The 288,358-nt window shown below is 40.8% G+C and overlaps 1 protein-coding gene and 1 pseudogene across 2 annotated transcripts; one reads left to right on the top strand and one right to left on the bottom strand.

Annotated features, from left to right (window-relative positions):
* Window positions 1-1,179: 1,179 nt before the first annotated feature.
* On the bottom strand, window positions 1,180-5,039 carry LOC148018857 (glucan endo-1,3-beta-glucosidase 5-like). Of its 2 annotated transcripts, none has more exons than XM_087701410.1 (3): window positions 4,772-5,039; window positions 3,190-3,579; window positions 1,180-3,079 (listed from the first exon to the last, which is right to left on the bottom strand). In XM_087701410.1, exons 2-3 carry the CDS (start codon window positions 3,546-3,548, stop codon window positions 1,951-1,953), a joined length of 1,488 nt encoding a protein of 495 aa, XP_087557536.1. In that variant the 5' UTR covers window positions 3,549-3,579; window positions 4,772-5,039; the 3' UTR covers window positions 1,180-1,950. The 2 variants fall into 2 exon arrangements, with proteins under 2 accessions (XP_087557536.1, XP_087557534.1); XM_087701408.1 differs by lacking the exon at window positions 4,772-5,039 and adding an exon at window positions 3,781-4,529.
* Window positions 5,040-102,881: 97,842 nt separating this feature from the next.
* LOC148018856 (aspartate aminotransferase, cytoplasmic pseudogene) lies at window positions 102,882-285,909 on the top strand (annotated as a pseudogene).
* Window positions 285,910-288,358: the final 2,449 nt, after the last annotated feature.

The following is a 288,358-nucleotide window of genomic DNA, read 5'->3' as shown; positions in this document are numbered from 1 at the left end:
GCATTCATACATACAACTATTTACAATGGTATCTAAAACATATCATCTTTCTATTTTCAAAGAACTTCAGCCTACCCATGACACGTGAACGTTTTAAGTCTAAAAATGGTAAGGAAGGAGAATAAGTTTGTGGAGGCTTAGGATCAATTTAGAGGTTGAGCCACAAGCAAAATACCAATACTAACAGAGCCCCAATAAAAGTACATCATTTGGCCATACCAACAAGGATCTCACAAGGCTGTAACCAAAATCTTATTGAAGTGAAGAATTCAATGTCCTAATTTCATCCAATACATTTGGCAACAATTCCAATGCAATCCCAAGCACTGATCATCTAGCATAGCCCCAATGTGCCACATACACTCCTATGAGGGCCTTTAAATTCACACCATAGGTGCTAGAATTTCCATCGAGCTGTTCATCCCAGCTCAAGTTCCCTTGTCAAAGGTGTGGCAAGTGAAGGCCTCCAAAATTACCATCCAAAAACAGCTAAATACCTTTGGCAGCAATTTTAACACCAGTATCTTTAATCATCTAAAATACACCATGTTTGTTACAAGTTTCAACATACAACTACTACAGGCAGCCTTTGCATTCACAAAACAAATGCTGAAATTTTCTTTAGGCAGCCCATCCCACCTCAAGCTCTTCCTTATCAAAGGTGTGACAATACATATTCAAACTGTTCCTCAACAATATTCTGTACCTGAGGTAGTACCACTACACATGGCACTTATAAAGACTGCAACTAAAAAAGTTAATGGTTTTCCTACTATTCTGATACCATGTCTACCTCGCCACCAATCTGCCATCAATCCGGCAGATGTCCATCAAACCCAACAGGGTTGCCTAGTAACCCACACGTCCTCAAAAAGAAAAATTTTGATTTACAAGCATTATTAAACCTTACCTTGCAAGCACACATACACAACACAAACCACACCCCCTCCCCCTCTCTGTCTCTCCCTCTCTAAACAACATTTTTGACGAACATTCAGTATATGCTTCCAAATGTGCAGACTAAAAAAGCTTTGGAAGTAAGTTGACTAATAGTAGGGCACTAGATCCAGAGTATCTTCTGACTGTGAAGGAATGAATGTTAGACCTTCTGATAAGAGATTCTATTTAACCACTTCCCTTCTGATATAGCACTATCTGTAGTTCTAAACCACTTTCACAGTTATAACAGCCATCTGTACACAGTCCAATGTATCAATCACCAAATGCAAGCTCAAGCAGTTTCCATAACCTTGCCATCACATCAGTGGCTCTATCCTTTAGGAACCGAGTTCTGTCCATACCAAGGGAAACATGCACTTGAATTTCAGATTTAAACTGAATCAGCATATTCTTTTCAAGAAGCCAGATTTCAACCATGCATCCAAACTCGGTCGTTGGATATATGTACACATCTGAGACAGGTTGCAACTGACCCACCATAATGTTGTACAAAGTTTTATTTAATTAACAGAAAAACCAAGAGTATTTAGATGCTCCATCATCAATTAAGCACATGCATGTGACATTTCCATTAGTCAGGCAGTATTGATGTGGTATTCATCCTAAGGAGTCCGTGTTATGTTCAGCCAGTGTGAACAAAAAGAACACTGACTGCAGCTCCATGCAGAAAGGGTAGGGTACAAAATGAAGTAATGAAGAGACCACCCACAGATCCACAAGGAGTACAAAAATACAGGATACATCGCACAACCTAAACTGTAGCGTCCCATTTGGAGGTTAGAATAATGACAAAATCTTCCTTTGCCAGGGCACAATATATCTGCCTTACCTTCGCCAGGGCACAATATATCTGCCTTTCGGAACTGGAGCACCCTGACTGGCAAGACTGCCAGCTTACCTCACTGCCCAGAAGAATCTGGTCGCCACACCAACCAGTTGAAAGGTCAAAAGGGACTTATCTTTTTGATTGGCCAATACAGGTGTGTTCACTCAAAATCCCCAAATGAACAGCAGGAGAGGCAGCATAAGCAAAACAATGTATGAGAGTGTCCTTGGCTTGGCACAACCACTTTCAAAAGATGATGCAAATGTAGGATATGCGATTTGGACCATAAACTCACAGGACTGCACTGTCGGATCTTTTGTGACAACCTGCCCAAGACCATTAAAATCACAAGTGCCAAGCCCTTGATTCTGGCGTTGAAAATACTGATTGAAAGCATAGGATGCATTTCCATTTGCATCAAGGTAACCATAACATGAGCAGCCATAGCCAAGAGAAGTGCAGTCAGAATTGGAGCAGGCATAAGTAATGCTGTCACCAAGTTTAGATGTGTCACCAGAACTAGGATTGTATACACACCACTCGCTGGTCATGAACTCTACACCTTTCGCTTGAACAAGTGTGGGCCCATTCGCACCACTCAAAGACAATGGATACTTTGGCTTGCCATCATATTCAAAAATTCCCCAATGTGGCTCAAAGTGACCAGGTGCAATAAGCTTCAGATCTTCATCAATCAGGCTGAATAAATAGAAGTCAATAGCTTGATTTGGTCGGCGTGGGGTGCCTGTATTGCTCGTGACATGATTAACAAACCCTTGATTGAACTTCCTTGCATAATTCTTGTTAGCATTCACATCACCATCTGTTGGCCACCCTATTTCTCCAACAATAATCTGCATATTCCCAAATCCAAGTGCACCTAAGGCTGCTACCAATGAATCATAACTAGCATCAAAAACATTTTCATAAGTGTAAGTTCCATCTGTGATTGCATGCTGAGAGCCATCAAAAAACGCAAAATCAACTGGAAAATCTGGCTGATCGTACAGACTAATGAAAGGGTAGATGTTGATAGTGTAGGGAGCATTGTTTTGATTAAGCAACATCACAATCTGTCTCATAATGCTTGAAACATCTGGACGGAATACAGAGGTAGATGGGACTTGCCCTCCTGCAATAACGTCAGCATTCATTGGGACTGTAGCTTTGACAGTACTGCCAAGGTTTGCTGCATTGAGAGCATTCTGAATATTGACCAGGGCAGGATATGTAACATTTACGTAGGTGTCATTGTAGCTTTTCAAGAATGGTTCATTGCCAACAGCCACATACCTGAAGGAGTGGAAGAAGCAAATCTGATTTACATACTTCATACCTACGAGATTATCAACATGCCTGATAACCCTAGACAGAAAAACAGAAAAGATGGTTCTGATACATACTTGATGCTTACACCGTTTGCGGTGAGGTAGCGCACAATGTTGTTCTGAACCCAAGTCGTGGCCTGCGCCTGGTTTGTGAGGCTTACTAGAAGATCATTTGGAATGCCAACCATCACCTCAATGTTACTGTTAGCCAGAGCACTCATGACAGTGCTGTTTGCATCAAACAGCTTCACCTTTCCAATATTGTTAGATTTCAACATCTGTACAACAATATCTGCAGGCAAAGGATGAGAAGCCTGTATCCCCCAATTGACTCCAAGCCCATCAGAGAAATCCAAAAGTGTTAACCATCCGATGCTGATAGTACAGAGTAGAATAGCTGGTCTTAGCCATAGCTCTCCTGCAACTACAGTCATGGTGAAACAACTGGCCTTCTGGTGAAAACACCTGCCATTCAACAGAAAATGAGCACAGGTGCCAAGCTGGGTAGCCGTGTATTGGGTGGGTGGGTGTGTTAACATAAGACAGCTGATAAGAAAAAGGTGTGCAACTGCCCAAATAAGACATTCCTTTCGAAGTACAAGACAGACATGCCAAAACAAAACATGTTCAAAGCAGAGAAGAAGCAACTCTGGGCATGGAAATCACCAGGACTTGAGTGATACAGATCACAACTTGATTAGCATATGCTGCAGATGCTCGCTTTGAGGAGGAGAGAAACAAGAACAGGTGGATGCAGCACCAAAGAGGAGCAAGCTGCTAGCAGATGAGCTCACAAAGAATGGGATGCAAAAGTGCTCTCCCTTGCTCTGCTACCTCCAGGTTTTCCTCTTGAGGATACCTGTGTAGCAATGATTGCTCGAGCAACTTCCTCCTCAGCTGCTGCGATGGATGGAGTTCAACTTCTGCGGTTCAGTCAGGCATACATACATGAGTGTGCTGGTCTGCCTTATGATACAGGATCGGCAGGAATGGTAAGATGACCAGTCGCAACTGTCTTCTCAGCTATGAAGGAAAGTATTCTGGCCGACAAGAAAGGATGGCTTTGAATGCTCTGCAGCTCTAGTTATATACAAGGGCCCAAGGGGGTAATTCTCTCTTCTCCGCATGAACAAGGGCTCTCATTCATCCATTCATGGCACTTATTCGGCTATGCGGATGCATCCATACGGGGACAGGGGCGCAGGTCTCTCTCGCTCTCTCTCTGAAACCAGGGTTTCTCTCTGGGTCTAATATGTACAGTACCCTGGGGCCCTGACCTGTCGTCTCCACTGACAGTTTGGGGAAAGGGGAGGTGACCCTTTTGCTGATGCAAAAGAAACCCAAGCGAATCAAGCCCTGGCCCCTGAGTCCCTGACCCACGTCTTCAAACCCCAAGACGTGTATTCAGATATCGGGAAAAGAGGGGGGGGGGGCGACCTCAGGCGGGGGTTTCTTCTTTTTCAAAAGAATCCCAAACGGCAATTCAATTAAGCCTTCCCAACTTCTTAAAAGAATCCCATACGGCAATTCAATTGAGCCTTTCCAACTTCCGTTACTCTCGGACGAAAACCCTAACTATGGTCCAAGTCTCCAGGGACGTCTACTGTGTGAACATTACTCACTCTTATGTCAATGTCTGTAGTGATTCTGTACTTACTGTATGTTTCTGAAACCCTAATTTGCCGCCATAGCTCTTCTTCTTCTTCTTCGTCTAGGCCTAATTTTGACACTACAGGTAATTAGCAGATTGGGGCCTTTTCCTTCTGCTGCTGCTGCTGCCGCCTGTTCTGCCTCGTCGAAGACGAGAGAGACAACCGCGGGGCCGCGGGCTGACCGAGGCGCTGGGCCCACAGGCGCCCGACCCATCTGACAGATCATCGCCATAGCCGCCCCCCTCCCACCTGCACCAGTCGCAAACTGTGATGAATCTCTTTCCGTGAGGAAGGAAAAGAGAACTACATATTAAAAACCCCGGTTTGTCCTGTTATGATTATTGCTACTGTTTACTATCAGTATTTCTTTTCTTTTCTTTTTTTTCAGAAGAGAGAATGGAAAACATGATAACAGTTAAAGCTTCTGATTATATAAATCATGATATGATCGCTTTTTTTTTAATTTTAATTTTTTAAATATCAAAAGCCAAACTCCGATGCCAACCTACCTGGACCTTTATCATTTCTGCACCTTCAATTTTTTGTGTAATCGTTTTAATTGATAAATATTTTTTGCGAGAAGTTGACCGCCCCGGCCCCCCCCCCCCCATGAATCTTTGGAGACCCTGCTTTTAGCTTGAAATATATAACCTTTGCCAACCTTTAAAAAATTCGCTTGAATACCAAGATACCTTATCGCTTCACAACAGCCTTCACTATCCTGCCTATCTTTTTCCACTTGTAAAAAGTAATAATTCAAAAAGATCACTCCACAAGCTTATCTTCACATCTCTAATTGAGGCTTCTCCTTTCACCCTTTTACACCTTTCCACCTTTGTGTTATCTCCATCCATAAGGATCATGCCACACACATAGGTCATGACTAGACTTTCCCACAGTCCCACAAGTAAAGTTATAGCACTTATGAGGCTTAAACAAGGTACCACATATAATTCCCTTTACTTGCTACACATCCGAAAAGTATAGCAAAGTAGTGTGTGTGAAATCACTTTAAAAATACCTTCGAATGGCACAATGACCACATTCATTAAAAATTGCACGAGGTCTACTAGGGCAACAAAAAGATGGTGAATTGTTAGGGTCTCTTTTGGTTAGACGAAGTCTAGTGTGGGCTTGTCAATTTGCATGATAAATGACCACTACACAAGGTTCATCTTGATGTTGCCCAATGTCATTTTTTAATTGGATAGCATTGTTAAACCCCCTTTTTCGTTCCATTTAGCACTATCTGTCAGGGTGATAGCAAACCTTACTCCCCCTTATCCCTATCTATGTTAGCAAATTGGAGTGAGATCGATCCCCCACCCCCAAAAAACTATCCTACAAAAAACCTAATATGACCTAGATCTTAGAGAAGGCTCCTACACTTTGATCCCAATGATGTGCAAAAGGGATTTCTTTTTCTTGTAATAATGCAACTATTGTGCATTTAGATAACTTATTAATGGGAATAACACCCGATAAGGTACTACAGAGTCCTCCAATTGTGGATTTTGAACCTTTGACCTCCCACAACTCACATGCACTCCCAATAGATCGGGCTATCACTCATTAGTGAAAGTGGGTTTCCTTCCCCCACAAACTTAAAACTCCAACAAAAATTTCGCTTATCTTAAAGACAATTTTGTGGCCTATTATGCTTACCAGTTTCAAGTCTTAAAATGTCTTCTATGTATTCACATTTTTAACTAATCCCATGTGTTGGTAATTGAGAGAATTCTACTAATCCCATATGAGTCATGTTAGAAACACGCATGTTCATTCTTATCATGTTTTCAATATATTTCTCTAGAGAGGTATTTGTCATGAAGCTCATCTAAACTCCTTCTAATCTTAAGGCACCATGGGGTTTGCTTATTCCAATTTTTGCTTATGGGAAGACCCCATTGGCTTGCACAGCCACATGTGGTGTCTATCTTTGTTTTGTTTTACATAACAAAATAAGTAAAAAGTCACAACATAAATAAACATGGTCACATGAATAACATGATGTCGCCACACATCATGGTTGTTGATTCTACGAATGCCAAGATGGGCTAAGTCCTAAGGGGTGAGTCCATCTTTCCACCCAAAGGCCACCTATTGCCATACACGCATCGCTCCTAATGTGATCATGTAAGACAAACCAATGCCATTAAGGGGTGAGACCAATTCTACTACATTATCCAACACTAAATCTTGATAGCGGTGTTTTGCTCTCGGTACCTACCATTATGAGTGGACATTTGGTGGCTTACTTCATATATCATATTCAATGTTCATAGAAAACAAAAGTTGATTCTAAACTTAATTGCTAATTTTTTTAAGAACTTCAAAATTTAAAGACTGTTTAAAATGTTCATCTTTACAAACTTTATTTGATCAATAAAAATGGAAAATAAATGTAGTTTGATTCAGAAATCCCTCCAAATTTCACTCACAAGTCACTTCCTCTCTTAAGTTTATCGAGGCTCCAAGTTCTCAAATCTTGTATGGGTGAGATGAAAGTGGTAAGCATATTTTACTCCTCATTGTTCATGCTCATCATGCTCTTTGGTGCCACTTTTTTGTTTTGTGTGGGTCTCTCATATATTTACACCAATAGTTGCTATCACATTTTAGAAATTAAAATTGATTTGTTATCTCACAAAAAACATCTCCAATATGTTTACTAAATCTATTTGATATATTATTTAGGGCTTTACCTTAGGCATTCTGAACTAACCAGAAGGCTCCCAAGCCTATATGGCACAAGGAGAAGAAGTTTGGTATTCAAGAAATAAATAGGGCTTTTTCTTGAAGAGTGAGTGGGGGTTATTCTCTCTCTCTCTCTCATATACCAAATGAAAATGGAGAGGGGAAGCCTAGGTGTGTGTGTGTGTGTGTGTGTGTGTGTGTGTGTGTGTGTGTGTGTGTGTGTGTGTGTGTGTGTGTGTGTGTGTGTGTGTGTGTGTGTGTGTGTGTGTGTGTGTGTGTGTGTGTGTGTGTGTGTGTGTGTGTGTGTGTGTGTGTGTGTGTGTGTGTGTGTGTGTGTGTGTGTGTGTGTAATTTCTTTTTAAATTAGATGTACGAATTGAAATGATATTTTCATGGTTAAATATGTGCATGCAATGTATATGTACTTTAAAAACTTCCACAAATGCACATACTCTAAAAACACCCACCAATGCACATAAACTATAAAAAAAAAAGTGTTGAATCTTTTTCTACTTGAACACATGGGATATGATAATAATTTTAAGGGTTTAACATGTTAGTGCAATGTGTACATGCTTTAAAACCACACACAAATGCATACAAACTATAAAAGCACATGAATAACATATACACGCATATACATGTACATGTACAAACATGTGTGCAAATACATACACACATGTATGCATGTATACATATATGTATACATGCTCATACATATGTAAACATATATGAGTGAGGGAAAATGAGAGAGAGAGAGAGAGAGAGAGAGAGAGAGAGAGAGAGAGAGAGAGAGAGAGAGAGAGAGAGAGAGAGAGAGAGAGAGAGAGAGAGAGAGAGAGAGAGTGTGTGTGTGTGTGTGTGTGTGTGTGTGTGTGTGTGTGTGTGTGTGTGTGTGTGTGTGTGTGTGTGTGTGTGTGTGTGGAGGAGAGAATAGGTACACACTTATAAATATGCACATATATGAACACACAAATATATACATGTACATATAAATGCAACATATACACACATATATCTACACATATGTACACATACACACATATGAGGTGAAGTAAAATTATAGACAAATATATACATGTACATATAAATCCAACATACACACACACATATATATACACATATGTATACATACACACATATGAGGTGAAGTAAAATGATTGACAAGAGGAAAAAAAAGAAATGAGAGAAAATAAATATGATGGAAGGAAGAGGGAGGACACACATTTATGAGTCCACGCAAATAGACACTTATGTATTAAATAAAGCATAGGAAAAATGAGAAGATGCAAAAAGGAAAAAATGTGTGTGAGTATATCTCATACACACACAAATATTAGTCATTAATTATTTATTAATAAAATATATATTACATATAATAATTAATTAATTAATTAATATATGTATGTATTTGTGGATATATATTAATATATAGATATAATCTATAATATTAATTAATATACTATTATTTTAACTAATAATTATTATGTACAAGTATCTTTCACATATTATTTGTATTAATGATAATTATGATGTGTGTGTGTGTGTGTGTGTGTGTGTGTGTGTGTGTGTGTGTGTGTGTGTGTGTGTGTGTGTGTGTGTGTGTGTGTGCGTGCGCGCGCGCGCACGAGCTTTATTGTAATTGATTAGATATTAATTATTAACAAAAGACTTACAATTGTATTTTAATTAATGTAGTATACATATATAAATATGTACACATGTTATTGATTATAAATTGAGAGAGAGGAGGAGGAGTATTTCAATATAGTTTATAGATTCTTAAATATATATGGTGTTATAGGTTGAGTGTGTGAGAATAATATGCATGACGTGATAGGTTCAATGTGAACAGAAATCACAATTAAATGTGTTTGTCTTTGAGAAACTTTAAGAAATGGTCATGAGGGCTCTTTGGAAAAATAATTTAGGTTTGATCCTATTAATGTTGGTCTTTCACTCCATATACATTAGTGAGTGCCACATCCCCATATATTATATTTGTATACATTCAATATTGTATTAGCATAAGTTGCAAAAGCTTTCAAAGTTTGGATTATGTTTCTTATATCAATCTCCCATGACCCCTCTTGCCACATGAAATGTGTTTTTAAATATTGATGTGAAGTGCTGGGAGAATCTAGGCGCAAAGAGCCCAGTTTGCATTGTGCATATGCATATACCTTGTATGCATCATTGTATTTATTTGTTCTGGATCTTAGAATTAGTTTAGATAAGTTTGTAATTTCAAAGATTCAAGATAGACATGAGAACTTGGTGCGCAGATCGGACGCAGGTAGCTCACGTAGTGAATTCCCAAAGGTCCCCAAGAACAAAGCACTCTACTTTTTAGCACAAAAACCAATGGAAAAGCAAGCACGTCATGAGACAAAAGACCAATTGGGTTGAATCTCCCCCATGCCTTGTGTGAGCGCTTCACAAAGCATGTATTTAATGTATATTTCCAATCTTTATGCTCAAAAATAGCCCAATTACAAAAATATACAAGCTTTTAGCTTTTGAGTTTGCTTTCTACCAAAAATAGGAAAATAAAGCTAATGGACGGTGCCCAAAGAGTCTGGCACGCCCAATCTCAATGTCCAAATAAAAATAACATATCCAGGCGCATAAGCGCATACAAAATAATAATAAATAATCGATGTCTCTATAGACATAACAAAATATAGGCGTGGCGCCTATCAAAATATAGTCCAAAGATCGAAAACCCGCTAGACTCCAATGCTTTCCTCCGCCACTGCTGCTATCTCTACACATCAACTGAAGCATTCACAATCGTTAGTAAAATAACACAATTAAACCGACAAAAGTGAATACCTAGCAGTCTTCAGCTACATAAATAAATCAACTGGTTAGAAATAAATCCTAACCTTAATTTATTACGAGTGCGCACTCTAAACTCATAAACGTTTATTAATTTAATATGCATTTTGCGGAATCACCCGCTATGGAATCACCCATGTACACACTAAATTAATAAAACGCCCGAAAAGGACAGGCGTCCCCATCAACTTCTCGCACAAAGAATCCTCTTTGCGTATGAGCCCCGGTCATCTAAGTTTACGGAATCCACCGTAAAACCTCACGGAATCCACCGTGGAATATGCCTCCTGGCATCATACCCCCGGGGTGGGATAGCAATTGAGGTCAATTGCTATTAGCTCAATGTGGAGCTAACAGAGTGGGGAAAGCATTTAGGTCTCTAGCGTGCATCCATTGTGCTTCCTCTACAGGATGGTTCTTAAATTTCACGAGATATCTAGAGTACCTTCGGCCAGTTCTAGTGGTCAGGTAGTCAGTGTCTATAATGGCTTCTGGTTCAAGTATTTCAGTCTCTTCTTCTAGTAAAGGTGGGTTTTCATAGACAGGGTGGATAGGTAATTGTCCTCTAAATGGTCTCAATAAACTAATATGAAAGGTATTATGAATTTTCCAATGAGATGGCAGTTCTAACTTGAATGCATTGTCATTAATCTTATGAATGATTCTAAATGGTCCGTAGAATCTAGGGGCTAATTTAACAACTGGATGTCTATCTACACTTTGCAGTCTACGCTTTTCTATTCTAAGCCAAACATAATCATCAATTTTGAAATTCTTGGCTTGTCTTTTCTTGTTGGCTTGTTTGGTATATGATTGTTGGGCTTTAGCAATCATATCCTTTACCTCATCAAAAATAGTATTATGCATAACAGCAATATCATCGGCACTTTGTATTCTATTAGACAAAGAGGCAACAGGTGTAGATAATCTATATCCATAAATAACTTCAAAAGGTGCTTTCTTTGTAGATGTGTGTGGAGTATTATTGTAAGCAAACTGTAATAAATGCAAATGAGTATCCCATGTTTGAGGTTTAGAGATAGTGTATGCACGTAAAAGATCTAAAATGGTACTATTTGTGGCTTCTGTTTGTCCATTTGTTTCTGGATGAAATGCAGATGAAAAATCAATCTTTGTGCCTAGATTTGCAAACAGTGTAATCCAGAAATTATTACAAAATCTAGAATCTCTATCTGAAATAATCACTTTCGGCAATCCATGGTTAGTAAAAATAGTTTTCAAAAATAACTGTGCTGCTTGTGATGCTGTTAAAGTTTTCTTACATGCAATGAAATATGCTTGCTTACTAAATCTATCTACAATTGTCCAAATCATGTCATGGTTAGATTTAGTATTTGGTAAGCCAGTAATAAAATCCATAGATATATGTTCCCAAGGTTTAGATGGAATAGATAAAGGCATTAATAACCCATACTGTTTACCATGATGTCTTTTTATTCTTTGACAAATCAGACACTCAGATACAAAATTAGACACATCTGCATCCATATGCGGCCAATAAAAATCTTCAGTTAACATGCGTAATGTAGAAATGATACCTCTATGACCTTGATATGGGGGACAATGAATTTCATTTAAAACAAAAGATCGGAATGGAATAGTAACACACAGTCTCTTTTCAAAGAACATGAATCCATCATTATATGACAATGAATCAACAGGAATGAAATTATTTTGAACTAATTTTTGCCAATCAGAATGAAAAGTAATATCCTGGTGATATGTGTCTTTCATAGCAATCAAAGAATCAAAAGATATGATAGAAATGTTATGAATTGCAGGTCTTCTACTCAATGCATCGGCAACTACATTTTCTTTTCCAGGTTGGTATTGAATGATAGGATGGAAACTTTGAATGAATGAAGCCCATTTGATATGGCGGTCAGAAATTTGAGGTTGGCTAAGTAGATGTCTAATGCTTTGCTGGTCAGTCTTTATCATGAATTCTGAACCCATTAAATAATGCTTCCATTGTTTTAATGCTTGTACAATTGCTAAGAGTTCCTTGTCATAAGTGGCATATTTAAGCTCAGAGGGTTTCAGCTTAGAACTAGAATATGCTATTGGATGGTTGTCTTGCATTAGCACAGCTCCTATTCCTGATCCGCTAGCATCAGTCACAACTAGAAAGAATGGTCTGTTAAAGTCAGGCAATTGTAGGACAGGGGCATTGGTCAATGCACGTTTAAGTAAATCAAAGGATTTCTGCTGGTTTTCAGTCCATTGATAAACAATGCCTTTCTTAAGGAGTTTGGTCAGTGGTAAAGCAAGTAATGAGAAATTACGTACAAACTTCCTATAGAAACTAGCAAGACCAAGGAATGAGCGTAATTCATGTACATTTTTAGGAATAGGCCAATGCAATATTGCGTCAATTTTCTTAGGATCAACTTTTATTCCTTCTTTTGATACAATATGACCTAGATATTCTATTTCTGTCTTAAAGAATTCACTCTTGTCAGGATTTGCAAACAATTGATTTTCTTTCAGTAATTGAAAAACTAATGATAAATTCTCATAATGCTCTTTTTCACTTTGACTGAACACTAAAATATCATCAAAGAAAACAATCACACAATATTGATATTTTAGAAAAATACGGTTCATCATTCTACTGAAAGTGGCAGGTGCATTAGTTAATCCGAATGGCATAACTAAGAATTCGTAATGGCCAAACTGTGTCCTGAATGCAGTCTTAAATATGTCGGATCTATCTAGCCTCACCTGATGATATCCAGATTTAAGGTCAATTTTACTAAATATAGAAGATCCTTGCAGTTTGTCCATAAGGTCATCAACTCTAGGTATAGGATACCTATTCTTTACAGTGATCTTGTTTAATGCTCGGCAGTCAATACACATCCGATAAGTATTATTCTTTTTCTTGACTAGGAGCACAGGTGCACCGAATGGGGAACTGCTAGGTCGAATTAAACCTCTATTTAGTAATTCTTCTACTTGACTCTGGATTTCTTTTTGCTCTATTTGATTGTGCCTATATGGGGCTTTGCAAGGTGGTTGTGTGCCAGGTATTAGGTCAATCTTATGGTCTTCTAGACGGGATGGAGGTAAACCTGGTGGTAAGTCTTCTGCAAAACAGTCCTTAAAATATGCAAGAAATTCCTTATGCCTAGGGTGGATATGAGTTTCTTTTGCGTGTAATTCATTCACCCAAATGAGATATGATTTAGTATTCTTGCGTAGTGCACGTTTTGCTTGAGTATGCGAAAGCAGTGGAAACATATGAGATGCATGCATACCAAATAATGTAATAGATTTTCCTTGAAAATTAATATTCATTGTGTGTGTGGAATAATCTATATTGGGATTATGTTGGTGTCTCCATGGCATTCCTAGAATAATGTCGCTAGACTGTAATGGGACAACTAAGAAATTTCTTCTTTCAATATATGGACCAATTTGAATTTCTAAATCTTGAACTTCTTGTGTGCCATTGTACCTAGTGCCTAAAAATGCAGCTTTTATGCGATAGTGCGTAGGTACTGTATGCAATTTTAATTCCTTTACCAATTTTGCTGAAATAAAGTCATGCGTACTACCGTCATCATGCAATATAGTTCTTTCTTTTCCATGCACCATACATTTCATAGTCAATAATGAATGTAAAGTAGGCATACCTGGTAAAGTGTCGGAAATAGTAGTAGGATCATCTTCCTCTTCAGTGAAGTCCGGCATATCCTCATGCTCTTCTTCGTCCATGGCTCCAAGGTAGTTGATATGTGCTGATGGCTTCTTTGAATGACAATTTGCTGCGAGATGGCCTGGCTGGTGACACTTGTAGCATACGATGGGCTTGGCTTTGGTCACATTATTTGCAATGGCTGGGAGTCTGGGTATATTTGGATTTGCTTGTTGGATAGGCTTAGGATTTGGATTGACAGTGGATGGTAATGCAGGTGGTTTAGGCCAATTCTTGCGGAAAGATGGTGATGAAAAATGACCTGGATTAAACCTTCTGAAATTGGAATTGAATTGTTTAGATCCATAATTACCGTTTGCTTGGAATGGCTGTGGTCGTCGTTCTCTTCCACGTAACTTATCTTCAGTGTCGTGAGCTAAGGAGATGGCATCTTCAAGGGTAGCAGGCTTGAACATATTTACCTCGGCGTAGTAATGTCCAAGAAGTCCAGACATGTACTTCCGCTTATGGGTCGTCTCTGGTACGTCTTCAAGCATGCGTAGCTGTAAGAGTGCATTCCAAAAATGCTCTGTATACTGTGGAATAGGCTCACGGTCGCGTTGTTGAAGTAAATCCCATTGCTTGATTGCTTTCTCATGAAATTGCGGTGGTAGGAAATTTTGCATGAACTTCTTCTTGAAATCTTCCCATGTAGCAGGACATTCTATACTCTTGCGGACGACAGTCCACCAAAGTGATGCTCTATCTATCAGATGATTAGTAACACACTTGATTTTATCTTTCTCAAGATAAGTTTCCTCATGGAAATAGTCATCAAACTGGCTAATGAATGATAAAACAGTCTTTCCTTCTCTTATGCCATTGAAAGTACGAAACTTGAAACTTCGTTTACTTATCTTGGATTCCTTGCGAATGGTTTGTGCTTCAAGAGTGGCGTCGATGGTACGGCGAATCAGATCTTCAGCTTGAGGTTCTTCTTTATCAGTGGACGCTCCTTGTAGCTTTGTCAATTGCGCTTGCAAGGCTTGCCTAGCTCTTCGCTCTTCGTCCAATTGCAGCATGATAAGATCCAGCTTTTGTTCCATGGTAGGCTCGGGTAAGTCATCTTCAGCCATAGGATCATCCATATGTGGGGTAGTCATCCTGTAAAACTCAACAAACCTTTCTCACTCAAAATCAGTTAGCGGGATGAGCGTAGCTCAAATTTGGGGTTACAAGGCTATGTATTTTTGGGTATTTTCTTCTTCAATTTTTAGAAATTCTGAAATATTTCTGTCTCCGTTTGCTGAAAGTACTTCAACGAATTTGCAGATAGGTAAAACAGCTTGCTGCGAACAACTTTCCAGTTCTGAGTTTTTGCAAACGAACAAGTCTTCTAGGAGTTTCGAGCGTTAGTCAGTTCTGATTTAGTCTGACTTGCAGAGTTGCAGACTTAACAGACTTGCAGGGTTGTTGACTTGCTGAACTTAGCCGATTTGCAGAACTTGCAGGACTTGATTCCAAGTGACTTACGGAACTTGTCTTCTGGAGTGCGTGACCCGGAGTTTGCAGACTTGTCTGCCTTCACTGACTTGCAAAGTTTGAAGTAACTTAAGCTTAATTAGTTAAGCTTAAGCTAATAAGCTTAAGTAAGGAAGCTACAGTCCGCCGTTTTTTTCAATCGTGGGGGGGGGGGGGGGCCGTTTTGATTCCGCGCGATTTTCGGGGCTTCCCTTTTGGTTTATCACGACTTGCTCATGAAGATGAGGGAGTGGTCCTCCGCCGACAGAGAGTGGTCCTTCGCGATCTGACAGTGGAAATAGGGGGTTCTTGATCGCCAGAAGTCTGCCTGTATCGACGGTTCGTGACGAGATTGACTGTAGAGGTCGTTTGTTCCTGGAGCTCCGCCTTCGCCCGAGATTGGTAGCGATTGGAAGCTCTTGATCTCTGCTCCGCTCTGATACCACTGGTGCGCAGATCGGACGCAGGTAGCTCACGTAGTGAATTCCCAAAGGTCCCCAAGAACAAAGCACTCTACTTTTTAGCACAAAAACCAATGGAAAAGCAAGCACGTCATGAGACAAAAGACCAATTGGGTTGAATCTCCCCCATGCCTTGTGTGAGCGCTTCACAAAGCATGTATTTAATGTATATTTCCAATCTTTATGCTCAAAAATAGCCCAATTACAAAAATATACAAGCTTTTAGCTTTTGAGTTTGCTTTCTACCAAAAATAGGAAAATAAAGCTAATGGACGGTGCCCAAAGAGTCTGGCACGCCCAATCTCAATGTCCAAATAAAAATAACATATCCAGGCGCATAAGCGCATACAAAATAATAATAAATAATCGATGTCTCTATAGACATAACAAAATATAGGCGTGGCGCCTATCAAAATATAGTCCAAAGATCGAAAACCCGCTAGACTCCAATGCTTTCCTCCGCCACTGCTGCTATCTCTACACATCAACTGAAGCATTCACAATCGTTAGTAAAATAACACAATTAAACCGACAAAAGTGAATACCTAGCAGTCTTCAGCTACATAAATAAATCAACTGGTTAGAAATAAATCCTAACCTTAATTTATTACGAGTGCGCACTCTAAACTCATAAACGTTTATTAATTTAATATGCATTTTGCGGAATCACCCGCTATGGAATCACCCATGTACACACTAAATTAATGAAACGCCCGAAAAGGACAGGCGTCCCCATCAACTTCTCGCACAAAGAATCCTCTTTGCGTATGAGCCCCGGTCATCTAAGTTTACGGAATCCACCGTAAAACCTCACGGAATCCACCGTGGAATATGCCTCCTGGCATCAGAACTAGAAAGGCAAAAAGGTTTTCCTTTTCTTTGTTTAAGGTCTCACTTAAAGAATATGAGACACATTTCAAAGGAGAAGAAATAGATGAGGCTTGATTTTCAAAGCTTGGCCTAAGGAGGAAATGTATTTGTATTTTTGTACTTGAATATTGCAATGTGGAGGTTAAAAAATAATCTACTTGATATGGTTGGATGGTTGGTAATTAACAAAATGCCAATAAGTGCATTTATTATGATGCACATGTCTGAGCTTTCTAGGAAAACTTTTGGGTTTGCAATTATTAAATTGTTACTAGATAATTAGGGATTTGAATGGTGTTGTATTGAAATGAGTTGGTGACTACAAACCTAGCTCTTCATAAATTTTATGTCCAAGTGCACAAAAATTTTGGAAGGAACCAATAAAAGGCATTATCTAGTACACAATAGGAAAGAGTCAAGCCTCCACAAAGCTTCACCTTGAGAAGAAACCTCCCTCTTCTTTAAAATTGTTATCTCTTACTTGAAAAATGACTTCACAGCGAATATCTTCTCACGAGAAATGGAGATTATCATCCTAGCATGGTAAAGCACCCATCATTAATCTTCATTGTCAATTTATAAATCGTGATGCTAGCAACCACCTTCCTCATTTAAGCAAATCCTTTATAGTTGACTTTTAAATCATGACATCTACTTGGTTTATAAACTTGTTCTTTGATAATGGTATCACATAACATTGTGATGATTTTAAACAAACACATAGCATATAATTGCTCACACATAGACAAAGTAAGTCCGTCTTCCTTTTCGATGTTTATCATTGGATAATACAAATTCATTATATTTTCATAGATCACTATGTACAATACTAGATTAAGGTCTAATTTATCACAAATCCTTTTTATGTGTGTGTGATTCTCTTGTATATATACATTAGTGGTTGCCATCACAAAAGTGGCTACTTTGTAGAAATTAAAAATGATTTCTTATCTCAAAGAGAACAACTTCAATGCATTTCTAAAATTGCATTGCATGCATGTGCGTACACCTTGTATGCACCATTACATTTATTTGTTCTAGATCTTAGAATTAGTTTAGACAAGTTTGTAACTTCAAAGATTCTAGATAGGCATATAAGGAATAGAAAGGCAAAAAGCTTTTCCTTTTATTGTTTAAGCTTCGAGTACAAGAACATGAGATGTGTTTCAAAGTAGAAGAAATAACTAAGGTTTAATTTTTTAAGCTTAGCTTAAGGAGGCACTGTTATGGAATTATATTCATTATTGTAGATTTTATCTATTTTACTGCATAATTTGTGACTTATCTTGTAAATATGTGAATATGGTACTAGTTGCATTATGCTTGGCAGACAGATAGAAGGATACTTGTGTGTTGTGTTGTGTTGTGGTGACTAGATAATTAGACAAAGTTAAGTGAAATTATTATTTTAAAGTGTGCATTTTAATGCGTGGAATTGATGTGCTTCACAACGTAAAAATATATTATAAGAGACATTATATTTGATATCATGTATTAGCTCAAAGACTCTACATGCGCACATGTGTAATAGATTTAGTTGGATGTATTTATTAGAGACAACAAAATACTATTTTTTCAAAGCTATTAGAACACAATGTGTTTTGATTTATTTACACAAAAGCAAGCCAAGCAAAGGTGAGGAAAAGCAATAACTCAAAAAGGATGCTTTCAATGTATTTTGAGCACAAAAGCTTAACCTAATATTATAAATGCATTCATGGGGGAGGTGCTCACCCATGAACAACGGGAGATTGTACCTAATCTTGTGTCTTGCATGCTTTCTCTGTATCTCTACTCTATTGTCTCTATTTTTTGTTCTTGATTAATTTGTGTTTCTCTTAATTTTGTCTTATAATAATCATTTATTGTATGGTGAAGGTCCTCAACATTAGTATCAAAGCAAGGTGATTGGTGGAAATGTCAACATCACTTTGAAGGCATGCATCCATGGGAGACATCCTCAACTCTTTCATCATTAATATCAAGAAACATGCTCTTATCTATTGATTAAGAGTATTAATCCCTAGTTCAAGTTTCAAGATCATTGTTTTCTACACGGCTAGAGGAGGGGGAGTAGCCTTACAAACATAAATATTATTCCTTATAAAGGAACATTCGGTATCTTCCAAATCACCTTTACCATCATATTTCTCAATACTCAGCATCATCTTTTGATTGAAGGCTATCTTTACCACAACCATGGATTTCAAGGCAATACTCAAGAAATCTTAAAATAACCTCCGTCATTTTCAACGCCAACAGACAATAACAAATAACAGAGCATCTAGTTCGTACTCTCATAGTAGCATGGCCATTTTCCTTTGAAGTCCCCTTGTCTACTGGCTGAGAGCAAGCTACCTTAGTAGCCATCTCCCATCAGTCCATCGTCTCCTATACTTTGAAGTTAGATCATCCATAACATTAGAAGACGATTCATTTGTTGTCAAAGAATAAGGAGCCATTTTAAAACCACTTTGTTTCAAAGCATTAAGTTTTAAACCTTTAAGCTTAAAAAGCTTAAGTTCAAAGGTGACCAAGATTATTACAGATGATGCCTTAGCCAACCTACACACAAGACCAATCAATCGCCATCTACCTTCTTGATGCCTCATCTCCACCTTCTTGATGCTTCCTTCACTAGTAGACAACCAACCAGTCATAGAGGCATCTGACAAAGCAATAGGTCCCTAAAGTCTTTGTGCCCTCCACCATCTTCTCTCCCTTTCACTATCATTTTTGCCATGCCATCCAAATAACGACTACATTGTCTTATCGTTGTTTCAGTTTGCCATTGTCTTGTCCATCAATTAAAACAAAAGCTTTAATATTCTAAGCTTTCAAAAGCTTAGTTTTTTTGAAACAATGACTGTTTAAATTGATAAAGGGGAGAGTCTCTATCTAAACCAACCCTTTCCACATAGCCTCTTTTCCTACCTAGTCTTTAGCCTTCTCCCCATTTATTACTTTTCAGAAGGTTGTTTTTGTGTGGGGGAGTCCCATATCTCTTTGAAAAACTCAAGAGGCTTATTTTGTACCCTTGTTTCTATGTAGGGCGTCTATTCTATGTAGGGCATCTACTGACATTATTTGGCATTTAAACTTTGTCCATGAGCAAGAAGAACTACATTGTAGGTCTTATTAACATCTTTACACCAAGTGACACTAAGGAAATATAAAAATGAAGTCAAGACATCGATGAGGTTAAGCAAAAATCAAGAAAAGATAACACTCCATTATTCATCTTATAATTGTTGGTGTCTACCACTAAGCAACAACCTGTGGTCATCTATATTTTATAGCTATGACCTAACTCAAACCCCAAGCAATGAAAAATTCAGGATGTTGCAACCTCTTGAAGTAGAAGGGTATCCAAGTTGAAATCAAGAACCATCCCTAGATAGATGTATTGATACTCTCAATCTTCTTTTATAAAAAATGAGCCATTCAAGTCTCGAACAAAAGAAGAACTCCAGGTTTGAGATTTGATGGTATAAGCTGAGTTGTAAATTCATTTATTCAAGATTTTATATATTATTAAGTTATTTTTTCCTAAGATTTGTATATTTAAAGAAACCTTACTAGCTTGAATATTTAGATTATTATTATGTATCTATTTTATTAGACGTCATGCTAATAATTGTCATTATTATGTATATATACTTCTTTCCATATGTACATCTAGTGTCTTAGAACTAGAATTTACTAAATTTTATCGTGTAATGCAATTGGTAGGCTTAAATACCTACAATATATACCTATTATTTGCATTAAGTATTTAGATTTTGTGATCATCACTATATAGTAATATATTTTTGGCATGATAAATTTAAAGGAAAAATTTTCCTATAGGATAGAAGTTGCATTGTGTATTCAACAATGTCAATTTCACAAACAAGGATTCCTAGAAACTTCTATTAAGCATGGTGATTGGAGCTGATGGATCATTATACTCTCAAGGTGTATTCTTTGCTTTGTTTGCCTATTTTATCCATAGTTATGATATATAGTTTATTCATGTAGTTGCTATGTTTCTACATGTTTGTGTTACTTTAATGAGAAATATATGAGTTTTTTAGTAAATTATTATTATGAACTAACACTAAAACATTTTTAGAAGCCTGCACGGTTTGTCTATAGGATTGAGTTTATTAAGCTGTGATTGTTTCTCATTAAGCAAGAAGTTTTTAAATTCAATCTAGATATTTAGGTTATTAAATACTTGTTTGCATGTAAAATATTTTAGGTGTTTACTTGTCATTATGTATCTATTCAAATGTTAGTAGAGCAAGTCTATAGTAAGATAGTTCTTGGTCATCATGTCCCCAAAACTTATGCTCCAATACTATCCATGCCAAAAAAAAAAGTCAGGAAGAGGTCATTGAAAAACTCAAACAATCCCTTATGACCTTGGCCTTTGGACAATAAATTGCAGCTATAGTTTACTTATAGAAATACTACTACCATGAGACAATCAAATTTGTCCCTAGAATTCCTATTTTAAGGAGAAAATAGTCTTTTTACAGCTATATATTTGAAAGAGGATACTAAAAACATTGAAAAGCATCCAAATTAATTTATCTTCAAGATTTATAATTAGATTGGGCATCCCTACTCACGTGAAAATAATTCTTTATCATTAGTTTGTTGAAATCACTCAAGGGAACACCTCTACTTACTCTTATAGTTGATGGCCCTCCTTAGTTAGAAGTAGATACTAAACTTTTGGTTTCCAAAATAATCCTTGACCATGACCAAACCACTACTCGAATAGGAAATCAATACATAGATATTTAATCTATAGAAATCAATACCATAGATATTTAGTCACAATCACATAAAATATCCCATGGGAATAAATTCATCATAATAGGTAGTGTTTTGTGTAAAATCTATAGAATTTTATAGTGCAAATTCGTCTAGAAGGTAGCACTAGTATATGATATAGGAGGTAGCATTGGCATGTGGTTGGCTATGCTTGCATATTTTTCTTTGAGTTATCAACTAGGGACAATTGCTTTTAACCTTGAATAAATGTTATGAAATTATATTTATTGATTTTTATTTTTGCCAATTTTATCCCCACATAATTCGTGACTTATCATGCAAACACATGCGTACAATATTGGTCACAATATGTCTCATAGATAGATGGAAGGATAATCATGCATGTTGTGTTGTGGTGAGTAGATAATTAGATGCAATTAAGTGGAATTATTATTTTAAAGTTCACATTTCGAGTGCATGGGATTTATGTGCTTCACAACATGGAAGAATATTATCAAAGACATTATAGTTTACATGAATCTATTAGCGCAAAGACTCTGCATGCATACACACGCAATATATTTATTTTGATGTATTTATTACATAAGTAAAGTTATTAGAATTGAGAGTGTTTTGATTTATTTACACAAAATCAAGTCGTGCAAGGTGAGGAAAAGCAAGAACACAAAAAAGATGCTTTCAATGTATTTTGAGCACAAAAGCTTAATCTGATATCATAAATATATGCATGAGAAATCCATGCATGGGGGAGATTGTATCAAATCTTGTGTCATGGATGCTTTCTCTATTTCTCTATTTCTCTACTCTCTTATCTCTATTTTTCTTTCTTGCTCAAATTGAGTTTCTCTTAATTTTGTCTGATAACTATTTATTGTATGGTGAAGGTCATCAACATAAGGCAATGTATTTGTATTTGTATTTTTATGCTTGAATATTGCAATGTGGAGGTTTAAAAAATACCTAATTGATGTCATTAGTTGTCATCTAATAGCATGCTTACATACGTGCATCTATTATGATGCATTTAGGTATTTTGGTGTGGCTAAGATCTAACTAGTGTTTGCCAAGCTAAGCTTTCTAGGGCAAAATTTGGGCTTGCAATTCTTAAATTTGTGCTAGATGATTGGGGATTTGAATGGTGTAGTGTTTAACGAGTTGGTGAGTAGAAGAACTAACTCTCCATAATTTTTATGTCCAAGTGCACAAAATTTTGGAAGAAACCAGTTTTAGAGGCATTGTCCAGCACATAATAGGAAAGAGTCAAGCCTCCACAAAGCTTCACCTTGTGAAGAACCCCTCCTTTTCTTTAAAATTGTTCTCTCTTACTTGAACACTAACTTTATAGTAAATACCTTCCCAAGAGAAATGGAGATTACTGTTCTAGCATGGTAAAACACCAACCATTAGTCTTCATTTTCACTTTATAAATCATGGTGGTATAAATCACTTCCCTCATAAGAGCAAATCCTTTATAGTCAATGTTAAAATCATGACATATTCTTGATTGATAAACCTATTCTTTGATAATGATATACCATCATGATGATTTATACAAATATACAACATACAATTGCTCACACATCGACAAAGCCATTCCATCTTCCTTTTCAAAGTTTATATTCGGATAATCAAAATTTCTTATACTTTTGTAGATCACTATATACAACAGTAGATTAAGATCTAACTTATCACAAATGCTTTGTTTCATAGCAATTACTCTCTTTGAAGAAAAGTTACATTTTATTTAATTTGTTTCTATTATAGTCCCTTAAAGGGTTTACATCACAAGTTCTCTTTTTCAAGAAAATATAGAGTTGTCTAATTTTCTCTTAATATAGGTCATTATCATCTTTAGATTATGTAGTTAGAACGTAAAGTATGCACTTTGAATATAAGAACTAATTACCATCATCTTTGTGTAACTAACCTACCTTGTAGGCTTTAGGATCTTACAATAACTTATTATACCATATACTACTCATTTGAGTTGATTATGCAACATACTTAAACATACTTTATTGTCACATCTCTTTGACCCAAAATCTATAGTATTATCCACAATCTAACTCTTGAGAAATATTGTATTGCATAAAAAGACATTTTTGAAAAGAACACTTTTTGAAATAGAAGGAAGTTTTTTGTAATTCATAAAAAGAGAAAAATATATTTATTATGTGGGATAAAAAATAATTATAGCTCTAGAGAGGAGATATTGCCCTCACTAAAAAAGGAAGAGGGATACGAGTAAAGCTAAAAATACATCCTAAGAAACTTATAAGTTATGAGCCTCCTTAATAACTAAAGGTACACCAAAATACATTTGAAGACAACGTTAGGCAACTTTTGAATAATTAAAATAATGTTACAAGATATTTGGTCTTTCAACGATCTCCTAAACAAGTTGCAACCTTGAACACATTGATGATGAATGGTCTACCTTGTGTTTAACTCTAACTTTGTGATGATATTCCCTAATGTCAAAAAAGTTGTACATAATATTTTGCCTCAAATCTACATTGGATGGAGACTATTCTTTGCTTGTCTTCTTTTCCTTTTTCTTATTAACTCCACATATATATATATATATATATATATATATATATATATATATATATATATATATATATATATATATATTCTCTCTCTCTCTCTCTCTCTCTCTCTCCATTGTTCCCACTCTTGTTTTCCCTCTTCTCTTCTCTTCTTCCTCTTCTTCTCTTCCACTTATAAGTGCATAGAAGAATGAATTGAGGATGAGTAGAAACAAGAGGAGCTTCAATCCTTTGTGCATCTTGAATCAAGCAAGCATGGAGGATTCATCTTTGGAATCTAGACTACAACAAAGAAGAAGGGGTACTAGTGAGAATTTCTCATGTTCTCTTCATCTTTTCTTGTTGCTTGCATTCATGGAAGAATGAACATAGTAGGCAAGAGATAGAGAGTAAGAGTGGAAGGCAAAGCCATTCATGTGAGAGGTGGATGCCTGAGAATGTGTGATGCTATTGCAATAATAAGAGTATTCCATCGATATCTCGACATTTAACTTGTAGAGCCTTCATTTTGATTCCATTCTCAAGACTAAGGGCAATCATTTATTTGACAATGCTCTACTTTCGTACCAAGTGGAGGACTATGAAATGGTCATTACTTGGACTGATTAAGTGGTGCTATACTTTTCTTTTGTATAGCTTGTGAAACACATCCAATTGAAGTAGGAATACCAAATTGGGAGGAATTCATTTGATGGAATGTTAGGGAAGCAAGTAGTAGATTATGAACATTAAAAACACATTAGAATCAATCTAAACCATAGCTTGCATATAAGCACTTTTCATGAGTCTTACTTGAAACATCTTATGCATAAGATGCATTTTGGGCTTACTATTTAATAATCACAAAAGGCCAATAACTTCTAGTTCTTGAGAGGAAAACATATTTTTAACCTCTTAATAGCATACTAAACTCATTACTTTCATATTTAATTCATTTTAAATCTCTCTTACTACTTGTTGGTCTATCTACTAGTCTATTGTGTAAAATTTTGGGTTTCTTGATTACTGGGAATCGAAATAATCATCAAAAAAGTAGAAAGCTTTATACTTGACATTGCATACATACAAAAACAAACTTGATGTATTGGGTTCATTGAAATCATGTGCCTTAGTTTGAGCATCATAACATAGTTTAAACATTGTGAAGGAGATACATGAAGCATTTCTATACTTAACCTTGTATCTTGCTTGCAAGCTAAGTTATTTTGGGAAGTTAAGAGGTAAAAACTTATTTTGAGTTATGAGAATTGCCTCTTGATTGAAGGTTTGAAGTTTGAGTGCAAAGCACTTGATTGATCATCTCAATCGGCACTTAGATTGTATTTAACATTGTATTGCTCTCTAGTTAAGTCCCATATGGATTACTATCTTCATTAGATTAAGTTCATCGCAAAATTTCTCCTCTTGCGATAGGTCTTGGACCATTCTTTAATTCTAAAATTATTAGGGAAAATTTGGACTCACTTTTGGGCCTTGTAAGAATTGCCATCTCATCATCCTTTAAAAAAGGGAGGGCTATTGATATCTATATCCATTGTATCTCAAAATTGTATCATGCAACATATCATTGGAAAGCTCTCGATGAGAGGATTATAATGCACCAAGATTTTGATAAGTTTGGAGTTGATATGCTCAAGAAATAGTTATTCGACTAAAAAGTAGCCTAAAAATTTCCATAACTGTAGCATCACCTTATATTTTTCTTATGGAATATTCCCCAAAATCCCAAAGAGCTTAAAAGGCCCAAAAGTGAGTCCAAATTTCCCATAATAGGTTGAGAAATTTAGGTCTTTGAGGCCCCAAACAACACATCACCTTATGGATAGAATTGTTAGACATGGAATAGACTTGACTTGGGGTTTTAGTCTTTGTTAGTTATAAAAGAAGTTTCATTTTCTTTTGAGACATACCCTTAAGGTATTTTACCTCAAAGCCTTGTTCTCGTACTTCCAAGGTTCAACATATTTTCCAAGCAAGGCAACATTCTTGGAACTTGAACATCATGCAAGTCTAGCCCATGTATGTTAAACCCAAAAAGCATGCAAGCTACAGAAGCCCAACTGGAAGTTGGAGATGAATAGAAAATGTCAATCAAGGGTGCTACTTTCTTTTGTTGCAAAAAGTTATGTAATTTTGAGGAGTTATAAAAACGTCATACTTTTATAAAAATAAAGTGAGGGATGGGCTTACTCTTATCCAAATTGTAAAGTCACTACAGTTAGCTAGAAGATTCACAAAGAATATGTAGGTTGCATGCAACTCTATTTGCTTTTAGATGAACCATGTCTATAATACCCAAAGTGGAATCTAAAAGAAGGATCAATCGTGAGAGAAGTATAGTAAAGGATGCCCAAACCCTAAAACGAAACTCTAATACATACAATGTGTAAAAGTTAATAGAGAACACATTCTTGTTTGTGCATACTTTGATTCTCCTTCTCCATCTTCTTGTCTACAAGCTTCTATCCTTCATAACTTGAGAGTGAAATATGAGATAGTGAAGATGAAGTTGTTATTGCTTTCACAAGCTAGGCATACTGGACTTAATGGAATGCTCATTTTTTCAAGCACTTTGAGCAATGTGGCTATGGTTACCTCTCACACAACCATTATACACTCTCAAATCTAACATAGCTAACTCACTGATTTATCTTCTTGTTGTAGTCTATCTGCTTGGGGGGCTCACTATATGTATATTTTCTACATCATGTGCATTTAAGGCTTACTTATAAATATCCTTATTTGTGAAATATCCTTGAATAAAACACAACTCTTTTCTATTCAATATTTATATAACCCATTTATATTACACCCTTTTATATGTTAAAAATATAGAAAATGATATTTTAAAAATGCTTTATTTTGAACTCATGTGATTCACACATATATTCATGAGTGATCTCCTCGAGTCTATATGCAAAAGTGTTGTTGATGGCTCTACAATTCAAGCCATGTGCCTCAAGTAAGCTCCACCTCCATAGCCTCAATCACCATGCAAGCTATGAGTTAGAGAAGAAGAAGAAGTAGGAGACAAAAAGGAGGAGAAGGAGGAAGTAAAAGCTTCTCACACGTTGGTTCCTCAATCTACCTCTCACACACACGCGCATGTGTGCGCACGTGTGCATGCGCGCGCGCACACACACACACACACACACACACACACACACACACACACACACACACACACACTCTCTCTCTCTCTCTCTCTCTCTCTCTCTCTCTCTCTCTCTCTCTCTCTCTCTCTCTCTCTCATGCAAGCAAGATGTAAGAAAGAGCCAAGAAGAGAGCTCCACAATATTGCACACCACAAGAATGAGCTTATACTTCCATTTGCTATTAAACACGGCCTCGGTTTTCTTGGACACCCATCTTATTAGCTTAAACCGGTCTTCTCTTACCTTGTATACCATCTTTGGTTTTTTACAACTCTTTTCCAACATGTTAGGCTGAGATTCTTATGCTCATTCCTCACTTAGAGTGTTATTATACTTTGCATGGGAGTGGGCCTGCTAGCTCTCTTTACATAATAATTTTTTGCTAAAAAATTATAAGCATCGGAGAGACAATGGGTTTTCTCTCCTCTTTCCATCCTAAAATTTTGCATTTTTCTTGTGCCTCCTTTGTTACGCTTGTGCATGTTCCATAGTACTCCATAACCAGGTGGGTAGCACTATGGGCTAGTATTTGTGGGTCGTGTAGAGGCTAACCACTAATGATACTGTGATTTTGGGCCATTGTTGGTGTGGATGAAATTAGCTCTTACTCTATTTTTAGGGGTTGAGGTGCCATCCAAGGAGGAAGAGGGCAGAATGACAAGGGCCAATACTATCGTTTGGTTAGTTATGTCGATCTTAAAGTTGTGATCTCTTTACAAAATAAAATTTTATTAAAAAACTATAAGAATTGGAGAGACAATGGGTTTTCTTTCCTCTTTCCATCCTAAAATTTTGCCTTTTTCTTGTGCCTCCTTTATTATACTTGTACCTATTCCATGGCACTCCATAACTTGTACTTGTACCTATTCCTCCTTTATTATACTTGTACCTATTCCATGGCACTCCATAACTTGGTGGATATCACTATGGGCTAGTGTTTGTGGGTCATGTAGAGGCTAACCACTAATGATATTGTAATTTTGGGGAATTATTGGTGTGGATGCCATAAGCTCTTACTCTATTTTTAGGGGTTGACTTGCCATCTAGAGAAAGGAGGAAGAGGGTAGAATGACAAGGGCCATTGCTGTCGTTGGGTTAGCTATGTCGATCTTAAAGTTGTGATGCCATTATAGAAGAAAACACGTACTCCCTAAGGGGGTAGTGAAAGGTGAGAAGGATCGAAGCTTGCTTGGAAGTGAGCTATGGCGGAGAGCAAGAGCAAGAAGAGAGAGAGACATAAATGGAAACTCCAACAGTCACAGTGTATGACCGGGCCTTCCTTTATTCAAACTGTCAGTAAAATAATAAAGAATAAAGTGGCAGTGATAGGCGTTTGCCACCTACAGTGTGCAATGGCGGGTACTATCAGTGTAGTAATACACGGGCGGCTAGGTAGAGGTGCCTTTACCCTCAACAATCTCCCACTTAAAGGTGAATCTGCTCCAGTGAGGAGTGAAAAGAAAAAGAAAAGACAGTAAAATGTACACATGTACAACAGGACGAGGAAAAACGTCATCTCATCCAACGCCCATCAATCTCTTGAGGAAGGCAAAGCGCTTAGTAGTGAGGCTTTTCGTGAGCACATTTGCAAGATTTTCGTCAGTTGAGATCTTGACAAGGTCAACAAACTTGTCCTCCACGACCCCACGTATGAAGTGATACCTCACCTCAATGTGTTTCGCCTTCGCATGGAAGACCGGATTCTTGGCTAGCTGAATAGCACTCATAGAATCCGAATGCAGTGTAGGTATAGTATCAATCCCAAGATCATGAACCAAACGGCCCAACCGTATGGCCTCCTTGTAAGCCTCAGTGGCTGCAACATACTCAACCTCAGTGGTAGAGAGAGCCGTACACTTCTGAACCCTAGACATCCAAGAAACATCACCTCCAGCATAGGTAAAGACATAGCCAGAAGTGGACTTCCTACTACCCGTATGTCCTGCATAATCAAAGTTTGTGTAGCCCACAGCTCCTGTATCCTAGTTGCCATAGCAAATGCACATATCTACTGTGCCCTTCAGGTATCTCATGATACCCTTTACGACATCCCAATACTTTTTGCCAGGTGTAACCATATAGCGTGCCATACACCAATTACAAAGGCAATATCTGGACGAGTGGCTATCATGGCATACATCAAACTGCCCATGGCTGATGCACAAGGGATCTTGACCATCTCAGCCCTTTGCTCATCCATCTGCGGACAATCGGCTTGTGAGACCTTCACATAAGAAGGTAATGGACAACCAATAGGCTTTATGTCCTGCATGCGGAAACACTCAAGGACTTTAAGAATGTACTCCCTCTGTGAGAGGTAGAGTAGTCCTTGATGCCTGTTGTGCTTAATGCGCATATCAAGAATGTGAGAGGCCTGTCCCAAATCCTTCATGTCAAAGCTCTTCTTCAGCTGATATTTAAGAGTATCCAGCTCATCGTGAGCTTTCCCTGCTATTAGCATATCATCCACATAAAGTACCAAAATAAGCAATGAGCCATCACGAGCTTTCTTTGTGTAAAGACATGGATCCATAGCACTTCTACTATAGCCTTGTGATTGCATAAAGGCATCAAACTTATGATACTACTCCCTAGGTGCCTACTTCAAGCCATAAAGACTTTTCTTTAACTTGTACAGTAGGTGCTCCCTACTGCGAGGTTCTGCAAAGTCCTTAGGCTGCTCCATGTATATCTCATCATGCAAATCCCCATGCAAGAATGCAGTCTTGACATCCATCTGGTACAAGTCCAAGTCAAGCTACGCGATTAAGGCCAAAACTAAGCGTAGGGTGGTCATCTTGACCACTGGAGAAAAAACTTCATCAAAGTCAACTCCATGATCATGTTTAAAACCCTTAACGACAAGTCTTGCCTTATAAACTGGCTTGGGGTTTCCAGGGATACTTTTTAGCTTGTACACCCATTTGCATGGCAAAGCCTTCTTACCCTTAGGTAGTGCAATCAAATCCCAAGTCATATTCTCGTGCAAGAAGTCTATCTCGGACTGCATAGCTCTCTCCTAGGAGTGACTGTCACCCCTGCGCATAGCCTCATCATAGGTGAGAGGCTCTTCTACATTTGTAACCAAGACATAATGCATCAAGGGATCAAATCTATCAAGTGGATGTCTATCTCTAGTAGACCGTCTCACGGCAGGCTCTGCGGTCGGTCCAACACCCTAGCCATGTGTACCAATTGTTGCTATAGGCTATCCAACTGGCTATGCAGGAGCACGTGGCTCCTCTTGGAATATAACCTTGCGTATCTCTACCACCTTCTCAGGCTGCCAATGCATCTTGTCTTCATGGAAGACTATATCATGGCTACGGATGACTTTTTGCGCTTGCGGATCCTAGAGGCAGTAACCCATCTCTCATGCATCCCCATAGCCAAGGAAAATGCATTTGACACTCTTAGGATCCAACTTAGTATGCTTGTCTTTGGGCACGTGGCAGAATGCCTCACATCTAAAGACACGTATATGCGCATAAGATGGAGGTTTCCCAGTCCATACCTCCTCTACAACCTAGAAATCCAAAACCACTAGAAGGTGATCTATTTATGGCATGCACAACTGTAATGACTGCCTCAGCCCAAAATCTCTATGGTAAGCCTGCATGGCTAAGCATACTGCATACACGCTCTTGGATGGTTCTATTCATCCGCTTAGCCAAACCATTCTGGGGTGGGGTATAGGGGGCGGTCAATTGACACTTAATACCCCTCTCGTCATATAGTTGCTCAAAAGCATGTGACACATATTCTCCCCCATTGTCAGTCCTAAGGCATTTCAGCATATGCCCAGTCTGTTTTTCAACAAATGCAAGCCATCTCTGAAATACAGCCAAGACATTGGACTTAAGCTTAATGGGATAAGCCTAGACTTTATGTGAAAAATCATCAATGAACGTCACAAAATACTTTGCACCACCCATAGATTGACAGGGCATGGGCCCATAGACATCCGAATGTACCAATGCGAGGGGCTCACTCATGTGTGTCCTACTAGACTTCTTATGTGTATTCCTAGTCTGTCTGCCATAAAGACAATGCTCACATGAATCAAAACATGCGTAGTCAAGGGGTGGTAAGTACTACAAACCAGAAAGCATTTTCATACCCTCCAAGGATATATGGCCCAAATGGGCATGCCAAAGAGATACATGTGGGATGGAACCCACTGACAAAACATGGTCAACAAAGGACACTACAAGAGGATAGAGGCTGCCAGCTTTGACACCTCTAGCAAGCATAAGTCTGCCATGGGTGATCTTTCAAGCATAATCCCCAAATGAAACATGAAACCTAGCATCATCAAGCTGCCCTACAGACATAAGGCTGCATGTAAGCGCAGGTACATGACGTACATCCTGTAACAAAAAAGTATTGCCAATAGAGAACTGCAACCGTACATCCCCAATGCCAACAATAGCAAGTGACCTATCATCACCCAAGCGAATTGAACTAGAGATAGTGCAGTAGGAGTGGAACCACTCACGACATGGTGTAACATGAAATGAAGCACCAGAATCCAAAAGCCAGCATTGTGCATACATAGAGTGAACATCGGTCAATGACGTAGCATCACAAGAACTAGCTGCAAGTATGTACTCCTCATCGGAGTCATCAGTCTGTATGACATTTATCTCCTCGATTTTCACACTGGATTTCGTAGGTATAATGCTGCGATCACAGGATTTTTCCTGTACTTTGTCTTTCCCCTTCTCTTTGTGCTTCTCATTGCACAACTCATGACACTGTGGGCGTATATGACCCTTTTTGCTGCAATGATGATATGTCACATTAGCATTTCTCCCAGAGACTTGCTACACGACTTACCACGCGACTTAGACCTAGACTTCTGCGAGTCTCTGCCACGGCCATTCTTGCCATTACCATCTTTGCCTCTAACAGTCAAAGCGTGCGACACATGAGAGGCATCCAAGTTCTTACAGTTGATCCCTTCCTGTAGAAGAGCACTCTTTACATCAGGCAAGTTCAAAATAGTAGCAGGAGCACATAAGGTAGTGCGGAATACATCCCATGACTCACTTAGAGTCCCAAGCAAAAATAATGGAGTAACCTCATCATTAAAGGTAATACCCTGCAAAGTCAAGTTCTTGAGAATAGCATGGAACTGGCTCAAATGAGCAGACATTGTCATATTCTCCTTCATACGCAGGTCCATAAGCTGCTTTAGCCAATACATCTGACTTGCTGGACTTTTCTTGTCATAGAGGTTCTTAATTTTATCCCAAAGCTGCCAAGCACTATGTGCTTCCTCAACCACATTGTAATGCACCTGTTCAGTGAGAGACAAGATGAGGGTGGACTTGCATAACTCATCAAGCTCATCCCATTCATAATTAGTCATAGTCTCAGGCTGCTCGCCATGCATCCTTAGTGGCTTTATCTGTGATATTTGCACCAATACCTGCCAAACTTGGCTCTTCCAATAAGCATAATTTGTATCATCAAGCTTAATGATGTTGAAGATACCACTATCAGTGGAAGAAGAACCCATAATGTAGTCCAAAACAATGCAGATAGTTCAAAACTGCTTGCTGTTTTTCACCACCAAAACCAAGGCAAAATGACCACCAACTGATAACTAATGATGCTGCCCACCAAGTATCATCAAAAGTACATAAAATTAGGATGATTCAGCATGAAAATTTCACATTAGTTCATATATAATTGCTTGCTGTAATAAATTACAGCCAGGTACAATGAGAGCAAACTATAGGCAAAATCAATGCACCAAGTCAACCAGGACTGTTGTCAAAGCATAACCAGCATCAAGCAGGCATAAATCAACATATGATAGTCATACAGACATTGAGCAAACACCCAAGCATGTCAAACGAATCCATCAGTAAGCCGGCACACCCCCTGTGTAATAGGGCAAAGTGTACACAACACTGGCAAGACCTGACACAAAGAGGTGTATGCTCAGTAAGTGCAAAGCCCAAATCAGCTCAAGTACATGTATGTGGACCACAGCATATCAACCATGCAACATCCAAGTGAAGAAGATCCCAGTCTCAGAAGACTCAAAGCTCAATAGCATAAATCACATGCTCAATGTCTGTCAAACATCCAACGATGCTCCCACTGGCACAAAAGCCATATGGATCAGGCCAAGAAGCTCAAGAAAGGCATATGAGAGCACTAATGATGAACGATCCAAGACCAAACATCAATAAGACATCATGAGTATATAGGCTTTGTAGCCTCCAAATATCATCGATAGACATCAACTATATCCCAAATAGAACTCTCGCAAGCCAAGAAATATCCCAAGTAAGTTCCCTGAAGCCAGATGCAAGCCAAGACAAGGCACTAGTAGCTCCAAATAATGTAAATAGCATGTAGTAGTGGCATAGGCCAAGCATGTTAAGACCTGTCAGACATAGGTAACATACATGCCATATGTACATCCAAGACGGAGCATCAAATGCATTCCAAAGCCAAGGTCAAGCTCAAATGAAGATCTGGAAACAAAGAAAAGCTTGATGTCATACCTCGAAGGTCAATACTTCATTGCATCTCCCAAAGACATAGCCTGAAACCAATAGGCATAACCAAACTGGAGGTAAAATAACTTGTCAACCAAGGTAGCATAAATCCCAACTGTCAACGAAGTATCCACATCCAAATCAAGGCTCAATAGCTCTCAAATAGCATATCCGGGCATAAACCATAATGACCAAGCAACATCAATACATCCAACAGGACACCCGAATGTCAACAAAGAGCATTATGCATAAGCCATCCCTGATAAAACCTTGCTGCCCAAACAATGTACATCAATAAATCCCTGCATAAATCGAGCTATGGAAGCTCAAACCAAGTCCCAAAGCATCTCAAAACATTGGGCAAACATCCCTAAAGTATCTGGGCATCAAATACCAAGCCTTAGGAGTATCACATAAGCTAAGAGCATGACATTTTCTTGTTGTAAATCAACTCAGATCTGTTGCAGAAAATGATGTGATCAGAATTTGGCAGATCTGACATTGCCATCACATCTAGAGTGTGCCAAAATTCCAAGTTAGACTCTTACCCTAAATCAGGTTCCGGATGCCCGAGATATGAGAAAAAACAAGATTTTTGAGCCAGATTTTAAAATAGGTGCAAAAGAAATGTGAGCTGACTGTGGGGCCTGCTGGTTATGCTGAGGATAAGGGGGAAAATGGGGGCATATAAGGTGCCCAATGAAGCCAAGGAACACCTGCAAAGAGCTTAGGAGGGCCGGGGAGAGGTGGGAGATGAAATCTACCTCGAGGGGAAGAAGCCATGGTTGGCATTGAAGCTCTAAGCTTTAGGTCTTCAAACCGGGCTGAAGTAATGCCGGGCTAAGCTCCATGATCAAGCTCTAATCTAAAGCTCTGATACTAGTTGAAAGGTGAGAAGGATAGAAGCTTAATTGGAAGTGAGCTATGGCGGAGAGTAAGAGCAAGAAGAGAGAGAGACACAAATGGGAACTCCAACAGTCACAATGTGTGATCGGGCCTTCCTTTATTCAAACTGTCACTAAAAGAATAAAGAATAAAGTGACGGTGATGGGCGCCTGCCCCTTGCAGTGTGCAGTGGCGGGTATTGTCAGTGTAGTAATACACGGGTGGCTAGGCAGAGGCGCCTTTACCCCCAACAGGCATGCCTATCTTATTGTGTTATGACTTTTGTGCAAGTGCGAGTGCAACTAAGAGATGGGCCAAATCCCAAGCAAGCTCGAAGTGTTATCCCACACTTGAGAACCCAATTGGTATTAAGAGATGTGTGGTCTAAAGCTTTGAAAGGTAGAGCCTAAGTGGAAGCACACGAATGAAAGCAAGAGCTACGGCATATGGAGTAAGAGAGCAAGAGAGAAAGACACCGTATGTGGGAATTCCAATAGTCACAATGTGTGACCAACCTTCCCTTATTCAATAGTCATTGAAAGAATAAAGAATAAAGTGATAATGATGGGTATCTACCACCTATAGTGTACATGTGAGCGATCACGATGTGTGAAGTAAATAAAGGGCAGAGTAGATACATGTATATTTATCCCCAACAACCTCCCACTTAAAGGCGTAGCCATATGGTGTATCACAACTCCCACTACAAATGCTATGTCTAGATGAGTGGCTATTATTGCATACATCAAATTGCTAATTACAGATACATAGGGGATCTTAGTCATCTTAGCCTTCTACTCATCTAACTGGGACAATCTGCTTAACTAACCTTCACATGGGAAGATAAAGGACAACCAATAGGCTTAATGTTCTATATACGGAAGTGCCCAAGGACTCTATGTATGTAGTCCTTTTGTGACAAGTAAAGGAGCCCCTTAGAGCGATCACATGTGATGTGCATGCTAAGAAAATGTGAGGCTTGTATCATGTTCTTCATCTCAAAGTTCTTCTTGAGTTGACTTTTCAAGGCATCTATCTCATCATTAGTATTCCTAGCAATCAACACATCATTTACATAAAGTACCACGATAATAAGGTTTCCATTATAAGCCTTCTTTGTGTAGAGACAGAGATCCATATTACTACGAATGCATGAAAGCACGAATCTTATCATGCAAGTCCCTAAGTAAGAAAGCCATCTTAGAATCCATTTGATAAAGGTCTACATCTAGCTAAGCAAGCAAATCCAGTACCAAGCATAGGGTAGTCATCTTGACTACAAGAGAGAAGACCACATCTTGTCAATACCATGCTCTTGCTTAAAACCCTTCGAACCAATCTAGCCTTATATGGTGGCTTGGGGTGTCCAAGGATACTCTTCAGCTTGTACATCCACTTCCATGGCAGAGCATGCTTTTCACTAGACAAAGTAACCAAATCCTACATATGATTTTTTTGCAATGAGTCATACTCTAACTGCATGGCCCTCTCCCAAGAGTGACTATCACCTCTCCACATGGACTCATCATAAATAAGAGGCTCACTAGCATTTTTTCACCATAATATAGTCCGTGGAAGGTGAAAACCTATCATTATCTCTAGTAGACAGCAAAATAGGTTGTGGGGCATGTATATCCTATCCAACATCATGATATGAGCAACTAAAACATCAGCTATGTAGGCTGTCTGGTTGGTTGTACGATAAATAGAAGGCTCCTGCTAAAATATTGCTTTGAATACCTCAACTACCTACTCAAACTACTTATGCATCTTTTCCTCATGGAAAATAACATCATGGCTATGGATGACCTTCCTAGCCTATGGATTCCATAAATGATGGCCCATCTCACTTGCATCCTCGTAACCAAAGAATATACATTTCACTAATTTAAGATCTAGCATTGTGTTTGTCATTTTTTAGGAATGTTACAAAAAGCCTTGCATCCAAAGACATGCAAATGAGCATATGATGGAGGCTTTCCAGACCATATCTCCTCTACAACCTTACAACCAATAGTAGTGCATGGGGATCTATTTATCAAGTGTATGGAAGTAGCAATTGACTTAGCCTAAAAATGTTGTGGTAAGCCTATCTTGCTAAGCATACTACAAACTCTCTCTTGAACCATCCTATTCATCTGCTTTACAACACCATTTTGGGGTGGGGTGTAAGGGGTGATCAATTGACACTTAATACCCTGCTCATCATAAAACTACTCAAATGCTTAAGAGACATATTCACCCCCATTATCTGACCTTATGCATTTCAACCTATATCCAGAGCGGTTCTCAACAAAAGCAAGCCAACACTGAAAGCTAGCCAATATATTTAATTTCTACTTTATGGGTTATGCCTAGACCTTACTCCAATGATTAACAATGAGAGTCACAAAGTACTCTATGCCACTTAGTGATTGATAGGGTATGGGATCACATACATCAAAATTAATAAGAGCCAAAGGCCCATCCATGTGTGTAATTTCAAACTTCTTATGAGAATTGCATGTCTGCCTACCATAAAGACAATAATCACATGAATTAAAACATTTGTAGTCAAGGGGCAAAAGATATTGCAAACGAGAAAGAATTTCATTCCTTTTAAGGACATGTACCCAAGGTGACGATGCCATAAAGATACATGTGGTATGTTAGCCATAGCCAAAACATGATTAATAGATCCGGATAAAAGCAATGGATATGGGGTGCTAGTCTCGGCACCTCGAGCAAAGACAAGATTCCCATGGGTAATCTTCCATGAGGAATCACCAAAGGATACATGATACCTTGCATCCAACTGTCTAGTAGAGAGTAGGCTTTCTTTTGGTAAAACATGGCATACATCATGCAAAACAAAAGTGCTTCTTGAAGCAAACTACATTCTAACATCACCAATGCCAATAATTTCCAATGCTAAGCCATTTCCTAGTCTCACAAAACCTATCACGATGTGATAGCAATGAAACCAATACTTATGCATGGTAACATGACAAGAAGCCCTTGAGTCAAGCCACCAACGTTGATAAAAAGTAGACGAGGCATTAGCAAATTGACTAGCATCAAGAGAAGAAGTTTCCAAGATGAGATCATCATCAGACTTAGGCTCCAAGGGATTTATCTGCTCAATTTTTATGCTAGACTCACTATGAACAATGCTACGATCATAAAACTTATCATGCACTTTGCCCTTACCTTTCTCCTTGAGACTATCATTGCACATCTTATGGCATTATGACCTAGTACAACCCTGCTTTTTGCAATAATGACATGTAAAGAGAGGCCTTACAACCACAAGACTTATTGTGAGACTACTTGTGAGGTTGAGAGCTATGCAAGTCTCTTTGCCCATAACAATCAATGCATGAGAAGTATGGGTTGCATCCACATTTTTTCTATTTATCTCCTCTATGAGTAAGGCACCCTCAACATCTTAGAGTTTCAAACCATCCTTAGGCATATTAGCACATATAGCAATATGGAAAGTGTCCCATGACTCAAGAAGTGTCACAAGCAAGAACAAGGGAGGAAGATTATCCTTAAACACAATGCCCTGTGAAGTCAACTAGCTGAAAATTGAATGAAACTCATTCAAATGCATGGACACACTAGTCTCTTCCTTTATGCAAAGGTCCATGAGTCACTTCAGCCAATACATCTATGATGTAGGACTTTGCTTGTCATAAAGATTACATAACTTCTCCCATATCTAGCACACATTATCCTTAGGTGCCACAACATTGAAATAAACCTATTTAAATAATAACAATATAAGAGTGGATTTACATAGCTTATCCAACTCATCCCAAATATCTTGATCAATGCCTTCTAGCTTGACACTCTTGGTTTTCAAAGGTTTGATGTGCTTCTTTTGAACCAATACCTTCCATGTCTACATCTTCCAATAGGTAAAGTTTGTGTCATCAAGCTTTTCAATATTAAAAATAACACTATCATATTCGAACAACCAGTCATAATGATAATATACCAATGTAAAATCTAAGAGAATGGGTTGCTATAAATGATTGCAAATTAGTCACCAAAACTCATCCAAAATAAATGCAAAATAAGAGGGAATACCAAAGTATAGAGCTATCCACCAACTACAAGCAATAGACTGCCAAAGTACAATGTTTACTCTTTAAGACAATGTTGAAAACTATAATTACACAAATGTTAAAATAAATACAATAGTATATGTTAATCCAAATATGGGAAAATAGCCAAGAAAGAAGCTCCCACCACCAAGGATAACCGAGTAGTAATCGCGACACAAAGAATGCAACTAGTAATGACTAAGCATAGACCATTGATGCCAAAGATTGTCACAAACTCAAATTGTCATTAAGCCATACATCCCATAAACATATAAATCATTGACAAACTATTGACAGAGGCAAGTATCGGTGTCCAAAGCATATGTGATCAAATCAGCCAAGTATGTACAAGCATCTCCCATTGGAAGTGATTTTGGAATGAAGTTAGCAAGCAAAGCTCAAGACATATACATCGAAGCATCCAAGAAGCCCAAGCATATCATAAATACTTTCGAGAGCATAAATGTCAAATGAAGCTTCAATACTTGTAAGTGAGTAAGCATAAAAGCTCAAACTTTCGAGAGCATACATGTCAAATGAAGCTTCAATACATGTAAGTGTGTAAGCATAAAAGCTCAAAGCAACCGAGAAAAGCCCAAGTATATCAAATCCAAGTGTCAAAGCATGCCATAACCATATCTTGGCTCACACATCAATGATAGACATCACCATAGTCATATAGTATACCCAAAATACCATCTAGGCACAATAGATATTCAAAGCATGAAGCTCACTATTCTATGCTTGCTATCCAAACTATTATGATAGCAATAAGACTTTGCAAAATTGAGTTAATCAAGCTCTAAACAATCCAAATAGCATCCCAAAAGCATAACCATACCATTTAGGCACCAAAATAGCATCCTTGAAGCATTAAACATGCATTATGAAATTTACTATTTGTTATTCAAATCAAAATTGTTCTATTTTGTGTGAAACAAATAATATAAAACTACAGAAAATAAACTCTATGAGCGTTCAAATATGTAGCTCTCATTGCACTCTTTGTTTCTAGCTATAGAACATTTGAATCCGATACCATATACAAAAGTTATGGCTAAAATATGACAGTGTTGTCAAGCTGCCTTAGCTATCTCGGACTTCTGTATCATTCTTTGTATCCACTCAAAATGGATAGAATAGTTACTCCTCAACTCAATAAGCACTCAATAAGGCTCAATTAAGCCCTAGGAAGCTCCTCAACAAGTAGGGATCAAGCTTGAACAAGCCAAAGACTCGATGCATACCTTAGGAGGAAGAAACACTTTGAGCTAAAACTTTGAATCCAAGCCAAAGAAAAGAATAAAGAAGCTCCTCAAATAGTTGGCTTCGATACCAATTGAAAGGTAGGGCCCAAGTGGAAGCAAGAGCAAAGTAAGAGTTAAGGCTGATGGATGAAGAGAGTAAGAGAGAGAGACACCATATGTGTGAACTTCTCTTTTTTTTTCTATTTATTATTTCTCTTTATTTTTTGTCTTTTTTTTGGATGAACTTCATTGTGGCTTCCTTTGTTTCCTTACTGTTAACCAGGGCAGTGGTCGTATTGATTTTTCTAGTTATGCTTTGCTCATCATTTAGGTCTTCAATGCTACGTTTGTTGCAGTTAGGGGTGTAGAGAGAAGGAAGGGGTGGTTGTAAGCTAGTGAACCTATTGGTGTTAATATTCTCTGATAGCCTGAAACAAGATGCAACTAATAGAATCACTCAAAGAAGTAATCTTACCATGGCATATCTATTTATTCCTACATTTCTATTAAAGAATAATGGATGCAAACCCTCTTCTTCTATTTCCTTCTTTTGATTGAGTAGTTGGAGAAATACCTATAGATAGTTGCACGTGATGATAAAAGCAAGATCTAAACAAGTTGAGAAGTCTACCACAAACCATTTGAAAGAGGGAATCAAGTCCTTTTGATAGGACATGAGGTTATCTTCTGGCTTATCAGCATTGATATTGAAGATTTGAGGGAAATTATACTTGCAATGCTTTTCATAGTTGTAGTTTGTAGAATGCTACCCATGCTTCCTTATTGCCATTCAAATTATTCATTCTCTATGTTGTTTGGGAGTCATATCCCTTCATTGTCCTTGCTACCTTAAATACATTGTCCTACTAGTGGTCGATTGGTTCTCGTTGCCATATTCTAAGGTCTTGAGGTTTTCACTTCAAACATTTCTTCCCTAGTTGTGAGGAAACCTAAATTACCTTTTGCATTATAGTGAGTGGCTGCACCTTTCTTAGTTCACGAAGAAAGTTGAAAGAAAAATGCATTGGGAATTCTTAAGTCTCCCACTACGCCCACATATTGATCTCCCTATCCCAATTGGTTGAGATATGCTCTCCTCTTTGTGGGAAGTGCATATTTGGCACTACCTGAGGTGTGATAGTGAGCCTTCTTCTATTTCTCTCCATCTTCTCTCTTTTCCTTTGCATAGCTTCTACAATTCCTTATGAAGAAGTGGTTTCTCTTTTAGCTTCTTTGCTGGTTTTTGGTTGTGGCAACAATAGTTTCTCATGTTCTTTTGGTTCCCAATCTAACTCAGGTGTAGGAGGTGATGGTGGTGGCTCTTCCATGACTAGAATGGTTTCTTTACTAGCCACAACCCTAGTTAGCCTTAGATCTTTTGTTAAGAGTCCAACTTCCCTCAGCCATTGCGCATCACATAATCTTTCTTTCTCATCACAATTGTCCAACTATTATGAGGCAAAGAAAGTTAACTGAAACTTTGCAAGAGTTTGATATTGAAATAAAAAAGGGTAATGATATAGTAGATGATTTAAGTCAAAAATCATTTCTTAACAATATTGTTGAGATTCGAAGCTTAAGAACTGTGTCCATAAGTTGGTAGGTGAATTCAGTGGTCACCCTCTATTGACACCCATGACAACATCACAAGACAAAAGCCAAGAATCTCTCTTAACAAAAGTTTTTGAATTGCACTAAAGAAGGCAAAACAAGGTCCTCTATATCACTTCCTTTCCATCCAAAGCTCAATTCAACCTTATAACAACTCAATTATTCGATTTACATGTCTCCTTTTTTTTAGGAGTGGCCCACTATAGGTACCACCACTGTGGGTAATATAGAACAACGATAACTATAACAGCCACTTTATTCCCAATCTGTATACCAATGTGGAAAAGCATACATTTTAGTATACTCTTCTATGATAGAACGATACAAAGTTTCAAGACTTGTTGAAGGGCTATTGCTACATGACTGCGAATATCGCTATGGAAAATGCAAGACTATGGACAACAAACTTCCTCTTTCTACTCCAAATATATACTCAGTGTGAAAATACATACATTTTAGTGTACTCTTCTCGAATAAGCACTACAAAGATTTAGAAATTATAGAACTTCAAGAGCTAAAGAAATTGAGATCATGCGAGCATTAAACATGACCATGTGAGCAAATCTTTCCATTCCCAAAGGAACATGCAATTTTATTACTCCTACTACTATGAATCCATCAAACTTTCCATAGAATTAAGTTGTATATTTAGCCTTTGATAGTATTGCATGCTTTTTTCAACATACAAATCCTTAAATCACCAAAACTCTCATTTTCCTTCTCTAAAACTAATATAAGCCCTCTGACGTGTGACATACACGATCAACAACCCAAAGCAAAACAACCCTCATGCTATTTCTTTCGTTGATGTATGGAGCTGTATACATGAGGGTGAATTGGCTCTATACTCAGCGAAGGATGTAACCTTTATCTATTGCCGTCGCAACTCTTAGATGAAAGAAAAATTGAATGTAAGCCTCATCACTTCCTCTTTGCTCCTTTTATATCATTTGCTACTTATGGTACCTTAAAGTCCTTATGTCACTATCTTTGGCTAGATTGCTATCTTTCATTACTATACTATTGTCATTAGCATTAGTTGCTACTTTTAGCACCAATCTACCATGTCTCTTGCACTTGACACATGGCATGCATGGTGGACTCGAATCCACAAGAGTTCACTCTTTGATGTCTTTGACATATTCCAAAGTGGGTGCATCCTGGGGTGCTACTAGTTGTGCTAGTGTTGAGGCTAGGATTGGGATTGTGCAGAGTCAAATAGTGGTTGATTCGAAGGAATGGGTAGAGCTAGAGAAGGAGGAGGCTAGGGTTTGACGGGGTATGGATTGGGAGGTGCTAGTGGTAGGGGCAAAAGTGGATTGTAGTTTAGATGGTGCTGTTGGAGCCAAAGATCCATGTGATTCCAATGCGAATGCTAGGAATATGGTGGAAGAAGAGTTCCATAGCTAGAATTTCCAAGTAATAGGCACCCATTTGAACAACTTCACTCTTGCCACCATGAGTTACTACTTCGGATATTCAATATGTTCCCTTTGGCAATTAGTAGCATCCTCGAGAAAATAAATGTGCATGATATTCTTGGAAGATAGGGCCTTTGCTTGCGTCAGCCTACCTTTGAGTTGCTCCACCTTGCAGTGTAACTTGATATCAAAGTGAGGCATCGAGGTCTTGTGTTGCTTCTAGTATTTTGGATCTATAGTAGGCTTCTTTTGCATTGGGCCTTTGGCAGAGGATACTCTAGCTTGAGTACAGGGAGCTCTTGGGATAAGAGGTGGTGGGATTTGGTCAAAAGAAGAAACACCACCCTGTTGCATCATTTGATATAAGGTTTTTTGAAAAGATGGAAGGATGTGCTCCCATAGGTACTTTGCCTCCATGTCCACATCAATTAGATTGTTTTGGAGCATTTCTACTCGCTCTAGGGCCTCATCCCACTATTTCTCAAGAGCTTTGCAGTGTTCCACGAGTAGAAGCCATTTGAGGGTCCTGAAAGGAAGTGCCAGTGGTGGAGAACTCAAAGAAATCTTGGGCAAGGCTTCTTTGTAGTGCTTCATTGTCACTAAGGGGAATAGGGTCCTCTTTCATTGCTACTTTTCCTTTACTTGATGGTGTTGGAATTGGGGTGGTGTCTACCTATGCATTGGCTATTCGTAAGGCATGCTCCCTATCCTCTTGAGTTCAATCTATGTTGATGAGGATATGCTTTAGGCCCATCTTATCATGAGCTGTAATCTTTATGGCTAGCTAGATTGGGAGTGGGGGATTGTTGTTGCCTTGCCAAGCTTTGTAGCACATCTTGGGGAACCATATCCTTGTGCTAGAGTTTGTCGTGGAGCTAGGTGGAAAAGGAGAGGTCGTAGGGGTCAAAGAAGAGGTATCATCTACCCTAGGAGTAATGACCGATTGGAAAAGGGAAACCAACATCAATTGCATCAAAGGGTGGGATTGTGCATCTGCATCTAGATCATCATTTTGATGAGGCAAAGGTGAGAGTTGGGAACATGGATTTTTTAGGGTATCTCCTAATTGCTATGCAGCTTCATCCTAGGCATGATGTACCTCCATCTAAGAGGACTCCTATAGCTCTTGTAGGACATAGTGAGTGATGGACATGTGGCCATTGCCATGTATTTGTGTAGGAATATGGACTTTATTTGTGCCCCTGATGGAGTTTGCAAAGTCTAGGTGAGCCTCATGATAGACCAAAATGTTCTACCATTTCTCTTAAAGTTCTGCTTGCTGCAAGAAACATGGAGACCACCCTTCAAGAGATGTTGAAGGCCTTGGCCTACAAACACAATGCTTCTAAAAAGAGTTTGAGTACCTCCTATTTGGGCTTGTGGCTACTTGTGATGCCATTGAGGCGATACTCATTCTTGGTGGTGAGGCCAAACATGGCTTCCATGGGAGTAGAGAGGGGCCTTGGTTGCACCATCCATAGAGAGGTGGAGCTGCTCCTACACACGTTGGGGGATAAGATTGTAGGTATGCCCTCCCACTTCGATTTGAGGGCCATGGTATAGCTATTGAAAGATAGACTCTATCTTGTGGTGAACTAGGGTGCTCTCCTATGGCAACACAAGGAAGGCACCAACGTGCATGTGGTGTACTTAAGGCCCGATAGCCTCCTTATAGTCTGAAAGCATTGGGGTGATCTTATTGAGGCGAAGGATGGAGGCGAGCATGGCTATTAGAGTGAGAAAATAGAAATGACCGAGAAAATAAGTTAGACATGGTGCATTGAGAGCACAAAGTAGCAATGATAAGAATAGAAAACACAATGAAGAGAAAGATGATGAGCATATTGCTTTTGAGGGGGATGGATGCATGGAGGTAGAGGTGTTTGAATGTGGCCAATGCATGTTTGTCATGTCAACCTTGGTGACCATGGGGAATAATGAGTGCTATGCACTTCTTGATACATTGTACCATTGCTTGTAATAGACGTTGGGCTAAAATATGAGTGCTATGCACTTCTTGATACATTGTACCATTGCTTGTAATAGAGTGTTATGCACTTCTTGATACATTGTACCATTGCTTGTAATAGACGTTGGGCTAAAATATGATGAAAGACATTTATGAGGGGCCATGTCACCATAAGTGGAGGATTCAAGATCAAATTCAATATGGACTCTGGCAATCCTTGGGATTTTGGGATTGAATTGGAATGAATCAGAGTTGTTCATAGAAGAAGCCACATTTGGACCTTGTGGTTACTCCTAAGTAATAAAAAAGGGGTACACCAATTCGATCACATAGTAGTGCCACAATCATAATTCATTGATTTGGTGTGGTGGAAGATTTCCCTATAAATTAGTAAGGTAAAAAGAGCTAGATGTGATTGTGTGAAAAATTCAAAATGGGCCAATTCATCGCATCTTTAGTTTTTTGGGAAGCTTGCCCATTTGAGTCTTGAAGATCACCACTACTTGTTCTTACTCAAAGAAGAGCCACTTCTTGGAGAGGCAATCTACTTGATGTTTCTACTAGAAATTGACTTCAAACATGAGGTAGGAACTCTGAATCTAGTCTTCATCTAGCTCTACGAGACTTTCAATGTAGAATGGGAGGGATTCTCATGTAAGAAGGTGATATTTGACAGCAATCCAAAGATTGGGAGCTACAAATTCCAGAGGCATGATTGCCTTGATGCCAAATGTAAGCTTATAAAAAGTCAGGCCTGTTGCCACCTTGAATGATGTGGGTAATCCCATACTGCCACTAGAAGCTTGGTATCCTAATCTTTCCTATATTACTCTACCAACTTAGTAAGCATTTTTCACGCGGTCTCGTTGGTTGATTCGGACAAGCCATTTGCTTGTAGGTAGTACAAAGAGGATTTCTTATGAATTACCATGCGAAAGGTAGTCATGTGCTTAATAACCTTATTAATACCTATTAGTAATTGGTTTGACATATTATCTTTACCCTTACCATGATCTATGACCTTACTCTTTACTATTTCCTATATGAAGTAGACTCAAAATGTCTCATGAAGTGTAGTTATGTAGGTAGATTTCAAGTGTGACTTGAAAAGGTATTGTGTGTGTCTTTCGGATTTTGATCATGATCCTTGATCACAAGATGTTGTATGATGGAAATTTTGGATAATCAATGCAATTTGACAGTGGTTACCATGTTTCATCTCTTTGTTTCTGTTTCATTTCTATCTCTAATTTGTCATTATTAGTAGTGTAGAGTGTGGTTCTATGTCACTATGTCATTATACCTGAGTTCTTGGTTGATTGCTTGATACATCATCTATTTTCTACACTGCATGTAGCAATATACTTTATTCGTGTATGAGACAAATCAGTTCTATTATGCATCAATTTGGGGATGAAACACTTTGGTGATCTTGTCGTGTTTCCTTGAACCTCTGTTGTGAAAATTAAACAGAAAAATGCCTCTATTTAATGAAAAAAATCTAAATTCTTTTGCAAAAACCTAAAACAATGGTATACTACTTGAAGTAGCATGATGTAGTCAAAAGCCCTATTCTTGTTTTTTTTGTATATATGTTGAATAATTTCCCATATCAATTTTTTTTTTTTTTACTAGGAGAAAATCCAAGGAACTCAAAGAAGTGTGGGCAGAGGAATAGTAGCATGGAGAAGCAAAGGACGATACTGAAACAGTGAGAGGACTCAACACATTGGATGGAGAATAGTGTTCAAACTATAGGGATGATTATGGAGATGCAAGTACCTCTAGTATTGCCACAGTCTACCAATCCCCACTACATCTATGGAATCTTCCACAACTCCTCCAAACCCTTCAAGTTTACCAAGCTTGTCAGATGATGAGAAAACAATAATATTGCCGAAGGATCATGATAATCCTCCTAAGTAGGCATTTGAAAAATTGCAGCATATAGTACTTGGGAGGACAATATTGCTACGGAGTACAAGAGTTGTAGCATAGAAGTTTTTTGAAATTCAACCCTTTACCCCCATTAAAGAAGCCTGAATAACAATACACAATGAATCCTAATAAGTTGGTGTTAAGCATTTCGCGAAAACTAAAAACCCCTAGAAAAACTGTAGATAGGTTGGATTTTGTTGAGTGACTGTTTGTATTGTTGTTCCGTAGTTGGATTTTCTGTGGTTGTCTAGCTTAGGATTTGTTTTTGTTGTTTTGTTTGATTTTTGAGTGTGGGTTGAGATTGGAGTTTATTTGGTCAAGTTGTAGCCAGAGTTCGCCAGTAGCTGCCAAACATCATGGAATTGGTAAGTTTTCTTACTGAGACTCTTGCACATCATAGGGATTATAGGTTCACAAGCACTTCATGTTGCACTTGTCGGATACAATGCACTTGGGGGTCGTCTCCTAATTTTATCAGATACTTCCATGCCATGGGTTGGGTTGATGCATGTTTTGAACCATTGTTGAGCACTAGCATGGCATGAGGCCCATTGCAGCTATATGAAGTAAATGTTAGATGCACACATACTTGAGAGAGAACCTTCAATGAGCACATACTCTTTCTTGCATGCACAGAAGTTGGGATCTTCATCACTAGATTAGGAATCTCTGGTTGAGTGGAAAAGGTGGTCGGGTGAGTTTGAGGGTCATGAAGGATGGTGCCAGTTGTGAGATGGGTTTTTTTTTGTTGGCCAATATCTTGATGACCATTACTTTATTGAGTGACAGTGAGATTTTGGGTGGGAGGAGTAGAGTAAAATTATTGAGTGATGAGAAGCGAGGTTAAGGATTTAATCTAATCAAGGAATTTTGTTTGCATTTTGCATGACGCACGGGCACATGTAGATTGGGTAGGCACAATTTTTCAATGCATCCATTTTTTTCATGTGAAACATCGTATGTTCATTTGCATTACATAGATCCAAATTTGCATCTTTTCTCAAATCATCAATGGATAACCATGGAGTACATTTTCAATGGCATATTTCCATTAGGACACAATGCATAAACAAAACGAGGCACATATGGAAAATCTCAGTCTTTGAAGACTCAAGGGGGGGGTTAATTGAGCCCGGACTTTTGATCTTGGAGGAGACTTCTTTGATTTAAGTTGGAGATGGTTACATTGGTTACTATATATGAAGTTGAATTTTGTGATTTTCATGTGCAAGAGAAGACTTCTTATTAATGAAAAGCTATCAATAGCTTCGGGCAAGATGCTAACTTTTCAAAATTGGGTTTCATAATTGATGCTTCAAGGAATGATGAAGAAGAGAAACTTTGTAAGGAAGCAACATGCAAATATTGGGGATCGAAGCATACAAATTATAATATACCAAAGGGAATCAGTGGTATTAAGTAGTACTTTTGTTTTGCATGGACCTTCGTTAAAAAAAGGTTGACATTTCCACTTGACCAAGATGTTGCAATGGACCTTATAGTTGCGCAGTTTCGGTCTAGTGGAAGTGGCAATTATGTTGAAACTTGTGTTGAAATAAAGATGGAGTTCCATAGGATTTTGCCATCCAGAACCGAGGTTACCGAGGTTTCCATGGATGATGATGACTTTGGAACAAGAGTCAATGCTAAGTTTTTGCTTGGAGTGGAAATATTATCACTAACTGGTACACTAACTAAGGTCAGAATTTCATAACGACTTGTTAAAAGTAAATTACAAGCGGCCAGCATAAAATCAATAGCAACGAAGTGTGGCTAATCTAGTTTTTGAAGCAAGTTGCTTCAATGCAAAAAAAGGAAACATCTATCGATGTGTGCACTAGAGCTTGACGTTGAGAAGCTAGATGACTTTACCGAATGGGCAACGAGTGGCTGCGTGTTGCAGTTATGGTCATATGGCAGGTCATTTAGTCACAATCTTGCAGCTTCAGAACTAAACCCGGCACACCAAAATGATCCTTGCGAACAGTCGTTATGCAATCATTAAAGAGCATTTGGGAACAATGAAAACTAATGAGCAGATATGGAGAAAGCTGAATATTTAACCTTAAACTAGAAGCCTTTCACAATGATTAAGCTTAAGCATTCTTAAAAAAACTTCAATGAATGAAAGGCAAGAAAACGTTTTGTAATGTAGAAGGCTTTTTCTAAAAAGCTTTACGTATGTAATGGGAAGAAGAATCTATATAAGGAGTGAGGAAAAAGTTCTTAGGGCCCTTACCCTTCCTTTGTAACTCAACTAGTATCTTGAGAGTGAAGAGTAAGAGGGTCACATGCAAGCAAAGACGACTTGTCGTGACTGTTTTCAAGTTTGAAGATGCAAAGGTATTCAACATGTTGTGTATCAACTTTTTGCAAGGTATGGAAGTTATTTGTTATTGTTCTGATGTTCATATTCGATCCTCTACCCAAAGTGTATTCTTGATGATTTTTTGAGCTACATGAGGCATAGTTGTTTTGCTTGGGTTCGTGTGTTGTTTGAGTTGTCTTCATGAAACATTAAAATTGTTTTGTGTTTTGTGTTCTACATCAACGAAGTCAAATACTTACTGGCACTCCTTAACATCTCGTTATCGGGTTGTAATGAGAGAGAGGCTTGTCTTTGATTACCACTTGCTTAACATCTCTTTTTTGGTGCCCCCACACTGAGGAGTGTCAAAAAAGTTGACTTTATTTGTGATTTGTGGATTGATTTCTTGTTTGAGACTATTTTCTGATGGCCAGTTCATTTCGTGAGTTTTATTGAAAAAAAGGTGAGGATTCTCAGTGATTCCTCGAAAAATTGGAGCTTAGATGCATTATCCAGTGAATAAGTGACTCAAGCTTGAAACTCCTAATTTTGAAATTTCAGTTGTTGGATAAAGGTCCTAATTGGTTTGAGGATTATGAGAAAACTCTCAGAATGAGAAATCCTCCTTTTCCTATGGAATATGAAGTGAGCAAGTAGACATTTCTTGACCATTTTAAGGAAACTGAAACTTCCCAGGATGTTTGGAGAAAAATAGAAACTTGTAAAAAAAAAAGAAGACTAGACTATAGAAAATTTTCTTTAGAGTACACCAGACTTTGGGATCGTTGGAATGTATCTTTAGGCCCAAGAGAGAGTACCTAAATTGTTGAAAATAAAACATTTTGTTGAAAAATTGCAGGGAAAGGTGAGAAAAAAATTGGAAATTAAGAAACTGAGTACTTTTGAGGAAGATGTAATGATTGCCATGGAAAAAAGGAGAAAATTTGAGAAAATAAAAAAGTGAGAATTATTTGGAACATCTAACACTAAAAACATAGACCAAAATTGGTGGTGATATGTTTTTCCTATTCAAAGTTGGAATTTGGGACCTGTTTTTGAAGCAAAAAAGTGGCTTGGGAGGTGTAAAATACCAATTTTTCATGCAAAATGAAATGGTTGTAGATCGATGAGCTAGAGTGTTCCTAGATGAAGTTTGATGCCAGGAACACAACACAAGTCTCGGCTCATCGATCGAAGTCTGTTTGACCTCCCATTTAACCCCGCAAGGTTTGGCATTATAAAGTAGCTATGTGATCTTGGAGCCAAAAAGTACGTGATGGAGGTTAGCTTGTAAGATTTTGACGCCATGGAGTCATCTAGCAAGTCGGATCTTGAATCCGAGTTCGTTTGCCCTACCAAAATGCAAAAAAACCACTTATTCCCAAGTGTGAACATGAGAGGATAAACTAGTTTTTTTTTTTTGTGGATTTTAAGCTTAATAGCTTATTTAAGAGTGAAAAGTCACAAACATGAATCGTGGGGGGGGGGGGGGGGGGGTTTCAGCGCCCCATTTTTGGATTGAAAAATGCTATTTAGTGGTTGTTGGCATCTAGGGGATGGAAAAATGTAGCAAAACAGAGAATTTTCATGCTCTCTAATGCTTCAATTTGTTCAAACAATGATGTATTCTATCAAGAGATCAATTTTTAGTCTTTCTCTCTCCTCTCTCCTCTCTCCTCTTGTGTGTTTCCATGGTTGATTCTATGAGAGAAAGGGGTGGGCTGAGATGAGAAAATTTGATCATGGGATGATGCTGGAGCATAAAGGAGCATAGATCAAGGTTGTAAGGATCATCAATGGCTATTGGGAAGCATCAGTGGGCCTCTAATCAACGAGACATGTACATCATAAGGTGCAGTTTCATGATTAAGTCGTAGATTTATGGTTTTATGATAAATTTTGGTTGGTAATGGTTGCATTTGGTTGCCAATGCTGTTATTTATCAGAAATGTTAAAGGAATCAAGAAAAATTAGTCATCTAATAATTTCTTTGTAAACATGCAAAACTTGCAACATTGCAGTTTTAGAGAAATCATGTGGTTTTGGGGTTTTGTTGTGCGTATAGTGTTCGTATGGGATGGAATATGATAGATAAATAATTTACAATAAGATCAATTAGTCTAAATAAATAAATAAATAAATAAAAATAATTATCCATAAATAAATAGTAAAAAAATAGGGTTTTTGTATCTGAAAAATAGAAAAAATATGATCTGTGTTTGTGAATGTATGGTAAGGTTGAGGCATGATGTTTAGCCTTAGTTCTACTGTAACTCTACGTTAAAGTGGGTTTTCATTGCTTTTATGAAGGGAAAACACATGAAAACCGTTCTCTAAACCTACCACTGAACTCACAATCTTAAACAATAGGGAGAAGGGGGTGTTAATTGCTTAAAATACATTGAATTCTAATATTTTTCTGATGCACTGCATATAGGATACGCATGGCTTAAAATTAAGAGGGTCTGGCAACATGAGAATACTTGGTGTTGGCCCTAAGCAACTCATCAATCTCGGTTGGAAGAAAGGCATCAAAAGACATGTTTTTGCACCTTCACAATGCTAGTTGCCAATAAGAAAATTGTTCGAGTACTATAAATCATACACAATTGCATTGCACGCAAAACATGGTATTATCTTAGATGCACAACAATTGTTTTCATGAATGATGACCTACATTGAGGAGGTGAGGTACCCTAAGCTGTAGGGTTAGTGGTTTGTTTCCTTAGGGAAGCGCCGATCCTAAAAGCACCTAGAAGAGGTGAGTTATTTTATATATTTTTAGTAGCAATAATGCATAGTATCAGCTGTTATTTAGTCCAAATTTGGGAAGAGAAGTGGTATCATCCAATAGCCTTTGTTAGTCGTAAATTAGGGATATTTGAAGTCAACTATACTTGGAGAAATTGTACCTTGAAATGGTTTTTGTGACAAAGAAATTTTGGTACTACATTCTCTATAAGAAGGTGGTATTTTTCATGAAGGTAGAGGGACTTGGACTGTTGATGAACAAGTTGCAGCTGCTAGACCATTTAGCAAAGTGGTTAATCACTTTGCAGGAGTTTGATTATGAGATTAGGAGTAAGCCATTGAAGTTGCAGGGCATTGTGGAATGTCTTGTGGATTTCGGGGAGGCAAAGGAAATTCTGGCTGAAGGCAGCAACATTGAAGGTTTATTTAAAATTGATATAGCTTCCATCCCTTCCTGGTATATAGCTATAACACATTATCTATCTGTAGGGGGATTTGGGTCTGCTCTATCAAAGTCTAAGAAGAGAAATATTAAATAGCAAGCACTATACTTTTCGATTATAACGGGTGTCTTATATCAGAAAGGTGTGGACGAGATTTATCATCGATGTGTAGTACCTGATGAGGTACCATTTATCCTTGAGGAATGCCATGATTCATCATGTGGGGGACATTTTATTGGATGGCTTGCGGCCCAGAAAGGTCTCCGTGTTGGATATTGGTGACCATTGATCTTCCAAGATACTTTTAGTTATGTTAAGCGTTGTGATGTTTGCCAAAGACACAATGCCAGGGAGAATCGTAAGCGGGCCCTAAACCCTATTTTAGTTACGTTACCCTTCAAAAAATGGGGTATCGATTTTGTTGGACCAATATTCCCTTCATTGACTATGCAGAAGCATTATATTATTGTAGCAGCGAACGGACTACTTTACAAAGTTGTATGAAGCTCGGGCAACGATAAGGATAATGCTAAGGAGATGGCCAATTTTATTATGGAGCAGATTGTTTGTTGTTTTGGTCCACCTAAGGAGATAGTGTTTGATCGAGGGACACACTTCTTGAATAAGGTTATTGTAGCCTTGACGGAAGCTCTGAATATTAAACACAATAAAACTACCCCATATAATCCGCAAGCAAATGGTCAAGTCGAGAGTACGAATAAATAGCTTGTAGGGATCTTATCCAAGGTAGTACTTGAAAGTAAGTGAGATTGGGATAATAAATTGTATGTGGCAGTTTGGGGTTACAATACGATATTCAAGAGAGCTACATGCCACACCCCGTTCAAGTTGGTATATGGGGAAGAGTGTATATTGCTGTTGGAAATATAGTTGCCCATTGTGTGATTTCTCTTAGTCATTCATTAGGAGAGACAAAAACATTATAAGAAAGATTTATTTCTCTTGAGCATCTTGATGAAATTTTATTACAGGATTTATTAAATCAAGAGGTAGGGAAGAAGAGAATGAAAGCACTTCATGACCTTTGGGCTAAGAAATTTGAATTTGTGAGGGGTCAGCTTGATATTGTACTACGATGCTCGTCATGAGCTATTCCCTGATAAACTAGAACCCAAATGGGATGGGCCGTATAAAATTGTACATATAGGAAGGAATGGCTCTACAACCCTGTTAGCAGACTTGTAGGGGATAGAGTTTAAAAATAAAGTTAACTTTAGTAAGCTGAAGCCTTACTATGTGTAAGGGCTAACATTGGACTTGGTAACTTTACAGGTCCTTCATGATTCAACATTAACTTGTAGTAGGTACCAAGACAATTGGATGGGAAGAATCATTCCTTATCTTGAGCATCTGTATTTAGAGCAACATTACCACATCAAGGTTGAGTGATCTGGTGGAGTAAAGGTTATTAGGTTATTAAGTGGTAAGACAAATCTTTCTCACATGGGATATTAAGGTCTATTGCCATCACTGTCATAGGATTCTTATGAGTATTTCTATCAAGTTCAACAAGGAAGGAGGGATTGTACATGTTATACATCCTCTCTCTTTGTTCAACTTTGATTATCATAAGTATGAGTGAGCTAATCAGTATGGTATGGCCTATTATTGAAGACTAGGTCTATACATTGTATTTTGATGAAGCTTCTAGAGGGCCCACTAAACATGCAAGTATTGGTATGGTTATAAAAGATCCTTGACGTAGGGTTGTTATGAAAATGGGAGTATATTTAGGATACTCTTTTACTAATAATATTGCAGAATATAAGGCCTTGATTATGGGGCTGGATGTAGCTCGATGAGGTGGTATCCGCCGATTATCAGTGAAAGGTGACTCCCAGTTAATGAACAACCAGCTGAATGGGACCTATAGTGTGCAAGATCCAATCCTTCGGATGTACCATCATGCAACCTTTGATATGTTGCATAAGCAGCTATGTGATATGAGAGCTGAAAAGTGTGCGACAGAGGCCATTTTGATAGATTTCGATGCCATGAAGCTGCCTAGGCAAGTTGGATCTCGAATCTGAGTTCGTTTACCTCCCCAAAATGCAAAAAACCACTTATACCAAAGTGTGAACATGAGAGGATGAACCAATTTTTTTGAATTTTAAGCTTAATAGCATGTTTAAGAGTGAAAAGTCACAAACATGAATGTTGGGGGGAGGGGAGTGCCAAATTTTTTAGTGCCCCATTTTTAGATTAAAAAATGCTATTTGGTGGCTGTTGGCATCAGGGGGATGGAAGAAGGCAGAAGACAAAGATTTTCCATGCTCTCCAATGCTTCAATCCATTCAAAAAATGATGCATTCTATCAAGAGATCAGTTTTTAGTCTCTTTCTCTCTTCTCTTGCTGTGTGTTTCCATGGTTGATTCTATGAGAGAAGGGGGTAGCCTCCTGAGATGAGAGATTTTGATCGTTGGATGATGTTGGAGCGTAAAGGAGAGTAGACCAAGTTTGGAAGGATTATTAGTGGCTATTGGGAAGCATCACTGGGCTTTCAATCAAGAGATATGTATGTCATAAAGCACGATTTCACGAGTAAGTCACATATTTTATGATTTTATGATAAATTTCGATTGGTAATGGTTGCATTTGGTTGTCAATGCTAATATTTATCAGAAATGTTAAAGGAATCAAGATAAATTAGTCATCTAATAATTTCTTTGTAAACACAGAAAACCCGCAATATTGCGGTTTAAAGGAAAATCATGCGATTTTGGGGTTTAGTTGTGCATTTAGTGTTTATATCAGATGGAATATGATAAAAAAATAATTCATAGTAAGGTCAATAATTCTAAATCAATAAATCATAAAATATGAATATTAGCAAAAAAAGAAAGAATTAGGGTTTCTGTATCCAAAAAATAAGAAAAAAATAAGATTTGTGTTTGTGAATGTATGGTAAGGTTGAGGCATGAGGTTTAGCCTTAGTTCAGCCCTAACTCTATGCTAAAGTGGGTTTTCATTGCTTTTATGAAGGGAAAATACATAAAAATCGCTCTCTAAATCTACCACTGAACGCACAATCTTAAACAATAGGGAGAAAGGGGATGTTAGTTGCTTAAAATACCATGAATTCTAATGTTTTTATGATTCATGGTATATAGGATACCTGTGGTTTAAAATTAAGAGGATCCAGCAACATGAGAATGCTTGGTGATGGCCCTAAGCAATGCGTCAATCTCGGGTAGAAGAAAGGCACGAAAAGACATGTTTTTGCACCTTCACAATGCTGATTGCCAACAAGAAAATTGTTCGAGCACTATAAATCATACACAATTGCATTGCACGCAAAACATGGTATTATCTTAGATGCACAACAATTGTTTTCATGAATGATGACCTATGTTGAGGAGGCGAGGCACCCTAAGCTATAGGGTTAGTGGTTTGTTTCCTTAGGGAATATTCAATGAGGACTATCTATTATCTCCTGGATTGATTCATCAAAAGATGTGTCATACGTGCTTTATGTGTTCACGGCACATCTTGGGGCCAATCCCCGAGGTGTAGGAGAGTCGTAGTAGGGCCGCAACAATCAACCGAGGGGCACTCTCTTTGTTTGTTGCTATGTGGTGTATCACACTGATATGTGTAGGGACTTCCTCTAAGGAGTGTGAGAAAGATTATCAGTTGGATTACAATCCATACAAATGCAAAGTTCTACATTAGAGGTTAGGGTAGTATACTCCTTAGACGCTCCTAGCTGCCACGAGGCCATGTGGGGTGGTTTGGGTGTGTAGTAGAGGCCCGACTAGTATCTTAGAGCTAGTGTCGAGCTTGTTTTACATCTCGACACCTGTGGAGAGTTAGGTCATGTGAGCACAAATTGTCCTTATCTGTCTAGAGCAAGACGGGATATGTATCCTTTACCTCAAAACTTGCCTAATAGACAAAATGATTTTGGGATAGAAATAAAAAATGATTCTACATAGCAAGTTCCTAGATTGACTAAAGAGGAGAAGAAAAAAGTGCTATTAATTGTATTTTCATACAAAATAGAACGAGGAAAAGAAAACTATTGATGTAATGCCTACAATAAAAAGGAGAGATGCTGAGAGGGATGAACTTGAAACTAGTAAGCCTGGTGAGGAAAGAGGAACAAAAACAAAGAGAGGAGAGAAGAGAGAAGAAAATAAATCAAGAGCGCCTAGGAAACATTATCATGCCATTGATATTACATTGGGGGAAGGAGAGAGTGATTATGACCTTAAAAGAGATATGATGGGCAAAAAAACTAATATATCTTTTAGCCAGATGGAGTTGTGCCCTAAGATGAGAGGACAATGGAAGGAAAAAAAGAAAGGAATAGTGAGAGTTTTGAGTGTAGAAGAATTGCATGATATTTATCCTATTGTGGATGCTTGGTATAAAAATTGGAACATAGATGAAGCATATATTGATGGAGGAGCACAAATTAGTGTGATTACCTAGGCTTGGGTAGAGTAGTTTGGACTTGAAATTATTGAAGGATCTAAGTTTTGAATCAGGCTTGCTAATCATTATAAAGTGAGATGCTTACGTATCATTCAAATTTTGGAAGTGAAAGTTTACAATGTGTCAATGAAAATTGATTGTCATGTTATGCCAACAGGGTTGGGAGATTTTTCGCTTATACTGTGTAGACCTTGGCTTAGGAAAGCAAGAGCAATACAAGATTGGGGAAAATGAGTTATAACAATTTATGATTGAAGAGGAGTAGCAAAGAAATTTGATATGTCGTCGAGAAAGGAACTAGTGAATGAGGATATCAGTGAAGAAGATGAGGATGACGAAGAGAGTGGTAGTTTTGATGAGGAAGATGATAGTGAGGATGAGAGTTCAGAAAGTGATTTTGATCGGGAGGTATCATCTATTGCAGTTGAGTTAGTTAATGTTGAGAAAGATGGGGAGAGACAAGAGAGTCGAGAATTTCTTGATGAAAGAAGTGAGTGTTTGAGAGAAGAAAAGAAAATTGAGGAGGATTTTTTGAGTTTTCTAGAATACCATGAGGGGGGAGGGCTTAAAAATTGTAAGATTCCAAGATAAAGTTGATGGTTCAGAATTGTTGCCTAATGAGATTGTTGAGATTTGTAGTGAGTTTCTAGATGTGGGTGTCAATCAAGAGAGTTTTGAGGTTATGGGTTCTTATTCATGTTGTGATTTTGATGGTATTGGTGTTGTTGATTCTGATGAGTCTTGTGAGCTGTTTGATAATGGGTTGAGTAGCCTTGGAGAGGATTTTGTTTGTGGTGTTGATAATGTTGTTTTGAGTAGACCTGATCTTATGCTTCTTGATAGTTGTATGGATGACTGTATGGTTGATTTAGGAAAAAATGAAGAAGAAAAAACTTCATCTGAAATTCTTGTGGTTTCTTTGAGTTCTCCTAAAGGTTTTAATGATGTTTGTGATGACTTTGATTGGGGTTTTGAGGACCTTAAGAGTGACATTAATGAGGATGTGAAAAGAAATTTGAGTAAGGCTACAAAAAGGATTGAAAATTTGAGGGAAGAGAGATCAAAAACTCAAGACAAAGAATGCGAAAGAGATTGTGAGGTTGCAGTTGAAGAGGATTGGATAAATGGGTGTTTGGATGAAGAATATGACCCTAATGTGTTGCATGATATAGTTGAAGTTTTTTGCAAGATTTTGCATGAGTTCGTTTGTGAGAATGCTATGGAAAGGGTTGACTATTGTGTTTGTGGAGTTGAAGAGTTAGAGTGTTGTTGTTTTGAAGAGATGAGTAGATTGGATGGGTGTTTTGGAGAGAATTCATATTTTAATGAGTTTTGGCAGGAGATGTCTCAGTTTAATGTGGAAGATGGTGAATTTGGATGTTTTGCAGTGATGGAAAATGTTTTTCTAGAACTTTCTAAGGATTTTCTTGATGCATATGGCAACAAAGAAAGGGTTGAAACCTTGTTCCAAAACCCTAGAATTGTCATGTTTTTCCTTTGCGAGGATGGGAGGGGTATGTGGATTGTTGTGGATGATGAGATGTTTTGTATTGATAGTGTGGGATGTTTTGAGAATTTTGGATTTGAAGATTTTATGGATTCTAATGTGGAATTTGTGGATGACTTTTGTGTGTTCATTGAGGAGTTGTTTGAGAATAATGTGCCATTGATTTTTTTGAATTTTGAGTATGAAAAATTTAGGGATGGAGTGTTGGGTTTGATTTTTTATTGGCTCATAAATGTTGCATCGTTTTATGAAAGCAATTGTTGCATTTAAATGTTTACAGACTAGGGGGCTTAGTATTTCAAGACTCAAGGGGGGAGTTAGTTGAGCCCAAACTTTTGATCTTGGAGGAGACTTCTTGATTTAAGTTGGAGATGGTTATATTGGTTACTATACATGAAGTTGAATTTTGTGATTTTCATGTGCAAGAGAAGACTTCCTAATAATGAAAAGCTATCAATAGCTTTGAGCAAGATGCTAACTCTTCAGAATTGGGTTTCATAATTGATGCTTTAAGGCATGTTGAAGGAGAGAAACTTTGTAAGGAAGCAACATAAAAATATTGGGGATCAAAGCATACAAATTATAATATACCAAAGACAATCAGTGGTATTAAGTAGTATTTTTGTTTTATCTAGAGGACCATCATTAAAAAAAGGTCCACATTTCCAGTTGATGGAGATGTTGTAATGGAGCTTACAATTGCCCAATTTTGGTATAGTGGAAGTGGCAGTTATGTTCAAGTTTGTGCTGAAATAGAGATAGAGTTCCATAGGATTATGCCATCCAAAAGTGAGGTTTCCATGGATGATGATGACTTTGCAAAAAGATTCAATGCCAAGTTTTTGCTTGGAGTGGAAATATTATCACTAAGTGCTACACTAATTAAGGTCATAAATTCCTAATGGCTTGTTAAAAGTAAATTACAGGTGGCTAGCATAAAATCAATGGCAACAATGCTATATGAATGGCCACATGAAATTTGCATTGGAACTAAAACCGGCACACAAAAAAAAGTCTATAGAAGAGAGAATAACATTTTAGGTTTTTGTAATTGGAGCTTATGACCCTTGTGAACAGTCATTATGCAATCATTAGAGAGCATGAAGGAACTATGTATCTGAGTGTGAAGAGCATTGAAGAGCCAATACACTCCTGTCATGAGCTGGATATTACTTGTGAATTTGAGAACAAAGAAAACTTATGAGTAGATATGGAGAAAGCTGAATAGGATGATGACATGCAGTTGGTGGCAATAAAAAGCTTGTAAAGCTTTTAACCTTAAACTTGAAGCTTTTCACAACGACAAAGCTTTAAGATTCCAAAAAAAAAACTTAAATGAATGAAAATCAAGAAAATGTTTTGTAACGTAGAAGGATTTTTCTAAAAATCTTTACATATGTAATGGGAAGAAGAATCTATATAAGGTGAGAGAAAGAAGTTCTTAGGGCCCTTATCCCTCGTTTGTAACTCAATTGTATCTTGCGAGCAAAGAGTAAGAGGGTCTCACGCAAGCAAAGAAGACTTGTTGTGATGGTTTTCAAGTTTGAAGATGCAGAGGTATTCAACATGTCCTATATCAACTTTTTGCAAGGTATAGAAGTTATTCATTATTGTTTTGATGTTTGTATTCGATGCTGGTGTACTCTTGATGATTTTCAGAGCTACAAGATGCATAGTTGTTTTGCTTAGGTTCGTGTGTTGTTAAAGTTGTGTTCATGAAACATTAAAATTGTTTTGCATTTTGTGTTGTACATCAACAAAGTCACAATTACTTACCGACACTCCTTAACGTCTTGTTATCAAATTGTGAGAGAGGCTTGTCTTCGATCACCACTCGCTTAACACTAGTCAACCCTAAGGTAAGAGCCTCCAAATTCTGGAAGGGAGAAGACATGGATTACCATGTGGCTCAATTTGAGACGAGATGGATTGCAAGTGACTTTAATACCATGTATAGGATCAAGTTAAGAAGTAGTAGTTTGCAGTAACTTTCAAAGGAAATGCCATCATGGATTGGTATAATACTTATGAAGTTACTCACTTACTACATATACTGCACTTGCATATGCTTTTCTTAGTATATTTAGGAAGCATAAAACTATTACAGATGTTTTGAAGAAGTCGAAAATCAAACATACATCAATGTAGACAAACCATCTTTAGATATGCAAAGCTCCTACTTTGTAAAATGGCTACATGAAACCAAATGCTATAATTAATGTGTTGGCAAAGGCTATGTAGAGGGTGGAGAAGAGGCTTGGCAAAAGAAAGTCCAAGAAGAAGACAAGTAAGGACACATTCGACTTTGATTCGAATGATTCAAATTTAGAAGATAGTAGTGATGATGAGGGTATCTCATCAAGTGTAGACTCAGATATACGGAGTTAAGTGATTTGGAGGACGAGAGAGAGAAGAGGCGACAAAGATGTTGGAAGAAGAAGTCTAAGAAAGGCAAAGGAGTTTCTAAAGATAAGAAGGGAAAAGAAGTAGAAGAAAATATAGCTCTAGAAAAGAGACTAGACAAAAAAATAAAAAAATAGTTGCTAGATGTGGGAGTTATTAATACTCTAAGGAATGTTGAGTCGTACAACATATGTTAGAAGATGGGCCATGGAGACAAAAAATGTTGGTACAAACTAATGGCACAGAATGCAAGGATGCAAGCACCACTATCAAGCACCGATTAATCAAATTACACCACTATAAATGGCACCATTTCTAGTGGCACCGATTAGTCGAATTGCACCAGAGGTGACACAATAGGGTGGATTTAGAGGTTTTGGCACGAAGGGTTAGCCACCAAATCAATGGGGTGATGATAGCCAAGACAATGGAATAATGGATAGTAGAGGCAATGGGGGCCTTGCTACTACTATGGTAGGTAGGGGGTATATGTTAGAACCTAATTGCGAGTTATGGGTATGCCATAGGGTTGAGGGGGGGGATGCAAACTAGAAATTAGCAAGAAATGCAACCGATAGGAGTACCATGTGGACAACAACCACTAGCACATGTAGCAATAGTCCTAGTCAACATCCCTATAGAGACCACAGAGGGCCAAGTCATAGGCCAACAACTTAAGCAAAAAATTCAAAAAGATGAGTGGAAAGATGTGTTGAGTAAGGGTATTGGCAGTGCAAGTCAATAAGAATTGGAGCCGCTTCAGAGTGAGCAGGGATGTTATCTTTGATGAGATGGGAAGTTGGTATACACCTGCTGGTGATGTTGTAGATGATGATAATGATCAGGACAGCTATGTGAAGAAAGATAAACAAGAATCACAGAGTCTTAGTGGACTAGAAACATCATATGGTACTACACCTACAGTGAGCCCCTGGTTTGGGAGACTAAGGAGTAGCCCCACATCTTCAAGTGGATCTATAAGTGTTGCAGGGAAGTGTTGGGGTAAAGGCGCCTCCGCCGTGCCGCCCCGTGTATTACTACACTGACAGTACCCGCCACTGCACACTATAGGTGGCGGGCGCCCGTCATGTCACTTTATTCTTTACATTCTTTTTTAGTGACTAGTAAATAAAGGAAGGCCCGGTCACACATTGTGACTGTTGGAGTTCCCATTTCTTGTCTCTCTCTTTCTTGCTCTTGCTCTCCCGCCATAGCTCGCGTGCAAGCTTCGATCCTTCTCACCTTTCAACTGGTATCAGAGCTTGGCTTCCTCTTGCTTGAGCTCAACTTGGTGCTTCTCTACCTTCGCATCGACTCCCTTCACGCATTGGATCTCCATCCCGGCAGCCATATCCGATCTCCCCGAGCTCCCGTCACTCCCCGGCTTCCCGAGCACCTTCCCGGCCTATTGAGGCACATTTAAGGGCATTGGTCTTGATCATTCGGGGCTGATTTCTTCAGATTTGGTACTGTTATAAACTGTCATAACAGGCTGAAAATAGGGCAGCACCATTGGCATTAGCATTTGTTGCTTACACTCCATTCCGGTTGTGCTATTTGATGCCCGTATGCGGTCTACATGATGCCTAGTGCCTTGGGAATGTATGCACATGATTATGCCATGATTTTGGCCTGAAATATTGGCTGATTTGGGACTATCATTTACTGTTATATAGTGCTGGAAACAGGACAGCCACACTTGGCATTGGCATTTGATGCTTATACTCTACTCCGGTTACCTTGTTTGATGCCCGTATGCGGTCTACATGATGCCTAATGTCTTGGGAATGTATGCATTCAATTTGCCCATGATTTGGCATTGTTTTTGGGCTGGAAATTGACAGTTTTGGACTGTTTAGAGCTGCTGTACATGAGCGGGCTGAAGCTCATTTGTCACATGTATTGCTTCTCTATCGATACCGGATGTATGCTATGGGTTATGTCATGATGTATTACACTTTGGGGATCGACTTCAAACTCATGATCGTGATTCTGGAATGCTTTTGAGCATCGCATTTGCTCCGTTGTTATTGGTTTGTCATTGGCAGTTTGGTTGACTTGACTGGCATTTGGGCCGCTTATGCCTATTGTCTGTACTTGATGGATAAGCTCTATGCATTACATGCTTTGGTCCGGGTTGATGCCTCTTAGTTCGTCCATACTTGACAGATATTTTGGAGCTCCGATTTGGATGTTTTGAGCACTTCTGACTCACAGGGATATTGACTTTGGCTTGTACTGGATGTATTGACTTGACAGAGATCTTGCCATTGGGATTATGTCTTGCTCAGTGGTTGCTACATCAGTTGCTTCATGTATGTCATGCTCTTGGGAAGCATATGACTCATTGACTTGGTCACTTGTCACTGGTACTTTGTCTTGGGTTGCTTGAGCCCTTAACTCGATTGTACGCCTTTTGTGCCAGTGGGAGCACCTTGCATGCTTACTTGACCGTGAGCAGGGATTACATGCTATTGGAGCAGTTACATGTATTGGAGCAGCCTATGTCATTGAGCAGTTATAGATGTATTGAGACTTTGGGATTATACTCCGACACTTGGATGTTGCATTGAGTATATGTCTTGGTTCACATGATGCTTATGAGCTGAGTCTCAGTTTTGGATCCACTTTCTTTTGAGCAGACACCTATTTGTGTCAGGTTTTGGCAGTTGCAAGTACATTTTGCCTAGATTGTTTGGGGGTGTGCCTCTTACTGGCAGATGCTATTTGACATCTCTCGGTATTATGCTCATGTATTTTCAGTGTCATTTGGCTTTGCTTTGTCCTCTTTATGCCGGCTTTGGACCTAGCATTGTCTAGTTGACATTAGATCCAGTTTTGGGACATTTTGCTCTCTTTATTGCAGTTCTGAAATTTATTACAGCAAGCATTTATTGGTGGAATGAGCAGTATTTTTTATGCTGAAATATCCTGATTTGGTGTACCGCACCTAGTACTAAGTGGGCAGCATCTTTTGGCACACTTTTCTCGCCATTTGGAGCTCATTTCAGTGGATTTTGGGCATTTTCTGCAGTAAAACAGCTAGTAGTTTTACATTGTCTGTGCATTTCCAGCCTGCATTATGGCGTCCTCTTCGACTGATAATGCCATATTTAACATCACAAAGTTGGATGGTACTAACTACTCTTATTGGAAGAGTCAAATTTGGTAGGTCTTGGTGCAGAAATCTCAGATTAAGGCACTTCGGTTGAGCGGAGAGCAGCCTGAAACTATGGACAATGACGACTGGCTTGAACTTGATAAGCTATGCAAGTCCACGATTGTATTGTCTCTCACTGAACAGGTACATTATAATGTATTTGAGGAAGCACAGAGTGCATGGGATCTATGGAATAAGATCAAGAATCTTTATGATAAGAAAAGTCCGGCGAGTCAGATGTACTGGTTGAAGCAGCTTATGGATCTGCGCATGAAGGATAATGCGACTATGTCTGCTCACTTGAGCCAGTTCCATGCTATACTGAAGAACCTGACTTCGCAGGATATCACCTTTGGAGAGGAAGTAACTCCTCTTTTCTTGCTTGGGACTCTGAATGAGTCATGGGATGTATTCCGCACTGCCCTATGTGCCTCTAGTGCTACTCTGAAACTGAATGATGTTGAGAGTGCTCTTCTGCAGGAAGAGGTTAATCGTAAAAACTTGGATGCCTCTCGTGTTTCACATGCTTTGACAGTTAGAGGCAGGAATGACAGGAATGAACGTGGGAATGGCCGTGGCCGTGACTCTCAGAAGGGTTGGTCTAAATCTCGTGGAAAGTCGCATAGTAAGTCGCGTGGGCACAACGCTAATGTCACTTGCCATCATTGTGGGAAAAAGGGCCATATCAGACCACATTGTCATGAGTTGTGCAATGAGAAGCACAAGGATAAGGGGAAAGAGAAAGTGCAGGAGAAGTCCTCTGATCGCAGCATAGTACCTGCGAAGTCCAGCGTCAAGATTGAAGAAATTAATGTCACGCAGACCGAGGATTCCGATGGTAGTGATGAGTTCATACTTGCAACTAGTTATTCTGATGCCTCACACTTGACTGAGACACCTAGTATGTATGCACAGTGCTGGTTATTGGATTCAGGTGCATCCTTCCATGTGACACCTTACCGTGAGTGGTTTCACTCTTACCGTCCTGTATCTGGATCAGTCAGACTTGGAGATGACAGGTCTCTTGATATTGTGGGATGTGGAGATATTCAGTTGCAGTTTTCCACTGGCAGTTCCTTTTTGCTCAGGGATGTATGTCATGTACCTGCGCTTACGCGCAATCTTATGTCTGCATGACAGTTGGATGATGCAGGGTTTCATGTCTGTTTTGGGGATTCTGCCTGGAAGCATACCCAATACAATGTCCAAATACAAATATCATAATCGTGCGCCCATGCGCATACAAAATAATAAATAAATATCCAACGCCTTAATAAATAGGCACGACAAAATATAGACGCCATGACTAAGGTATGCGGCCATCAAAATATAAGCGATAACTCGAATACACGCTATCCTCCAATGCTTTCCTCTGCCACTGTTGCTATCTCTACACATCAACTGAAGCATTCACAATCATTAGTAAAATAATACAATTAAACCGACAAAAGAGAATACCTAGCAGTCTTCAGCTACATAAATAATTCAACTGGTCAGAAATCAATCCTAACCTTAATTTATCACGAGTGCGCACGTTAAACTCATAAACGTTTATTAATTTAATATGTATTTTGCGGAATCACCCGCTATGGAATCACCCATGTACACACTAAATTAATGAAACGCCCAAAAAGGATAGGCATCCCCATCAACTTCTCGCACAAAGAATCCACTTTGTGTATGAGCCCCAGTCAACAAAGTTTACGGAATCCACTGTAAAACGTCCGTGAAATATGCCTCTTGGCATCATACCCCCGGGGTGGGATAGCAATTGTCCTCAATTGCTAGTAGCTCAATGTGGAGCTAACAGAGTGGGGAAAGCATTTAAGTCTCTAGCCTGCATCCATTGGGCTTCTTCAACAGGATGGTTTTTAAATTTGACCAAATATCTAGAATATCTACGGCCAGTTCTAGTGGTCATAAAGTCAGTATCTATGATAGCTTCAGGTTCAAGTATTTCAGTCTCTTCATCTTGCAAAGGTGGGTTTTCATAAACAGGGTGTACAGGTAATTGGCCTCTAAAGGGTCATAATAAACTAATGTGAAAAGTGTTATGAATTTTCCAGTGAGGTGGTAGTTATAACTTGAATGCATTGTCATTGATTTTGTGAATGATCTTAAATGGTCCATAGAATCTAGGTGCTAATTTCACAACTGGGTGTTTATCTACACTTTGTAATCTACGTTTTTTTATTCTCAACCAAACATAGTCATCAACTTTGAAATTCATGGCCTGTCTTTTCTTATTAGCTTGTTTTGTATATGATTGCTGGGCTTTGGCAATCATGTCTTTAACTTCATCAAAAATAGTAGCGTGCATGTTAGCAATATCATCAGCACTCTGAATTCTATTTGATAAAGATGCAATAGGTGTAGACAATCTATAACCATAAATCACTTCAAACGGTGCAAACTGCACTAAATGTAAATGTGTGTCCCATGTCTGTGGTTTAGAAATAGTGTAAGCACGTAAAAGATCTAAAATAGTACTGTTAGTGGCTTCTGTTTGTCCATTAGTTTCAGGATAAAATGCAGATGAGAAATCAATCTTTGTTCCTAGGTTAGCAAACAAAGTAATCCAAAAGTTATTACAAAATCTAGAATCACGGTCGGAAATGATAACTTTTGGTAATCCATGATTAGTGAAAACAGTTTTCAAAAACAATTGTGTTGCCTAAGATGCTGTTAAAGTTTTCTTACATGGAATTAAATATGCTTGTTTGCTAAACTTGTCTACTATAATCCAAATCATATCATGGTTAGCTTTAGTATTAGGTAAACCAGTAATAAAGTCCATAGAAATCTGTTCCCATGGTCTTGATGGAATAGATAAAGGCATAAGTAAACCATACTATTTACCATGACGTCTCTTAACTCTTTGACAAACCAAACATTCAGAAACAAAGTTAGATACATTAGTGTCCATATGTGGCCAATAAAAATCTTCAGTCAATGTATGTAAAGTAGATATGATACCTCTATGACCTTGATATGGAGGGCAATGAATCTCATTCAAAACAAAAGATCTAAATGGTACTGTAACACATAATCTCTTTTCATAAAACATAAATCCATCATTGTAAGACAGTGAATCAATAGGAATCCAGTTATTTCCAACTAATTTATTCCAATCAGCATGAAAAGTAATGTCCTGATGATAAGTATCTTTCATAGGGGTTAGAGAATCAAATGATATAACAGAGATATTATGAATGGTCGGTCTTCTACTTAATGCATCGGCCACTACATTTTCTTTACCTGGTTGATATTGAATAAGGGGATGAAAACTCTGAATAAAAGCTGCCCATTTGATATGTCGATCAGATATTTGGGGTTGACTAAGTAGATGTCTAATACTTTGTTGGTCAGTCTTAATCATAAACTCAGAACCCATTAAGTAATGTTTCCATTGTCTTAAAGCTTGTACAACAGCTAACAATTCTTTATCATATGTGGAATATTTAAGTTCGGATGGTTTCAGTTTACAGCTAGAATAGGCTATAGGATGATTATCTTGCATAAGTATGGCTCCTATTCCAGATCCCCTAGCATTAGTAACTACTAAAAAGAATGGTCTATTGAAATCAGGTAGTTGTAATACAGGAGCATGGGTTAATGCATGTTTCAATAAATCAAAAGATTTCTGTTGATTATCAGACCAATGATAAACAATACCTTTCTTTAAAAGTTTAGTCAAAGGTAAAGCAAGTAATGAAAAATTTTGCACAAACTTCCTGTAAAAACTAGCAAGACTTAGAAAAGAACGTAGCTCATGTACATTTTTGGGTATAGGCCAGTTCAATATTGCTTCTATCTTCTTAGAGTCAACCTTAATACCTTCTGATGACACAATATGACCTAAATGTTCAATTTCTGTTTGAAAGAACTCACTCTTTTCCAGATTAGCATACAATTGATTATCTTTTAACAACTTGAAAACCAAAGACAGATGTTCATAATGCTCTTTCTCATTTTTACTGAATACCAAGATATCATCAAAGAATACTATAACACAATGCTGATATTTCAAAAATATGCGGTTCATCATTCTACTAAATGTAGCAGGTGCGTTAGTCAATCCAAAAGGCATCACTAGAAATTCATAATGACCAAATTGTGTTCTAAATGCAGTCTTGAATATGTCAGATTTATCTAATCTCACCTGATGATAACCAGATTTAAGATCTATTTTACTAAATATGGCAGAACCTTGTAGTTTATCGATAAGATCACCTACCCTAGGAATTGGATATCCATTCTTTACAGTAATCTTATTTAGGGCATACTAATCAATGCACATACGATAAGTATTATTCTTCTTCTTTACCAACAAGACAAGTGCGCCAAATGGAGAACTACTAGGTCTAATTAATCATTTGTTTAATAATTTCTCAACTTGATTTTGAATTTCTTTTTGCTCTATTTGGTTATGCCTATATGGTGCTTTACAAGGTGGTTGTGCACCAGGAATTAAATCTATTTTGTGGTCTTCAGGACGTGAAGGAGGTAGTCTAGGTGGTAGATCTTCTGCAAAACAATCTTTAAATTGTGCAAGGAATTCTTTATGCCTAGGGTGCATATGTTTTTCTTTAGCTTGAAGTTCATTCACCCAAATTAGATAAGATTTACTACTTTTGCGTAATGCATGTTTAGCTGGAGTATGAGTAAGCAGTGGGAAAGCATTAGATGCGTGCATACCATACAATGTAATGTTTTTTCCTTGAAAATGAATGTTAATTGAATGTGTGGAGTAATCTATGTCAGGATTATGCTGATGACGCCAAGGCATACCTAGGATAATATCACTGGACTGTAATGGTACAACTAGAAAATTCCTTCTTTCAGTATATTCACCAATTTGAATTTCTAAATCATGCACATCTTGTGTTCCATTATACCTTGTGCCTAAGAATGCTGCTTTAATGCGATAATGCGTAGGAACAGTTTGTAATTTCAATTCTTTCACTAACTTTGCAGAAATAAAACCATGTGTACTACCACCATCATGCAAAATAATCTTTTCTTTTTCATGCACTAAACATTTCATTGTCAACAAAGAATGTGGAGTTGGCATACCTGGTAAAGTATCCAAAGGAGTAGTAATGTCGTCCTCATCTTCCGTAAAGTCAGGCATTTCCTCATGTTCTTCATCTTCCATTGCTCCAAGATAGTTGATATGGACAAGTGGCTTCTTCGATTGGCAATTGGCTGCTAGATGTCCAGGTTGATGGCATTTGTAACACACTATAGGTTTGGCTTTAGATACATTGTTTGAAATGGCAAGAAGTCTAGGAATATTAGGATTTGGCTGTGAAGATGGCTTAGGGTTTTGATTGGTATTTGATGGCAAAGTAGGTGGTTTTGTCCAAGACTTTGATGCCAGGAGGCATATTTCACGGTGGATTCTGTGCCACGGTGGATTCCGTGAGGTTTTACGGTGGATTCCGTAAACTTTGATGACCGGGGCTCATATACAAAGTGGATTCTTTGTGTGAGAAGTTGATGGGGACGCATGTCCTTTTCAGGCGTTTCATTAATTTAGTGTGTACATGGGTGATTCCATAGCGGGTGATTCCGCAAAATGCATATTAAATTAATAAACGTTTATGAGTTTAGAGTGCGCACTCGTAATAAATTAAGGTTAGGATTGATTTCTAACCAGTTGATTTATTTATGTAGCTGAAGACTGCTAGATATTCACTTTTGTCAGTTTAATTGTATTATTTTACTAATGATTGTGAATGCTTCAGTTGATGTGTAGAGATAGCAACAGTGGTGGAGGAAAGCATTGGAGGATAGCAAGTATTCGATTTATCATTTATATTTTGATGGGCGCATACCTTAGGCATGGCACCTATATTTTGTCGCACCTATTTATTGAGGCATTGGATATTTATTATTATTTTGTATGCGCATGGGCGCACGATTATGTTATTTGTACTTGGACATTGTATTGGGCACGCCAGACTCTTTGGGCACCGCCCATTAGCTTTATTCCTATTTTGTGCTAAAGCAAACTCAAAAGCTAAAAGCTTGCTATTTTGTAATTTGGGCTATTATTTTGAGCTTGAAGATGATTAATACATAAAATACATACTTTGTGGAGGGCTCACACAAGGCATGGGGGGAGATTGCACCCAATTGGTCTCTTGTTCATGTCGTTCATGCTTTTTACATTGAATTTTATGCAAAAAGTAGAGTTCTATTGTTCTTGGGGACCTTCCGGCATTCACTACGCGAGCGTACATCATCCGATCTGTGCACCAGTGGTATCAGAGCGAAGCTGATATCAAGAGCTTCCAATCGCTACCCATCTTGTGTGAAGGCGGAGCTCCTGGAATGATTGAGCTCTACGGTCAATCTCATCGCGAACGGTTGATACGGCTGGATTCCTGGCGATCAAGAACCTCTGTTTCCATTATCAGACTACGAAGGACGTCCAACTTGCAGAGGCGGAGGACCACGTGGATATCTCCTACATCAAGTCGTCTTCATACACAGAGATAAGACTCCATAGCTTAAAAGCCTAAAAGCTTTTATTCTTATTAAGCTTAGTAGTAAAGCTTAGAAAGCTTATAGAAGCTTCAAGCTTCAAAATTTCTTCGCGAGGTATCTGAGGAGGCTTCCGTGATTTTCGCCGTGTTGCAAAAACGGTCCTCCCCCTCCCCCCCACGATTCGCCGTTTTCAGTAAGATTAAGCTTAAAGCTTAATCACTTAAGCTTTTAATCAGATAAGTCCCCCCAATTCTGCAAGTCACACTCAACCAATCAAGTTCTGCAAGTCTCACAAGTTGAAGTTCTACAAGTTACATAAAGCAACCAAGTTCTGCAAGTCTTCAAACTCTGCAAGTCACATAAGTCTACAATTCTGCAAGTCAAACAAGTCACCTGAAGTCAAAACTGACTTCTGTTCAAAACTCATAGAAGGGCTATTCCTGCGCAAAAACTCCAAACTGCAAAGTTGTTCATTGGAAGGTACTCTTCGCATACGCAGGCTTGCTGAAGCATTTTCAGCACACGTAGAAGGATAAAATGCAGATTTTTCAAAGATTACGAATCCCGCAATAGTCAAAGACGAAGATTGTGAAAGCCACACCCAAAAATATATAAGCCTTGTATTCCCGATCTTGAGCTACGCTCATCCCGCTAACTTGATTTTCAGAGTGAGAGGTCTTTTGAGTTTTACAGGATGACGGAACCACATATGGATGACTGAAGGCGATCTACCTGAACCTACGATGGAGCAAAAGCTAGACTTAATTATGATGCAGTTGGATGAAGAATGACGAGCTAGGCAAGCATTACAAGTTCAATTGGCTAATTTACAAAGATCGACTACCGACAAAGAGGAACCTCAATCTGAAGATCTTATCCGATGTACCATCGACGCGACTCTCGAAGCTCAATCCATCCGTAAGGAAACAAAGATAAGTAAAAGAAATTTCAAATTCTGTACTTTCAATGGCACTCGAGAGGGAAAAACTGTTCTTGCATTCATTAGTCAGTTTGATGACTACTTTCATGAGGAAACCTATGCAGAAAAAGATAAAATCAAGTGTGTCACTAATCATTTAGTGGATAGAGCATCTCTTTGGTGGACTGTGGTACGCAAGAGTATAGATTGTCCCACTACCTGGGAGAATTTCAAGAAGAAGTTTATGCAGAATTTCCTTCCTCCACAATTTCATGAAAAAGCCATAAAGCAATGGGACCTTCTTCAGCAACGGGATCGTGAGCCTATTCCTTAGTACATCGAACGCTTTTGGAATGCATTACTCCAGTTACGCATGCTTGAAGTTTTACCTGAAGCGACACACAAGCGCAAGTATATGTCTGGACTACTTGGGCATTACTACGCTGAAGTTAATATGTTCAAGCCTGCAACACTTGAAGGTGCAATTTCATTAGCTCATGACACTAAAGACAAGCTGCGAGGAAGAGACAGAGGTCCACAGCAATTCCAACCTAATGGTAACTATGGATCTAAGCAATTCAACTCAAAATTTAGAAGATTTAATCAAGGTCGTTTTCCTTCATCATCTTTCCGTAAAAATTGGGCAAAACCGCCTGCTTTACCATCCAATAACAATCAAAACCCCAAGCCTATTCCACAGCCAAATCCTAATGTCCCTAGACTTCCTGCCATTGCAAACAATGTAACCAAAGCCAAACCTATAATATGTTATAAATGCCACCAGCGTGGACATCTAGCAGCAAATTGCCATTCGAAGAAGCCACCTGTCCATATCAACTACCTTGGAGTAATGGAAGAAGACGAACATGAAGAAATGCCTGATTTCACGGAAGATGAGGATGGCATTACTACTCCTTCGGATACTTTACCAGGTATGCCAACTCCACATTCTTTATTGACAATGAAATGTTTAGTGCATGGAAAGGAAAAGACTATTTTGCATGATGACAGTAGTACTCATGATTTTATTTCTGCAAAGCTAGTAAAGGAATTGAAATTACAGACTGTACCTATGCATTATTGCATTAAAGCAACATTCTTAGGCACTAGGTATAATGGTACACAGGAAGTGCATGACTTAGAAATTCAAATTGGTGAATACATTGAAAGAAGAAATTTTCTAGTTGTACCATTACAATCCAGTGACATTATTTTAGGTATGCCTTGGCGTCATCAGCATAATCCAGATATCGATTATTCCACGCATTCAATTAATATTCAATTTCAAGGAAAACATATTACATTGTATGGTATGCATGCATCTAATGCTTTTCCACTGCTTTCGCATACTCAAGCTAAACGAGCATTACGCAAAAGTAGTAAATCTTATCTCATTTGGGTGAATGAACTGCAAGTTAAAGAAAATCATATGCACCCTAGGCATAAAGAATTTCTTGTACATTTTAAAGGCTGTTTTGCCGAAGATCTACCACCTGGTTTACCTCCTTCACGTCCAGAAGACCATAAAATAGATTTGATTCCTGGTACCCAACCACCTTGTAAATCACTATATAGACATAACCAGATAGATCAAAAAGAAATTCAAAGTCAAGTTGAGGAATTACTAAATAGAGGATTGATTAGACCTAGTAGTTCTCCATTTGGTGCACCTGTTCTGTTAGTAAAGAAGAAAAATAATACCTATCGTATGTGCATTGACTATCGACTTTAAATAAGATCACTGTAAAGAATAGGTATCCAATTCCTAGAGTCGATGACCTTATGGATAAACTGCAAGGTTCTGCCATATTTAGTAAAATAGACCTTAAGTCTGGTTATCATCAGGTGAGACTAGATAACTCTGACATATTCAAGACTGCATTTAGGACAGAATTCGGTCATTATGAATTTTTAGTGATGCCTTTCGGATTGACTAATGCACCTGCTACATTTAGTAGAATGATGAATCGTATATTTTTGAAATATCAGTATTGTGTAATTGTCTTCTTTGATGATATTTTGGTGTTTAGTCAAAATGAGAAAGAACATTATGAGCATTTGTCATTGGTTTTTCAGTTATTAAAAGATAATCAACTGTATGCAAATTCGGAAAAGAGTGAGTTCTTTAAAATAGAAATTGAGATTTAGGTCATATTGTATCATCTAAAGGTATTAAGGTTGACCCTAAGAAAATAGATGCAATATTGAATTGGCCTGTACCTAAAAATGTGCATGAGTTACGATCATTCCTAGGTCTTGCTAGTTTCTATAGGAAGTTTGTACGTAATTTTTCATTTCTTGCTTTACCATTAATCAAACTTCTGAAGAAAGGAATTGTTTATCATTGGTCCGATAATCAACAGAAATCCTTTGCCTTATTGAAACATGCATTAACCCATGCTCCTGTACTACATTTGCCTGATTTTAATAGACCATTCTTTTTAGTAGTGCCGATGCTAGTGGATCAGGAATAGGAGCCGTACTTATGCAGGATAATCATCCCATAGCCTATTCTAGTTGTAAGCTGAAACCCTCTGAACTGAAATATTCCACATATGACAAAGAATTATTAGCTGTGGTACAAGCCTTAAGACAGTGGAAACACTACTTAATGGGTTCAGAATTTATGATTAAGACTGACCAACAAAGTATTAGACATTTACTTAGCCAACCCCAAATATCTGACCGACATATCAAATGGGCATCTTTTATTCAGAGTTTTCATCCTATCATTCAATATCAACCCGGAAAAGAAAATGTAGTGGTCGATGCATTAAGTAGAATACTTGCCATTCATAATATATCTTTTATATCATTTGATTCTTTGATTGCTATGAAAGATACTTATCATCAGGACATTACTTTTCATGGTGATTGGAATAAATTAGTTCAAAATAACTTGATTCCTATTGATTCACTATCTTATAATGATGGATTTATGTTTTATGAAGATTTTTTATTGGCCGCATATGGACGCAGATGTATCTAACTTTGTTTCTGAATGTTTGATTTGCCAAAGAGTTAAGAGACGTCATGGTAAACAGTATGGATTACTTATGCCTTTATCTATTCCATCAAGACCATGGGAACAAATTTCTATGGATTTTATTACTGGTTTACCTAATACTAAATCTAACCATGATATGATTTGGACAGTAGTAGATAGGTTTAGTAAACAAGAATATTTCATTCCATGTAAGAAAACTTTAACAGCATCACAAGCAGCACAATTGTTTTTGAAAACTGTTTTCACTAACCATGGATTACCAAAAGTTATTATTTCTGATCGTGATTCTAGATTTTGTAACAACTTTTGGATTACTTTGTTTGCTAACCTAGGCACAAAAATTGATTTCTCATCTGCATTTCATCCTGAAACTAATGGACAAACAAAAGCTAGTAACAGTACTATACTAGATCTTTTACGTGCTTATACTATTTCTAAACCACAAACATGGGATACACATTTGCATTTATTACAGTTTGCATATAACAATACACCACACACATCTACAAAGAAAGCACTGTTTGAAGTGATTTATGATTATAGATTGTCTACACCTATTGCATCTTTGTCAAATAGAATTCAGAGTGCTGATGATATTGCTAGTATGCACAATACTATTTTTGATGAGGTTAAAGACATGATTGCCAAAGCCCAGCAATCATATACCAAACAAGCCAATAAGAAAAGACAAGCAATGAATTTCAAAGTTGATAACTATGTTTGGTTGAGAATAGAAAAACGTAGATTACAAAGTGTAGATAGACACCCAGTTGTGAAATTAGCACCTAGATTCTATGGACCATTTAGGATCATTCATAAAATTAATGATAATGCATTCAAGTTAGAATTACCACCTCACTGGAAAATTCACAACACATTTCACATTAGTTTATTAAGACCATTTAGAGGCCAATTACCTGTACACCTTGTTTATGAAAACCCACCTTTGTTAGAGGAAGAGACTGGAATACTTGAACCTGAAGCTATCATAGATACTGATTTTATGACCACTAGAACTGGCCGAAGATATTCTAGATATCTAGTCAAATTTAAGAACCATCCTGTAGAAGAAGCCCAATGGATGCACGCTAGAGACTTAAATACTTTCCCCACTCTGTTAGCTCCACATTGAGCTAATAGCAATTGAGGTCAATTGCTATCCCACCCCGGGGGTATGATGCCAGGAGGCATATTTCACGGTGGATTCCGTGCCACGGTGGATTCCGTGAGGTTTTACTGTGGATTCCGTAAACTTTGATGACCGGGGCTCATACACAAAGTGGATTCTTTGTGCGAGAAGTTGATGGGGACGCCTGTCCTTTTCGGGCGTTTCATTAATTTAGTGTGTACGTGGGTGATTCCATAGCGGGTGATTCCACAAAATGCATATTAAATTAATAAACATTTATGAGTTTAGAGTGCGCACTCGTAATAAATTAAGGTTAGGATTGATTTCTAACCAGTTGATTTATTTATGTAGCTGAAGACTGCTAGGTATTCACTTTTGTCGGTTTAATTGTATTATTTTACTAACGATTGTGAATGCTTCAGTTGATGTGTAGAGATAGCAACAGTGGCGGAGGAAAGCATTGGAGGATAGCGAGTATTCGATTTATCATTTATATTTTGATGGGCGCATACCTTAGGCATGGTGCTTATATTTTGTCGCGCCTATTTATTGAGGCGTTGGATATTTATTATTATTTTGTATGCGCATGGGCGCACGATTATGTTATTTGTACTTGGACATTGTATTGGGCACGCCAGACTCTTTGGGCACCGCCCATTAGCTTTATTCCTATTTTGTGCTAAAGCAAACTCAAAAGCTAAAAGCTTGCTATTTTGTAATTTGGGCTATTATTTTGAGCTTGAAGATGATTAATACATAAAATACATGCTTTGTGGAGCGCTCACACAAGGCATGGGGGGAGATTGCACCCAATTGGTCTCTTGTTCATGTCGTTCATGCTTTTTACATTGAATTTTGTGCAAAAAGTAGAGTTCTATTGTTCTTGGGGACCTTCCGGCATTCACTACGCGAGCGTACAACATCCGATCCGCGCACCAGACTTACAGAAAGATGATGAATGAAATCGACTTTGATTGAATCTTCTAAAATTTGAATTGAATTGCTTTGAACCATAGTTACCATTTGCTTGAAATTGTTGTGGACGCTTGTCTCTTCCTCGAAGCTTGTCTTCAGTGTCATGAGCTAAAGAAATTGCATCTTCAAGAGTTGCAGGCTTGAACATATTGACTTCAGCGTAGTAATGCCCAAGTAATCCCGACATATACTTGTGCTTATGAGTCGCTTCAGGTACGTCTTCAAGCATGCGTAGTTGGAGTAAGGCATTCCAAAAGCGTTCGGTGTACTGAGAAATAGGGTCACGATCTCTTTGCTGAAGAAGGTCCCATTGCTTTATGGCTTTTTCATGGAATTGTGGAGGAAGGAAATTCTGCATGAACTTCTTCTTGAAACTCTCCCAGGTAGTGGGACAATCTATGCTCTTACGAACCACAGTCCACCAAAAAGATGCTCTATCCACTAAATGATTAGTGACACACTTGATTTTATCTTTTTCAACGTATGTCTCTTTATGAAAGTAATCATCAAACTGACTGATGAATGCAAGAACAGGTTTTCCATCTCGAGTGCCATTGAAAGTACGGAATTTGAAATTTCTTTTACTTATCTTTGTTTCTTTGCGGATAGATTGTGCTTCGAGAGTCGCATCAATGGTTCGCCGGATAAGATCTTCAGGTTGTGGTCCATCTTTATCGGTAGTCGATCTTCGTAAATTGGCCAATTGAACTTGCAAGGCTTGTCGGGCTCTTCGTTCTTCGTCCAACTGCATCATAATTAAATCCAACTTTTGTTCCATCGTAGGTTCAGGAAGATCGCCTTCAGCCCCCATTAAATCATCCATATTTTGTTCCGTCATCCTGTAAAAATTCAAAAGACCTCACACTCTCAAAATCCAATTAGCGGGATGAGCGTAGCTCAAAGTCGGGTGTACAAGGCTTATAGATTTTTGTTTGGCTTTCACGGTCTTCAAGTTTTGCGGTTGTGGGGTTTGAAATCTTTGTAAAATCTTTGTATGTCCTTCTGTGTGTGCTGAAACTGGTTCAGCAAGTCTGCATATGCGAACAGAGTCTTCCAGGGAACAACTTTGCAGTTCAGTGCTTTTGCACAGGAACAGTCCTTTTGGGAGTTTTTGGCATAAGTCAGTTCTGACTTCTGGGAACTTGTTTGACTTGCCGAGTACCAAAACTTAATGTACTTGTTCAACTTTGAGGATTTGTGTGTCTTGAGACTTATGGGATTAAGCTTGAAGCTTAAGCTAACTGTCATGTCGAATTTTAGGGGGGGCATTTTCTCATGCCGAAAATCACGGGAAAGGGCAGCTGATGCCGCCGAATTGACAATTGAAATATCTAAGCTTTTTAAAAGCTTAGTTTTTAAGCTTTTAAGCTTCATACAAGATATAAAACTTATCTTTGATCTCTGAAAAGACGACTTGATAGAAGGAGATGTTGACGTGGTCTTCCGCCTCCTCAGGCCAGTCCTTCGTGATCAAAGGTTGTAGACAGAAGTTCTTGATCACCAGGAATCCACTCGTATCGACCGTTCGTGATGAGACTGACCATAGAGCTCTATCGTTCCAAGAGCTCCGCCTTCGCGCAAGATGGGTAGCGATTGAAAGCTCTCGATCTCAGCTTCGCTCTGATACCACTGGTGCACAAATCGGATGTTGTATGCTCGCGTAGTGAGCGCTGGAAGGTCCCCAAGAACAAAATAACTCTATTTTTTGCACAAAACTCAAGGTAGAAATCAAGCATGACATGAACAAGAGACCAATTGGGTGCAATCTCCCACCATGCCTTGTGTGAGCGCTCCACAAAGCATGTATTTTATGTATTAATCATCTTCAAGCTCAAATAATAGCCCAAATTACAAAATAGCACGCTTTTGGCTTTTGAGTTTGCTTTAGCACAAAATAGAAATAAAGCTAATGGGTGAGCATCCAAAGAGTCAGGCATACCCAATACAATGTCCAAATACAAATATCATAATCGTGCGCACATGCGCGCAGACAAAATAATAAATAAATATCCAACGCCTTAATAAATAGGCGCAACAAAATATAGGCGCCATGCCTAAGGTATGCGCCCATCAAAATATAAGCGATAACTCGAATACACGCTATCCTCCAATGCTTTCCTCCGCCACTGTTGCTATCTCTACACATCAACTGAAGCATTCACAATCGTTAGTAAAATAATACAATTAAATCGACAAAAGTGAATACCTAGCAGTCTTCAGCTACATAAATAAATCAACTGGTTAGAAATCAATCCTAACCTTAATTTATCACGAGTGCGCACTCTAAACTCATAAACCTTTATTAATTTAATATGTATTTTGCGGAATCACCGGCTATGGAATTACCCATGTACACACTAAATTAATGAAATGCCCGAAAAGGATAGGCGTTCCCATCAACTTCTCGCACAAAGAATCCACTTTGTGTATGAGCCCCTGTCAACAAAGTTTACAGAATCCACCGTAAAACCTCACGGAATCCACCGTGGCACAGAATCCACAGTGAAATATGCCTCCTGGCATCAGTAGAGGAATGTTTGGATGATATGGAAGGCTTGGCTGTAACTAGATCCAAAGCTAAGATGGGAGTCAATTGGAATGAATAGGAAAAGGCTAGGAAAGTAGCCTTTAAGGAGGTTCAAAAATTGAAGAGGAAAGAAGAGGCAAAACACCACAACTCTATCGACCCATTGCAAGGTCTATAAGGAAATTTACAGCAAAATGAAGACAATCAACTTGTTGTGCCATTGACAAGGTAATACTCAAATGGATAGTATCAAAGTTTAAATCTTGATGATTACTATCAAGGCTCACATGAGCTATTTATAGCATTAGCTAAATCATCTTTACAAATAATTAACTCTAGAGTAGATCCTTGATTTGATCCTAGGATTTAAGAAGACACTCCTAGAAAAGATTATGCTAAATCAAGGAAAAGTACGGGAGCAGTTTGCGGAAGAACGAAATGATATTTTAGATTACCAAGTTGTAATCCCCAAATAGGCAAAAGTGATAGATTAGAAAGTTTCTAACATCCAAGTGGAGTACTTGGGTATGAAATTTGATGATGTTTTATTAGATAGAGGATCAGGAGTAAGTATTATTCCTGAGGAATTATATCTTGCTCAAAAGTTATAGGGATTGGTTCCAGCACCTTTTCAAGTAAAAGTGGAAAACTAGTGGAGGCTTTTAGCTATCAGGGATCCTCAAGGATCAGCTCATTCATGTTGCAGTCTAAAATTTAAAGTATGTTTTGTGGTTCTCTACATGGAAGGTTTAGGAGATTCATATTATATGCTTGTGGGAAGACCTTGGTTCAGATTGTCCAAATTGAAGCAAGATTTGGGTGCAGATAGTGTGATTATACTTGATGGTGGTAAGGAAGTAAGGTTATCCATAGCTAATTAGGTTGTATTGGAACTTAATACTACCCATTGGTTTCTCAAACCATAAATATTGCACTTGAGATAGAGGATGATATGGAAGAATTTTTTTTGCAAGCTAATCCCACCACTATGCTAGTTTTTGAGGTGGATGTTGAAAAGATTTTGTCAAAATATAATGTGCTTATAGCAATAGCATTGCAAGAAATAGGTTCATCGCTACAGGTAGAAGGTTTACTATTGTGTATGAAACATGTTCATTGTTGTAGGTAGAAGGTTCACCACTGTATGCAAAGGCTTTACCATTGTAGGCAACATACTCTGCAAGACAATAGTGAACTAATACATAAAAATAGTAAATTTGATGAAGCGAGCAAGAATGGTCTTAAGGAAAGCATGGAAATTGATGTTAATACTCAAGAGAAATAGGGTAATGCTTTAACAAACATAGAAGAGCTAGTTAGCAAGCCATTATTGATGGAGTATAAGTATAAGCATATTATAATCAAATAGAGTACTTGAAGAAGATGTCTAGGAAGTTAATTTGGATGCTGAAGCAAAGTCTAAACCTATCAAAATGAGTATTTTTGTTGAGAAAGATTTCAAGGAGGAGCTTGTTTAGTTATGTAAGGAATTCCAAGGCATTTTTGCATGGAAATACACTTATATGAAAGGTTTTGACCCATAGGTGTATCAACATAGGATCAATTTGAAGGCTGATGCTAAATCCATAATGCAAAAGAGATACCACATGAATTTGAACTATGCTAAATAAGTGAAGAAAGAGATCAAAAAATTGCTCCTAATTGGCTTTATTAAGCCTCTGAATGAGGTTAGTTGGCTCTCACCTATAGTAGTAGTGCTGAAAAAGAATGGAAAAATAAGGGTTTGTGTTGATTACAGAAAATTGAAAATAACAACTATCAGTGATCCATTTTTTTTTACCATTTATGGATTCTATGCTAGATGATGTAGCTAGACATGAGGTCTATAGTTTTTTGGATGGGTTTTCAGGCTAAAATAAGATTACAATGCATTTGGATGACATGGACAAAATGGCTTATAATTGAATGGGGAGCATTTGTGAGTATAGTTATGAACTTTAGATTAAAAAATTGGCCACTAGAGTTCCACAGTGCAGCATATTAATATTTTGATCCACACCTCATTACCTTTATGAGAGTATTTGTTGATGATTCTTGTGCTTTTGGTAAGAAGGCAGATCACTTACAACATCTAGGGCTTTGTTTTGTAAGATGCTGTAAATTTGGAATGTCTCTTAACCCATTCAAATCAATATTTATTGCAAAAAGAGGAGTTCTTTTAGGACATATCATCTTAGTAGAAGGAATGTCAATAGATCCAAGGAAAATTAAATCAATTTAGCAAGCATTAGATTCTACAACAATCCAGTAAGTCATGAGATTTGTGGAGCAGGTTAAATGACATAGTAGATATCTTTAATACTTAGCCAATATATGTGCCCCTCTAACATTACTCACCAAGAAGGGTGTATAGTTTATATGGAGGGAAGACCATCAAAAATGTTTTGATATATTGAAAAAGATATTGGTGGTGGCACCCATCTTACAACCCCCACAGTAGGATACTCTTTTTCATCTCTTTGTCAATGCTTTAGACATTGCAGTGGGAACAATCCTAATGCATGAAAAGATTGTATGCTAGTTTAGACCCATCTACTATACTAGTAGAAGGCTTACAATAGAGCAAAGAAGAATTATACTGTGGTTGAGAGAGAAGCTCTTGAAATGATATTTGCATTACATAAGTTTAGGAAATATTTGCTAAGAAATCAAGTCATTTTTCATTTGGATCATTGAGCACTATTGTATCTTGTTAAAATAAACCACAGTTGATGGGAATGTTACCAAAGTTGATGCTCTTGTTGCGAGAGTTTGACTACAAAATAATACATACACTAGGAAAATATCATGTTGTAGCTAATTTTTTGAGTAGAATTGAGTTAGCAGATCCAAACAAGGGGTGAATGATTAGCTACCTAATGGAGAATTATTCAATGTCCAAGTACACAACTTTAATTTGTTCTATGATCAAATGCTTAACTTTTTGCTTGATGGTGTAATGCCCTACAGAGTTGTCTAGAGATTAGTGGAGAAGGTTGGGATTGCAAAGCATTGCAAAGCAAACACTTTAAGGTTATAATGGGAGTACTATATAGGTAGGTAATTGATAATGTCTTGAGAAGATGTGTTCTTGTTGAAGAATGGCCTACTGTACTTAATGAAGCACATGCAAGATTATCAAGAGGACACTTCTTAGGTGAAATGATAGGAAACAAGATCTTCCATGTAAGTTTATGGCGGTCAACTGTACTCAAAAATGCTTATTGGTATGTAAATGAATGTGTTACTTACATGTATGTAGGAAGGTTAACCTCAACCAAGGGATATGATGTAGGATCATCCAATTTTGCCATTGGAACCATTCATAAATGGGGCATTGACTTTGTAGGCCCTATTAAACTTGCAACTAGCAAGGGCAAAAAGAAGTATATTTTTATGTGTATATATTATTTTACAAAGTGGATTGAGGCTAAAGCTTTGTGGGGCAATATTGCAGCAAGTGTCATACAGTTTGAAGGGAGGTGAGCCTTGAAGTGGAAGCACGATGTTAACCTCAGCACAATAAAAAGCAGAAAAAGTGAAAAGCTTGGAGGTGGAAGCTACCTGTGTGCTTGAGGGAGGAGGCAACTCATTTGGGAATCAAGGTAAGCTCACTAGACCCTGGTAGGATTGAAGGTGCATCGACTAGGTGAGAGATAGCCATAGATCTTCACTTGAAATGAGTGAACAATAAGCAGTCCATGGGTCTTGACGATTGAGCGTGAGCTCACCTCTACATTTTGGTTTGTGAGGACCAACAGATTCAAGCTTGAACACTTGTGCACTGCAAATTGAGCAAGGAAGTGAAGGTTTCATCCCTGAACCCCAAAGATTGAGATAGGTAGGAGGTTTTGGGTTTTTAATCTCTACAACAAGTAAGTATTTTGGTTTTTTGATGATTAGGAAAGTAGGAGAAATCATTTCAGTATTTTGCTTCTGATTTTTGTTACATTTAGAGTAGGATAGGATTGAGAAATCTAAGCGGGAAGCTTTAGGGTTGTTGCTGTGAAACAGGCCCAAGCAGGGCACAAACAGTGGAAAAATGGAAAAAAAGAGAGCTTAGAGGTGTTAGAATTGCATGGGGAGTGATCCGGGAGATTACGGTTGAGATTAGCAAGGGTTTAAGACCCTGGGAAGCAAAGAGAGAGAGAGAGAGAGAGAGAGAGAGAGAGAGAGAGAGAGAGAGAGAGAGAGAGAGAGAGAGAGAGAGAGAGAGAGAGAGAGAGAGAGAGAGAGAGAGAGAGAGAGAGAGAGAGAGAGAGAGAGAGAGAGAGAGAGAGAGAGAGAGAGAGAGAGAGAGAGCTTGGATAGCTAGGGTTTCCTACTAATTGATTGACTCCCACCGGCATTGTTAGTGCATCCTAGGTATATACAAACCTTGCCTTGTGGTCATAGTTGCATTTTGGAAGTCCTCGACTGCTAGCTTGCCCATAATCATGTCATTGATTCGATTTTTCATAGTTTTAGCCCTTCGGCCGGACGGAATTGGACCACCTTACCAGTGTCCGATTCCTAGAATTGGACGTTCGATTTTGGAAATCGAAAGCTCAGACACTGAGAGTAGTATTTAAAGATCTATAAAATGCCGAAAAGGAGTGGACGACTGCAAATTTTATGCGGGAATTTAAAGCTGATGGAAGAGGAACATGAGGATTTGACAATTTTAAGAGACTGATGAAGATGGAAATGAAGACTTTGGCCATTGCAGTGGTTGTGGATTTTTAGTAATTTTTTGACAGTCAGATTGAAGAGAGATAGCTTCTTGGGTGTTCAGGATGTCAAGCTAGGATATGTAGGATTTTTCAGATTTGAAATCGGTTATTAGGCAGAAGAGCTATGAGTGGCCGGACATTGCAAAGATTGAATTTGACAAAAAAAAAAGTGGAAAAGAAATTGCGCATGGCCTTTAGGGGGGGGCCAAAGCCCCTAAATTTTTTTGTGTGTGTGTGGGCGGGGGCGTTTTTTCAAACGGCTGCCCCATGGTGACAATTTGGTGAGGAGGGGTGTGGAGGCTGAAGCACAAGACACACAATAGATCATGGCCAACATCTTCCTCATTTTTTTTCTCTCCATCGCCGCCTTCGGAATGGAAAATGGTTGTCGGGGGAGAAGATGCAGAATTAGTCTTTCTCTTTTCTCCCTCCTCCCTCCTCTCTCCTCTTGTTACTTGTTCACACGTGTGATTCTATGGGAGAAGGGGGTGGAGTTTAATGCAAGATGGGGATGGAATGAGGGAACTAGAGCAAAGGAGATCATAGATCGGGCTATGAGAGAGCGTTAGCAGAGCCAAGAATGAGCATCAGCAGCCTCCCAACCATGAAATACAGGTCTCCAAAAGTGTGATTCTATGTGTAAGTAATAGATTAATTTGTTTTATGATAGATGTTTGATGGAATTGTTTATAAATGGTTTCCTTTAATTCTTAATGTTGAAATCTATCAAAAATCTTGAAGAAAACCAGAAAATTTAGTCATATAATGATTTAAACCAAAACACCCAAAACCTGCAATTATACAATTTTCCTAGAAATGATAAAATTTGGGAGTTTTGTTGTGATTTTGGGGTTCATGTGGTTTAGAAATGAATATAAAATCAATTCTCAGTGATTGTGATCACTCCCAACCCATAAATAAGAAATATCATGATTTTTATCTAAATACATAAAGAAAAATAGTAAAAAATAGAAAAAATTAGGTTGTTGCGTTACAAAATTAGGAAAAAATATGCTTTATATTCGTGGATGTATGACATGGTTGGAGCATGAGGGATAAGCCTCGATTAAGCCTTTTCTTTGTGCTGAAGTATAGTTTTTACCATTTTAACAAGAAAAACGCATGAAAAAATACATTCTACACCTATCAACGATGCGTAACCTAAATGGTAGGGAGAAGGAGGGGGTTTGAGGGTGATTAGTTTCAGATAACATTTGAAATTATAATTTATTTGCTTGTCCATACCATATAGGATGTTTATCATTTAAGTTTAAGAGGGTCGAGCAACACGAGGATATTGGTGCTGACCCTTAGCAATGTAGCATTACGTGTAGGTTGAAATCATTGAAAGAAATGTATTCGCACCTCACAATGTTGATTTCCAAATCATAAAATGATTGAGCACTATGGTTCATACACAATTGCATTACGCATATCATGGTATCATTACTGGATGCATCTCACATGGCCATTGACTTACCACTTATTATATTTAGTTTGTTACACCTACCTATAGCTGGCAAAGATATAGCGCCAACCGATTAATGTGGTCTGTTATGCACTGTTTGAATTAGTAGGCCACTTTCCTTTATGTTGTATCTTATCTATACTTTGTATATATTTTATAGTGTGTGGAAGAAGAAGAAGAAATTAGCAAGAAAACAGTTTGTCCTCCATCTCTCTTCTTGTGTTCTAGAGTGAGCTTCCTCTTGTGTATATAGTGTGTGGTTGGTGTAGCAGCTCAAGCAAGTCCCTCCACCACGAGATTCTTGACATTTAAAGAGGCCATTTGAGTGGACGATAACTCACCTAGAACTTCAGAAAGGGAAACCACATCCAACAAATGGTCGGTCCCAAATAGCCAGGATAAGGGAAAGAGCATTGATTAGAACCAAGACCTAGTGGAGATGAAGATGGAGATAGCAAGGCTACAAAAAATGGCGAGGAGCCCAATTGCCCCACACATCCAGTGCATGTATTGCACTGGAAACCACTTGACAGCTGGGTGTCAGGACCTTAGGTCCCAACCTTGTGCCAATTGCAGTAGGTTCAATCACGATGCCAAGCATTGTAGACTACCGACATATGACTCCCATACTTGCAACCTTACAACCACCCTCACCTCTAGGGAATAGACCACCAATTTTTTTTTGGAGGGGAGCCCCATTGGCTCTCCCGGCACCTAATGATGCTAAATCGACCATTCCTAGGATGGAAATAAATCCCACGGGCATCCCCCGGCCACCTGGAACTTTTGTAACCCATCCAACGAGCGACGCTCCAGTCCACTATGTGGAGGAGCCAAATGACGACGAACTCTATGTGAACTCTCACGTCTCATATGACAAAGAGGGCAATCCAATCCTCATGGATTATCGACTAGTGCTAGTCATGATGGTAGGTAGAGGTAGAGGCTTAGGGAGGTAGACCTAAGAACCAATTTCTTGTTGGAATTGTGGTCATCTAGGACACATCTCCTCACATGCCTCGAATGAGAGCAGGCTAATCAAGAAAAGGCCGATCTTAGATGCCCAGAGTGTGGGAATCACTCACTTTTTTGCCAAATTCCCTAGACAGAAACCACCCTTTAGTGTGACGAACGAGCCATCAGTACCATTGGGGCTGTTTGGAGTTGAGATGTTTAACGAAGAGGACACACCTATCACATTACACGTCATGACTTGGGTGCAGATGTGTCAAGATTGTGGGAGAGAAGGAAGGAGTCTCACTTGTAGCTTTCTTGCTTGCACAATGGGGGAATACACACACAGGTGGAGGCTGAAAATAGTTTTTCTCTTCTTAGTTGTGTAAGCCAAAAGAACTCTAGTACAAAAGAAATAGAAGAACCCTATATGTGGGTCTCAAACCAAACTCAACTAACTAAGGTGGCATACTAACTGAGCCACGAACTAGAGTAGATAAGGATAGCTACCTGATCCTCTGTGCTGACATAAACTAGATCAATAAGGCCTTCGTGAATATGTCAGCTACCTGATCCTCTGTGCTGACATAAACTAGATCAATAAGACCTAGTAAAACCCTCTCCCGCACATAGTGATAATGCACCTCAATGTGCTTTGTTCTAGCATGATAGACTGGGTTATTTTCCAAGTGTATACTGCTCATGTTGTCGCAATAAATGACAACTGGCCCATCTATAGGCTGATGCATATCATAAAGTAGCTTATGCAACCAAGCTACCTCACATGCAGCCATTGCTGCACCCCTGTACTCAGCCTCTGTGCTCGACAAGGCAACTGTAGGCTATTTCTTGCTGCTCCAAGTGACTGCAGCACTCCCAAAAGAGAACACATATCCACTGGTAGATCATCTATCAGAAATACTACCAGCCCAATCAGCATCAGTGTATCCATGCAACTGTATCTGAACCCCAGTCTCATAAAATAGTCCATATTGCACTGTGGACTTCACATACCTGAGTATGCGTCTAGCCTCATCCAAATGCGGTTTCCTTGGAGCCTGTATAAACTGACTTACCAATCCAACAGCATAGCTCAAATCTGGCCTGGTAATAGTCATATAAATCAAAGTTGCTACTATGCGTCTGTACATAGTAGGGTCTTCCAGAAGCTCACCTACATCTGCGCTTAGCTTCACATTCTGCTCCAAAGGAACTGAAATAGGCTTACAGCCTGTCATCCCATATTTGGACAGCATGTCCAATCCATACTGCCTCTGCAAGAGCCGTATCCCACTTGGTGATCTAATCACCTCAATGCCCAAGAAATAACGCAGCTCTCCCAAATCCTGCATCTCAAACTTCTGCTTCAATAGTATTTTCACATGAAGGATATCTTCATCATTCTCACCTGTCATAATCAAATCATCAACATAAATGACAAGTAGCATAATACCTTTCTCTGTTTTTCTCACATAAAGTGAGAAATCTACCTTGGAAATCTGAAAGCCAATAGTGACAAGATACTGTCCTATCTTGTCAGACCATGCTCTAGGTGCTTGCTTCAAGCCATACAAGGCTTTCTTCAACCTGCAAACAAACTCAGGATGAACAACATACACATAACTTGGTGGCTACTCCATATAGACCTCTTCTTGCAAATCACTATGCAAGAAGGCATTCTTTACATGCATCTGATGTAAAGACCATCCCTTTGATGCAGCCATAGCAATGACTGCTCTTACGGTTGCCATCCTTGCAATCGGACTAAATGTTTCTTCATCATCAATGCCATATGTTTGTGCATACCCCTTGACTACTAATCTTGCCTTGTATCTATTCACCCACAGAACCATCTGCATTATGTTTCACCTTATAAACCCACTTACAACCAATTGCATTCTTACCTTTAGGCAAAGGTACCAATTCCCATGTAGCATTTGCTTCCAAGGCATCCATTTCTTCATCCATGGCTTTCTTCCATTTTTCTTTTCCCATGGCTTGCTCAAAAGAAGTGGGTTCTAGTTCCTGTATCACTTTGACCATATAGGCATAGTGAATGGCTGTATATCCATCATATTTCAGCCTGTCCATAGGATACCTAGCTCTGGTAGACCTGCGCAAAGTAGGTTCACTCCCAAGTGCTCTCAAAACATCCCTGGTCTTCCTTACTCCAGGTGTAACAATAGAAGGAATACCCAACTCATCATCAATGCTCTGTTCTGAGCCACTGGATTCACCATCCACATAAGAGTGACCTGCATTCACATCAAACATGGGCTGATCTACCTTCTCTTTTCCTTTTCGTGAAACTTGCATACCACTATCTGCATTGTTTTGAGGAGATTCTCCTGATCTCAATCTGCCTGTCCATGGTGAAGAATGTGAATCACAGCTCTAGAGGACACTCCAGGTCCACTAATACTTTGTGACTGCTGCTGTGAAATCTGTGCAGCATTACCATTTTGTGCATCTACATCATCAATCACATTTACTGGTTTATACCAGCTACTCATCTCATCAAAAACAACATCTCTGCTCCCCTTAAACTTACGAGTAGAAGGGTTATAGCATCTATACCCTTTCTGCTGCAGAGAATAACCAATAAAGATACACTTCTCAGCTTTTGGATCCAACTTGGATCTCAACTCATCTGGCACATGAACATAGGCAATGCAACAAAAAATTTTCAAATGAGAAATATCTGGTTTCCTACCAGTATACCTCTCCTCTGGAGTCATTCCATGTATTGCTGCAGTGGGAGTCCTGTTCATTATGTAGACTGCTGTAGCAACTGCTTCAGGCCAGTAAAAATCTGGCAAGTCTTTTTCGTTGAGCATGGCACGAGATACCTCTCCAATATCCCTGCTTTTCCTTTTTGTAATTCCATTTTGTTGTGGGGTATGACTGCATGAATATTGCTGCTTTATGCCATGCTCCTGTAGGAACCTTGCAAACTCATTTGAGAGGTACTCTCCCCCTCCATCTGACCTTAGGCATTTTATTTGCAGCCCTGTTTCTTTTTCAACCATAGCTTTAAGAGTTTTGAAATGCCCAAAAACTTCACTTTTCTTTTTCATAAAATACACCCAAACTTTTCTGCTATAGTCATCAATAAAAGTGACAAAATAATGACAGCCTCCAAGAGATGTAGCTTTAGTAGTCCACACATTAGAGTGGATTAATTCCAATGGCTTCTTACTCTCTTGAAGATATCTAGGAAATGGTTTCCTTGCCTGTTTTCCAAATTGACAGGCTTCACATACCTTATGCATTTCTGCAACCTTGAATTTAGGCAATCCTGCAACAATATTTTGAGCTTGCATTGATTTCAGTCACTGTACATTAACATGACCGATGCGTTTATGCCAGATATCAATATCTACAACTACATCGGTCCCATGTGCAAACATTGCTGCACTCAATTCAGACATGTCTGATCCAATGTAAACATTCTGCCCTTCTTCTTTACTTTTGCTATCAAGCGATCTTTATTTTTCATATCCTCAACAAAGCATCCATGAGAATTAAATCTGACCTGCAAGCCTTGCTCAACCATTTGACCAACAGAAACCAGGTTCTTGGTGATATTCGGGACATGAAATACATCCGACAGGTATTTCTTTTTCCCATCCTGCATAGACAAAGGAATTTTTCCAATCTGCACAATAGGATGTGCAATATCATCACCAGTCTCCACAAATCTTGGTTTTTCCATTTTCCTTGCATCCTGCATCCATTTTGCATGACCTGTCATGTGGTTTGATGCACCTGAGTCAACATACCACACATCGTTGCTTTGTTTTGCACTTGTCACGGAATTGGTCATGTGCTGCACCATAAACAAATGCTCATTTCTGTCATCACCCTGTCTACTAGAAGATGCATAATTCCCTTGTTGCAAATTTTCATTCATGATGTCATTCTGCTTTTTATAGCAGTCTTTAGCCATATGACCCATTTTACCACAGTAGTAGCATTCAACATTGCTGTTTGCATTTTGGCCTCTTTGCCATCCGCCACGACCTCTTTGGCTCCCCCTGCCTCTAGAGTTACCACGTCCTCCTCCATAGGACTGGTTTTCTTGAGTTTGCTGCATATTCTGATTTCTACCATGGCCTCCAGATCAGCTCCTCTACCCCTACCTCTACCTCTTCTAGCATTTGAGTAGAAGACAACTTCTTTTGAAGTTCCTCCTGAAGAAGATGCATCACCATTTCTCTTCTCCTCAGTCCTCAAAATCAGGAAATCTTTCACGGACGGAAATGGATGTTCGAAACTGTGCATAATCGTTTCCTAGACCATTCAAGGTCACAGAAACTAAATCATCATCTTCCACTGGCGACCCAATGGAAGCAAGTGCATCTGCAATCTTCTTCACCTTCATGTGGTAGTCATTGATGCTCATACTTTCTCTTTGCACATTGTGCAACTCTTGCTTGAGCTGCATTTTCCTGGCTTGCGTATTTGTGCTATACATTTTTGACAGAGTATCCCATGCCTCCAGTGGCATACTTGCATCCTGAATATACACAATCATAGAGTCTGAAATACTGATAGACAGCAAGTACATAACTTTTCTGGCTCTCTCATGCCATCCTTTAAATGCCTGCATTTGCTGTTGATTGGGAACATCAGGAAGAACTGGTTCTTCTTCATTTCCTGCAACAAATTCCCAATATCCTTTTCCCATAAGGAAATTTGTCATTCTAAACTTCCATGCTTGGAAGTTGTTCTTGTCAAGCTTTTTAGTGACAATCTGTGGAAGAGAATCAGATGCCATTATAGAATACTGCAAAAAATTCTGTCACTGTAAAAACACAGCTTCAGCCTCACAAGGGCAAATCTGCAAAACTGACGAAAGTGGTATTTGACCACACAATCACTTCCTAGTGACGATTTTGCATCAACATGAAACAAGGATGATTCTGTACCTCCCAATGTCTCTGTGCACAGACATACAATGCAATTTCTACGGTAACTTTTCACGGACCTGTAGAACAGTGGTCGCACAGCAAAAAAATGGCCTTTTCCTGAGTGCGTTGAGAAAACTTCCGCCTCCAAAACAGGCCCCGAAATGGCCTCAAATCAAAAAAATAGAGCAACCTAGGGCTAAAGCCCTTTCCCGCAGCATATACTGCCATCTTCCTACACTGTGAAGGGCGTCTCATTCTGAGACAATGCACTCTTGCACTTTTCGGCTGTGCTACTTACTGCAGAGACTTGCTCCCAAAACAGAAAAATGAAAGCAACAGTGGTCCTCTTACCAGAACAATGCGAACTTGGTTTGCTTTCTTGAGCTCCTTACCACGAACAAGGCTCTGATACCATGTCAAGATTGTGGGAGAGAAGGAAGGAGTCTCACTTGTAGCTTTCTTGCTTGCACAATGGGGAATACACACACAAGTGGAGGCTGAAAACAGTTTTTCTCTTCTTAGTTGTGTAAGACAAAAGAACTCTAGTACAAAAGAAATAGAAGAACCCTATATGTGGGTCTCAAACCAAACTTAACTAACTAAGGTGGCATACTAACTGAGCCACAAACTAGAGTAGATAAGGATAGCTGTCATCTAGCTATTATTCATGGGCGGTGTACCAACCGCATCTACAGCTAGCAAGTCGGTGACATAAATGCACAACGGTCACCCTGGCATATCACGAGTGGAGCTCGATATCTCAACAAGATGAAGCAGTCCTGGATATCACTACATGGATCCAACAATCTAGACATAGCCTCAATAGGAAAAAAGATCTGTAGGCAAAGGAAGGAGAGGATGGAGGCCAAGGTCAGGCTTAAAACAGAGGGTGCTAAAACATTGCCCATAGGAAAGAAAGTCACCAATGTAGAGACAGAGACATCTGCTCTAAGGATTGCTGAGTAGGGGAGTGCTAGGGTAGGGGAGAATCCCAACCCAAAACACTAGTTCAAAGCCATATAGAAGGTCAAGGAGTAGGGGAGTGCTAGGGTGGGGGAGAATCTCCCGACCCAAAATACTAGTTCAAAGCTGTATAGAAGACCAAGGAGTGGGTGAAAGAGACCCAAGATCACCTTAAGGACGTTGGGCCCATCTTGGAGGACGAGATTGATGATCTCTCAAGCATAAGCACACCAGCTTTGCCTCCATGACCAAAGTCGAAAGATGTGTCAGTACCATAAGTAGTGCCGCATAGACGGAGTTGAAATGCTATGAGCCATCAAACCAGTCAAGGTCATTGGCCAAGGAATGCTAGACTAGAAGAAGAGCAAGTAGCTAGCAATCTTCTAACACTAATGACCACCCCAGTGACTCTAAGCTTAGGAAATCTACTTAGGTAACATCCAACATAATGGCAAGAATTGAAGCAGTGGGTTGAAGGACCAATGGATCAAGGGGAAACTGATCTACATGATCATGATATGGTAACTCAGATACCCGGTGTGACGCTACACTCAGTGCCCAAGTCCTTACATGTAAATGCTTTTTGGAAGGGCACAGGGATGCATGCAGTCCTACTGGTCTTAGAATTAGGAGATGCAACATGAAAAGGGATCATGGACACAGGGGTAGGAGTTAGTGTGCTTAGCCATGTAGTAATCCAAGCTTGGGGTAACCCACCTGTCGAGAATGCTAGGTTTAATGTTACACTAGCCAATGGAATGAAAGTTAGGCCATTTGGAGTGTTGAAGAATTGGCCATTGAAGATTGCAGGTGTCTACTTTTCTATAAACTTCATTGTCATGAAGGGAGTGGATTATGACATCTTGTTAGGCTGACCCTAGATGCACAACGCATGAGTCATAGAAGACTGGGGAAATGGTATGATCCTCCTAGGCAATCGAATGAAAGCAGTAAGGGTAGAGATGGATACTTGGAAGACTATAATTGAATTAGATGCAATCTCAACCATGTTGAAGGAGGGTGATGCACAAGTTAGAAAATCGTACGAGTCACTCACCAAGTATATCCCTTGTCCTTGAAGATGAGTGAGATTGGATGCATGTGCTAGCCAATTGATCTGCCATTCTTGGATAGTGAGGAGTACGAGCAAGCTGCTAAGGCAATTGGTCAACCTAGTGACACGCCCCCAGTACCAATCTGCATGATGGCAAGGAGCCCGCATAGATAACCCAACCTTGTCAAGGTATGAGTGGCCACCATCACAAAAATTGAAGATGAAGATGAGGGAGTGGTGGCACCTGCCTATCTATACATATCGGTGATTGCCCAAAAGACACGTCTTTGATGCACTCATTGACGAGGGAGTTGACTGTAACATCCTTGTGCACAATCATTGGACCCTCATTGGTCAGCCCCAACTGTAGCCTACTAACACTAAACTCAATCAATTTGGAGGTGCCTACTCATTGCTAGGAAAGTGAAAAATAGTGGTCTCTATTGAGACTGAAAGCCTACCTGTGATCTTCTATGTGATGCCTAACACTAAGATTGCTAGTAAGGAATCACTGCTAAGATGTGCATTCAAGAAACAAGCACACTGTAACTCAACTATGACTTGCAACACATTCACCTTAGCATTGGCAATGTTCGGATAGTGATGGCTTTCAGCAAGGGAAGTGTAGCTCCATCAAAGCTTGCAATGCCACTGATGGAGGAACCTAATGCAAGGTCTAAGGAGGGGGATCGTAACTTGACCCATCTTGCGAAGACAAGTTGGTTGTGGTAGCCCAAAGGAGACACATCCAAGTCCATTGAGCAGGAGCTCAAATGGGTGACCAAATGACAACTGCAGCCACCTAGAAGCCAACCCTCGTGAATCCATGACCACAGACTATCACATCTTGGGCCTAAAAGGAAAATCTAGCGCTACTGAAATACACAAACAATCAAGCCGCGATGGGTACCTAAAGGCCTATTGTCCGCTCAAGGCTACTATGATGGCAACAACAGGATTTGGTTGCCCAAGTCCAAGAATAGTATGCGCGTTCCTCAATCCAAGCCCTCCAACCCATCTCCACAAAGTGGTGAGCCAACTAGGGAGGATGAGAAATCCATTGCCCCAAAAAGCACCAAATCCATAGAACCTCATGGAGTCTATCAACCAAAGCCGCAACCAATCAGCCCTAGGTCAAGTCAGCCTAACATTTCCAGTGTCCCAAATGCTCCATAGGCTGAGAGCAGTACATCAACCGGGTCCAATACCAATCTGTCGCACAAGTGACTGACAAACTCCCTATTGAACAACCTAGAAAACAAGCATCAGTAGTTGAGCTATCTAGCTCATTCAAACCTTAGCCTCCCATAGACCTCAAACACTCCTATAAGCGTAAATCTATCCTTACAATGGCCATGGACCTAGCCACAAACACGGGGGATGATTTAGTCACCTGGATCAATTTCTTGGACACCACATTTACCACGCTAGCCAAGAACTATGAATGGCTAGACTTAGGCCTCCTCGATAAGACATTAGCAATGGAAATGGATCCTTGCCACGCACTTGGGAGAACTATGAGTTTGTGTTTGTTTGATTGACAATGAGATCTCTCAAGAGTAAGCTTGCACAAAATGGCTGATCCCATCATATCGTAGGAGCAAAGTTATTGCAACATGCCAAGAGCTAGAAGAGTTGACAAGGCTAGCCGACTCTGACTTCTCATTCTTGAGGAAATAGTATGCTCTCTAAATTCAATGGGAGCAAAAGAGCTGCCAAATCATGACTAATACTAAGAAATAACATGCCATCAAAACCTCAGAGTATGACCCCACTTATGTAGCTCCAATATCCTATAGGGTGTTGACCACTATTCATAGCCAACCCATGGAAGAGCACCTCCTAACCCACCCATTAGATTGCATTCTGAATGAGGAGGAGTTGCACATTGCTAGTTGAATAGACTCCAGTGTTTTCCTTATGGATGTTCTCACCTCTATCACTCAAGTAGGCATCTCTTCTTTTGACATGGACTGCTATGATAGTCTAGAATACAATTTGAACTTCTATGATTGGCTCATGCAAAAGTAAAACATTGTGAGCACACATTGAATTCCCTTGACCTCTCAAACCTTAATCCTAGGAAGGATTCTTTCCAATTCCAAAGGGGAGGGGGTAAGGTGAAGCAAACATGTAAGGTGAATGTAAGACGTGTAAGATGAATGAAACCAAAAGCGGAAAAGAATGGATGGAAATCAACTTGTGATTGAGGAAAAGTAACATAAATGTTTGTGAAAAAGCATGGACTATTTAAGAGAAAAATTATCTTTCTTTAATTGAGCATTTCAGTTTCCATAAGCATCTCTTCCATTGCCTACATGTCTTTCTGCAAAAATGATATGAAGAATACTAATGGTGAATTATGGTATTATGACAGGTACCTACAATGGCAGGTCAAGAGAAAAGTAGCAAACTTCCATTCTCAGAGGAGGAGTAGGCAAAGTATGGCCTCTCCATGGAAACAAGGGCTTACAATCAATTCAAATTTAGGCATATCCTAAATTTGGAAGACATAGTCATGGAGGAGTTATCCATCAAGCAATTGGCGAAGCAGTGCAAGCTACATAAGTACGTGGAGAAGGTGGGCCAAGTCGTTGACTATGAGAAGTGCACGGAATTCCTTTGCACCTTTAATAGGAACCGTGGCATCATCACGGTACATCTAGAGAACGAAGCCCGGCAAGTAGAAATCGAGTTGAGCCTTGAGTTGGTATAGAAAGCATTGGGCCTACCCAACAAAGTGGAAACATGGCCAAAAAGGGATGTGTACAACATGTTCGGAATGGACAAAGTGATAGTCTACATTGACGATGGCATTAGCCTAGCTAACATCCCTGACCCTAAAGTCCAAATCCAGGCCAAAATGGTGCATGCCTTATTCTCCAACCAAAAGTACAATGCATTGATGAATAGAATCAACGTGCCAATGCTGGAGAGCATTGTTGCCCAATCCTTCGACGAGGTAAACCTAAATGGCTTCATGAGGAAGACGATAGAAACATTGGCAAAAGCATTGGCCATCGACAAAAGACCCATGGGGGGAGAGTCATCGGCCTCCAAAGCTAGGAAGTTGTCATTGTCAAAGGCCTCTACCATTGGCTTCGAAGGGGTCTTAATGGCCATCATAAGAGAGGCACTAGGGAATGCACAAGAAGAGGAGGCAGCCAGTGAGACACCAGACATGTCCCCTCCACACCAAGAACATGAGTAGTCCAGTGAAAGGATTGTGAGTGAGAAAGGAGAGTGAGAAGCACAATCTGGCCAAGCAAGGGCCAAGAAATCAAAGAGAGAGACTCTGCAGAAGAAGACCAAAGAAGAGAGTGGGAAGAAAGAGCAAGTAGACCTACATGGAGCCCAAAGTAAGTCCAAAAGCACAAAAGAATGAAGAAAGAGAAAAGAAAGGAACAAGGCAAAGAAAATAAAAGAAGAATCTAGGACAATTGAGGAGGAGAGAAAGAGAAGAGCTAAGAAGGAGGATGCAGAGCTTAGAAAGAAAGAGGAAGAAGACATAGCCTTGGCTATTTGCCTCTTAGTGGAGCAACCTTCAAGGCAAGAAGAGCTAGCTGCCATGAGTCCACCCAGACACGAAGGCCCAAGCACTAGCTCCAAAGCACCCAAAAGCCTACCACCTCTAGTGATCAAGGGAAAGGGAAAGGGTCTAATCAACCCCATCCCACCCGTCCTACTGCCCACCACCCTAGTGAGTGCACCCACCCAAGGCTCCTCTACCATGGTGGATGCTAGCAATCTTGTGGCCTGGGTGTACTTCCTAGTCAATAAAGAGGCAACTCAAGGTGCAAGTGTAGGAACTCCTATGACGGGAGTAAAAAGACAGTCAGTTGTGGATGCAGAATCTAGATGGGACCCAAAAAGGTAGAAGATAGAAGCATCCACAACCATTGGTCCTAGGGCACTGCCATTGTCCACAAACTATGACATGTACATGAACTTGTGTTATAGTTGGAGTGGGAAAAGGAAGATAAGAAAATAGCCATGGTTGAGCTCGAGATGAAAAGGGAGGCAATGTCAACCTCTCAATTAGAAAGTACTCATCAAGTGGCCATGTATCAAAGAGAGATCAAGGAGCTAAAGGAGAAGCTCGATGCCAAGGGAAGAGAAGAAGAGAGGTGGCAAGTAAAACTTGTGGTGGAAACACAAAGCCTCATGAGCCTACAACACAATTTTGATGAGCTGGTGGTGTTATATGAAGACTTGCAAAAGGAAATTGAAAAGATTTGAGATGCCACGGAGTAGCTAGCAGCAGTAGAAGAAGAGAGAAGCTGATGGAACCAAAAGCATATAGAAAATCTAGAACAAAGGATAGCCTCGGAGCTTGGAGAGCAATAACACTTGGAAAGAGAAATCAATGAGTATGAGAGGAGACTAAGGGTGTTAGCCTCTTGTAGACACAATGAAAGCCTAGAAGAAATGAAGAAAAAAGCAGATGAATGGGTGGACATGAGTGAAAAAGAAGTGAGTGACTTAGCGCACCGGCTAGCCCTTGGCAGAAGGTGACAGGGTGTTAGTAGAGAGTAGGGCAGAGGAAGCACACAAGTGACTTTGGAAGCCTAAAAACACAGCTTCCTCCACACTCTCTTGGACACCATGCAATCTGAGGAAGAGGAGGCCATTGAGTCATTGAGGAAAAAGTTGGAGATCACCCGCAGGGCTCTAAGGCATGGGCTACATGTCCAACCAAAAATTGCAAGGCCCAAAGAAGCAGAGCCACTAGAGCACAAGGGAGAACTTAGGAAAAGACTGACTAAAGACACATGGCCAAGTTTTGAAAGGGGGCAGCAAGCCGCAACTCGTTAATTAGTGGGAGGTTTTTAAGATAAGACCCTACTTTGCAAGAATGCCACCCCCCATCACTCTTTTTGATCTCAACGTTGGCAAAGATATCTGTGTAATGGCTAGATCAAGGTATGGCAAAACAAAAAAAGCATATAGGTCACAATCACTGCACCTAGGGGTCCTCAAGTTAGAAACCTCCAATGGCTTTGGTCAGGCTCCATCCCTAACCCCCTAGCCCATTTTGATTTCCCACTTTACACTTATAGGGCACCTCAAGTGCATGACTTCTTGACTTGTCTCCCTAAGCCATGCACCGCACCTACAACAATGCACAAACTAGGTCCTCAAGTGTGGGACAACACCAGGCTTTAACCCAACTCCTAGTTCCACAAGCACGAGCACAATGCACCACACAATAAGGTAGACATGCCCCTGGATAGTGCACCTTCTTTTCTTTCAGATAAATATAAATGTTGCAACCCACTAACTTCAAAGGCTCCATCATCCACTCAATTCACTCTCAGGCCCCACCACCTCAACCAGTTGATTAGTTTCTTCCCAAGACCAGTCCCCATGAAACCACATCGTCATTGACTTACATGACTGCTATTACACAATATGTCACCATGCAGCTGAAATGAAGCAAAGGAAGACCAAGGAAGCCCAAGTAAAAAAGTGAATGAAGAAGCTCATTTTTCTTAGGAAAGAAAAGCACAGGAGATGGAAACCTAAGAAAAAATGTGGGGGAGCTTCTAATATTTTGGCAAGGTTCTCTCAAGGATGAGGGAGGTTCTATCAAGGATAAAGGATGCTCTCTCAAGGATGGAGGAAAGCACCGAATATTCTAGCAAGGCTCTCTCAAGGATGAGGGAGAACCTTTGAGGGCTCTCACAAGGAAATCGCGAGATGCATTGTAATTCATTTTATAAGAAGTACCAGGTTTCCTCCTATGCAAGTGGTAAAGTCTAAACGGGCATAGGTGAAGGGATAAGGCAACTTGAAGGGAATAGGGAAAAGCCATGCTAAGCGCGCATCATAGCAACCTTGCAGGGCAAGAGGAGGGATCTTTCCAACACCATCTTAAATTTCAAAAGATAGATCCACCCACTACCATTCTCCAAGAGGGATCCATCCAATACCATCTGTAATTTCAAAGGACTGATCCACCCATTGTCAGCGTCAAAGGAGGGACTAGCCCCAACACCATTTTCAATTTCAAGGGCTGATCCATCCAACACCATCCCTCGTGAGGGCTTGTATACAAACTCAAAAATCCATCTAGCTACACCCATCCCACCTTCCAACTACTACCCATCAGTGCCATGGGACTAGCACTTGACTAGGAGGGGGGTAATGTTAACCTCAACACAAGAAAAAACAAAAAAAGTGAAAAAGCGCAAGTCAGGAGCTAAAATAGGCGGCCCAAAAGGAAATCAGACACAACGAAAGAAGTAGAAAGGGAAACGCCTGGAAGCACAAAGGTGGCCTCAAAAGTTAAGTCAAAGGAAAAAGTGCATTTGTAAATGCAAGGCACCCCTGAAACTTTTGTAAAAGAGCCCCAAGCTCCCTTCTATGCAAATTGTAAGGGTAGACGAGCAGTAGAAAGGAATTAGGATTTTGTATATAAACTCAAAAGTGAATGAGAAGCTCATTATTTGGTGTGTGGCAAAGTGGACTCATATTCTTCTTTTCTTACCTTCTCCTTCTTGCTTGCTTGTATGTGGTTGAGAGAGGGAGTGTGAAAGTGTGAGGGAGTGGATGTGTGAGGGTGAGGGATCTTGGAGGTGAAGCTCTCCATCATCTTCTCTCTTATTCTCTTCTCTTCTCTTCTCTTGTCTCACACGCATATATGGAGGATGGAGCTTGGAGGTGGAGGCTTGAGGATGCTTGAGCTCACATTTCGAATCATGGAGCTACCGATGTGCTTGAGGGAGGAGGCAACTCATTTATGCATCAGGGTAAGCTCACTACACCCCGATAGGATTGAAGGTGCGTTAGCTAGGTGAGAGATAGCCATAGGTGTTTTCTTGAAATGCTTGAAATTCTTGAACAATAAGTGGTCCATGGGTCTTGGCGGTTGAGTGTGAGCTCACCTCTACACATGAGGAGTGGGAGCAAGAGCTATGGTGGAAGAAGCAAGAGCACGAGAGAGAGAGAGACATACACAATGTGGGAACTCCAATAGTTACAATGTGTGACTAGCCTTCCCTTTATTCAAATGTCACTAAAAGAATAAAGAATGAAGTGACAGTGATGGGTGCCCGTGGCCTGCAATGTGGAGGCGTGGGTAGTACTATTAGTGTAGTAATACATGGGTGGCTAGGCAGAGGTGCCTTTACCCCCAACATAGTTCCTTTCACGTTAATATCATGATATGGTTTGGATGTCCTATTGAGTTAGTAAGTGACAGGGGTAAACACCTTTTGAATGAAGTTATTCCAAAGTTGAATTCCAAGCATATCATTCTTTATAAAAATTTGACACAATATCATCCCCATGAAAATGGACAAGTGGAGAGATCAAATAAGATTTTGTTACAGATTCTCAAGAAGATAGTAAGCGATAAGCATAAAGATTGAGATATTAAACTAGATTCAACGTTGTGGTCTTCCAGAATTACTTATAAAGTGACCACAAGACTTAACCCATTTAAGCCGGTTTATGACATGGAAGCATTTGTACCAATGGAGTTCTTAGTTTCTAGATTAAGAGTGGTAGTAACTTATCGGTTATCTCATGAGGATTCAGTGCAGGAAAGATTGGAAAAGTTAATGTAGGTTGATGAGGATAGGATAATTACACAATATCTGTTAGTAGCAGTGCACTCAAGACAGCAAGCTTGGATCAACAAACATATAAAAAAGAAGATAATTAAGGAAGGAGACCTTGTTATTGTCTATAATTCTAAGCTTGGCAAGCATCCATGAAAGCTTAAGTTGCGGTATACATGCCCATATGAAAATTTTAAGGATGGCGTCCAAGGGACTTTTCTCCTAACAACATTGCAGGGTGACATTATAAAACTAGATATTAATGGTTTTAGGTTTCAGAGATTGATCCAACTTGATTATGAGGATCCAAAGCAAGAGCCAAAGGATAAGACAATAGTTGTAGTTAATTTACTTCAGGTCTCAGCAATGATGCTTGAAGCAAGTAAACTATGATTTTTTGACTCTCTTGGTTGTTTATAAGTTTTCAAGAATTCATTGTTTCAAGGAAGTGACAAAATACAATTGGGATATTGGTGCATATGTCTTTATTCTTCAAGCTATTTTTGGTTCTAAGCAAAATGACCAACAAGTTTTGGTCTTGCTATGGGAGGTGTGGGCTATCATTCGTCTTTTCACAATCCTATTGTAGGCAATGGTTTTTATGCTATTGTAGTATTTTGTGCAAATAAGAATTATTCATGAGAACATATCTTATGGCCATATTTTTTTAAAGGCCTTGTCACAACATATTATGTTTTGGGTTAAGTGCTAATTTAAGGGCGTTTGGATGTCTAACAAAACGCTCATGTTTAATGGGACATGTAATGGATTGAAACTAACTAGAACGAGTTGTCCACTTAAATTGTATGGAGTATTGAATTCGCAATTGTATAAAGTATAATTGATAGGCCAAAGATCAAGTGTTACACAAATTGGAAGTACCACATACAATTAGTGTGGAGATCACTTCTTCTTTTCGTGGAATGTCACTAATTGTTTAAGTGGAAAGGGGAAAAGAAAAAGGGGAATGGCTAGAAGGCAACCATGTTCTCTCTCACAGGCATTTGTAGTAGACGTGAATAACCAACATTCCCTTTCTCATTATTGTCTTCATCTCTCCATGAATTCTTACCTTGTCTCATAGCTACTATTTTAGCTACTTTGCTATAGTCAAGACCACATTGAAGACAAGGAACAAAAAGGCTCAAAAGCTACCTATCAAGAGGAGGCAACAACAACAAAAGGAATACAAAGGGGAATGGCTAGAAGGCAACCTTGTTCTCTCTCACAGGCATTTGTAGCAGCTGTGAATGACTAGTATCCCCTTTTTCATTATTGTCTTCATCTCTCCATGAGTTCTTACCTTGTCTCACAGTACCATTTCAGCTGCTTTGCTATAGTCGAGACCATGGTGAAGACAAGGAACAAAAAGGCTCAGAAGCTACCTATCAAGAGGAGGCAACAACAACAAAAGGAAGACAAAAGGAAGTCCATGTGGAAGAGGAGGAGCGGAGTGGTAGTCCACCCAAGTTGATACCATCAAGAGCAAAGGACTCGACTCCTAATCCTGCATCAAATGCTTCTAGTGAAGAGGATGGTGAGCTATCAACACCCTTAGTTGATTTTATTCTTTATATGAACACATTAGAGCCCAACACAAGGTTGGTTAATGCAAATTAGTCTCTCAAAATTTGTTGAATTTCCTTGGTCATCTTGGACCAATAACCCTCATGCCAAACAATAATTGTCTATTCTCTATGAAATGGGTAAAATAGGAGGTAAATTAGACATCACATCATCTCTTTTATGCAAAGTTTTTGCTCTTGAACTCAAGGACCATGTGAAGCATGGGAGAAAGACATGTAGGAGGAATTCGGTAATGCCATATGTGCTAGGAATCAATATGTAATTTCACATGCTAACCCTCAGTGGAAATATTTCATAAAATGGTTTATGGAAATATTTTTACTTTTCATTAAGAGTGATACCATTACCAAGGATACATTCATAATTTTATGGTATGCTGCAAATGTGGCCATGCATAATTGGCCTAGGACATTGCACGATAAGTTTACTAGGAGATACATGTTCCTAATATGAGGAAATAGCATCAAAAAATTCGCATTGGCTCAATGCTTGGAGCTTTATATGCACACTTGTAGGTGGTATGCCCTGACATAAAGCCTTCTTTAGGTGATGGGCATCAAGGGGAAAATTTTATTACTTGCAAGAGGAAGAGGATGGTTGATGATATTCTTATTGATGCCTATGAAAAAGATATAAGTTCTTTTGTTGCATTGGGTGATAATGAGACTGATCATGCATCTAAAGTGATTGCTCCTTTGAATGTGGGATTTGGTTTGCATGATGCACATCAGGATGATGCTTTTGTTTCTTCTATGACTTTGGACTTTGTTAAGTGGTTCAATGATGATACAAACAAGTAGGACATGTCTCGTGATGATATAATGGGTATGTAGAAGAAATTTAAGTTTTCTAAAGTTAAGATGGAGACAATGCATAAGACACTAGACTTGATGCAACATCAATATATTATGCACGCAGAAAGGAAACCAACAATTGTAGCTTATATGCCTAATTGTCTTGGAGAAGCATGCTCTATGATGACATGATTTCATCAATTCATGATGGATATGTATGCAAGTGGAGTGATTAAGCTTGATGTGGTTCAGTCATTGTAGTACCAATTGGCTTTTGAAAAGTCAAAGAGGGATACTATGATGGTTGAGATGGATAAATGAAGCACTTGCATGAGAGGGAGATAGATGCATTGAGAAGGCATATTGATATATATGGACATACGATTCATAAATATAATATATCTTTATCTACTTTTAAGGAGTGAACATTGACTATGCAGGATAGGTTTCAAAATGAGATTGATATGGTAGCATAAGAAAATGCTAAACTCAAAGCATACAGGGTTCTCTTGGATGCAAGAATGCAATCTTTGTTGAAGGTTGAGAAGCAACTCTTACATGACATGGAAGAGGATTTGGATGGTCTTGTATTCATGGAGAAAGATCTAAATGCCATGAAGAATGCATTGAATAAGTCTATGTGTGATCAATGGAATCTCATTACAGGGAGAATATCTCATCCCTTGGCCCATATGCATTGATCTAGTAAGGTTTTTTATCTAAGAATTTGGAAGCATTAATACACGAGAAGGATTCTTTCAAGGAGAGGTTGGATGGATTACATGCTAAGTATGATAAATTATTGGTCATGCTTTTGAGATTGCAAGGTTTGGAGTCACAAGATAAAACTGAAAATTAGTCATTTGAACTTGATTCCATAAGATCTCATATTAATGAGGTCTTACAAGATACCAGTTAGCAAGTTAAGATAAGAGAACTTAGTGTAGGAAACGTTAATCAAATGGATGTGGTAGTTTTACTTCACATGATCATCATGTAAAAGAACAATCTCATGTGATGTCCACTAGCAAGTCTCATGATGCTCATGAGCAACCGAGCTCATGAGATGTTTTGGTAGCATGGTTAGACTTTGTATGTCCATCATACTTGGATATTATGCCTTTGTTTTACCTTGGCTATCTTTTGGGTGGTTTATGCAACTACATATGAGGGCTATGAGTATCCTATTGGAGAGGCTCTACTCATGGTTTCTCTATGTGGCTTACTATTAGGCCATTCTTTGATCTTTCCTCTACAAGACTTTGCTAGAGCTTTGAGAATAGGTTGATGTCCTCTCTCACTCTTTCCATTGCCTTCAGGATTGTAGGCTGATGTCAAAGCCAACTTGATACACAATTGAGCAAAGAAGTTGTGTGCCTCATTGGCATCCAATTCTCCTCTATCTACGGTTACCTTGCCAACATAGCCATATTTGCAAAATACTTCTTCAAGCAACAAGCGACAAACAGCTTGAGTGGTCTTGGTTGTTAAAGCTTTATCTTCAACTTGATTGGTTAGATCTTCTCTTGCAAGCACTAAATACCGCATATTCCATATCCCTGTAGGCATGGTTACAAGATCAATAACCCATCTATAATGTATAGACAAGGGATAAGTCGGTTGTAATCCATCTCGATGCTCGACCATAGAATACATTTGACACACATAACATGTTTCAAAAAAATACTCTATATCTCGATACATGTTTTGCCACCATTATTTTTCTTTGACTTTAATAAAGGTTCCCCATATACCTCTATGGCTAGCCCACAAGCTTTCATGAAATTCCTTCATTACTTGTAGTTGCAACCTTTTATTACCTAAAACTTAGACAGGCGCTCCTTTCTTCTTCTTTGCGTGCTTCCATAGATGCCCATTTTTAAGAAATAAGCCATAAGATTTCCTCTTAATATGCTTGAACTCATCATCAGCCCAAATCTCTTTCTTCTTCATTGTGCTCAAATATTGGCAATCTTCTTCAAGGAAATGAACTAGAACTTGAGCAATGCAATGAGCATGCTGGCTTCTAGTTGACCACCCTTCTTCAATAGATAAATCTTTGATCTTTGTTGCTGTATGCTGATTTACAACAGTACCTTTTCATGTTCTTATTGTACTTAATGCTATAACATTAAAAAGATCAGCTTCACCTGCAAGATTCAGCTTTGGGTTTGTATGTGCAACAACTGAAAAGGTACTTTTAGCAACCATGGAATGAAATTCAGCAAGTATAGATTCTTTAGCTTCATCTTCTTCCATCAACTCTTCTTCATTTTCATATCTTGCCAATTGGATTCGACTTTCCTGCAATATGCTTTAATTTGGGGTTGAGAGATTTAATATATGCAATCCATCTTAGCATAGCAATGTTGGGTGTAGAGCGGTTGGCAATCATGCCTAAGAGTGGAAGACAATCAGTTTCTACCACTACAGAAGAACCTATAAAGTATTCACGATCACACTTTAATGTTGTTACAACTCCCCACAATTTCCTTTTTACTTGTGCATACCTTCTTTGACGTTCATTGAGAACCTTTGCTCCAAAACAAATTACCTGTTACCTTCAAGGTCTTCTTGGCCAACAGCCCACCATCCTATCCCAATGGGACTTGTATCCACAGTAAGGATGATGGGTTGACAATTTGAATAATTAGCTCTTTTGAGAGTGGGGGACTGAAATTAACAACTTCTTTAGTTTGCGTACAGTGAGAGTATGCTCTTTCCCCCAAGAGAATCTTTGGCCTTTTCTTAATAATTGATATAGATTTTTGGCTACATGAGCAAAATGTGGTATCCATATGAGATAGAATACGCATGCACCAATGAATATTCTCACCTCTAAAATATTTTTGTATTTTTCTTGCATTCTGCTGATGGAATCTATCTTGATTGGTGAAGGTTTACATCCGTAGGGGCCACACAGATGTCCAACCACTAGGATTTCTTCTACTCCAAAAGTCAACTTATCTCCAGAAAGGGTAAGATGTATCTCTTCTAGCCTTGTTGTCAAAATCTTGTCACAATCATGAATATGGTTAAGTACAAATGTCCTGCAGCCATCTTCATCAAGATCCTTGTTATTTTCATTGACTTCACATCCCTTGATAGGCACATCATCAAGAAATGGAAGAGTAAGTTGTGGAATAAAGTCCCTTAAGACTTTGTGCATGGCAGTCATCATATGGACTATGGAGTTTGTTGCACCTTGTGGTAGAGTGCACATGTAGACCAATCCAAGAGGTGTCTTCATTGTGATAATGTCTTGGATTTCTAATGAAAGCTAAAATTGGTCATATCCTGAATATAGATCGCCCATAGAATAAATTGCTCTACTTGCAAAAGCTTTAGCAAAATCATCAACAATTGGACTCGAACCAACATTTCGGATTGTGACACGATTAATAGGTTGTAGATCATGACTGAATCGTAAGGATCCATTTTTCTTGGGCATGGTAAACCATTGATTTGAGTAAGGTGCTGAAGAAGGTTCTAAAATCTTCATTCTGATCTTCTCATTTAGAAGTTCCAATAATTTGGGCAAATGTGCCCTTGGAATGGGAATGGGATTGAGGTTCCAAGGCACATGTGGGACCATAAAATGACCATAAGAGCCACAATATTTGGATCCACACAGCCTATTTCACTTGGCTGAAATGCAAAATCTTTTCCATGTTTCATTAACATTTGCATAAAAGAGTGTTTTTCAGTTGGCGAAAGGAAACTAGAAATTTCACCTATTTTGAGCTCTTTTATACTTTCAGATGTGAACTTGTGACCAATGTTGGAAGGATCACAAAGACCTGACTGATTTGTTGCCCTATTAGCCAGCCCTTCACTTTTAGGAGGTAGTGGGCCACATGCTTGACTTTCTTATCCATCATCTTGTATTTTGTCTCCACTTGTGCTTCAGCCTTGTTGAGTAAACCAATGTCTTTCTGCTCAACAAATTCTTGAATTGTTTGATAAAAATCCAATGTACATACTTCTATGGACTGTTTTTTAGCCCAATTTTCTGTATGAGTAGTTGCATATATTTTAGCCAATGTGTCAGTAGTAATCAGTCCAAAAAAATGCCTGAAATATCTTCATTTTCAGCCATCATGTCATAAGTTTTCAGCACCCTTTTTACATGACATAAATATTTTCTTCCAGCTTTAGTCATGGTTGGAAGAGACTTATAACAGTCCATACTATTGGCTGTACATACATACAAATTTGCTAGAGACACAGTTTCTTTAGCATAAGGAGGTTCAACCTTTTTACATGACGCACTGCCATAGCCTCCTTTTACAACAGTGCAGCCCGAAAACCCTTGAATTCTCGGGCATTCGGAGGCACAGGATAATCATGCAATCGATCTTTGTTTCGATGATGGTTAACACACACACAAAGAAATTTGATAGCTCATTCATTATCCTTGCTTCAGATTTGAGCATAGGAAGAACCATCATCAAGAGCTTTTGTTTCCAAGCGGGCTTCAGAAATGTAAGGTTGCCCAAGAATGATAGGGGCTACAACCAAGAGTCTTCAACAAAAAAGTGAAAATTGTCTTTTATGTCTCGAATAGTTACTTGCACATTAGGACATGCAGCATATAACTCTCCAGAAGAGTTGTTTGCAACTCTCATTCACCAACCTGGATCAACATCTATAGGCCATCTGCCACTTTCATAGAGACTCCTTGCCATGACGTTTATCTCAGAACCATGGTCTAAGAGTGCAATACATGGTGTTTCTTTTCTCCAATTTTGACGACTCTCTCTGTTGTTGCTCTTGCCCAATGTGTACGGGAGTAGTGACTGCTTGGAATGAATCAGGATTCTTCCTCATCATGCATGTGCTGTAGACGACCTTCCTTTTGAGAGGTGGACTGCCCAACTGGTTTGGACTAGCCAACCTTTACATTTTTAGCCTTCACTTCTTTAATTTTTGCATCCATGCTTTCTTTATCTTCAGCTTCAACTGCTGCAATTAACTCTTTAACTACTTCAAGCTGAATTCCTTGTGCAGTCAGCTTCTCTTCATCCTGCACAAAGACTCGAAGAGCTTGCAAAAAAGCATGCACTGTTTCTTCAGCATCATCACCAACATATTGTCTATTTCTTTTGATTACATTAATAATTACATCATGAAATTCATGTTTGGCAATTCTGAGAATTTCACCTAAGGTGAACTCAATTTTACTTCCCAGAATTCGTTCTTCTAGAACTTATTTGAGATTAGTTGCAGATTCTATGTCAGACTGCAATTTGTAGCCTAGCTGCTTGCCTTTCTTCTTTCCTTCGGTCTTCTTTGTTTGTGGCACATCTTCCATCTCTTGATCTAGGATTATATTTTCAGCAAGCTTTGGTTGTTCAGGCGTTCTTTTAGTTACCAGTTTCAGAGGGCCAGAAGAGAAAGGCACATCTTCATCTTCTCTTCTTCTCTTTTCTTCAATCAAGACTTCTTTATGATTGACGTCAGCCAAATGTGCGAAGGTAGAAAAAGAATCTACCGGTTCTTTCCAACCAGTTATTCCTTGAATGCTTAGACTGACGCTAGTCAAATCATCTTTGGCTACTTTTTCGCGTTCCATTTGGTCTAATGCCTGCATCCATACTTTAGATTGCACATTAGCTTTACATGCTTTCAAATTTGATTTAGTTGGCTCAATTTGCAACCCATAGGTAGCTGCATCAATTGCTACATAGGCATTCTTTACAGCTAAATCTTCTAATATTTTCTTCATTCCACCATTGCTAAAATTTGGCTCCAGTAGTGGAAGACCACTTTCAGCACATTTGCATGAATTTTTCCATCTTTCCAAAAGATGAGCTTTTGTGCTTCAGCCTCACGGAAGGTAGAACACTCCCTCTTGTCATGTTGTTGGTTGTTGCACCAAATACAATGCCTCTTGTAGCCTTCTCTCATGGGTCTTTGAGTTGATGATCGTGCTCGTTCTTCAACTTTGACATCCAGCTTCTCCACCTTGAAACTAATTTCTGTAAGATTGAGATGAAGGTCACGCATGATTTTAATGAGTTCATCCATGACATCATTTTTAGAAGGAACAGAAGAAGAAATAGTTGGTTGATTAGTCAAAGGAATAGGGGATTTTGAAGGTGGAACAAGCTCCATCAATGGAGTTGTTGAAGTTGAAGTAGAGCCCAATCTTAGTCGCATCCGCTCTCTTCGAGCAATCATGTTAACTACATGAGTAACATCTATCAATGTGGTCTTGACTCCTGATTCAGAGGTAGCATCTTCTAGGCAATCAGCAAGCTTCTTTTGCAGAATGGGATCTGTAGCTTTAAGGTTGCGGGTGTTCTTGAGATTGCGGTTGGATTTCTTGGATTAGGGCTGGGGAAGTAGCAGCAACATCTGATTGGACTGTTGCCTTCAGAATGGATCAAGGTAGTTGGATTGGCTCTAACGGGTGATGACTCATGTGACGATGTTTGTCATGTGGGCCGATAGGCTTGTTTGACTCTCTTGGGCATGTGTGTGGATGAGCTTGATGGATGTGGGTCTGGAAAGTGCTGCGGCTTATGGTTTTGAGGTTCTATGGGACTTGGGGTGATCAAGCTTGAGGGCGGCGTATGAGTGGTGCCTTTAGCCGTGTGGGCTTTAGGGATCCATATCCAGGCATTTCCCTCATAGTAGCCTTGCACATGCAAGAGGGCTTTAGGGACCCATCTTTGCTTGATCATGCGTCAATTTCTGCGACTGCGCCTTGGTTTCCTAGGTTTAGAGTTTTAGATCTTATGAGGATGTGTGCGTCGACTCCTAGGCGGCGGTTGCAGTTGTTTAGGCTTCCATTGAACCCTAGGTATTGGGCCTTAGCTTTTGCTGCTATGAGTAGCGGTTCTTGAGAATTGGTGGGTGGTGGCCGAGCACTATCTCCCTCCTTAGGTTTGGCTGCTAATACTTCTACCGGTGGCCTTGTGGACTGTGATGAGGTCGCACAGCCCTTGCTGAAAGCTGTAACAATGCGCACGTTGCCTATGGCGAGGTGGATGCACTGCAACTCATAATCAACGTTGCAATTAGTTTGCTTTTTGAAGGTTCGCCCTAGCAGCAACTCCGTGCTTGCATCTTTGGCATTTGGCAACATGTAGAAGATCATTGGTATAGTCTCAGATCGATAGAAACGGTGGCTCTGCACTTGTCGAGAAGTGCATATGAGCAGCCCCCAAATGGGCTTAATTTGGCATAAGTGGGTTGTAATGGTGGTTTGCCAAGTTGGGTCCAATGATCGTGAGTCAAGACATTGAAGTCTGCTCCCTCGTCGATCAAGGCATTGAAGGTGCATGTTCGCTTGCCAATGACCGTGATGTGTAGGTATGTGGGCTCTACGGCTTCCTCATCCTCATCATCGATTTCAGTGATTGTGGCTGCTTATACTTTGATAGGCGGTTCCAACATTGGTGGCTCATGCAAAGGATGCATCGGAGGGTAGTACTTCTTGATACGACTGCCATTGAAGAAGCCTATTCCCTCGCTGTCTAGAGTCTCAAGCTCGACGTTGCCCGTTCAGTTGATTGCACGAACTTTGAAAGGTCCAAGACCTCTAAACTTCATTGCCCCTTAATTGAGTATAGGAGTACTAAGTCGCCCCGTTCGAAGTCGCGCTGCTTGATGTGCTTGTCAAACCAGCTCTTGCGACGTGCCTTCTCACATATGAGTACATGAGTGGCTAGAAGGCGAGTCTCCGAGAGGCATTTGAGTTCAATTAGGCATTACGTCCATGCCTCCTTTCCTTTCCATCATTCTTGAAGTGCTATTCTCAGTCTAGGCACAAAGAATTCTACAGGGAGAATTGCTTCGGTTACGTAGGTCAACCTAAAGGGGGTCTGGCCGATATCCATTTTATAAGCTGTGCGATAAGCCCACAAGGTTGCCATCAGCTTGTTATCCCAGTTCGTTGCGCCAAGCAGAGACTACCTTGGTCAGGATGTTGACAAGAATCTTATTCGTGGATTCTTCCTGGACGTTTGCTTTACGGTAGTATGGAGAGGATTTCGGATGGATAATTAGGAAGGTGGATAGGAGATGCACTTTCACTTCATTGACAAAGTGCTTGCCCTGGTCAATTGACTAATTCGATGGGGCAGTCGAATCGTGAGATTACCTGCTCCCACAAGAACTTGGTAGTCGTTTGAGCATCGTTCTTTTGTGTTGCTCTCACCTCTACCCATTTCGTTAGGTAGTCTGTGGCCACAATGATGTATTTGGCCTGCGAATACTGTGCAACATGGGTGATGGGTCCTATGAAGTCGATTCCCCATTTTTCGAAGGGTTGTCGTGCAATGATTGGGGTTAACTCCATTTGATCCTTGCGAATCGGGACCTTTGTCCATTGCGTCACAATGCTTAACAAATCGTGCTGCATCATGAAACAGCGTTGGCCACCATAGTTGAGACTGCAGCACCTTGTAGGCCGTCGTGTTTCTGCTAAAGTGTCCACCAACAATTTTGCTATGTGCCTCTCAGAGCATGTCGTGCATCTCATGCTCGCACACACATCTGTGTAGAAATCCATCTTGCCCTAGGCGATACAATTGGCCTGCTATCAATTAGTAGGGTTGGATATTGAGAATGAGTCGCCTAGGTCTTGCCTTCTCTATCGGTCGCTCAGGTAGTCCGTGCTCAAGCACTCGGACTATGTCATCTGCCCAATATAGCATTAGATCGGCCTTGAATAAAAATCTCTCACTAGAAAGGTTAAAGAGATGGGCGTTTGGTAATTCATTGGCAATGCCTTCTCCAGTGGCTTCTCCTGTGGGGATGTGTGACATATGGTCAGCCATGTAGTGTTGTTTTCCCTTCCATACAATCAGGAGAAGTCAAAATCCAAAAGCAAAAGGAGCCACCGAGATATGCATCCTGTAGCGCAAGGTTTATTCACTAGATATAGCAAGGCTTGACGGTCCACGAAAAAGGTAAAGGGTGTAGCCAATAGATAATGCTGGAACTTCTTCACAGCAAACACCATGGCCAAGCCCTCTCTTTCTGTTTGTCGAGTAGTTCATTTCCATCTTAGTGAGTTGTCTGCTAGCAAAGCTCACTGGATAGTCTAGGTTATGTTCGCCAGGTTGGCACAACACTACCCCCACAACAAATTTAGAGGCATCGATATGCATGTGGAAGGCAATGGTCCCAATCTGGGGCTCGTAGAATTGGTGCTGTGGCCTTCTTCAACTCTTCACATGCTCGTTGGGATGCTTTAGTCCATTCAAAGACAATCAGCAGCTTGTATAAAGGTCTGGCCATCAACGCGTAACTCAGCACAAATTGCCAATAGTATCTTGTATGGCCTAAGAAGCATTGGGCACCCTTATAGTTGATTGGGGGTGGAAGGTCAACAATAACCCTGACTTTCGAGAAGTCAGTGGCAATGCCGTTCTTCGACACCACGTGGCCTAGGATGCATCCATGCTTTACCCAAAACTGGCATTTTAAGGGGTTCAAGGAGAGACGATATAGGCGACATGTTGAGATGACAAGCTCAACACATGCGGACATTGATGATGGACCACCTGGTTAGATGGGTCCACACGTCTACACTTAGCACGTCGGTGGTCATTATGACTCTCACATGGCCACTGACTCATTACTTATTATATTCAGGTTGTTATACCTATCTACAGCTGGCATAGTTATAGCGCCAGTCGACTAGTGTAGTCGATTATGGATTGTTTGACTTAGTAAGCCACTTTTCTTTATGTTGTATCTTATCTATACTTTGTGTACATTTGTAAAGTGTGTGGAAGAAGAAGAAGAAACAAGCAAAAAAACGTTTTGGCCTCCATCTCTCTTCTTGTCTCTTGAGTGAGCTTTTCCTTGTGCATTTTGTGTGTGTTCGCCACATCATCTTGAGCAACTCTCCCCATCACGCGATTCTTGACATGGTATCAGAGCCGCGCCACTGAGAGAGGCTGATTTCAAAGGGTGAAGCAAAGGAGAAGAAGCAAGGTTCGAGCAAGCAAGCCACGGGTAAGAAGCTCTCCCATTCTTCCACTCTTTCTCTTGGATAGTGCCTGTGGAGGCACCGAAAGCAGGGCAGAGTAGAAAATCTCAGATTGCAGTGAGATTTGGTGTGCGCGAAGAGCATTGTGTTTTCTGCATATATGCCCTTTAGGGCTTTGCCGCAGTTATTTTGGGCATCTGAGACCGTTTCAGGGCCTGTTTTAGAGCCGCAAGGTTGTGGACAGTAGTTTTAGGGTACACTGCGACTTCGACTGTATTGACCGAAAGTGGGTGCGCAGGTTACAGATTTCAGATCTGTAAGTTCAAAGGTGTTTACCAGTGAGTAAACACAAGGTTTATCTGCAAGCAGGTTGCAGATTGCATGTATTGTTGAGCAGACAGTGAAAAAGGTTGTCTGGTGTATTGCTGTGCACTACAGGTCGAGGGTTGCAGAAGATTTGCTTGCTGTTGGTAATAATTTTGTGATAATGGCAGAGAACAGTGGAAGCCCCATCATTGAGAAGCTCGACAAGAACAACTACCTATCATGGAAGTTTCATGTCACGAACTTCCTTATTGGAAAAGGCCTCTACGAGTTTGTTTCAGGTGAAGAAAAGGAGCCGGAGGTGAGTGATCCTTCAACTGCAGAAGAGACAAAGGCACGGAAGGAATGGAATGCAAAAGATAAAAAGGTCATGTATTGGTTGTCTGCAGTAATTGACAATAATATGCTGGGACACATTAGAAATGTAGAGAATTCATATGTAGCTTGGACCATACTTGAAAGTATGTTTTCTGTAAATACAAAGGCACGAAAGATTCAACTCAAGCAAGAGTTGAATACATTAAAGAAAGGGAAGATGTCTATCAATGAGTATGCACTGAAGATAAGAAGCATTGCAGATGCATTGGCATCGATTGATGCAATGCCCGATGATGATGATTTGGTGTCGTCTACCTTGGGTGGACTTAACAATGAAAAGGCTTGGAAGTCTTTTGTAACTTTCGTATATGTCAGAAAGCCATTTCCAGATTTTGATGAGTTGGTCTCCCTTATGATCACTGAAGAAATCAACATGCAGAGTGAGACATCTGAAAGAAGTGGTGAACAGGTCCAAGCTTTCTACTCCAGTTCAGGAAGGGGATGTGGCAGGTTCTCTTCAAGAGGCCGTGGTACAGGACGTGGTAGTGACAACCAGCAAAACAGATTGAATCAGCAATTTAGCGATATGCAGGTTTCAGGAGGTCATGGTAACTTTAGAGGCAGGGGGAGCTTTAGAGGAAGAGGTGGATGGTAGAACAGAGGTTCTAACAACTCTGGTATTGTGTGTCACTACTGTGGCAAAACAGGTCATATTGTAGCCCAATGTTATGCTAAGAAAGATGATATTCGCAGTGGTAAGTTGCAGCAAGGAAACTATGCATCGTCTTCACGACAGAATGAAGACAAAAATGAACGTCTGTTTGTTATGCAGCATATGTTGAATGCTGTTACAGGAAAGGGAACACATGAGGATGTTTGGTATATTGATTCAGGTGCATCCAATCATATGACTAGCCATGCAGAATGGTTTGGAGAGATGCAGGATTTGCAAAATGCAGGTTATGTGTAGACGGGTGATGAATCATGCCACCCAATTTCACACATCGGAAAAGTTCCCTTGTCCTTGCATGATGGTAAGACAAAGAGTCTTTCAGATGTATTACATGTGCCATCTATTACAAAGAACTTGGTGTCAGTCGGGGTTAAATGGTGGAGCAAGGGCTACAAGTCAGATTTAATGCAAAGGGCTGCTTTGTAGAAGACTTCAATGACAAGTGCAGGTTAGTTGCAAAGGGAAGTAGAGTTGGACGTATGTTTACTCTGGATGCAGGAATTCCTACTATGAATGCTGCTATGTATGCTAAAGGAAAAGGTGTTGTTGCAGACATTGAAATTTGGCACAAACGCATTGGACATGCAAATGTACAAAGGCTGAAATTAATGCAGTCCAAAGGGTTGGTTACAGGTTTGCCTACATTTAGAGTTGCAAAATTTCATAAGGTATGCGAAGCATGTCAGTTTGGTAAGCAGGCAAGACAACCCTTTTCACATGACAGAGATGTAAACAGAAATATCCTTGATGTTGTGCATACAGAAATTTGGGAGCCTACACAAAATGTATCTCTTGGAGGCAGTTCATACTTTGTCACATTCATTGATGATTGTTCTAGAAAGCTGTGGGTATATTTTATGAAGGAAAAGAGTGAAGCATTTGAGCACTTTAGAACTTTCAAGGCTGCAGTTGAAAGAGAAACATGCTTGAAAGTAAAGTGCTTGAGGTCAGATGGAGGGGGAGAGTACCTCTCGAATGAGTTCAATGATTTTCTGAGGTCTCATGGGATAAAGAGACAGTTCACATGCAGGTATACCCCACAGCAAAATGGGGTTGCAAAAAGGAAAAACAGGCATATTGCAGAAGTTGCACGCGCCTTGATGGCTGAAAAGAATATGCCTAAGCATTTTTGGTCTGAGGCTGTTCATACTGTTGTTTATATTATGAACAGAACTCCCACAGCTATAGCTCATGGTATGACCCCCGAAGAATGTTTTACAGGTAAGAAGCCTGGTGTTTCACACTTGAAAGTGTTTGGTTGCATTGCATATGTTCATGTGCTAGATGAGTTGCGGAAGAAGCTGGATCCAAAGGATGAAAAGTTTGTCTTTATTGGATACTCTTTAGAGCAGAAAGGGTATCGCTGTTATAACCCTATCACATGTATGTTCAGAGTGAGTAGGGATGTCATCTTGATGAAATGAGCAGTTGGTATGCATCTAGTGGTGATGCATTGGATGATGATGATGATCATGACACGCATGTGTAGGCTGAAAAGCAAGAATCACGGACTCTTAGTGGACCAGAGACATCATCTAGTAGTCCTTGGTCTGGGAGACTAAGGAGTACCTCTACATCTTCAGGTGCATCTAGTAGCACTACAGGTAAAGACAAAGGAAAGAATAAAGTGTCAGAAGGCATTGATGCAGTTCTTGATGGAGACTCCAGTGGCTCAGAGAGCTTGGATGATGAGCTTGGCATTCCTTCAGTGAGGACTCCAGGTGTGCAGAGAGCACGCGTCAATGCAAAGCCTCCATTGAGTGATCCAGTGGTACGCAGGTCTAGCAGGGTGAGATACCCTATTAAAAGATTTGGTTTTGAAGGATATGCAGCTCACCATTGCTTATATGGTGAAACTAGTTGAGGATGTTGAGCCCACATGTTTTGAGGATGTTGTTGGTCATACTCATTGGGATGCAGCAATGGATGAGGAGATGGCTGCATTAGAGGCCAATAAGACTTGGGATCTAGTATCATTGCCAAAGGGCAAGAAAGCTATTGAATGTAAGTGGGTTTATAAGATTAAGCACAATGCAGATGGTTCTATTAGTAGGTACAAAGCTAGGCTGGTTGCAAAAGGCTATGCCCAGGCATATGGCATATATTATGATGAAACCTTCAGTCCAGTTGCTAGGATGGCAACTGTCAGATGTGTGATTGCTTTGGCAGCAGCCAAAGGTTGGAGGTTGCAGCAAATGGATGTGAAGAATACCTTCTTGCGTGGTGATTTGCAGGAAGAAGTGTATATGGATCAGCCAGTAGGTTATGAAGATTTAGAGCATCCCACGTATGTGTGCAGGTTGAAGAAGGCACTCTATGGGATCAAGCAAGCACCTAGAGCATGGTCTAACAAGATCAGAGAGTATCTTGTCAATATTGGCTTTTATGTTTCTGATGCTGATCACTCACTTTATGTGAGAAAGGGAGATGTAGGTTTGGTCATCATAGTCATCTATGTGGATGACTTGATTATTACAGGTGATAGTGATAGTGGGATTGCTGAAGTCAAGTATTTTTTGAAGAAGAAGTTTGAGATGAAGGATTTAGGTGAGCTAAGGTACTTCTTTGGCACTGAGGTGATCAGATGTGATGATGGTATATGGCTGTTCCAAAGACAGTATGGCTTGGATATGTTGTCCAAGTATGGTATGACTGCATGCAAACCACTTTCAATCCCGTTGGAGTAGAATGTAAAGTTGAGTGCTGATGTTGGGGATGAGATAGAAGACCCTACTATGTTCAGGAGGATAGTGGGGAGTTTGATCTACATGACCATTACAAGGCCAGACTTGAGCTACGCTGTTGGTCTTGTGAGTCAGTTTATGCAAGTACCTAGGAAGCCACATTTGGATGCAGTTAGACACATATTGAGATATGTGAAGTCCACATTACATTATGGACTTTTCTATGAGGCAGGAACAGATATACAGGTGTTTGGATACACAGATACAGATTGGGCTAGTAGTATGTCTAATAGAAGATCTATCAGCAGATACATGTTCTCTCTTGGTAGTGTAGCAGTTGCTTGGAGCAGCAAAAAGCAATCGACAATTGCTTTGTCGAGTACAGAGGCTGAGTATAGAGGTGCTGCTATTGCAGCATGTGAGGTAGTATGGCTGCAAAAGTTATTGGCTGATTTGGATGTGCGGGTGGAAGGTCCGGTTGTCATTTATTGTGACAACATGAGTAGTATACAGTTGGCTAGGAACCCTGTGTTCCATGCCAGGACAAAACATATTGAGGTACACTACCACTTTGTGAGAGAGAAGGTACTAGCATGTGAGATTGACTTGGTGTATGTCAACACACAGGATCAGATAGCTGATATCTTCACGAAAGCATTGGGTACAGAGAAGCTTCAAAAGTTTTGAAGCTTACTTGGAGTCGCAGAGATGCAGTTGAGCTTGAGGGGGAGTGTTGAGATGACAAGCTCAACACATGCGAACATTGATGATGGACCGCCTGGTTAGATGGGTCCACACGTCTACACTTAGCACGTCGGTGGTCATTATGACTCTCACATGGCCACTGACTCATTACTTATTATATTCAAGTTGTTACACCTATCTACAGTTGGCATAGTTATAGCGCCAGTCGACTAGTGTAGTCGATTATGCATTGTTTGACTTAGTAGGCCACTTTTCTTTATGTTGTATCTTATCTATACTTTGTGTACATTTGTAAAGTGTGTGGAAGAAGAAGAAGAAACCAGCAAGAAAACGTTTTGGCCTCCATCTCTCTTCTTGTCTCTTGAGTGAGCTTCTCCTTGTGCATTTTGTGTGTGTTCGCCGCATCATCTTGAGCAACTCCCCCCACCACGCGATTCTTGATACGACACCGCTCAAAGACTGCTTGGAGTTTGTCTAAGTGTTCCATCCAAGTTGAGTGAACGTAGAGGTCATTGACAAAGACTTTGAACTCTTTGCAAAGCATGTCTTTAAATATGGTACACATGAGGCATTGGAAAGTGGCAGGGGCATTAGTCAACCCGAAAGGCATGAGTATGTAAGCAAAGATGCCCCACTCACTGGCGAAGGCAGTCTTATGCCTATTGGCAGGATGCACTTGCACCTGATTGTATCCTGAGAAGCCATCCAGAAAATTGTAGGCCTCCTTTCCCGCCACTCTTTCAAGCATGTGCTTGGTGTATGCCAATGGGTAATTGTCCCTCTTAGTAGCAACATTCACCTTCTTGTAATTGACACACACTCTGTTTTTTCCGTTTTTCTTCATCACGATGACTATGGGTGATACCTAGTCCATGTGCTTAATTTCGTAAATGAATCCCGCTCTCATCATCTTATCAATCTCTTTCTTGACAGCATGAGCGTGTTTTGGATTCATAGGGTACGATCGCTGCTTCACCAACGTTGTGTCTAGTTTTATGGGTATATTATGAGTCACTACACTCGGATCTACCCCTTTGAGCTCTTCCAAGGACCAAGCAAATACGTCTACATACTCTTGCAAGAGAGCGGCAAGACTCGTTTCTTCTTCAGCAGTCAAGTCATCAGCAATGAAGGCTAGTCGGGGTGTCTTCCCTTCCTAGGCTAGGTTCACCTCCTTGATCTTGGCTGGTCCCTCGATTGGTTCGCTCGTTTGTCCTTGCCATTTGGCACCCAATAGGATCACTACCCTATCTCCTTTCTTGAATTTCGTAAATATTTTAGGGAGGCCCCACAGTTTTCGATGTTCATCTGTTCGGGATTGTTTCGCCCTTTCTTGCTTCAATCCTCTGTGCCTCAGGTGGACGGGTAGGTCCCCCTTGGTGCGCCGGGGCCTAGGTATTTCTGGGTCACTATCTGAACTTACCTCCGACTTAGAGTCGAACTCCCCGTCTTTGCTAGAAGAGATGGTCTCCCCTGGTGGTCGCAGTTCAGATGGTGATTCTGTCCTAAGCACTGGTGTCATTCCCGGTTGGGCTAGGCCTGCTTGCTCAAAGTCTATGGCTCCTACATGTTCTAACCAAGCGTGATCACAATCCGTGTGCATGACCCCTCACTCTATCCTAAAGACACTCTTTTTCTGTGGCTTGGAGTCTGCCCGTATTTGTTCTATTTCATGTCCCTCAGTGTCCTATTCTACGGTATCTATCTCACCCTCACTTTTGTCACTGAAGGATTGGCCGTCTTTGTACTCGTCATTAGAGTACTCTGCGTCAGACTGCTCGTTGTGTCCTAGGTCTTGGTATATCTCTTATCGTTGATCAGGACTATGGCCCAGTTGTACATGAGGTTTAAGTCATGCACCTTGGTCCATTGCCACTTGGATTCGTCTAAGAGATCCTGGAGTGGTTTGAAGTTTGCTACTGGATTGTCAGGTAGCTTGTCCGTTAAGTATTCCAAAATCTCCTGGAGTTCTCTTTTGTTGTTTGGCACTTAGAAGGTGAAGGGCTTAGGTCTTCCATGAAGGGTTCTTGCCATCATGCAAAGTAGTACGGAGGGCGTGCCATTAGACTTGCCCATCATCTTGATGGCTTGCTCATATGCCTCATGATTCGAGAATGATAGGTCAATTGTAGCAAGGACATGCATCCAATCTTGCTCATCCTCTGGGCATGGGATATATTTGGTCAAGGGCCCATAAGACTGTCAAGAATCGCTGGTGGGGGACTTGCTCAAGATGCTGCGCCAATCACACAAAGAATGCACAAGGAGAAGCTCACTCAAGAGACAAGAAGAGAGATGGAGGCCAAAACGTTTTCTTGCTGGTTTCTTCTTCTTCTTCCACACACATTACAATGTACACAAAGTATAGATAAGATACAACATAAAGGAAAGTGGCCTCCTAAGTCAAACAATGCATAACCAACTACACTAGTCGACTGGCGCTATAACTATGCCAGCTGTAAATAGGTGTAATAACCTGAATATAATAAGTAATGAGTCAGTGGCCATGTGAGAGTCATAATGACCACCGACGTGCTAAGTGTAGACATGTGGACCCATCTAACCAGGCGGTCCATCATCAATGTCCGCATGTGTTGAGCTTGTCATCTCAACACTCCCCCTCAAGCTCAACTGCATCTCTGCAACTCCAAGTAAGCTTTGAAACTTTTGAAGCTTCTCTGTATCCAATGCCTTTGCGAAGATGTCAGCTATCTGATCCTGTCTGCTGACATACACCAAGTCAATCTCACCTACTAGTACCTTCTCTCTCACAAAGTGGTAGCGTACCTCAATATGTTTTGTCCTGGCATGGAACATAGGGTTCCTAGCCAACTGTGTACTGCTCATGTTGTCACAATAAATGACAACTGGACCTTCCACCTGCACATCCAAATCAGCCATTAACTTTTGTAGCCATATTACCTCACATGCTGCAACAACAACATCTCTATACTCAGCCTCCGTACTCGACAAAGCAACTGTAGATTACTTTTTGCTGCTCCAAGCAATTGCTGCACTACCAAGAGAGAACATGTATCCACTGGTAGATCTTCTATCAGACATACTACCAGCCCAATCTGCACTTGTGTATCCAAACACTTGTACATCTGTACCTGCCTCATAGAAAAGTCCATAATGTAATGTGGACTTCACATATCTCAATATGCGTTGACTGCATCCAAATGTGGCTTTCTAGGTACTTGCATAAACTGACTCACAAGACCAACAACATAGCTCAAGTCTGGCCTTGTAATGGTCATGTAGATCAAACCCCACTATCCTCCTAAACATAGTAGGGTATTCTATCTCATCCCCAACATTAGCACTCAACTTTACATTTTGCTCCAATGGAACTGAAAGTGGTTTGGATGCTGTCATACCATACTTGGACAACATATCCAAGCCATACTGTCTTTGGGACATCCATATACCATCATCACATCTGATCACCTCAATGCCAAGGAAGTACCTTAGCTCACCTAAATTCTTCATCTCAAACTTCTTCTTCAAAAAATCCTTGACTTCAGCAATCACACTATCACTATCACTTGTAAGAATCAAGTCATCCACATAGATGACTATGATGACCAAACCTGCATCTCCCTTTCTCACATAAAGTGAGTGATCAGGATCAGACACATAAAAGCCAATATGTACAAGATACTCTTTGATCTTGTGAGACCATGCTCTAGGTGCTTGCTTGAGCCCATAGAGCGCCTTGTTCAACCTGCACACATACGTGGGATGCTCTAAATCTTCATAACCTGTTGGTTGATCCATATACACTTCTTCCTGCAAATCACCATGGAAGAAGGAATTCTTTACATGTATTTGCTGCAACCTCCAACCTTTGGCTGCTGCCAAAGCAATCACACATCTGACAGTTGCCATCCTAGCAACTGGACTGAAGGTTTCATCATAATCTATGCCATATGTCTAGGCATAGCCTTTTGCAACCAGCCTAGATTTGTACCTACTAATAGAACCATCTGCATTGTGCTTAATCTTATAAACCCACTTACATCCAATAGCTTTCTTGTCCTTCGGCAATGATACTAGACCCAAGTCTTATTGGCCTCTAATGCAGCCATCTCCTCATCCATTGCTGCATCCCAATGAGTATGACCAACAACATCCTCAAAACAAGTGGGCTCAGCATCCTCAACTAGTTTCACCATATAAGCATAATGGTGAGCTGCATAACCTTCAAAACTGAATCTTTTAACAGGGTATCTGACCCTGCTAGATCTGCGTACCACCGGATCACTCAATGGACCCTTTACATTATTATGAGCTCTCTGTACACCTGGTGTCTTAACAGAAGGAATACCAAGCTCATCATCTAAGCTCTCTGAGCCACTAGAGTCTCCATCAAGAACTGCATCAATGCCATCTGACACTTTATTCTTTCCTTTGTCTTTACCTGTAGTGCTACTAGATGCACCTGAAGATATAGAGGTACTCCTTAGTCTCCCAGACCAAGGACTACCAGATGATATCTCTGGTCCACTAAGAGTCCGTGATTCTTGCTTTTCAGCCTGCACATGAGTGTCATGATCATCACCATCATCCAATGCATCACCACTAGATACATACCAACTGCTCATTTCATCAAAGATGACATCTCTGCTCACTCTGAACTTACATGTGACAAGGTTATAACAACGATACCATTTTTGCTCTAAAGAGTATCCAATAAAGGTACACTTTCCAGCCTTTGGATCCATTTTCTTTCGCAACTCATCTGGCACATGAATATACGCAATGCAGCCAAACACTTTTAAGTGTGAAACATCAGGCTTCTTACTTGTAAAACATTCTTCAGGGGTCATACCATGAACTATAGCTGTGGGAGTTCTGTTCATAATATAAACAGCAGTATGAACAACCTCAGACCAAAAATGTTTAGGCATATTCTTTTTAGCCATCAAGGCGCGTGCAACTTCTGCAATATGCCTGTTTTTCCTTTCTGCAACCCCATTTTGCTGTGGGGTATACCTGCATGTGAACTGTCTCTTTATCCCATGAGACCTCAAAAAATCACTGAACTCATTTGAGAGGTACTCTCCCCCTCCATCTGACCTCAAGCACTTTACTTTCAAGCATGTTTCTCTTTCAGCTGCAGCCTTGAAAGTTCTAAAGTTCTCAAATGCTTCACTCTTTTCCTTCATAAAATACACGCACAGCTTTCTAGAATAATCATCAATGAATGTGACAAAGTATGAATTGCCTCCAAGAGATACATTTTGTGTAGGCCCCCAAATGTCTGTATGCACAACATCAAGGATATTTCTGCTTACATCTCTGTCATGTGAAAAGGGTTGTCTTGCCTGCTTACCAAACTGACATGCTTCGCATACCTTATGAAATTCTGCAACTCTAAATGTAGGCAAACCGGTAACCAACCCTTTGGACCGCATTAATTTCAGCCTTTGTACATTTGCATGTCCAATGCATTTGTGCCAAATTTCAATGTCTGCAACAACACCTTTTCCTTTAGCATACATAGCAGCATTCATAGTAGGAATTTTAGCATCCAGAGTAAACATACGTCCAACTCTACTTCCCTTTACAACTAACCTGCACTTGTCATTGAAGTCTTCTACAAAGCAGCCCTTTGCATTAAATTTGACTTGCAGCCCTTGCTCTACCATCTGACCCACTGACACCAAGTTCTTTGTAATAGATGGAACATGTAATACATCTGAAAGACTCTTTGTCTTACCATCATGCAAGGACACGGGAACTTTTCCAATGTGTGAAATTGGGTGGCATGAATCATCACCCATCTGCACATAACCTGCATTTTGCAAATTCTGCATCTCTCCAAACCATTCTGCATGGCTGGTCATATGATTGGATGCACCTGAATCAACATACCAAACATCATCATGTGTTCCATTTCCTGTAACAGCATTCAGCATATGCTGCATAACAAATAAACGTTCATTTTTGTCTTCATTCTGTCGTGAAGACGATGCATAGTTTCCTTGCTGCAACTTACCACTGCGAATATAATCTTTCTTAGCATAACATTGGGCTGCAATATGACCTGTTTTGCCACAGTAGTGACACACAATACCAGAGTTGTTAGAACATCTGTTCTGCCATCCACCTCTTCCTCTAAAGCTCCCCCTGCCTCTAAAGTTACCACGACCGCCTGAAACCTGCATATCGCCAAATTGTTGATTCAATCTGCTTAGCTGGTTGTCACTACCACGTCCTGTACCACGGCCTCTTGAAGAGAACCTGCCATGTCCCCTTCCTGAACTGGAGTAGAAAGCTTGGACCTGTTCACCACTTTTTTCAGATGTCTCACTCTGCATATTGATCTCTTCAGTGATCATAAGGGAGACCAACTCATCGAAATCTGGAAATGGCTTTCTAACATATACGGAAGTTACAAAAGACTTCCAAGACTTTTCATTGTTAAGTCCACCCAAGGTAGACGACACCAAATCATCATCATCTGGCATTGCATCAATCGTTGCCAATGCATCTGCAATGCTCCTTACCTTCAGTGCATACTCATTGATAGACATCTTCCCTTTCTTCAATGTATTCAACTGTTGCTTGAGTTGAATCTTTCGTGCCTTTATATTTACAGAAAACATACTTTTTAGTATGGTCCAAGCTGCATATGAATTCTCTGCATTTCTAATGTGTCCCAACATATTATTTTCAATTACTGCAGACAACCAATACATGACCTTTTTATCTTTTGCATTCCATTCCTTCCGTGCCTTTGTCTCTTCTGCAGTTGGAGGATCACTCACCTCCGGCTCCTTTTCTTTACCTGAAACAAACTCGTAGAGGCCTTTTCCAATAAGGAAATTCGTGACACGGAACTTCCATGAAGGGTAGTTGTTCTTGTCGAGCTTCTCAATGATGGGACTTCCACTGTTCTCTGCCATTATCACAAAACTAATACCAAACAGCAAGCAAATCTTCTACAACCCTCGACCTATAGTGCACAGCAATACACCAGACAGCCTTTTTCACTGTCTGCTCAACAATACATGTAATCTACAACCTGTTGGAAGATAAACCTTATGTTTGCTTCCTGCAAACACCTCAAGAATTAGGATTCGCAATCTATAACCTGCGCACCTACTTTTGGTCAAAACAGCCGAAATCACAGTGTACCTTGAAACTGCTGTCTGCAACCTTGCGGCTCTAAAACGGGGCCTGAAATGGCCTCAAATGCCCAAAATATCTGTGGAATAGCCCTAAAGGGCTTGTCTGCAGAATACACAACACTCTTCGGGCATACGAAATCTCACTGCAATCTAAGATTTTTGCTCTGCCTTGCTTTCGGTGCCTCCACAGGCACTATCCAAGAGAAAGAGCGGAGGGATGGGAGAGCTTCTTACCCGTGGCTTGCTTGCTCGAACCTTGCTTCTTCTCCTTCACTTCAGCCTTCGAAATTAGCCTCTCTCAGTGGCATGGCTTTGATACCATATCAAGAATCGTGTGGTGGGGGGACTTGCTCAAGATGCTGCGCCGATCACACACAAAATGCACAAGGAGAAGCTCACTCAAGAGACAAGAAGAGAGATGGAGGCCAAAACGTTTTCTTGCTGGTTTCTTCTTCTTCTTCCACACACTTTACAATGTACACAAAGTATAGATAAGATACAACATAAAGGAAAGTGGCCTCCTAAGTCAAATAATGCATAACCGACTACACTAGTTGACTGGCACTATAACTATGCCAGCAGCAGCAGTAAATAGGTGTAACAACCTGAATATAATAAGTAATGAGTCAGTGGCCATGTGAGAGTCATAATATTGGACAGGTGAAGGCGGGTGATATGAAGCATGGAAAGTCTTCAGTTTGCTACTGTCTTCACTTGGTATGGGTATGTGGAGGCTCTCCTATGGCTATGGAGCCCCCCCCCTCCATTTCGTTATTTTCTGCCTTCATCTCCTTCATTTCTCCATCCACGCGAAAAAACCACCCCCCCTTCATTTCTAAATTTTTGGGGGCCAAAGGGCTCCCTAAGGGTCACACCCTTTGGCTTCTCCACACTTTGGCCCTTTGGCCTTCCTGGCACTCCCTCTCGCACGTTCGGTACCCGAATCATGGTCTAAAAAATCCTGGGCGTCTGTTTTGAAGTCTTCCACTGCCAGCATCTCCTAGGGTCTCATCTGTCATGCCAAAAAATTATGAAAAATTCTCCGACCACCATCTAGTGGCTCTTTTAAGCACTTTTCGGGCATCGCTACTTAAAATCGTACTGATTGCCACAGCCGCCTTTGACGAAGTCTATTTTTTCCCTGATATTTGTACTTTTTGGCTATTTTTAAGCACTTCTCGGCATCAAAATTCATCTGTCAATACTCCGACAATCTGCTAGTATGACTGATGAATGTCAAGCAGAAAGAGAATGAGGACATTCGCAATTACGTAATCCATGCGAGGAGTCTCTTCAAGAGAATCCCTACGGGCGAACGATTGACTAAAAGAGCAGTTTCAACTATATTCATCAGCGGAATTGGAAATGAGGAACTATATAAGGCCTTGGCAGGCAACTCGAGCTTGCAGCGAGACATGCTAGCTAGGGTTTTTGAGGAAGCCATCAGAGTTGATGATTAGCTGAAAGAGCGGAGCTCCAGGAGCTCAAACTCAGAAGAAGCCAACTCAAGAAGTTTAGAGAGAGCGTCAGCCTCTGATGAACGATCAGTCCCATCATCCCAAGATAAGGGGAAAGCCATCGAGACAAACCAAGACTTGGCTAATGTCAAGATGGAGATAGCCAAGCTGCAAGACATGTTGAGACAACCAACGTGCCCACAAGTCCAATGCGTGTACTGTGGTGGAAACCACTTGCCAACCAAGTGTTAAGACCCCAAGTTGAGACATTGCACTAACTGCGGCAGGTTTGGTCACGATCTTATGCATTGCAGATTGCCAAGAAGACTTCCATACTCGCAACCATATGGCTGTTGAGATGGCAAGCTCAACACATGTGGACATGGATGATGGACCGCCTGGTTAGATGGGTCCACACGTCGATACTTAGCATGTCGGTGGTCATTATGCACCTCACATGGCCACTGACTCATTACTTATTATATTTAGGTTGTTACACCTATTTACAGCTGGCATAGTTATAGCGCCAGTCGACTAGTGTAGTCGGTTATGCATTGTTTGACTTAGTAGGCCACTTTCCTTTTATGTTGTATCTTATCTATACTTTGCATACATTGTAAAGTGTGTGGAAGAAGAAGAAGAAATCAGCAAGAAAACGTTTTTGGCCTCCATCTCTCTTCTTGTCTCTTGAGTGAGCTTCTCCTTGTGCATTCTGTGTGTGTTCGGCGCAGCATCTTGAGCAACCCCCTCCACCACGCGATTCTTGACATGGTATCAGAGCCGCGCCATTGAGAGAGGCTGATTTCGAAGGTTGAAGCAAAGGAGAAGAAGCAAGGTTCGAGCAAGCAAGCCACGGGTAAGAAGCTCTCCCATCCTTCAACTCTTTCTCTTGGATAGTGCCTGTGGAGGCACCGGAAGCAGGGCAGAGCAAAAATCTCAGATTGCAGTGAGATTTGGTGTGCGCGAAGAGCGCTGTATATTCTGCAGATAAGCCCTTTAGGGCTTGCCCACAGTTATTTTGGGCATTTGAGGCCGTTTCAGGGCCTGTTTTAGAGTCGCAAGGTTGCAGACAGCAGTTTCAGGGTACGCTGTGACTTCGACTGTATTGACCGAACGTGGGTGCGCAGGTTACAGATTTCAGATCTGTAAGTTCAAAGGTGTTTACCAGTGAGTAAACACAAGGTTTATCTGCAAACTGGTTGCAGATTGCATGTATTGTTGAGCAGACAGTGAAAAAGGCTGTCTGGTGTATTGCTGTGCACTACAGGTCAAGGGTTGCAGAAGATTTGCTTGCTGTTTGGTATTAATTTTGTGATAATGGCAGAGAACAGTGGAAGCCCCATCATTGAGAAGCTCGAAAAGAACAACTACCCTTCATGGAAGTTCCGTGTCACGAACTTCCTTATTGGAAAAGGCCTCTACGAGTTCGTTTCAGGTGAAGAAAAGGAGCCGGAGATGAGTGATCCTCCAACTGCAGAAGAGACAAAGGCACGGAAAGAATGGAATGAAAAGGATAAAAAGGTCATGTATTGGTTGTCTGCAGTAATTGACAATAATATGCTGGGACACATTAGAAATGCAGAGAATTCATATGCAGCTTGGACCATACTTGAAAGTATGTTTTCTGTAAATACAAAGGCACGAAAGATTCAACTCAAGCAAGAGTTGAATACATTAAAGAAAGGGAAGATGTCTATCAATGAGTATGCACTGAAGGTAAGAAGCATTGCAGATGCATTGGCAGCGATTGATGCAATGCCCGATGATGATGATTTGGTGTCGTCTACCTTGGGTGGACTTAACAATGAAAAGGCTTGGAAGTCTTTTGTAACTTCCGTATATGTCAGAAAGCCATTTCCAGATTTCGATGAATTGGTCTCCCTTATGATCACTGAAGAGATCAACATGCAGAGTGAGACATCTGAAAGAAGTGGTGAACAGGTCCAAGCTTTCTACTCCAGTTCTGGAAGGGGACGTGGCAGGTTCTCTTCAAGAGGCCGTGGTACAGGACGTGGTAGTGACAATCAGCAAAATAGATTGAATCAACAATTTGGCGATATGCAAGTTTCAGGAGGTCGTGGTAACTTTAGAGGCAGGGGGAGCTTTAGAGGAAGAGGTGGATGGCAGAACAGAGGTTCTAACAACTCTGGTATTGTGTGCCACTACTGTGGCAAAACAGGTCATATTGCAGCCCAATGTTATGCTAAGAGAGATGATATCCGCAGTGGTAAGTTGCAGCAAGGAAACTATGCATCGTCTTCACGACAGAATGAAGACAAAAATGAACGTTTGTTCGTTATGCAGCATATGTTGAATGCTGTTACAGGAAAGGGAACACATGAAGATGTTTGGTATGTTGATTCAGGTGCATCCAATCATATGACCAGCCATGCAGAATGGTTTGGAGAGATGCAGGATTTGCAGAATGCAGGTTATGTACAGACGGGTGATGACTCATGCCACCCAATTTCACACATTGGAAAAGTTCCCTTGTCCTTGCATGATGGTAAGACAAAGAGTCTTTCAGATGTATTACATGTGCCATCTATTACAAAGAACTTGGTGTCAGTCGGTCAAATGGTAGAGCAAGGGCTGCAAGTCAGATTTAATGCAAAGGGCTGCTTTGTAGAAGACTTCAATGACAAGTGCAGGTTGGTAGCAAAGGGAAGTAGAGTTGGACGTATGTTCACTCTAGATGCTGGAATTCCTACTATGAATGCGGCTATGTATGCCAAAGGAAAAGGTGTTGTTGCAGACATTGAAATTTGGCACAAACGCATTGGACATGCAAATGTACAAAGGCTGAAATTAATGCAGTCCAAAGGGTTGGTTACAGGTTTGCCTACATTTAAAGTTGCAGAATTTCAGAAGGTATGTGAAGCATGTCAGTTTGGTAAGCAGGCAAGACAACCCTTTTCACATGACAGAGATGTAAGCAGAAATATCCTTGATGTTGTGCATACAGACATTTGGGGGCCTACACAAAATGTATCTCTTGGAGGTAGTTCATACTTCGTCACATTCATTGATGATTGTTCTAGAAAGCTGTGGGTATATTTTATGAAGGAAAAGAGTGAAGCGTTTGAGCACTTTAGAACTTTCAAGGCTGCAGTTGAAAGAGAAACAGGCTTGAAAGTAAAGTGCCTGAGGTCAGATGGAGGGGGAGAGTACCTCTCAAATGAGTTCAGTGATTTTCTGAGGTCTCATGGGATAAAGAGACAGTTCACATGCAGGTATACCCCACAGCAAAATGGGGTTGCAGAAAGGAAAAACAGGCATATTGCAGAAGTTGCACGTGCCTTGATGGCTGAAAAGAATATGCCTAAGCATTTTTGGTCTGAGGCTGTTCATACTGCTGTTTATATTATGAATAGAACTCCCACAGCTGCAGTTCATGGTATGACCCCCGAAGAATGTTTTACAGGTAAGAAGCCTGATGTTTCACACTTGAAAGTGTTTGGATGCATTGCGTATGTTCATGTGCCAGATGAGTTGCGGAAGAAACTGGATCCAAAGGCTGAAAAGTGTGTCTTTATTGGATACTCTTTAGAGCAGAAAGGGTATCGCTGTTACAACCCTGTCACATGTAAGTTCAGAGTGAGCAGGGATGTCATCTTTGATGAAATGAGCAGTTGGTATGCATCTAGTGGTGATGCATTGGATGTTGATGATGATCATGACACTCATGTGCAGGCTGAAAGGCAAGAATCACGGACTCTTAGTGGACCAAAGACATCATCTGGTAGTCCTTGGTCTGGGAGACTAAGAAGTACCTCTACATCTTCGAGTGCATCTAGTAGCACTACAGGTAAAGACAAAGGAAAGAATAAAGTGTCAGAAGGCATTGATGCAGTTCTTGATGGAGACTCCAGTGGCTCAGAGAGCTTGGATGATGAGCTTGGCATTCCTTCAGTGAGGACTCCAGGTGTGCAGAGAGCACGTGTTAATGCAAAGACTCCATTGAGTGATCCAGTGGTACGCAGGTCTAGCAGGGTGAGATACCCTGTTAAAAGATTTGGTTTTGAGGGTTATGCAGCTCACCATTATGCTTATATGGTGAAACTAGTTGAGGATGTTGAGCCCACATGTTTTGAGGAGGCTGTTGGTCATGCTCATTGGGATGCAGCAATGGATGAGGAGATGGCTGCATTAGAGGCCAATAAGACTTGGGATCTAGTATCATTGCCGAACGGAAAGAAAGCTATTGGATGTAAGTGGGTTTATAAGATTAAGCACAATGCAGATGGTTCTATTAGCAGGTACAAAGCTAGGCTGGTTGCAAAAGGCTATGCCCAAACATATGGCATAGATTATGATGAAACCTTCAGTCCAGTTGCTAGGATGGCAACTGTCAGATGTGTGATTGCGTTGGCAGCGGCCAAAGGTTGGAGGCTTCAGCAAATGGATGTAAAGAATGCCTTCTTGCATGGTGATTTGCAGGAAGAAGTGTATATGGATCAGCCAGCAGGTTATGAAGATTTAGAGCATCCCACGTATGTGTGCAGGTTGAAGAAGGCACTCTATGGGCTCAAGCAAGCACCTAGAGCATGGTCTGACAAGATTAGAGAGTATCTTGTCAATATTGGCTTTTATGTTTCTGATGCTGATCACTCACTTTATGTGAGAAAGGGAGATGCAGGTTTGGTCATCATAGTCATCTATGTGGATGACTTGATTATTACAGGTGACAGTGATAGTGGGATTGCTGAAGTCAAGGACTTTTTGAAGAAGAAGTTTGAGATGAAGGATTTAGGTGAGCTAAGGTACTTCCTTGGCATTGAGGTGATCAGATGTGATGATGGTATATGGCTGTCCCAAAGACAGTATGGCTTGGATATGTTGTCCAAGTATGGTATGACTGCATGCAAGCCACTTTCAGTCCCGTTGGAGCAAAATGTAAAGCTGAGTGCTGATGTTGGGGATGAGATAGAAGACCCTACTATGTTCAGGAGGATAGTGGGGAGTTTGATCTACATGACCATTACAAGGCCAGACTTGAGCTACGCTGTTGGTCTTGTGAGTCAGTTTATGCAAGTACCTAGAAAGCCACATTTGGATGCAGTTAGACGCATATTGAGATATGTGAAGTCCACATTACATTATGGACTTTTCTATGAGGCAGGTATAGATGTACAGGTATTTGGATACACAGATGCAGATTGGGCTGGTAGTATGTCTGATAGAAGATCTACCAGCGGATACATGTTCTCTCTTGGTAGTGCAGCAGTTGCATGGAGCAGCAAAAAGCAATCTACAGTTGCTTTGTGGAGTACAGAGGCTGAGTATAGAGGTGCTGCTGTTGCAGCATGTGAGGTAGTATGGCTGCAAAAGCTATTGGCTGATTTGGATGTCCAGGTGGAAGGTCCAGTTGTCATTTATTGTGACAACATGAGCAGTATACAGTTGGCTAGGAACCCTGTGTTCCATGCCAGGACAAAACATATTGAGGTACACTACCACTTTGTGAGAGAGAAGGTACTAGCAGGTGAGATTGACTTGGTGTATGTCAGCACACAGGATCAGATAGCTGACATCTTCACGAAGGCATTGGGTACAGAGAAGCTTCAAAAGTTTCGAAGCTTACTTGGAGTTGCAGAGATGCAGTTGAGCTTGAGGGGGAGTGTTGAGATGGCAAGCTCAACACATGTGGACATGGATGATGGGCCGCCTGGTTAGATGGGTCCACACGTCGATACTTAGCATGTCGGTGGTCATTATGCACCTCACATGGCCACTGACTCATTACTTATTATATTTAGGTTGTTACACCTATTTACAGCTGGCATAGTTATAGCGCCAGTCGACTAGTGTAGTCGGTTATGCATTGTTTGACTTAGTAGGCCACTTTCCTTTTATGTTGTATCTTATCTATACTTTGCGTACATTGTAAAGTGTGTGGAAGAAGAAGAAGAAATCAGCAAGAAAACGTTTTTGGCCTTCATCTCTCTTCTTGTCTCTTGAGTGAGCTTCTCCTTGTGCATTCTGTGTGTGTTCGGCGCAGCATCTTGAGCAACCCCCTCCACCACGCGATTCTTGACATGGTATCAGAGCCGCGCCATTGAGAGAGGCTGATTTCGAAGGTTGAAGCAAAGGAGAAGAAGCAAGGTTCGAGCAAGCAAGCCACGGGTAAGAAGCTCTCCCATCCTTCAACTCTTTCTCCTGGATAGTGCCTGTGGAGGCACCGGAAGCAGGGCAGAGCAAAAATCTCAGATTGCAGTGAGATTTGGTGTGCGCGAAGAGCGCTGTATATTCTGCAGATAAGCCCTTTAGGGCTTGCCCGCAGTTATTTTGGGCATTTGAGGCCGTTTCAGGGCCTGTTTTAGAGTCGCAAGGTTGCAGACAGCAGTTTCAGGGTACGCTGTGACTTCGACTGTATTGACCGAACGTGGGTGCGCAGGTTACAGATTTCAGATCTGTAAGTTCAAAGGTGTTTACCAGTGAGTAAACACAAGGTTTATCTGCAAACTGGTTGCAGATTGCATGTATTGTTGAGCAGACAGTGAAAAAGGCTGTCTGGTGTATTGCTGTGCACTACAGGTCAAGGGTTGCAGAAGATTTGCTTGCTGTTTGGTATTAATTTTGTGATAATGGCAGAGAACAGTGGAAGCCCCATCATTGAGAAGCTCGAAAAGAACAACTACCCTTCATGGAAGTTCCGTGTCACGAACTTCCTTATTGGAAAAGGCCTCTACGAGTTCGTTTCAGGTGAAGAAAAGGAGCCGGAGATGAGTGATCCTCCAACTGCAGAAGAGACAAAGGCACGGAAAGAATGGAATGAAAAGGATAAAAAGGTCATGTATTGGTTGTCTGCAGTAATTGACAATAATATGCTGGGACACATTAGAAATGCAGAGAATTCATATGCAGCTTGGACCATACTTGAAAGTATGTTTTCTGTAAATACAAAGGCACGAAAGATTCAACTCAAGCAAGAGTTGAATACATTAAAGAAAGGGAAGATGTCTATCAATGAGTATGCACTGAAGGTAAGAAGCATTGCAGATGCATTGGCAGCGATTGATGCAATGCCCGATGATGATGATTTGGTGTCGTCTACCTTGGGTGGACTTAACAATGAAAAGGCTTGGAAGTCTTTTGTAACTTCCGTATATGTCAGAAAGCCATTTCCAGATTTCGATGAATTGGTCTCCCTTATGATCACTGAAGAGATCAACATGCAGAGTGAGACATCTGAAAGAAGTGGTGAACAGGTCCAAGCTTTCTACTCCAGTTCTGGAAGGGGACGTGGCAGGTTCTCTTCAAGAGGCCGTGGTACAGGACGTGGTAGTGACAATCAGCAAAATAGATTGAATCAACAATTTGGCGATATGCAAGTTTCAGGAGGTCGTGGTAACTTTAGAGGCAGGGGGAGCTTTAGAGGAAGAGGTGGATGGCAGAACAGAGGTTCTAACAACTCTGGTATTGTGTGCCACTACTGTGGCAAAACAGGTCATATTGCAGCCCAATGTTATGCTAAGAGAGATGATATCCGCAGTGGTAAGTTGCAGCAAGGAAACTATGCATCGTCTTCACGACAGAATGAAGACAAAAATGAACGTTTGTTCGTTATGCAGCATATGTTGAATGCTGTTACAGGAAAGGGAACACATGAAGATGTTTGGTATGTTGATTCAGGTGCATCCAATCATATGACCAGCCATGCAGAATGGTTTGGAGAGATGCAGGATTTGCAGAATGCAGGTTATGTACAGACGGGTGATGACTCATGCCACCCAATTTCACACATTGGAAAAGTTCCCTTGTCCTTGCATGATGGTAAGACAAAGAGTCTTTCAGATGTATTACATGTGCCATCTATTACAAAGAACTTGGTGTCAGTCGGTCAAATGGTAGAGCAAGGGCTGCAAGTCAGATTTAATGCAAAGGGCTGCTTTGTAGAAGACTTCAATGACAAGTGCAGGTTGGTAGCAAAGGGAAGTAGAGTTGGACGTATGTTCACTCTAGATGCTGGAATTCCTACTATGAATGCGGCTATGTATGCCAAAGGAAAAGGTGTTGTTGCAGACATTGAAATTTGGCACAAACGCATTGGACATGCAAATGTACAAAGGCTGAAATTAATGCAGTCCAAAGGGTTGGTTACAGGTTTGCCTACATTTAAAGTTGCAGAATTTCAGAAGGTATGTGAAGCATGTCAGTTTGGTAAGCAGGCAAGACAACCCTTTTCACATGACAGAGATGTAAGCAGAAATATCCTTGATGTTGTGCATACAGACATTTGGGGGCCTACACAAAATGTATCTCTTGGAGGTAGTTCATACTTCGTCACATTCATTGATGATTGTTCTAGAAAGCTGTGGGTATATTTTATGAAGGAAAAGAGTGAAGCGTTTGAGCACTTTAGAACTTTCAAGGCTGCAGTTGAAAGAGAAACAGGCTTGAAAGTAAAGTGCCTGAGGTCAGATGGAGGGGGAGAGTACCTCTCAAATGAGTTCAGTGATTTTCTGAGGTCTCATGGGATAAAGAGACAGTTCACATGCAGGTATACCCCACAGCAAAATGGGGTTGCAGAAAGGAAAAACAGGCATATTGCAGAAGTTGCACGTGCCTTGATGGCTGAAAAGAATATGCCTAAGCATTTTTGGTCTGAGGCTGTTCATACTGCTGTTTATATTATGAATAGAACTCCCACAGCTGCAGTTCATGGTATGACCCCCGAAGAATGTTTTACAGGTAAGAAGCCTGATGTTTCACACTTGAAAGTGTTTGGATGCATTGCGTATGTTCATGTGCCAGATGAGTTGCGGAAGAAACTGGATCCAAAGGCTGAAAAGTGTGTCTTTATTGGATACTCTTTAGAGCAGAAAGGGTATCGCTGTTACAACCCTGTCACATGTAAGTTCAGAGTGAGCAGGGATGTCATCTTTGATGAAATGAGCAGTTGGTATGCATCTAGTGGTGATGCATTGGATGTTGATGATGATCATGACACTCATGTGCAGGCTGAAAGGCAAGAATCACGGACTCTTAGTGGACCAAAGACATCATCTGGTAGTCCTTGGTCTGGGAGACTAAGAAGTACCTCTACATCTTCGAGTGCATCTAGTAGCACTACAGGTAAAGACAAAGGAAAGAATAAAGTGTCAGAAGGCATTGATGCAGTTCTTGATGGAGACTCCAGTGGCTCAGAGAGCTTGGATGATGAGCTTGGCATTCCTTCAGTGAGGACTCCAGGTGTGCAGAGAGCACGTGTTAATGCAAAGACTCCATTGAGTGATCCAGTGGTACGCAGGTCTAGCAGGGTGAGATACCCTGTTAAAAGATTTGGTTTTGAGGGTTATGCAGCTCACCATTATGCTTATATGGTGAAACTAGTTGAGGATGTTGAGCCCACATGTTTTGAGGAGGCTGTTGGTCATGCTCATTGGGATGCAGCAATGGATGAGGAGATGGCTGCATTAGAGGCCAATAAGACTTGGGATCTAGTATCATTGCCGAACGGAAAGAAAGCTATTGGATGTAAGTGGGTTTATAAGATTAAGCACAATGCAGATGGTTCTATTAGCAGGTACAAAGCTAGGCTGGTTGCAAAAGGCTATGCCCAAACATATGGCATAGATTATGATGAAACCTTCAGTCCAGTTGCTAGGATGGCAACTGTCAGATGTGTGATTGCGTTGGCAGCGGCCAAAGGTTGGAGGCTTCAGCAAATGGATGTAAAGAATGCCTTCTTGCATGGTGATTTGCAGGAAGAAGTGTATATGGATCAGCCAGCAGGTTATGAAGATTTAGAGCATCCCACGTATGTGTGCAGGTTGAAGAAGGCACTCTATGGGCTCAAGCAAGCACCTAGAGCATGGTCTGACAAGATTAGAGAGTATCTTGTCAATATTGGCTTTTATGTTTCTGATGCTGATCACTCACTTTATGTGAGAAAGGGAGATGCAGGTTTGGTCATCATAGTCATCTATGTGGATGACTTGATTATTACAGGTGACAGTGATAGTGGGATTGCTGAAGTCAAGGACTTTTTGAAGAAGAAGTTTGAGATGAAGGATTTAGGTGAGCTAAGGTACTTCCTTGGCATTGAGGTGATCAGATGTGATGATGGTATATGGCTGTCCCAAAGACAGTATGGCTTGGATATGTTGTCCAAGTATGGTATGACTGCATGCAAGCCACTTTCAGTCCCGTTGGAGCAAAATGTAAAGCTGAGTGCTGATGTTGGGGATGAGATAGAAGACCCTACTATGTTCAGGAGGATAGTGGGGAGTTTGATCTACATGACCATTACAAGGCCAGACTTGAGCTACGCTGTTGGTCTTGTGAGTCAGTTTATGCAAGTACCTAGAAAGCCACATTTGGATGCAGTTAGACGCATATTGAGATATGTGAAGTCCACATTACATTATGGACTTTTCTATGAGGCAGGTATAGATGTACAGGTATTTGGATACACAGATGCAGATTGGGCTGGTAGTATGTCTGATAGAAGATCTACCAGCGGATACATGTTCTCTCTTGGTAGTGCAGCAGTTGCATGGAGCAGCAAAAAGCAATCTACAGTTGCTTTGTGGAGTACAGAGGCTGAGTATAGAGGTGCTGCTGTTGCAGCATGTGAGGTAGTATGGCTGCAAAAGCTATTGGCTGATTTGGATGTCCAGGTGGAAGGTCCAGTTGTCATTTATTGTGACAACATGAGCAGTATACAGTTGGCTAGGAACCCTGTGTTCCATGCCAGGACAAAACATATTGAGGTACACTACCACTTTGTGAGAGAGAAGGTACTAGCAGGTGAGATTGACTTGGTGTATGTCAGCACACAGGATCAGATAGCTGACATCTTCACGAAGGCATTGGGTACAGAGAAGCTTCAAAAGTTTCGAAGCTTACTTGGAGTTGCAGAGATGCAGTTGAGCTTGAGGGGGAGTGTTGAGATGGCAAGCTCAACACATGTGGACATGGATGATGGGCCGCCTGGTTAGATGGGTCCACACGTCGATACTTAGCATGTCGGTGGTCATTATGCACCTCACATGGCCACTGACTCATTACTTATTATATTTAGGTTGTTACACCTATTTACAGCTGGCATAGTTATAGCGCCAGTCGACTAGTGTAGTCGGTTATGCATTGTTTGACTTAGTAGGCCACTTTCCTTTTATGTTGTATCTTATCTATACTTTGCGTACATTGTAAAGTGTGTGGAAGAAGAAGAAGAAATCAGCAAGAAAACGTTTTTGGCCTTCATCTCTCTTCTTGTCTCTTGAGTGAGCTTCTCCTTGTGCATTCTGTGTGTGTTCGGCGCAGCATCTTGAGCAACCCCCTCCACCACGCGATTCTTGACATGGTATCAGAGCCGCGCCATTGAGAGAGGCTGATTTCGAAGGTTGAAGCAAAGGAGAAGAAGCAAGGTTCGAGCAAGCAAGCCACGGGTAAGAAGCTCTCCCATCCTTCAACTCTTTCTCTTGGATAGTGCCTGTGGAGGCACCGGAAGCAGGGCAGAGCAAAAATCTCAGATTGCAGTGAGATTTGGTGTGCGCGAAGAGCGCTGTATATTCTGCAGATAAGCCCTTTAGGGCTTGCCCGCAGTTATTTTGGGCATCTGAGGCCGTTTCAGGGCCTGTTTTAGAGTCGCAAGGTTGCAGACAGCAGTTTCAGGGTACGCTGTGACTTCGACTGTATTGACCGAACGTGGGTGCGCAGGTTACAGATTTCAGATCTGTAAGTTCAAAGGTGTTTACCAGTGAGTAAACACAAGGTTTATCTGCAAACTGGTTGCAGATTGCATGTATTGTTGAGCAGACAGTGAAAAAGGCTGTCTGGTGTATTGCTGTGCACTACAGGTCAAGGGTTGCAGAAGATTTACTTGCTGTTTGGTATTAATTTTGTGATAATGGCAGAGAACAGTGGAAGCCCCATCATTGAGAAGCTCGACAAGAACAACTACCCTTCATGGAAGTTTCGTGTCACGAACTTCCTTATTGGAAAAGGCCTCTACGAGTTCGTTTCAGGTGAAGAAAAGGAGCCGGAGATGAGTGATCCTCCAACTGCAGAAGAGACAAAGGCACGGAAAGAATGGAATGCAAAGGATAAAAAGGTCATGTATTGGTTGTCTGTAGTAATTGACAATAATATGCTGGGACACATTAGAAATGCAGAGAATTCATATGCAGCTTGGACCATACTTGAAAGTATGTTTTCTGTAAATACAAAGGCACGAAAGATTCAACTCAAGCAAGAGTTGAATACATTAAAGAAAGGGAAGATGTCTATCAATGAGTATGCACTGAAGGTAAGAAGCATTGCAGATGCATTGGCAGCGATTGATGCAATGCCCGATGATGATGATTTGGTGTCGTCTACCTTGGGTGGACTTAACAATGAAAAGGCTTGGAAGTCTTTTGTAACTTCCGTATATGTCAGAAAGCCATTTCCAGATTTCGATGAATTGGTCTCCCTTATGATCACTGAAGAGATCAACATGCAGAGTGAGACATCTGAAAGAAGTGGTGAACAGGTCCAAGCTTTCTACTCCAGTTCTGGAAGGGGACGTGGCAGGTTCTCTTCAAGAGGCCGTGGTACAGGACGTGGTAGTGACAATCAGCAAAATAGATTGAATCAACAATTTGGCGATATGCAGGTTTCAGGAGGTCGTGGTAACTTTAGAGGCAGGGGGAGCTTTAGAGGAAGAGGTGGATGGCAGAACAGAGGTTCTAACAACTCTGGTATTGTGTGCCACTACTGTGGCAAAACAGGTCATATTGCAGCCCAATGTTATGCTAAGAGAGATGATATCCGCAGTGGTAAGTTGCAGCAAGGAAACTATGCATCGTCTTCACGACAGAATGAAGACAAAAATGAACGTTTGTTCGTTATGCAGCATATGCTGAATGCTGTTACAGGAAAGGGAACACATGAAGATGTTTGGTATGTTGATTCAGGTGCATCCAATCATATGACCAGCCATGCAGAATGGTTTGGAGAGATGCAGGATTTGCAGAATGCAGGTTATGTGCAGACGGGTGATGACTCATGCCACCCAATTTCACACATTGGAAAAGTTCCCTTGTCCTTGCATGATGGTAAGACAAAGAGTCTTTCAGATGTATTACATGTGCCATCTATTACAAAGAACTTGGTGTCAGTCGGTCAAATGGTAGAGCAAGGGCTGCAAGTCAGATTTAATGCAAAGGGCTGCTTTGTAGAAGACTTCAATGACAAGTGCAGGTTGGTAGCAAAGGGAAGTAGAGTTGGACGTATGTTCACTCTAGATGCTGGAATTCCTACTATGAATGCTGCTATGTATGCCAAAGGAAAAGGTGTTGTTGCAGACATTGAAATTTGGCACAAACGCATTGGACATGCAAATGTACAAAGGCTGAAATTAATGCAGTCCAAAGGGTTGGTTACAGGTTTGCCTACATTTAAAGTTGCAGAATTTCAGAAGGTATGTGAAGCATGTCAGTTTGGTAAGCAGGCAAGACAACCCTTTTCACATGACAGAGATGTAAGCAGAAATATCCTTGATGTTGTGCATACAGACATTTGGGGGCCTACACAAAATGTATCTCTTGGAGGTAGTTCATACTTCGTCACATTCATTGATGATTGTTCTAGAAAGCTGTGGGTATATTTTATGAAGGAAAAGAGTGAAGCTTTTGAGCACTTTAGAACTTTCAAGGCTGCAGTTGAAAGAGAAACAGGCTTGAAAGTAAAGTGCTTGAGGTCAGATGGAGGGGGAGAGTACCTCTCAAATGAGTTCAGTGATTTTCTGAGGTCTCATGGGATAAAGAGACAGTTCACATGCAGGTATACCCCACAGCAAAATGGGGTTGCAGAAAGGAAAAACAGGCATATTGCAGAAGTTGCACGCGCCTTGATGGCTGAAAAGAATATGCCTAAGCATTTTTGGTCTGAGGCTGTTCATACTGCTGTTTATATTATGAATAGAACTCCCACAGCTGCAGTTCATGGTATGACCCCCGAAGAATGTTTTACAGGTAAGAAGCCTGATGTTTCACACTTGAAAGTATTTGGCTGCATTGCGTATGTTCATGTGCCAGATGAGTTGCGGAAGAAACTGGATCCAAAGGCTGAAAAGTGTGTCTTTATTGGATACTCTTTAGAGCAGAAAGGGTATCGCTGTTACAACCCTGTCACATGTAAGTTCAGAGTGAGCAGGGATGTCATCTTTGATGAAATGAGCAGTTGGTATGCATCTAGTGGTGATGCATTGGATGTTGATGATGATCATGACACTCATGTGCAGGCTGAAAGGCAAGAATCACGGACTCTTAGTGGACCAAAGACATCATCTGGTAGTCCTTGGTCTGGGAGACTAAGAAGTACCTCTACATCTTCGAGTGCATCTAGTAGCACTACAGGTAAAGACAAAGGAAAGAATAAAGTGTCAGAAGGCATTGATGCAGTTCTTGATGGAGACTCCAGTGGCTCAGAGAGCTTGGATGATGAGCTTGGCATTCCTTCAGTGAGGACTCCAGGTGTGCAGAGAGCACGTGTTAATGCAAAGACTCCATTGAGTGATCCAGTGGTACGCAGGTCTAGCAGGGTGAGATACCCTGTTAAAAGATTTGGTTTTGAGGGTTATGCAGCTCACCATTATGCTTATATGGTGAAACTAGTTGAGGATGTTGAGCCCACATGTTTTGAGGAGGCTGTTGGTCATGCTCATTGGGATGCAGCAATGGATGAGGAGATGGCTGCATTAGAGGCCAATAAGACTTGGGATCTAGTATCATTGCCGAACGGAAAGAAAGCTATTGGATGTAAGTGGGTTTATAAGATTAAGCACAATGCAGATGGTTCTATTAGCAGGTACAAAGCTAGGCTGGTTGCAAAAGGCTATGCCCAAACATATGGCATAGATTATGATGAAACCTTCAGTCCAGTTGCTAGGATGGCAACTGTCAGATGTGTGATTGCGTTGGCAGCGGCCAAAGGTTGGAGGTTGCAGCAAATGGATGTAAAGAATGCCTTCTTGCATGGTGATTTGCAGGAAGAAGTGTATATGGATCAGCCAGCAGGTTATGAAGATTTAGAGCATCCCACGTATGTGTGCAGGTTGAAGAAGGCACTCTATGGGCTCAAGCAAGCACCTAGAGCATGGTCTGACAAGATTAGAGAGTATCTTGTCAATATTGGCTTTTATGTTTCTGATGCTGATCACTCACTTTATGTGAGAAAGGGAGATGCAGGTTTGGTCATCATAGTCATCTATGTGGATGACTTGATTATTACAGGTGACAGTGATAGTGGGATTGCTGAAGTCAAGGACTTTTTGAAGAAGAAGTTTGAGATGAAGGATTTAGGTGAGCTAAGGTACTTCCTTGGCATTGAGGTGATCAGATGTGATGATGGTATATGGCTGTCCCAAAGACAGTATGGCTTGGATATGTTGTCCAAGTATGGTATGACTGCATGCAAGCCACTTTCAGTCCCGTTGGAGCAAAATGTAAAGCTGAGTGCTGATGTTGGGGATGAGATAGAAGACCCTACTATGTTCAGGAGGATAGTGGGGAGTTTGATCTACATGACCATTACAAGGCCAGACTTGAGCTACGCTGTTGGTCTTGTGAGTCAGTTTATGCAAGTACCTAGAAAGCCACATTTGGATGCAGTTAGACGCATATTGAGATATGTGAAGTCCACATTACATTATGGACTTTTCTATGAGGCAGGTATAGATGTACAGGTATTTGGATACACAGATGCAGATTGGGCTGGTAGTATGTCTGATAGAAGATCTACCAGCGGATACATGTTCTCTCTTGGTAGTGCAGCAGTTGCATGGAGCAGCAAAAAGCAATCTACAGTTGCTTTGTGGAGTACAGAGGCTGAGTATAGAGGTGCTGCTGTTGCAGCATGTGAGATAGTATGGCTGCAAAAGCTATTGGCTGATTTGGATGTCCAGGTGGAAGGTCCAGTTGTCATTTATTGTGACAACATGAGCAGTATACAGTTGGCTAGGAACCCTGTGTTCCATGCCAGGACAAAACATATTGAGGTACACTACCACTTTGTGAGAGAGAAGGTACTAGCAGGTGAGATTGACTTGGTGTATGTCAGCACACAGGATCAGATAGCTGACATCTTCACGAAGGCATTGGGTACAGAGAAGCTTCAAAAGTTTCGAAGCTTACTTGGAGTTGCAGAGATGCAGTTGAGCTTGAGGGGGAGTGTTGAGATGGCAAGCTCAACACATGTGGACATGGATGATGGGCCGCCTGGTTAGATGGGTCCACACGTCGATACTTAGCATGTCGGTGGTCATTATGCACCTCACATGGCCACTGACTCATTACTTATTATATTTAGGTTGTTACACCTATTTACAGCTGGCATAGTTATAGCGCCAGTCGACTAGTGTAGTCGGTTATGCATTGTTTGACTTAGTAGGCCACTTTCCTTTTATGTTGTATCTTATCTATACTTTGCGTACATTGTAAAGTGTGAGGAAGAAGAAGAAGAAATCAGCAAGAAAACGTTTTTGGCCTTCATCTCTCTTCTTGTCTCTTGAGTGAGCTTCTCCTTGTGCATTCTGTGTGTGTTCGGCGCAGCATCTTGAGCAACCCCCTCCACCACGCGATTCTTGACATGGTATCAGAGCCGCGCCATTGAGAGAGGCTGATTTCGAAGGTTGAAGCAAAGGAGAAGAAGCAAGGTTCGAGCAAGCAAGCCACGGGTAAGAAGCTCTCCCATCCTTCAACTCTTTCTCCTGGATAGTGCCTGTGGAGGCACCGGAAGCAGGGCAGAGCAAAAATCTCAGATTGCAGTGAGATTTGGTGTGCGCGAAGAGCGCTGTATATTCTGCAGATAAGCCCTTTAGGGCTTGCCCGCAGTTATTTTGGGCATTTGAGGCCGTTTCAGGGCCTGTTTTAGAGTCGCAAGGTTGCAGACAGCAGTTTCAGGGTACGCTGTGACTTCGACTGTATTGACCGATTGTGGGTGCGCAGGTTACAGATTTCAGATCTGTAAGTTCAAAGGTGTTTACCAGTGAGTAAACACAAGGTTTATCTGCAAACTGGTTGCAGATTGCATGTATTGTTGAGCAGACAGTGAAAAAGGCTGTCTGGTGTATTGCTGTGCACTACAGGTCAAGGGTTGCAGAAGATTTGCTTGCTGTTTGGTATTAATTTTGTGATAATGGCAGAGAACAGTGGAAGCCCCATCATTGAGAAGCTCGAAAAGAACAACTACCCTTCATGGAAGTTCCGTGTCACGAACTTCCTTATTGGAAAAGGCCTCTACGAGTTCGTTTCAGGTGAAGAAAAGGAGCTGGAGATGAGTGATCCTCCAACTGCAGAAGAGACAAAGGCACGGAAAGAATGGAATGCAAAGGATAAAAAGGTCATGTATTGGTTGTCTGCAGTAATTGACAATAATATGCTGGGACACATTAGAAATGCAGAGAATTCATATGCAGCTTGGACCATACTTGATTATTACAGGTGACAGTGATAGTGGGATTGCTGAAGTCAAGGACTTTTTGAAGAAGAAGTTTGAGATGAAGGATTTAGGTGAGCTAAGGTACTTCCTTGGCATTGAGGTGATCAGATGTGATGATGGTATATGGCTGTCCCAAAGACAGTATGGCTTGGATATGTTGTCCAAGTATGGTATGACTGCATGCAAGCCACTTTCAGTCCCGTTGGAGCAAAATGTAAAGCTGAGTGCTGATGTTGGGGATGAGATAGAAGACCCTACTATGTTCAGGAGGATAGTGGGGAGTTTGATCTACATGACCATTACAAGGCCAGACTTGAGCTACGCTGTTGGTCTTGTGAGTCAGTTTATGCAAGTACCTAGAAAGCCACATTTGGATGCAGTTAGACGCATATTGAGATATGTGAAGTCCACATTACATTATGGACTTTTCTATGAGGCAGGTATAGATGTACAGGTATTTGGATACACAGATGCAGATTGGGCTGGTAGTATGTCTGATAGAAGATCTACCAGCGGATACATGTTCTCTCTTGGTAGTGCAGCAGTTGCATGGAGCAGCAAAAAGCAATCTACAGTTGCTTTGTGGAGTACAGAGGCTGAGTATAGAGGTGCTGCTGTTGCAGCATGTGAGGTAGTATGGCTGCAAAAGCTATTGGCTGATTTGGATGTCCAGGTGGAAGGTCCAGTTGTCATTTATTGTGACAACATGAGCAGTATACAGTTGGCTAGGAACCCTGTGTTCCATGCCAGGACAAAACATATTGAGGTACACTACCACTTTGTGAGAGAGAAGGTACTAGCAGGTGAGATTGACTTGGTGTATGTCAGCACACAGGATCAGATAGCTGACATCTTCACGAAGGCATTGGGTACAGAGAAGCTTCAAAAGTTTCGAAGCTTACTTGGAGTTGCAGAGATGCAGTTGAGCTTGAGGGGGAGTGTTGAGATGGCAAGCTCAACACATGTGGACATGGATGATGGGCCGCCTGGTTAGATGGGTCCACACGTCGATACTTAGCATGTCGGTGGTCATTATGCACCTCACATGGCCATTGACTCATTACTTATTATATTTAGGTTGTTACACCTATTTACAGCTGGCATAGTTATAGCGCCAGTCGACTAGTGTAGTCGGTTATGCATTGTTTGACTTAGTAGGCCACTTTCCTTTTATGTTGTATCTTATCTATACTTTGCGTACATTGTAAAGTGTGTGGAAGAAGAAGAAGAAATCAGCAAGAAAACGTTTTTGGCCTTCATCTCTCTTCTTGTCTCTTGAGTGAGCTTCTCCTTGTGCATTCTGTGTGTGTTCGGCGCAGCATCTTGAGCAACCCCCTCCACCACGCGATTCTTGACATGGTATCAGAGCCGCGCCATTGAGAGAGGCTGATTTCGAAGGTTGAAGCAAAGGAGAAGAAGCAAGGTTCGAGCAAGCAAGCCACGGGTAAGAAGCTCTCCCATCCTTCAACTCTTTCTCCTGGATAGTGCCTGTGGAGGCACCGAAAGCAGGGCAGAGCAAAAATCTCAGATTGGAGTGAGATTTGGTGTGCGCGAAGAGCGCTGTATATTCTGCAGATAAGCCCTTTAGGGCTTGCCCGCAGTTATTTTGGGCATTTGAGGCCGTTTCAGGGCATGTTTTAGAGTCGCAAGGTTGCAGACAGCAGTTTCAGGGTACGCTGTGACTTCGACTGTATTGACCGAACGTGGGTGCGCAGGTTACAGATTTCAGATCTGTAAGTTCAAAGGTGTTTACCAGTGAGTAAACACAAGGTTTATCTGCAAACTGGTTGCAGATTGCATGTATTGTTGAGCAGACAGTGAAAAAGGCTGTCTGGTGTATTGCTGTGCACTACAGGTCAAGGGTTGCAGAAGATTTGCTTGCTGTTTGGTATTAATTTTGTGATAATGGCAGAGAACAGTGGAAGCCCCATCATTGAGAAGCTCGACAAGAACAACTACCCTTCATGGAAGTTCCGTGTCACGAACTTCCTTATTGGAAAAGGCCTCTACGAGTTCGTTTCAGGTGAAGAAAAGGAGCCGGAGATGAGTGATCCTCCAACTGCAAAAGAGACAAAGGCATGGAAAGAATGGAATGCAAAGGATAAAAAGGTCATGTATTGGTTGTCTGCAGTAATTGACAATAATATGCTGGGACACATTAGAAATGCAGAGAATTCATATGCAGCTTGGACCATACTTGAAAGTATGTTTTCTGTAAATACAAAGGCACGAAAGATTCAACTCAAGCAAGAGTTGAATACATTAAAGAAAGGGAAGATGTCTATCAATGAGTATGCACTGAAGGTAAGAAGCATTGCAGATGCATTGGCAGCGATTGATGCAATGCCCGATGATGATGATTTGGTGTCGTCTACCTTGGGTGGACTTAACAATGAAAAGGCTTGGAAGTCTTTTGTAACTTCCGTATATGTCAGAAAGCCATTTCCAGATTTCGATGAATTGGTCTCCCTTATGATCACTGAAGAGATCAACATGCAGAGTGAGACATCTGAAAGAAGTGGTGAACAGGTCCAAGCTTTCTACTCCAGTTCTGGAAGGGGACGTGGCAGGTTCTCTTCAAGAGGCCGTGGTACAGGACGTGGTAGTGACAATCAACAAAATAGATTGAATCAACAATTTGGCGATATGCAAGTTTCAGGAGGTCGTGGTAACTTTAGAGGCAGGGGGAGCTTTAGAGGAAGAGGTGGATGGCAGAACAGAGGTTCTAACAACTCTGGTATTGTGTGCCACTACTGTGGCAAAACAGGTCATATTGCAGCCCAATGTTATGCTAAGAGAGATGATATCCGCAGTGGTAAGTTGCAGCAAGGAAACTATGCATCGTCTTCACGACAGAATGAAGACAAAAATGAACGTTTGTTCGTTATGCAGCATATATTGAATGCTGTTACAGGAAAGGGAACACATGAAGATGTTTGGTATGTTGATTCAGGTGCATCCAATCATATGACCAGCCATGCAGAATGGTTTGGAGAGATGCAGGATTTGCAGAATGCAGGTTATGTACAGACGGGTGATGACTCATGCCACCCAATTTCACACATTGGAAAAGTTCCCTTGTCCTTGCATGATGGTAAGACAAAGAGTCTTTCAGATGTATTACATGTGCCATCTATTACAAAGAACTTGGTGTCAGTCGGTCAAATGGTAGAGCAAGGGCTGCAAGTCAGATTTAATGCAAAGGGCTGCTTTGTAGAAGACTTCAATGACAAGTGCAGGTTGGTAGCAAAGGGAAGTAGAGTTGGACGTATGTTCACTCTAGATGCTGGAATTCCTACTATGAATGCGGCTATGTATGCCAAAGGAAAAGGTGTTGTTGCAGACATTGAAATTTGGCACAAACGCATTGGACATGCAAATGTACAAAGGCTGAAATTAATGCAGTCCAAAGGGTTGGTTACAGGTTTGCCTACATTTAAAGTTGCAGAATTTCAGAAGGTATGTGAAGCATGTCAGTTTGGTAAGCAGGCAAGACAACCCTTTTCACATGACAGAGATGTAAGCAGAAATATCCTTGATGTTGTGCATACAGACATTTGGGGGCCTACACAAAATGTATCTCTTGGAGGTAGTTCATACTTCGTCACATTCATTGATGATTGTTCTAGAAAGCTGTGGGTATATTTTATGAAGGAAAAGAGTGAAGCGTTTGAGCACTTTAGAACTTTCAAGGCTGCAGTTGAAAGAGAAACAGGCTTGAAAGTAAAGTGCCTGAGGTCAGATGGAGGGGGAGAGTACCTCTCAAATGAGTTCAGTGATTTTCTGAGGTCTCATGGGATAAAGAGACAGTTCACATGCAGGTATACCCCACAGCAAAATGGGGTTGCAGAAAGGAAAAACAGGCATATTGCAGAAGTTGCACGTGCCTTGATGGCTGAAAAGAATATGCCTAAGCATTTTTGGTCTGAGGCTGTTCATACTGCTGTTTATATTATGAATAGAACTCCCACAGCTGCAGTTCATGGTATGACCCCCGAAGAATGTTTTACAGGTAAGAAGCCTGATGTTTCACACTTGAAAGTGTTTGGATGCATTGCGTATGTTCATGTGCCAGATGAGTTGCGGAAGAAACTGGATCCAAAGGCTGAAAAGTGTGTCTTTATTGGATACTCTTTAGAGCAGAAAGGGTATCGCTGTTACAACCCTGTCACATGTAAGTTCAGAGTGAGCAGGGATGTCATCTTTGATGAAATGAGCAGTTGGTATGCATCTAGTGGTGATGCATTGGATGTTGATGATGATCATGACACTCATGTGCAGGCTGAAAGGCAAGAATCACGGACTCTTAGTGGACCAAAGACATCATCTGGTAGTCCTTGGTCTGGGAGACTAAGGAGTACCTCTACATCTTCGAGTGCATCTAGTAGCACTACAGGTAAAGACAAAGGAAAGAATAAAGTGTCAGAAGGCATTGATGCAGTTCTTGATGGAGACTCCAGTGGCTCAGAGAGCTTGGATGATGAGCTTGGCATTCCTTCAGTGAGGACTCCAGGTGTGCAGAGAGCACGTGTTAATGCAAAGACTCCATTGAGTGATCCAGTGGTACGCAGGTCTAGCAGGGTGAGATACCCTGTTAAAAGATTTGGTTTTGAGGGTTATGCAGCTCACCATTATGCTTATATGGTGAAACTAGTTGAGGATGTTGAGCCCACATGTTTTGAGGAGGCTGTTGGTCATGCTCATTGGGATGCAGCAATGGATGAGGAGATGGCTGCATTAGAGGCCAATAAGACTTGGGATCTAGTATCATTGCCGAACGGAAAGAAAGCTATTGGATGTAAGTGGGTTTATAAGATTAAGCACAATGCAGATGGTTCTATTAGCAGGTACAAAGCTAGGCTGGTTGCAAAAGGCTATGCCCAAACATATGGCATAGATTATGATGAAACCTTCAGTCCAGTTGCTAGGATGGCAACTGTCAGATGTGTGATTGCGTTGGCAGCGGCCAAAGGTTGGAGGTTGCAGCAAATGGATGTAAAGAATGCCTTCTTGCATGGTGATTTGCAGGAAGAAGTGTATATGGATCAGCCAGCAGGTTATGAAGATTTAGAGCATCCCACGTATGTGTGCAGGTTGAAGAAGGCACTCTATGGGCTCAAGCAAGCACCTAGAGCATGGTCTGACAAGATTAGAGAGTATCTTGTCAATATTGGCTTTTATGTTTCTGATGCTGATCACTCACTTTATGTGAGAAAGGGAGATGCAGGTTTGGTCATCATAGTCATCTATGTGGATGACTTGATTATTACAGGTGACAGTGATAGTGGGATTGCTGAAGTCAAGGACTTTTTGAAGAAGAAGTTTGAGATGAAGGATTTAGGTGAGCTAAGGTACTTCCTTGGCATTGAGGTGATCAGATGTGATGATGGTATATGGCTGTCCCAAAGACAGTATGGCTTGGATATGTTGTCCAAGTATGGTATGACTGCATGCAAGCCACTTTCAGTCCCGTTGGAGCAAAATGTAAAGCTGAGTGCTGATGTTGGGGATGAGATAGAAGACCCTACTATGTTCAGGAGGATAGTGGGGAGTTTGATCTACATGACCATTACAAGGCCAGACTTGAGCTACGCTGTTGGTCTTGTGAGTCAGTTTATGCAAGTACCTAGAAAGCCACATTTGGATGCAGTTAGACGCATATTGAGATATGTGAAGTCCACATTACATTATGGACTTTTCTATGAGGCAGGTATAGATGTACAGGTATTTGGATACACAGATGCAGATTGGGCTGGTAGTATGTCTGATAGAAGATCTACCAGCGGATACATGTTCTCTCTTGGTAGTGCAGCAGTTGCATGGAGCAGCAAAAAGCAATCTACAGTTGCTTTGTGGAGTACAGAGGCTGAGTATAGAGGTGCTGCTGTTGCAGCATGTGAGATAGTATGGCTGCAAAAGCTATTGGCTGATTTGGATGTCCAGGTGGAAGGTCCAGTTGTCATTTATTGTGACAACATGAGCAGTATACAGTTGGCTAGGAACCCTGTGTTCCATGCCAGGACAAAACATATTGAGGTACACTACCACTTTGTGAGAGAGAAGGTACTAGCAGGTGAGATTGACTTGGTGTATGTCAGCACACAGGATCAGATAGCTGACATCTTCACGAAGGCATTGGATACAGAGAAGCTTCAAAAGTTTCGAAGCTTACTTGGAGTTGCAGAGATGCAGTTGAGCTTGAGGGGGAGTGTTGAGATGGCAAGCTCAACACATGTGGACATGGATGATGGACCGCCTGGTTAGATGGGTCCACACGTCGATACTTAGCATGTCGGTGGTCATTATGCACCTCACATGGCCACTGACTCATTACTTATTATATTTAGGTTGTTACACCTATTTACAGCTGGCATAGTTATAGCGCCAGTCGACTAGTGTAGTCGGTTATGCATTGTTTGACTTAGTAGGCCACTTTCCTTTTATGTTGTATCTTATCTATACTTTGCGTACATTGTAAAGTGTGTGGAAGAAGAAGAAGAAATCAGCAAGAAAACGTTTTTGGCCTCCATCTCTCTTCTTGTCTCTTGAGTGAGCTTCTCCTTGTGCATTCTGTGTGTGTTCGGCGCAGCATCTTGAGCAACCCCCTCCACCACGCGATTCTTGACAATGGCCAGCCTTACCTAGCAAACAGGCCACGGCCACTTTTTGGAAGGGGAGGCCCATTGGCCCTTCCTGCGCCTAACAACATTAAGCCGGCTATTCATAGGATAGACATAAACCCTACAGGCATACCTAGACTGCCTGGTCCCTACGTGACCCATCCACCAAGTGAGGCTGCAATCCACTATATGGAATAGCCAAATGAGGAAGAGACTTACATATACCCTTATGTCTCTCACGATGATGAGAGCAACGTAGTCCTTATGAACTATCGACCAGTACCGGTGATGGCATTAGGAAGAGGATGAGGTAGAGGCCTAGGAGGACAGACGACCCAGGATCCAATCATATGTTGGACTTGCAGTCACCCAGGTTATGTCTCATCACGTTGTCATGAGAGGGAGCAGCAGAACAGAGACAAAGCCGACCTAAGGTGCGTTGAGTGCGGAATCACTCATCTCTTCATTGATTGCCCAAAGCAAAAATCTTCTTCAAGTTCATCCAACGTACCATCTGTCCCATTGGGGCTGTTTGATCTCGAGAACCTCGATGGGGAGGCCACACCTATCCCATTGCGGGTCATGAACCGTGCCCAGACAAAGCAGGCCGACATATCACTGCCAGGACCTAGCAACCTTGATGCAGCCTTGATAGGGAAGAAGAGCCGCATGTGAAGAAAGAAGAGGTCGGAAGCTAAGATTGCACTAAAAACTAAGAGTGCTACAACTCTGCCTATTGGAAAAAAGATCACGGATGTAGAGGCAGAAAATTCAGCCCCTAAGACGGCCGAAAAGGGAAGTGCCAAGGTAGGGAAATACCGACATCCGAAGCGCCAACTAGAGGCCATAGAGAAAGTGAAGGAGTAGGTGAAAGAGGCCCAAGAGAACTTAAGGGATGTTGAGCCCATCCTAGAGGACAAGATCAATGATCTCTCTAGCATAAGCACGCCAGTCTCACCCCCTCAACCAAAGTCAGGAGATGCGATCACACCACAAGCAGCACCGCTTAGGCCAAGCCTTGATGATGTAGGCCCGCAAATCAGTCACGGCCATTGGCAAGGACAATCCAGTTTGGGAGAGAGATGAGCAACCAACGACCTCCTTACCACGCTAGTGACCACCCCTGTGATGTTAAGCCTGGGAGACTTGTTTAAGCAGCATCCCACCCTATGGCAAGACCTGAAGCAGTGGGTTGAGGGGTCACGAGAACAAGCTGCTGATCTGCACGACCATGATGCAAAAACACAAATACCGAGTATAATGCTGCACTCTGTGCCAAAATCATTACATGTTAATGCTTTTTGGGAAGGCACGGAGATGCATGCAGTATTACCGCTAGGCGACATGGCGAGAAAGGGGATCGTAGACACAGGAGCTGGGGTTAGTGTGCTGAGTCATGCAGTACTTCAGACTTGGGGAAACCCACATGTCGAGACCGCTCGGTTTAATGTCAAATTAGCAAACGGCATGAGAGTGAAGCCATTCAGGGTACTTAAAAACTGGCCAGTGAAAATCGCACGTGTCTAGTTCTCTGTCGACTTTATAGTCATGAAGGGAGTGGACTACGATATCCTATTAGGCCGACCCTGGGTGCGCAATGCCAGAGTTATCGAAGATTGTGGTAACGGCTTGATCTTCCTAGGCAATAGAACAGAAGCTGTGAGGGTAGAGATGGACACTTGGAAGACCTCACTAGTCGACTTGGATGCCATCTCCGCAATGCTCAAAGGTAACGCTCAAGTCAAGAAGTCTTTGTTGAGATGACAAGCTCAACACATGGGGACATTGATGATGGAGCGTCTGGTTAGATGGGTCCACATGTCTACACTTAGCCGTCGTTTGCATGCAAGAAATCAAGAAGAAGAGGGGCTGAAGGATGCTTGTCCGGCTGTGATGATTAGATTGCTTCAAGATGAAGAGGAGGCTAAGAAAAGAGGTTCAGCACTGAAGAATGGTTGTGGGTCAGTCCGTGGGCTGCTCGGAATAATTACTAAAAAAACCCGCAACATGCAAACCACACGGTATGCTCCAATTTTATGAAGAAATTTGCTTGTTTTTGTTGTTTCATGGTCTAAATGTTGTTCATATGCAATGAATGTTTGTTTGAATCTTTTATGCATCATGGTTGAGGGCTGCAACTACAAAAATGCAGAACCTGTAATGATTTAGAACCGTTATTAATTTTTTAAAACTCGCAAAATGTCATTTTTCAATGGAAATTAGTGTTTTTTCTGATTTTGAGTTGGAAAAAAGGAGTGAAAATGGGATAAAATCAGAGAAAATGTTAAGTTTCAGTCAAAATAATAAGGAAACACAAATAAATCAGAAAATACCTATTTTCTATGAATAATAAATAGGAAAAAATAGTAAAAAATAGAGAAAATAAGGGTTTTCGAGCTAAAAAATATGGAAAAATAAGATTTATGTGTGTGAATGTTTGACGAGGTTAAAGCATGAGGTCAACCCTCAGTTTGATCTTGTCCTTTGTGTTATAGTGCGTGTTTACTATTTTTTACATACAGAAATGACACAAAACAACCATTTACACCTATGCAACGCAGCAACACCTAAACAGTGAGGGGGGAATGAAGATTGTGCGATGATCTAATTGCTGAAAAGATACAGATTCTTGTTTCCCTCTTTGTGCATAGCATTTAGGGATCATTCCATAATTAAATATAAGCGACTAGTAGCATGGAAGTTCCGGTGCTAGTTGCTAAAGCAGCGCAGCACGTAACGCTTAGTTAAAATTCATGAAAGGGTTGTTTTCTGCAGCTCACATGGCTGGTTATTTTAAATCATAAAATGGTTGTGCACAATCGTCATACATCTTGCATCAAGCATGTCATGTGGTATATCCTAGAATGCATTGCAATTTATTGATAAACTTTGACCAACACTGAGAGGACAGGAAACCTAAGTCGTCGGTTAGACGGGCACTTCCGTTGGGGAAAGTTTTGTGAGGCAAATCAAAATTTCCTGGAACGCTGAATCATGAAAGAGTGGAGTTTGTGCGAATGTCATATGTGTTAGCGACACATCTTGGGGCCAATCCCCGAGGTGTAGGAGAGTCACAGTGGAACCCCAGCAATCAGCCGGAGAGGTGTTTCCCTATGTGTGTATTACGAGGTATAACACCTATATGTTATGGGATCTCTCTCTGAGGAGAAGGGAAGGTAAACTTGGACTACATATTGGATACAAACGCAAAATCTTCATAAGCATTTAGTGCAAAGTGAGTTTTAGACACTCCTGGCCCGCGAGGCTGTGTGGTGGGGTTGTCTATCATATGCATTAGGTCCGGCTAGTGCCATAGCCAGTGCTGGCCCATTTTAGGTCCCATCAAGTATCCAGGCTCGGCAAATCTCTCGATGAAGAGATTCTTGACACCATTGAAGTTGGCTAGCTCTTTGTGGCATCTAAGCTTGTATACCAAGTCCTACCCTTGTCACCTAAGCAGAGCCCGAACGCTTGAGAGCGCTGAGTCAGGTCGCTGAGGCCATTGGATTTGCAGACTTGCTCAAACTTCTCTACAAAGCTGTGTGGATCGTCGTGGGGTTGGTACTTGTTGAGCTGCTTTGTGACTATTAGGATTTTAGACTGGCTCTTAGAGCCTTGGGTTGCTCCTAATCCTGCCAGTAGTGATGTCGCCAATGCTGCGGCACTTTGCTCTGTTGCGGTGTTGTCTAGCAGTCGCTTCATGAGAAGCTCGCTCAGTGTTAAGTCTCCTTCTAGGGCTCTCTCCTGACTTGGTCGGTTTCTACTAGCTAAGTTCAGCACTCACTGCACCTCACGCAACTGCGTGCTTTGCCTTTGGCTACTAGCCTGCTGGTCTCGACTATGCTTTGCAATGTCTTGTGGGCTAGATTTCTCTCTTCTTCTAAGCCTGCGATGATAGCATCTGATGTCCTGCCGTGGTGTTCATACCAGGCGTGTGCATCATAGCTACTGACTAACTGCTGAATAGCCTCTGGAAAGACGCCTAAGTCGAGTTCCTCGTTAGACCTACGGTTCGAGCTTTCTTTTGCCATAGTCGAGTTCTCGTGCTCCACCAAGCTATCGATCAAGTTGAGTAGGTTTGTCAAATCCACTTCGTTGGCCCGCTTGCTTGGTCCTACTTCTCATGTTGATGGTTTGTCTATGTCTTTGGGTCCTCTCCTATTGGTGGGTTCCTTGAGTGGTTTATCTAAGTGAGTGCCTTGACTTATTAAATACAATCCTCAATTTATCTCCACTCAGTGTGTGTTCTTTCCAGTGCACTTGTGCTTAATTAGGCTTTCAGTTTTCCTTAAGTGTACTTCAAGTGCGGAAATTCAAGGTGAGTGCGGCAAACAATCTCTAAGCGTCTTACACACTCTCACTTCATTTTGGACCTGATAGGCTTTGTCGATCAATTCTCTGACCGTCTTGACGGGGTTTAGGGTTTTTTCTATTACGTTGCCTTACTCGTTTTTCGGTCCAATCAGGGTTTTATGGCTCAACGGATGGCCTCTAGGTCTCTAGGTCTCAAGACAGCCTACTCAAGCTGCTAAGCGGTTGCACCTTACGATTTTTTCTATTTCATATGCCAAAATCAAGTTCTAAGAATCATGAGGACTTGTGACAATTTGCGCTGATGAGCTCTAGCTCGGTTAGGTCAATATTCTAAAAATTTGAGACAAATTCACACTCGGCCCAACTGGTCCGAATTACAGGGGCCGAGTGGGTGATTCAGACGGGCCGAGACACATGGTCGAGGGCCGAATCACACTGGTTCGAGGGCCGAACTTTTTGCAGGCCGAGGGTCGAGTGCCGTCACTCGAACAGGCCGAGGGCCAAGTCGGGTCTTGGCCGGGGGGCGAGTTGGTAAATGGGAGTGCCGTCACTCGGACGGGCCGAGTAGACTTTGGGCCGAGGGCCGATTAGGGTTTTTAGGCCGAGTTGACCGAATGGCAAGGGCCGAGGGTCGAATCTGAAACTCGGCCCAAAAACGGCCACTCAGACGGGCCAAACGTGGCGCGATGAATGCAGTGCAACGATGATTTCAATCAAATCTCACGATTTAGACAATCACTCCAAGCACAAACTTCCAGATCCTAACTAGGGTGCCAAGGGAAGTGATTGGTATACCTAAGGTGAGCGGTAGGCTCTCTGATGACGAGATCAAATCGAATCTTTACGGGGGCTCTCTCGCTCTCTCTCTCTCTCTCTCACTACAATGGTTTCAAATGAGCTCTCCCTTGGACTCTTGGCTCTTAAACCCCTTCCCGCGTAAGGTTTTGATGCTCCCAATCACTCAGTTGCCAACATTAAGCATCCCAAGCAAGTTTTTTGCCATTTTTTGTATGATTTATGCCCTATTTTGCCCTGTTTTGCTTCAATTTCCTAATCCTATCCTATGCTAAATTCAATAAGAATCGAAAGCAACAAACTAAAATGATTTCTCCATGTTTTCCAATCATAAAAAAAACAAACTAACCCAAAATACTTACTTGTTTCGAAGATAAAAACACCTAAACTTCCTACCTACCCCAAGCTCCATTTTGGGGATGAATCCCTTACTTCGATGCTCGATATGAGGCGCGCAAGCGCTCAAGATTGAATCCGTTGGTCTCGGTAATGGAACCAAAAATGTAGAGGGAGCTCACTCTCAACCGCCAAGACCCACGGACCGCTTATTTTTTCAAGCGTTTCAAGCAAGCTCTAATGGCTATCTCTCACCTAGCTGATGCACCGTCGATCCTACGAGTATAATGAGCTTACCTTGATGCCGATATGAGTTGTCTCCTCTCTCGCACACATCGGTAGCTCCACGATCCTAGATGATAGCTCAAGCATCCTCAAGCCTCCTCCATCTCCAAGCTCCATCCACCATAGCCGCGCATGTGAGAAAATAGAAGAGAAGAGAAGAGGAGATGGTGAAGAGCTTCACCCTCTTGATCCCTCACTCCCACACACTCACTCTCTCACATTCCCTCTCTAAAGAGCACACACAAGCAAGGAGAAGAGAAGAAGAAGAGAACTCTTGTTAGCCACATACCAAAGAATGAGCTTCCATCCACTTTTTGAACTTTAAATACAAGCCCTAAAATCCCATGGGCACCCATCCCTTTTTTACATGACCGGTCATTGTGGCAAGGTCCTTTCTCTATTTCCTCTTCTAGCCTTATGCCTCTAGTCTACACCCGTCTAATATTTTACAATTGGCACAAGAGGGAGCTTGGCGCTCTTTTACACAAGTTTTTGGAGTTTTTTGAGGTGCCTTTCATTTAAAATTACGCTTTTGGTCCCAGCTTAGCTTTAGAGGCTGCCTGCGTGTCTTTGCTCTTTTTCCATCCTTTTTTCTATTTTTCATTTATTTTTCCACATTCTTGACTTGGGATTAACATTATCTAGAAAATCTCTAGTTCTTTCATCCATAACCATTTTATTTTTCACCAAACATGCCTCTTTTAGGAGTCTCTAGATTCTTTTGCACTTGAATTTTGGCTTTAAAAACTTCTCTCATTGGTAGCCCATGAAATAGCAAAACCTAGCTTGCCATTGAATCAAGAACTAATCTGCACAAATAGAAATCATAAAGAGCATTGAGATGCTACAAATAAAATACACAACTGAGCACAAATATATCCCTTATCCTATCCCCTGGCAAACTCAAGGCATACAATCCATAAGAGATAGACCAAACATAGGCTAACAGAGATCCAAAGCTACATACTAATCAACTGCTCTAACACAGAATATGTAAAAGAACTATCAAAGGAGTCATCCTAAGTGGTGATCTAACTCACCTACCTGACCTAAGACAATGGGACCAAAAACTCCTACTAAATAAGGACTCCTATATTCTAGTCTATATATTGTTCCATTTGACCATATTTTTTCTTTAGTATTTTATACTCAAGCATGTAAAAAGGAGGGAGCTAAGTGTATTGTGACCCAAGGAGAAAAGGGCATCGGCCTCAGGTCTTATCTCGATACCCTAGAATCTACCAAGCTCTTGTATGGTGACACTAAATCATTTGTCTTTCGCACACTTTTATTTTCACTATAATCATCATTATTTATTTTGGCTAAATGCTACCCTTAGGAAGACAAAGCATTATCCTTAACTCATCTCCAAGAGCTTACCAGGCCTTGCAAGGCAATGACCATTTGCTATTGGAAATTTTTTATTTCTTGAATGTTTTATGTTAGGGGTTAGAATCCCTTTTTACACATCTTTGCTTTTATATTTTGCTAATATTTTTATTATTTGGTCTTTTTCTTTTATTTGGCATGCTTCCTTATCTACCTCAGTAGGGATTCCTAGAAATAGATACCTAGTAGGCTAGTAGAACAAGGTCACTAGGACTACTCTCAAAATAGCTCTTAGAGTGTCGGATAATGTTTTTATAAGAGGTGGACAACTGCTCAAACCTCCCCAAACACACCTAACCTAACCCTAGGACTTCATGCCTTGAATGTTGGTTCCCCACAAAAGAAAAACACCTAAACTTGGCCACAAGAAGCTTCCACAAAGCAAGAAACTCCATCTAGGTACTTTGTTAAACCTATTTAGTGCAACACTAAAACAAAAACCACTAACTACACTCTCACCAAACAAACAAATGGCTATCTTAGCCTAATAAGATAAACCATTTTATTGCAGATTAAACCAGCCCTCTTGGCCTAACAAAATTAACTAGTAAAGCAACAATTTAGCATCTTATTGCTGAAAACAAACCCTTGATCCCCACATACACCATACTAAACCACAAAACTAGACCAAGGGAATGGGTTGTTTAGGCCCTATACTAAATGTCAAGATTTTGGGAGAGAAGGAAGGAGTCTCATTTGTAGCTTTCTTGCTTGCACAATGGGGGAATACACACACAAGTGGAGGCTGAAAACAATTTTCCTCTTCTTAGTTGTGTAATCCAAAAGAACTCTCGTACAAAGAAATAGAAGAACCCTATATATGGGTCTCAAACCAAACTCAACTAACTAAGGTGGCATACTAACTGAGCCACGAACTAGAGTAGATAAGGATAGCTATCATCTAGCTATTATTCATGGGCGGTGTACCAACCGCATCTGCAGCTAACAAGTCGGTGACATAAATGCACAACGGTCACCCTGGCATATCACGAGTGGAGCTCGATATCTCAACACTCCCCCTCGAGCTCAATCCCAATTCCTGCACACCAAGCAGGTCTCTGAACTTGAGCAGCTTCTTTGTGCCCAATGCCTTCGTAAAGATGTCAGCTACCTGATCCTCTATGCTGACATAAACTAGATCAATAAGGCCTAGTAAAACCCTCTCCCACACATAGTGATAATGCACCTCAATGTGCTTTGTTCTAGCATGATAGACTGGGTTATTTGCCAAGTGTATACTACTCATGTTGTCACAATAAATGACAACTGGCCCATCTGTAGGCTGATGTATATCATAAAGTAGCTTATGCAACCAAGCTATCTCACATGCAGCCATTGCTGCGCCCCTGTACTCAGCCTCTGTGCTCGACAAGGCAACTGTAGGCTGTTTCTTACTGCTCCAAGTGACAGCAACACTCCCAAAAGAGAACACATATCCACTAGTAGATCGTCTATCAGAAATACTACCAGCCCAATCATCATCAGTGTATCCATGCAACTGTATCTGAACCCCAGTCTCATAAAATAGTCCATACTGCAATGTGGACTTCACATACCTGAGTATGTGTCTAGTCGCATCCAAATGCGGTTTCCTTGGAGCGTGCATAAACTAACTTACCAATCCAATAGCATAGCTCAAATCTGGCCTGGTAATAGTCATATAAATCAAACTTCCTACTATGCGTCTGTACATAGTAGGGTCTTCGAGAAGCTCACCTGCATTTGCGCTCAACTTCACATTCTACTCCAAAGGAACTGAAATAGGCTTACAGCCTGTCATCCCATATTTGGACAGCATGTCCAATCCATACTGCCTCTGCAAGAGCCATATCCCACTTGGTGATCTAATCACCTCAATGCCCAAGAAATAACGCAGCTCTCCCAAATCCTTCATCTCAAACTTATGCTTCAATAGCATTTTCACATGAATGATATCTTCATCACTATCACCTGTGATAATCAAATCATCAACAAAAATGACAAACAACATAATACCTTTCTCTGTTTTTCTCACATAAAGTGAGAAATCTGCCTTGGAAATCTAAAAGCCAATAGTGACAAGATACTGTCCTATTTTGTCAGACCATGCTCTAGGTGCTTGCTTCAAGCCATACAAGGCTTTCTTCAACCTACAAACAAACTCAGGATGAATAGCATGCACATAACCTGGTGGCTGCTCCATATATACCTCTTCTTGCAAATCACCATGCAAGAAGGCATTCTTTACATCCATTTGATGTAAAGACCATCCCTTTGATGTAGCCACAGCAATGACTGCTCTTACGGTTTCCATCCTTGCAACCGGACTGAATGTTTCTTCATAATCAATGCCATATGTTTGTGCGTACCCCTTGACTACTAATCTTGCCTTGTGTCTGTTCACAGAGCCATCTGCATTGTGCTTCACCTTATAAACCCACTTACAACTTATTGCATTCTTATCTTTAGGCAAAGGTACCAATTCCCATGTAGCATTTGCTTCCAAGGCATCCATTTCTTCATCCATGGCTTTCTCCCATTTTTCTTTTCCCATGGCTTGCTCAAAAGAAGTGGATTCTGGTTCCTGTATCACTTTGACTATATAGGCATAGTGAATGGCTGTAAATCCATTATATTTCAGCCTATCCACAGGATACCTAGCTCTGGTAGACCTGTGCAAAGTAGGCTCACTTCCAAGTGCTCTCAAAACATCCATGGTCTTCCTTACTCCAGGTGTAACAATAGAAGGAATACCCAACTCATCATCAATGCTCTGTTCTGAGCCACTGGATTCACCATCCACATAAGAGTGACCTCCATTCACATCAAATATGGGCTGATCTACCTTCTCTTTTCCTTTTCGTGAAACTTGCATACCACTATTTGCATTGTTTTGAGGAGATTCTCCTGATCTCAATCTGCCTATCCATGGCAAAGAATGTGAACCACTACTAGAGGACACTCCAGGTCCACTAATATTTTGTGACTGCTGCTGTGAAATCTGTGCAGCATTACCATTTTGTGCATCTACATCATCAATCACATTTACTGGTTTATACCAGTTGCTCATCTCATAAAAAACAACATCTCTGCTCACTGTAAACTTACGAGTAGAAGGGTTATAGCATTTATACCCTTTCTGGTCTGCTGCAGAAAGTAGCCAATAAAGATGCATTTCTCAGCTTTTGGATCCAACTTGGATCTCAACTCATCTGGCACATGAACATAGGCAATGCAACCAAAAATTTTCAAATGAGAAATATCTGGTTTCCTACCAGTATACCTCTCCTCTGGAGTCATCCCATGTATTGCTGCAATGGGATTCCTGTTCATTATGTAGACTATTGTAGCAACTGCCTCAGCCCAGTAAATATTTGGCAAGCCTTTTTCATTGAGCATGGCACAAGATACCTCTCCAATATACCTGTTTTTCCTTTCTGCAATTCCATTTTGTTGTGGGGTATGACTGCATGAATATTGCTGTTTTATGCCATACTCCTGCAGGAACCTTGCAAACTCATTTGAGAGGTACTCTCCCCCTCCATCAGACCTTAGGCATTTTATTTGCAGGCCTGTTTCTTTTTCAACCATAGCTTTAAGAGTTTTGAAATGCCCAAACACTTCACTTTTCTTTTTCATAAAATACACCCAAACTTTTCTGCTATAGTCATCAATAAAAGTGACAAAATAACGACAGCCTCCAATAGATGCAGCTTTAGTAGTCCACACATCAGAGTGGATTAATTCCAATGGCTTCTTACTCTCTTCAACATGTCTAGGAAATGGTTTCCTTGCCTGTTTTCCAAACTGACAGGCTTCACATACCTTATGCATTTTTGCAACCTTGAATTTAGGCAATCCTGCAACAATATCTTGGGCTTGCATTGATTTAAGTCGCTGTACATTAACATAACCAATGCGTTTATGCCAGATATCAATATCTGCAACTACACTCGTCCCATGTGCAAACATTGCTGCACTCAATTCAGGTATGTATGCATCCAATGTAAACATTCTTCCCTTCTTCTTTCCTTTTGCTATCAAGCGACCTTTATTTTTCATATCCTCAACAAAGCGTCCATGAGGATTAAATCTGACGTGCAAGCCCTGCTCAACCATTTGACCAACAGAAACTAGGTTCTTGGTGATATTCGAGACATGAAATACATCCGATAGGTATTTCTTTTTCCCATCCTGCATAGACAAAGGAATTTTTCCAATTTGCACAATAGGATGTGCAATATCATCACCAGTCTCCACAAATCCTAGTTTTTCCATTTTCCTTGCATCCTGCATCCATTCTGCATGACCTGTCATGTGGTTTGACGCACCTGAGTCAACATACCACACTTTGTTGCTTTCTTTTGCACTTGTCACAGAATTGTTCATGTGCTGCACCATAAACAAATGCTCATTTCTGTCATCACCCTGTCTACTAGAAGATGCATAATTTCCTTGTTGCAATTTTCCATTCATGATGTCATTCTGCTTTTTATAGCAGTCTTTAGCCATATTACCCATTTTACCACAATAGTAGCATTCAACATTGCTGTTTGCATTTTGGCCTCTTTGCCATCCACCACAACCTCTTTGGCTCCCCTTGCCTCTAGAGTTACCATGTCCTCCTCCATAGGACTGGTTTTCTTGAGTTTGCTGCATATTCTGATTTCTACCACGGCCTCCAGATCGGCCTCCTCTACCTTTGCCTCTACCTCTTCTAGCATTTGAGTAGAAGACAACTTCTTTTGAAGTTCCTCTTGAAGAAGATGCACCACCATTTCTCTGCTCCTCAGAAATTAGAAGAGCAATCAACTCCTCAAAATCAGGAAATCTTTCACGGACAGAAAGGGATGTTCGGAACTGTGCATAATTCTTTCCTAGACCATTCAAAATCACATAAATTAAATCATCATCTTCCACTGGCGACCCAATGGAAGCAAGTGCATCTGCAATCTTCTTCACTTTCATGTGGTAGTCATTGATGCTCATACTTTCTCTTTGCACATTGTGCAACTCTTGCTTGAGTTGCATTTTCCTGGCTTGCGTTTTTGTGCTATACATTTTTGACAAAGTATCCCATGCCTCCTTTGGCGTACTTGCATCCTGAATATGCACAATCATAGAGTCTGAAATACTGATAGACAGCCAGTACATAACTTTTCTAGCTCTCTCATGCCATCCTTTAAATGCCTACATTTGCTGTTGATTGGGAACATCAGGAAGAACTGGTTCTTCTTCATTTCCTGCAACGAATTTCCAATATCCTTTTCCCATAAGGAAATTCGTCATTCTAAACTTCCATGCTTGGAAGTTGTTCTTGTCAAGTTTTTTAGTGATAATCTGTGAAAGAGAATCAGATGCCATTATAGAACACTACAAAAAATTCTGTCACTGCAAAAAACACAGCTTCAGTCTCACAAGGGAAAATCTGCAAAATTGATGAAAGTGGTATTTGACCACACAGTCACTTCCTAGTGACGATTTTGCATCAACAGGCAACAAGGATGATTCTGTAACTCCCAATGTCTCTGCACACAGGCATACGATGCAATTTCTACAGTAGCTTTTCACCGACCTGTAGAACAGTGGTCGCACAGCAAAAAACAGGGCCTTTTCCTGAGTGCGTGCAGAAAACTTTCGCCTCCAAAATAGGCCCCGAAATGGCCTCAAATCAAAAAAATAGAGCAACCAAAAATTATGCATACGTGTATTGTTCCCTCGATGATGCATGGTGATACGAAAAAGAGTCTCTATGATGTATTACATGTAACCTCCATAACCAAAAACTTGCTTTAGCCAATACTTTCATGTATTTAGTGTTGAGATATCGAGCTCCACTCGTGATATGCTAGGGTGACCGTTGTACATTTATGTCACTGACTTGTTAGCAGATGCGGTTGGTACACCGCCCATGAATAATAGCTAGATGACAGCTATCCTTATCTTCTCTAGTTCGTGGCTCAGTTAGTATGCCACCTTAGTTAGTTGAGTTTGGTTTGAGACCCACATATAGGGTTCTTCTATTTCTCTTGTATTTGAGTTTTTTTGGCTTACACAACTAAGAAGAGGAAAACTGTTTTCAGCCTCCACCTGTGTGTGTATTCCCCCATTGTGCAAGTAAGAAAGCTACAAGTGAGACTCCTTCCTTCTCTCCCACAATTGTGACATGGTATCAGAGCCTGGTTCGTGGTAAGGAGCTCAAGAAAGCAAACCAAGTTCGCGGCGTTCTGGTAAGAGGACCAGTGTTGCTTTCATTTTTCGAGTTTGGGAGCAAGTCTCTGCAGGTAGCACAGTCGGAAAGTGCAAGAGTGCATTGTCTCAGATTGAGACGTCTTTTGCGGTGTAGCAAGAGGGCAGTATATGCTGCAAGAAAGGGCTTTAGCCCTTAGTTTCCCTGTTTTTTGATACAAGGCCATTTCGGGGCTTGTTTTGGAGGCGGAAGTTTTTCGCACGCACTCAGGAAAAGGCCCTGTTTTTTGCTGTGCAACCACTGTTCTACAGGTCGGTGAAAAGTTACTGTAGAAATTGCATTGTATGCCTGTGCGGAGAGACATTGGGAGTTACAGAATCATCCTTGTTGCCTGTTGATGCAAAATCGTCACTAGGAAGTGACTGAGTGGTCAAATACCAATTTTGTCAGTTTTGCAGATTTGCCCTTGTGAGGCTGAAGCTGTGTTTTTTGCAGTGACAGAAGTTTTTGCAGTGTTCTGTAATGGCGTCTGATTCTCTTTCATAGATTGTCACTGAAAAGCTTGACAAGAACAACTTCCAAGCATGGAAGTTTAGAATGACGAATTTCCTTATGGAAAAAGGATATTGGAAATTCATTGCAGGAAATGAAGAAGAACCAGTTCTTCCTAATGTTCCCAAACAACAACAAATGCAGGCATTTAAAGGATGGCATGAGAGAGCCAGAAAAGTTATGTACTGGCTGTCTATCAATATTTTAGACTCTATGATTGCGCATATTCAGGATGCAAGTACACCAAAGGAGGCATGGGATACTTTGTTAAAAATTTATAGCACAAATACGCAAGCCAGGAAAATGCAGCTCAAGCAAGAGTTGCACAATGTGCAAAGAGAAAGTATGAGCATCAATGACTACCACATGAAGGTGAAGAAGATTGCAGATGCACTTGCTTCCATTGGGTTGCCAGTGGAAGATGATGATTTAGTTTCTGTGACCTTGAATGGTCTAGTAAAGGATTATGCACAGTTCCGAACATCCATTTCCGTCCGTGAAAGATTTCTTGATTTTGAGGAGTTGATTGCTCTTCTAATTTCTGAGGAGCAGAGAAATGGTGGTGCATCTTCTTCAGGAGGAACTTCAAAAGAAGCTATCTTCTACTCAAATGCTGGAAGAGGTAGAGGAGGCCGATCTGGAGGCCGTGGTAGAAATTAGAATATGTAACAAACTCAAGAAAACCAGTCCTATGGAGGAGGACGTGGTAACTCTAGAGGCAGGGGGAGCCAAAGAGGTTGTGGTGGATGGCAAAGAGGGCAAAATGCAAATAGCAATGTTGAATGCTACTACTGTGGTAAAATGGGTCATATGGCTAAAGACCGCTATAAAAAGTAGAATGACATCATGAATGGAAAATTACAACAAGGAAATTATGCATCTTCTAGTAGACAGGGTGATGACAGAAACGAGCATTTGTTTATGGTGCAGCACATGACCAATTCTGTGACAAGTGCAGAAGAAAGAAACGATGTGTGGTATGTTGACTCAGGTGCATCAAACCACATGACAGGTCATGTAGAATGGATGCAGGATGTAAGGGAAATGGAAAAACTAGGATATGTGGAAACTGGTGATGATACTGCACATCTTATTGTGCAGATTGGAAAAATTTCTTTGTCTATGCAGGATGGGAAAAAAAAAACCTGTAGGATGTATTTTATTTCCCGAATATCACCAAGAACTTGGTTTCTGTTGATCAAATGGTTGAGCAGGGCTTGCAGGTCAAATTTAATTCTCATGGATGCTTTGTTGAGGATATGAAAAATAAAGACCGCTTGATAGCAAAAGGAAAGAAGAAGGGTAGAATGTTTACGTTGGATGCAGACATGCGTGAATTGAGTGCAGCAATGTTTGCACATGGGACAGGTGTAGTTGCAGATATTGATATCTGGCATAAACGCATTGGTCATGTTAATGTACAACGACTTAAATCAATGCAAGCCCAAAATATTGTTGCACGATTGCCTAAATTCAAGGTTGTAGAAATGCATAAGGTATGTGAAGCCTGTCAATTTGGAAAACAGGCAAGGAAACCATTTCCTAGACATGTTCAAGAGAGTAAGAAGCCATTGGAATTAATCCACTTTGATGTGTGGACTACTAAAGCTGCATCTATTAGAGGTTGTCATTATTTTGTCACTTTTATTGATGACTATAGCAGAAAAGTTTGGGTGTATTTTATGAAAAAGAAAAGTGAAGTGTTTAGGCATTTCAAAACTCTTAAAGCTATGGTTGAAAAAGAAACAAGCCTGTAAATAAAATGCCTAAGGTCAGATGGAGGGGGAGAGTACCTCTCAAATGAGTTTGCAAGGTTCCTGTAGGAGAATGGCATAAAGAAAAAATATTCATGCAGTCATACCCCACAACAAAATGGAATTGTAGAAAGGAAAAACAGGCATATTGGAGAGGTATCTCGTGCCATGCTCAACGAAAAAGACTTGCCAGATTCTTACTAGGCTGAAGCAGTTGCTACAGTAGTCTACATAATGACGACTCCCACTGTAGCAATACATGGGATGACTCCAGAGGAGAGGTATACTGGTAGGAAACCAGATATTTCTCATTTGAAGATTTTTGGTTGCATTGCCTATGTTCATGTGCCAGATGAGTTGAGATCCAAGTTGGATCCAAAAGCTGAGAAGTGCATCTTTATTGGTTACTCTCTACAGCAGCATAAAGGTTATAGATGCTATAACCCTTCTACTCATAAGTTTACAGTGAGCAGAGATGTTGTTTTTGATGAGATGAGTAGCTGGTATAAACCAGTAAATGTGATTGATGATGTAGATGCATAAAATGGTAATGCTGCACAGAATTCACAGCAGCAGTTACAAAATATGAGTGGACCTGGAGTGTCCTCTAGCAGTGGTTCACATTCTTCGCCATGGACAGGCAGATTGAGATCAGGAGAATCTCCTCAAAACAATGCAGATAGTGGTATGCAGGTTTCACGAAAAGGAAAAGAGAAGGTAGATCAGCCCATGTTTGATGTAAATGCAGGTCACTCTTATGTGGATGGTGAATCCAGTGGCTCAGATTAGAGCATTGATGATGAGTTGGGTATTCCTTCTATTGTTACACCTGGAGTAAGGAAGGCCAGGGATGTTTTGAGAGCACCTCGGAGTGAACTTACTTTGCACAGGTCTATTAGAGCTAGGTATTGTCAGGATTGTGGGAGAGAAGGAAGGAGTCTCACTTGTAGCTTTCTTGCTTGCACAATGGGGAAATACACACAAGGGTGGAGGCTGAAAACAGTTTTCCTCTTCTTAGTTGTGTAAGCCAAAAGAACTCTCATACAAAGAAATAGAAGAACCCTATATATGGGTCTCAAACCAAACTCAACTAACTAAGGTGGCATACTAACTGAGCCACGAACTAGAGTAGATAAGGATAGCTATCATGTAGCTATTATTCATGGGCGGTGTACCAACCGAGTCTGCACAACTGACAAGTCGGTGACATAAATACACAACGGTCACCCTGGCGTATCACGAGTGGAGCTCGATATCTCAACACTCCCCCTCGAGCTCAATCCCAATTCCTGCACACCAAGCAGGTCTCTGAACTTGCGCAGCTTCTATGCGCCCAATGCCTTCGTGAATATGTCAGCTACCTGATCCTCTGTGCTGACATAAACTAGATCAATAAGACCTAGTAAAACCCTCTCTCGCACATAGTGATAATGCACCTCAATGTGCTTTGTTCTAGCATGATAGACTGGGTTATTTGCCAAGTTTATACTACTCATGTTGTCACAATAAATGACAACTGGCCCATCTGTAGACTGATGCATATCATAAAGTAGCTTATGCAACCAAGCTACCTCACATGCAGCCATTGCTGCGCCCCTGTACTCAGCCTCTGTGCTGGATAAGGCAACTGTAGGCTGTTTCTTGCTACTCCAAGTGACTGCAGCACTCCCAAAAGAGAACACATATCCACTGGTAGATCGTCTATCAGAAATGCTACCAGCCCAATCAGCATCAGTGTATCCATGCAACTGTATCTGAACCCTAGTCTCATAAAATAGTCCATACTGCAATGTGGACTTCACATACCTGAGTATGCGTCTAGCCGCATCCAAATGCGGTTTCCTTGGAGCCTGCATAAACTGACTTACCAATCCAACAGCATAGCTGAAATCTGGCCTGGTAATAGTCATATAAATCAAGCTTCCTACTATGCGTCTGTACATAGTAGGGTCTTCTAGAAGCCCACCTGCATCTGTGCTCAGCTTCACATTCTGCTCCAAAGGAACTGAAATAGGCTTACAGCCTATCATCCCATATTTGGACAACATGTCCAATCCATACTACCTCTGCAAGAGCTGTATCCCACTTGGTGATCTAATCACCTCAATGCCCAAGAAATAACGCAGCTCTCCCAAATCCTTCATCTCAAACTTCTGCTTCAATAGCATTTTCACATGAAGGATATCTTCATCACTGTCACATGTCATAATCAAATCATCAACATAAATGACAAGTAGCATAATACCTTTCTCTGTTTTTCTCACATAAATTGAGAAATCTGCCTTGGAAATCTGAAAGCCAATAGTGACAAGATACTGTCCTATCTTGTCAGACCATGCTCTAGGTGCTTGCTTCAAGCCATACAAGGCTTTCTTCAACCTGCAAACAAACTCAGGATGAACATCATGCACATAACCTGGTGGTTGCTCCATATAGACCTCTTCTTGCAAATCACCATGCAAGAAGGCATTCTTTACATCCATCTGATGTAAAGACCATCCCTTTGATGCAGCCATAGCAATGACTGCTCTTACGGTTGCCATCCTTGCAACCGGACTGAATGTTTCTTCATAGTCAATGCCATATGTTTGTGCATACCCCTTGACTACTAATCTTGCCTTGTATCTGTTCACAGAACCATCTGCATTGTGCTTCACCTTATAAACCCACTTACAGCCAATTGCATTTTTACCTTTAGGCAAAGGTACCAATTCCCATGTAGCATTTGCTTCCAAGGCATCCATTTCTTCATCCATGGCTTTCTCCCATTTTTCTTTTCCCATGGCTTCCTCAAAAGAAGTGGGTTCTGGTTCGTGTATCACTTTAACCATATATGCATAGTGAATGGCTGTAAATCCATCATATTTCAGCCTATCCACAGGATACCTAGCTCTCGTAGACCTGCGCAAAGTAGGTTCACTCCCAGGTGCTCTCAAAACATCCCTGGTCTTCCTTACTCCAGGTGTAACAATAGAAGGAATACCCAACTCATCATCAATGCTCTGTTCTGAGCCACTGGATTCACCATCCACATAAGAGTGACCTGCATTCACATCAAACATGGGCTGATCAACCTTCTCTTTTCCTTTTCGTGATACCTGCATACCACTATCTGCATTACTTTGAGAAGATTCTCCTGATCTCAATCTGCCTGTCCATGGCGAAGAATGTGAACCACTGCTAGAGGACGCTCCAGGTCCACTAATATTTTGTGACTGCTGCTGTGAATTCTGTGTAGCATTACCATTTTGTACATCTACATCATCAATCACATTTACTGGTTTATACCAGCTACTCATCTCATCAAAAACAACATCTCTGCTCACTGTAAACTTACGAGTAGAAGGGTTATAGCATCTATATTCTTTTTGCTGCAGAGAGTAACCAATAAAGATGCACTTCTCAGCTTTTGGATCCAACTTGGATCTCAACTCATCTGGCACATGTACATAGGCAATGCAACAAAAAATTTTCAAATGAGAAATATCTGGTTTCCTACCAGTATACCTCTCCTCTGGAGTCATTCCATGTATTGCTGCAGTGGGAGTCCTGTTCATTATGTAGACTGCTGTAGCAACTGCTTCAGCCCAATAAAAATCTCGCAGGTATTTTTCATTAAGCATGGCACGAGATACCTCTCCAATATGCCTGTTTTTTCTTTCTGCAATTCCATTTTGTTGTGGGGTATGACTGCATGAATATTGCTGCTTTATACCATGCTCCTACAGGAATCTTGCAAACTCATTTGAGAGGTACTCTCCTCCTCCATCTGACCTTAGGCATTTTATTTGCAGACCTGTTTCTTTTTCAGCCATAGCTTTAAGAGTTTTGAAATGCCCAAAAACTTCACTTTTCTTTTTTATAAAATACACCCAAACTTTTCTGCTATAGTCATCAATAAAAGTGACAAAATAATGACAGCCTCCAAGAGATGCAGCTTTAGTAGTCCATACATCAGAGTGGATTAATTCCAATGGCTTCTCACTCTCTTGAACATGTCTAGGAAATGGCTTCCTTGCCTGTTTTCCAAATTGACAGGCTTCACATACCTTATGCATTTCTGCAACCTTGAATTTTGGCAATCCTGCAACAATATTTTGGGCCTGCATTGATTTAAGTCGCTGTACATTAACATGACCAATGCGTTTATGCCAGATATCAATATCTGCAACTACATCGGTCCCATGTGCAAACATTGCTGCAATCAATTCAGACATGTCTGCATCCAATGTAAACATTCTGCCCTTCTTCTTTCCTTTTGCTATCAAGCGACCTTTATTTTTCATATCCTCAACAAAGCATCCATGAGGATTAAATCTGACCTGCAAGCCCTGCTCAACCATTTGACCAACAGAAACCAGATTCTTGGTGATATTCGGGACATGAAATACATCGGACAGGTATTTCTTTTTCCCATCCTGCATAGACAAAGGAATTTTTCCAATCTGCACAATAGGATGTGCAGTATCATCACCAGTCTCCACAAATCCTGGTTTTTCCATTTTCCTTGCATCCTCCATCCATTCTGCATGACCTGTCATGTGGTTTGATGCACCTGAGTCAACATACCATACATCATTGCTTTCTTCTGCACTTGTCACAGAATTGTTCATGTGCTGCACCATAAAAAAATGCTCATTTTTGTCATCACCCTGTCTACTAGAAGATGCATAATTTCCTTGTTGCAGTTTTCCATTCATGATGTCATTCTGCTTTTTATAGCAGTCTTTAGCCATATGACCCATTTTACCACAGTAGTAGCATTCAACATTACTGTTTGCATTTTGGCCTCTTTGCCATCCATCACGACCTCTTTGGCTCCCCCTGCCTCTAGAGTTACCACGTCCTCCTCCATAGGACTGGTTTTCTTGAGTTTGCTGCATATTCTGATTTCTACCACGGCCTCCAAATCGGCCTCCTCTACCTCTGCCTCTACCTCTTCCAGCATTTGAGTAGAAGACAGCTTCTTTTGAAGTTCCTCCTGAAGAAGATGCACCACCATTTCTCTGCTCCTCAGAAATTAGAAGAGCAATCAACTCCTCAAAGTCAGGAAATCTTTCACGAACTGAAATGGATGTCCGAAACTGTGCATAATCCTTTTCTAGACCATTCAAGGTCACAGAAACTAAATCATCATCTTCCACTGGCGACTCGATGGAAGCAAGTGCATCTGCAATCTTCTTCACCTTCATGTGGTAGTCATTGATGCTCATATTTTCTCTTTGCACATTATGCAACTCTTGCTTGAGCTGCATTTTCCTAGCTTGCGTATTTGTGCTATACATTTTTGATAAAGTATCCCATGCCTCCTTTGGCGTACTTGCATCCTGAATATGCACAGCCAGTACATAACTTTCCTGGCTCTCTCATGCCATGTTTTAAATGCCTGCATTTGCTATTGATTGGGAACATCAGGAAGAACTGGTTCTTCTTCATTTCCTGCAACAAATTCCCAATATCCTTTTCCCATAAGGAAATTCGTCATTCTAAACTTCCATGCTTGGAAGTTGTTCTTGTCAAGCTTTTCAGTGACAATCTGTGAAAGAGAATCAGATGCCATTACAGAACACTGCAAAAAATTCTGTCACTGCAAAAAACACAGCTTCACCCTCACAAGGGAAAATCTGCAAAACTGGCGAAAGTGGTATTTGACCACACAGTCACTTCCTAGTGACGATTTTGCATCAACAGGCAACAGGGATGATTCTGTAACTCCCAATGTCTCTGCGCACAAGCATATGATGCAATTTCTACAGTAACTTTTCACCGACCTGTAGAACAGTGGCTGCACAGTATAAAATTGGGCCTTTTTCTGAGTGTGTGCAGAAAACTTCCGCCTCCAAAACAGGCCCCAAAATGGCCTTAAATAAAAAAAAACAAGGTCGCCGAGGGCTAAAGCCCCCGCCCGCAGCATATACTTCCCTCTTGCTTCACCGCGAAGGGCGTCTCAACCTGAGACAATGCACTCCTGCACTTTCCGGCTGTGCTACCTGCAGAGATCTACTCCCAAAACAAAAAATGAAAGCAACACTGCTCCTCTTACCAGAACACCACGAGCTTGGCTTGCTTTCTTGAGCTCCTTACCACGAACAAGGCTCTGATACCATGTCAGGATTGTGGGAGAGAAGGAAGGAGTCTCACTTGTAGCTTTCTTGCTTGCACAATGGGGGAATACACACAAGGGTGGAGGCTAAAAACAGTTTTCCTCTTCTTAGTTGTGTAAGCCAAAAGAACTCAAGTACAAAGAAATAGAAGAACCCTATATATGGGTCTCAAACCAAACTCAACTAACTAAGGTGGCATACTAACTGAGCCACGAACTAGAGTAGATAAGGATAGCTATCATGTAGCTATTATTCATGGGCGGTGTACCAACCGCGTCTGCACAACTCACAAGTCGGTGACATAAATACACAACGGTCACCCTGGCATATCACGAGTGGAGCTCGATATCTCAACATGTATCCTGTGGATAGGCTAAAATATGATGGATTTATAGCCATTCACTATGCCTATATGGTCAAAGTGATACTAGAACCAGAACCCACTTCTTTTGAGCAAGCCATGGGAAAAGAAAAATGGGAGAAAGCCATGGATAAAGAAATGGATGCCTTGGAAGCAAATGCTACATGGGAATTGGTACCTTTGCCTAAAGATAAGAATGCAATTGGTTGTAAGTGGGTTTATAAGGTGAAGCACAATGCAGATGGTTCTGTGAATAGATACAAGGCAATATTAGTAGTCAAGGGGTATGCACAAACATATGGCATTGATTATGAAGAAACATTCAGTCCGGTTGCAAGGATGGAAACCGTAAGAGCAGTCATTGCTATGGCTACATCAAAGGGATGGTCTTTACATCAGATGGATGTAAAGAATGCCTTCTTGCATGGTGATTTGCAAGAAGAGGTCTATATGGAGCAGCCACCAGGTTATGTGCATGCTGTTCATCCTGAGTTTGTTTGTAGGTTGAAGAAAGCCTTGTATGGCTTGAAGCAAGCACCTAGAGCATGGTCTGACAAGATAGAATAGTATCTTGTCACTATTGGCTTTCAGATTTCCAAGGCAGATTTCTCACTTTATGTGAGAAAAACAGAGAAATGTATTATGCTACTTGTCATTTATGTTGATGATTTGATTATGACAAGTGATAGTGATGAAGATATCCTTCATGTGAAAATGCTATTGAAGCAGAAGTTTGAGATGAAGGATTTGGGAGAGCTGTGTTATTTCTTGGGCATTGAGGTGATTAGATCACCAAGTGGGATATGGCTCTTGCAGAGGCAGCATGGATTGGACATGCTGTCCAAATATGGGATGATAGGCTGTAAGCCTATTTCAGTTCCTTTGGAGCAAAATGTGAAGCTGAGCGCAGATGCAGGTGAGCTTCTAGAAGATCCTACTATGTACAGACGCATAGTAGGAAGTTTGATTTATATGACTATTACCAGGCCAGATTTGAGCTATGCTGTTGGATTGATAAGTCAATTTATGTAGGCTCCAAGGAAACCGCATTTGGATGTGGCTAGACGCATGCTTTGGTATGTGAAGTCCACATTGCAGTATGGACTATTTTATGAGACTGGGGTTCAGATACAGTTGCATGGATACACTGATGCTAATTGGGCTGGTAGTATTTCTGATAGACGATCTACCAGTGGATATGTGTTCTCTTTTGGGAGTGCTGCAGTCACTTGGAGCAGCAAGAAATAGCCTACAGTTGCCTTGTCGAGCATAGAGGTTGAGTACAGGGGTGCAGCAATGGCTGCATGTGAGGTAGCATGGTTGCATAAGCTACTTTATGATATGCATAAGCCTACAGATGGGCCAGTTGTCATTTATTGTGACAACATGAGCAGTATATACTTGGCAAATAACCCAGTCTATCATGCTAGAACAAAGCACATTGAAGAGCATTATCACTGTGTGCGGGAGAGGGTTTTACTAGGTCTTATTGATCTAGTTTATGTCAGCACAGAGGATCAGGTAGTTGACATATTCACGAAGGTATTGGGCGCAGAGAAGCTGCGCAAGTTCAGAGACCTGCTTGGTGTGCAGGAATTGGGATTGAGCTCGAGGGGGAGTGTTGAGATATCAAGCTCCACTCGTGATATGCCAGGGTGACTGTTGTGCATTTATGTCACTGACTTGTTAGCTGCAGATGCGGTTGGTACACCGCCCATGAATAATAGCTAGATGATAGCTATCCTTATCTACTCTAGTTCGTGGCTCAGTTTGTCAAGATTGTGGGAGATAAGGAAGGAGTCTCACTTGTAGCTTTCTTGCTTGCACAATAGGGGAATACACACAAGGGTGGAGGCTGAAAACAGTTTTCCTCTTCTTAGTTTGTAAGCCAAAAGAACTCTCATACAAAGAAATAGAAGAACCCTATATATGGGTCTCAAACCAAACTCAACTAACTAAGGTGGCATACTAACTGAGCCACGAACTAGAGTAGATAAGGATAGCTATCATGTAGCTATTATTCATGGACGGTGTACCAACCGCATCTGCAACTGACAAGTCGGTGACATAAATACACAACGGTCACCCTGGCGTATCACGAGTGGAGCTCGATATCTCAACACTCCCCCTCGAGCTCAATCCCAACTCCTGCACACCAAGCAGGTCTCTGAACTTGCGCAGCTTCTCTGCGCCCAATGCCTTTGTGAATATGTCAGCTACCTGATCCTCTGTGCTGACATAAAATAGATCAATAAGACCTAGTAAAACCCTCTCCCGCACATAGTGATAATGCACCTCAATGTGCTTTGTTCTAGCATGATAGACTGGGTTATTTGCCAAGTGTATACTACTCATGTTGTCACAATAAATGACAACTGGCCCATCTGTAGACTGATGCATATCATAAAGTAGCTTATGCAACCAAGCTACCTCACATGCAGCCATTGCTGCACCCCTGTACTCAGCCTCTGTGCTCGACAAGGCAACTGTAGGCTGTTTCTTGCTGCTCCAAGTGACTGCAGCACTCCCAAAAGAGAACACATATCCACTGGTAGATCGTCTATCAGAAATGCTACCAGCCCAATCAGCATCAGTGTATCCATGCAACTGTATCTGAACCCCAGTCTCATAAAATAGTCCATACTGCAATGTGGACTTCACATACCTGAGTATGCGTCTAGCCACATCCAAATGTGGTTTCCTTGGAGCCTGCATAAACTGACTTACCAATCCAACAGCATAGCTGAAATCTGGCCTGGTAATAGTCATATAAATCAAACTTCCTACTATGCGTCTATACATAGTAGGGTCTTCTAGAAGCTCACCTGCATCTGTGCTGAGCTTCACATTCTGCTCCAAAGGAACTGAAATAGGCTTACAGCCTGTCATCCCATATTTGGACAGCATGTCCAATCCATACTGCCTCTGCAAGAGCTGTATCCCACTTGGTGATCTAATCACCTCAATGCCCAAGAAATAACGCAGCTCTCCCAAATCCTTCATCTCAAACTTCTGCTTCAATAGCATTTTCACATGAAGGATATCTTCATCACTGTCACCTGTCATAATCAAATCATTAACATAAATGACAAGTAGCATGATACCTTTCTCTGTTTTTCTCACATATAGTGAGAAATCTGCCTTGGAAATCTGAAAGCCAATACTGACAAGATACTGTTCTATCTTGTCAGACCATGCTCTACGTGCTTGCTTCAAGCCATACAATGCTTTCTTCAACCTGCAAACAAACTCAGGATGAGCAGCATGTACATAACCTGGTGGCTGCTCCATATATACATCTTCTTGCAAATCACCATGCAAGAAGGCATTCTTTACATCCATCTGATGTAAAGACCATCCCTTTGATGCAGCCATAGCAATGACTGCTCTTACGGTTGCCATCCTTGCAACCGGACTGAATGTTTCTTCATAGTCAATGCCATATGTTTGTGCATACCCCTTGACTACTAATCTTGCCTTGTATCTGTTCACAGAACCATCTGCATTGTGCTTCACCTTATAAACCCACTTACAGCCAATTGCATTTTTACCTTTAGGCAAAGGTACCAATTCCCATGTAGCATTTGCTTCCAAGGCATCCATTTCTTCATCCATGGCTTTCTCCCATTTTTCTTTTCCCATGGCTTCCTCAAAAGAAGTGGGTTCTGGTTCGTGTATCACTTTAACCATATATGCATAGTGAATGGCTGTAAATCCATCATATTTCAGCCTATCCACATGATACCTAGCTCTCGTAGACCTGCGCAAAGTAGGTTCACTCCCAGGTGCTCTCAAAACATTCCTGGTCTTCCTTACTCCAGGTGTAACAATAGAAGGAATACCCAACTCATCATCAATGCTCTGTTCTGAGCCACTGGATTCACCATCCACATAAGAGTGACCTGCATTCACATCAAACATGGGCTGATCAACCTTCTCTTTTCCTTTTCGTGATACCTACATACCACTATCTGCATTACTTTGAGAAGATTCTCCTGTTCTCAATCTGCCTGTCCATGGCGAAGAATGTGAACCACTGCTAGAGGACGCTCCAGGTCCACTAATATTTTGTGACTGCTGCTGTGAATTCTGTGTAGCATTACCATTTTGTGCATCTACATCATCAATCACATTTACTGGTTTATACCAGCTACTCATCTCATCAAAAACAACATCTCTGCTCACTGTAAACTTACGAGTAGAAGGGTTATAGCATCTATATTCTTTTTGCTGCAGAGAGTAACCAATAAAGATGCACTTCTCAGCTTTTGGATCCAACTTGGATCTCAACTCATCTGGTACATGTACATAGGCAATGCAACCAAAAATTTTCAAATGAGAAATATCTGGTTTCCTACCAGTATACCTCTCCTCTGGAGTCATTCCATGTATTGCTGCAGTGGGAGTCCTGTTCATTATGTAGACTGCTGTAGCAACTGCTTCAGCCCAATAAAAATCTGGCAGGTCTTTTTCATTAAGCATGGCACGAGATACCTCTCCAATATGCCTGTTTTTTCTTTCTGCAATTCCATTTTGCTGTGGGGTATGACTGCATGAATATTGCTGCTTTATGCCATGCTCCTGCAGGAACCTTGCAAACTCATTTGAGAGGTACTCTCCCCCTCCATCTGACCTTAGGCATTTTATTTGCAGACCTGTTTCTTTTTCAGCCATAGCTTTAAGGGTTTTGAAATGCCCAAAAACTTCACTTTTCTTTTTCATAAAATACACCCAAACTTTTCTGCTATAAATAATGACAGCCTCCAAGAGATGCAGCTTTAGTAGTCCACACATCAGAGTGGATTAATTCCAATGGTTTCTTACTCTCTTGAACATGTCTAGGAAATGGTTTCCTTGCTTGTTTTCCAAACTGACAGGCTTCACATACCTTATGCATTTCTGCAACCTTGAATTTAGGCAATCCTGCAACAATATTTTGGGCCTGCATTGATTTGAGTCGCTGTACATTAACATGACCAATGCGTTTATGCCAGATATCAATATCTGCAACTACACCGGTCCCATGTGCAAACATTGCTACACTCAATTCAGACATGTCTGCATCCAACGTAAACATTCTGCCCTTCTTCTTTCCTTTTGCTATCAAGCGACCTTTATTTTTCATATCCTCAACAAAGCATCCATGAGGATTAAATCTGACCTGCAAGCCCTGCTCAACCATTTGACCAACAGAAACCAGATTCTTGGTGATATTCGGGACATGAAATACATCGGACAGGTATTTCTTTTTCCCATCCTGCATAGACAAAGGAATTTTTCCAATCTGCACAATAGGATGTGCAGTATCATCACCAGTCTCCACAAATCCTGGTTTTTCCATTTTCCTTGCATCCTCCATCCATTCTGCATGACCTGTCATGTGGTTTGATGCACCTGAGTCAACATACCATACATCATTGCTTTCTTCTGCACTTGTCACAGAATTGTTCATGTGCTGCACCATGAACAAATGCTCATTTCTGTCATCACCCTGTCTGCTAGAAGATGCATAATTCCCTTGTTGCAGTTTTCCATTCATGATGTCATTCTGCTTTTTATAGCAGTCTTTAGCCATATGACCCATTTTACCACAGTAATAGCATTCAACATTACTGTTTGCATTTTGGCCTCTTTGCCATCCACCACGACCTCTTTGGCTCCCCCTGCCTCTAGAGTTACCACGTCCTCCTCCATAGGACTGATTTTCTTGAGTTTGCTGCATATTCTGATTTCTACCACGGCCTCCAAATCGGCCTCCTCTACCTCTGCCTCTACCTCTTCCAGCATTTGAGTAGAAGACAGCTTCTTTTGAAGTTCCTCCTGAAGAAGATGCACCACCATTTCTCTGCTCCTCAGAAATTAGAAGAGCAATCAACTCCTCAAAGTCAGGAAATCTTTCACGAACGGAAATGGATGTTCAAAAATGTGCATAATCCTTTCCTAGACCATTCAAGGTCACGGAAACTAAATCATCATCTTCCACTGGCGACCCAATGGAAGCAAGTGCATCTGCAATCTTTTTCACCTTCATGTGGTAGTCATTGATGCTCATATTTTCTCTTTGCACATTATGCAACTCTTGCTTGAGCTGCATTTTCCTGGCTTGCGTATTTGTGCTATACATTTTTGACAAAGTATCCCATGCCTCCTTTGGCGTACTTGCATCCTGAATATGCACAATCATAGAGTCTGAAATACTAATAGACAGCCAGTACATAACTTTCCTGGCTCTCTCATGCCATGCTTTGAATGCCTGCATTTGCTGTTGATTGGGAACATCAGGAAGAACTGGTTCTTCTTCATTTCCTGCAACAAATTCCCAATATCCTTTTCCCATAAGGAAATTCGTCATTCTAAACTTCCATGCTTGGAAGTTGTTCTTGTCAAGCTTTTCAGTGACAATCTGTGAAAGAGAATCAGATGCCATTACAGAAGACTGCAAAAAATTCTGTCACTGCAAAAACCACAGCTTCACCCTCACAAGGGAAAATCTGCAAAACTGGCGAAAGTGGTATTTGACCACACAGTCACTTCCTAGTGACGATTTTGCATCAACAGGCAACAGGGATGATTCTGTAACTCCCAATGTCTCTGCGCACAAGCATACAATGCAATTTTTACAGTAACTATTCACCGACCTGTAGAACAGTGGCTGCACAGCATAAAACTGGGCCTTTTCCTGAGTGCGTGCAGAAAACTTCCGTCTCCAAAACAGGCCCTGAAATGGCCTCAAATCAAAAAAACAAGGTCGCCAAGGGCTAAAGCCCTATCCCGCAGCATATACTGCCCTCTTGCTTCACCGCGAAGGGCGTCTCAACCTGAGACAATGCACTCCTGCACTTTCCGGCTGTGCTACCTGCAGAGATCTGCTCCCAAAACAGAAAACGAAAGCAACACTGCTCCTCTTACCAGAACACCGCGAGCTTGGCTTGCTTTCTTGAGCTCCTTACCATGAACAAGGCTCTGATACCATGTCAAGATTGTGGGAGAGAAGGAAGGAGTCTCACTTGTAGCTTTCTTGCTTGCACAATGGGGGAATACACACAAGGGTGGAGGCTGAAAACAGTTTTCCTCTTCTTAGTTTGTAAGCCAAAAGAACTCTCATACAAAGAAATAGAAGAACCCTATATATGGGTCTCAAACCAAACTCAACTAACTAAGGTGGCATACTAACTGAGCCACGAACTAGAGTAGATAAGGATAGCTATCATGTAGCTATTATTCATGGACGGTGTACCAACCGCATCTGCAACTGATAAGTCGGTGACATAAATACACAACGGTCACCCTGGCGTATCACGAGTGGAGCTCGATATCTCAACACAGTTAGTATGCCACCTTAGTTAGTTGAGTTTGGTTTGAGACCCACATATAGGGTTCTTCTATTTCTCTTGTATTTGAGTTTTTTTGGCTTACACAACTAAGAAGAGGAAAACTGTTTTCAGCCTCCACCTGTTTGTGTATTCCCCCATTGTTCAAGCAAGAAAGCTACAAGTGAGACTCCTTCCTTCTCTTCCACAATCGTGACTAATATCCCTTGTAAAATATTTGTCTTGCCACTCAGTAATGTGATAACCCTTACTCCACCAAATCACTTTGCCTTGGTGGTACCACTGCTCTAAATATGGATGCTCAAGATGACGAATGATTTTTTCCATCCAACACTCAGTATCCTCTGTAGTTTAAGCTAGATCCTGAAGGACTTGCAAAGGTACCAAGTCCGACATTAGCCCATATACATAATAGGGCTCTAGTTTATTGAAACTTACTTTAGTTTTAGACTCTATCCCTTGCAAATCTACTAAAAGCCTTGTAGAGCCATTCTTTCCTTTACAAGTAATTTTATAAGAATCAACCCATTTAGGTTTCAACTTGCTTGGGAAAATCTCATGATGGGCATCATAATATAAAACCAATTGATCCTTAGCAAATTTATACTTCCTAGCCCAAAGATCATGAAGCATTTTCATTCACTTCTTCCTTACTTTCTGATGTAACAAGGTTTGTAATCTAATCTTATCTAGATGTGCAAGGGAAATGAATCTTTCTTGCAATGCTTCCTCTTCACCTAGAGAATGATTTAGAGAAAACCTTATTGGATGAAGCTCAATCTCCATAGGGAAAACACACTCTTTCCCATGCACTAATTTAAAAGGGGGTGTGGCCTATAGCTCTTTTGAACATTGTATTATAAGCCCAAACAACCCAAAACAACCGCATACAATTTCTTATCCCAATCATACTTGCCTTCGAATACAGTCTTGGATAAAATCCCCACAAGCTTCTTGTTGGTACTCTCTATTTCTCCATTATCTTGGGGGTTATAAGACATGGCCTTATCATGTTTAATCTTTAGAGCTTCCATCAAAGTCTCAATCACTTTATTAAAAAAGTGTGTCCCACAATCAGACACAAGTTTCTTTGGTGGACCAAAATGGCAAACAATTTGTTCCAGAATAAAACCAACTATTTTCTTGGTATTATCCTTCATTGTAAGGTAGGCTTTGAACCACTTCATAAAATATATGTTGTTGGCCACAATGATAAAACCTTTTTGCATAGTCAATGAAGGATGTATAGGTCCAATGAAATCAATGCCCCAGTTCTCAAATGGTAGTATAGCCATGATAGGAGTCAGTGGGCACTTCCTATTCTCCCTATTGTCATGTCCTTGATATGTATCACATCTCTTAACATATGCAAATGCATCTTGGAAAATGGATGACCACCAATATCTAGCTCTCAAAGATTTCTATGCATTCAATCATCCAATAAAATGTCCTCCACAGTGGAGTCATGACACTCTTCCAAGATAAATAGAACCTCATCAGGTATAACACATCGGCCATGAACACCATCGACTCCTTGTCAATATAGTATTCGTGCAATCAAAGTAAATTTAAAGGCTTGTTGCCTAATTTTCCTCCTTTAAGTCTTTGAAAAAGCATCTCTAGCCTCTTCTATGGATAAATAGTGTGTTATAACATTATACTAGGATGGAATGGAGGTTGTATCAATTTTGAATAGACCTTCAAGGTGACTATCTTTAACCAAGACTTCCTTCTATAAAGAACCAAGGAGAGAGATAGTCCACAAGGGTAGAAGTCATGCTCCTTGTTCAATCCATTATCTTCAACACACTCAAGTCAATTGTAGTACTACACACTCATACAAACAAGCAAGTAATCTATATCTAACCATGGTTAAGTGAGTATGACTTAACCTTATTCAACTAAGGTAGAAAATTGACCAAAGACTATGAGCTTGACTCTTCAACACTCCCCCTCAACCTCAAGTGTGGTACTTCACTCCAAGTAGCTCTCTAAAATTCATAAACTTATCTTTACCCAAAGACTTGGTAAAGATATTTGCAACTTGGTCTTCTGTCCTCACGTGGACCAAATCAATGTCACCTACAATCACTATTTCTCTAATAAAGTGACTAAATGTACCTCAATGTGCTTAGTCCTAGCATGATAGATAGGATTACTAGCTAGGAGCACACTACTCATGTTGTCACAATAGAGTGTGATAGGCCTGACTTCCTACATGCCCAAATCATCAAGAAGCTTCATAAGCCATGCTGCCTCACATGCAGCTAATGCAGCACCTCTATACTCTACCTCAGTACTAGAGAGTGCAACTATAGGTTTTTTCTTACTGCTCCAACGGACTATACTACTACCAAGGGAAAATTCATTCTCACTAGTAGATCTCCTATCAGGCACTTCCTACCCAATCAACATTTGTATGTCCTGTAAGCTCCAAAGGCTTACCATGCTCATAGAATCTGATGTAGCTTTCACATATCTCAAGATCCTCCTCACTGCATCCAAGTGAGGCTTCATAGGCTTCTATATGAATTGGCTAATCAATCCAATTGAATAGCTAAGATTTGGTCTAGTAATGGAAAGGTAAATTAGCCTACCCACCATTTGTCTATACACAGTGACATTCGCAATCTCATGTCCAACATCTGCAAGAAGCTTAACATTTTTTTCTAGTGGAGTGCTCAAAGACTTGTAGTCCAACATACCATACTTGGTTAACATGTCTTGTGCATACTTCTTCTACAACAACCAAGTACCATGAGGTGTATAGACAACCTCAATCCCAAGGAAATACTTCAGTACTCCCAAATCTTTGACGTGAAATTCAGCATTAACATTTCCTTGATCTCTTCAACTTCCATGACATCATCACCTATAATGATCAAGTCACCCACATAGATGACTAATATCACATAACCAACCCTTGTATTCTTTGTGAATAGGCTATGATCAACCTTGCCCATAGTGAAATCAAGTTTCCGTAAGCATGCATTTATCTTAGCATTCCAAGCTCTAGGTGCTTGCTTCAAATCATACAATGCTTTCTTCAATCTACACACATGTGTAGGAAAATCTGGATGTACATAGTCATCGAGCTGATCCATGTATACTTCCTCAACCAAATCACCATTGAGAAAAACATTCTTCACATCCATCTGATACATACTCCATCCTCTAGATGCTTCCAATGCAATCACTATTCTCACGGTTTCCATTTCAGCACAACAGAGTTGAATGTCTCCTCAGAATCAATACCAGTGTCATTTTCAACCAATGTTGAATATTCCTCATCCATTGCCTTACGCCAATGATCATCCAAAATAGCTTTAGAAAACTTTTAGGGTTCCTTGAAGCTAGTGACTTTTGCCATATATGCATAGTGCCTCACTATATAACCACTGTACGTAAGCCTATTCACAGGCTTTCTAGCTCTTTCCGATCTCCTCAACTGAGGTGCAGTATGAGACTCTCCTCTCTCATGAGGTGGTACGTATCTATGTCTTATACCAGGAGTCACAACTAATGGAATACCAAAATCACTATCCAAGTTGTTAGTGCCAGGTGAATCATAACCACAAGTGAGTGGCCTTGTAACATAATCAAGCTTGCCTTTTCCTTTATCTACATTTCTCCCCCTCACTGATATACCCATGTTAGTGGACAAAGATGCTGAAGTCCTCAATCTACCCATCCAAGGACTAAAAAGATGTAGTAGCATCTTTAGAAGGCCCAGAAATTTATGCACTCTCATTTGTATATGCATGTACATAAGTCTCCTAATGCAAGCATCATCATCATTCATCAAGATGGTCTTCTTCTCATGCCATAATTTCAGCTCATCAAATACTACATCTCTTGAGACCAATGTCTCATGAGTAGAAGGATTGTAGCATTTGTACGCTTTCCTATCTTATGCATACCCAATAAAGATGGCCTTTTTTGCCTTTGGATCAATCTTCTTCCTCTTTTCATCTGGAACATGTACATATACCAAGCATCCAAAAACCTTAAGATGGCTAATGTCTAGCTTCATCCCATAAAGTTTCTCATGAGGAGTCACCTCATGTATCCCTGCTGTTGGTTACGATTCATGACATACACAGTAGTCATTACAGCCTTTGCCCAATATGAATTTGGTAGGCTCTTCTCATTCCACATGGCTCTAGCCAATTCCATGATCACCCTGTTTTTCCTTTTTGCCACACCATTATGTTGTGGTGTGTACCTGCATGTCAATTGCCTTTTTATGCCATGGGCTACCAAGAAGTGATCAAAGTCTTTAGAAACATATTCTCCACCACTATTAGATCTCAAGCATGAGATGTAGCAAGCCAGTTCTTTCTCCACATGTTTCTTAAAGTCTTGAAAATCATCCTCCATGACATTACTCTTGTGCTTCAGCACATACAACCATGTGCACCTACTAGTCATCTATGAATGACACATAGTAATGTGATCCCCCAAGAGAAGAATTCTGTGAGGGTTCCCATACATCAAAATGTACAAGCTGCAATGGTCTAGTAGTAGTGCTTACATGCCTTATAAATGGAAGCCTTTATTTCTTCCCAAATTGACACGACTGACATACATGTCCCAATTCCACATGCTTGAACTTAGGGAGTCCAATTGCTACTTTCTTATGCTGCATATTTTTCAGCTTTTGAACATTTACATGACCAATCCTTTTATGCCATATCTCAATGTCCCTTATTGTAGCATTGTCATGTGAATACATAGCAGCATTTAATGTTGGAATTTTCGTATCCAATGTAAGCATCCTACCATTTCTTTTGCCCTTAGCAATGAGTTTGCATCCTTGACCATACTCTTCAATGTAGCATCCATCTGTATTGAATCTAACTTGTAGATTATGTTCAACCATTTGTCCCACAGACATCAAGTTTTTGGTTATGGAGGTTACATGTAATACATCATAGAGACTCTTTTTCATGTCACCATGCATCATCGAGGGAACAATACATGTATGCATAATGTCATGCTGCATATCATCCCTTGTGCAAACATATCCATGATCACCTTCTACCAATGTGTCAAGCCAGTCTCCATGAGGAGTCATGTGGTTATATACCCCTGAGTCTATATACCATACATCATTTGCGTTGCCTTGTGTAGGCAACCCCTTTTTCACATGTTGCATAGCAAAAAAATTATCCTCCTCCTACATATCACTAGAAGAATAATAATTACCATGTTGCCTTCCTCTTGCTCTCTGATCATTATGCTTCTTATAGCAATCCTTAGCTACATGCCCATATTTGCCACAATAATGACAATCCTTATTTGCATTTGATTGTTGTCCATAACTCATTTGGGGCTGTTGCCAAGTGCCTCTTCCTCTAGATGAATAACCCCCTCTTCCACGAGCATTTGAGGCACTTCTATTTTCTTGAGGCTGCCTATTTTTAGATCCAATACTTTGCAGTCCATGGGTTGTAGATGCATTTTCAGCACCTCTTTCTCTAAAGTTTGATGATGGGACAAAAATTGGGCGAGCAGTAGCTATGGCACTAGCCCGGCCTCATGCACACAACAAATAACTCCACCACCACACGGCCTCACGGTCCATGAGTGTCTGTAATAACTAAATGCATACTAGATACTTCTAATATTATGTTTGTATCTAGATAAAAGTCCAACGGTACCTTCCCCAAAACCCCTCAAAGGGGGTATCCCACACATATTGGAAATGAGCGCCACGTATCACAAACAAAGGAGTCACCCCACCGGCGGCTGATTGCCGTGACCCCACTGCAACTCTCCTACATCTTGGAGATTGGCTCCTCGATGTGCTACTTTTACATATAAACACATTCGCACAAGACTCCTCTCTTTGTCAGCAAGATCCATGAGATACCATGTTTCTTACGAATAATTTTCCCTAAGAAACGAACGACTAACCTACGACAAGGGGAATCTCACCCTCTCAAGCGTAGGTCAAGTATAATTCAAACAATTGCTATGCATTTCCAGGAGTTGATACCACATGTATGATTAATGCAATAGTGGATGTCTCATCGTGCACAAACAGTTATGTTTCAAAATCAGCCTATGTGCTAGTACACAAACAATCTTTCCATGAATTCCAACTAATACGCGTATATACTTCGTTGCAAGAATCTAGCACCAAGGCAAATCTTGTGCTACTAGATCCCTTATTTCCAAATAGGCCGAATCCTAAATGCTATGCATAGAAAAAAAATAAAAAATTATATTATTTCAGCCCTCAAACTATTGCACAAAATCCTACTCCTTCTCACCGTTTAAGTTTTGCTTCGTTGCATAGGTGTATAGAGGTTGTTTTGTCATGATTTAGTGTATAAACAACAATAAATCACACACTGTAACAAAAAGATAGGGAAAACTGAGGTCAAACCTCATGTTTTGCCCCACCATACATCCAAAACCACTTATTATATTTTTCCATATTTTTCTAAGGCTTATTCCTATTTTTCCTCTTATTTTCTCATATTTTCTCTATTTTTCCCTATTTTTCCAATTAAAAATTGATATATTTTCAAAGCTGTGGCTCTTGATTCTTAGAACAACAAAAATATATATTTTATCAGCATTTTATCCCATGTGTATTTTTTTTTCAACCGAAAACACCAAAAACCCCATTTTCCTCATAAAAATCGTGTTTTACGGGTTTCTAAGAATTATTTCCAGCATTTTAACTTTATATTTTTTGATTTTTTCATCATGGAAGCATAGAACAAACAATAAACAACATTTTAATTGACGGATTTTTTTCCTTCTTTGCGGGTTTTAAAATCTGATGCGGGACTGCAGATCAGCCCTCATTCAATGCTCAGTCCACCTCCAAACAGCAAAATCTAGCCCTTCACCAATCCAGGAGTGATCCGGTACCATGCCGGACAAGCGGTCTTCAATCGGCGGTCTTCAATCTTCTTCATGGGCATGAATTGCCTCTTAAGGGGAGAGAGAGGGAGGAGAGAGAAAGACTGTTTTTGGATCTCAGCAACAACTGGGCAGCCAGTGGAGGAGTGGAGACAAGCGATGAAGAGAGAAGATAGCAAGAAGATAATGCATTAGATCAATTGAGCGGGTTGCGTTTAGGCTCTCCAATCCCCCTCATCATCAAGCATGAAGATGATGCCTTCATCCTTGCATTGTGCCAAAAAAAACGTCCCTCCCCCAATGAAATTCAAAAAAATTAGGGGCCCCCAAAGGGTGTCCCCCAAAAGACACACCCCTTTGGCTCTCAAGATCATTTACACTTGGCCCACTTTGGCCTTGGCCTCCTAGGCACTCCAAATCGATCGTCTGGCCTCTGATTCGGCCACCAAAAAATCCCAGGCATTCGTCTTGAATTTCCCCATTGTTTGGCATCTCCCAAATTCTTGCTTGACATGCCAAAAATTTATAAAAATTCACCGACTGCCGTCTAGTGGCTCTTTTAAGGACTTTTTGGACATTGCCCCTTAAAATCATACTGATTGCATCTACCGCCTTCGATGAAGTCTATTTTTCCCTTGAAATTCAAAAATTTTGGCTATTTTTAAGCACTTCTTGGTGTCAAAAATCATCTGTCATTGGTGACCACGGGAGAGGGTGACTCAACCCGTCGAATCCCACAAACAAATTTGCACATACACAACCACAAAGAGCATCAAGCTGATACAAAATAGATACACAACAAAACACATCACAGCTCTCACCCTACCCCTTGACAAAACCAAGGCATGAAATCCACAAGGAGTAGGCCTAGCACAAACTGATAAGAGGCTAGAGCTAGTCACTAATGTGCTACTCCAATACAACCAAGCTAAAAAGAACTATCAAAGAGGTCATCCTAAGTGGTGGTCTAAACTACCTTTCTAATTGAGGACAACTCAACTAGGAGCTCTTACGAGGCGAGGACTCCTATAGCGTGATCAATAAATATTTGCTTTTAGCACATTGGTCGTGTAACCTCTTATTTTCCATACTCGGGCGTGTAAAAAGGAGGGAGCTGAGCGTAGTGACCCAAGGAGAACAGGGCATCGGCCTCAGGTCCTGTCTCGGTACCCAAGAACCTACCAAGCCCTCGTGATGTGACACTTAATCCTTTTCTAATGCTCACTTTTATTTTCGCTCCAACCTTCTCTTATTCTTATTCCTTTGCTTTTCAGCTAGTTGTCACCCCTAGGAAGACAAGGCATCGGCCATGGGTGTTGTCTCATCCCCAAAAACCTACCAGGCCTTCACAAGGCAATAAACAACCACTTAAAGATTTTTCTTTCTTCTCTGTTTTATTGTTTTAGGGGTTAAAACCCCTATTTACGCACCTCCGTATATTCATATATTTCCTTTCAAATATTTATGGATTTTCCTTTTAGGTATTTTTAGTAGTCTTCTCTAACTGCCTTACACTAACAGGACCTCCTAGATCAATTGCCTAGCAGGTCAGTAGAACACGATCACTAGAACTCCCATCTAAAACATGCCTTTTAGTGCCTAACAATGCCTTTGCAAGAGGCAATGACTACTCAGACCTCCCATGGACATACCAAATCTAAACCTGGGACTTCATGCTTCGATTGCCGGTCCCCAACAAACAAAAAGAAAGTAAACCTCACATGCACATGTATCATTAATTGCTTAAAGGAAAAAAAACTTCAGAAAGGGGACAAAACCACCTGGAATGGCCACAAGAAGCTCCTCCGTATAGCAAAGGCTCCCTCCAGTGACTTCGTCAACCTGTATGATGCAATCACTAAAAAAAAACCCATGAAACGTACCTACACCAAACAGACATAGGGCCCTCTTGGCCTAAAGGAATAGCACATTTGTACTGCACAATAACTGGCCTTCTTGGCCTAAAGAAATCAATCAAACCAGCTCATATAGATCCCTCCTTGGAAGAATGTAGATATACAAAAGTACACTCTATTCCAAGAGGAAAAATAGAGCTCATAGCCCTAAACTAAATGCATCAAGTTGTGACCCATACCTCTTGCATATATAGCAAGAGGCATACACATAACATGTCGTCAAATCAACCTGTGGGTCTAAGATAATAGTGGTAGATGGATCTCGGCTACTCTTCGCATTACCCATATCAACCATCACCTGCCATATAACGCGTGGTCTGATAGCATTCCCCACAAGTAACCAGATCCTGTCTCGTGATCAATAACAACATCCGAACTAGGACTACAGTTGAAGAAGAGGTCCTCTTCATAAGGAAAATTGGCTAATCAATCCGCAAATTGATTCGAATAATGTGGAATCAGCTGAAGAGAGACACTCTCAAATTCATCAAGTAGGGTTATAGCAGTTCGATGATATATATGAAGGATAGGATTCAGGATTGTATATGTCCCATTGAGTTGATTTTAGATCAGCTGGGAATCCCCTTTTATTAACAATTGCCAAATACCACCTTTCTTGGCAATATTTAGTTCCATAATCAAGGCTTTACACTCCGCCATATTGTTAGTGAATCCTACCCCAAGATAAGTAGCTAATTTCATTGCAACTCTACATCAGGGATCTCAGATAACTACTCTAACACTCCCTTTCTTATAAGGGCCCCCAAACGCCCCATCAAAATATAATGTATATGTCCACAATGGGTTTACACTGCTAGCCATCCAGAATTCCCCTTTTTGTAATTATGATAGTCAAAATTCAACATATTTAGCGGATGAACTGACAGCTCCATCCCACCTTCATCATTAAAGACTACAAGGACGCTCCTCAAAATCTACAAATAGTGATGTGACAGAAAACCTTAATCTCCCAAATGAATGTCCCATCGTCTTGCTCAGTCACTTTATAGCCTTTACTCCACTAGATGAGCTTTCCGTGATGATATTGCTACTCTAAGTATGGGTGCTCCAAGTAAGGAATCAGTCGACCCATCAACCTCTATCGTTGTTTCCTTGCAGAAGTCTGATCAATCGCACATAGACTTGCAAGGCACTTATGTCATTAGTGCAGTCAAAAATAATAAGGTTTAATCTTATTAAGATTAACATTATTCTTAAACTCCACACCCTCAAGATCTGCCAATAATGCTATGGATTTATTCTTCCTGATCTGCTGACAATCCTATAAGGACCATCCCATTTAGGCTCGAGCTTTCGTGGAAATAATTCTCTATGTGCATCATAGTACAATACTAGCTGTCCTTTCTTAAAAGTATATTTCTTTGCTTTTAGGTCATGGAGCTACTTCATCCGATGCTTGGTCACCTCCTGATGTATCAAGCTCTACAATTTTTTCTCATCGAGATGTGCCAGAGTGGTAAAGCACTCTAAGAGGGCATCCCCATCACCCAAAGAATGATTAATTGCAAATCTTATCATCGGCAACTCAATCTCCAGAGGTAGGATGCAGTCCTCTCCATATACTAGCTTGAATGGGGTGTGACCAATAGCTCATTTGAACACCGTATTATATGCCCATACTGCCACATATAATTTGGTATCCCAGTCCCATTTCTTTTCGAAGACTATCTTTGATAGGATACCCACAAGCTGCTTATTGGTACTTTCAACTTGTCCATTTGCTTGCGGATTATAAGGGGTCATTTTATTATGCTTGGTTTTCCATGCTTCTATCAGGCTTTTAATCACCTTGTCCAAAAAATGGGTTCCACGGTCTAATACTATTTCTTTTGGCGGACCAAATCAACATACGATTTGCTCCAATAGGAAACTCGCGGTTTCCTTTGCATCATCTTTCCGTGTTGCACGTGCTTTCGACCACTTATTAAAATAATAAGTCACTACGATAATATACATTTTCTGTGCAATGGACGACGTAGTAATAGGGCCTACAAAGTTGACCCCCACTTCTCGAACAGAAGGATTGCCATAATAGGAGTGAGTGGTCACTTCCTATTCTCATGGCTATCATGTCATTGACAAATGTCGCATCTTTTAACATACTCAAATGCATCCTGGAAAATGACTGGCCACCAATATCCTGACCTCAAGGCTTTTTACGCAATTAGCCACCCAGCAAAATGACCTTCGCAAGCAGAGTCATGGCAATCTTCTAAGATGAAAGGGACCTCATCAGGCATTATGCATCGGTGTGATAGATATCATCTACCCCTTGCTGATACAACGTGCCTGCAATAATTGTGAATTTTAAATCTTATGCTTTTTTGACTTTGATAAACTACCTCGAGTCTCTCTCGTTGACAAATAATGTGTTATCGCCACATACCAAGAGGGAATAGATGCCATGTCAATATTGAACAATGAGTCCCAGTCACTACCTTCAGTCAGAGCTTCCTTTGGCTCCCCAAACTCCACAAGGCACTCTACGATACCCTGCAACTTGCACTCTACGATGCCCTGCAACCTGGGTGGCTTGCTCTTAGCCTCATAGTCAAACTCCTGCAAATTGATTAACCACTCTGCCAAACGGTTGGGCGGTTGTAGCTTATTCATCAGTAGTCGTAGCCCTTCTGCCTTTGTATAAAGGACAACCTTCTCATAAATGATGTAGTGTGTGAACTTTTTAGTCACAAAGACCATCTCAAGGCATAACTTTTCCATATAAGTATAATTAACTTCGAATACACCTAACTTCCAACTAGAAAAAGCAATCGAGTGATACCACTTCTCTTCCCACATCTGCGCTTAACAGCAACTAATGCTATGCATGGTAGCTGTTGAAAAGATATAAAAAAAATTGCCCCTCTCTGGTGCTTTCAGCACACGTTCTCTTACGAGTTCCTGCTTGACATCCTCGAAAGCCATCTTACAAGGGTCACTCCACATAAACAAACAGTTGAAGGATAACAGATTTGTCAATGGCAACGTTATTTTTCCAATGCGTTTATGAACTGTCGATAATATCCAACTGATGATAGAAAGCTGTGGACTTCTTTCGGGGTATGTGGCAGACTCATGGCGACTCTAGCTTTGATCTTTTTAGGATTCGTCGCAATCCCTATCGAGCTAACTACATGGCCTAGTAGGAGCCCATAAGGTATATGGAAAATGCACTTCCTCGGATTGAGAGCTATGCAAAATTGTCTGCATCACTCAAAAAATTTTCATAAAATAATCAACTACCTTTCTCTCACGGTGGCTGCCCCTAAATTATCAATAAATACCTTCAGATCCTTAGGGGAAATGTCACCAAAGGTCTTATCGGTAGTTCATTGCCAACAACTAGGCACATTGCATAGACCAAATGCCATCACATGATACGCAAAGGTCTCGAAGACTGTTATGAACGTCATTTTGAGCTTATCCTCTTCTACAATTGCCATCTGATTATAACCTACAAAACAGTCCATGAATGAATATATCTCCCTACCCGCCAATCGAGCCACAATCTGATTGATAAAGGGTAGTGGGTAATCATCCTTAACTGTTTGCTTATTTAGCTCTCAAAAGTGTACACACAGTAGGATTTGATTATTTTTCTTCTTCCTCATCACAACTGGTGAACACCATTCAGTGTGCTGCACAAGGAATATCAAATCCACTTTCCGTAATTTCTATAACCCCTCGAACAGTCCATCCCGCAAATCAAACGGCATATACCTGACTTTCTGTTGCACAGGACGGCTTCTTTCCTTCAATGGAATTGTTTGGACAACAAGGCTGGGAGGAATGCCCCTAAGCTCATCGTAACTCCAAGTGAAAATATCGTGGAACTCTTGGATTAGAGTGACATAATCCTCTCATTCCTCTGCACTAAGCATAGACCCTAGCTTTATTGGCCACTCATCGTCTGGCGTACCAAGGTCTAGGTCGATAACATCTTTGTCTCTTATTCTATCTTGAGCTTCTAATGGCTTGTTCAACGTTACTTGATAGACGTCTTCTGTGGTCGATCCCTCTTTGGATTCATCAGTTGACAACGTCTCACCTTCAGACACATCTTCCATTATCTCTAACTCTGTAGAAGATAAGGGAGCTTTCTCACTTTGAGGTGATTCAGGATATGCATCGACTACCACACGTCTAGCACCTCTTCCAAATATCAATCTACAAATGGGTATATCTACTTGACAATCTGCTTGTAAAATCCAAGGTCAACCAAGCAATACTTGGTAACTCAGACGCCCTGCAAATTGGATTACCCTAAAGTCCAACAGGCATTCTACGCTGGCAATTGTCATGTGGACTTTAGTAATGCAGCCCTCCGGTTGTCTCAGACTATCATCAGCCATTCTAAGGATTGTGGAGGCATATTTCTGAATTGCAAGACCCAACCTCTCCATCAATTTAGAACTCATAATATTCACCGAGGATCCTATGTCGACGATAGCACTATCCACTAGAATCCCATCAACATAGGCTACAACCCTTAGGTAGTGCTTTTCAACATGTTCAAACCAGTCATCCTCTACTCGTGCTATTCCCAAGGGTTCTACAATATACCCCATATGTACGATCTTTTTAAATTCTTTGTGTACTCCTGGTGACAGCTTGATTAGTTGTAAGAGATTCACATCTGGTCTAACATCGCAAAGGGAGCTAGCTAAATCAAATTCGTGATAATTCGCTAAAGCTTGCTTCTCGCACTAAACCATCCGCTCTTTAGGATGCTGCACCGGCTTTATTGCCTCTTTTTTAACTCTCACCTTCTTTCTCAACACCTCTTTATCTCTCTTGGCGTCAGACTTACTCTCTATGCGCTTCAGAGGTCCCCTTCCTTACCAGGATTTAGAACTTGTGTTCCTTTATTATCCTACCTAGGGTTTCCATCGACAGGTTTTACATTATCTTTGTCGCCTTCTCTACATTTTTGGCCTCTTATTATGGCACTTAGGCTAGAAGCTTTAGTGCCATTAACTTGCACAACCTCGATGAGGCTCACCCCACTGCCACCTACTAGCAGTTCCTCGACAGTAGCCGTACCCCTTTGGAGTATTTGTTTCGGACCATCATCTTGCTGAAAATTGTTTCCTTGCGCATGATGATTAACAGGCCCTAGTTGCCGATTACCTTGTTGGAGGAAACTGATCTTGCTCCAACAAGTGGCTGCTAAATGATCGGACTTCCTGCAAATGTCGCACTTGACATTTGGACAATTACGTGGATAATGTTGCCCACCACACCATTTGCAGAGCTGAATCTAGAGGGTGCACCCTGTTCTGGGAGTCGACTCCCTATTAGATTCTGTTATTTCTTTAAGAAATTAACATCAATGGCTATTTTTCGATATTGCTCAGAGATCATATCTGTGTAGTGCTTCATCATGTCCTTGAATTTGCTAAGGACATTTGACGAACTCGACTCATAGCCCTGATCATCTACATGTCGATCCCTTAGCCGCACAATTTGATTAGGAATTGGTTGCGTTGGTTGCTGACCCATAGGAACGACGTTAGGGTTTGCTACTTGGCTTCCCATACTTAGTATCTGACTAGCCATAGGCATAGTCACACTAGGCGAAGCTGGCAATAAAGGCACATTCGGCACCACGTTCTCTCTCCCGTTAGGGTCTCCCATCCCCATCCCTTAGCTTCCACTGCCATTGATCAATTGCAAATTATTTCCTAATGCTAGACTATATTGGGATTGATTCGAGAAGCATAGGCTGCTTTTAGACAGGACTCTATTTCTTGCGCTCGTCTAATGGAAATGTCTATATCCGCCAAGATGACACTACTCAACTGCAACTAGATGTTAAAATCAAGCCCATGCAAGAAGTATTGTAACTGGGTAGCAAGTGGGATAGGGATAGAGACATCTAATTTACAAAAAACCTCTTTGATCTTCTTGGCATACGCTCATATATCTTCATGCAGTTCTTGGCGTGTCAAATTCAACACGCGCAGTCAATATTGGCCACCTCTCTTGGGGGCGAACTCCCTTCGAAAGGCTTCATAAAATAAATCCATGGTGGTTATGGTTCTGATGTCAAGGCCATGATACCATATAGCTGCCCTTCCCCCTTCTTCTTGGATGTGGCAATTAAACATCATCTTTTGAAACTCCCTTATTTGAAGCTACACATCCTCCACTAATCCATTAAACCTAAGGTTGGCAAATCTGCCATTTCCGCAGGGATTGCAATAGGTTGAGCCATGGCAATGATCGGATGTGCTAATGGAATCGAGATAAGCAAAGTTGTTATGCCACTCGAAGTGGGAAGATGAATTGGGAGGGGGAAAGTACTAGAACTTCCACATCTTGATGGACTTTGATTCAAGCTAAGGGTACTAAAACCCCACCCTTGAATAGGTTAAGGACTACTCCTTTTAGGAGAATAACACCTATTAATTTCGACCCTCCGTCTAGCCCTCTTGGATCTCTCCTGTTTTTGGAGTTCAGCTTGATGGATCTCTTCAAAGGACATCAACTAACAAGTAGGTCCCAAGAGACCCTAGATTCGAAAACCACCACTTTGAGGTGGCTCCCGACAAACGCACCACTGATGGGACCAAAAGTGGGTTGGCATTGGCTATGGCACTAGCTGAACCTCATGCACACAACAAACAACTCCACCACCACATGGCCTTGCGGTCCAGGAGCGTGTGAAATAACTAAATGCACATTAGATACTTTTAATATTGTGTTTGTAGCTGGATAAAATTCCAATGGTACCTTCCCCAAAACCCCTCAAAATGGGTATCCCACACATATTAGCAATGAGCGCCACGTATCACAAACAAAGGAAGCACCCCACTAGTTGATTGCCGTGACCCCACTGCAGCTCTTCAACATCTTGGGGATTGGCCCCTTGATGCGCTGCTTTTACATATAAACACATTTGCATAAGACTCCTCTCTTTGTCAGCGAGATCTAGGAGATACCATGTTTCTTACCAATAAATTTCCCCAACAAACAAATGACTAACCTACAACAAGCGGAATCTCACCCTTTCAAGCGTAGGTCAAGTATAATTCAAACAATTGGTATGCATTTCCAGGAGTTGATACCACAAGTATGATTAATGCAACAGTTGATGTCTCATCGTGCACAAACAATTATGTGCCATCTCTGTATCAGTTGTTTGGAGCTAAATAAAATTTCTAATTCTCCTCCTATCTGTTGTGTACTCTCTATCTCTATCTCTTTCTCAAATTCTGTTCACTACGCCATGTAATTTTTACACCCTCAGGGAGGAGGAAGCATCATCTTGGGATGATAAGAAAAAAGTTCACCAGCACGCAATCACACCACCTAAAAACCCATTGCTATGATGGGTAAAGCAGCTCTATGATCATAGTAATCCTATGCCTACCATAGTTGAGAAAAAGGTAGATGGAGCAAGGAGGTCTTTCACAATAGAGGGGCAAAGAAAGGTTTCTACACACATAGTCAATATGGCCTTGATGGGAGCTAAGATTATGAGAGAAATAAAGGAGCCAGTAGAGTTGAAGAAGAACTTGCCAATCAAGCATGGAAAGGAACAATGCAAGCTAAGTATGATAGCATAATGAATAATGATAATTGGGAGCTAGTGGATCAGCCAAAAAAGAATAAGATTATTGGCACCAAGTAGTGGGTCTAAAAGATAAAGTAGAAGGTTGATGGTAGCTTAGAAAAGTACAAATCTAGGTTAGTTGCACAAGGATTTTCACAAGTTGATGGATTTGATTTTCAATAATCATTTTCTCCCATTGCTAGAATGACCATTATTTGCACAATACTTGCAATGGATGCTCATAACAAGTAGTTAGTTAACCAAATGAATGATACTTGGGAGCTAGTGGATCGACCAAAAAAGAAGAATATTATTGGCACCAAGTGGGTCTAAAAGATAAAGTACAAGGTTGATGGCAGCTTAGAAAAGTACAAAGTCCGATTAGTTGCACAAGGATTTTCAGGTTGATGGATTTGATTTTCAAGAATCATTTTCTCCAATTGCTATAACGACTATTATTTGCACATGACTTGCAATGGCTGCTCATAATAAGTAGCTAGTTAGCCAAATGGATGTTAAATCAATATTCTTGAATGGTGGCATCAAGGAGAAGGTGTACATGGCTTAATTGTTGAGGTTTGATACCCCCATTCTCTGAGAACAAAGTTTGTAAGCTGAAAAAGGTATTATATGGATTGAAATAAGCCCCTAGAGCATAATACTAGTAGATAAATAAATTATTTTTAGGCTTGAATTTCAAAAGATATATCTCAAATATGGTAACTTGTATGTTTACATGGATTGTGAAAATTCCATAGTGATTGTCGAATGACCTTCTTATTACAAGTGAATATGAAGATATGATCCATCAAACTCGAAAGGCTTTGAGCTCTAAGTTTGAAATGATAGACTTGGGCTTGTTGCACTATTGTTTGGGGAGCCTAGTAAAATATTTATCTCTCAAAAGAAGTATGCATGTGAGATCTTAAAAGCATTTGGTATGACTATGTGTAAGGAGATAGCTACACCCATGGAGATCAATATGAAGTTATCCATTGAGGATACATCAACACTAGTAGACATTGGAAGCTACAAGAGGTTGGTGGTAGAGTCATCTACTTGTCTAACACTGAGCCAAACATCAATATTGCTATTGGTGATTCGAGCAGATCTTTAAACAAACCACAAGAAAGTCATTGGAAAGTTATGATGCAGGTGCTCAAATACTTGAAGAGAACTCTTGAGACTAGGGTATTATATACAGTTCTGGAAGTGCTCTTATGGGGAAATGTGACTCAAATTGGATAAGTGACAGTGATTCAAGGAACTTAGTTTCTGGATATTGGCTCTCTTTAGGTTCAAGAATTTTCTCTTGAATCAATAAGAAGCAACCAATTGTGGCTACCAAAGCAAAGTACAAGGTAGCTTGCTTTGCTACATGTGAAGCAATATGATTAAGGAGGATCCTATAGGATGAAGATCCATTTTCAATTAGAGTTTTTCATGCCATTGCCAAGATGTGACCATTAGCGTTGCATCACCATTGCAAAAAATCTATTTTTTCATGCATGCACAAAACACATTGGGATCTAGTATCATTATGTGCATGATTTGATCGAGAATAGGATAGTAGAGGTCATCTACTATCCAATGGAGGAGAATGGGATAGATATCTTCACTAAAGCTCTTATGAAGGATCTCCTTTGAATTTATCTTCAAAGACTCAATGTTGGGTTGAGGATATAGTTCACTTACGAGTGGATATTAAGGGGGCTATTAGATATGCTCAATACCCCTCGCTTGTAAGGTGCCATTAGTGATCCATGGTGCTCTAAGTTGTAAGGACCCTATTATGAGGAGAATCCATGTGTGAGCATAGACATTGGTTGGAACCTGTATGTTAGATGAGGTCTATGTGATTAGATAGAAAAAACGCGACTTTTATGGATCTCTCTTTTGGATTAGATAGAGTAGTTACTTGAGGCACAATGCATCAAGTCATTAAGTATGGGAGTTATCAGGGACCCCTATTTTGGGGTGTGGGGTCCGAGAAAGTGTTCCCTCCCAACGGTAAAGAAAATATTTTGTGGAATATTCCCTAGCCGATTAGGAAAGGTTCATAATATGGTCAAATAGACAAGTTGACCAGACTACCTTCCTGGGCTATAAAAGGAAGACCCTCCGAAGCCATCATCAATATATCTTTCACACAATCAAAGTTCTTTCAGCTACCCTTAGGCTCTTCACCTATCATTTGTCTTGATCACCATCTAAGCTTCACAATAAGTTTCTCTTTTTCTCATATTTGTTGTCTGTTATCTACTCCTTGCTCAGATTTTGTCCACTATTCTATCTAATACTTACAAAGAATGGTATTGTGAAGACTAAAGAGAAGGAGACAACAAATATATTAAAGAAGAGTTGGAGTTATTCATGGCAACCACCATTGAGGAAGTGTGTTCCTTGGCATAAGAAAATATCTATCATTAACTCATGGATATTTGGATAGCAACATCTTGTGTCACATGATTAACAAGAAAGGTTTATATACTTCTATGAACCCTTTGCAAGAATCCATCATTGTGACAATTGGGAATGATGAAAAATGCCTTGTTGTTGAGGGCACAGGTACTATTCCCTTTATTCTTGCAAATGGTGAACTCAAAAATCTTTAAAATGTATTGTATATTCCAAATGTTAAGAGAAATCTACTATCAGTTGCTTCTATAACTGATCTTGGCTATGAGGTGAGGTTCACTAAGATAGGTATAGAGATTATTGATAGTGCTAACAAATTTGTCAACAAAGAAGAAAAAATGAACGACCTATATGAGCTAAGTACTCTTATAGCCACCATTGGTGTGGCACAAGTAAACTTTGGCATGAAAGTTTTGATCACATTGGTTTTGCAGTGTTAAAGGAGATGCATAAGCAAGGTATGGTTGCTTACCTACTTGTAGTAACTAAAATTAAGGAGCCATGTCAAGATTGTATGATGGGCAAGCAACAAAGAAAGATATTTCTAGAACAAAGAAAAAATAGAGCAAAGGCTCCTCTATAGTCGGTGCATAATGACTTGTGCGATAAAATGCCTACATAAGCCTTATGAGGATATTCTTATTTTATGTTGATCATTGATGACTGTAGTAAGAAGATGTGGTTGTACTTTCTTTGTGATAAGGCTCAAGCTTTTCATAAGCTTAAAGAATGACTAAAACTTATTGAGAATGAAACAAGTAAAAAGCAAAGAAGTTTAGTACAAATGGTGGTGGTGAGTTCAACTCAAAGGAGTTTGAAGACTTTTCCAAGAGCAAAGGGATTAAACATCAATTGACAATAGCTCATAAACCTCGGTAGAATGGCATTTTTGAATACCAAAATTGCACCATTATGGAAACGGAAAGGTGTGTTTTTAAGAGCAAGGGATTACCTAACTAGTTTTGGGCAAAAGCTATTAATATTATAGTCTATATTCTCAATTAGAGTTACACAAAGACTCTTAAGGGAAAAACTCCTCAAGAGGCCTACTCCAGTAAGAAATCATGTGTCTGACATTTTAGAACTTTTGGATGTGAATATTATGCACATGTTCCAAATGATAAGAGAAAAAAGTTAAATACAAAGAGTACAAATTGTATCTTCTTGGATTATAGTGATAAGAAAAAGGCTTACAAATTATTTGACTAAGAGAAAAAGAAGATCATAGTGAGCCGTGATGTGGTATTCAAGGAACAACCACATACAATGGAGTAGGATTCTAAGAGTTTTCCCTATCCTCAAGGAGGAAGAGGAAGCATCATCTTTGGATGATGAGGAAAAATTTCGTCAACCTACAATCATGCCACTAGGAAAGCCATTTTCGTGATGGGTAAGTCAACTCTATAATCGCAGTAATCGTATACCTACCAGTGTTGAAGAAAAAGCAAATGGACCAAGGAGGTTTCCAAGAATAGAGGAGCAAAGAAAAGCTTTTTTCTCACATAGTCAATATGGCCTTGACGGTTGAGATTATGAGAGAAGTAAAAGAGCCAATAGACTTAGAAGAAGCACTTGCCGATATAGTATGGAGAGCAACTATGCAAGCTGATTTTGACACTATAATGAAGAATGATACTTGGAATCTAGTGGATCAGTCAAAAAAGAGGAAGATCATTGGTACCAAGTGGTTCTGGAAGGTCAAGTCCACGAATGTTGATCAAGGCTTAGAAAAGTACAAAGCTAGATTAATTGCACTAGGATTTTCACAAGTTCAAGGATTTAATTTTCAAATCATTTGCTCCAATTGCTAGAATGACCACTATTCACATAGTAGTTACTCTGGTTGCTCATAACAAGTGGCTAGTTTACTAAATAGATGTTAAATCAACATTCATGAATGGTGACCTCAAGGAGGAGACGTACATGCCACCAAGGTCTGGAGGCCCCCCATTCTGAGAACAAAGTTTGTAAGCTAAAGTAGGATTTTTATGGGTTGAAACAAGCCCTTAAATTTATAGTAGACTGCATGCAAAAATGCAAGATTGTAGAACTTATAGAGGTTTTCTAGGGCTGAAGTATTTGGAATTTGACTTTGACATTATCTTACGAGTTGTAATTTGAAATTAGAGCTACAAATTTCCTTCAAAAATCTTAGCAATACAAGTTAGGGATCAAAAGTTATGAGCAATTTTATGCCAAGGTGTCCTAATTGACAAGGTTTTGGAAATCAAAGCATGTCTTTGTCAGAGTTGGTTGGGATTCTAAAATAAATATTTGTACACACTTTGTATTTTAAATAAGAGGGTGGACTAATCAAGGTGTGTGAAAATTCTTAACCATTGACATGTCACCACATGTGAACAAACTGGACAAGTAATGTAAATGTCATTTGCTTGACTTTTCAATGCTTACCCATGACGGGAGTCATGTTAATGGATGGGAGTCTTAAGTGGTAACTCACATGTTTGACATGTGTTTTTGTCACTTAGTTTTAAAATATATTCCTATTGTGGGAGGTGCAGTCTTGCTGAGATAAGATTTGAGGTCTCACTGTGGTATCTATGACCCTGAGTAGAATTCCTATGTGTCCTAACAACATGTTTGCCACTTGGCATGGAGGAGGAACCTTAGTAATATGGGAAAAATGTGGGAGATTTTAGAAAAAGTAATTAAAAAACATCATGAGAAAAGAAACTTGCAACATATTAAGGAACCTTGTGTGGTTTTCAGAGCTAATGGCGATGTGCTAAAGAATGGAATCATGGGATGAATTTTACTATTGTAATTCCCATGTTCTCTAACTATGATAGCAAGGATTTGCTTTCAGACTCTCTTTTCCTTTCTCCTATTGTAGGAAGAATGATGAGTGTAGTCTTTTGTAGGAGATTTTTGTTGTCAACTATCAAGCAAGATGAACATGGCAGATTGGTGGTTAAAAGTAGCAATCAATGCAAACAACAGCAATGTAGTAATTAAAGACGACTGTCTACCAAATATAGCAGCACAAGGACTTCAAGACACTACACATAGCAAAGGCTATAAAAGATGCAGAGAGGAAGTGATAAGGGTTACATCCAATTGTTATTGTATTTGAGAGTTATGATGGAAATAGATGAGGATTGTAGCCTTAGCTAAGTACAAAGCCAATTCACCCTCATGTATATAGCTCTATGCATTCTCATTTTGCTTACTTGTAGTGTTGTGATGGCAGTGGTTATCTAGCATTCCTTGTATTTTTGAGTATTTCACCCCTTAAATGTATTCATTGGTTTGAGTTTTGTCTATTATTATTATCATTTCCTTGAGAGACTATGAAGCCTTATATAAATTGCATCAACTGAGCTATTTGAATGAGTATTCACTTTTATGTCAAGTATTGTCTATGATTGACTATTTAGGTAGGTCTCTATTGGTATGCTATATTTGATATACTTGTAATATTAGCATATCATTGTGTTAGAGGTAAAAGCATGCCAAAACTTTACTATCTTGCAAAGATGATGCAATCCAAATGCACCTAGTGACCACAAATTGGACTTCGACCTTATTACACATGGTGCCCATGCTGATCTCCTAGCACAGAAGTCCGCTCCATAGCCCCACAAGTAGTGCTTGCACTCTGTTCCCAAACCTTGAGATGTGCTTCCAGGTCTGCCGATTTCTCTTATGGTGCCTCAGAAGCTAGTAGGGCAGTTGTTTACGTAAGCAAAACTAGTTGTGGTTTTATGGTTTTCAGAAACTTATGGGCATGTTATCCGGGTGCCACCTTTTTAGTATTCAAAAAATGGGAATTGTGAGATTCCCAAACTCACTAATATTGTGTTTTGTGGTATATCAATCCATATCTAGATAGCTACCTAGGTAGGTTTCCATTTTTGAAGTCTTTTGTCTCATTAGGTGAGGATCAGTATGCTTTCCTTAGGTAATTTGAGGTGGCCAGACCAAACCAGAAGTTGGAGAGACTTTGTAGTCTCAAACAAGGTGCTACTACATTCAAGAGCTATACAACTCAATTTAAAGTCTTGAGAAGATGAATGTTCCCCAAATACACAACCTACCAGTGAAATGTCACACTCATTAAATTTGCAAGGACTTAATCGAGATATCCATAATGCTTTGGCTTCAATTTTTTTAAAAAAATAATATGGAATATTTTTATCAATATGCTATTTTCATTTAAAAAATTTGGCTAAGGAGAAGTCAAAAAAAGGAAAGAAATCAGCTAAATCCACCTATAAAACCCATCGTATGGAATCCATTGACTCAAATTCGGATTCAAACCTAGAGGAAGAGAGTAGCATGGAGAAAGAGGAATCTAAGAATAAGGGATGTCAAAAGGCCGTATAGTGCAAGAGGAAGAAATAAAGGCCGCAAATCCTCAAATGGTGCTTGCAAACCTACAACCAAAACCCTCTAGTGTACCAAGTGTAACAATCTAAGTTGTCGGGTGATCGATTGTGGGCTTAATCAACAATGGTGTGGCATTTTGCCATATGGCTATCCATAATACATAAGTTTTTAAGTGCAATCCCAAGAGTCAAACAAGACACGTTGGGGCATGGCAAGGTGCATGAGCGCAACTTGCCAACTAGAATACCCTCAGTCCATCTAGAGCAATGGCATTGGCAATTGCTTACACCAAGAAAGAGTATCCGTCTCCTAGTATGAGCCACAAAGGATAAGGGAGGAATCGAGGAGGCAAAGGAGGATATTATTTTCTCTCAAATAAATATAGTTTATTTTTCATACATGAAGGTTGCCAAAGATTAGAGTGTCTAGGAGCCCAACCATATGATGCTCAAAAGCAGCAAAATATGGATCATAATCCCTTGTTGTATATCAATATAGTGGAATTCAAAGAGCTACCTAAGCCCAAATTCAACATGGTTACCCAATCAGGAAAAAAATCAAAGGAATAGTAGGGAATCTTGCATGAATTTCTCAGGTGGAATAGGAGAAAGTCCACCACAAGGTGGCTAAGTGACAGCAAAGGAATTAGTAGTGATGATGAGGGTTCCACATCTACTTCTTGCACCAAATTCAAGAATCACAAAAGTAGAAGGGACCGGAGAAATGCATTAGCAATGAGGAAAAATTCATAGCCAACTCCTAGTCCAAGGTCAACACCTACAAGAGTTGAAGGGATGAGAGAAATATCGGCAGTAATGTAGATTTTGTAGCTATCGAAGGTAATACCCATGAGGGCGGAAAAAACTAGCAAGCACCAGAATCTGAGGCCCAATGTTGGGACCTAAAACGGGCCCAAAACTAGTATAAGCACTAGCTGGGCCTGTCTATACTTAAAAAACCACACCCTCTCAGCCTCGCAACCAGGAGTGTATAAGGGACACACTGCCCTAACCTTCATGCTATCTTGAATATTGCATTTGGTTTGAATTGTAGTTCAACGATTGAGCCCCACACTCCTTAGAGAGAGTCCCTATGCATAGATCAGTATCAAACACCTCGTAATCACAAACAGAAGGAGGTACTCCTCCGACTGAATGTAGTGGCCCCATTGCAACTCTCCTACACCGAGGGGATTGGTCCCCCTGATATGCCACTAACACAAATAACATAGACATAACAAGCACCACTCTTATTTAAAATGATCCAAGACATAAGATATTTTCCCACTTAAGATTTTTCCAAGGAACCCAAACACCTAAAACTACATCTTAGGTGTCTCACAACTCAATGTGGGTCATGTGTATAAGAAACCAATTACAATGCATCCAGGAGTTACCATGTGATATGCACAATGCAATTGTGAATACCATAGTGTTCAAGAAATTTGTAAATCAACATTGTGGAGTGAAACAAACATTTCTTTTAATGATTTCAACCTACACGTCCTGCTTCCTTGTTAAGGGTAAGCACTGAGCATCCTCGTGTTACTCGACCCCTTTTAACTTAACTTATAAACATCTTATATGGTATGCACAAAAAAATAGATCAAAATTTCATATATTATTAGCAATTAATCACCATCAAAACTCCTCTTCCCCCCTATTGCTTAGGTTATGTATCGTTGATAGGTGTAAAGAGTGTTTTTTTCATGCGTTTTCCTTGTAAAAAGCGATAAGAATGGACTTTAACATGAATAAATAGCTGAAGTGAGGCTTATCCCTCATGCTACAGCCATGCCATACATTCACAAATATAAAGCATATTTTTCCTTAATTTTCTAGTGTTAAAAAAAACTAGTTTTTTCCATTTTTTACTATTTTTCTTCATTTATTTAAATAAAATTTTTGATATTTCTGATTTATGAGTTGGGGCTGATCAAAGTTACTGAGCATTGATTACATTCATTTTCACTCCATATGAACCCCAAAATCACAAGAAAAACCCCAAAATTTATCATTTTCATGAAAATCGCATAATTGCAGGTTTTGTGTGTTTTGTTCTAAATTGTTAAACAACTAAATTTTCTGGTTTTCTTCAAAATTTATGATAAAGTTCAGCAATTTCAATAAAAGGAATCCTACAAACAAATTCATCAAACATCTTTCATAAAAGGAATAAAATGAGTGTTTACGCATAGAAACCCAGTTTTGGAGGCATGTGTTTAATGTTTGGGAGACTTCTGACACTTATTTTTTGCCTGCTGAAGCTCTCTCCAACTCGGATTTATGATCTCCTTTGCTTCGGTACCATTATTCCATCAAAATCTGGCATCCAACTCCTTCCCTTTCTTCCATAGATTCATGCGTGTGAACAGCCCTCAAGAGGAGAGAGGAGAGAGAAAGGCTAAAAATTAGAATTTTGATTCCCTCCATGAAAATCAAAGTGCTCATGACCAAAAAGAAGCCCTTAAAGAGTAGATCAGGAATGTGCAATCAGTTCTCTTGATCAATCCCAGCATTGAACAGGCACAGATCTCCCAAAAAATGGACGCAAAATTTTTTTGTGCTCCCTCCCTCCTCATGATTGAAAGTTTGAGTTTTCTTTCATCAATTAAGATTAAGGTTTTAATTTTAAAATATCTAGTTCATCTCTTTGTGTTCATACTGTGCCCGAAGTGGATTTTTCACTTTTCGGAGGGGCAAACAACCTCGGATTCAAGATCCATCTGATGTCGAAATCTATAAATTGGGACCCATGTCACACTTTCCAGATCCTAAATCGTGTAGTTTCTTCATAACGTGGAACCTTGCGGGGATTAAATGGGGGGTCAAATGGACTCCGATTGACAAACTGAGACTTGCATTGGGCTCCCGGCATGGAACTCCAACCATGAAAAATCTAGCTCATCGATCCACAATTGTTTCATTTTGCATGTAAATTTGGTCTTTTACAACCTCCTGGGCTCTTTACCTTTCAAAAATGGTCTTTAAAAGCCACTCTCACCCAGTCTTCTTCACACACAATTCAACTAGTTCAAAATCACAGACCGCATGTAGATCAACCTCTATCACTATTCCCTTGGGAGGTCTATTAAATTTTGTTACATTATTCAAGGACCACTTGTTAAAAATAACCAAATTAGTAGTACTACCAAAACTAGAAGTGGTAGACCTAATTGCAATCATACTAGAGAAGAAAGTCTGCAAGGTGCAATAGGAGCCCATCCCATTAGGACCATTGTCAACCCCACTATTCCAATAATCTCTCTTTGGTTTAAAGGCTGGGTAATTGATAATGCCTTACGCAATAGTAACTCAGGAGTAAACATCATCATAGTAGCCACTTGTAGCATTTTAGAATGATGAATTGAAAACTAGTCCCATTTTTAGTTTGTATGGCTAATCAACAAAGTGTGGCCTCTTTGGAGTCTTAATGAAAGTAGCAACTATCCCATTTTTGATTTCTTTGGTAGTACTAAACATGGAGTATGCATATAAAGATTACCACCTCTTGCTTGGACAACCCTACTTGCATCAAGCAGGGGTCTATCATAGCTAGGGTTGTGACAACTAACAATCCATTGAGGTCACAGTAAAATTAGAATCTTCTTTTGCCTCTATCGACAACCTGCACACTAATGGTTTCCAAGACAATCAACATGGTGGATGGCCTAGATGGTGATAAGAAAGCTACATTCCTAGTAGCCAATGCACACTTAGAACCCTTTTGTCTATTGGATGTCATATATATTAGTCAACAGTATCTAGATCCACATTCCCCACTTTATCTTGCCTTGGAGCCGGTACCGACATAGGATCATATTTCACCAAATACAAAAATTCTAATGCCAAACTCCAAAGCAAAAGTCACTCAAGCTGCAACTATAGCCAACTCAAGTATGGCAAAAGTGCTCAATCAAGAAAGAGAATTAAGCACAAATGCAAGAGATAACAAGGGTTGAAAAGGATGCCCTTTCTACAGCCTCTCTAGATTCAAAAGAAATTAAGTCACTAAAGATCAATGCTCATATGTAGCCTAACTTCCAAGAGCATTTCATTGCCCTCCTTATAGAATTCAAATATATATGTGCTTGGGGTTACTCCAAAATGAAAGGAATAGATTTGTGGTCCTATTAGCATTGGATTTTACTTAAACCAAATGTTGTGCTAGTTCACATGCAGTGGTATCACATGAATCCATACATGGCCAAGCTAGTTAAAGAAGATTTGGATCAACTCCTTTGAGTCAATTTCATTGCTCCAATGGATTAGGCAAAATAGATTTCTCCAATTGTCATTATTTCCAAGAAAAATAAGAAGCTACAAATTTATTAAGATTATAGAAAGTATATTGTTGCCACTATCCCAAATCCATTTTTCATTTCATACCTTGATAACATTCTAGATGAAATTGTTGGCCACAAAATGTATTCCTTTCTAGATGGATTTGACAAATACAACTAGGTTTGGCTTGCTCTAAAGAATCAACCCAAGATTTCTTTTATCATGGCTTGGGGTGTATTTTCATGTACATTTGTTGAGACTTCAAGCTCATTATCTTGTGTGTGACCGATAGTATCTTAGTTGTGTCCAATTGTACATGTGTGGGGCATTTAATAAGTCGGGTTAGTCAGTGTGACCTAACTAAAAGTAGTCATGGTTAGTGAAACCTAGTGTATGGCTTACTATTTAGTAAGTGTAGAATAACAATGGAATAATGGAAGAAGAATGAGAACATGACTTAGCTCTCTGTTGCTCTCGTCTATGTGTGTCTCATTTTGAACATGGTATCCGAGCCTCATCTAGGAGGCTGTGGGAGATGGAGAATGACCATTCCATATTGTGAAAAGAAAAAATGCTGACCTGAAGAAGAAGATGATGACTTGCAAGTGAAGTCATAGCCCTTCATTTGGTCTATACAGACTATTGAGCCTATTGAGTCTTGGTGCTTGGTTTATTTAGCATATGAACAATCTTCTAAGGTTGAAGCATTGACACAAAAACGTGAGCTGCTTGAAGACATGTTGACAGATGGATTATGCATGTTCCTACTATTGAAAATGAGGGAAGAATGGTGATTTTCATGAGCTATGTTTGAAGCTCATTGGGTGAGTTTGCGTTTAGTGTGAATTCTCATGTATTGGCTTCAATAAGAGGATCATCCTCCTTTTTCTGCCAGAACCAAAAGGCGCTTTGGCTCCAAAAACTATTCAATCTCTCAAGAACACCATCATCTGCAAGTGAAATCTCATTCACAAGAAAGAATTTGCCCTCTGTGAGCAACTGCCCGTCGGTCCCTTTTGCGCATGGCTACAGGAGCTGAGATTTAGGCACGCTGTGAAGAATTATGCGACGAACGATGGAATCATAGATCCGATACCAGCAAATAGCTGTGTTGGCTGGATTTTTGTGACAAAGCTTTTGCGGCGTTTCCCCACAACAGTTTGCGATCCTCCCCATATAGCGCGTCGTCCTCCCCAAAAACAACCAGACGGCCAGCAAAACGAAAATCACGCCCCTAGCAAGCACAACCAAAAAGCTATCAACTCTTGGAAATGCATAGCAATTGTTTGAATTATACTTGACCTACGCTTGAGAGGGTGAGATTCCCCTTGTCGTAGGTTAGCCATTCGTTCCTTGGGAAAAATTATTGGTGAGAAACATGGTATCTCCTAGATCTCGTTGACAAAGAGAGGAGTTTTGTGAGAGTGTGGTTATATGTAAAAGCAGCGCATCGAGGGGCCAATCCCCAAGATGTAGGAGAGCTGCAGTAGGGCCATGGCAATCAGCTAGTGGGGTGCCTCCTGTGTCTGTGATACGTGGCACTTATTGCCAATATGTGTGGGACACCCCCTTTTAGGGGTTTTGGGGAAGGGGCCGTTAGACTGTTATGCAACTACAAACACAATATTAGAAGTATCTAGTGTGCATTTAGTTATTAGAGACGCTCCTAGACCACAATATTAGAAGTATCTAGTGTGCATTTAGTTATTACAGACGCTCCTGGACCGCAAGTCCGGGTGGTGGTGGAGGTGTCTATAGTATGCATGAGGTCCAGCTAGTGCCATAGCCAGTGCCGGTCCATTTTTGGTCCCATCATCCCCGTTGAAATTATTGATATTGATCTTTTTATTATATTCCTTTTCATTATAAGATGGTTGTCTATAAGAATGTTGCTTCTATGAATCTTTTTTCTAAGAGTATTGCCTAAAAGTAGTCTATCCAATACCATGAGATGAGAGTTAACTATTTGAAACATACTTTTTATTTGAGAGATCATGGGCTGATCTTCTCCCATCATTCCTTCCACCTTCATGAACTTGATTTCCAATTGTATTTCCTTTTTGCACATTAGAGAAATAGTGGTAAAAAGACTTATAGAAGGGGTTGTATCTATGAAAATCATCATCCCATCTATTGTTATCTTGTTCCCCTTTATGTCTAAGATCATCTTTTGGGTTGCTAAATTGAGGCCTTGTGGTATGATTGTTGAGATGACAAGCTCAACACATGCGGACATTGATGATGGACCGCCTGGTTAGATGGGTCCACACGTCTACACTTAGCACGTCGGTGGTCATTATGACTCACACATGGCCACTAACTCATTACTTATTATATTCAAGTTGTTACACCTATTTACAGCAGCTGGCATAGTTATAGCACCAGTCGACTAGTGTAGTCGGTTATGCATTGTTTGACTTAGTAGGCCACTTTTCTTTATGTTGTATCTTATCTATACTTTGTGTACATTGAAAAGAGTGTGGAAGAAGAAGAAGAAATCAGCAAGAAAACGTTTTGGCCTCCATCTCTCTTCTTGTCTCTTGAGTAAGCTTCTCCTTGTGCATTCTGTGTGTGTTCGGCGCATCATCTCGAGCAAGTTCCCCCATCACGCGATTCTTGACATGGTATCAAAGCCGCGCCACTGAGAGAGGCTGATTTTGAAGGTTGAAGTGAAGGAGAAGAAGCAAGGTTCGAGCAAGCAAGCCACGGGTAAGAAGCTCTCCCATTCTTCCACTCTCTCTCTTGGATAGTGCCTGTGGAGGCACCGGAAGTAGGGCAGAGCAAAAATCTCAGATTGCAGTGAGATTTAGAGTGAGTTATTTTGGGCATCTGAGACCATTTCGGGCTCCGTTTTAGAGCCGCAAGGTTATGGACAGCAGTTTCAGGGTACACTGTGACTTCGAATGTATTGACCGAAAGTGGATGCGCAGGTTACAGATTTCAGATCTGTAAGTTCAAAGGTATTTACAGCGAGTAAACACAAGGTTTATCTACAAACTAGTTGCAGATTGCATGTATTATTGAGCAGATAGTGAAAAAGGCTATCTAGTGTTTTGATGTGCACTACAAGTCGAAGGTTGCAGAAGATTTGCTTGCTGTTTGGTATTAATTTTGTGATAATGGCAGAGAACAGTGGAAGCCCCATCATTGAGAAGCTCGACAAGAATAACTACCCTTCATGGAAGTTCTGTGTCACGAACTTCCTTATTGGAAAAGGCCTCTATGAGTTTGTTTCAGGTGAAGAAAAGGAGCCGGAGGTGAGTGATCCTCCAACTGCAGAAGAGACAAAGGCACGGAAGGAATGGAATGCAAAAGACAAGAAGGTCATGTATTAGCTATCTGCAGTAATTGATAATAATATGCTGGGACACATTAGAAATGCAGAGAATTCATATGCAGCTTGAACCATACTTGAAAGTATGTTTTCTGTAAATACAAAGGCACGAAAGATTCAACTCAAAAGCAAGAGTTGAACACATTGAAGAAAGGGAAGATGTCTATCAATGAGTATGCACTGAAGGTAAGGAGCATTGCAGATGCCTTGGCAGCGATTGATGCAATGCCCGATGATGATGATTTGGTGTCGTCTACCTTGGGTGGACTTAACAATGAAAAGGCTTGGAAGTCTTTTGTAACTTCCATATATGTCAAAAAGCCATTTCTAGATTTCGATGAGTTGGTCTCCCTTATGATCACTGAAGAGATCAACATGCAGAGTGAGACATCTGAAAGAATTGGTGAACAGGTCCAAGCTTTCTACTCCAGTTTAGGAAGGGGACGTGGCAGGTTCTCTTCAAGAGGCCGTGGTACAGGACGTGGTAGTGACAACCAGCAAAACAGGTTGAATCAGCAATTTGGCGATATGCAGGTTTCAGGATGTCATGGTAACTTTAGAGGCAGGGGGAGCTTTAGAGGAAGAGGTGGATGCCAGAATAGAGGTTCTAACAACTTTGGCATTGTGTGTCACTACTGTGGCAAAACATGTCATATTGCAGCCCAATGTTATGCTAAGAAAGATGATATTCGCAGTGGTAAGTTGTAGCAAGGAAACTATGCATCGTCTTTATGATAGAATGAAGACAAAAATGAATGTTTGTTTGTTATGCAACATATGCTGAATGCTATTACAGGAAAGGGAACACATGAAGATGTTTGGTATGTTGATTCAGGTGCATCCAATTAAAATAGCAGCCATGCAGAATGGTTTGGAGAGATGCAGGATTTGCAAAATGCAGGTTATGTGTAGACGGGTGATGATTCATGCCACCCAAATTCATACATTGGAAAAGTTCCCTTGTCCTTGCATGATGGTAAGACAAAGATTCTTTCAGATGTATTACATGTGCCATCTATTACAAAGAACTTGGTGTCAGTGGGTCAGATGGTAGAGCAAGGGCTGCAAGTCAGATTTAATGCAAAGGGCTGCTTTGTAGAAGACTTCAATGACAAGTGCATGTTAGTAGCAAAGGGAAGTAGAGTTGGACGTATGTTTACTCTAGATGCTGGAATTCCTAATATGAATGTTGCTATGTATGTCAAAGGAAAAGGTGTTGTTGCAGATATTGAAATTTAGCATAAATGCATTGGACATGTAAATATACAAAGGCTGAAATTAATGCAGTCCAAAGGGTTGGTTACAGGTTTGCCTACATTTAGAGTTGCAGAATTTCATAAGGTATGCGAAGCATGTCAGTTTGGTAAGCAAGCAAGACAACCCTTTTCACATGACAGAGATGTAAGTAGAAATATCCTTGATGTTGTGCATATAGCCATTTGGGGGCCTACACAAAATGTATCTCTTGGAGGCAGTTCATACTTTGTCACATTTATTGATGATTGTTCTAAAAAGCTGTGGGTATATTTTATGAAGGAAAAGAGCGAAGCGTTTGAGCACTTTAGAACTTTCAAGGCTGAGTTGAAAGAGAAAGAGGCTTGAAAGCAAAGTGCTTGACGTCAGATGGAGGGGGAGAGAACCTCTCGAATGAGTTCAGTGATTTTCTGAGGTCTCATGGGATAAAGAGACAGTTCACATGCAGGTATACCCCACAGCAAAATGGGGTGCAGAAAGGAAAAACAGGCATATTGCAGAAGTTGCACGTGCCTTGATGGCTGAAAAGAATATGCCTAAGAATTTTTGGTCTGAGGCTGTTCATACTGCTGTTTATATTATGAACAGAACTCCCACAACTGCAGTTCATGGTATGACCCCTGAAGAATGTTTTAGAGGTAAGAAGCCTGATGTCTCACACTTGAAAGTGTTTGGTTGCATTGCGTATGTTCATGTGCCAGATGAGTTGTGGAAGAAACTGGATCCAAAGGCTGAAAGTGTGTCTTTATTGGATACTCTTTAGAGAAAAAAGGGTATCGCTATTGTAACCCTGTCACATGTAAGTTCAGAGTGAGCAGCGATGTCATCTTTGATGAAATGAGCAGTTGGTATGCATCTAGTGGTGATGCATTGGATGATGATGATGATCATGACACTCATGTGCACGTTGAAAGGCAAGAATCACAGACTCTTAGTGGACCAGAGATGTCATCTGGTAGTCCTTGGTCTTGGAGACTAAGGAGTACCTCTACATCTTCAGGTGCATCTAGTAGCACTACAGGTAAAGACAAAGGAAAGAGTAAAGTGTCAGAAGGCATTGATGCAGTTCTTGATGGAGACTCTAGTGGCTCAGAGGGCTTGGATGATGAGCTTGGCATTCCTTCAGTGAGGACACCAGGTGTACAAAGAGCTCATAGTAATGTGAAGGCTCCATTGAGTGATCCGGTGGTACGCAGATCTAGCAGGGTCAGATACCCTGTTAAAAGATTTGGTTTTGAAGGTTATGCAGCTCACCATTATGCTTATATGGTGAAACTAGTTGAGGATGTTGAGCCCACTTGTTTTGAGGATGTTGTTGGTTATACTCATTGGGATGCAGCAATGGATGAGGAGATGGATGCATTAGAGGCCAATAAGACTTGGGATTTAGTATCATTGCCGAAAGGCAAGAAAGCTATTGGATGTAAGTGGGTTTATAAGATTAGGCACAATGCAGATGGTTCTATTAGTAGGTACAAATCTAGGCTAGTTGCAAAAGGCTATGCCCAGACATATGGCATAGATTATGATGAAACCTTCAGTCCAGTTGCTAGGATGGCAACTACCAAATGTGTGATTGCTTTGGCAGAGCCAAAGGTTAGAGGTTGCAGCAAATGGATGTGAAGAATGCCTTCTTGCATGGTGATTTGCAGGAAGAAGTGTATATGGATCAGCTAGCAGGTTATGAAGATTTAGAGCATCCCACGTATGTGTGCAGGTTGAAGAAGGCACTCTATGGGCTCAAGCAAGCACCTAGAGCATGGTCTGACAAGTTCAAAGAGTATCTTTTCAATATTGGCTTTTATGTTTCTGATGCTGATCACTCACTTTATGTGAGAAAGGGAGTTGTAGGTTTGGTCATCACAGTCATCTATGTGGATGACTTGATTATTACAGGTGATAGTGATAGTGGGATTGCTGAAGTCAAGGACTTTTTGAAGAAGAAGTTTAGATGAAGGATTTAGGTGAGCTAGGGTACTTCCTTGGCATTGAGGTTATCAGATGTGATGATGGTATATGGTTGTCCCAAAGACAGTATGGCTTGGATATGTTGTCCAAGTATGGTATGACAGCATGCAAACCACTTTCCGTCCCGTTGGAGCAGAATGTAAAGTTGAGTGCTGAAGTTGGGGATGAGATAGAAGACCCTACTATGTTTAGGAGGATAGTGGGGAGTTTGATCTACATGACCATTACAAAGCCAGACTTGAGCTACGCTGTTGGTCTTGTGAGTCAGTTTATGCAAGTACCTAGAAAGCCACATTTGGATGCAGTCAGATGCATATTGAGATATGTGAAGTCCACATTACATTATGGACTTTTCTATGAGGCAGTGTACAGATGTACAGGTGTTTGGATACGCAGATGTAGATTGGGCTAGTAGTATGCCTGATAGAAGATCTACCAGCGGATACATGTTCTCTCTTGGTAGTGCAGCGGTTGCTTGGAGCAGCAAAAAGCAATCTACAATTGCTTTGTCGAGTACAGAGGCTAAGTATAGAGGTGCTACTGCTACTGCAGCATGTGAGGTAGTATGGCTACAGAAGTTAATGGCTGATTTGGATGTGCAGGTGGAAGGTCCAATTGTCATTTATTGTGACAACATGAGCAGTATACAGTTGGTTAGGAACCCTGTGTTCCATGCTAGGATAAAACATATTGAGGTACACTACCACTTTGTGAGAGAGAAGGTACTAGCAGGTGAGATTGACTTGGTGTATGTGAGCACACAGGATCCAATAGCTGACATCTTCATGAAGGCATTGGGTACAGAGAAGCTTCAAAAGTTTCGAAGCTTACTTGGAGTTGCAGAGGTGCAGTTGAGCTTGCGGGGGAGTGTTGAGATGACAAGCTCAACACATGCAGACATTGATGATGGACCGCTTGGTTAGATGGGTCCACACATCTACACTTAGCACGTCAGTGGTCATTATGACTCACACATGGCCACTGACTCATTACTTATTATATTCAGGTTGTTACACCTATTTACAGCTGGCATAGTTATAGCGCCAGTCGACTAGTGTAGTCGGTTATGCATTGTTTGACTTAGTAGGCCACTTTCCTTTATGTTGTATCTTATCTATACTTTTTGTATATTGTAAAGTGTGTGGAAGAAGAAGAAGAAATCAGCAAGAAAACGTTTTGGCCTCCATCTCTCTTCTTGTCTCTTGAGTGAGCTTCTCCTTGTGCATTCTGTGTGTGTTTGGTGCATCATCTCGAGCAAGTCCCCCCACCACGCGATTCTTGACAATGATTGCCATGAATTTGTTAAGAGTGATAGTTACCCCTCATCCTTGATGGTTCACCTCTTTCAAAAGTATGCATAACTAGCTAAAAACTTTATTTGTGCAGATGGGAAAATTCATTGAGATTCCCTTTATGACTTGCTACCAATTTATCTTATGGTTAAAACAAGTTCTTAAAATAAAGATTTGTTGCTTTGCTACATATCAGTGATACCCTTATTTACTTGTGCCATGCCTAACAATAAACCTTGATTCATATGTATTAAACCTTCATTCAATGTCTTCAAATCATTGGAAATACCATCATTCATATGTCCTAGCTCTCTAACAAGTAATCATTCATTGCATATACTTTATGTGTATCCTCCACATGCAAAGAAAAGGCACACTGAGGTATGCTACCACTTTATTAGAGAGATTTTTAAGGAAAATTCCATTGAGATTATCAAGATCTCAAATGGCCAAAATTCTATAGATCTACTCACTAAAGTCTCTTAAAAAAGTGTTTTTCCTTTCTTAGGTAGCTCATGGACATTGGATAAGATAATGTCTTTCCTCATTCTATTGTACTTTATGCACATTTGTACATTCTCACTTTTTTCTTATTCTATCCTCACTAGGGGTACATTAATCTTTAAGTTGTAGGTTTTTGGGGGTAAAGGGGTTTATGTCTACTCCACTCATGTATTACTATATTGGCAATACACCTATTCAATGTAGGTGGTGGGAACCCATCACTATCAATTCATTATTTATTATTTCAATGACATTTGAGAAGGCCAATCACACGTTGTGACTATTGGAGTTCCCAAATCTTGAGTCTCTCTCTCATGCTCTCTTGCTTCATCCACCATAGCTCACTCCTCCATTGCTTATGCTTGCTCACACTCTCACTCGAGCTTCTCCCTTCATTTGTCACTTTGGCTCTCTTGAGTCCACTCCAAAACAGAAGGTTCCAATTATAACCCATAAGGATCGATTTGAATCTAGGTTCCTAATTTGATACTAAGGTTGCCTAGTAGCTTAAGCCACTACATTCACAAGTCAACTCAAGTCAAAGCAAATCAATGATGTAGTTAGTTCATAGTGAGTGAGAAATAAGGAGGAGTAATATGCGTCAATCCCTCTACTCATAGGGTATGGTCTTGAATTTAGTTCTAAAAGATGAAATTGATTGAGATCTAAGACAACCCACTTAGTAGTCATGCATTTGGCCTTTCCTAAATCTAATGCCTTGAAGAAAACTCTTAGCTTACCGAGATGACCCAAATGCATAGGATGGACATGTCGGGGATCTCGCCCTCTTACCTTCCTCTAGGGTGTATTTTAGTTATCTAATTATTCTAACACATTTATATTTGACATGCAAAGTTATCTTCCTTAATGAACCATTAAACATTGGTTCTTTACACAATTTATTATTATAGACACAAAGACAATGTCAAACAATTCTTAGAAAGTAGTTGCAAATAATGTATTTATCTTACATCTTCTTCAAGATACAATGCCACCCTAGCAATCCGTTCCTTACTCTAGGATTCATGTCTAAATATCATATAGAGGATCCACCCATCTATCCTTATCTAGCATCAAGGCCTTCTAGAAATTCATCCTTGTCTCGTAGGGATAATCGGTGAATCCTTGATGACCCGCCAAGAGATTTATGATCAGATCCTCCTAGCACTCTTATCCCCTCTTAACCTAATATCCTCCCTACAAAGATACCTCTCATATTTGGGGCTGGTCCTAGCCTCGAGGGTTGTCAAAACACCCTCTTAGTAAAGGGCTTCCACCAATAACCTTGGGGAAGGTTTAGTGCATAACTATAAATTTCCCCATGAGGGCATAAGAACTTTTGTGCAAACACACAATTAAGCAATCATCCTTTCATCATTAGTTAGAAAGGTATTCCTTTTTCAGAGTATCCATCAAAATAGCTATTTTGAATATAGCTTATGAATCATGGGTAAGGAAACCATCTCTTTTTAATTCAATAAACCTAATATAAAAAGGCAAGTCATCAAACCAAAATAACATCCTTGAGATATATTGCAAAAGAAGAGACAATCCACATCAACTTATTATTCTTTAGTATAATCCCCAAAAATATATATGCTGGTTATATGTAAAAGATACACATCCATTAGCGCCCAAAATCCTTCAAAAAAGGCACTTGTAAGAAAAGGATTAAGTTGCTAATTAGTTGAGAATTTGGAAGAATGAAATTGCCAAATTTGGTTTCTCAAATGTGATTAATAAGAGAATATTTAATTCATTGAAGAAGTCAGCCTCCATTAATTGCCACTCTTCTTTAATTTATGTCAAGGTCACCTTTTTTGCCATTTTTGTCTTGAGACTTGGGAGGATTTGTATTTTCGAGATATGTCCACCAAAATTGTGTTTATCTACTCCCGCATCTTCTTTTCATACACCAACCACTCTTTCGCTATTCTCTTTGGCCATTCTCTTCTTTATGCTCATTTTCTTATCATTGTGAGATTCATTTTGTCATTGATCTACTAAAATGTTTAGCAATACCTTTGCAAATAATATAGATACGAGCACATGCAAGTAGAAACTTACCATCCAACTAGATCCAATTTATTCATCTTGGAGAAGTATACATTGTCAAGTACTAACAAATGAGATGGAGGCTAACAGATTGCAAAATCAAGGAAAGCAATATATAGATTCGTGGGTGGATGGAAATATTTACGACAAGGATCCTTACACAGGTAGACCTCCTAATTTTTTTAATATTCATGGCTATATGAGACATGTTGGGGAAGGTTATAATGGGATGTTTGGCTATTGTACAAGGTTATAATTTGCATCGTACACATACATGGCTCAAATGAACGAAATGAAAAAAGCATTATTAATTGCACAAGCAAGCCTTACAAGACAAGCTAGCACACACAAAGAAAACTCCAATAGGATTCAGAGAGAGAAAGATACCATTAAAAAAATATAATTAGCTTGTGTGAGAGAGTAAAGAAAAGAAGATTGAATTTTCCAAATAAATATGTCTCTAACATATCGAGCATTAATATTCGAGTGAGGAGAGGATCATTCTTTTAAAAGAGACCATGAATAATAATGATAACTTGAGGATTATTAAGTCACCTTAGAACATGGATTTGAGAGGCCCAACTCTCAAAGAATTGGTAAAGGACTTAAAGGACACAATAAAACCAAACAAAATTATAGAGACATGTGATATGTGATGCACAACCTCTCTACTTGTAGGGCATAGTCCAATTCTCTTTGAACCAAGTGCAGCAAGAACATGCTTCAGCTTGGATATCTCTGCATAAAATAGGATGTCCAGGACCCAACGCTAGAATGTTGTCAGGAGACCTTGACCACTAGGAACCCAAATTTCAGATTAATCCCAATGGGTTTGGCCGCAAACATTCTTTTGTAAGGCAGGCTCAAGAAACCCTAGGTGACAAACCCCATAACATTCCATGGGAGTGTTGGGCAGAACCGCTTAGATTCGTCTCTCGGACCACTTAAAACGTTCTTGGAAAGCTAATAGAGGCATGTTACAATGGTATCAAAGCATGCATCAACAAGAGTGGTAAAAAGTGATCTGATCTAGAGTAAATCCTTCCTTCTGCATTTGCAAAAATATGCAAAGGGCTATCTTTGCTGGTAGTCAGATCCATGCTTGTATTATCCAAAGTCCACTGGTTTAAATGTTTTTATCCCCCTCCCCCCTATCATTGTTGAATAGGTGATAGAGAGGGAGGAAGAAGTAGTTGATGCCGAGGAAGAAGAAGTGAATGATGACAAGAAAGAAGAGGGAGATGACGTTGATGAAGGAGAAAAAGATGAGGAAGATGAGAGCGGAATTTTGATGCCGAGAAGTGCTTAAAAATAGCTAAAAATTATGAATATCAAGGGAAAAATATTCAACGTCGAAGGCGGCTGCTCGACCTAGGACGATTTTAAGCGTCAAAGTGCTTTAAAGGCGCCCGAGCGACACTTGTTGATTTTTCATAAATTTTCAGACTATCATACGGGTTGACAAGAGTTACTGACCAATGCGGGATGACGAGCCGGACGCCCAGGATTTTTCAGAGCTCAATTCAGAGTTCGGACGGGGAAGGAGCCAAGAAATGGGCAAGATTTGAAGAGGTGGACAAAACTTTGGTCAAGTGGGCAAGTGACCTTTGGGGCCCAAATTCTATGCCACATGAAATGTGGATGAAAAAAACGTGATGGGGAAGAAGAAGGCGTGAGAAACAGGCACCGATTTTTGCGCCATGATCTTGGGAGATGGAGGATGGAGACTACAAGCAACCTACCTAATTGATCATACCCCCGATCTTCCCTCTCTCTACTGGTCTTATCGCCGGTCTTCGCTCCTCCAATGGTGGCCTAAATGCAGAGATGGAAATCTAGTCTTTCTCTCTCCTTCCTCTCTCTCTTCTAAGGGCAGATTCATGTGGTGAAGAAGAAGAAGAAGAATGGATGACGTATGCTTGTCCAATGAAGATCGGATTGCTCCATGGTTCAAGAGGAAGGAAGATTGCTGATTGTGGACTATCATGAGCATTAATGGTGGCTGGAAATCAGTCTCGAGATATGACAAATAAAAACCCACAACCCGCAAAGAACGGAAATTTCATTTTTACAAAGGAAATTGATGTTTTATGCAATTTGCTTCATGAATACTTGTTCCCATGGGATGATTATGCATTATGATGTTGCTTGTTATGAGTTTGATCAGTTTATGCTCAGAAAATCAGAAAAGCATAAATGTTGTGACTGAAATTAATGGTGTAAAACCCGTAAAACACGCGAAATATGGAGAAATTGGGTGTTTTTGATATATAAATGGAAAATATAATAAGACACACGAACTAAATTTATGTTTTTGCTACAAATGAACCTAAGAGCTACAGCCCACAACTCACTTTGTATTTTCAGTTATTTAATATTGCAAAAAATACAAGAAAACTAGGGAAAATGGAAAAAAATAAGGGAAAAATGGATTTTGAGTGCCGAAAAATAAGAAAAAATAAGAACCATGTTTGTGGATGTATGGGGGGTTTGCAGTATGAGTTTTAGACTCAGTTCAGCCCTACCTTTATGTTTTAGTGAGTTTTTATTACTTTTTATACAATATAAAACATGGAAAATGAACCCTAAACCTATGCACCATGCACAACCTAGACGGGTGAGGGGGTAGAGTGTATAAAAAGTGTTTAAATGATGAATGAAATGATGAAAAGCTTGCTGGTTTTTTATGCATACCATTTAGGTTGGTCGATAATTAAAAATTAAGAACCTAGTAGCACGAGGTCTTCTTGGTGCTAGGTTCATGCAACGCCGCATACGAGCGATAGTCAAAGTCATTGAAAGAATGCTTTTGCACTAAACACAAATGCTGATTTTTCATTGTTTGAGCACGTGGACATTCACAATTTGCATAAATCATAAAGAAATTTAAAAGGTATCAGACAATACCTCCTGATGCATGGCAATTGCTTTCTAGAGAAATATGACCAACGTTGAGTGAGTAAGGTTGTCCAAGTTGTAGGCTAGGCGTTGGGTCTAAGGGGAAAGTAAAGTGAGGAAGCATGGTACATCTCTTGGAAATATGCGAATCATAAAAGAGGGAAGTTTGTGTTCGTATGTATTATATATGTTTAGCGACGCATCGAGGGGCCAATCCCCAAGGTGTAGGAGAGTGGCAGTGAGGTAGCGGCAGTCAGCCGTGGGAGGACCTCCTATGTTTGTACTTCGTGCCATTTGGCAATGTGCTGGGACTCCCTCTGAGGAGTGTTAATTGGGTTAGAGTTGGACTATGAGACGTGATACAAATGCAAGATGTTTAGGAAGGCAATGTATGTGTCATCAACGCTCTTGGCTGCGAGGCCGTGGGGTTGTTGAGTGCATGATAGAGGTTCGGCTAGTGCATGAACCAGTGCCAGCCCGTTTTAGGTCCCATTAGTGGTGCGTCTGCCAGGAGCCGCTTAGAAGTAGCGGTCCTTGAATCCTGGTTGTCTAGGGACCAGTTAGCAGTTTATGCCAAAGGATACTGAGATTGACCTGTTATTCATCGATAAGCATCATCTAGCCGAAATCCAAAAGCAAGAGAGAGACGAAAGAGCTAGGCGACGTGCTGAAATTCTTAGCAGGTATTCCCCTAAGCGTAGCGGTGCTGAACCCTTACGAGGGAGTGGATCTAGTGGTCTTGGTGCCACAAGCACTAAGTTAGGAGAAGGTGGAAGCTCTAGGGCTCCCCTTTCTTCCATAAGGCAGTCTACATCAAGTCCAGGAGGTGTAACCTCACCGTCCCCTATTCCTAGTACAAATCCAATTTCCGTCATGGCGCAGCCCATTGCAATTCCTGCAGGAACGACGGATTTGCCGGCTCTAGGTTACCCGCTACCCATTTTTAATGGGCTAGTTGAGGAAGATGCGAAACTCCACATCAGGGAGTTTCAAAAGCTGATGTTTAACTGTCGCATCCAAGAAGAAGGACATTTAATGATGTTCTTCAATATGACTCTCAAAGGAAGAGCTACCATATGGTATCATGGTTTAGAAGCCAGAACCATATTGAATATTGATTCATTTTATGGAGCTTTTCGAAGGGAGTTTGCCCCTGAAAGGGGTGGGCAATATTGGTTGCGTGTACTCAACGTGACCCGCCAAGAACCACACGAGGATATTCGTGCTTATGTGAAGAAACTAAAAGAGGTTTTCCGTAAGTTGGACACCTCTATTCCTATCCCCGCAACCCAATTGCAATATTTTCTGCATGGCTTGGACTTTAATATCCAGTTGCAGTTGAGTAGTGTCCCTTTGGGGGATATAGATACTGCCATTACACGAGCACAAGAAGTGGAATCCCGACTACAAGCAGCCTATGCCTCTCGTGCCAATCCGAATATGGGTCTAGCATTGGGAAATAATATGGCGACGGCCAATGGCAGTGGTAGCCAAGGGATAGCGATGGCTAATCCTAATGGGAGAGGGAACATGATGCAGAATGTGCCTTTATTACCAGCTCCCCCTAGCATGTCGATGCCTACGGGCAGTCAAATGGCTCCAAATGGTGGAGGCCAGGCAGTTAATCCTAATACCATGCCTGTGGTTCAACAACCAGTGCCTAATCGAATTGTTAGGGCGATGGAACGACAGGGTAATGATCAAGGCTACGATTCGAGCGCTTCCAATGTTCTTGGTGAGGTTAAGGACATGATGAAGCATTATACCGACATGATTACGAAGTAGTATCGACAAATAGCCATTGATGTCAACTTTCTTAAAAAACAACAAAATTTGATAGGAAGTAGATACCCAGATGAGGGTGCACCTTCGAGGTTTAGCTACAAATGGTGTGGTGGGCAACATTATCCACGAAGTTGCCCAACTGTCAAGTGCGACATTTGTGGAAAATCCAGCCATTTAGCAGCCACTTGCTGGAGTAAGATTAGTTCCCTCCAGCAAGGTAGTCGGCAACCAGGGCCTGTCAATCATCGTGTGCAAGGAAATGATTCCCAGCGAGAAGATGGACCTAAACAAATACTCCAACGACCAAAGACTATAGTGGAGGAGCTGCTTGGGGTTAGTTTGATTGAGGTTGTGCGTGTTAATGACGCTGAAACCTCTAATCTACGAGCTGTCCTTACAAGAGGTCAAAAGGGTAGAGAGGCCGACAAGGATAAGCTTGTCGACGGAAACCCTAAACAGGGCGACAAAGGAACGCAAGTTTTGGATCCTGCCCCATGGAAGGGGGACCTCTGAAGCCCGTGGAGAGTAAAGCCGATGTTAAGAAGGATAAGGAACCACCGAGGAAGAAGGTGAAAGTTAAAAAAGAGGCAATAAAGCCGGTTCAGCGACCTAAAGAGCGGATGATTTGGTGTGAAAATCGAACTCTACCGAACTATCATGAATTTGATTTGGCAAGCTCTCTTTGCGAAGTCAAGCCGGATGTGAACCTTTTACAGCTTATTAAGCTTTCCCTAGGAGTACACAAGGAATTTAGAAAGATCCTGCGTACCGGGTACATCATAGAACCTTTGGGTATTGCGCGAGTTGGTGATGACTGGTTCGAGCATGCTGAGAAGCATTGCCCAAGGGTTGCAGCCTATGTCGATGGGATATTAGTAGATTATGCCATTGTCGACACAGGATCATCTATTAACATTATGAGCTCTGAACTGATGGAAAGGTTGGGTCTTGCGATCTAGAAAGATACCTCCATAATTCTCAGAATGGCGGATGATAGTTTGAGACAGCCGGAAGGCTGCATTACTAAGGTCCATGTTGCTGTTGCAAATGTAGAATGCATGTTGGACTTTAGGGTGATTCGTTTTGCAGGGCATCCAAGTTACCAAGTATTACTTGGACGACCTTGGATCTTGCAAGTGGACTGCCAAGTAGATATACCCGCCGATCGGCTAATATTCGGTAGAGGTGCTCAGTGCGTGGTGATTGATGCTTATCCTGAGTCCCCGCAGAGTGAGAGAGCTCCTCTATCTTCTACAGAATTGGAGACATTAGGGGATTTATCCGCCAGTGAGACATCAATTAGTGATGAGTCCAAAGAGGGATCTACCACGGAAGACATCTATCAGATCACTCTGAACGAGCCGATAGCGGCCCAAGATCGTATAAGAGATGCAGATGTTATCGAGCTAGACCTTGGCACACCAAATGATTTGCAGCCAATTAAATTAGGTTCTATGCTCAGCTCAGCAGAAAGGGAGGACTATGTGTCCTTGATTCAAGAATTCCGCGACATCTTTGCTTGGAGTTATGATGAGCTGAGGCATTCCTCCTAGCCTGGCTGTTCATACTATTCCTGTAAAAGAAGGAAGCCGCCCTGTGCGCCAGAAGGTAAGGCGTATGCCTTTTGAATTGAGGGACGGGCTGTTTGAAGAGTTACAAAAGCTGAGAAAAGCTGGTTTAATCTTCCCTGTTCAACACACAGAATGGTGTTCACTAGTTGTTATCAGGAAGAAGAAAAATAATCAAAACCGATTGTGTGTAGATTTTAGAGAGCTGAATAAGCAGACGGTTAAGGATTACTACCCGTTGCCATTCATTGACCAGATTTTGGATTAATTAGCGGGTAGGGAGATATATTCGTTTATGGATTGCTTTGCAGGATATAACTAGATGGCAATTGCAGAAGAGGACAAGTTGAAAACAACTTTTATTATTGTCTTTGGTACTTTTGCGTACCATGTGATGTGTTAGAAGATGGGCATAGAAACCCACTGTAAGCAAGGGAGTATAAGGGCAGATGGGTGTGAATAGCCCTAGGGGCAGGGGAAACCCTAACCCTAGCTGGCAAAGGGCTATATAAACAGCCTATGGGTCACTATCATTTGTGAGAGAGTGTACCCAAGTTGTACTCTAAGCAACTTAGTAAGCAAGATTTCATTCTTGTACTTTGAGCTCTTCTCTCCCTCTTGTGCACACATTCTACTGCTGCAAACTCTGATTCTCAACATGGTATCAGAGCCATCTCTGATCTCCCCAGCTTCCCTCAGCATCGGTCATCACTAAGTGCACATTAGCTATCATTTTCTTCACTCTATCCTTCTTTCCTTCATAGCTGCCTGCAACCTACCTCCATTTGAGGACTTGAGGAGGACAAAGGAGGCCATATTAGCATGAGATTTCTTCTGAAGATCTTTTCCCCACATCAAGGCACAGCTCCCTGTCAGTTCAAACATTGACATTGTCCACGTGTGAGGCCAGCATTGTCAAGATTCAAAAAACAGTGCAGTCTGGACAGGCGCAGATCTCAGGCTGAAACGTGGGAAGCAGGCGGCACAGTCTCAGCCACTATCATAGGGGTTTGATAGCCCCCCAAGTGGGCTATCCTCAGCTAAGAGGGATCTGGGAAATTCTTCTTCTGTTGGCTGCTACAAGCCAAACCCTAACTGTGTTTTTTTTGGGCAGCCATAGCCAACAAGCTCCAAGCTTGACACTTTGGGATTTTTACACTGAGCTTCATTAACAGTGATTCTAATCACTGAAGCAGAGTCTCTGAATCCTATTCCAGAGTCTAAAGCTCTTGGGCATGATTAACGGACATCACCAAGCATTGGGAAGCCGACTTCCAACCGGGTTCCATTCAAGCACTTCACTAAGCTTGACAATAGTGTTCTCTTAACACTAATCATAAATCATCAGTTGAATAGCTTGCTGGGCATTTACTAAAACCCAGTGAGTTTTTAATATATTGTTGTAAGGTTATGTGTAAAATGAACACATAGACCATTATGCACAAGAAGTGTATTGCATACTGTAACTGACATTGTCTCATGTACTTTGGTTAGTAAAATCAATAGCATGAGTGTCATCATACTCTGCTCGGAGTCATCAGCAAAGCATTGAGATCATAGACAAACCGTGTCCAACACAAGCTTCATCCACTAAGCCGTACCATAAGGAGGAGCCTGAAGTCCAATCTAGGTTTACTTCATTAAAACCTAAAAAGACTATTAAACCACGGAAGAAGCTTGCACATAAGAAAGGACCACCAAAGTCATACTTGGAAATATTACACTTATATGATTTTCAGCATTTCTCTTCATTGCAACTTTGACTTCACTTTGTCTAAATTGCTTCCGCATTCAGTGAAAGGTTTGTAAGGAACTAGACACTGCCCCTGTCCAAACAAGTGGTAAGACCTTCCCAATGACCACAACATATGCTGATGCCCGTCCTCAAATTCTAAAGTTTGATGGTAAGGATTTCCATCCATGGCAGGTACTTATAAAATACAAAATGATGGAGAGAGGGTATTGGCCTCTTATTCAAGGCAGTAGAGTTGTAAACTCTGCAAATCTGATTGATATAGAGGATGACCAACGGGCTCAAGCAATCATAATGCTACACTTAGATGAATCTCTGATTCATCATGTTGATCAACTAAACACTGCTAAAGAAAAATGGGATGAGCTTGAAAAGCTCTTTGGAGCCACTGGCAAGAATACTAAAATATTCCTTAAAATTGAATTCTTTAGCTTGGAATATCATTCAGGAGAAGATTTGGGAAAATTCATTTCTCATATGAAGGGACTTATGGCACAGCTTGCTTCTGTACAAGCTCCAATGCTTGAAGAAGATGCTATTGCTATTCTCCTAAAAGCTGTAAAACAGGTGTTTCCTACTCTTGTAACCACTCTCACCAACATTCCAGATCCTACTTTGGCAAGAACCATTCAATCCTGTTTGGATGAAGAAAAGAGGAACCACAAAGAAATCAGCAACAGTCAGGCAACTTCAAATTCCCGTGAACAAGTATTGGTTCATATAGTTCTCACTAAATGTTCTTAAGAAAAAAGGACATCTTGTAAACAACTGCTAAAAGAAGTATCCCGAGAAGATGAAATGTAACAAATGCAAGAAGACAGAGCATATAACAAGTAAATGCCCCAACACTCCTGAAATACCCAAAGAATTGGTTGCCAACTATGCCTCCAATTCATCTGAAGATCGACTGTTTTGACTATTTAAATCATCTACCTAAAACAACCTTGTAAGCCTGATTTATAAAGGCATTCCAAAAAGGGGGGGATCTTTTACATGCCTTGTAATCCAATGCCACCCTGGCATTGAGGGGGGGTGTTAGAAGATGGGCATAGAAACCCACTATAAGCAAGGGAGTATAAGGGCAGATGGGTGTGAATAGCCCTAGGGGCAGGGAAAATCCTAACCCTAGCTGGCAAAGGGCTATATAAACAGCCTATGGGTCACTATCATTTGTGAGAGAGTGTACCCAAGTTGTACTCTAAGCAACTTAGTAAGCAAGATTTCATTCTTGTACTTTGAGCTCTTCTCTCCCTCTTGTGCACACATTCTACTGCTGCAAACTCTTATTCTCAACATGATGGCCTTTGGTTTATGCAATGCACCTGGTTCGTGGCAACGAACAACAGATAAGACATTCGGTGACATATCCCCTGAAGAGTTGAAGGTGTTTATTGATGACTTAGGGGCCACCACCGTGAGAGAAAGGCAGTTGATCATTTTAAGAAAGTGCTTTGAGTGCTATAGGCAATTTTGCATCGCTCTAAACCCACGAAAGTGTGTTTTTGGTGTACCTTATGGGCTATTGCTGGGCCATGTGGTCAGTTCGGTAGGAATTGCGACAGATCCCGAGAAGGTCAAAGTCATAGTTGCCATGGGTCCACCACGCACTCCGAAAGAAGTTCATAGCTTTATGTCTTCGGTTGGTTATTACCGTAGATTCATAAACGCCTTGGCAGAAAGAACATTGCCGCTTAGAAATTTATTATCCTTTAGCTATTCATTTGAGTGGAGCGACCCTTGTAAGGTAGCATTCGAGGATGTGAAGCAGGAGCTAGTCAAAGCTCCCGTTTTAAAAGCACCTAAAAGAGGCGAGGTGTTCTATATATTTTCAGCAGCCACCATGCATAGTATCAGCTGCTGCTGTTTAGCCCAAATTTGGGAGGAAAGGTGGTATCATCCGATAGCCTTTGCTAGTCGAAAATTGGGCATGTCAGAGATCAATTATACCTACATGGAGAAGTTGTGTCTTGCGATGGTCTTTGGGACTAAGAAATTCAGGCACTGTATCCTCTATGAGACAGTTGTGCTTTATACGAAGGCAGAGGGGCTTCGATTATTGATGAATAAGCTGCAGCCACTTGATCGTCTAGCGAAGTGGTTAATCACTTTGCAGGAGTTTGATTATGAGATCAAGAGTAAGCCACCAAGGTTGCAGGGTATTGTGGAATGTCTTGTGGACTTTGGGGAGCCGAAAGAATCTGTGTGGCTGAAGGTAGCGACATGGAGTCATTATTTAAGATAGATACGACGTCTATTCCCTCCTGGTATGCTGCAATAACACATTATTTATCGACAAGAGAGGCTGGATCCGAACTATCTAAAGCTGAGAGAAGGAAAATTAAGCAGCAAGCATTAAAGTTTGCCTTGATTGCAGGTACATTATATCGGCAAGGGGTTGATGACATTTATCGCCGATGTGTGATGCCTGACGAGGTGCCATTCATTTTGGAAGAGTGCCATGATTCCACTTGCGGAGGTCATTTTGCTGGATGGCTTACAGCACAAAAGGCTTTAAGAGCAGGTTACTGGTGGCCTGCCATCTTCCACGATACGTTTGCGCATGTTAAGAGATGCGATATTTGTCAATGACATGATAGTCGAGAGAATAGGAAAAGACCACTCACCCCTATTATGGCGATACTTCCATTTGAGAAGTGGGGAATAGACTTTGTGGGTCCTATTACTCCGTCGTCAACTGCGCAAAAGAGGTATATTATTGTAGCAACTGACTACTTCACAAAGTGTTCAGAAGCACGTGCAACAAGGAAAGATGATGCTAAAGAAACTGCTAGTTTCCCTTTAGAGCAGATTATCTGCCTCTTTGGTCCACCAAAAGAATTAGTATGGGACCATGGAACCCATTTTCTGAATAAGGTGATCAAAAGCTTGACTGAGGCTTGGCAAATCAAGCACAATAAAACGACTCCTTATAATCCGCAAGCAAATGGACAAGTTGAAAGTACTAATAAACAGCTTGTGGGTATCTTGTCTAAGATAGTCTCTGAAAAGAAACGAGACTGGGACAAGAAGCTGTGTGTGGCAGTATGGGCATATAATATCACGTTCAAGCGAGCCACTAGCCACACGCCGTTCAAACTAGTTTATGGTGAAGAGTGCGTTTTACCCTTAGAAATTGAGTTCCCGACCATAAGATTCGCAATAAACCATTCTTTAATTTGGTAATGAGGACGCCCTATTAGAACGTTTCACGACTTTAGCGCACCTCGATAAAATCAAGTTGCAAAGCCTATTACACCAAGAGGTGGCTAAACGTCGCATGAAACAGTTGCATGACCTAAAAGCAAATAAGTATACCTTTAAGAAAGGACAACTAGTTTTATATTATGATGCGCGTAGGGAGTTGTTTCCAGGAAAATTGGAGCCTAAATGGGATGGGCCCTACAAGATTGTCAGGTTAGGGAAGAATAGGTCTACGGCCCTATTAGCTGATCTACAAGGAGTAGAGTTTAAAAATAAGGTTAATCTTAATAAGATTAAACCTTACTATTTCTAAGTCTGCTAATATCAAGAAAATGCATTGCAGGTCCATGCTAGGGATGATTTGAGACCTGCAGAAAATAGCTTAAAAGTTGATGGATGGGTCGGTTAATCCCTTATTTGGAGCACCCATATCTGGAGTAGAGATACCATCAGGGGAAACTCATCTGGTGGAGCAAAGGATATAAAGTGATTGAGCAAGAAGACGGAACCTTTGTGTGGGAGATTAAAGTCTTCTGCCATCACTGTTTACGACTGTTGACGAGTATCCCTGTTGAGTTCAATGAAGAAGGTGGGATGGAGCCATCACTTCATCCTCTCAACATGCTAAACTTTGATTACCATAATTACGAATAGAGGAGTTCGTGATGGCAGGCTGTGTAAACCCATTGTGGAAGTATACATTATATTTTGACGGAGCCTCTAGGGGCTCTAATAAAAAAGGGAGTGTTGGAGTAGTAATTCGAGATCCCCGACGAAGAATTACGATGAAGTTAGCTGCTTATCTCGGGGTGGGATTCACTAACAATATGGCGGAGTATAAAGCCTTGATTATGGGACTGCATATTGCCAAACAAGGTGGTATTCGTCGGTTGTTAGTAAAAGGGGATTCCCAGTTGATCCTGAATCAGCTAGATGGGACGTACACAGTGCGGAATCCCATTCTTTGTATGTATCATCGGACTGCTATGACCCTACTTGAGGAGTTTGAGAGAGTGTCTTTTCAGCTGATTCCACGTTACTGGAACCAGGTTGCGGATTCATTAGCAAATCTCGCTTATGAGGAAGACCTCTTCTTTAATTGTGGTCCTAGTTTGGATATTGTGATCAATGATGAAACAGGACCCGGTTGCTTGTGGGGTATGTTATCAAAACATGCAATATATGGCAGACGATGGTTGATATGGGTGATGCAAAGAGTAGCCGAGACCAATCTACCGTTATTATCTTGGACCCATAGGTTAATTAGACAATATGTCATGCGAACGCCTTTTGCTATTTATGCAGGAGGGATGGGTCATAACCTTATGCATTTAGTTTAGGGCTACGAGTCTGTTTTTCCTCCTGGGAAAGGATGTTATTATTGTATATCTGGATTCTTCCAAGGAGGGAAGTGTAGGTGCTATTCTATTTGATCTCGTTAGGCCAAGAGGGCTAGTGTTGCGAGGTTTTGAATGCTTTGTTTCATTAGGCCAAGAGGGCCAATTAAGTTTCATAGCAAAAAGCTTTGTTTCTTTAGGCCAAGAGGACCAGTTGTCTGTTTAGTGTAGGTGCAGTTAATGGTTTCTTGTTTGAGTTCTGTGCTAGATAGGTTTGAAGAAGAGCTTGGAAGGTGCCTTTTGTTGCGCGGAAGCTTCTTGTGGCCCTACCCAGGTGATAACTATCCTTTATGAGTACTGTGGTTTTTATGATATATGTGGTTGTGTACTTGTTAAGGGGGGTTTTTCGTTTCTTATTGGGGACCGACATCCAAGGCATGAAGTCCTAGGATTAGGTTCAGTATGTCTGAGGGAGGTTTGTGTAGTCATTGCCTCCTGTAAAGACATTATCAAGCGTTGAAAGACCTGTTTTAGAAGGGAGTCCTAGTGACCCTGTTCTGCTAGCCTGCTAGGCAGCTGTTCCAGGAGTTCTTGTTAGTTGTGAGGCCGTTAGAGAAGCCTGCCAAAAGGAAAAATGATAAAGGGAAAAACCCTGAATATCTTAAAGACAATAAACATATACGAAGGTGTGTAAAAAGGGGTTCTAACCCCTATAAAAATTGAAGAAGAAAAGAAAGAAGAATTTATAAGCATTTGATCATCACCTTGCGAAGGCCTGGTAGGTTCCTGGGGATGAGTCAGACCGGGGCTAATGCCTTGTCTTCCTAGGGGTGGCTTCTTGCTAGAAAAGAGAATAAGAAAGGTTGGAGCGAAAATAAAAGTGAGTGTCAAAAAAGGATTAAGTGTCGCCTTGCGAGCGCTTGGTAGGTTCTTGGGTACCGAGACAGGACCTAAGGCCGATGCCCTGTTCTCCTTGGGTCACTACGCTCAGCTCCCGCCTTTTTACATGCCCAAGTATGAAAAAATAAAAATCCTAAAAGAAGAAATGTGCTACAAGTAAATACTTCTTGATCAGGCTATAGGAGTTCTCGCCTAGTACGAGCTCCTGGTTGTGTTGTCCTTAGTTAGGTAGGTAGTTCAGATCACCACTTAGGGCAACCTCTTTGAGAGTTCTTTTTAGTTTGGCCGTGTTCGAGCAGTTGGTTAGTGACTAGCTTCGGACCTTTTATCAGATCATGCTAGGCCTACTCCTTATGGACGTCATGCCTTGGTTCTGTCAGGGGGTAGGGTGAGCATTGTGCTGTGTTTAATATGTTTCTATTTTGTATTAGCTTGATGCTTCCTTTGGTTGTTTTGTGCAGATCTAGTGTGGGATTCGACGGGTTGAGTCGCCCTATCCCGTGATCACCAATGAGAGCAAAATTTTGATGTCGAGAAGTGTTTAAAAATAGCTAAAAATTATGAATATCAAGGGAAAAATATTCAACGTCGAAGGCGGCGGCTCGACCTAGGATGATTTTAAGCGTCAAAGTGCTTTAAAGGCGCCCGAGCGACACTTGTTGATTTTTCATAATTTTTTAGACTGTCGTGCGGGTTGACAAGAGTTACTGACCAATGCGGGATGCCGAGCCAGACGTCCAGGATTTTTCAGAGCTCAATTCGGAGTCCGGACAGGGAAGGAGCCAAGAAATGGACAAGATTTGAAGAGGTGGACAAAACTTTGGTCAAGTGGGCAAGTGACCTTTGGGGCTCAAATTCTATGCCACATGAAATGTGGATGAAAAAAACGTGATGGGAAAGAAGAAGGCGTGAGAAACAGGCGCCGATTTTTGCGCCATGATCTTGGGAGATGGAGGATGGAGGCTACAAGCAACCTACCTAATCGATCATATCCCCGATCTTCCCTCTCTCTACTGGTCTTATCGCCGGTCTTCACTCCTCCAATGGTGGCCTGAATGCAGAGATGGAAATCTATTCTTTCTCTCTCCTTCCTCTCTCTCTTCTAAGGGCAGATTCATGTGGTGAAGAAGAAGAAGAAGAATGGATGACGGATGCTTGTCCAATGAAGATCGGATTGCTCCGTGGTTCAAGAGGAAGGAAGATTGCTGATTGTGGACTGTCATGAGCATTAATGGTGGCTGGAAATCAGTCCCGAGATATGACAAATAAAAACCCACAACCCGCAAAGAACGGAAATTTCATTTTTACAAAGGAAATTGATGTTTTATGCAATTTGCTTCATGAATACTTGTTCCCATGGGATGATTATGCATTATGATGTTGCTTGCTATGAGTTTGATCAGTTTATGCTAAGAAAATTAGAAAATCATAAATGTTGTGACTGAAATTAATGGTGTAAAACCCGTAAAACACACGAAATATCGAGAAATTGGGTGTTTTTGATATATAAATGGAAAATATAATAAATATACCACCCCCTAGCTTCTCAACCAGGGTCCATGGCCAGCTTGGAGGCCTAGAACACCCACCACTATGCACCACTACCACCATTCCACTTCCTTCCCACCTCCCGCCATTTAAACCCCCCCTCCCCCCATCATAAGGAGAAGAGGAGGAACGGGACGCAGTTGGGCACGCTGAGAGAGAGACACACACACACACACACACACAGAGAGAGAGAGAGAGAGAGAGAGAGAGAGAGAGAGAGAGAGAGAGAGAGAGAGAGAGAGAGAGAGAGAGAGAGAGAGAGAGAGAGAGAGAGAACCTTCTAGAGGGTTCCTCCTTTCCCCTCCTTACAGGGTGGCCACACGCTTTTTATTTTTATTTTTTCCCGAGCTTATTCCCTACCCTACAATCCGATTTTCCCCAATTCCCCCTCCCCCCCTTTTCTTGAGTAGGAGGCTATAAAAGTCCCTATGGGGGTTGCACCTAGAAGCGAGGAAGATCCAAAATGGCCCCCAAGCAAAGAATTTCAAGTGCGGGTGGCCATCCCACAATCCACAATGAAGCCTTGGGGGAGGGTAGAATTTCCAATACAACTACGGTACCGGATATAAATAATTCATCTCTAAGTTGTTATATGCTTGCTTTCATTTCCACATGAGATATGTTAGGTCCCAAACTATACTACATGAGATTAGTTCATTGAAAAGGATAAACATCATCTCAAATATTTGAAGATTGAGTTTTCAAAATGTATTTATTTGAAGATTGAGTTTTCAAAATGCATGTATCCAGAGAAGTTAATTGCATGTATGTGCTATGCGATAAATTCATGCATAGGTTGAAGAACATCTAAGGATTCAAGGTATTGTCGACTTCCTCTTCTTGCAAATTAGTGGGTATGTCTTCACCACATTGAAGGTATATGTTGCAGCTTGCACGCCTCATGGAATATTACATGATTGGGATCTTGAAGATGTGTGTAGTTACTACAACAATGGTCATAAGGATTAAGACTAAGATGCATTGAGATGCGTCCGATAACTACTATGTTTATCAATCTAATTCGAAACGAGGCTTTGTACAAACAACAACTCTAGGCCTCAAAGGCAACTGGAGAGCTCAAGGATTAGGTAACCCTAAGTCAAAGGAAAAACCGATACTTTTGTACTTGTTGGAAAGAAGGTTGGGTTGTCGACCAATGTAAGTGATCAATAGAATTTACATTTTGCATAGTTATATGAGACCCTAACATATGCCTTAGCCAAAGTGTTAAGTTCCAAGGGGGAGAGAAAATATGTGGATGGAAATGTTATCGTGTCTATTCTTGCATTGATTGGAAAAATAGAATTGGTTTTTTTGGTTGATCCAACAACATTGTAAATGCTTTTAAATTCAACTAATTGTTGGATTGTTGTTTGGGTGATTATTCCAAGTGCTTGTGATTGATGGTAAATTGATGGCAGGGGTCTGTGATGACAACTTGCCATGGGAATAAATGAATGTTTTCTAAAATATGATATTAGGGTTGAATGCCTTTTTTGTGTTTGATCTTTAACTGGAAAAATTGAGGAAGGATATTTTGCATGGGTGGATCACCTCCATGATTGCACTTGAGACTAAACCAGAAAGGAAACTACTCGATTCATGGGCCGAAGGTCGAGTGTTGAAAAGGCCAACCACGGGAATAATGTTTCACTCCTAGGCAGCTTGCGGGTTAGGTGGAGGAGCTTTGGACACCCCTCGCCAATTCCGAAATGGAGTTGACAATCTCCATGGCCCCAATGTCCATGGCATTGGAAGATCATATTCTAAATAAATGATGGAAATTGTGGTGCCATGTGATTTGGACATAGTTCCATTCTTTTTGAACCATTCTCTTTGAACAAAGTGCAGCAAGGACGTGCTTCAGCTTGGATATCTCTGTGTAAAGTAGGATGTCTACGACCCGATGCTAGAATGTTGTCAGGAGACCTTCACCATTCGGAACCCAAATTTCAGGTCGATGCTAGTGGGTTTGGCAGCAAACATTCCGTTGCAAGGTAGAATCGAGAAACCTTAGGTGACAAACCCCGTAACATTCCATGGGAGTGCTCAGTAGCACCACTTAGATTCATCTCTTGGACCGCTAAAAAGGTGCCTGGGGATAGCAGAGATAGAGGCACGTTAGAGTGGTATTAGAGCATGCATCAACAAGAGTGGTAAAAAGTGATGTTATTTGGAGTAAATCCTTCCTTTTGCATTTGCACAAACATGCAAAGGGCTATCTTTGCTGGCAGTTGGATCCATGCTTATATTGTCCAAAGTCCACTAGTTGAAATTTTTTTATCCCCCTCCCCCTTGTCATCGTCGAATAGGTGATAGAGGGAGAGGAGGAAGTAGTTGACGCCGAGGAAGAAGAAGTGGATGATGATATCAATAAAGGAGAAGAAGATGACAAAGATTAGGTCAAGAGGGAGGCCACATGGCCTACCACCTCCCCTAGCCTCTCGACCGGGGTCCACGGATAGCTCGGAGGCCTAGAACTCCAACCACCATGCACCACTACCACCACTCCACTTTCTCCCCACCTCCCCCTATTATAAAACCCCCCCTCCCCCCATGATAAGGATAAGAGAAGGAATGGAACGTGGTTGGGCATGCTTTGAGAGAGAGAGAGAGAGAGAGAGAGAGAGAGAGAGAGAGAGAGAGAGAGAGAGAGAGAGAGAGAGAACCTTCCAGAAGGTTCCTCCTTTCCCCTCCTTAGAGGCTCCTTAGAGGGTGCCTCACGCATTTTTCTTTTCCTTTTTTCCCGAGCTTATTCCCTACCGTATGAGCCGATTTCCCCCAATTCCCCCCCCCCCCCTTCTTGAGCAATAGGCTATTGAAGTCTTGATGGGGGTTACACCTAAGATCCAAAATGGCCCCCAAGCAAAGAATGTCAAGTGCGGGTGGCCATCCCACAATCCGCAATGAAGCCTCGGGGGAGGGTATCATTGCCAATACAACTACTGTAATAGATATAAATAATTCATCTCTAAGTTGTTAGATGCTTGCTTTCATTCCCTCGTGAGATACATTAGATCCCAAACTATACCACATGAGATTAGTTCATTGAAAAGGATAAACCTCATCTCAAATATTTGAAGATTGAGTTTTCAGAATGCATGTATGAAGAGAAGTTAATTTCATGTAGGTGCTATGCGATAAATTCATGCATACCATGAACAACATATAAGGATCTCGACTCCCCCTCTTCTTGCAAAGTAGTGGGTATATCTTCACCACATTGAAGGTATATGTTGCAGCATGCACACCTCATGGATTACATGATTGGGATCTTGAAGATGTGTGTAGTTAGTGCAACAATGGTCATAAGGATTAAAACTAAGATGCCTTGAGATGCATTCGATAACTACTATGTTTATCAATCTAATTTGGGGTGAGGCTAGGTACAAACAACAACTCTAGGCCCCTCAAAGGCAAGTGGAGAGCTCAAGGATTAGGTAACCCTAAGTCAAAGGAAAAACCAATAATTTTGTACTTGTTGGGAAGAAGGTTGGGTTGTCGACCAATGTAAGTGATCAATAGAATTTACATTTTGCATAGTTGTATGTGACCCTAACATATGCATTAGCCAAAGTGTTAAGTAAAATTTTGCATAGTATTGCTCTTAGATCCAAGGGGGAGAGCGAATATGTGGATATCTATTCTTGCCTTGATTGGAAAAATAGAATTGGTTTTGTTGGTTGATCGAACAACATCGTAAATGCTTTTACATTCAACTAATTGTTGGATTGTTGTTTGTGTGATTATTCCAAGTGCTTGTGATTGATGGTAAATTTATGGCGGGGGTGTGTGATGACAAGTTGCCATGGGGATAAAGGAATGTTTTCTGAAAGATGATATTAAGGTTGAATGCCTTTTTTGTGCTTGATTCTTAACTGGACTAATTAACAAATGATATTTTGCACGGTTTTATCACCTCCATGATTGCACCTCACATTAACCCAGAAAGAAAACTGCTCGATTCATGGGCCAAAGGTCAAGCAGTGAAAAAGCCAACCATGGGAATAATGTTTCACTCCTAGGTAGCTTGCGGGTTAGGTGGAGGAGCTTTGGACACCCCTTTCCAAGTCTGGAATGGAGTTGAGAAGCTCTATGGCCCCAATGTCTATGGCATTGGAAGATCCTATTCTAGATAAAGGATGGAAATTGTGGTGCCATGTGATTTTGACATAGTCCCATTCTCTTTGAACCATTCTCTTTAAACCGTGCGAAAAGGACATGTTTCAGATTGGATATCTCTATGTAAAGTAGGATGTCGAGGACCCAACGCTAGAATGTTGTCAGGAGACCTTGACCACTAGGAACCCAAATTTTAGCTCGATCCCAGTGAGTTTGTTGGCCGCAAACGTTCCATTGCAAGGCAGAATTGAGAAACCCTAGGTGAAAAACCCCATAACATTCCATGGGAGTGTGGGGCATGACCGCTTAAATTCCTCTCTCGGACAACTAAAAACATGCCTGGACAGCCGATAGTGGCACGTTACAATGGTATCAGAGCATGCATCAACAAGAGTGGTAGAAAGTGATGTGATCTGGAGTAAATCCTTCCTTCTGCATTTGCACAAACATGCAAAGGGCTATCTATGCTGGCAGTCAGATCCATGTTTGTATTGTCGAAAGTCCACTAGTTTAAATTTTTAATCCCCCTCCCCTCTATCATCACCAAATAGGTTATAGAGGGGGAGGAAGAAGTAGTTAATGTCGAGGAAGAAGAAGTGGATGATGACGAGAAAGAAGAGTGACATGACATCAATGAAGGAGAAGAAGATGACAAAGATGAAGTCGAGAGGGAGGCCACATGGCCTACCACCCCTCCTAGCCTCTCGTTGGTCAGGGTCCATGGCCAGCTCCGAGGCTTAGAACTTCCATTACCATGCACCACTACCACCACTCCACTTTCTCCCCAACTCCCGCCATTATAAACCCCCCCCCCTCCACCCATCATAAGGAGAAGAGGAGGAATGGGACACGGTTGGGCATGCTGAGAGAGAGTGTGAGTGAGTGAGTGAGTGAGTGAGTGAGTGAGTGAGTGAGTGAGTGAGTGAGTGAGAAAGAGAGAGAGTGTGAACCTTCCAAAAGGTTCCTCCTTTCCCCTCCTTTGTGGGTTGCCACATGCATTTCTCTTTTCCTTTTTTCTCGAGCTTATTCCATACCCTAGGAGCCAATTTTTCCCAATTGCCCCCCCCCCCCCCCCCAACCCTCTTCTTGAGCAAGAGGCTATTGAAGTCCCTGTGGGGGTTGCACCTAGAAGTGAGGAAGATCCAAAATGGCCCCCAAGCAAAGAATGTCAAGTGCGGATGGCCATCCCAAGGCCATCCCACAATCCGCAATGAAGCCTCAGGGGAGGGTATCATTGCCAATACAACTACCGTAATGGATATAAATAATTCATCTCTAAGTTGTTAGATGCTTGCTTTCATTTCCTCATGAGATACATTAGATCCCAAACTATACCGCATGAGATTAGTTCATTGAAAAGGATAAACCTCATCTCAAATATTTGAACATTGAGTTTTCAAAATGCATGTATGAAGAGAAGTTAATTGCATGTAGGTGCTATGCAATAAATTCATGCATACCATGAACAACATATAAGGATCCAAGGTTTTGTCGACTCCCTCTTCTTGCAAATGAATGGGTATGTATTCACCACATTGAAGGTATATGTTGCAGCCTGCACGCCTCATAGATTACATGATTGGGATCTTGAAGATGTGCGTAGTTAGTGCAACAATGGTCATAAGGATTAAAACTAAGATGCCTTGAGATGTGTCCCAAAACTACTATGTTTATCAATCTAATTCGAGGTGAGGCTAGGTACAAACAACTCTAGGCCTCAAAGGCAACTGGAGAGCTCAAGGATTAGGTAACCCTAAGTCAAAGGAAAACCAATACTTTTGTACTTGTTGGGAATAATGTTAGGTTGTGACCAATGTAACTGATCAATAGAATTTACATTTTGCATAGTTGTATGAGACCCTAACATATGTCTTAGCCGAAGAGTTAAGTAAAATTTTGCATAGTATCGCTCTTAGATCCAACAGGGAGAGCGAATATGCGGATGGAAATGTTATCACGTCTATTATTGCATTGATTGGAAAAATAGAATTGGTTTTGTTGGTTGATCGAACAACATCCTAAATGCTTTCACATTGGATTGTTGTTTGGGTGATTATTACAAGTGCTTGTGATTGATGGTAAATTCATGGTGGGGGCGTGTGATGACAAGTTGCCATGGGGATAAAGGAATGTTTTCTAAAAGATGATATTAGGATTGAATGCCTTTTTTATGCTTGATTCTTACCTGTACTTATTAAGCAAGAATATTTTGCACGGGTGGATCACCTCCATGATTGCACCTCAGATTAACCCAAAAAGGGCACTGCTCGATTCATGGGCCGAAGGTCAAATGGTAAAAAGGCCAACCATGGGAATAATGTTTCACTTCTAGGTAGCTTGCGGGTTAGGTGGAGGAGCTTTGGACACCCGTTGCCAAGTCCGGAATGGAGTTGACAACCTTCGTGGCTCCAATGTTCGTGGCGTTGGAATATCCTATTCTAGATAAAGGATGAGAATGGTGGTGCCATGTGATTTGAACCAGCTATTTCTGTAGGGTAGAAGGGACATATAATTTCTTTTGTATGGGCAGGAGGAAAATATTAACTTGAAGATAAGCTAAGGAACTTGTTTGTCAAAATGACTGCTTGCTGTGTTTTTGTGTTGGTGCTATAAGTTATGTGAACAAACCTTGTTCCCTAAAAGTTTTAATTAAGGAAGATAATTTTAAATATCACATATAAATATGGTAGGACCTAATTAAATAACTAAAGAACACCTATTGAGAGAAGTGGGTGGGCGAAACCCCCAATGGGTCTATCCTACAATAGGGTGGTTCAAAGAACTGGGAGGCTTCTTAGTGGGTTTTACCGATGTCTCGACCATTAGGAATTGTTAGGTTATAACCCCAATTCATGCCATTTTAGGGACCCAAATGGGACTATGCCCTATGGGTAGAGAGGTTGAGTGGCACATCCCTCTTGTTTTCCATTCTCTTTGAACGGAGTGCGGCATGAATCTGCTTCGGCTTGGGTATCTGTGCATAAATTAGGATGTCCATGACCTGATGCTAGAATGCTCTTAGGAGACCTTGACCACTAGGAACCAAAATTTCACGTCAGTCCTAGTGGGTTAAGCCGCAAACATTCCATTGTAAAAAGGTGGACTCGAGAAACACTAGGCAACAAACCCGTAACATTCCATGGGAGTGCCGGTAGGCAGCCTCGCTTAGATTCATCTCTCGATGGACCAATAAAAATGTGCTTGGACATGCGATATGTGGCCACATTACAGTTGGTATTAGAGTAAAACTTTGTAATGATATGTGATTGATTAATGTATGGTTGGTAGACATATCCTAAATAGAGTAACCTAAGTAGTATGGCTTGATTGTCAGGCACCTTCTATACCCACGAATATTGACATGCAAGAGAAGATATTATTTCTCAAGCAAATTAAGGCACCTGAGCTTGGTGGAAAAGGAATAGACGTCGCAATGGAGGCGGAGATATGGATTGAGTTGATGAATGATTATTTCTCTACCACGGGAATTACTTCTACCAATTAGGCAATGATAGCCAAACTTAAGCTAGTTGGCTAGGCTCGCATATGGTGGAGGCAATGGTGCAAAGATTGAGGTGTTTCTGAGGCTGCTGTCACTTGGGTTCAACATAAAGATGTTGTACATGGACGATACCTTCCGCCAACCTACTAGACTTTGAGGATGAATGAATTCTTCAATGTCAAGAATTTGGAATTAACCTTGGAAGCCTACTACTCAAAGTTTGTAACCCCACTAAAATATGCACCACCTATGGATATTTTCTAGCAAGTATCCAAGTTTTGCCATGGCCTGAGCACTCCTCTGAATCACCGTCTTGGAGCAATGAGCAAAGCCAATCATCCAAGAACTTAAATCAAGAAATTGTGATGAAGATGATTCCCGATATTAGGACAAGAGATGCCACATGTGCAAAGAGATAGGGCACATAAGTAGGAGATGTCCCAATCATCAATGCTTCCACTTCAATGAGGTAGGGCACCTCCAAGAAGGCAGCCCTAACTTAAATCCGAGAGATATTGAGCCTCCAAGGAAACAAAGCTACACAAGTGTAGTCTTCTGATATATAGAGGAATCAAATGAAGACAAAGATCTAGAATCCACTACAACTCTTCAGGATTATTGGAAATCCTATAAATTTTATCAACATCATGTAATATAACTTGTATTGAAATAGACCTTACTCTTATAACTACAATTAACCCGAGTAAAATGAGTTGCATCAATTTTGAGCTTAGAACTTACAAGTGATCAGATATACTTTAGCAAGTATGATCGCTATAACTTGTGATGAATTTCTCTTAAGTTGTTTCTTCTTGACTAATATAGATTGGGTCTTTCCAGAATGATGAAGCTTGGGAGTATTCTTTATTATTACAAGCAAAGCCGATTTTCCATGGACCTAAGTCCAGATCTAAAAAGAGGACAATCTGAAACAAAGTTTTTGGGATAAATGACCACTTCAGTTTACTAAAAGGATCCTAGGGCAATTTGGTCTAAAGAAGAAAATCCTACCAAAGACAACCTAGAATCTTGTGACCCCAAGTGATAAAGTTCCACACTATTTCTATTGCAAGGAGTTAGGTCATTTCAAAAGGGAATGTCCAAAGCACCCTAAATACCGATGGACATATCCACCCCAATTGTCCCAATAGGACTCAAAGAGAACTTGAACTTACCAGAAATGAAGTTGTATAAGCTTCATGATCCAAAATCTACCATGAAGTTATTAGATACTTAGGAAAAACCTACAAGATATTCATGAGATGTAACTACAATAAACTTTTCTCCTGTAATCCAGACTGAGATATATCAAACACAATAAGTTGTTATTCTAAAAGACCGCATACTTATGAGTGGTTACAGTGTCGCAATGAATGCATGATGGGTCCTATCTCATAGGTTCGAGAATGAAATCCCTAGTCTCTTTGGAGGTGAGGACATCTCGAGTTCTCTAAGGGGGGAGAGGATGTAATATTCCCCCTGTTGAGATATTGAGCTCCACTCCTGATATGCCAGGGTGACCGTTGTGCATTTATGTCACCGACTTGTTAGTTGCAGATGCGGTTGGTACACCGCCCATGAACAATAGCTAGATGACAGCTATCCTTATCTACTCTAGTTCGTGGCTCAGTTAGTATGCCACCTTAGCTAGTTGAGTTTGGTTTGAGACCCACATATAGGGTTCTTTTATTTCTTTTGTACTTGAGTTCTTTTGGCTTACACAACTAAGAAGAGGAAAACTATTTTCAGCCTCCACCTGTGTGTGTATTCCCCCATTGTGCAAGCAAGAAAGCTACAAGTGAGACTCCTTCCTTCTCTCCCACAATCTTGACATGGTATCAGAGCCTTGTTCGTGGTAAGGATCTCAATAAAGAAGATCAAGTTCGCGGTGTTCTGGTAAGAGGACCAGTGTTGCTTTCATTTTTCTATTTTGGGAGCAAGTCTTTGCAGGTAGCACAGCCGAGAAGTGCAAGAGTGCATTGTCTCAGATTGAGACGTCCTTCGCGGTGTAGCAAGAGGCCAGTATATGTTGCGGGGCCATTTCGAGGCCTGTTTTGGAGGCAGAAGGTTTTCGCACGCACTCAGGAAAAGGCCCAGTTTTTTGCTGTGCGACCACTATTCTACAGGTCGATGAAAAGTTACTGTAGAAATTGCATCGTATGCCTGTGTGCAGAGACATTGGGAGTTACAAAATCATTTTTGTTGCCTGTTGATGCAAAATCGTCACTAGGAAGTGACTGTGTGGTCAAATACCACTTTCGTCAGTTTTGTAGATTTGCCCTTGTGAGGCTGAAGCTGTGTTTTTTGCAGTGACAGAATTCTTTGCAGTGTTCTGTAATGGCGTCTGATTCTCTTTCACAGATTGTCACTGAGAAGCTTGACAAGAACAACTTCCAAGCATGGAAGTTTAGAATGACAAATTTCCTTATGGGAAAAGGATATTGGGAATTCGTTGCAGGAAATGAAGAAGAACCAGTTCTTCTGGATGTTCCCAATCAACAGCAAATGCAGGAATTTAAAGGATGGCATGAGAGAGCCAGAAAAGTTATGTACTGGCTGTCTATCAGTATTTCAGACTCTATGATTGTGCATATTCAGGATGCAAGTATGCCAAAGGAGGCATGGGATACTTTGTCAAAAATGTATAGCACAAATACGCAAGCCAGGAAAATGCAGCTCAAGCAAGAGTTGCACAATGTGCAAAGAGAAAGTATGAGTATCAATGACTACCACATGAAGGTGAAGAAGATTGCAGATGCACTTGCTTCCATTGGATCGCCAGTGGAAGATGATGATTTAGTTTCTGTGACCTTGAATGGTCTAGGAAAGGATTATGCGTAGTTCTGAACATCCATTTCCATCCGTGAAAGATTTCTTGATTTTGAGGAGTTGATTGCTCTTCTAATTTCTGAGGAGTAGAGAAATGGTGGTGCATCTTCTTTAGGAGGAACTTCAAAAGAAGCTGTCTTCTACTCAAATACTGGAAGAGGTAGAGGCAGAGGTAGAGGAGGCCGATCTGGAGGGCGTGGTAGAAATCAAAATATGCAGCAAACTCAAGAAAACCAGTCCTGTGGAGGAGGATGTGGTAACTCTAGAGGCAACGGGAGCCAAAGAGGTCGTGGTGGATGGCAAAGAGGCCAAAATGCAAACAGCAATGTTGAATGCTACTACTGTGGTAAAATGGGTCATATGGCTAAAGACTACTATAAAAAGCAGAATGACATCATGAATGGAAAATTGCAACAAGGGAATTATGCATCTTCTAGTAGAGAGGGTGATGATAGAAATGAGCATTTGTTTATGGTGCAGCACATGACCAATTTTGTGAAAAGTGTAGAAGAAAGCAACGATGTGTGGTATGTTGACTCAGGTGCATCAAACCACATGACAGGTCATGCAGAATGGATGCAGGATGCAAGGAAAATGGAAAAACTAGGATTTGTGGAGACTGGTGATGATACTGCACATCCTATTGTGCAGATTGGAAAAATTCCTTTGTCTATGCAGGACGGGAAAAAGAAATATCTGTCGGATGTATTTCATGTCCCGAATATCACCAAGAACCTGGTTTCTGTTGGTCAAATGGTTGAGCAGGGCTTGCAGGTCAGATTTAATTCTCATGGATGCTTTGTTGAGGATATGAAAAATAAAGGTCACTTGATAGCAAAAGGAAAGAAGAAGGGCAGAATGTTTACGTTGGATGCAGATATGCCTGAATTGAGTGCAACAATGTTTGCACATGGGACCGGTGTAGTTGCAGATATTGATATCTGGCATAAACGCATTGGTCATGTTAATGTACAACGACTTAAATCAATGAAAGCCCAAAATATTGTTGCAGGATTGCCTAAATTCAAGGTTGTAGAAATGCATAAGGTATGTGAAGCATGTCAATTTGGAAAACAGGCAAGGAAACCATTTCCTAGACATGTTCAAGAGAGTAAGAAGCCATTGGAATTAATCCACTCTGATGTGTGGACTACTAAAGCGCATCTATTGGAGACTGTCATTATTTTGTCAGTTTTATTGATGACTATAGTGGAAAAGTTTGGGTGTATTTTATGAAAAAGAAAAGTGAAGTTTTTGGGCATTTCAAAACTCTTAAAGCTATGGTTGAAAAAGAAACAGGCCTACAAATAAAATGCCTAAGGTCAGATGGAGGGGGAGAGTACCTCTCAAATGAGTTTGCAAGGTTCTTGCAGGAGCATGGTATAAAGCAGCAATATTCATGTAGTCATACCCCATAGCAAAATGGAATTGCAGAAAGAAAAAACAGGCATATTGGAGAGGTATCTTGTGCCATGCTCAATGAAAAAGACCTGCCAGATTTTTACTGGGCTGAGGCAGTTGCTACAACAGTCTACATAATGAACATGACTCCCACTGTAGCAATACATGGCATGACTCCAGAGGAGAGGTATACTGGTAGGAAACCAGATATTTCTCATTTGAAAATTTTTGGTTGCATTGCCTATGTTCATGTGCCAGATGAGTTGAGATCCAACTTGGATCCAAAAGCTGAGAAGTGCATCTTTATTGGTTACTCTCTGCAGCAAAAAGGGTATAGATGCTATAATCCTTCTACTCGTAAGTTTACAGTGAGCAGAGATGTTTTTGATGAGATGAGTAGCTGGTATAAACCAGTAAATGTGATTAATAATGTAGATGCACAAAATGGTAATGCTGCACAGAATTCACATCAGCAGTCACAAGATATTAGTGGACCTGGAGCGTCCTCTAGTAGTGGTTCACATTGTTCGCCATGGACAGGCAGATTGAGATCAGAAGAATCTCCTCAAAACAATGCAGATAGTGGTATGCAGGTTTCACGAAAAGGAAAAGAGAAGGTAGATCAGCCCATGGTTGATGTGAATGCAGGTCACTCTTATGTTGATGGTGAATCCAGTGGCTCAGAACAGAGCATTGATGATGATTTGGGTATTCCTTCTATTGTTACACCTGGAGTAAGGAAGACCAGGGATGTTTTGAGAGCACCTGGGAGTGAACCTACGTTGCGCAGGTCTACTAGAGCTAGGTATCCTGTGGATAGGCTGAAATATGATGGATTTACAGCCATTCACTATGCCTATATGGTCAAAGTGATATAGGAACCAGAACCCACTTCTTTTGAGCAAGCCATGGGAAAAGAAAAATGGGAGAAAGCCATGGATGAAGAAATGGATGCCTTGGAAGCAAATGCTATATGGGAATTGGTACCTTTGCTTAAAGATAAGAATGCAATTGGTTGTAAGTTGGCTTATAAGGTGAAACACAATGCAGATGGTTCTGTGAATAGATATAAGGCAAGATTAATAGTCAAGGGGTATGCACAAACATATGGCATTGATTATGAAGAAACATTCAGTCCGGTTGCAAGGATGGCAAACGTAAGAGCAGTCATTGCTATGGCTGCATCAAAAGGATGGTCTTTACATCACATGGATGTAAAGAATGCCTTCTTGCATGGTGATTTGCAAGAAGAGGTCTATATGGAGCAGCCACCAGGTTATGTGCATGTTGTTCATCCTGAGTTTGTTTGCAGGTTGAAGAAAGCCTTGTATGGCTTGAAGCAAGCACCTAGACCATGGTCTGACAAGATAGGACAGTATATTATCACTATTGGCTTTCAGATTTCTAGGGTAGATTTCTCACTTTATGTGAGAAAAACAAAGAAAGGTATTATGCTACTTGTCATTTATGTTGATGATTTGATTATGACAGGTGATAGTGATGAAGATATCCTTCATGTGAAAATGCTATTGAAGCAGAAGTTTGAGATGAAGGATTTGGGAGAGCTGCATTATTTCTTGGGCATTGAGGTGATTAGATCACCAAGTGGGATATGGCTCTTGCAGAGGCAGTATGGATTGGACACGCTGTCCAAATATGGGATGACATGCTATAAGCCTATTTCAATTCCTTTGGAGCAGAATGTGAAGCTGAGCACAGATGCAGGTGAGCTTCTCGAAGACCCTACTATGTACAGACGCATAGTAGGAAGTTTGATTTATATGACTATTACCAGGCCAGATTTGAGCTATGTTGTTGGATTGGTAAGCCAGTTTATGCAGGCTCCAAGGAAACCGCATTTGGATGCGGCTAGATGCATACTCAGGTATGTGAAGTCCACATTGCAGTATGGACTATTTTATGAGACTGGGGTTCAGATGCAGTTGCATGGATACACTGATGCTGATTGGGCTGGAAGTATTTCTGATGGACAATCTACCAGTGTATAGATATGTGTTCTCTTTTGGGAGTGCTGCAGTCACTTGGAGCAGCAAGAAAAAGCCTACAGTTGCCTTGTCGAGCATAGAGGCTGAGTACAAGGGTGCAGCAATGGCTGCATGTGAGGTAGCTTGGTTGCATAAGCTACTTTATGATATGCATCAGCCTACGGATGGGCTAGTTGTCATTTATTGTGACAACATGAGCAGTATACACTTGGAAAATAACCCATTCTATCATGCTAGAACAAAGCACATTGAGGTATATTATCACTATGTGCAGGAGAGGATTTTACTAGGTCTTATTGATCTAGTTTATGTCAGTACAGAGGATCACGTAGCTGACATATTTACGAAGGCATTGGGTGCAGAGAAGCTGCGCAAGTTCAGAGACCTGCTTGGTGTGCAAGAATTGGGGTTGAGCTCAAGGGGGAGCGTTGAGATATCGAGCTCCACTCGTAATATGCCAGGGTGACCGTTGTGCATTTATGTCACCGACTTATTAACTGCAGATGCGATTGGTACACCGCCCATGAATAATAGCTAGATGACAGCTATCCTTATCTACTCTAATTCGTGGCTCAATTAGTATGCCACCTTAGCTAGTTGAGTTTGGTTTGAGACCCACATATAGGGTTCTTCTATTTCTTTTGTACTTGATTTCTTTTGTCTTACACAACTAAGAAGAGGAAAACTATTTTCCCCCGCTTCACATAGGAATCCCCCCCTATAATTTTTAAAATTAGTTGAAATTTTTTTATCCCCCTCCCCTCCCTATCGTCGTCGAATAGGTGGCAGGGGGAGGAAGAAGTAGTTGATGACAAGGAAGAAGAAGTGAATGGCGACAATAAAGAAGAGGGAGATGACGTCAATGAAGAAGAAGACAATGATGAAGATGAAGTCGAGGGGGAGGCCACATGATGGGACCTAAAATGGGCCCGCACTGGCTAAAGCACTAGCCGGACCTCATGCACTCAACAGACAACCCCACCACATGGCCTCGCGGGCTAGGAGCGTCTCTCGAGGGATACACTATCCTAAACACTTATCACTACGTGTTTATAGTCTGTAATCCAATGGAAGTTCCCTTTTCCCATCTCCTTAGAGGGAGGTTATACATATATTGGTAATAAATGCCACATATCACAGACATAAGGGCACCCCACCGGCTAATTGTTGTGGCCCTATTGCAGCTCTCCTACATCTTGGGGACTGGCCCCTCGATGCGCTGCTTCCACATATAGATACATTTGAAACAAACTCCCCTCTTAGTGCCAATATATTTAACGTTCCAGGATGCACTTATCCTCACTTCTTCATCCCCTTTTGACTGGCTATGTAGACCTACATCCAGGTTGCTCACTCTCTCTACGTGGGTCAAGTCCTAAAAAAACCAAGTGCTATTGTAATATCCCAGTGCCCCATAGGAAACCTCCCTTTTCTTATTTTTTTTCAAAAATTTTTTCCCTCTCCCTCCCTCCCCGACAGTACATCGAGGAGAGAGAGAGAGAGGGAGTGAAGTGGAAGAGGAGGGGGGGCATGCAGCCCAGGTGGCGGCGGACCACTGCACCCCCCTCTATAAAGACCACCCCCTTCCCGCTCGTCAAGGAGAGGTCCCCCCCCCGTTTGCCACAGGCCCCCCCCTTCACCTGCTCGTCATCCTGTCCAGCGACCCCCAGCGCCCACCACAGGCCCCCTTCAACGAGACAAACGACAACCCCCTGTGATCTTGTAAGAAGGAGTGGGAGAAGAGGTAGAAGAAGGAGTGGGGAAGAGAAGGGAAGAAGAGGGAGAGAAGGAGAAGGAGAGAAGAGAAAGAGAGGGAGAGAGAGAGAGGAGAAGAAGAAGAGGAAGGGAGAAGAAGAAGAGTAAGGGAAAAAAAGAAGAGAGAGAAGAAGGAGAGAGAAGGAGGAGAAGAGGGAAGAGAGAGAAGAGGGAAAGAAGAAGAGAAGGAGAAAGAGAGGGAAGGAGAAGAGGTAGAAGAAGGAGTGGGAAAAAGAAGGGAAGAAGAGGGAGAGAAGGGGAAGGAGAGAAGAGAAAGAGAGGGAGAGAGAGAGAGAGAGAGAGAGGAGAAGAAGAAGAGGAAGGGAGAAGAAGAAGAGTAAGGGAGAAAAAGAAGAGAGAGAATAAGGAGAGAGAAGGAGGAGAGAAGGGGGAGAAGAGGGAAAGAAGAAGAGAAGGAGAGAGAGTGGGAAGGAGAAGAAGAAGAGGAGGTAGAAGGAGTGGGGAAGAGAAGGGAAGAAGAGGGAGAGAAGGAGAAGGAGAGAAGAGAAAGAGAGGGAGAGAGTGAGAGGAGAAGAAGAAGGAGAAGGAGAGAGGTAGAGGGAGAGAGGTAGAAGAAGAAGAAGACGAAGAAGAAGAAGAAGAAGAAGAAGAAGAAGAAGAAGAAGAAGAAGAAGAAGAAGAAGAAGAAGAAGAAGAAGAAGAGTAGAAGGAGAAACGAAGAGAAGAGGAAAAGAAAGAGAGGGAAGGAGAAGAAGGAGAAGAAGAAGAAGAAGAAGAGTAGAAGGAGAAACGAAGAGAAGAGGAAAAGAAAGAGAGGGAAGGAGAAGAAGGAGAAAAGAAGTGGGAGAGGAAGAAGGAGAAAAAGAGAGGGAGAGAGAGAGAGGGAGTAGGAGAATAAGTGAAAAGAAGAAGAAGAGAGAGAGGGAGAAAGAAAGAAGGAGAGGGAGTGAGAGTTGGTGAGTAACTACAACAAGCCACCCCCAAACCACTCCCTCGGCGAAGGACCCCATCCAATGGTCTTTCCCACCCGAACCTGTCAAACCAAACACCGTTAAGGTCCAGACTGCCCAATCTCCACAAGGCAAATGGCTCCCAAGAAGAAAGTCGCGGGAAGCATAGGCGCCCAAGCCACCGGTAATGCTGGAGGGGCGAGCGGAATGACCAATGCAGCGCACACGAATCAAACCCAGGTTCTAAGCTTTAAAATTAATTAGGTATTATTTCTTGTAGAAGAGATGAAATGGGTTGTGATGTGCATGGAACAAGAACGAGTCTTAGGGTTTTGTTTACTCTAAGTACTAAGTTGCATGTGCGAAATGATAGAGTTTGGAATTCGCATAAGATTTTATACATAAAATGATAAGCTTTTACTCACATAAAATGATAAGGTTATCGCTTTACCTCACATGAAATGATAGCTTTTACACACATAAAATGATAAGGTTATCACCTTACTTCACATAAGATGATAGCTTTTTTACCAGTTCAGTACATGAATAGTCATTTAAAATTCACGTTTTGCAATCATGGTTAAAAGAAACACATGAAATGTTAATTTCTATTCATGAGATACACTTGCATCGTTAGACAAAACCCTAGACTTTCATATACGCAAGTCACATGTGATCCAGTGCATTAGAAATAAGTACTCATTGCCAGGATTAAAGAGAGATAAAAGTCATTAGGAGATACAACTATACTAAACGCACAATGTGCACGATGGTTGAGACTGATTGGGAAAATCCTACATAGAACCGCACTATGAGAATTGGAAGGATCGCATACATCTAGACTACATCTTGAAAGTCTAAAGGAAGAATCATGTGTTGGCATGTGTATTAACTGAGATTGGTTGGAATTAGAGATTAAAAGATCCTTGGTTGGGTTGTGAATAGGGCATGTCCGTTTCCTTGACTAACCAGCTAATGCTTTAGTTAGGGACTAAGATAACCTAAGGTAAAACCCAAGGGAAAAGGGAAAGTATAATTCAACTTACTAGGACCATTTTCTTGCGTATCTTGTTTGAAAGTATTGGGATCTTGCCAAGTTTCAAAAAGACCCAAGATCGGATGGTGGGAGCATCCGGGAAAAAGGGAGTCACACCTTAGCAGTCGGTCATACAAATGACCTCTGAAATGTTCGTACTTGTACTTAGGTACATTATTTGATCTCTCTACTCAAGGAACTAATTCAAGGAAAACACTTAATGCTTCTAGTTGAAAGCCTGGAGGGAGAGGCAGGAACAATTACCTCTGACTGTCTGCCTGGCCCTATCCAAGGGGGTTGTTAACCACGCCAGGTATATGGACCTAACCTGCCGTGAGAGGTCTCTCCGTGGGTGCTACTTGGAGCGAGAGGACGCTTGGGTGTCAGGGGAGGCTCTGGCTACAAATCCCTTGCCTCCAGATCCCACACAAGAGGCCGACGTGACTCGAGATGGGATCTTGAGGCCCGTGTACTAGTCAGTGGGTGGAACTTGGAGCAGCAATCCTATAGATTGTTGGAATAGCCTTTGGGCATGATATTGGATGTACTCCAAGGTTTTTTATAAATAAAGAGCAGTTATTGGAGAAAAAGGAACTTGCTTGGCATTGTTTTCGTGTCTGTGGCCTAAATTACGTAAAGGAACCTGTTATTAACGGGTTAATTAAGGAAGCTTCCTTTATATGTCAAACATAATATGGTAGCTAATTAGATAACTAAAACAACCCTCGAGGGAAGCACGGTGGATGTGACCGAAGGGTCTATCCTATGGAAGGGTGGTCTTGGTTAGCCGAGAGCTTTCCTAAAAGAAAATATTAACTAGAAATGTTAAAAAAGTCGGTCTATGAACTTAGACAATGTTGACTAGGAACCCAGACTTCATGTCGAACCTAGTGGGAACGGTCGGATAGGTTCCGTTGCGGGGCAGAATTGAGAGACCCTAGCTGGCAAGCCCTATGTCATTCCTTGGGAGTGTTGGGCGGCATCTTCTAGATATATCTCTCTATGGACTACTAAGACGTGCCCTGCGATTTGAGGACCGAGCACATTTCAGGTTGTATTAGAGCAAACCAACGGGATCTAAAATTTACAAGGGAACTTAATGGAGGAAAGTAAAGGGAATAAGGGGACAGCCAGGGAAAGGTGAGTGAAATAGAACAGTTTTTCTGTGAAAAACATTTCCTTACTCACTTATGGATGCTGGGTTGTAGAGTCACGAAGCATGGAGAAAGTTCTTGGTGTTCCAGGTTATGTTCATGACTGCAATGTGTGCTTCGGATTATCATCAGAGGCTAGGCATGATGGATATTCTGGACTGCATCTATAATCCTTCACCCCTATATGCGGAACAGAGATGGACGGGAGAATTAGGAATATACTACATAGCAGCCCACCGACTTGCATACCTTCAGATCAACTTGAAGAGAATCAAGTGGATGGAGGATTTAAAGATCGTGAAGCTGTTCATCTTTGTGGAAGCTCATGCAAATGCAACCCTGCATGTTGGCGGTCGGCAAGTCAAGTAGAACAAGTATGTGTATAAAGAAGTGATTCGGGCGATCCCTACTGAGACAGAATCAAAGTACTAGGGCACTATGAGAGGAATGGGTATCAAAGGAAGGGATATCCCAAGCTTCCTATGACTTATCGATTCCTGAAAATCCATGACCCCACTCCATATTATTACTCAATCCCTATAGCCGATTGTAACACAATCCTATTTTCCCTAAACTGATGTACCAATTAGCTTGTTCTACTTTCCCAAAATAAATTACTCAAAGGGCTATGCCCTCATGAATGAACAAGATTTTTACTATTTTCTATCCTGATCGTGAATGTTGGCAAAGGTGTTAAGTGATTAAGTCACTTGGCTAAAAGCTGGCAAGTTATAATAATGTGATATGGGGAATGAGTGATAAGTTGTTAACATAAAGAATCTTATTGTCCAGGCGCAACTCCAAGTGGAGGTTTCAAGTCCGACCCATGCACTAAGTATAGCTGTGATTCAAGAGAAGAAGTTCCTTCTCAAAAAAATTAAGCCACCCGAGTTTGATGGCAAGGGAAGGACTGTTCAAGCTGACGCCAAGATCTAGATTGAGTCCATGGAGGACTATTTTGAGGCAGCAGGAACTGCACCTGCTAACCAAGCCAATGCTCACCAAACTTAAGCTTACAGGTGAAGCGAGACTTTGGTGGAAACAGTGGTGTAGAGACCAAGCGATCTCGGAGGGGACAGTCACTTGGAATAAGCTTAAGGAAGCTATGCGAGGGAGGTATCTGCCACCTGCCTACCACACACAAAAGATGAATGAATTCTACGACTTGAAGCAGCTAGGATTATCCCTTGAACCATATAATGATGAAGGCTTGGAGCCTGTTGTAACCTTTGAGGATGACTAGATATCCTAGGAAGATCCTTTTGAGGTAATAAGTCTTGTACTTGGAATAAATCCTATTAAACCCTATGATTTATGGCAAGTTGTTATATTAAGATGAGAATTTGAGTAATCAGAGTTACGCAGTGAAAGCGTGATGGGTCCTAACCCACAGGTTTTAGAACCCAATGATAACTGGTTATCGATGAACCCTAAGCGCATTTGAGATGAGGACATCTCGATTCCTCTAAGGGGGAGAGGATGTAATATCCCTGTGCCCCATAGGAATCCCCCCCTTTTCTTATTTTTTTTCAAATTTTTTTTCCCTCTCCCTCCCTCCCCGACAGTACGTCAGGGAGAGAGAGAGGGAGTGAAGTGGGAGAGGAGGGGGGCATGCAACCCAGGTGGTGGCGGTCCGCTGCGTCCCCCCCTCTATAAAGACCACCACCCTCCCGCTCATCAAGGGGAGGTCCCCCCGGGTTTGCCACATGCCCCCCCTTCACCTGCTCCTCATCCTGTCCAGCGGCCCCCAGCGGCCACAGGCCCCCTTCAGCAAGACAGATGACGGCCCCCTGTGCTTGTGTAAGAAGGAGTGGGAGAAGAGGTAGAAGAAGGAGTGGGGAAGAGAAGGGAAGAAGAGGGAGAGAAAAAGAAGGAGAGAAAAAAAAGAGAGGGAGAGAGAGAGGAGAAGAAGAAGAGGAAGGGAGAAGAAGAAGAGTAAGGGAGAAAAAGAAGAGAAAGAAGAAGGAGAGAGGAGGAGAAGAAGGAGAGGAGGAGAAGAGGGAAAGAAGAAGAGAAGGAGAAAGAGAGGGAAGGAGAAGAGGTAGAAGAAGGAGTGGGGAAGAGAAGGGAAGAAGAGGGAGAGAAGGAGAAGGAGAGAAGAGAAAGAGAGGGAGAGAGAGAGAGGAGAAGAAGAAGAGGAAGGGAGAACAAGAAGAGTAAGGGAGAAAAAGAAGAGAGAGAAGAAGGAGAGAGAAGGAGGAGAAGAAGGAGAGAACGGGGAGGGAAGAGAGAGAAGAGGAAAAGAAGAAGAGAAGGAGAGAGAGTGGGAAGGAGAAGAAGAAGAGGAGGTAGAAGAAGGAGTGGGGAAGAGAAGGAAAGAAGAGGGAGAGAAGGAGAAGGAGAAGGAGAAGGTGAAGGAGAAGGAGAGAAGAGAAAGAGAGGGAGAGAGTGAGAGGAGAAGAAGAAGGAGAAGGAGAGAGGTAGAGGAAGAAGAAGAAGAAGAAGAAGAAGAAGAGTAGAAGGAGAAAAGAAGAGAAGAGGAAAAGAAAGAGAGGGAAGGAGAAGAAGGAGAAAAGAAGTGGGAGAGGAAGAAGGAGAAAAAGAGAGGGAGAGAGAGAGAGGGAGTAGGAGAATAAGTGAAAAGAAGAAGAAGAGAGAGAGGGAGAAAGAAAGAAGGAGAGGGAGTGAGAGTTGGTGAGTAACCGCAACAAGCCACCCCCAAACCACTCCCTCGGCGAAGGACCCCATCCAACGGTCTTTCCCACCCAAACCTGTCAAACCGAACACCGTTAAGGTCCGGACTGCCCAATCTCCGCAAGGCAAATGGCTCCCAAGAAGAAAGTCGCGGGAAGCATAGGTGCCCAAGCCACCGGTAATGCTGGAGGGGCGAGCGGAATGACCAATGCAGCGCACACGAATCAAACCCAGGTTCTAAGCTTTAAAATTAATTAGGTATTATTTCTTGTAGAAGAGATGAAATGGGTTGTGATGTGCATGGAACAAGAACGAGTCTTAGGGTTTTGTTTACTCTAAGTACTAAGTTGCATGTGCGAAACGATAGAATTTGGAATTCGCATAAGATTTTATACATAAAATGATAAGCTTTTACTCACATAAAATGATAAGGTTATCGCTTTATCTCACATGAAATGATAGCTTTTACACACATAAAATGATAAGGTTATCGCCTTACTTCACATAAGATGATAGCTTTTTTACCAGTTCAGTACATGAATAGTCATTTAAAATTCACGTTTTGCAATCATGGTTAAAAGAAACACATGAAATGTTAATTTCTGTTCATGAGATACACTTGCATCGTTAGACAAAACCCTAGACTTTCATATACGTAGGTCACATGTGATCCGGTGCATTAGAAATAAGTACTTGTTGCCAGGATTAAAGAGAGATAAAAGTCGTTAGGAGGTACAACTATACTAAACGCACAATGTGCACGATGGTTAAGACTGATTGGGGAAATCCTACATAGAACCGCACTATGAGAATTGGAAGGATCGCGTACATCTAGACTACATCTTGAAAGTCTAAATGAATAATCATGTGTTGGCATGTGTATTAACTGAGCTTGGTTGGAATTAGAGATTAAAAGATCCTTGGTTGGGTTGCGAATAAGGCATGTCTGTTTCCTTGACTAACCAGCTAATGCTTGAGTTAGGGACTAAGATAACCTAAGGTAGGGAAAAGGGCAAGTATAAGTCAACTTACCAAGACCATTTGCTTGCGTATCTTGTTTGAAAGTATTGGGATCTTGCCAAGTCGCAAAAAGATCCAAGATCGGATGGTGGGAGCATCCGGGAAAAAGGGAGTTACACCTTAGCAGTCGGCGGTCGTACAAACGACCTCCGAAATGTTCGTGCTGGTACTAAGGTACATTATTTGATCTCTCTACTCAAGGAACTAAATCAAGGAAAACACTTAATGCTTCAGGTTGAAAGCCTAGAGGGAGAGGTAGGAACAATTGCCTCTGACTATTTGCCTGGCCCTATCTAAGGGGGTTGTTAACCGCGCCCGGTATATGGACCTAACCCGTCGTGAGAGGTCTCTCCGTGGGTGCAACTTGGAGTGGGAGGATGCTTGGGTGCCAAGGGAGGCTCTGGCTATAAATCCCTTGCCTCTAGATCCCGCACAAGAGGTCGACGTGACTCGAGATGGGATCTCGAGGCCCATGTACTAGTCAACGGGCGGAACTTGGAGCAGCAATCCTATAGATTGCTGGAATATCCTTCGGGCGTGATATTGGATGTACTCCAGGGTTTTTTATAAATAAAGAGTAGTTATTGGAGAAAAAAGAACTTGCTTAGCATTGTTTTCGTGTCTGTGGCCTAAATTACGTAAAGAAACCTATGATTAACGGGTTAATTAAGGAAGCTGCCTTTATATGTCAAACATAATGTGGTAGCTAATTAGATAACTAAAACAACCCCCGAGGGAAGCGCGGTGGATGTGACCGAAGGGTCTATCCTATGGAAGGTGGTCTTGGTTAGCCGAGAGCTTTCCTCAAAGAAAATGTTAACAAGAAATATTAGGAAAAAGTCGGTCTATGACCTTAGACAATGTTAACTAGGAATCCGGACTTCAAGTCGAGCCTAGTGGGAACGGCCGGATAGGTTTCGTTGCGGGGTAGACTTGAGAGACCCTAGTTGGGCCCGGTATCATTCCTTGGGAGTGTCGGGCATCGTCTTCTAGATATATCTCTCGATGGACTGCTATGTGATTTGAGGACTGGGCACGTTACAGTTATGCATCTAGGAGCTTGTAATTGATACCATTTAACGATGCTTAATGTAAATCTATATTTGAAACTTGTTGCAGGTCTGCAAACCATGCCCCGTTTGATGCTCAGCCCACCTCCACACTGCCATCCTCAGCCCACCTTCGATTTGGAAGCAATCCGGTACCACGCCGGACGAGCATTCACCAATCGCACTTCATTCTTCTTCACACGCAAGAACTGCCCCTTGCAGGAGAGAGAGAGAGAGAGGAGAGAGAAATACTGAAATCTGATCTCCACAACCGAGCAGCCATTTGAGGAGCGGACTGGAGCGATGGAGAGCGAAGATCAAGGATAGAGCAGGCATGTAATCGGTTTGGGGGGTTGCCTACAGCACCCATCCCATCTCAATGATTGGAGAAGAAGATGGCGCCTTCCCTGCACGCCCGCATGAAAAACGGTGCCCCCCCCCACAAATTTGTTTTTTTGGGGAGCTTCCTAAAGGGAGCTCCCAAAGGTCATAACCTTTTGGCTCTCCTAAAGTCCTTTCACACTTGTCTTTGAGCTTGACCTCCCAAGCACTCCCATTCCCGCGTCCGGTACCCAAATTAAAGTCTGAAAAATCATGGGCATCCGTCTTGAAGTCCTCCATTGTTGGGCATCTCCCATCGTCCCATTTGACACGCAGGATATAAGAAGTTTTTCAGCGTTGCATCATAGGCTTTCCACCCATCATCACCATCAGTGTCAATAGGCGAAAAGAGAGTTTTCGAACAAATCCAATATTCGACCATCACGAACTCATCACATAAAAATTAATACAACACAAACACAAAACAACCATGTGAATGGCACCTCCAAAAGAGAGATATATCATTAAGAAGCATAGAAGATACATCCAGGGGTATCAGTGAAGATGATCCCTTTTGAAATCCTGATGATTATAAAAACGATCCATGGATAAGGATTCATCTACAAAATATTTTGGAGGATTCTAAAAGAATTGAAGGCAGCACATCCGTTCTAGCAAGACAAGATATCTACTAGTAGACAAAGGGCATGAAAATATAGGATATCCTGTTGTTGGGAATCAATGTTCACATTGACATTCATACATAACTTTGGAATGGCCTTTTGATCATTATGGGAATGCCTATGCATATATGCTAGGTACCAAGCAAAATGGGTTGTCAATATCACTGAAGGATTTGGAGATTGTGAATATTATTGGGCAAAATGGAGATAATTTTGGTATGCTTGACTAGCAGTTGTCCAGTCCCATGGAATTAATGGCCAATTAATCTGTGGTCCCGTAAGAGAATAAGTTGAGCTCCATCCTCTTCTTTTGGGAATTCATTGATCAAATCCTTCATACCCACTAACCAACTGAGGGGGTTGAGAAATAGAAGTAGTAGGAGATGGAAGAGGAATAAGTAAAAGAGGATGAAGAGATGGGTAGACAAAATCATAAAATGAGAAATAAGTTCAAGAAGGATTAGTTGAAAATTTAGGTGAATCAGTTAAGAAAGGTATTAATTGATAAGCAGGAAAAGTGGAAGGTATATGGATAGATGGGGAAGGACAAGGCAGAGAAGGGAAAAAAATTCAATCTTCAATTAAAGAAAAATATGTATCAACTTCAGTTCCTTCTACAATTCCTACTTTGTCCTCTACTTCGACTCCGTCATCGAATTCTGCTTCAAGTACTTCTACAGATGATTTAAAGGAGATTTTGCAGAACATGTATATGTATATGCAACTTCAAAATCAGCAGACACAATTGTATATGCAGCAGGCAGCTACAGTTACATCAACAACAGTTGTTTCAGCAAAGGCAACTACATTCGGAGCAAGAGAATGCAATCAGTGCAACTAAGTCGATTGAAGCAGTTGAAAATGAAAAGAAGCTATTCCATGGCCGTAATGTATGGGATTATTTGAAGTCATATGAAATTAAGATGGGATTTTTTGGAGTAACGACAGGACTTATGAGCAAATATTTTCTTCACCTTGTCACACCTGCGTTGAGGGTAAAAGTGACCGATCTTTTCCTTCAAAATTCACATTGGCAAGATTTTAAGAAGGCCCTGAAAGAGGAGTATTTTCTTGAGGACTTTGGGATGGCTACACGGCGGTCATTCCGAGAGTGGGTCTACATGCCAAACAAAGGTCTAGCTGCTTCAGAATTGATACGAGAATTTGAAGAGAGGTATAGTCAGCTTGATGCTACTGATTAAAGAGCATTGGATGTTGAGAAAGTTGAGCTTTTCTTACAAGCTGTAGATCTTGCTCTTCAAGAAGAATTAGGAGAGCTTCTTGATGATCGCACGAAGCGTATGGGTCTTAAAACAGATTGGCAAGACGCTCAAGATGCGGTCTTGACTTTGATCAAGAGGCGGATATGGAAGGCCCGACTACAAAATGGATCTATGACTCCTACGTCATCTTCTGCTCCTATGTCTACTTCTACCCCTGTCATTTCTTCTCTTCCTCAGCCAGTTACTTGGCCTACGCTAGTGCCTACTGTTTCTAATCCTCTCGTTCCTTTTGTTCCTAGACCGATGTTGGCTCCTTCTGCTCCAAAATCATCCACTCCTTTGGTTTCTTCCTCTCTTGATGACATAATCAAAGGCATAACAGATTTGACACTAGAGTTAGTTAAAGCAGAATTGGTAGGAAAATTAAAAGAGCAGTTTGCCTCGACCGCAGCTACAATTTTTTCTAGTGCTCCTAGTGCACCTAGGAGAGTTCGAAGATGTATTTGGTGTGATAGTACAGACCATTAGCATTGCAAGGATTACGAATCTTTTCAAGATGCAAGGAGGAAAAATTTGGTATTTTGGGGACAAGATGGCAAGATCTGGTTGACTGAAACAGGAGCTCCGCTTGCTACCAATTTTGGGAAAGGTGGAATGAAGAAATTAGTGGATGACATGGCTGCGCGTACTTCTTATGTAGCAGCTAGAGGAGATGCCTCTACATATGGAGTCCAGATTGAGAAAGGGTCAGTTAGCATTATGGACCTATGCTATAGAGATGGCAAACAAGGGAAAATCCCAGCAGACTATTTTGTTTAATGCAGGTTCTAGCATCAGATCCGAGACAGGTTGGGATTCGCTTGTTGACAGGTACACTATTTATGCCTACTTGGCTAAATCTCAAGGAGCAGATGTACTTGTTGAGGAGAAGCGTAAGAGAGATGAAGAGAATCCAAATGCAGCTAAAAATACTAGAGGGGATGAATTTGTTACTCCACCTACTACAGGGCTGCCTTCGAGACCAGGGCCAAAACGACAAATGGAGGATGCTCAGAAGAAAGAAAAGAGGCAGGAACCTAGACAGAGAAAGCAGCCATGATTTAGATTAATGTCCGATATTGAGACATCTACGGACATGAAGAAAATATTTAATGACAAGATACTTAGCAATGAGGTGACTTTTACTATTTCTGAGGTTTTGGGCATCTCGAAAAGAGAGTTTCAAGATGAGTTCCAAGAAGTCCTGAAGAGAAAAAGACATACATTGCCTACTACTGATACACAGGGAGTTTTGATTGGGGAATTGGATGAGGATGAGGATGAGGTTATGGTCGAGAATGCTTCTATTTTTCCGCAGACAGAGAAGAGGGTTCAGCCTATGCATTATGCTGAAACTAATGAGCCTATCTTGGTACCGCGCAGTCACTTTTTGTGGAGTCATTGGGCTAGGGAAACTACAGAAACAATGGTAAAAATTGGAGAGAAACAAGTGCCTTATGTTGCTTTGGTGGATCATGGTTCAGAGATTAATCTCATAGTTCGTGGAGTTTATGAAAGTAATAGATGGCCTATGGATGCAGAGCATGGGTGGCGTATGAGAGCCGCCAACAACACTGCAGGTGATTTGTATGCTACATGTCCCAGTGTCAGGATTCTATTGGAGATGTAGAGGAGGATTTCCATTTCTTTGTGCAGGATTCATGCTATTACCCCATAATCCTAGGATAGCCATTCATCACAGAGATGCGCATGGAGACAAAAGTAATGGATGATGGATCTGCTTATGCACAGATTTGTAGTAAAGATGGTATGAGAGCAATCCAGTTTATGACTATGTGTGTAAATCATGCTAGAAACAGGGATACTCTTCGAGATGTGTCTTTGCCGACTGCAAGGGATTCGAATTTTCATTAGGTACCGCTGTCCCGCGAGATGACAGTGGTACATAGCAGAGGAGATTGGAGTTCTCACCTCCTGGCAGTAGTGTTTTCTCCTCCAATTTTGTTGGAATTTCAGCAAATGATTCGATGAGTTATCAGAAGATTTTTGAGTTGCCTAGATCTGCCAGGCAGTACATATGCAGGAAGGAGAAAGATTTGAAAAATGCAAGTATTTTAGAGGATGATGAGCATATAGATGAGATGTATGATAGTATGGTTTGTGCAGATACGATGACAGAGATGGAAAATATGCTGAAAGCTGATATGCAGAGTTGTCCCAGTAATGTATCAGTGCAGTCCCTGGACATGTTTCATGAAATTTCAGATTTTATGTCACAGATAGAGTTAGAGGCTGAGGTGACTCAGCTAAAAGTGTTGAGTGCTGAAGAAATTCAGCAAATAGAGCTTCTGACTGATTATGATCAGCCTATAGAGACATAGAGGGCTGAAAACTTTTAGCCAATAGAGTTTACTACTGAAATATTTCAGCATCTAGAGTTTAGGGCTATTCCTATGTAGTCCATAGAGTAGAGGGCTAAGGATATTCAGTCTCACCAGAGGGCAGAATTGCTATTTTATAGCAAGATTTGAATAGTGTAGAGGATCATAATGAAGCAAGGGTTGACACGAAATACAAGACTGTGGATAAGAAGGTGAAGCTGGTAGCTAGACCGCTTCCACCTGACAGTGATCAGCAAGTAGAGAGGGCTGCCAAACAGCAAATTTTGAGGAACCCAGAGCATATAGGCCATAAATTTTCAGCAGAGACTCTTGCTGAATGAAAAAGTGGAAATGGTGATTTCTTGCAACCCTCAGAGAGGCAGTGCTTTCAGGATATGCTTGAGAGACATGGAAGGAGGCTTGCTTTCTTCTCGCATGAGATTGGCTGTGTGAATCTGGATATTGTTACCCCTATAGTGATCTTTACTATCCCTCATATTCCTTGGAACCTCCGACCTATTCGAGTGCCTAGGGCACACCTGCCAAAGCTAGTTGATTTGCTTAATGAGAAAATCAGGATGGGAATCCTAGAGCCGTCATCTGCACCATACTCAAATAGGTGGTTTACAGAAGAATGGTACTCTCCGATTTATACAGGACATGCAGCCAGTAAACAGAGTTACTTTCAAGAATGTTGGTATAGGTCCAATTGTGGATGAGTTTACAGAAGCATTTGCTGGACGTGCCATCTATTCTTTAGGTGACTTGTATTCAGGATATGATCAGTTTCAGCTGGCCTTGGAAAGCAGGGATCTAACCACTATGAGAACTCCTATTGGGCTTGTCAGGATGTGTACCTTACCTCAAAGTGCCACTAATTCTGTTTGCATATGATGAATGCCATGCATAAGGTCCTTCGTGAGTACATACCTCAGCTTACCATGCCTTTCTTGGATGATGTGTCCATTAAGCGGTGTGTAGAAGAAGAGAAGAATGAGAGTCTAAATGAGCAGGGATGTAGATACTTTGTGGCTAATCATATTACAACTTGTGAAAAGATTTTGGCCAGGTTAGAAAAAGTGAACTTGACACTATTAGGGCAAAAATCTATTTTTGGAGTAAATGAGGTCGTCATTGTTGGACATATGTGTGGGTAAATGAGGTCGTCATTGTTTTTGGAGTACATGAGGTCGTCATTGTTGGACATATGTGTGGGTATTATGGCAAGAAACCTTCACTTGCGAAGGTGGATGCTATAGGAAAGATCACAGAGTATTGTTCTACCACTTCAGAGGTACGGAGATTCATTGGAGCTTGTGTGTTTTACATGATTTGGATACCCCATTTTGCACACATAGCAGATTGTTTATATCAGCTGCTTCGAAAGGGGCAGAAATTTTATTGGGATGAGAGCCACACTAGAGCCATGCGAAAATTGAAGAAGTTATTGTAGACTGATCCTACTTTCAGGAAAGCGGATTATAATTGCAGAAAGCCTATTGTATTGACAGTTGACACTAGTCCAATTGGCATAGGTTGGGCTGTGGGTCAAGATGATACAGATGGAAACACGTACGCTATTCGGTTTGGGGCGAAAGTCCTAAATGAGAGATAGAGGAGGTATCCACAAATCAAGAGGGAATAATTGGGGATTGTTACGGCTCTCAAATGCAACAAGGAGTATTTTATTGGAGCCCTAGTTGTGGTAGAGACAGATTGCTTGCCATTGATAGGTATGATTACGAGTTGCTCTACTCCAGACATAGCTATGCTGAGATGGATCGCATACATCAAGTCATTAAATCCATAATTTAAACACATAGAAGGGAAGGATAATCCAGTGGCAGATATGCTGTCTAGAGCCAGATATGACGATGAGGAGACAGTACTTGTAGAAGAGGATGATGCCGAAATTTCAGCTGCTATGGTTGATCATGTTTGCCATGTCTATGATATTGTGCCTTTCATAGAAGAACTCTATGCTGGAGATTGGTTGCATATTGGCAAGTACCTTACTACACTAAGCAAAAGAGATGAATGGACAGATGAAGAAATCAAGAAGCTCAGGAGAAAAGCCTATGGTTATTTTCTCAAGGACAGATTTCTTTGGAAGCACCCGAAGAAAAGAGGTGGATTACCCTTGCGGGTTGTCAGCGCTAAAGAGACCCAGTTATAGGTGATGAGAGAATTTCATGAGAGTCCTTAGGCTGATCATAGAGGAGTGTGGGCTACTTATGAGAAAATCAAGGAAAAGCATTGGTGGAAAGGCATGTACAGAGATGTTTCTCGCTTTGTAGAGACTTGCAGAGACTATCAGATGTATTCCGTAGTGCGTCATCGAGACGTGCTTCAACAACCTATCCGCTATGCATTCATTATAAGTGGGTAGTTGAATTGGTTACTATGCCAATGGGTCTATGGCAAATGAGAGATATTGTATTAGCTAGAGAGGATCTTACCAATTATGTTGAGGGCAGACCTTTGAGAATGAAGACCACTAGTGCAGTGTGTAAGTTCTTATTGGAAAAAATTTTATGCAGGTATGGCTGTGTGGGTAAGATCACTACAGATGACGGGACCTAAAATGGGCCGGCATTGGCTATAGCACTAGCCGGATCTCATGCTCATGACACACAAACACCCTCATGGCCTCGCGGACTAGGAGCATCAATCTAATGCTAGAGGACAAACTGCCCTAAAGCTTAATTCATGCGTTTATAGTTTACATTCCAACGTTTCCCTAAAACTCCTCTAAGGGAGAACCCAAAGCACATACGCATAACGCTTCGTCACACACATATAGGAGACACTCCATCGACTAATAGTCGAAGCCCCACTACAACTCTCCTACATCACAGGGATTAGCCCTTTGATGCGCTGCTAAACATATAACACAAACAAACACAAACTCCTCTCAAGGTACCAATATTTTACGTTCCAGGATGTACCATTCCTCAATTTTTCCTTATTGTATGCAATGGACTAAATAATCCAACGGCTAACCTACAGCTTAGGATATCCTCTCACGCTCATCGTTGCTCACAACCTAAGGAAGACAGGTGCCATGCATCCAGGAGGTTTTTGTGATACCTTTTAATTTTTATGCTTAATGAAAATCGTGTATGACTATGTGCTCAGACAAAAGAAAGATCAGCATTGTGCATGGTGCATAAAACATTCTTTCCATGAATTTCACTAGTGCGTGCTGCGTTGAAAGGAGGCACCGAGCCATATGCTCATGCTACCATCCTCTTTATTCAAACCGTTTCCTATATGCCAAGTGCAATGCATAAATCAAATCTTTTATTTATCTTTCAGTGTTTCAGCCCCTCTTCATCCAACTCTTAGAATTTTGCATCCTTGATCGGTTAGATAGGGTTTCTATGCATTTTTTCCTTTTAAAAGAACAATAAATACGCACAAAACATAGAAACGGAAAAAACCGAGGCCAACCTCATGCTTTGCCATCGTTATACATTGCACAAACATAGATATAATTTTCCCTAATTTTCCTCAGCCCGTTTTCTATTTTTCCCTAATTTTAAACCCGTTTTTTCCATTTTTGGGCATTTTTTCCTATTTTTCTTTAATAAATAATGACTGAAAATGAAAGTTGATTGTGTGTTGTGTCCCTTAGGTTCATTGACAGCAAAAACTCAGATTTAGTTGGTGTGACATATCATATTTCTCATTTGTATAGCAAAAAATCCAATTTTACCCTTAAAACGCGTGTTTTCCATGTATTTTAACACTAATTCCGGCCATGTAGCCTTATATTTTCTGATTTTAAGGTTGCAACCAGTTGAAACTCATGGAAAACAATATCATAATGAGCTTTCATCCCATATGAACAAGATTTCATAAAGCAAATAACATAAAAAGATCATTTTCCTTTTTAAAAATAGCATTACCGCTTATTTTCAGGTCTCGATTTCTTGGTCTTGATTATGGGACTGATTTCCAGCATGCATTTAATGCTCAACATCTTCAAGAACAACACTCTTCATGCTTTCATCCACCCGGAAGCAATCCGGTCTCATCCGGACAAGCTTTCCTCCATCATTCTCCATTGTCTTCTTCCATACAAGAACAGCCCCTTAAGGGAGAGAGAGGGAGGAGAGAGAAAGACTAAAATAAAAAATCTTCATCCAAGCCATCATTGCGCGAGCGAGAGGTGGCGATATGATCAGCAAGGAGAAGGTAGTCAAGCTCCATGATCACTTGGGGGGGTTGCTCACAAGCTGCATGATGGATCTCCCACATTTTGAGCTCAATTTTCGGCGTGCAACAGGGCGCCCTCTTCACATTTTCTTCATCTTCAAAAAATGTCCACGATTTGATGCTACATTAAAAGTTGCCCAAGGCCCCAAAGGTCATGACCATTTGGCCAAAAATAAGTCCGCCTCTTCAAATATTGCCTATTTCCTTGGCCATTTCCTCGTCCGGTGTCCAAATTGAGTGCTATAAATTTCTGCGCGTCCGGCTTGACATCCCGCATTGGCTGGAAACTCCTGAAAACCTGCACGATAGTGTGAAAATTTATCAAAAATCAACAAGTGTTGCTCGGGCGTCTTTTAAGAGTGGAATTTCACTTGGTGCTTAAAATCGTCCTAGCTGGAGTCGCCGCCTTCGACGTTGAATATTTTTCCCTTGATATTCATAATTTTTGGCTAATTTTAAGCACTTCTCCGCATCAAAACTCCGCTCGCATTGGCGACCACAGGATAGGGCGACTCAGCCCTTCGAATCCCACAGTAGATCTGCACAAAACAACCAAATGAAGCATCAAGCTGATACAAAATAGATACATACTAAACACAGCACAATGCTCACCCTACCCCCTGAAAAAACCAAGGCATGACATCCAAAAGGAGTGGGCCTAGCATAATTTGATAGAAGGTCCGAAGTTAGTTACTAACCAACTGCTCCAACACGGCCAAACTAAAAATAACTATCAAAGAGGTTGCCCTAAGTGGTGGTCTAAACTACCTACCTAACCAAGGACAACATAACCAAGAACTCCTACTAGGCGAGGACTCCTATAGCTTGATCATGAAGTACTTTCTTTGACCACATTTCTTCTTTTAGGGTTTTATCCTTCTATACTCGAGTATGTAAAAAGGAGGGAGCTTAGTGTAGTGACCCAAGGAGAACAGGGCATCGGCCTCAGGTCCTGTCTCGGTACCCAAGAACCTACCAAGCCCTCGCAAGGCGACACTTAATCCTTTTCTGACACTCACTTTTATTTTCGCTCCAACCTTCCTTAATTTCTTCTTTTCCAGCAAGAAGCCACCCCTAGGAAGACAAGGCATCGGCCCCGGGTCTGACTCGTCCTCCCCAGGAACTTACCAAGTCTCCACTAGGCGATAATCAACTGCTTATAAATTTTCCCTTTCTTTCCGTTTCGATTTTTATAGGGGGTAAAACCCCTTTTTACACACCTTTGTATATTTTTATTGTATTTTTGAATATTCAGGGTTTCTTTTCATCTCTATCATCATCATTTTGCTTCTACCGGCAGGCTTCTCTAACTGCCTCACAACTAACAAGAACTCCTAGAACGACTTCCTAGCAGGCTCGCAGAACAAGGTCACTAGAACTCCCTTCTAAAACAGGTCTTTTGATACTTAACAATGTCTTTAAAGGAGGCAACGACTACTCAGACCTCCCTCAGACATACTGAACCTAAACCTCGGGACTTCATGCCTTGGACGCCGATCCCCAAGAAGAAAAGAAAACCCCCTTAACAAGTACACAGACACAAGTAACATAAAAACACGGTACTGATAAAGGAGAGATATCACCTGGATAGGGCCACGAGAAGCTTCCACGCAACAAAAGGCTCCTTCCAAGCTCTTCTTCCGAACTTGTCTAGCACAAAACTAAAACAAGAAACCATTAACCGTACCTACACTAAACAGATAACTGGCCCTCTTGGCCTAATGAAATAAAGCACTTCACTACAAAACTTGATCGGCCCTCTTGGCCTAATAAAATAAAACATTCAAAACCTCGCAAAACGGGCCCTCTTGGCCTAACGAGATCAAACAGAATAACACCTACACATCCCTCCCTGAAAGAGTACAGATATACAATAATAAGCTCCTTCCAAGGAGGAAAACACAGTGCTCGTAGCCCTAAACTAAATGCATAAGGTTATGACCCATCCCTCCTGCATATATAGCAAGAGGCGTACGCATAATATGTTGTCTAATCAGCCTATGGGTCCAGGATAATAACGGTAGATTGGTCTCGGCTACTCTTTGCATCACCCATATCAACCATCGTCTGCCATATATTGCATGCTCTGATAACATTCCCCACAACCGACCGGGTCCTGTTTCATCATTGATGGCAATATCCAAACTAGGACCACAATTGAAGAAAATGTCTTCTTCATAAGCAAGATTTGCCAGTGAATCCACAAACCGATTCCAGTAACGTGGAATCAGCTGAAAAGACACTCTCTCAAACTCCTCAAGTAGGGTTATAGCAGTTCGATGATACATACAAAGAATGGGATTCCGCACTGTGTATGTCCCATCTAGTTGATTCAGGATCAACTGAGAATCCCCTTTTACTAATAACCGATGAATACCACCTTGTTTGGCAATATGCAGTCCCATAATCAAGGCTTTATACTCCGCCATATTGTTAGTGAATCCTACCCCGAGATAAGCAGCTAACTTCATCGTTACTCTACATCAGGGATCTTGGATTACTACTCCAACACTCCCTTTTTTATTAGAGCCCTTGGATGCTCCGTCAAAATATAATGTATACGTCCACAATGGGTTTACATAACCTCCCATCACGAACTCCTCTATTCGTAATTATGATAATCAAAGTTTAGCATGTTGAGAGGGTGAACTGATGGCTCCATCCCACCTTCTTCATTGAGCTTAACAGGGATACTCATCAACAGTCGTAAGCAGTGATGGAAAAAGTGGTGCGCAGATCGAATGCTGTACGCTTGCGTAGTGAATGCCGGAAGGTCTCCAAGAACAAAAGAACTCTACTTTTTGCACAAAACTCAAGGTAAAAAGCATGCACGACATGAACAAGAGACCAATTGGGTGCAATATCCCCCCATGCCTTGTGTGAGCGCTCCACAAAGCATGTATTTTATGTATTCATCATCTTCAAGCTGAAATAATAGCCCAAATTACAAAATAGCAAGCTTTTGGCTTTTGAGTTTGCTTTAGCACAAAATAGAAATAAAGCTAATGGGCAGTGCCCAAAGAGTCAAGCATACCCAATACAATGTCCAAGTACAAATAACATAATAGTGCGCCCATGCGCATACAAAATAATAAATAAATATCCAACGCCTCAATAAATAGGCACGACAAAATATAGGCGTCATGCCTAAGGTATGCGCCCATCAAAATATAAGTGATAAATCGAATACTCGCTATCCTCCAATGCTTTCCTCCGCCACTGCTGCTATCTCTACACATCAACTGAAGCATTCACAATCGTTAGTAAAATAATACAATTAAACCGACAAAAGTGAATACCTAGCAGTCTTCAGCTACATAAATAAATCAACTAGTTAGAAATCAATCCTAACCTTAATTTATTACGAGTACGCACTCTAAACTCATAAACGTTTATTAATTTAATATGCATTTTGCGGAATCACCCGCTATGGAATCACCCATATACACACTAAATTAATGAAACGCCCGAAAAGGATAGGCGTCCCCATCAACTTCTCGCACAAAGAATCCACTTTGTGTATGAGCCCCGGTCATCAAAGTTTACGGAATCCACCGTAAAACCTCACGGAATCCACCATGGCACAGAATCCACCGTGAAATATGCCTCCTGGCATCATACCCCCGGGGTGGGATAGCAATTGACCTCAATTGCTATTAGCTCAATGTGGAGCTAACAGAGTGGGGAAAGCATTTAAGTCTCTAGCATGCATCCATTGGGCTTCTTCTACCGGATGGTTCTTAAATTTGACTAGATATCTAGAATATCTTCGGCTAGTTCTAGTGGTCATAAAGTCAGTATCTATGATAGCTTCAGGTTCAAGTATTTCAGTCTCTTCCTCTAACAAAGATGGATTTTCATAAACAGGGTGTACAGGTAATTGGCCTCTAAAGGGTCGTAATAAACTAATGTGAAATGTTTTGTGAATTTTCCAATGAGGTGGTAATTCTAACTTGAATGCATTGTCATTAATTTTGTGAATGATCTTAAATGGTCCATAAAATCTACGGGCTAATTTCACAACTGGGTGTCTATCTACACTTTGTAATCTACATTTTTCTATTCTCAACCAAACATAGTCATCAACTTTGAAATTCATTGCTTGTCTTTTCTTATTGGCTTGTTTGGTATATGATTGCTGGGCTTTGGCAATCATGGCTTTAACTTCATCAAAAATAGTAGCGTGCATACTAGCAATATCATCAGCACTTTGAATTCTATTTGATAAAGATGCAACAGGTGTAGACAATCTATAACCATAAATCACTTCAAACGGTGCTTTCTTTGTAGATGCGTGTGGTGTATTGTTATATGCAAACTATAATAAATGCAAATGTGTGTCCCATGTTTGTGGTTTAGAAATAGTATAAGCACGTAAAAGATCTAGAATAGTACTGTTAGTGGCTTTTGTTTGTCCATTAGTTTCAGGATGAAATGCAGATGAGAAATCAATTTTTGTTCCTAGGTTAGCAAACAAAGTAATCCAAAAGTTGTTACAAAATCTAGAATCACGATCAGAAATAATAACTTTTGGTAATCCATGGTTAGTGAAAACAATTTTCAAAAACAATTGTGCTACCTGTGATGCTGTTAAAGTTTTCTTACATGGAATGAAATATGCTTGTTTACTAAACCTGTCTACTATAGTTCAAATCATATCATGGTTAGCTTTAGTATTAGGTAAACCACTAATAAAATCCATAGAAATTTGTTCCCATGGTCTTGATGGAATAGATAAAGGCATAAGTAATCCATATTGTTTACCGTGATGTCTCTTAACTCTTTGACAAATCAAACATTCAGAAACAAAGTTAGATACATCAGTGTCCATATGCGGCCAATAAAATCTTCAATTAATGTACGTAAAGTAGATATGATACCTCTATGACATTGATATGGAGGACAATGAATCTCATTCAAAACAAAAGATCTGAATGGAACTGTAACACATAATCTTTTTTCATAAAATATGAATCCATCATTATAAGACAGTGAATCAATAGGAATCCAGTTATTTCCAACTAATTTATTCCAATCAGCATGAAAAGTAATGTCCTGATGATAAGTATCTTTCATAGGAGTTAAAGAATCAAATGATATAATAGAAATATTATGAATGGCAGGTCTTCTACTTAATGCATCGGCCACTACATTTTCTTTACTGGGTTGATATTGGATAATCAGATGAAAACTTTGAATAAAGGCTGCCCATTTGATATGTCGGTTAGATATTTGAGGTTGGCTAAGTAAATGTCTAATACTTTGTTGATCGGTCTTAATCATAAATTCAGAACCCATTAAGTAGTGTTTCCATTGTCTTAAAGCTTGTACTACAGCTAATAATTCTTTATCATATGTGGAATATTTAAGTTCGGAGGGTTTCAGCTTATAACTAGAATAGGCTATGGGATGATTGTCCTGCATAATTACGGCTCCTATTCCAGATCCGCTAGCATCAGTCACTACTAAAAAGAATGGTCTATTACAATCAGACAGTTGTAATACAGGAGCATGGGTTAATGAATGTTTCAATAAGTCAAAGGATTTCTGTTGATTATTGGACCAATGATAAACAATACATTTCTTTAAAAGTTTGGTCAAAGGCAAAGCAAGTAATGAAAAATTACGCACAAACTTCCTGTAGAAACTAGCAAGACCTAGGAATGATCGTAACTCATGCACATTTTTAGGTATAGGCCAATTCAATATTGCTTCTATTTTCTTAGGGTCAACCTTAATACCATTTGATGATACTATATGACCTAAATATTCAATTTCTGTTTTAAAGAACTCACTCTTTTCCAGATTGGCATACAGTTGATTATCTTTTAATAACTGGAAAACCAATGACAAATGTTCATAATGTTCTTTCTCATTTTGACTAAACACCAAAATATCATCAAAGAATACAATAACACAATGCTGATATTTCAAAAATATACGATTCATCATTCTACTAAATGTAGCAAGTGCACTAGTCAATCCGAAAGGCATCACTAAAAATTCATAATGACCAAATTGTGTCCTAAATGCAGTCTTGAATATGTTAGATTTATCTAATCTCACCTGATGATAACCAGATTTAAGGTCTATTTTACTAAATATGGCAGAATCTTGCAGTTTATCCATAAGGTCATTGACTCTAGAAATTGGATATCTATTCTTTACTGTGATCTTATTTAAAGCACGATAGTCAATGTACATACGATAAGTTTTATTTTTCTTCTTTACTAACAAAACAGGTGCACCAAATGGAGAGAACTACTAGGTCTAATCAATCCTGTATTTAGTAATTCCTCAACTTGATTTTGAATTTCTTTTTGCTCTATCTGGTTATGTCTATATGGTGCTTTACAAGGTGGTTGTGTACTAGGAATCAAATATATTTTATGGTCTTCTGGACGTGAAGGAGGTAAACCAGGTGGTAGATCTTCTACAAAACAGTCTTTAAAGTGTGCAAGAAATTCTTTATGCGTAGGGTGTATATGATTTTCTTTAACTTGCAGTTCATTCACCCAAATGAGATAAGATTTACTACTTTTGCATAATGCACGTTTAGCTTGAGTATGCGAAAGCAGTGGAAAAGCATTAGATGCATGCATACCATACAATGTAATATGTTTTCCTTGAAAATGAATATTAATCGAATGTGTGGAATAATCTATATCAGGGTTATGCTGATGACGCCAAGGCATACCTAAAATAATATCACTGGACTGTAATGGTACAACTAGAAAATTCCTTCTTTCAGTGTATTCACCAATTTGAATTTCTAAATCATGCACTTCCTGTGTTCCATTATACGTAGTGCCTAAGAATACTGCTTTAATGCGATAATGTGTAGGAACAGTTTGTAACTTCAATTCTTTCACTAGCTTTGTAGAAATAAAATCATGAGTACTACCATCATCATGCAAAATAATCTTTTTCCTTCCATGCACCAAACATTTCATTGTCAATAAAGAATGTGGAGTTGGCATACGTGGTAAAGTATCCGAAGGAGTAGTAATGTCGTCTTCATCTTCCGTGAAATCAGGCATTTCTTCATGTTCGTCATCTTTCATTGCTCCAAGGTAGTTGATATGGACAGGTGGCTTCTTCGAATGGCAATTGGCTGCTAGATGACCAGGTTGGTGGCATTTATAACACGCTATAGGTTTGGCTTTGATTACATTGTTTGCAATGGCAGGAAGTCTAGGGATGTTAGGATTTGGCTGTGGAATGGGCTTAGGGTTTTGGTTGGTATTGGATGGTAAAGCAGGTGGTTTTGCCCAAGATTTACGGAAAGATGATGAAGGAAAACGACCTTGATTAAATCTTCTAAAATTTGAGTTGAATTGCTTAGATCCATAGTTACCATTGGCTTGGAATTGCTGTGGACGCTTGTCTCTTCCTCGAAGCTTGTCTTCAGTATTGTGAGCTAAAGAAATTGCGTCTTCAAGAGTTGCAGGCTTGAACATATTAACTTCAGCGTAGTAATGCCCAAGTAATCCAAACATATACTTGCGCTTGTATGTCACTTCAAGTACGTCTTCAAGCATGCGTAACTGGAGTAATGCATTCCAAAAGCACTCAGTGTACTGAGGAATAGGCTGACGATCTCGTTTTGCTGAAGAAGGTCCCATTGCTTTATGGCTTTTTCATGGAATTGTGGAGGAAGGAAATTCTGCATAAACTTCTTCTTGAAATTCTCCTAGGTAGTGGGAAAATTTATACTCTTACGAACCATGGTCCACCAAAGAGATGCTCTATCCACTAAATGATTAGTGACACACTTGATTTTATCTTTTTCTGCATATGTTTCCTCATGAAAATAATCATCAAACTGACTGATGAATGCAAGAACAGTTTTTCCCTCTCGAGTGGCATTGAAAGTACGGAATTTGAAATTTCTTTTACTTATCTTTGTTTCCTTGCGGATGGATTGAGCTTCGAGAGTCGCGTCGATGGTACGTCGAATAAGGTCTTCAGATTGAGGTTCCTCTTTGTCGGTAGTCGATCTTTGTAAATTAGCCAATTGAACTTGCAATGCTTGCCTAGCTCGTCGTTCTTCATCCAACTGCATCATGATTAAGTCCAGCTTTTGTTCCATCTAGGTTCAGGAAGATCGCCTTCAGCCATTAAATCATCCATATGTGATTCCGTCATCCTGCAAAACTCAAAAGACCTCACACTCTCAAAATCCAATTAGCGGGATGAGTGTAGCTCAAGATCGGGTGTACAAGGCTTATATATTTTTGTGTGTGGCTTTCACAATCTTCGTCTTTGGCTATTGCGGGATTTGTAATCTTTGAAAAATCTGCGTTTTAATCTTCTGTGTGTGCTGAAACGGGTTCAGCAAACCTGCGTATACAAACAGTACCTTCCAATGAACAACTTTGCAGTTCGGAGTTTCTGCGCAAGAACAGCCCTTCTATGAGTTTTGAACAGAAGTCAGTTCTGACTTCAGATGACTTGTCTGACTTGCAGAGTTGCAGACTTATGTGACTTGTAGAGTACCAAGACTTGCAGAACTTGGTTGATTTATCAGACTTGCAGGATTTAGACTTGGAAGACTTGCAGAACTTGGGAGCTTTTGTGTGACTTGTGGCTTAAGTGATTAAGCTTATAGCTTAATCTGATCAAAACGGTGAATTTTAGGGGGGGGTGTTTTTTCAGCCGCCGAAATTCACGCGGACATCTTCTGATATGCCGAGTTGACGATTTGATTAGTTTAAGCTGGGAATCCTCATCGCCCAAAGAGTGGTTAATTGCAAACCGTATGGTTGGCAACTCGATCTCGAGGGGTAACACACACTCTTCTCCATAAACTAATTTAAATGGAGTATGGCCGGTAGCTCGCTTGAACGTTGTATTGTATGCCCATATTGCCACATACAACTTCTTGTCCCAATCTCGTTTCTTCCTAGAAACTATTTTAGACAAGATACCCACAAGCTGCTTATTAGTACTTTTGACTTGCCCATTTGCTTGCGGATTATAAGGAGTCGTTTTATTGTGCTTGATTTGCCAAGCTTTAGTCAAGCTTTTAATCACTTTGTTCAGAAAATGGGTTCCACGGTCCAACACTAATTCCCTTCGGGGGACCGAAACGGAAAATAATCTACTCTAAAAGGAAACTTGTAGTCTCTTTAGCATTATCCTGCCTCATCGCCCACGCTTCTGACAATTTTATAAAATAATCAGTGGCTACTATAATGTATCTCTTCTGAGTAGTAGACGACGGGGTGATAGGACCCACAAAGTCAATGCCCCACTTCTCAAATGGAAGGATAGCCATGATAGCCGTAAGTGGGTGTTTTCTATTCTCTCTACTGTCATGTCTTTGACAGGTATCACATCTGTTAACATACTCAAAGGAATCTTGGAAGATGGACGGCCACCAATATCCAGCTCTTAAAGCTTTCAGTGCCGTCAACCGTCCTGCAAAGTTCCCTCCACATGCAGAGTCATGGCACTCTTCCAAGATGAAAGGAACCTCGTCAGGCATCACACATTGGCGATAGATATCATCAACACCCTGCCGATATAGTGTTCCTGCGATCAAGGAAAACTTCAAAGCCTGTTGTTTGATTTTCCTCTTTTCATACTTTGATAAACCAGCTCCCATCTCTCCTGCTGATAGATAATGCGTAATAGCAGCATACCAAGATGGAATCGAAGTTGTATCAATTTTAAACATTGCTTCCGTATCACTTAACTCCTGCAAAGTGATTAACCACTTTGCCAAATGATCAGGCGGTTGTAGCTTGTTTATAAGCAATCTAAGTCCTTCCGACTTCGTATAGAACACTACCTTCTCATAGAGGATGTAGTGCCTGAATTTCTTAGTCCCAAAGACCATCGCAAGACACAACTTCTCCATGTAGGTATAGTTGATCTCTGAAATGCCCAATTTTCGACTAGCAAAAGCTATCAGATGATACCACTTTTCCTCCCAATTTTGGGCTAAATAGCAGACAGCTCATACTATGCATGGTGGCTACTGAAAATATATAGAACACCTCGCCTCTTTTAGGTGCTTTTAAAACGGCGCTTTTACTAGCTCCTGTTTCACATCCTCGAAAGCTACATTACAAGGGTCGCTCCATTCAAATGAACAGCTAAAGGATAATAAGTTCGTTAATGGAAACGTCCTTTCTGCCAAGGCATTTATAAACCTCCGATAGTACTCTATCGACGACAGAAAGCTATGAACCTCTTTCGGAGTGCGCGGTGAACTCATAACAACTATGACCTTGATCTTTTCAGGGTCAGTTACAATCCCTACTGAACTGACCACATGGCCTAGCAATAGCCCATAAGGCACTCCAAAGACACACTTTCGTGGGTTAAGAGTGATACAAAATTGTCTGCAGCGCTCAAAGCACTTTCTTGAGATAATCAACATCCTATCCCTTACAGTGGCTGCCCCCAGATCATCGATAAACACTTTCAGCTCGTCTGGGGAGATGTCACCAAAGGTCTTGTATGCTGTTCGTTGCCATGATCCAGATGCATTGCACAAACCAAAGGCCATCACATGGTATGCAAAAGTACCAAAGACAGTAATGAAAGTTGTTTTCAACTTGTCCTCTTCTGCAATTGCCATATGGTTATATCCTACAAAGCAATCCATAAATAAATATATATCCCTACCTGCTAATTGATCCAAAATCTTTTCAATAAATGGAAACGGGTAGTAATCCTTAACCGTCTACTTATTTAGCTCTCTAAAATCCACACATAGTCAGATCTGGTTGTTTTTCTTCTTCCTGATAACAACTGGTGAACACCATTCTGTGTGTTGTACATGAAAGATTAAACCAGCTTTTCTTAACTTTTGTAACTCCTCAAACAGCTCGTCTCTCAATTCAAAAGGCATACGCCTTACCTTCTGACGCACAAGACGACTACCTTCTTTTACAGGAATAGTATGAACAGCCAGGCTGGGAGGATTGCCTCTCAGCTCATCATAACTCCAAGCAAAGATGTCACGGAATTCTTGAATCAAGGACACATAGTCCTCCCTTTCTACTGAACTGAGCATGGAACCTAATTTAATTGTCCGCGAATCATTCGGCATGCCAAGGTCTAACTCAATCACATCCGCATCTCTTATTCTATCTTGCGGCTCTACCGGCTCATTTAGAGTTATCTGATAGAGATCCTCTGTAGTGGACCCCTCTTTAGATTCATCACTGGATGATGTCTCAGTACTACCAGATGGATCATCTACTGTCTCTAATTCAGTAGAAGATAAAGGAGCTCTCTCACTCTGAGGAGACTCAGGGTAAGCATCGACTATTACTCGATTAGCACCTCTACCTCGAACCACTCGACCGGCAGGTATATCGACTTGACAGTCTGTTCGTAAGATCCAAGGCCTACCTAGCAAAACTCGATAGCTAGGACATCTTGCAAATCTTATCACCCTAAAGTCTAAGAATCATTCTACATTCACAACCGTAACATGGACCCTAGTAACGCAACCTCCTGGTTGTCTTAGACTATCATCAGCCATTCTAAGAAGGGTGGAGCTGTCTTTCTGGATGCCTAGACCCAACCTCTCCTTCAACTCTTAACTCATGATATTGACGGAGGATCCAGTGTCTACAATAGCATGCTCCACTAATATTCCATCCACATAAGCTGGAATCCTAGGGCAGTTCTTTTCAGCATGGTCAAACCAATCTTCCCCTACTCGTGCTATGCCCAAAGGTTCTACAATATACCCAATACGCAGAATCTTCTTAAATTCCTTGCGTACTCCTAGAGATAATTTGATCAATTGCAAAAGGTTCACATCTAGTTTGACTTCGCAAAGAGAACTTGCTAAATCAAAGTCATGATAAGTAGCCAAAGTTCTCTTTTCTCGCCAAATCATCCTCTCTTTTGGTCTTTGGACCGGTTTTGGTGCTTTTTTTTTGGCTCTTGCCTTCTTTCTTGGCACTTCCTCATCTTTTTTAGGGTCACCTTTTTTGTCAACCGGCTTTAGCGGTCCCCCTTCTATGCTAGGATTCTGGACCTGCATCCCCTTATTCCCTTGTTTAGGGTTTCCCTCAACCGATTTTTCCTTATCTTTGTCAACCTCTTTAGCCTTTTGGCCTCTTGTCACGGCTCTTAAGTTAGAGGTTTCAGCATCATTGACTCGTACAGCCTCAATAAGGCTGACTCCGTTGCCTTGTGGCAACTCTTCAACAGTGGCCTTCCCCCTTTGCAATATTTGTCTTGGTGCATTATTCTACTGCAAGTTATTTCCTTGCGCTCTATGATTCACTGGGACCGGCTGTTTACTTCCTTGTTGGAGGGAACTAATCTTACTCCAATAGGTAGCAGTTAAATGGCCCGACTTCCCACAAATATTGCATTTAATATTTGGACAGTTTCTAGGGAAATGCTGTCCACCGCACCACTTACAACTGAATCTAGAGGGTCCACCCTCTTCAGGGCGTCGACTCCCTATCAGATTTTGTTGCTTCTTCAAGAAATTAACGTCCACAACTATTTGTCGATATTTTTCGGAAATCATATTGGTATAATGCTTCATCATATCCTTAACTTCTCCAAGGACATTAGATGCACTCGACTCATAGCCTCGATCGTCGACCTGTCGTTCCATTGGCCTAACAATCTGATTTGGCATTGGCTGTTGACCCACAAGAACAGCATTAGAATTCAAAACCTGGCCTCCAACATTTGGTGGAGCCAACTGACTTGCTATAGGCATAGTCCCACTGGGAGGAGCTGGCAGCAAGGGTACATTCTGAATCATACTTCCTCTCCCACTAGAGTTAGTCGTAGGCATCCCTTGACTTCCATTTGTCAATGGTAGATTGCCTCCAGATACTAAACCCGCATTAACATTCATTTGAGAGAAGTAGGCCATTTGTAATCATGCTTCTACTCCCTCTGCCCATGTAATAGCGTTGTCTATATCTGCCAAGGCCACACTGCTCAATTGTACTTGGATATTAAAATCCAACCCATGCAAAAAGTATTGCAATTGGGCAACCGACAGAATGGGAATGTAAGTTTGTAACTTACGAAATACTTCCTTCAGCTTCTTGGCATAAGCTTTCACATTCTCATGAGTGTCTTAGCGTGTTATATTCAAGACCCGCAACCAATATTGACCACCTCTTTTAGGGGCATATTCTCCTCGGAAAGCTTCATAGAATTGATCAATTGTGGTTATGGTTCGAGACTCTATGCTATGATACCATACTGCAGCCCTTCTTTTTAACATCATATTAAAGAACATCATGAGATATCCCTCATCTTGGATGCGATAATTGAACATCAATCTTTGAAATTCACAAATGTAAAATTCTGCATCCTCTTCTGCTAACCCATTAAAAATGGGCAAGGGAACTCCTAAGGCTGGTAAATCTGGCGTCCCTGCAGGAATTGCAATAGGTTGTGCCATGGTGACAATCGGATTAACAATAGGAGCTTGAACGGGTGTATTCACCCCCCACTCGAAGCAGGTAGACTTGGTGGAGAAGTGGAAGAACTTACGCTTCCTCCTACACCTAACAAACTATGTTAACAGGCTAGACGGCCTCGCAGACCAGGAGTGTCAATCCAATGCTAGAGGACAAACTGCCCTAAAGCTTAATTCATGCGTTTATAGTTTATAGTCCAACGTTTTCCTAAAACTCCTCTAAGGGAGAACCCAAAGTACATAGGCATAATGCCTCATCACACACATATAGGAGGCACTCCACTGACTAATAGTCGAAGCCCCATTGCAGCTCTCCTACATCCAGGGATTAGCCCTTTGATGCGCTGCTAAACATATAAAACAAACAAAAAAAAACTCTTCTCAAGATACCAATATTTTACGTTCCAGGATGTACCATTCCTCACTACAATTTCCCCTTACGACCCAACGGCTAACCTACAGCTTAGGACATCCTCTCATGCTCATTGTTGGTCACAACCTAAGGAAGACAGGTACCATGCATCCAGGAGGTTTTTCTGATACCTTTTAATTGTTATGATTAATGCAAATCGTGTATGACTATGTGCTCAGACAAAAGAAAGATCAATATCGTGCATGGTGCATAAAACATTCTTTCCATGAATTTCACTAGCGCATGCTACATGGAAAGGAGGCACCGAGCCATATGCTCATGCTACCATCCTCTTTATTCAAACCATTTCCTATATGCCAAGTGCAATGCATGAATCAAATCTTTTCTTTATCTTTCAGTGTTTCAGCCCCTCTTCATCCAACTCTTAGCATTTTGCATCCTTGATCGGTTAGATAGGGTTTCTATGCATTATTCCCTTTTATAAGAACAATAAATACGCACAAAACATAGAAATGGGAAAAAAACCGAGGCCAACCTCATGCTTTGCCATCGTTGTAAATTGCACAAACATAGATATAATTTTTCCTAATTTTCCTCAGCCCGTTTTCTATTTTTCCCTAATTTTAAACCCGTTTTTTCCATTTTTGGGCATTTTCCCCTATTTTTCTTTAATAAATAATGACTGAAAATGAAAGTTGATTGTGGGTTGTGGCCCTTAGGCTCATTGATAGCAAAAACTCAGATTTAGTTGGTGTGACATATCATATTTCTCATTTATATAGGAAAAAACCCAAATTTACCCTTAAAATGCGTGTTTTCCATGCATTTTCACACTAATTCCGGCCATGTAGCCTTATATTTTCTGATTTTAAGGTTGAAACCAGTTGAAACTCATGGCAAACAATATCATAATGAGCTTTCATCCCATATGAACAAGATTTCATAAAGCAAATAGCATAAAAATATCATTTTTCTTTACAAAAATAGCATTACCGCTTATTTTTAGGTCTCGGTTTCTTGGTCTTGATTACGGGACTGATTTCCAGCATACATTTAATGCTCAATATCTTCAAGAACAACACTTTTCATGCCTTCATCCACTCGGAAGCAATCCGGTCTCATCCGGACAAGCTTTCCTCCATCATTCTCCATTGTCTTCTTCCACACAAGAACAACCCCTTAAGGGAGAAAGAGGGAGGAGAGAGAAATACTAAAATCAGAAATCTTCATCCAGGCCATCATTGTGCGAGCGAGAGGTGGCGATATGATTAGCAGGGAGAAGGTAGTCAAGCCCCATGATCACTTGGGGGGTTTGCTCACAGGCTACATGATGGATCTCCCACATTTTGAGCGCAATTTTTAGCATGCAACAAGCGCCCTCTTCACGTTTTCTTCATCTTCAAAAAATGTCCACGATTTGATGCTACATTAAAAGTTTCCCAAGGCCCCAAAGGTCATGACCATTTGGCCAAAAATAAGTCCACCTCTTCAAATCTTGCCCATTTCCTTGGCCATTTCCCCGTCCGGTGTCCAAATCGAGTGCTATAAATTTTTGTGTGTCTGGCTTGACATCCCGTATTGGCTGGCAACTCCTGACAACCCACATGGCAGTCTAAAAAATTATCAAAAATCAACAAGTGTCGCTCGGGCGCCTTTTAAGAGTCGAATTTCACTTGGTGCTTAAAATCGTCCTAGCTGGAGTCGCCGCCTTCGACGTTGAATTTTTTTCCCTTGATATTCATAATTTTTGGCTATTTTTAAGCACTTCTTGGCATCAAAACTCCGCTCTCAGCAGATCGCGGTGAATTAGATGTAGATGAAGCTAGGGAGCTTTCTCTCAACTAGGAATCAAGTTGGCTCTAACCACAGCATACAATCTAGAGGGAAATGGAAAGAGTGAAAGAGGGCATCCACCGATATAGTGAAAGCATTAGCCAAAGCATACAGAGGACAGATTTGAGAATGGTCGAGACTTCTACCATTTGCTTTGTGGGCTGATCGTACGACTCACAATGTTACCACAGGATATATGCCTACAGAGTTGATGTATGGCCAAAAACCAATTATGCTGACTCAGACTTGTGCTTTGACTTGGTCAATTTTACCTTGGCAGGAGGATTTGACAAGAGAGGAGCTCTTAACTCTTCGGATCCGGCAGTTGGAGAGAAGACCAGAGGATACTCAGCTAGCTATTGATAGGTTGAAGGTTGCTAGACTTAGAAATAAGGACAGGTTTGACAGTAGGCATCGCTTGTGGCCTAGAGCAATAGAAGAGGGAGACTAGGTATTAGTCTTTGATAACAGCCTTGAAAATCAGCGTACTGCACTTCGGAAGATGGTGAAAAGATGGTTTGGGCCGCAGACATGTCTTTGACAATGCAACATATGAGCTGATAGAATTGGATGGGACAGTGCTTAGAGTGCCCATTGCAGGAAAAAAGAATCAAGATTTTCAAGAAAAGAGATGAGGAGGATTATGCATTGGAAGAATCTGCAAGAGAAGAGCAACGAGAAGAAACTCTAGTAGAAGAGACAGATGATATGTCAGATAACCTTGCTGATATACCGGAAATAGACGACAAAGAGATTGATCTGTTCGTGGATCTTGACGACAATGATCATGGGTAGTTGGCCCATCCGAAGGTTGTGCAGGATCAGAGGGGATGGATGTCGTGCTGCTGCGCATCCAAGGTGTGGAATCCACCAAAAAGTTTTTGTATGTGACATTCATGTTTCGTGTATACCTAGTTGTTGTGTTTGCATTTTGTTTTGCCTGTGGCTTGCGTGTTTGTGTGTGTATGAACCCTAGCTTTCCGTAAGTGTGTTTCCAGTTATCGTCTCAAACCCGTGTGTTAGGACTTCGTTCCATTGTAAATAATATTATCTGTGTTCATTTATCTCTGCGTGTGTGTGAATGAATGCTTGTGTGTGTGTGTGTGTCAAAAATATTGAAAAAACGGATGCCAAGCAAGATTGCTGAAGCTGTCAAAGCTGTACAAGAAATCCCAGATCTAAGATAAGAAGAAATACAAGAATGCCGTACAAGTGGACGACTAGGGGCTTACTGGGCTAGATCGGTGGCCATGCCTTCCCACAATACTTTTTTGGAGGTTAGCGGAAGAACTTGTCCATCAAGTAGAAAAAGCTGGATATAGAGCATTGTTCTTACTGTTGATACCCCTAGATTAGGGCACAGAGAACCAGATATAAGGAACAAGATTGCTAGAGGACATACTGGGAATAGACGTGAAGCTCACGGTTTGGAGACATACATGCTTCATGTGTTGGAGTTCAACATCGAGCCTAGAGAAGACTCTTCACCCTATTTATCTTAAGAAGCAAACCTCTTGATGGATGAACATGAGAGTTCATGTCTGGTGGAAGTGTGTATGATTATCTTCACAATCAGTGGGGTGTCTTCAAATTGCCAACCCTTCTTTGAGTAGCTATTGATGTATCCAAGGGGATGGACTATTTGCACCAGAGCAACATTATACACAGAGATTTGGAGGCTACAAAAAGTTTAGCTATGTAAATCTATTGGGGGGGTCACCAATGAAGCTCCATAGGAGGGCTGCATGGGTCTGGAGTGTACCTTCCTATCACTGGCATACCCAAATTTAATAAGTTCAGTGCAAGGCTAATTCTTGGCAGTGATAGCCCTGCTATCCAGGAAAAAAGAGTATGCACTTCTCAGTGCTTGTCAAGGACTAGATCCCTTCAAGTTGGAGTTGAATTTCTTGCCAAGAAATATGCAGAGCATATCATTTTTATCCCAATCCCCACATGGGGGAATCATACAAAAGTCTTCAGCCTTGGTGGACTAGCAGTGAAAAGCTATCGATACTATGATCCTAGAACAAGGGGACTTGATTATGAAGGGATGCTTCAGGACCTGAAATAAGCTCCTAATGGTGTGGTAGTTTTATTGCATGCCTGTGCTCACAATCCCACTAGAGTTGACCCTACTAGAAAACAATGGGAAGGTATCCGCCAAGTGATTCGGAGCAAGAACATGTTGCCCTTCTTTGACATTGCATATCAAGGTTTTGCCAGTGGGAGCCTTGGTGCAGATGCATATGCAGTTCGTCTATTTGTGGTGGATGGGGGTGAGTGTTTGGTGGCTCAGAACTATGCCAAAAACATGGAACTTTATGGTGAACATGTGGGAGCTCTAAGCATTGTGTGCCAGAGTGCATCTGTGGCTACCCGTGTTGACAGTGAGTTAAAACTTGTGATTAGATCTATGTATTCAAATCCACCAATCCATGGAGCCTCTATTGTGACAACAGTTTTGGGTGACAGGGATCTCTTCTCTGAGTGGACTATGGAGCTCAAGAGCACGGCAGCTCCAGCAAGGAAGCTGAAGAAGGAGTAGAGATAGAGAAATAGAAGAGTTATCTTCCAGCATCATCAACCATGGAGAAGACGAAAGTTTTATGGAACCTAAGAATTTCAGCATTTCTGATCAATCTTGCTGCCATCATGGAAAAGGCTGATGAAACACTGCTACCTACATTGTATAGAGAAATTGGCCTGGAACTTGGAGCAGACGAAAGTTTTATGGAACCTAAGAATTTCAGCATTTCTGATCAATCTTGCTGCCATCATGGAAAAGGCTAATGAAACACTACTACCTACATTATATAGAGAAATTGGCATGGAACTTGGAGCAAGGCCTTTCCCCTGGGCATTTAGAGTAATTCTTGAGTTTGAGATACAAGCTTGAGAGTTGAATTTCAACTTGAGATCGGGCGGCATAAACCCAGTGGGCTGTTCAGATTCGATTTCGTCTTGTATTTTGTAAACATCTTGGCAGTAATACAATTGTTACTTGGCATCATATTTGTCTTGCTTATTCGCTTGATTGATCTTCTATCTTGAAATTCATCAAGGTCCTTTGTGGACGCGACTTTGTTTTCGAAAACCCTTCGACAACGTAGAACTTGAAATGATTCGACAGTAGATAGTGTCGAAACTTCTCCAATGCAAATAGCATTGCCAAGCACTCAAGCTTTGTCACTGTGTAGTTTTGTTCTTTATCAGTGACCTTTCGGCTTGCATAATATATTGGTTGATCCAACTTGGAAGAACCCTTCTGGCATAGGACAACACCTAGCCCTTTGACCGATGCATTTGTGTGAACATGGAACTCCTTTGTCGAGTTAGGAGGCTGCAGGATGGGTGCTCTGGTGAGGCACTGTTTTAAGGTATTAAAGGCTTCTTTGTAGTAATCAGTCCAAAGGAAATCTACATCTTTCCTTAGGAGCTTCTGTAAAAGGGGTTGCCTTGGTTGCAAAATGTGCAATAAATCTTCTGTAGTAGCCCACATGGCCAAGAAAACCTCCGGTATATTCTTCCAATGATCCAAGACGTTGTGCCGAAAAACTTGTTGGCACAACTCTCTCATGCGATCCATCACCCTCCTCCCCTCATCATTCATGATGATGGCTCCTGACCTATCATTGACTAGATATGCATATCCCCCTGGGGTATGCCTAAGATGGGTCCTCTCCCATCTGCGTCCACACTCCTCGGCATTGAGAGCGGAATTTTGATGCCGAGAAGTGCTTAAAAATAGCTAAAAATTACGAATATCAAGGGAAAAATATTCAACGTCGAAGGCAGCGGCTCGATCTAGGACGATTTTAAGTGGCAAAGTGCTTTAAAGGCGCCCGAGCGACACTTGTTGATTTTTGATAATTTTTCAGACTGCTGTGTGGGTTGACAAGAGTTACCGGCCAATGTGGGATGTCAAGCCGGATGCCCAGGATTTTTCAGAGCTTGATTCGGAGTGCGGACGGGGAAATGACCACAAAATGGTCAAGATATGAAAAGGTGGACACTTGAGAGGCCAAAATTGGGCATGCCTTTTGAGTTTGGACCCCCCACTAAAAATTTTATGCAACATTGATAAAAAAACATGGAGAGAGAATGAGGGATGAAGAAAAAACGTGGAGCAACATGGCGGCCGTTTTTTGCGCCCTCTTATGATGGAGATGGAGTATGCAGGCTGAAAGCAACCCATACAATCGATCATGGGGCTGATCTTCCCTCTCTTGGCAGGTCTTATCGCCTGCCTTCACCCGTCAAATGGTGGCCTCAATGGAAATCTCTGATTTCAGTCTTTCTCTCTCCTCCCTCTCTCTCCTCTAAGGGCAGATTCATGTGGTGAAGAAGACGAAGAAGAATGGATGACGGATGCTTGTCCAATGAAGACCGGATTGCTCCGTGATGCAAGAGGAAGGAAGATTGGTGATTGTGGACTGTCATGAGCATTAATGGCTACTAGAAATCAGTCCTGAGACATGGCAAATAAAAACCCGCAACCCGCAAAGAATGGTAATTTCATTTTTACAAAGGAAATTGATGTTTTATGCAATTTGCTTCATGAATACTTGTTCCCATGGAATGATTATGCATTATGATGTTGTTTGCTATGAGTTTGATCAATTTATGGTCAGAAAATCAGAAAAACATAAGTGTTATGACTGAAATTAATAGTGTAAAACCCATAAAACACGCGAAATATGGGGAAATTGAGTGGTTTTGATATATCAATGGGAAATGTAATAAGACACACCAACTAAATTTGTGTTTTTGCTGCAAATGAACTTAGGGGCCATAGCCCACAACTCATATTGTATTTTCAGTCATTTAATATTGCAAAAAATACAAAGAAAAATAGGGAAAATGGTTAAAAATGAGGGAAAACTAGGATTTGAGTGTGCGAAAAATACTAGAAAATAAGAACCATGTTTGTGTATGTATGGGGGGTCTGAAGTATGAGGTTTAGCCTCAATTCATCCCTATCTTTATGTTTTAGTGAGTTTTTAGCGTTTTTCATACAACAAAAAACATGGACATGAACCCTAAACCTATCAATAATGCACAACTTAAACGGGTGAGGGGGTAGAGTGTGTAAAAGGTGTTTAAATGCTGAATGAAATGATGAAAAGCTTGCTGGTTTCTATGCATACCATTTAGGTTGGTCGATAATTAAAAATTAAGAACCTAGTAGCACGAGGGTTTCTCGGTGCTAGGTTCATGCAACGCCGCATACGAGCAATAGTCAAAATCATTAAAAGAAATGTTTTCCACATGTGCACAAATGCTGATTGTCTTAATTGTTTGAGCACATGGGCATTCACAATTTGCATGAAGCATAAAATGATAAAACGTATCAGACAATACCTCTTGGATGCATAGCACCTGTATTCTGTAGATCGTGACCAACGTTGAGTGAGTAAGGTTGTCCCAAGCTGTAGGCTAGACATGGGTCTAAGGGGAAAGAAAGTGAGGTATGATACATTCCTGGATACGATCAATTGGTACCTTGAGTGGAAATATGTGCGATATTGTGTTTTATGTTGAGCGACGCATCGAGGGGCCAATCCCCAAGATGTAGGAGAGTCGCAGTGAGGTAGCGGCAGTCAGCCGTGGGAGGACCTCCTATGTTTGTGCTTTGTGCCATTTGGCAATGTGCTAGGGACTCCCTCTGAGGAGTGTTAATTGGGTTAGAGTTGGACTATGAGATGTGATACAAACACAAGATGTTTAGGAAGATGATGTATGTGTCATCCATGCTCCTAGCCGCGAGGCCGTGGGGTTGTTAAGCGCATGATAGAGGTCTGGCTAGTGCATGAGCCAGTGTTGGCCCATTTTAGGTCCCATTAGGCATATCCAGGAGACCCCTGTGCATCCGGTGTATCGACTAGGGTAATATCTATCGGAGTAGCACCGATAGGGGTGCCATAGACGGCTGAGAGCAAAAGTCGAAGTAACTGGAGTAGACGTCCCCACAGGTGTGACAAATCCTTGAGGTCACGCAACTCCATTTGAACGACGAGATGAAGTCATCACGTCCGTGCCTCCACATCATCCACCTGAGCCTGAACCACGCTCCCTGGAACCGCCACGAGAGTAACCATACAGAGCCTCAAAGGGTGAAACTCCAATACTAGCGTGGGTAGATTTTTTATAAGCAAACTCAGCCAAGTGTATCCAAGAATCCCATGAATTTTGGACATCATAGCAGAAATGACGAAGATAAGTCTCCAACCATTTATTGACTCTTTTTGTCTGTCCATTAGTTTGTGGATGATAGGATGTAGATGGAGCCAATTCAGTGCCCATAGATTTAAATACCACTTGCCAAAAGTTACTCATAAACTTTGAGTCTCTATCATGAACAATCACTTGCGGTAATCCATGTAGTCTAAAAAACTGCTCCATAAACTGGTTGGCCACTTGAGAGGCAGTAAACTGGAACTTGGTTGGAATAAAATGGGCTGCCTTGATGAGTCTATTTACCACCACATATATACTATTCTATCCCTTCTTGGTAGTAGGCAAGCGAGTAATAAAATCCATAGTAATATGATCCCATTTACCTATAGGAATAGGTAATGGCTGTAACAAACCTCTTGGCTTATGGATGTTGTCCTTATTCTGTTGACAAGGCATGCACTTCATGACAAAGTCCTTGACATCTTTCCACAGTCCTTTCCAATAGAAACTTTAGGTTTGTTGGTGATGTCAGTGCTGCAATCTTTTCAATATTCGTTGGGTCTGTTGTAATCCCTTGTGTAGAGAAAATTTGGCCCAGAGGAACTCCTGATGAGATGCCAAAGATACATTTTTCGGGCTTGAGAGAAATCCCATTTTCACAGCATCTGTCAAAACATTGCTCTAGGTGTCCCCAATGCTCACGGATTAGGCTATAGACATAGAAGTCATCGAGATACATCTCAATGAGATCATGTAGATGGTTTTGGAAGGCAACCATCATCACTCTCTGAAAAGTAGGTGGGGTGTTGCAAAGCCCAAACGACATCACTTTATAAGCATAGGTTCCCCATTTTGTTGTGAAGGTTGTTTTGGATTGGTCCTCTTCTGCGATTTGGACTTGTTTGTATCTGATGAATTCATCCAAGACGGAATAGAGCTCATGGCCTACCATTGCGTCCAACATTTGGTCTGTGAAAGGGATGGGGAGATGATCCTTCTTCCTCTTGGAGTTTAGCTTTCGAAAGTCCACACATATTTGAAGTTTCCCGTTCTTCTTGGGTAGTACGACCACAATGGGCGAAACCCATTCACTGTTAGCCATGAGATAAATAAACTTATCTTCTAGGAGCTTTAATAATTGAGCCTTCACCAAAGCCAAATAATTGGGATTCATATGCCTCTATCTTTGCCTCACAGGTTTGGCAATAGGCTCTAGATCAATGTGGTGTTGGAATACTATGGGATCAATCCCCTTTAGATCTTTATACAACTAAGTAAACACGTTTAAGTTCTCCTTTAGTAGGTCTCACAGGACCACTAGTTCTTCTTCTGGAAGATTTAGACCCCCTTTTTAGGTGACGTTCAGTACCATCAACATCCAAAAATGTCAATTGCCTTTCACCTTCCACTTCACAGATAAAAGTCCCACGGATTGCTTCTAGATAGAGGTCTAACTCCTTCAAGGGAGTAGTGTCATCATCTGATGTTCCACTAGAACCAGTATCCTCCTTCTAAACAAATGACTTATTTATCTGTTGAGATTGCTAGAAGGGTATCATAGATTTTTTCCTTCTGTGTGAGTGGTGATTTCTTCTCGACTTAGGGATTCATCTTAAGAGGATGCATCCATGAATGTCACATAGCACAC

Source organism: Lygodium microphyllum, chromosome 20 (genome assembly GCF_053477565.2).
Source record: "Lygodium microphyllum isolate KBCC chromosome 20, Lygodium_microphyllum_v1.1.10, whole genome shotgun sequence".
Taxonomy (NCBI): domain Eukaryota; kingdom Viridiplantae; phylum Streptophyta; class Polypodiopsida; order Schizaeales; family Lygodiaceae; genus Lygodium; species Lygodium microphyllum.
Note: the sequence above shows the minus strand (reverse complement) of the source record. Positions and strands in the feature narration are given on the sequence as shown.

Excerpts from the sequence above, each read along its gene's own strand:
- LOC148018857 (XM_087701410.1), bottom strand. The coding sequence starts at position 3,548 with ATGACTGTAGTTGCAGGAGAGCTATGGCTAAGACCAGCTATTCTACTC. Across the intron at positions 3,080-3,189 it reads GCAAACGGTGTAAGCATCAA|GTATGTGGCTGTTGGCAATG; the intron begins GTATGTATCAGA and ends CCACTCCTTCAG.